We start from the raw sequence: 284,874 nt of genomic DNA, 5'->3' as shown, positions 1-284,874 counted from the left end.
AGAGAGAATCATTGATCAGCTACCTCCTGCACGCCTCCCACTGGGGATCAAGCCCACAATCCAGGCATTTGCCCTGACCAGGAATCGAACCTTGACCTTCTGGTGCATAGGTTGACGCTCAACTGCTGAGCCACACAGGCCGGGCACATTTTTTGGCATTTTTGTTGGTGATTTCACTGTGTATATGTATGACCCAAACATATAGTAAATGAGGTGTCTTTAAACAGAAACACACATAAACAAGGTTATGTATTGACCTGTGGATGAAAATGTGACCAGAGTCTCACAGAAACCTAACCTGTATTTCCCTTACGAGCAATGGTGACTTTATAGACCATAAATACCACAAGTGTACATGGTGACTTTATAGACCATAAATACCACAAGTAATGAGACTCTGCTGTATATTTCCTCACTCCTCGACACCAAATTTCACCACGTGACTTGTTTTGGTCAATAAAATGGGAGAGAAATAATGGTGTGTCAATTCCACATCCGAGCCATAACTAGTTTGTGTTTCTGCTTGCTGTCTTGCACCTCTACCATTGCCTTGAAGAATATGCTTAGTTGGCTAGCCAGCTGGTCCCAGGAACAGAGTGAGAGACACCTGAACCCAGTCTAGACTGGCCAACCCACCACTAGCCCCCCAGACATGTAAGCTAAATAAATGTTTGCTTGTAGCATGACATTGGGGATTTGTGGACATTTCAATTTTTGTATTTTTACATAGCAAAAGCTAATTGCTATACCTGCCAGGAATTTGAATAATCAAATTAAAAGGAGTACCCAACTAATTGATAGAACTGCCCCACCCCCAAACCCCACCAGAGAGCCCCAGCCTGCAACACGCTGTGACTGCGCGGGGGGGGGGGGGGGGGGGGGATAGCGCCTCATCTGAGACTCAGAAAGGAGCCCCCCAAATGCTACTAACCAAATACAAATGTGTTGTTTTACCTCCAAATTCTTTAAAAAACGTATACGTTACTGCAACTTTAGTTTGTTAATGAACTATTTCATTATTTTAACTAAATGAGATGTTATTTTAGCAATGAAAATAATAGATATTCACACTTGATTCAGGTGTTACACTTAATAGAAACCTTGACATCACTGATATTTGTTTGATCCCCACCACAGTCTGTACAGTGGGCAGGGAAGGAGATACAGTTGTCGCCATGTTACAAACAAGATAAGGGTGGCTTGGAAGGTTAAGCTGTTTCCCAAGGTTGTAGAGTGATTTCAGCCTAGATGTTCTGCAGCCATATCGAGGACTCTTCAAAGCAGGAAAGAAACAAGAAGAGCAACATGATGTTCACAAACCAGGGAATGGAACTCAGAAAGCTGGGGGCTGGAGAAGGCTAAAAAGGAAATAAGCTGTCAATTATTCTAGGGACAAATCTGCCTCTATTATGGGTCAAGAGTTGAAACATTTTGCCCAACTGGTGTGGCTCTTGAGTCTTGACCCATGAACCAAGAGGTCACCGGTTCTATTCCTCATTAGGGCACATGCCAAGGTTGAGGGCTTGATCTCCAGTGGGGGACATGCAGGAGGCAGCCAATTGATGTTTCTATCTCTATCCCTCTCCCTTCCCTTCTCTCTAAAATAAAAAAATAAATAAATAAAAATAAAAAAAATTTAAAAAGAGAACAGCATTTGCTATAAAATTTTTTTAAGAGTTGAAACTTGCTTATATCTATGATAATGACTTTATGTTTTTATTTTTTAAATATATTTTATTGATTTTGTACAGAGAGGAAGGGAGAGGGATAGAGAGCTAGAAACATCGATGAGAGAGAAATATCGACCAGCTGCCTCCTGCACACCCCCCACCGGGGATGTGCCTGCAACCAAGGTACATGACCTTGACCGGAATCGAACCTGGGACCCTTGAGTCCGCAGGCAGACGCTCTATCCACTGAGCCAAACTGGTTTCAGCATGACTTTATTTTTATTTATTTAATAGAGGCCTGGTGCATGGATTCGTGCACCGGTGGGGTCCCTCAGTCTGGCCTGCAGGTATCGGGCCAAAATCAGCAATCCAACATCCCCCAGGGATGTAGTAGTGCAACAAGTGGCAGGTGGTGGGGAGGAGCCCAAGCCACGCCAGGCACTGCGCTGCTCCTGCTCATCCTGGCCCTGCTGCGCCTGCCCCCTCCACTGCTAGGTAGTGCTGCCACAGAGGTGGGAGAGGTTCACACCGCAGCTGCAGCTGCGCTCACCGCTCACCGGCTGTGAGCCCAGCGTCTGGCGCTCCTCTGGCAGCTGAGCAGTGCTCACTCTGTGGGAGCGCACTGACTACCAGAGGGCAGCTCCTGCATAGAGAGTCTGCCCCCTGGTGGTCAGTGCATATCATAGCGACCTGTCAAACAGTCGACTGGTTGCTTAGGGTTTTATATATATTTAGATAAGCTTTACAAGTGCAATTTTAACAAAGTGAAAAGTCTATAGTTGCAACAGCAGTGTCTGAATTCCTCTTAGGAAGGAATTGTCTATTCAGAAAGATTCCATTGATGAGCCACTTAATTGGAGATTGAGGCCTTAGGACACCAGAGTCAGCAGGACACCCAACAACAGGTCATTGCTAAACCTCTCTGCATGATAGAACAACATGAAGAGAGTTGGAGAAGAAAGGAAGAAAGGGAGGGAGTGAGGGGGTAAATAAAAGGAGGTAAGAGTTAGGATCATGAAAAGGAGCCTATGAGAGAGAAATCTTAGAACTTAATGGGAGGTCAAGAAATTTTACTTTCATTGATCAATAATGAGTTTGAACATTTTTTGAAGTTGTAATTGGCTTTTACTTCACAGTTTCCATCCATCCTAAAATTCTTTCTCAAAAGCCAGTTGCATTTATTATCTGTTCCCGTACTTCCCAGCCCTTTTCACCACATGATACAGATAAAATTATAATATAAACCATGCAATTTTAATATTGACATATTAATTTTGATGGTTGTCAAAGAATATCAGGGTTTCCCACCATTTCCTACTTGACTAAACTCATAGTTTCATTTTCTCAGCAACTGATGAAAATTCAACAGCTTCTATTCAAAAGCAGCAGGAAGTTCTGGACAATTTGATATTTGATGTCTTAACAATAGTACTTGTGCCTCAAAACCTGCTCATTCATCCTAATAAGTTGTTTTTTATATTCTGAGGGATTTGGCAATCTCTTCATCTTAAACTGAAATAAGCAACCCTTTTGATTATCTATTCAAGACTATCCATCTTATTTTGGAACTGTAAATTATTTGGTTGTTTTGTAAGAAAACCTGGAATTTTGGTCATCCCTGCAATAATCTACATTTGCCTTGCTGATACAAGTTTACAACCCACTCTTTTCATGCCTATTTCTATATGAGGATAACTTTTTATTATGCCAAATCACAGCCCAATCTTTTCAAAGACATTTTGAATGATAGTTAAACATCATAATACACAGCTAACAATACCCATAGCTCAATAGAAGTGTTGTACAGCTATGACCCAGTTCGTGCATACACATGCAGAAACAACTGAGTCACAACTGCTGCCTGGCTCCCTGTCACTGTAAGAAGCCATCTGATGCAATGTGCGATATGATTTCTGAGACATTAAATGTGAAAAAGTACAAACTGGACAATTGATGAAATGCAGTATTTATATAACACCCGACTTAATCAAATTCAGTTGTCATAGTCCTCCTAACCAGCCCCGGGGATCTTCCGGGTTCAGGCTCCACCCAGCTTTTCCTGGAGCTAGGGGGGCCAGTGTCTCTATGTACCTGTAACTCATTCATGGTGCACCACAGTGACGGCATGCTATCTCAGAGTTCTCGTCTTAATAGCAATATATCCAGCTGTCTTCCTGCTGCATGTGTATGTAGCCTGTCATCTGTCTTGAGCCTGCCTTCCATTGACAAACCACCATCTCCAAACAGCCTTTCTGCAGTACTTGGGAACATATCCAGATCTTATATATTTGTCTACAGGATGGCTTAATAATTCTCCCCACTTGGTCAGAAATAGTGACTACCATAATCTATCAGGCACTTAACCTACTTAGACCCAATTTTTAAAATGAGAGACTCTGTAAGATCCCCCTAAGCCAAAAGTTGAAAACTATGTCCTGTCATGCAGGTTTCAGGTAAGTGTGTGAATTGGCCAGGTGGAGTGAAATAAGAACGTGGGGACAGGGACAAAACCGGAACATGTGAGACCAATCTGAATGCATTCTCAATCAGTTTCCGATATAATTTTTCCTTTTCCTTTTTGTTTGTTTTGTTTTGTTTTCTTTTAAATATGTGGGTAAGCCAGGTTTGGCGCAGAGGCTAAGAATTTGTGTGTACTCTGCTTTAAGCTCTAAAACCTCTGTGATCCTAGGATCACAAATACTGCTTTATTCCCAGTTCTGCATTTTTGCTTATGCTGCCCACTGATTACCACCACTATCCACCACCCCCACAACATGCACTCAATTATTCACATTCTTGAATAGCCTGAAGCACAAATAGAACATTCAATTAGCAAAAGGCACCTGGGGAGGATTTTAGCAGGTACACTGGGAGTGCTCAATCCCTCTGGAATTCTCTGAAATCAGACTGCAGACTGTAAATTAAAAAGAGTTTTTCGTTTGGAAGGTGATGTTGCTTAACATTCCTGAACTTCAGTTTTTCTCATGTTTAAAATGGAGATAATGTACGATCCAGAGGCTTCTATTTTATTTTATTTCATTTCATTTTTGTTAATTCTCACCCCAGAATATTTTTCCATTGATTTTAGACAGAGTGGAAGGTAGGAGGGAGGTAAAAAGAGAAGGGGGGAGGGGAGAGAGAGAGAGAGAGAGATCAATTGGTTGCCTCCTGCCCTGCACTGGCCCGACCAAGGCTCGGGATCAAACCTGCAACCCAGTTAAGTGCCCTTGATCAGGAGTTGAACCCATGACCTTTTGGTATGAGGGCCAATGCTCTAACCACTGAGAACACCAGCCAGGGTAGAGGTTTCTTTAGAGGACTGACTATCATAATGATGATAATAGGAGCTAGTATTTACAGAGTACTTACTATGTTCAGGAATTTTGCCATGTGCTTTGTATATGTGATCTCATGTAACCTTTCATAAAAACCTTGTGAAACAAATAATAGCCTCATTTTTACAGATTAGAACGCTGAAGTTCAGAAAGGCTACCTTTACTGAAGTCGCACAGCTGAGTGGTAGAAGACAGATTTCAGTTCAGGCCTGTGTGATTCTAAAGCTTCCAGCACATCGCGTGATCCTCCACTGTCATAGTTTCCTACTGCTGCTGGAACAAATTACCACAAACTCTGCAGCTTAAAACATCCCAAATGTATGCCCTTTCAGTCTGAGGATCAGAAGTCTGAAATGGGTTTCACTGGACTAAAATCAGGGTCTGGGTAGGGCTCTGTTCCTTCTGGAAGCTATATAGGAGAATCCATTTTCTTTCTGTTTCCAGCTTCCAGAGGCCGCCTGCTTCGTTGGCTCTTGGCCACCTTCCATCTTCAGAGCCAGCAGCGCTGGCTGAATCTTCCTCACATCATATCCCTGAAAGTTTCTCTGACTTTAACTCCTCTGTTCCCGTATATCTAGGTTACCTGGCAAGGGAGGATTAAGGTTGGGATGGAATTCAGTTTGTTAATCAGACCTGATTAACCTCTACCCAGACCTGATTAACAAACTGAATTCCATCCCAACCTTAATCCTCCCTTGCCAGGTAACCTAACATATTCACAGATTCTGGGGATTTGGAAGTTGACATCTTGGGGGGGCCATTATTCTGCCTACCACCCCCATTGATGGTATGTTATGGTATGTTGTGGTATGGTATGGTATGGTATGGTATGGTATGGTATGGTATGGTATGGTATGGTATGGTAATGTGTTTAGTGGACATCTATTGTTTTTGTTTTCCCAGAATGTTTTTACCCATGTTTTGTTGCATCATCTGCACTTCTCTCTTCTATACGGTACATTTCACTTCTTTTGTTGCTAGTAACTCTGCCAATCACACAATTCTACCTCTTGTGGCCACAACAGGGAGCACAGGGGAAAAAATTACTAATGCATCACCCTAGACTCACTATTGGTCCAAGGAGACAACATATGACCCAAGCAGGAAAATCAGAGACCCTCTCTGAGAACTGAGACGGAAGGACAGCTCCCTCTTTCCCCTTGGATCATGAGCTACATAAGCTGTGACCCCAGAGATGACGGTGGTCAAATAGGCATAGGCACACCCGCCTCTCCCATAACCCCATAACGGGGAGAAGCCCAAGAGAATGAAGCCGACAGACAAACAGAAGGCCATGTCACAATTGGGAAAGAGAGATGGGGCCCTTTTGTTCCAGCCCTACATTTCAGGGGCCACTCCCGTAAGACAATAATTTCTGATATTTTGCTCAGGCTAGTTTGAATTGGATTTATATAATTTGGCATCCGAAAGCCTCCAAAATACAAGCTTAGTTTGAAATATTACTTGCTTCATGTGTGTCAATTTTGTTTTCCCCATTACATTGTAATTCTTGTGAGATCAGAGTTTTGCCATAGTTCTTGGGACATCCTCCTGCACTTCTGACAGTACCAGGTTTATTATAAGAGCTTCAAAACTATTTTCCTTTTTAAAATATATATTTGTATTGATTTCAGAGGGAGAGATAGATAGAAACATTAATGATGAGAATCATTGATTGGCTGCCTCCTGCATGCCCCCTACTAGGGATAGAGTTTGCAATCTGGGCATGTGCCCCAACTGGAATCAAACAGTGACCTCCTGGTTCATAGGTGGATGCTCAACCACTGAGTCACACCAGTTGGGCTTCAAAACTATTTTCTGATTGCCCAGGCTGGTGTGACTCAATTGGTTGAGCATCATCCTGTGCACCAGGGGCTGGCCGGTTCCATTCCTGGTCCGGGCACATGCCCAGGTTGCTGGCTCAGTACCTGGTGTGGGGAATGTGGGAGGAGGCTGACCTATGTTGGGAATGGATGTTTCTCTCTCCCTCTACTTTTCCTTCTCTTTAAAAGGCAATTAAAAATATTTTAAAAGAATTTTCTGGTTTATGTGTTCTACTTACATGTCATAAAATAAAAATATAAATAAAACAAAAGTTATGCTTACACATTTTTAATTTTAGCACTTTTCTGGACTCTATTCATAAAATCTATATTTTCCAAGTCTTAAACTTGCACAAAATCTGGTATTTTGTAAGATGGAGGTCTTAAAAATAAACAGTTGATCACATGTGTTGCTAGAGTGTCAGGAGCACAAGAACAAGAATAACAATTAGCAGAGATTGGGCTACACACAACTGACATTTTACTCTCCCCAAATTAGATCAATAGATTTTTTAGAAAGAGACAGTCATGCCTAATTTAAATTTGTAAAAAATCAAGTTTTAAAGGGAATGCATGGAAAATACAGAGAAATAAAAACATTTAACTTTTAAATATATTTCTTTTCATCTTTTGGGGGCATTTTTATATAGTTAAGATTTACATATGTGTGTGTGCGTACATGTGGCCTGTGTGTACTTAGTTGTATGTGTGTGTGTGCATACAGCTTTGCATAGAGTACAATTCCCTCCGTGGATCATAATCTGATGGCAGCCAAGGGCTACAGAAATATTTCCTGACAAATGAAACGGATGCACTGACCAGAGGGAGGCACCACAGTGTCTTATCTTTCATCAGACTTCCATAGAAAAGAAATGATTTTTCTCATTCTGAGACTGTGTTCCTAAGCTAATTAGTACGTTTAATTGGGTCCAATAACCTTGAGTCCAAAACCTTGGCTTTTTTTTTTTTTTTTTTTTTTGGCATAGTTTCTGAGTGCTCCATGGCAGGCACAGTTCTAGGGGATTTACATGTGGTAACTAATATAGTTCTCCAACAATTATATGAAGGTTGTTTGTGGTAGGCAAAATTTTAAAAGATGTTCCTCCCCCCGAAGATTCTTCTTCCTGGTCATTTAATCAGAGACAATCTAGGCCCTACTCTGAAGGGACTTTGCAGATGAAATTAAGGTTACGGACTTTAAGAAAGGGAGGTTATCCTGGATTACTTGGGTAAACCCAATGCCATCATTTGAGACCTTAAAAATGATGTGGTGAAAGAAAGGTGATGCAGAATGGGAGGTCAGAGGGATTCCAAGGGTGCACAGGACTTGACCTGCCATTACTAGCTTTGAAGATGGAGAAAGGGGGCTACAAAACAAGAAATGCAGGTGGCCTCTAGAAGCTGAAGAACCCCCTCCCCCCTCTCCAAAGCCAGCAAGGAAATGGCAGCTGCGTAAAACTGAGTTCTGCCCAAACCTGAAAGTGGTTTCTCCCCTGGAGCCTCCAGGGAGGAACCAAGGCCATTTGACCAAAGCAGTTCTAGATTAGAGGAGACTAAGGAGACACCATAACCAAATGCACCCGGCGGCCCTTCATTACATTGGTGGGTACAGTGTGGAACAGTTTTCAAGAATATTATTGAGACAACTGAGGAAACTTGCATTTGGCCCATGTGGTAGATAATACTTTATCAGTTTTAAATTTCCTGAGTGTGATAATTGTGATTTTTCAGGAGAATGCCTTTGTTCTTGGGAGATACAAGGACTTAGGGATAATGTGTCATCATTACTATGTACTAGGTGTACCGGGTAATAAATAATGCGGCTTTTTTTCAATAGATGGAGTTACACATATGTCGATATATATGCGATTTGATATGTATGCTATTTTGTTGTATTGACAACAAGCTTCAAAACTTCATATGTCAAATTTGCTGAAGGTGTTAACATCATAGATATTTTTACACTTAAAAATGTCGAATTTTGTGCCCCCCAAAAAAGAGCTTTTGCAGGAAGTTTTAATTCATTACTTTATTTTGAAGGAAAGTGCTGCTGAAAATTATTGTATACATCGGGAAGCTTATGGGGAACATGATCCATCTCAAGATACTTGTGAACACTGGTTTAAACGCTTTAAAAGTGATGCTTTCGATGTGAAAGATAAAGAGTGTCCAGGTCACCCAAAAAAGTTTGAAGACCAACAATTACAAGCATTATTGGATGAAGATGCATGTCAAACTCAAAAACAACTTGCAGAAAGATTAAACATTGCTCAGCAAACAATTTCAGATCATTTACAAGCAGTAGGAAAGATTTTAAAGGAAGGAAAATGGGTGCCACATCAACTGAACGAAAGACAAATGGAAAACCGAAAAGTCATCAGTAAAATGTTGCTTCAACAGCACAAAAGAAAGTCTTTTTTGCATCGAATTGTGACTGGTGATGAAAAGTTGATTTATTTTGAGAATCCCAAATGCACAAAATCATGGGTTGATGCAGGTCAACCATCAACATTGACTGCAAGGCCAAATCGCTTTGGAAAGAAGACAATGCTCTGCGTTTGGTGGGATCAGGAAGGTGTGTTGTATTATGAGCTTCTAAAACCAGGTGAAACCATTAATACTGATCGCTACCGACAACAAATAATCAATTTGAACCACGCTTTGATTGTGAAAGACACGGCAAAGTAATTTTGCTTCGTGATGACTCACCATCACACGCTTCAAAACCAGTTAAAGACACGTTAGAAGATCTTGCCTGGGAAGTATTAACCCACCCGCTGTATTCACCAGACCTTGCTCCTTCAGATTACCACTTGTTCCTATCGATGGCACATGCACTTTCTGAGCAGCACTTCAAAACGTACGAAGAAGTGGAAAATTGGGTCTCTGAATGGTCTGCCTCAAAACAAGAAAAGTTCTATTGGGACGGTATCCACAAATTACCTGAAAGATGGGGGAAATGTGTAGCTAGTGATGGACATTACTTTGAATAAAGCACTTTTGATGTTTCTCTTGAAATTGTCATGTTTTCTTTGATTACAAAATCTGTCATTATTAACCGGTACACCTAGTATGTAACTAGGGTTAAAGCAAATGTGTAAAAATGTTAAGTGGGTGAATCTAGATGAAGTATATACGTATGTGTATTGAACTATTTGCAACTTGTCTGGGAAAAAAAAATCAAGTTTTTCAAAATAAAAAGTTGCGGGGGGGGGGGGGAATCTCTTTGGATATAGAGTGGATTTGCGATGAGTAGGAGGGAAGCGGGAAGCCCAGATGGGGAGCTGTGGCTGCGGTCAGGATGGCAGCGGGGATAAAGCACCCCCCTTCCCGCCCCCCACCACCAGCGACCCCTGTGAAGGAAACCCGAGTGACAAAAGCTGATTATTAACGATAGTTCCCACAACTTCTCCCTCGTAAAACGAACTTCTGTGGGGAAGGGGGGCGGCTTTCCAGCCGCTTTCCAATTTGATTAGGATCAATTACTCGCGCCGGCCACTAGCTTGCGCCTGCGCAGAGGGAGCTGTGCCCCCCCATAGGAAGAGTCCACACCTACAGCGTTAATAGGGGGAGACGGCACCCTAAAGTTCTAGGTCCTTCCATATCAGGATATAGCCTACATGCTGGGAACCATATTCCTAGAGTACTTAACTTTTTTTCTGAGTGGATTCCTTAAAACTAGTACTTCATTGATAATATGGGCGAGTTACACAAAAATGTTTGTTTGCTGCGCCCCCACGCCCGATGCGTGCGCCAGGCCACCCGCGCCGGGAAGAGGAAGCGGAAGTGTTGTAGCTCGGGGAGCGTCCACCCGAGTCGGAGGTGCAGAGCCCTGGACCCTTGCCATGGAGGGGTCTAACGAGCCGCTGCTGGATGCTAAGGACAAGGTCAGCCCTGGGCTAGTGGCAGCCGGGGAAGCGGGCTTCTGGCGCGAGAAAGGTCATTCCCTAAGTTGCTTTTTCTGCTTCCGTTTCAGGTCACCAACCAGGTGAGTGAGTGGCAGCCCCGCCCGGTCCTCGCTGGCCTCCGTGGGTAAGGGGCGGGCCTGGGGAAGCCGGGGGCGATGCGCCGTGAGCCTTCCCCAGCATTCCCCCCGGTCCAAGGCCCGTGTCCGCAAGCCGGTCACCTTCGTCCCCCCACCCTGCATTGCCCCGCATCGCTCCTTCCTCTTTGCACCTGAGATGGTAGCCACTGCCTCCTGCCATCGACATTTAACCTCCCCATCCCCACCCCAGCCGAAAGAGTACAGACCAAGTATTGTTCTTGATTAGGTTCCATGTATTCGAAATTAGTTACACAGTACTTTTTAATGTTTTTTATTGCCTTTTAGAGAGAGGAAGGGAGAGGGGAAGAGAGAGAGAGGAACAGCAATAAGATTGAAACATCCCGCTGAGAACTATCCGTCGGCTGCCTCCTGCACGCCCTCTACTGGGGATTGAGCCCGCAACCCATGCAGGTGCCGTGACCAGTAATCCAACCAGCAACTTCTTGGTGCATGGGTCCACGCTCAACCCCTGAGCACACCGCGGGGCTAGGTACACAATATTTCAGAATGATGATTAAAGGAATAAATTACTAAACTTTACAAAGATAGCACCGCAAACATTTTCTTAAGTCTTAAAAACCAGTTATTTTAAGAATGGAGAGTATACCTCTTTAATCTTCCAATGTGTATACACATTGGTGTCCCCCAAAAATGTAAACACAGTTTAAGAGCTGATGGTTCCAATTTTTTGTTGTTGTTGTTTTGTTAATCCTCACCCGGGGATATTTTTCCATTGATTTTTAGAAAGAGTGGAAGGGAGGGGGAGGGACACAGAGAAACATTGATGTGAGAGAGAGAAATGGATTGGTTGCCCTCCCCACCCCCCCCAATACACACCCCCTGACCAGAGCCAGGGATGGAGCCTGTAGCTGAGGTACGTGCCCTTGACCAGAATCGAACTCGGGACCCTTCAGTTCGCAGGCTGATGCTCTTATCTATTGAGCCATACTGGCTAGGGTTGATAGCTCAATTTTGAAAATGAAAATGTATTTTAATAAACACTGCCTTTATAATTATTCAGAGTGTGTGTATGCAATTTTTGGGACACCCTATATATTTATACTAAGAATAAGAATTTGAATTCTTAGGTATATCTTAATCCTGTTTCTTTGTTACAAGTGTTCTTGTCCTATTTTAGCTAATAAACTGTTTTTAGACAAATAACTTATAACACACTTCCCAGAAGAAGAGTACTAAAACTACATTGTTTTAGGTCAGGAGTCACCCAGGTCCATTCAAAATACTATAAGAGATGAAATAAGAAAGAATGAGAATACAAGGGGCTGAGAGATGACCATTGACTGCTCTGTGTCATTTGTCTCCAATTGATCTTGCTGTTTGTTGTTTTTGAGGATTCCTGGGTGGTAGGGAGAACTCAGAGAGATAGTAATCAACACTCTTGCCTGGCTTTGCTCAGAGTTACTGGGTTAGTGCACTTTGATTCAGTCTTTCATAACTCATTTTATCCATTCACTTACACTGAATCATCTTTATTGGAGTAAGATATCTTGAAACTGAATCATACTAGATTATAAGGTTTTAAAAATGGAACCTTTTTATTGGGAGGGGAGTGCTGTTTTTTCAAACAACACAAATTTATTATCTTACTCTTCTGGAGGTCAGGAATCCAAAATTAGTGTTGTAGGACTAACAACCAAGGTGTTGGCAGGGCTGTGTCCCTCTGGAGCAGGGGTCCTCAAACTTTTTAAACAGGGGGCCAGTTCACTGTCCCTCAGACCGTTGGAGGGCCGGACTATAGTTTAAAAAAAATATGAACAAATTCCTATGCACACTGCACATATCTTATTTTGAAGTAAAAAAAACAAAACGGCAAAAACACCCGCATGTGGCCCGCGGGCCGCAGTTTGAGGACGCCTGCTCTGGAGGCTCTTGGGGAGAATCTGTTTTCTTGCCCTTCCAGCTAGAGGCTGCTCACAGTCCTTGGCTTGTGAGTTCTACCTCCATCTTCCAAGCACATCATTCTAACGTCTGCTTCTGTTGTCCCTTTTCTTTCTGCTACCATCATCATCATGTTACCTTCTCTGATTCTGACTCTCCTGCCTCCCTGTTAGAAGGACTTTGTGATTACATTGGGCCCACATGGATAATCCAGGAAACATTTCACCTCAGGATTCTTAATTTAGTCATATCTACAAAGTCTGAGATTCAAACTCATGTCTGACTTTAGAATCTGTGCTTTTTAAATTTAACAAACCATGGTGCTATATTGCCCAGCACTAGAGGTCTAAGAGTATCTGTTACTTCACATTCTGATATTTGGAATCATTTTTGAAGTAATTCATGACTCATATAGATGTCTAATTAGAACTCTTCATAGATGAATGATTGTTCCTGTTGCTGCCACATTTTATTTATTTTCATGCCAGTTTTATGGTATAAGTTAAAAGAAATATGTTGTATTGACACAATATCTAGTGCCATTTTCCCTCTTCCTATATATAAGAAATAATGACTTAAATTTTGTACAGTGTATATAGTACTTCATAAATGTGTGACTGTTTTTGTTCTATGTATTGTGTTGGATGTACCAGCTGCCCCAAAGGCATTTATAGTGCAGTGAATGGGGGAGAGAAACACACCCACAGATAACTAGTATACACAGCAAAATGTTCTAAGTGCAAGGGTATAAGAAGTGACACAGAACATTCATAGGAAGGCTGAGTAAACCAGGAAAGACTTCACAGAATAGGAATAATATGAGAGGAGTTTTGAATTTTAAGATGTTTGAGAGTTGAATACCAAGAGGCACGAACAGCATGAGGAAAGTTGTCAAGGTTGAACGTTAATTTAAAGAAGGGATGCAGTTTGATTACAAGTGGGAAAGCTCTTCAGGATTTCCATGACATGACTTTAGTGCTAAGTAAATGGTTGGTAACTAGCTCTTGGGGCAGCAGACTTGACAGGTTTGGACCAGTTGTATTAGATTTTGTTAATTTATAAGCAGTGTTTGGAGTCTGTACTCTGGATTGGAGCCGAGAAAGACTATAGAGAAGAAACCAATTAGGAGGCTTCAGTAAAATTCAAGGCAAGATTTTAAAAATGGGCTTTCAGTAGGTTTGTAACAGTGAGATTGGGAAGAAGGGAATAAATGCCAGTGGCGTTGACTGAAATAAAATCTTGAGTACCTAGCAGTTCATACATGTTTTGAGTAAGGGAGAGAGAAAAATCAAAGTTGACTACAGTTCAAATGTGAGTCACTAGGAAAGTGGGGGCCATCAGTAGAAATGAAATGAGGGTGAAAAACATTTTTGAGGAAAGATGATATGTTTGGCGTTGCTGGGCAGTTGCACTATTAGTGAATGTGTTTAATGGGAAAGATTTTATTTTTTTTGTATTATTTTTACTGGGTGTATTAACATCTAAGAGGTAACTGGTTATCTGTAATATTTTTTGGTTATTTGTATTTGCTAAAATTTCTATAAACTAATGTAGTTCAGATTTTATAGTTATGAGAATACATTTTTGGTAAATCATAGATCATAATAAGCTTATTGATAAAGTTATTTTCTGCCAGTTGCTCTACTTTAGTTATCTATTGCTGCATAACAAACTACCCAAAACTTAGTTAATTGAAACAACTATTTAATTATCTCTTAGGCCTCTGTGGGTTAACTGGGGTTAGCTGAATTGTAGTTTCTACTCCCTGTCATTTCAGCCAGAGCTTTAGTCATCCAGGAGCCTAATTGGGCCGGAAGTCAAGAGGACTCACTCACATGGCTCAGTAATGACCTTGGCTGAGAGCTCAGCTAGAGCTGTTAATGGGAGTGACTTGGTTCTCCTTCACATGGCTGTCCACATCATGGTGGCTGGGTTCCAAAAGGGAGAGCCCCAAGAGCCGTGTTCCATGAAGAAGGAGACAGACACTTCCGATTCTCCCAAGGCCCATGCTTGAGGATTCCAGAAAGCCTCTGCTGCCATATTCTGCTGGTCAAAGCAATCACAGGGACAGCTCGGGTTCATGCAGAGGGAAAATAAGCTCTTTTTTTTTTTTTAAACTTGTTTTTATTGATTTCAGAGAGGAAGGGAGAGGGAGAGAGAAATAGGAAGATCAGTGATGAGAGAGAATTATTGATGAGCTGTCTCCTGCATGCCCCCTAATGGGAACTGAGTCTGATCTATAATTGAACTGATTACCTCTTGGTTCATGGGTCGATGGCTCAACCACTGAGCCACACCGGCCAGCTAAGCTCCATTTCTTGATGTGAGGAGCATCATGTACATATACCAATTTTTAGACGCTATCTTTGGAGACTAACAGAAGTTCTAAACGTATTAACTCAATAAGTATTTATTAGAACATTCACTTTGTACCAGGTATTATTCAGTAGATTCAGTACTAAACTAGGTTGATTATGCTCCTGCTCTCTTGAAGGTTGCATTTCCTTTGGGAGACAGTTGATAAATAAATAAACATGATCATTTCAGATGATGATAAGTGCTATTAGGAAAATAGAGCAAAATATGGAGAAAGGTCCCATTAAACAAGATAAGGGAAGCTGGTGACTTAGCAAATGTTTACTTGAGCTAGAGCCAATATGAATTCTCCAGTAGAAATTGCTAATCACTCATGCCTTAATCAATTTCCACATATATGTTAATACAAGTCTTAGTACTGTCCAGTAGAACTTTTTGCAATGGTGGAAATGTTCTATATTGGCACTGTCTGTTGTGGTAGCACTAGCCTCGTGACAGTTGAGCACTTGATATATAGCTAGTGCAACTGAGGAACTGAATTTTTTATTCTGTTTATTTTATTTATTTTTAAATATATATTTTAGCTGAAACCGGTTTGGCTCAGTGGATAGAGCTTCGGCTTGTGGACTCAAAGGTCCCGGGTTCGATTCTGGTCAAGGGCATGTACCTTGGTTGTGGGCACATCCCCAGTAGGGGGTGTGCAATATTGATATATTTTATTGATTTTTTTACAGAGAGGAAGAGAGAGGGATAGTTAGAAACATCGATGGGAGAGAAACATCAATCAGCTGCCTCCTGCACACCTCCTACTGGGGATGTGCCCACAACCAAGGTACATGCCCTTGACTGGAATCGAACCTGGGACCTTTCAGTCCGCAGGCCAACGCTCTATCCACTGAGCCAAACCAGTCAGGGCTTATTCTGTTTATTTTTAATTCATTTAAATAGTCACATTTGGCTAGTGGCTACTGCATTGGACAGCTCAGGTCTACCATGTAGAAGATGCTAAACATTCTTGTCCCAATCTACTTTCTTGACCTACTAGAACTTAGTTTAATTCCAAATAGTAATCATGTTGCAGGTAGGTATAATAAAAAGTGTGTGGAGTATGGAATCAAATTTGGTTTGGAATACCAGCTCTGCTAGTTTTGTGTCCTTGGATGAGTTGTTTAATCAGTCATTTCCTCATAGCACTTTTGAGAGAGATTAATGTGTGCAGAACACTTAACATTCTTTCCATTTGAAAACTTCGATTTAAAAGGAAGAGAACATAAAAATGTATATTTTGTGACTCTAGTTATAAAAATTACATACACATAAAGACTTGAAATGGGGGCACAGGAATAAGAAAATAGTTTTTAGGATGGAGTTGTGCATGATTATTTTTCTAATTTTATCCTGTGTTGTGTTTTGAAAAATAAAAAGGAAATTTAAGCCGAAATGGTCTTTATCAATTTTATCTTCATCAATTTTACCTTTTACTTTACATTTGTTTTCTGACTATTTTTCTTCTATGTATTCATTTTACTTCTAGATTTTTTTTCCCTACTAACTTTTTTCTTTGTAAATTATTTTCTTCATTCTATAAGAATTTTAAGGCTAAATTACTTCATTCTTAATATTCTCCATAGTGATAAGTGTGCTCTGTTTTGATTTTTTTTTAAATATCCTATGCAGTTAATTTTTATTTAAGGCTAAACTACATTTTTTAGAAGGTTTGCTTTTAATTTTCATTTAAGTGTTCAGTTTAGAATTTGGGAAATTCTCATCTCATAAACCTAACCCCAGCTTTCTTTAACCCATGAAGACTAACTTGGCACAATGAGTGTCTGAATGGCAGCTCTCATTTTCTCACCTGCCAGTTTCACCATTGTAATGGTCCGTGGATTCCAACATTGTTTTCCTTAATTGCTTTTCTGCTTGAGATAATTCAGAGTTTTATTTCAGACTTTGAGAGTCACATAAGCAATATTTTACTCTACCATTTTACTATGGACAATAAAAAATGGAACTTCTTACACCAAGGAGTTGTATAGGATGAATAAGTTTAAAATGGATCCAGTTATATTTTTGGACATCACTATTGCACTGATATAAAATATCTGTCTCTAATCATGAACCCCCTTGAATTGTGTTCTTGGATTTTTAGCCACTTATTGAACATTTTTATTTAGATGTTCCTTCTCACTTCTTGGTAATACCTTTGTACCTAAAATATATAAAGTCCTGGTTGATACATGATATCAGAATTCTCCCAGTCATCTGGGCTCAAATTTTTATAGTTGTTTTTCTTTGATACCTCCCATAACTGTGTAGATAATCATCAGTACCTAGTGATTCATTCTTTAGGTTCAGCTCAATCCTACTTGTCACCACCTTCGCTCAGGCATTTAAAACTTTATACTTGGATTATTGTATTTTGCTGCCACCAGATGGCTATTTTTTAATCAATACACTATTTTATATCATTCTCTGTGAGTCTTTATTGCCTACACGAAAAGTTTAAATGACTTATATTGCTTTCCATAATAAAATAGAGTATCTGAGAGTATTTTGGAAACCTCTGAAAACTCATATAATTTGCAAAGAATTAGTGGCCTCTTGATCACCTTTCTTGGCTTTATTTTCCAAACTTCCTTACAAAAGCCTTCCAGTTTAAGACAGGAAATATGTTCTTCCTTAACCAGATTTATTTTTCTTTTTATCTCTGATTGGTTCAGCTTAATATTTATTAGGCACTTATTCTTTGGTAGGTGTGTATTTATGGAATTTATAAATAAGCCACATTTTTCTCTCAATTTCAGTTCTTTTTATTCTTCAAACTGAGTTTAAAGTTATCCCTTCTGTAACGTTTTCTCTTGATCACCCAGGCCTACAGTAACTTTCTCTTTTCAACCAGGAACTCACTGACTTATATCCCATTCTGCTATATGTGCAAAATAACATATATACAAAACATATAGACAGGCTAATGAATTATTTTAACTTTTCCAGTTTTATTGAGATATAATTGACATAGAGCACTGTATATAAGTTTAAGGGAAACCACATAATGACTCCACATACAGATACTGTGAAATGATCACCACAGTAAATTTAGTTAACCTTCATCTCAGCCTACCTAATAAAAGAGTAATATGCAAATTGACCATCACTCCAACACACAAGATGGCCGTCTCCATGTGGTCAAAGATGGCCGCCCCCCATGTGGACACAAGATGGCCACCACAAGATGGCCAGCAGGTGAGGGCAGTTGTGGGTGATCAGGTCAGCAGGGGAGGGCAGTTGGGAGGGACCCAGGCCTACAGGGGAGGGCAGTTGGGGAGGACCAGGCCTGCAGGGGAGGGCAGTTGCTTGGACCAGGTCTGCAGGGGAGGGCAGTTGGGGGGGAGCAGGCCTGCAGGGGAGGGCAGTTGGGGGAACCAGATGAGCAGGGGAGAGCAGTTAGGGGCTGGCAGGGGAGGGCAGTTGGGGGTGACCAGGCCTGCAGGGGAGGGCAGTTAGGGGTGACCAGGCCAGCAGGGGAGGGCAGTTAGGGGTGACCAGGCCTGCAGGGGAGGGCAGTTGTGGGAGACCAGGCCTGCAGGGGGGGACAGTTATGGGTGACCAGACTGGCAGGGGAGGGCAGTTAGGGGTGACCAGGCCAGCAGGGGAGGGCAGTTAGGGGCAATCAGGCTGGCAGGGGAGCAGTTAGGCATCGATCAGGGTGGCAGGGAAGTGGTTAGGGGGTGATCAAGCTGGCAGGCAGGAGCAGTTAGGGGCAATCAGGCAGGCAGGCAGGTGAGCGATTGGGAGCCAGCAGTCCTGGATTGTGAGAGGGATGTCCCAGATTGGAGAGGGTGCAGGCTGGGCTGAGGGACACACACACACTGGTCCTCTAGTAAAGTTATAAAAAGAAGAGAGTAATTTAAATTTGAGTATCTGTGTAACTACAATCAAAACTCAAGAAATGGAGTATTACCAGTCCTGGAAGTCTAACTACATGCCTCTCGCCAGTCAAACCTCTTCCTTCCTTCCTATCCTTTTGTGATAATCATATTGTCACTTCTCATAGTTTTGCCATCTAGTTTTGCATTCCTAAACTGTTATATTTCCTGTTTCTCAAGTTAAATGAATTAATCACATAATTTTACTTGTTTCAGCATTTTTGGTGTTAAGTGTAGCGGAAGTTCATTTTCATTGCTGCATTTCATTGACCATTCTAATATTGATGTGCATTTGAGTTATTTATAATTTAGGGCTATTATGAATAAAGCTACCAGAAACATTCTGATATCCTGTGTACATATGCACAAGTTTTTCTAGGTTGTATTCATAGTTGAATCTCTGGATTGCAAGGCATGCATAATTTCAGCTTTCCTAGGTAAAGCCATTTTTCCAGAAGATTGGCCCAATTTAGTCTCCCATCAACAGCATATGACACATCTTTTTTTCCTAATACTTAGAATTGTCAGACTTAAAATTTTGCCATTTTGGTAGGTGTGTAGTGGTATTGGTATTTCATTGTGGTTTAAAATTGCATTTCCCTGTGCCCCATTTATATGTTTATTCATTGGTAGTTCTTTTGTTATATACCTACTATCTTTTTCTATTTTTGTGTGGGATGCTTTTATTAAAAATGTACATATTCAGTCTTTTTACTTATTAAATACATTAACCTTTTATGAGCACCAACCTGACCTTAATGCTGTAGCTGATTGGTCCAAAGCCAGTCAAGGAAATTTTGGTCCTCACACCAATCCCACCTTTTAAAGAGAGAAAGTTATTAACAAGCAAAGCTTTTACACAGTAAGCATTAATTTGGTAGCAAAAGGTATCTGTCAGTAGACAAGTATTTTTTGTGAGCGCCTGCTAATTCATCCACTCATGGCCTTATATTTTATTTATTTATTTTTATTTTTTAAAATATATTTTTATTGATTTCAGAGAGGAAAGGAGAGGGAGAGAGAGAGAGAAACATCAATGATGAGAGAGAATCATTATTGAGCCAGAAACCCGGGCATGTGCCCTGACCGGGAATTGAACCATGACCTCCTGGTTCATAGGTTGATGCTCAACCACTGAGCAACACTGGTTGAGCCAGGGTCATATATTTTAGAGTCATTATTAAGAGCTGCATTTATCCAACCTTGTTTTATGCCATAGCAACACTGAACAATCATTGACAGGAATTAGCTAAAAAGTACTGAGGCAGCCAGTAGTCAATAAGCATGTAATCTTTGGAGTCAAACAGACTTTGGTCCAAGTTCTGATTCTAAAATATGTGACCTTGTGCACATTATCCAGGCTATCTAAAATTCACTTGTGTGTCATCTGCAAAATGGAAATAATAGCCTATAGTGTTATGTTTCGGTGAGGCATTTAAACATTTAAACTGCATGGCACATCACCTGGCAGGTGTCCATCAACAATGGTGATGAAATCTAAAACCACCTATCACCCAGTATTTATGCTAATGCAAGGTTTCAGGTCGAGGACCATGGTGAGGAAAGAAACTGGAATGGTTCCCATGTGTGCCTCAATCAAATAGGAAGAGGGTATATAACTCATCTTCCATTTTAGGACTTTTAGGTTGTGGAATGGGGGAAGGCATACATAATAGGAAGGAAGTAACAGACAGTCCAGAGCATTTGGAGCCCCCTTAAATGCAGAAGCAAAATGAAAGGAAAACTAGTACTGCCACATCTTCCTTCTACTTTCATTACACACTTTGTGGAGATTTTTGTTTTTGTTTTTCCTTTTGTAATTATGACAGTCTTTTATTTTTTATTCAGAGAGGGAGAGAGATAGAGAGATAGAAACATCAATGATGAGAGAGAATCGTCGATTGGCTGCCTCCTGCACGCCCCCAACGGGGGTGGGGTGGGGATCTAGCCCACAACCCAGACATGTGCCCTTGGTGGGAATCGAACCTGGGACCCTTTAGTCTGCAGGCGGACGCTCTATCCACTGAGCCAAACCGACTAGGGTACAGTATTGTTTTCTAACTCTGTTTATATCCCTTATTGCCTCTTCATTTTCATTTGGTGGTTGTTCCTCCAGCAATATTAAGATAAAGATATTTTCTTTTACTATGATTGACAAAAGTTGAATGTGAGAGCAGTAAAATTAAATAAATACCTGAATTCAGAGCAATATTATTACCAATGTATTGTTTTGTACTGTTTCATTACAGCTTGTAGATTTTCAGTGGAAACTGGGTATGGCTGTGAGCTCAGACAGTTGCAGATCACTTAAGTATCCTTATGTTGCAGTGATGCTAAAAGTGGCAGATCATTCAGGCCAAGTAAAGACCAAGTCTTTTGAAATGACAATTCCACAGTTCCAGGTTTGTGATTTAATTCAGTCAATTGTAGCTCATTGTTCTGTCATTGCTGCTTAACATTATGTATAAAATCTTTCTTAAGGGGAAATATTGTTTTTATTTACAATTGTTTTGATGTGCTTTCTGTTTATTAGTATACAAGATCTGAATTTGTTTTCTCTGGGAATTTGATAAATTGTTTTCAATATAATATGCTGAATTTGTATACTATGGCATTTGATCACTTTCACAGTACTCTTCTGTAATATATTTAGAAAGTTTTCATTTCTCTGGCAGGATATTTACTTTGCTTTTAACTGTTTTATTCTTTTTAAGTTTAATATTTGAGAATGATAAGCTAAATGAATCTTATTTTGAATAGTGTTAACCTTGAATCTTCTGACTAATAATGTTTATAAAAAGCAGATCAGAACACTAATACTTGATGATTAGTTCTGTTAGCTAGAGATTTGAGTATCTGAATAGTTTATATTTGGAGTCCTGTTAGTCATATTAGCATTCTACCTGTTTTCCATAAGGAAGGAAGAAAAAAGAGGGTAGATGAGAAATTACATTTTTTTAAAAATGTACATACAGGGAAATGTGTTGTCATTAACTAATTTAACTGGCCTTAGGGTTTTGTTTTGTTTTTTGATTTTATTTCAAGCTATGTGAATAGATAAGAATCTTCACAGCAGTTAGTACACGTGAGAAAAACCTCTCCTAAGCCACTTTTGAGTTTTTCTGATACTTTTTCCCCTCAGATTTATTAAGGTATAATTGACAAAAATTGTATATATCTAAGGTATCCAAGGCGATATTTTGGTTATATACACATTGTGAAATGATTACCACAATCAAGCTAATTAAAGTACGTCACCTCACTTAATGTGTGTCTGTGTGGTGAGAACACTTAAGATCTGCTCTTCTGGCAAATTTCAAGGATATAACACATTATTATTAACTGTAGTCACCTTGATGTACATTATGTCTCCAAAACTTACTCGTCTTATAACTGAAAGTTTATAATTTGACAAGCATTTCCACATTTTCCCCACTCCCAGTCCTGGTAACCAGTCTACTCTCTGTTACTATGAGTTTCAAGTTTTCAGATTGCATATATAAATGAGAGCATGCAATATTTGTCTTTCTGTGTCTTCTAGCTTGTAGGTTCATTCATGTTGTCAAAATAGCAGGATTTCCTTCTTTCTAAGGGTGAATAGTATTATGTTGTGTATGTATGTATATATATTTATATATCATATGTATATATATTTATATTGTATATATTTTTATATATCACATTGTCTTTATCCCTTCATCTGTCAGCACACACTTAGGTTGCTTCTATACGTTGGTTATGGTGAATAACGCTGCAATGAACGTAGGAGTGCAGATATGTCTTTGAGATAATGATTTTATTTCCTTTGGAACAGAAGTAGGGTTGCTGGACCATGTGGTAGCTCTATTTTACAAATTACATTTTAAGGTTTTTTTCCTCCTTTTGATTTCTTTCTTTTAAAACTGATATCTCTGCTTTAGAACAAAAAATAATGGTCACAGATTCAGCATTAATAATGCTAATTAATATCTTAAAGGAATTAGGACTTCATTAAAAAGGAAATAAATGTAGTATATTGTGATTTGTGAGTAGACTTCAACTGAATATAAGAACCCCTTCAATTTAAAAAAATATAGATTTCAGTTCTTTTTATAATTCAGAATCTTGGTCTAATTCTTATTTTTCTGTGTAGCCTTTATGCGCTCTGATTCCACCTGCAGGATTTTTTTTTTTCTCATAGGAAAAACACACACAAATGGGGCAACTCTTTTAAATTAGTTTTTACATGGCTTAACATCTAATAAGGAAAACAGAGCCTGTTAATCAAATTACAGGACTGAAACCTTGGCAACATTTTTGAGCTTTCAGTTTATATCTTTTTTTGTAGCTGAAATTTTGACCTTGATTTTTACAGAGAGAAGGGAGAGGGAGTGAAAGAGAGAGAGAAACATTGATATGAGTGTGAAACATCAATCTGCTGCCTCCTGCATGAACCTTTCTACCAGGATCCAGGCCCACAACCCAGGCATGTACTCTGACTGGGAATCGAACAGGCAACCTATCAGTGCATAGACTAGGCCCAGCCAACTGAACCACACCAGCCAGGGCCATCTATATAATAAAAGCCTAAGCCACTGTTACGGCGGAATGACCAGAACAACTGGTCGCTATGATGCACACTGACCACCAGGGGGCAGATGCTCAACACAGGAGCTGCTCCCTGGTGGTCAGTGCGCTCCCACAGGGGGAGTGCCGCTCAGCCAGAAGCCAGGTTCACTGCTGGTGAGTGCAGCAGCAGTATCAGGGGGGGGCCTCTCCTGCCTCCATTGCAGGCGGGCAGTAAGGAGCAAGAGGTCCCGGACTGTGAGAGGGATGTCTGACTGCCGGCTTAGGTCCCCGGGGATCTGACCTAAGCCAGCATTCAGACATCGCCTGAGGGGTCCCGGACTGTGAGAGCGCTCAGGCTGGGCTGAGGGGACACCCCCCCCCGCCCCAGTGCACAAATTTCGTGTACCAGGCCTCTAGTCAGTATATATTTTGAAAGAAATAGTCACATTCTTCTTTATTCCATAATCAATTTACGTATAAATTAAAACAAAATACACTCTTAAGTACCAGTAGAGAGTTAAAACTAAAAAAGAAGGAAAAGGCAAATGTGTAAATCAGTTTTGCTGAGGTTAAATTTTAAATTTGCATCCCTACTTCCTGGCAGGTTGTAGAGAAGGAAGACAGACTATGTTTGATCACTTTCTTATCTGAATTTGAAAAAAGAAGATGACTTCTACAGGAGAACTATCAGACTAGCTCAATTTTTAAATGAAAGAAAAATAAGTTTCTACCATTTAAGCCATTGTCAATGTTGGATCTCTCTTATTGCAATTGAACCCTTATTGCAATTGAACCCATATCTGAAACAAAACAGCCTCTATCACCCTGACATACAGTCTTTCACTAGATGTAAAATGATTTGAGGCCTGGGAACCAACCTGTCATTTTTTGTTATTTTAATCTTCAGTGTCTAAGACAGTGCTGGCTAGTTAATAAGTCTTTCTGGTGTGATCTCAAAAGAACTTTCTTGTATGCTTTTTGAAAAGTTTAGTTATGTGCTAGTTATTCAACTCTGCAATATTTTTGCTTATAGTACCAAATTATGCCTCTTTTTTTTCTCAGAGTAACCTTCAATAATAGTTCAGAATATCACATTCAAATATAATCTTAATGTTATATAGCCTCTGGTGGTCAGATATTACCTCTGAAAGCAAAATTAACATTATTTTTCTCCTTTCCAGAATTTCTACAGACAGTTCAAGGAAATTGCTGCAATTATTGAAACTGTGTGAAAACTGATTATTTGGTTGGTAAATTGCTACCATCGCTCTAAAATCATGGACTTCACTTTCTGCAATATAACTGCATGAGGATCAGATGACTTTTTTATTGAAAGAAAATTGTACTTTTATTTTTCCATTTTTTCAATAATAAAAAAAATTAGACAAACAGGAATTAGATAAGAGGTGATCAGTGCACTTATAGATGTGAATGTACTAAAAGCCACTGAATTTGTTATCAGCAGAAGTGGAGTTCTTGAGGTGTCATGGGGAAAATAATTTCCTGAGGCCCCCTCGGGAGGATGGGGTTTCATGGAAAACTTGATGATGTAAAATTCAGGGGGTTCTCCTCCAAGGTCCCATCCACCACGGAAAAAGTCTAGTCATATCTTCAGCAGGGCCAGGGTTAAGGCCACTGCCCAGAGTTTCCACTCCAAATGAAAATCCAGTCCAGTCCAGCATCTGGCTAGCTGAGCTCATGTTCCCAGCTGCACTCGGTTGCATGTGGGGCCTGCACTACCCTGAGCCCTGTGGCTGTGGAGAGGAAATAGGCATGTGCACAGGCGAGTGCAGGTCATGGAGCAAGAGATCAAGAGGAAATAAGGAGCACAAGAGAGAGGGAACTCTGAGGATTTTATCCTTCCAAGATTTTGTGTGCTTGCAGTGGCTCCGCCCTCCTAGCAAAATTATCTTTTTTTCAGGCTAGACTGGCAGGCAAGCTTCTTCCCTACATCACTCTGACTTCACTGCACATGTGCCATGTTCCCCTTTCTTGAGTCCTTTCCCCCAGTGATCTGCAGGGAACGGACGGGTGATTCCCTGGGGAAGGTGAAGCTGTAGCTTCCTGGTGAAGCTGCCCAGATGACCATGCTTATAATGTCTGGCCTCCTCTCTGTTCGTTTCCTGTTATTAACTAGCTAGTTGTGACAACAAATTGAACACTTTAAAGGGGGAACTCAGTGGTATGTGAATTACATATCAATAACAATGAAGGAAAACATTGAGAAGGATGACATTACTTTATAAATTCAATAACACAATGTTCAATTACTATAAAAGCAATCAGTGAGAAGAGTGAGTTTGCTCTCAAACATTTGAAATCAGGTTAGGATTGACCATTGTTTCCTTATATTAGCCAAGCATTCAGTTATTTCTGTTATTAATTTTTATAGAAAGTTCAAATACATGCTCAGAGATAGATAAGTTTTATTCTGAGTTCTGTTTACAACTGAGTAAACATGTTAGTAAAGTTAACATTTTACACGATCTTTGTTGAATTGATAAACCAATTGTTAAAGTTTTTTATATGAAGCCACAGCAATCAACACATATGGCATTGCTTAGGAATGGGCAAATAGATCACTGGAATAGACTAGGTGGCCTACAAATAGATCAAGACATTTTGGACAAGGATGGTATTTCAGCTAGGTGGGAAAAGGTGATTATTTAATAAATGATACTAGCAGTTACAATATTTGCAAAAATAAATTCCAGATTAATGAATGAAATAGAAAAGATAAAAATTAGAAGTCTTAGAGAATATTTATGTTAACTAAGGCTTGGGAAGATAGAAACCCCATAGCTATAATATAAAGCATATTTATTTGAAAATAAAAATTGAACATTTATTTGTAGAAAAATAACGGGCCATATACAAAGACAAACACTAGGTTGATATATGTTAGTGCTTTAAATATTTCAAGTAGGAAGAGAGTTTAACAAGAAATTAGACATTCACTAAACTGTCAGAAAGACTGAGGAAACGAGTCGGGAGAGAGGGCTGGCTTTAGAAAATCCGGTAGTGCAGGAATGCCAGGGAAGGCCACTGCCAGCAATCTGCACAATGCCGCTCATCCCCTGGAAGCCACTGCACAACGTGCTCTTCTGCCATCTGTCAGTGCGGGCCTCTCCTCCTGTGGAAGTTAAGCCAGGGCCCTGCTGACACAAATTTAGCCAACTGAATGTCCAGGTTTTAGTGCCTGTGAAGGGTAGATTTAGAAAGAAGGGTGCTGCGTATTTTGACTCTGCTGGCAGAACTAGTTAGGGTCTTTTTGCAAAGTGATTACACACACAGACATACACACAGTCCACACAGAAATCTCACAGTCCAGGAATATATCATTTGCAATAAATCCACCAATATAAAGGTATTTGGCAAAATTGTCTACATGCTCATCTATTAAGTCTGGGCCTATAGGAAGACTGCATTTCCCAGCCTCCCTTGCCATTAGTTTGGGATCACATGATTGGGTTGTAGCCAATGGGTTTGGGGCAGAAGTATCTTCAGGCACGTCCAGCCTTCCTCACCAATCCTTGTCATCCTCCAAGCCCTCTCCCATCCTGGCTGCTGGTAAAGAAGGACTGTGAAACAGCAAAACGAAGGTGGATCCCTGAAGCACCACTGGAGGCAAACTGTGCAAGAACACCCTGACTTGCAGCGGACAGTAGTGTGAGCGAGAAACAAACTTTTATTGTAAGCTGGTGAGGTTTTTGGATAACCCAAAATATATGTACGAAGATTTTTATTGTAGTATTTCCAGTGCAAAAAGCAAAATGAAGCAGCCAAGAATACCTGTCAGTAAGGAAATGGTTAAGTAAATTTGGCATATCTATATGATGGAATGTCATGTAGCTGCTAAGATTTGTCTCTGGGATATTATCAATATTGTACATATTACTGTGGCATATAAAATTTTGTAAAAATGCATCCATACAACCCAGCTGGTATGGCTCAGTGGTTGAGCATTGACCTATGACCCAGGAGGTCATGGTTCGATTCCCCTTCAGAGCACTTGCCTGGGTTGTGGGCTTGATCCCCAGTGTGGGGTATGCAGGAGGCAGGCAATCAAATGATTCTTTCTCATCATTGATGTTTCTATCTCCCCATCTCCCTTCCTCTCTGAAATAAATAAAAGTATATTTTAAAAAATGCATCCATACATTTGAATACTGAATGGAAAACTAAGAGAGGCATGGAAGGAAGGCTATCGGGTTAGAAGCACTGGTGGAGATGGTATCTAGAGAAGGAAAGGAAGAACTGTTAAAACATTTTTTCTTGTTTTAAGTCCATGATGTATTCTAAAAAATACGTTATGGTTTTAAGATTTTTTTAAAATAGATTTTTAGAGAGAGAGAGAGAGAGAGACATCGATATGAGAGCAGATCATTGATTGGCTTCCTCCTGCATGCCCCCTATCAGGAATCAAGTTCACAACGTGGGCATGTGCCCTGACTAGCAACTTTTCGGTGCACGAGATGATGCCCAACCAACTGAGCCACACTGGCCAGGGCTGTGCTATGGTTTTAAAAAAATACTTGGAAATACATTATTTTTTTTTAAAAAAAAAAACTTGTTTTTAAGTTGCTTTTGAAAAGCTCTTATAGTTTTTTAGTGATATAATGTTTTCTTATTTTAATATAACTAATATGTGGTGTTTATAAAACAAAATGATTTATAAGGGGCCTCCTCAAACTAGGATAGACAAACCTGAAACACATCAAATGTAGGCCTTACTGTGCTTTAGAAACAGTGACTCCAGGTGGGTCTGACATTTTGGTTGGCACCCCTCTGAGAAACTTCATTTCTACCACTTACCTGTTTCCTCTTATGATCCTCCATGTTTTTCACTTCCCGTCAGCTTGCTTGCAGGTCTCCTATGTAAGCCTACATTCTTTCTTTGTCCTCTGTTAGGTTGCACACTGCTGTGAGGAGCTCAAGTCCAAAGTCTCTGCTGCCCACCTGGGGACTGAGGTCCCAGCAGCTTGACGAGTTAGCTAGCTGGTCATTCGGGCTTACCAACTGCCACCAGACGTATCCTGTTACCCACCCTCTGGGTAGTAGCACATTACTGATTTCTAAGGCTGAGGAGCCACGTCCCCTTTCCATTTCTTTTTCCATCCTGTTGAGCACCAGTTTTATTGTATACGCAGAAGTCACAGGAGAAACCCTCCCACCCCCACCCAGTCTGAGTGAAAACAACTTACTTGCCTTCCCAGACTGTGCATAGGGTCTCTCCATCTACCACCTATCCCAATTCAATGCCTTCCAACCCCTCCCTTTCCACATTTACAGTATTTAAGGTTATATGCAGAGGCCCAACGTGAGCTCCTGGCTCAAACACTTTGGGTGATGGAATTAATCTGAATAAATTTAAATTGTACTTTTAAATTTATCTTTTGAATTTAAAAGACAAGCTTTTTTTTCATAATATAATTTTATACTATTTTTATTGCAAATGTCTTTTTGCTTATAATGAATTTAATGAGCTTCTCTGGGCAGGCCTGGGAATTAACCACTGTTTGTAATAACATTTCTGTGGGAAAATGTGTTTCAAGTTTCAAACACTTGATTTAAATGTAAACTTTTGGAAAACAGATAATTTTAACTTGGAAAATGTATTAATTAATTTTTTGTTTACAAAAGGAATAGATTGCTCCTGAGCTTATCAAAACATAACACAAGTATTTTAATATATTCTGCTACCAAGACAATTTAAGAATCAGATTTATGTGGAAAGAAGGCAAAACAGTCACATTTATTTAAAGGGACTGACAGAGAAGCATCGATTAGACTGTCAAACCTCAGAGGGAAGGTAGGGGAGGGTGGGGGTCAGGGGGAGAGATCAGCCAAAGGACTTGTATGCATGCATATAAATATGCCTAATGAATGGACACAGACAACGGGGTGAGGGCATGAGTGGGAGGGGCAATGGGGGGATAAGGACACATATGTAAATACCTTGATAAAGAAAAAAAAAATAAAGGGACTGAAACGTCCAATATACTGGTGGCTTGTTTTTAAAAGGGCTTAAGCAGAACGATCTTTTATAATAATTTTTAAAGATTTTGTGATTTAGATTAAAAAAAATAAACTAATTTTTTTAGAAGTTTTAGATGTATAGAAAAAATGAGAAGATACTATAGAGTTCCATCATACCTCACACTGTTTACCCTCTTTAACATCTTACATCTTACGTGGTACATTTGTTATAACTGACAAGCCGATAGTGATACATTAGGTTTCTTTAGTTATTACCTAATATCCTTTTCTGTTTCAGGATCCCATCCAGGACATCATGTTACATTTAGTAGTCATGTGACAGACCGTTCCTAAGACTTTCCTTGCTTTTGTTGACATGACAGTTTTGAGGAGTACTGTCAGGTATATTGTAGGATGTGCCTTAATTGGGATTTGATGGGGTTTTTTTGGACTGGAGTGGTAGATATTTGGGAGGAAGTCACAGACATAAAGTTACATTTTCTTCACATCATATCAAGGGTGTATTCTAGCAATATGATTTATGACTTGATGTTGACCTAGATTACCTTGCTGAGATGATGTTTGTTAGATTTCTCCACTATAGAGTTCCTTCCCCCCCCCCCCCCCCCTTTTTCCCATACTTTACTCTTTGGAAGGAAGTGTCTATCTGCAGTCCATACTTAAGGAGTGCTGAGTTATGTGCCCCTTCTTGTATGATTGATATATATATATATATTTACCTAATAATAGACAAACATGTAAATTGACCGTACCTCTGCTACGCCCACAGCCAATCAGGCACGAGTATGCAAATTATCCTGACAAAGGTGGGTTAATTTGCATATGCAGGTGTGGAGCAGGAGGGAGCTACAGGAGCGGTGCTCTGGCTGGGAGTGAGGACTTGCAGGTTCCCAGGTGGCCGGGAGTGAAGCCAGGGGAAGGAAGGCCTATTCTTGCACAAATATTGTGCAATGGGCCTCTAGTATATATAATTTAGAGAGAGAGGTAGGGAGAGAGAGAGAAACATTGATATGAGACAACCATTGATCAGATGCTTCCTGCATGCCCCCTACTGGGGATTGAGCCCACAACCTGGGCATATGCCCTGACCAAGAATCGTACCTTCGACCTCTTGGTGCATGGAATGATACTCAACCAATGGAGCCATACCAGCCAGGGCCAGTAGCTACATATTTTAATTGTAATTCTTATGTGAGGTATTTCTCTCTCTTCCACAATTATTAATTATATCAGTGTGAACTCATGGATATTTATTTTATACTTGGGATTATAATTGAATACTCTTGTTGCTCAAATCATTCCAATTTTGACCATTGGGAGCTCTTTTATTTGGCTCCTGTGCCCCTTTGACATTGCCCCCCCCTTTTTTATTAAGGAATTCCCTACTTTCTGTCACTTGACACTACAAGATATTCCAGCCTCATTTGTATATTTTCTGTCCTGGTTCTAGAGTCAGCCATTTCTTCCAGGAGCCCTGGTTCTTTTTTTTTTCTTCTTTTTTTTAAATATATTTTTATTTTTTTTACAGAGAGGAAAGGAGAGGAATAGAGAGTTAGAAACATCGATGAGAGAGAAACATCGATCAGCTGCCTCCTGCACACTCCCCACTGGGGATGTGCCTGCAACCAAGGTACATGCCCTTGACCGGAATCGAACCTGGGACCCTTCAGTCCGCAGGCCGACGCTCTATCCACGGAGCCAAACAAGCCAGGGCAGCCCTGGTTCTTTTTATTGGATAATGGTCTTAGGAACCAAGATCTGGATGCTAAGTATGTTCTATATTTTAGATTTTGAGATTATTAAAATTTTAGGAGTCTGATGTACAGCATGGTGACTATAATTAACAATAATGTATTATATATTTGAAAGTTGCTAAGAGAGTAAATCTTAAAAGTTCTCATCACAAGAAAAACAATTTATGACAGTGCAAGGTGATGGGTGTTAACTTATTGTGATAACCATTTCACCATATATACATACTAGAGGCCCGGTGCATGAAATTCATGCACTGGTGGGGGGTGTCCCTCAGCTCAACCTGCACCCTCTCCAATCTGGGACCCCTCGGGGGATGTCCGACTGCCTGTTTAAAAACAGGCAGTCGGACATCCCTTTCACAATCTGGGACTGCTGGCTCCCAACTGCTCGCCTGCCTGCCTGATTACCCCTAACTGCTTCTGCCTGCCAGCCTGATCACCCCCTAACCACTCCCCTGCCAGCCTGATCTATGCCTAACTGTTCCCCTGCCAGCCTGATCATCCCCAACTACCCTCCCCTGAAAGCCCGGTCACCCCCAAATGCGCTCCCCTGCTCCCAGCCGCGACCTGGGCAGTGGCCTGGGTGACTGTGTGCACCTCCCCCCACCCCCACGATCTGCTCCCAGCTGGGACCTGGGTCTCAGCTGGGAGCAGATCATGTGGGGGTGTGTGCCATATCCCAGGCCACTGCCTGGGTTGCGGCTGGGAGATCACGCGGGGGAGTGTGTGCCTTCTCCCAGGCCACTGCCCGGGTCGCGGCTGGGAGAAGATCACTCCAGGGGATGTGTGCCTTCTCCCAAGCCACTACCTGGGTCTCAGCTGGGAGCAGATCACGCCTGGGGTGCGTGCCATCTCCCAGGCCACTGCCCGGGTCACGGCTGGGAGATCACACCAGGACGGGGAGGGGGGTGTGCCTTTTCCCAGGCCACTGCCCTGGTCTCAGCTGGGAGCAGATCACGCAGGGGGTGTGCGCTGTCTCCCAGGCTACGGCCAGGTCGTGGCTGGGAGCGATGTGGGGGGAGGGGGGGGAAGCGGCGGCAGCCCTCCAGGCCAACAGCCAGGGCCGAGGCTGGGAGCAGATCAGCCAGTGGTATTCGGGACCCTCCCAGGCCAACAGCCCCGGTCACATGCTGCCTGCTCTCAGCGGTAGCCCTCTCTGGGACTGGGGGACTTCGGTGGGCCTGAGAGGACTGGGCGCTGCCATCTTGTGGCCATGGGCGCCGCCATTTTTGTCGTGGAATGATGGTTAATTTGCATATTACTCTATTATTAGATAGGATATCAAATCATTATGCTGTACCTTAAACTAATACAATGTTATATGTCAGTTAGAGCTCAATAAAACTGGGGGAGGGAAGGGCACTTAGCAGTCTGAAAGGAAAAGTTCTGCTGCTGATATAGGTCAGACCACAAAATCTGGCCCATGTTTTAGGATTGGTGAGAAAGATGACCTGGACTTGATTAATGTTATTATGGCTTCAGTTTACAGTTGAACCAGCTGACAAACAGGGCAAAATAATATAGGTGGGATCATGGATGCATGAAAGTGGGTGTATCTTCCTAGTGAGGTGGGCTAAGTAAGAGAGTTGATGTGGTGGCTCTCCTTTGGAAGTCATCGAGGGCTCCGGATTCTTTATGGATTCCGTGTGGTGAAGAACATGGCTGCTCCAGTTTCTATCACCATGTCTACATATCAGTCAGTAGAAGAGAGAAAGGGAATGGCAAGGGCATATTTTTCCATATAAACCTATGATCTGGATGTTACACACTTCATTCTGCTCACATGCCATTAGCCAGAACCTATTCATGTGGCCACCACTACAAAGGAGACTAGAAAATGTCTGTAGCTGGGTAGTTGTGTGCTGGTTTAAGAGTTCTATTGCTATGTTACAACACTGTAACCAGAATCATAGGTTATAGTTACAATAAATTGTTATAGTTTTTTAACATATAATGCTTAGGGAATGCCCAAATTTTCATTAGCAATGCATTTATAAACCATTTCTTACAGGGTGCAAATTTGTAATCCTCCAATTAAGTGATAGTTTTCAAAATAGATTTGGGGATTGTGTTGGGAGTGCTCAAGACCACCCTTAGTTTTGGTAATTCATTAGAATAACTCCCAGACTCTCAGCATGTAGTCATACTCATGGCTATGATCTATTACCATGAAAGGATGCAAAGCAAAAACAGCAAAGAGAAAAGGCGTCTGGAGTAAACCAGATGCAAGCTTCTGATTCCTCTTCCAGTGGAGTCACAGGATGTGCTTAATTCCTCAAGCAACAAGTTGTGACAAATTGTGGGAAATACTGCCAACCAGGGAAGCTCATTAGAGACTCAACACCCAGAGTTTTTATTGGGTGCTGATCGTATAGGCACCCTCTGCATGGAACATACCCAAATTTCAGTCTCCCAAAAGGAATGCGAGAGTTTGCATAAATTATATTGTTTGTACGAACAGTTTAGACCTAACAAAGAGTCGGGCATATCAGTTAATGGTGGGAACCCTCCTGAATCCAAGTTCCCATATGCCAGCCAAGGGCCAACCTTTTACACAAGCAGGCCTTTTTAAGTATAAGCAATCAGGACTACTACGTTAACTCTTTTCAGCACAGGGACAATTAAACTTAACTAAAAATTCTGGAGGTAACTTGCTATAAGCTTCTTACATGTTGCCTAAAGAAACAATATACCTGCTTTTGTGCTATTAATATTACCAGTAATGTTTCATTAATTATCATGGAATGAATGATGCTAGTATAAATTTAGCCCATATATTCTACTACATTGATCAAGAATTCACTGATCAAGTATTTTAGAATTTAAGTATTAAAAGTTTAAGTTTGGCCTTGGCTGGTGTGGCTCAGTTTGCTGAGTGTTGTCTTGTGCATGGAGAGGTCACCGGTTAGATTCCTGGTCAGGGCACACACCCAGGTTGCATATGGGAGGGCAGAGTCGATGTTTCTCTCTCCCTCTCCCTTCATCTCTAAAATCAATAAAAACACATTAAAAAAATAAGTAAAAGTTTTCATGTTTGAATAAGAAACTTATGTGTGCCATCATTTAAATGGAATTTACTATTTCACGTGTCATTCTCCAAAGGGTCTGCTGATTTTCCCAGGCCTATATTTGATTGGGGGGATATTCTAGCAGTTGATTTAACCACCATTTTATAGCACACAGACATACTAAGGATGATGGATTGCATAGCTTGATTGACTTGATCTTGATGTATGCCCTTCTGAATTACAAGTGCTGTAGGAGAAAGTAGCTATTAATATTTGGCTAGTTATTATTTCAGCATGTGAAGAACATTTGTTAAAGAAAAGTACTTACATGCCTTATTATGTTTCACGTTTCTGTACCAAGGGAAAGGGCAAAGGAATATTTAAGACAGGCTATTCAAGGACTGCTATTATCAAGAACTCAACTGCAGGATGCAGGGAGATTTCAGATTCTAAGCCAGGATGATTCAGGCAATAGGTTTGAGGAATTCAGACAGAAATGAGCATTCTAGCCCATAGGAGTTTCCAAAGGAATGCAGGGCAAATGGGAATCTCAGAGAACCAGACTCTGTTCCCTGTCTCCTTCCAATGTATGCCCACCCCTTCACACCATACACATAGTTTACTTAGTTTGAGGAATGAGGAAAGAGAGTGTTTTTCACTTGCTAAAAATGCTGCCCACTGGGGGAGGGGGATTGTTTGGAAAAACCCTTGCTTTCTGGTATAGACATTTAACTATTCATCAGTCATATACTTGGTGCCTACTTTGTACCAAGTGTACACCAAGAGTCAAGATTATTGAATGAATGAAACCGATTATGCCCTTGAGAGATAAGATTTTGAGGTAGTGTTGTTCAAACTATAAGGTGAGTACAAATCAGCTGGGGAGCTTGCTGGTGGATGGGGGTGTGTGTGGAAGATTAACCACTTATTAGTAATTGTTGGAATTGGGTGGTGTGTATATTTGGGTTCCTTATACCACTGTATTTTTGTGTGTGAAAATTTCCGTAATAAATATTTTTTAATCCTAGTAATTTACCATGTTTCATTAAAAAATAAAAAAACTGTTGCATTTGTACCTTACTTTGTGCTCTCCATTTTGGATTTCACCATGCCAGCTATTGACTCAGACAGGTGGCCTCCTGATCAATTTAGACATCAGCATCTTTTTTGGTGCCAATTTTGGTTATAGGGATCACTTTTTGTACTTTGGTTTTTTCCAGGAGGTCCTGATTCCTGCAATGCATAGTTAGTCATTAGGGGCGATAGCAACTAGTACAAATCCTGGAGGACCATGCTTCCAGCATTCAGTGCCTGGTTGTATCTTCAACCACTTTGCTGAGTGTCTCATTTGCTTTACTTAGGTATGTGATAAGGTCATTTCTGGCTCACTGTTGTCCATGTCCATGAGTTCTCTCTCACAGGACTTATGAACTTGCTTGGTTCATTAAGATAAACATCTGGACAAAATAGATCCAGAGACATGGAAGCATGCAACAGACGAATCTCAGAAGGAAGGGGTGGGGTGACAGGAAGATCTTAACCAAAGAACTTATGTGCCTACATGCATAACCCATGGACATAGACAATAGTGCAGTGAAGGCCTGGGGAGGGGGTGGGAAGGGGATGGAAGGGGTCAATGGGGGAAATAAGGGAGACATCTGTAATACTTTCAATAATAAAGATAAATTTAAAAAAAGATGGACATCTGAATTTCCTTCTGCTATATAAACTACATTTATTTTCATAATTTTCCATAATGTTCAGTCTTTCTGTTATCACAAGATAACCTTTCTAATGTTTCACATTGCCTTTGCCTCTATTTCTTCCGCATTCTCATTGGCTTCTTGTTCAATGAAAGCCATCATGTGCTTACTCTACCGCTGCATGTCCACAATGCTGCAGGCCAGACAAGGTGAAGCTAGCCGGGAGAATAGGCTCAAGCTGGTGTTTGAAGGGACAGAAGGAAGAGGTGGCAGAGGGACACTCAGCAAAGGTCTTGGCTGCTTCCTCGATTTATGACCGCAGATGCTGGTTTTGCTATTTTTTTAAAGTTGATTTATGTTATTCTTTCATTGCTTCTATACTTTTCTCAATTTCTGTTAGCTTATTTTGAAGTATTAGATTTGTTGGTATGTCTTTCTGAAGTGTTTTTCATCATGGTTGTGGGATTTTTATTCTGACCATCATTCTTCTTTTTTCTATAATTTTGCATAACATTTGGCTACAATTCTTTCTTTTAAAAATATTTTTATTGATTTCAGAGAGGAAAGGAGAGGGAGAGATATATAGAAACATTAATGATGAGAGAGAATCATTGATCGGTTGCCTCCTGTACGCCCACACTGGGGATCGAGCCCACAACCCAGGCATATGCCCTGATGAGGAATTGAACCTTGACCTCCTGGTTCATAGGTCAATGCTCAACCATGAGCCATGTTAGCCAGGCAAAATTTCCTCTTTCAAAGATCTGCCTCTCACTGCCTTTTATTTTAATGAAAGCAATGGATTACTGAACAAGGGAGAATTACTTTAAAAGAAGAAATATCACAATGCTTAACTGAAAGAGGAGTTTGGTTGAAATCAAAGGTACATATTGAATTTAATAATACAAAACAGAGATTAATAATTCTCTATAGTTATAGCCATGACTATAAAAATATTGTCTGGTCTAAATAACTTATTCCACACATATTAGAGCAAAATGATGAGAAACTTTGGTAACTATATAAACCAGAGGCAGTCCCTCTGCTTCTTGGAGTATTTTTAACTCCTCAGTCATTTTTTGTTTCTTCCATCCCCCACCCACCCCTTTGCTTAAAATAAATTTCCTAGGCTACCCTTTTCAGTGTTTTCTCTTAAGTAGTCTCACTACTAGGTAATCAATTATTTTGGCAAAGTGTTCTATGAAGCTATATGTATTATTCATAAGTTTGTGTGCATTCCCTGAAATTTTTATGAGAAGTGATTTAAAATTCCCTACAGTTTATAAAAGATACTTTATATAGTACTTCTTTGTGTCTTCTTCAGTTTCTTTTAATAATGTTTTATAGTTTTCTGTGTATAAGTTCTTCACACCCTTTGTTTATTCCTGGGTATTTTATTCTTTTTGTTGCAATTTCAAAAGGAATTGTTATCATTTCTTTTTCTGAAATTTCATTGTTAGTATATAGGGTGCAGTGGATTTTGTACATTGAGTTTTGTATCCTGAAACTTTACTATATTTATTGTTTCTAATAGTTTTTGGTGCAGTCTTTAGCGTTTTCTATATAAAGAATCATGTCATCTGCCCAAAGTGACAATTTTACTTTTTAATTCCCAATTTGGATGCCTTTTTGTTTATTTCTCGGTTAACGAAGATGTGGTACATATATACAGTGGAATACTAATCAGCCATAAGAAAAGATGAAATACTGCCATTTGGGACAACATGGATGAATCCTGAGAATCTCATGCTAAGCAAAATCAGACAGAAAAAGTCAAGAACAATATAATTTCACTCATATGTGGGGTATAAAACTGAAAGCAACAAATGAACAAACAAGACAATGAAACAAAAACTCACAGACACAGACAACATGATGGTGGTTCCCAAAGGGAAAGGGGTGGGGAGGAGGTAATAAAGAGTAAAGAAGGTCAAATATACGGTGACAGAAGATTTGACAATGCAATATGCAGGTGATGTACCATAAAATTGTATACTTGTAACTTAAATAATTTTATTAACCAATGTCACCCCGATAAATATAATTTAAAAATACTTTACACATTGTTCATTGGTTAGATAATGACTAAAATCAACATATACTTTATTATTCTGTTCAATTTTTGTGATGTGTGGTAATATTTATCTTTATACATGTTTGACATGATAGTGTAACAAAATCACCCATCTTATGACTATTTTTCTCTCTCAGAGGGGTGTTAGGTTTTCTGTGTTATATCCTGATGGGGTTTCCTTGTGGAGGCCATAGACAGGTAATATTCCTTAGATTTTCAGCAGGATCTCATCTCAAATGGAGAAGTCCTTTCCACTATCAGTCATCTGAGAAAGTGGAGGGACTTAACGCCCTTGGGAGGCTGGAGCAGGGATGTAAGGGCAGACTCCATGGCCCTGGCTTCTCTGCCCGAAGATGACTCAAGTTCTGTGGGAAGGGACTAATCTGGTGGGACAATGCTGAGAAAACAAAGGAGAGAATAAGTATTGAAGATCGAGGCCTGGGGTTTCAAGTGAGGAAGGTACAGGAAAAGGTGCCAAGTGATGATGAGTTCATCTGATTCAATATGAGGCCCAGTCCCTGAAATACATACAGGTCACTCCTTTCACCAGCCACCACACATATTGCAGAGGCTGCTGGCAGCTGCTTAAAGGGGATTTTCTCTGAAGTGTTTTTTTCAGAACAAGAGACTATTTCATAAACCTTTTTTATTCTTCTCAGTCCTTCCAAACTACTGTCCCTTTTTTCTTTTCCCCAGATGATCTCATCTCCATTTCACAGAGAAAACAGAAGTCATCTGATGGAACTCTCTCAAGTTCTTGACACCATATCTACCAAGTGAACTTCATCCACACTTATTTTCTCCTTTTTGCCTTTTTGATGGAAGAGATATCCTGCTTCCTGACTTCAGACGATTATTTCACCTGTTTTCTGGATTAATTGCCCTTTGTCTTCTCAGGGAACCATTCATTTACTTCATAAATACTTATTGAGCACTTACTTTGTATTAGACACCATGCTCCATTCATTGAATAACTCTTTTTTTGTAGATTCAACTTCTCTCACTCTACAGGTTTCTTTCCAATAGTGTTTAACCATGATCAATGCTCTCTTTCAGTTAAAAACCAACTAAGTTAAACCAAACTGAAAAAAACACAAACCCTCTTTCTACCTTACTCCTGTCTTCATCTACTAGCCTATCTTTCTTTTCTTCAAAGTCAAGCCTCTCTAAAACATTGCTCATAGTTAGTATTTTTATATCTCTATGTCTCATTCTTCTACAACCCACAGCACTCTAGCTTCTGCTCCGATGGCTCTCACTAAAAGTACTTTCACTGTGCATTTTAAAATACAGTATGGACCGCTTCTTTTTTCACTAGATTTCCATGATACCACAATCTTCCTATGTCTCCGGTTCATCCTTCTCAGTCTTTCTGCAAGCTACACTTTAGTCTATATTTCCCTTACATGTTGATGTTCCTCAGGGTTTCCTAGGCAATCTTTCTTTCTCATTGCTGGCACTCTATGGTTGATGTCATTAGCTCCTAAGACTGTAATTATCATCCTTATCATGAAAGAAAAATACTTGACATTGTGTTTAGACACGAAGTGGTTGGAATCACAAAGATTGTCTTGTTAAAATAAGGAGAAAGCCAAAATAAATGTGTTAATGAATCCTGACAATCTATTTCATGCCAATTACATACCAGTGGAGTGACAGAACAAAGATACTAGGTTTAGAGTTAGTTTCTTAGTCATCACAATGCTGGGTACATATTACAAGGTAGATGTGTGGAGTCAAATCTTACCGCAAACACCCTAACAGATATAATTTCATGCATTACTGATGAGGTATATAAATACATATCATAATAAACAAGGAAAACAAACTTTGTAGTATCTAGCAACCCAAGTTGATGTTACATTTTAAAGGAGATTTTGATGATGGCAAAGATAATCCTTTTATAATTAAAAGTGAATTCCTTAGCAAGTTGTCCAGTGATTCATAAGATACAGAAACTTTATACATATATTGAACATGGCCTTCAACCTATCTATATACATGCTATATATTCTTTGTGAATTTATGATACATGGTTTATAGATATAATTAAATCTTCTTTATGCCAAAACCTGTGCTAGTTATTTCCCATTTGCTCATCTACATGTTTTCTTGCCCTTGTCTCTCTTGCCTTATGCCCTGAGACATTGTCCTCTGAGGACTGTATCACCTGTGCTACTTTGGCTTATCCAATGGGAGGTATACCAGCAGGAGGTGTAACACGGAAGGACAGCAAGGCGCAGGAATTTCTTCTCTGCTCCCTGCCTGCTCAGTGCCACATCTCTGGTGATCGCTGTATCCCTCCCCAACTACAGGTTCTGTAGGACAGTGCCTCCCCTGGGTTCCATTAACACTGCTTCTTACTCTTGACCATTTAGTCCTAGGTGTCATAATGATTTCCCACTATTGCAATTCTCTCAACGCCTTAATATTCTGTTGTCCCATCAAGTCTGCCCACACTTTTGTTAATACTCTTTTGAGCCCCGGCTGGTGTGGCTCAGTTGGTTGGGCATCATCCAGTGCATCAAAAGGTTTCAGGCTTGATCCCTGGTGGGGGACATGCAGGAGGCAGCCGATCCATGTTTCACTCTCACATCGATATGTCTGCCTCTCTCTCTCTAAAAACCAGGAAACTATTAAAAAATACTTCTTTCATTAAAGTCTTAATTTGAATTTATTTCTGCTCTACCCACTTCCCCCCAGGAACCTGACTGGTATGACAATGTAAAAGTAGTACAGGGCTTTGCATCCTCAAAAGCACTCATGTCAACAATCTTCTGCTTCTATTAAGGGTTCTCATTGAATAACACTGTGAAGTGGAAGGTCACCAGATTTCACCTCTATTTCAACCATGGCTGAAAGTTTGGATTTGTCATTTTGTATTTTCCCACGTGCTAATGACACTCAAATTTTTATCTCTAGTCCAGATCTGTCAACTCCTCTGATTTCTCTTATTTCCTAAAGATACTTAAAATGCCAAATATCCAATTCCAATTCATCTTCCCATACTTCCTTTGAACAACTTTCTCAGCCTATTCCTGTCTGTCTAAAGTTAGGGGCCCAGAAACCTCTTTCCAATCTGAATAGTCATGGTCCCTGTTGGTCCAGGCTGGCAATACTTTTGTTAGTACTATTCCCTTAAGAACTCTGGGGGATTTCTATAAATTAGATTAAAGTTAACTCCATACTCTAGAAGCCAAACCTACAGATGTTTTCAAGACAGGCTTCTTTTTTTTAAAAACAAAACAAACAAAAAAACCTGACTTATTGCTACCTTGGGATCAGGTTTCTGTGGGACTACTAGTACATCTTTAAGCTTCCAGTGAACCAATTTTGTTCATCTGAGAAACCAACAATTTAATTCCTTAGGAGTTTTAAAAATTTGTTTTATAGCCATAACTTGATTTGACCTTTATCCTTAGGCCATGTCTTAATTTGGGATTCTTTTATTTGCTTGAGAAGCTGTAAAAAGACATAATTTACATTCCAAGCTGACAAATGCTAGGCCCTCTATAATTTCTCCAAGTTCTGCTTACAAATTGACCAGTTCTTTGCTAAATCTATTTCTTTCTTGAAGGTCCTTATATTTCAGCTACTTTCTACTGGAAAAACTCCAGGAAGATGGCAAGTCTGTTCACAATACCTGGGACATAGCAGGTATTCAATATATATCCTATATAATAAAGAGCTAATATGCTAATTAGACTGGACTGTGGAACGACCTTCCTGAACGACCAGTAGGTGGGGGCGGGGCCACGAGGCAGTCGGGACTGTTAGGGCTGAGCCCCTTTCACAAATTTCGTGCATCGGGCCTCTAGTCACTTAGTAAGTAAATAAAGTGATTCTCAGTTTTCTGCTTGGAAGTCTCCTAGCTCAAATCCAAAAGTCCAGCAAGTAAGTGGGTAGACTATCTCTCAAGTTTCTGCAGGTGATACTTTCACCCTCACATAACATGGGTCACTATTTTTTCAGTTTCTATAACGATTTCCTCACCATTTTCCTAAGTCTCCTACTGAAAAATCATTTTCTTGCTATTTTTTCAGCCTCCCCTAACAGTTTTTTCCCTCCATCTGTCACATGGTCCTGGTTCAGTGTCACATATTTTAGATTGCTGTTAGGCACTTTCCAGTTCTGTATACCACACAATATTATAGTTGCTTTCACTTGTCTGCATTCCTCACTGGACAAGCTCCATAAGGATGGCAAGTCTGTTTACAGTGCCTGGAACATAGCAGGTATTCAATATACATTACTTAATAAGCAAATAAAGTAATTCTTAATGCCTAAAGATGTTTTAAAGGTATCATTGTTAAGTTTTATCAAAGCTCTATTATCTTAGTAACTATTACTCTAGTTCAGCTAGTTTCTTCTTAACTATTCTCTTTAGTATAGTACTATTTGTGTACACTATATAAGCAGTGGCCCTTTTTTGAATCAAAACTTTCCCACCTCCGCTGTCCTTAAGGGGGACATCATAATCCCTGAAAGCAAAAAACAACAACGCAACTTTCCCACCTTCAAAGTGCAACCCTAAAAAAGGTTCCTAATGTCTGTATGTCCCAGTTTTCTCATCTGTAAAACAAGGATAATAGTAGTACCTGACTCATATGATTGTTATGATGATCCCTGGTGCAAAGTAAGTACCCAATAAATGGTGACCATTATGATTTCATTTTTAGATCCATTTATTTAATAAACTTGCATTAATGGCTGCTTCCAGGAAGAAAATGGGTAGCTGGGGAAAGGAGTGGAAGAGAGATGTACATTTTGCTATATTTATATATTTTTAAAAACTTTCAGTTTTGTACCATATACATATATTAACTATTCAAAACATTTATTGTTCATTAAAATATACATGTATATTTTTTCATTTTAATATCTATCATATTAGTAGCTTAAAAGATGCATTTTAAAATCAGCAAGAAAAACTTGGAATAATTATTCATTCATGACAAACTTAATATTGATTCATCTTAAAGTGCTTTATAGCCCATTGGAAATAGTTTTATTGTACCATTAATACTACTTTCAGTTGTAAGGATTTTCATTAGGTTCAAGAGAAAATAGTCATAATATCAGTGCAAATCCACATAATTCTGAAGAACATAAATGTGAAATTGCACTCAATGATAAAGGAGTATATGGTGGGGGAAGTGTTTAATTTCTCTACACTAATGTCCTCATTCAAATGTACAGAATTTCATAACTTGTGGTTTATCTCATATCTGGTTTTCTAGTAGTTATCCCTTATTTATTCCCTCTTTCCTTGTCACCATCTCCCAAGTTGGGCAAACTTTCTTTAGTAGCTAAAGTAAGAGAAACTTACTCAGAGCGTATATTCTAAATCTCTTGCCTTTGCCAGGTCCTTGTCCTTAGCTTTTGAAACCTGAAAGCTAAGAATGGACTCTTTGTTATCTGTGTTCTGCTGTGTCATCCTTTCCCTGAAGCAGTGAAGATGCAGTGTACAGGCTGCCGGGGATAGGGAAGGTCACAGGGAACGGGGAACAATAGGGGAAACCCTATTTTATAATGAACTGGTGTATATATTTATATGTTTTCCTGAAATCAGCTAATTAAATAATTTGGTATATCACCTCTGGGCCTTAAGACCCATTTTTAATCTTTAGTTTCTTGAATTCTAATTTGCTATTTATCCAATTCAATTCATTCATTCAGTCAATATTAAGGACCTATTAAGTGTCAGCTACTGTGCTTTCTGCTAGAGGAAATATGAGACAAAATAATCCCTTTACTCAAGTTGCTCTCTTTGTGGTGAAGAACACAGGCAAATCACTCAATAATTAATTATAAAGAATGTGATAAGAGCTGTAATTGTGGAATTTATTTAAAGAGGGCAAAGAAGAGAGGACCACTAACTCTGACTGAGGAAGTAAGAAATATCTTCACCCAAAGAGATATCCTTTGAGTTGGGTCTTGAACAATGGATCAAGTATTCAATTAATGAAGGGTGGGGAAAGTCAAGTTGTGGGGCCGTAGAGAACAAGAGCAATCAGGGAGAAGAAGCCTATGAAACCCCATAGAGACCACAAAGAAATTTTGGGAATGGAGAGGTTGTCTGGATGAGGGAGCAGCAAATATAAGACTAGAAAGATCTGTGCTTTGAGCTTTAGGAAATATATCTTTGTCTAAATAATTTTAATCAGGGAAGAAAAGTAAATGTTGGGGGGTCACAGAATGGAAGAGAGAGAGAGAAAGAGAGGGAGGGAAGGAGTGAGAGAGAGAGAGAGAGAGAGAGAGGAGAGAGAGAGAGAGAGAGAGAGAGAGAGACAGAGACAGAGACAGAGAGAGAGAGAAAGAGAGACAAGCTTAGAAATTGCAACAAACCTTTGTAGTCTTATACCACCACACTAGCTCACGCCCTTATGTATATCATGCAGTACAAATTTTTAAAGTAGGATTTGAGGGATGTTATAACTTCTAATTCATGCTGACACCTTATTTATTTATTTATATTTACATCTTTATTGTTGAGAGTATTACAGATGCCCCCCTTTCCCCCACCCCATTACCTTCTTCCACTTGGTTCCAGCCCTACCCCAGGTCTTCACCACCCTATTGTCTATGTCCATAAGTAATGCATATATGCATATGTTCTTCCATTAATCTCTTCTTGGCCTTACCTCTGAGATTTTTCTGTCTGTCCCATGTTTCCATTGGTTAGGCTTATATACATGCACACAAGTCCTTTGGTTGATCTCTCCCCGCTCCCCCCACCCTCCCCTACCCTCCCTCTGAGGCCCGACAGTCCGATCGATGCCTCCTTGATTCTGGGTGTGTTCTTGTTCATCTGGTTCTATTTTATTCATCAATTTATTTTGTTCATTAGATTCCTTGTTTGTTTTTGATTTTTAGATTCAATTGTTGATAGATATGTATATATTGCCATTTTATTGTTCATATTTTTCCTCCTCCTCCTCCTCCTCCTCCTTCTTCATTTTCAAGAATACCCTTCAACATTTAATATTGATTTGGTGGTAATGAACTCCTTTAGCTTTTTCTTGTCTTTGAAACTCTTTCTAAATGATAGTTTTGTTGGGTAGATTAATCTTGGTTGTAGGTCCTTGCTATTCATCACTTTGAATATTTCTTGCCACTCCCTTCTGGCCTGTAAAGTTTCTGTTGAGAAATTAGCTGACAGTTGTATGGTTACTCCCTTGTTGGTAACTAGCTGCTTTTCTCTTGCTGCTTTTAAGATTCTCTCTTTGTCTTTTAACCATTAACATTTTAATTGTGATGTGTCCTGGTGTGGGCCTCTTTGGGTTTCTATTGTTTGGGGCTCTTTGTGCTTTCTGGACTTGTAAGTCTATTTCTTTCACCAGGTACAGGAAGTTTTCTGTCATTATTTCTTCAAATAGGTTTTCAATATCTTGCTCTCTCTCCTCTCTTTCTGGCACTCCCATGATGTGAATGTTGGTACCTTTGAAGTTGTCCCAGAGGCTCCTTCCACTCTCTTCATATTTTTAGATTCTTTTTTATTTTTGCTCTTCTGATTGGGTGTTTTTTGCTTCCTTATATTCCAGATTGCTGACTTGATACTTAGAATCCTCTACTCTACTGTTGATTCCCTGTAAATTATTCTTCATTTCTGTTTGTGTATCCTTCATTTCTGACTGGTCCTTTTTTTTTTAAATTTCTTTATTGATTAAGGTGTCACATATTTGTCCTCATCCCCCCATTCCCATCCCCCACCCCACCCCCCTGTTGTACTTAACCATTGGTTAGGCTTGTATGCATGCACACAAGTCCTTTGGTTGATCTCTCCCCACTACCCCCACCCTCCCCTACCCTCCCTCTGAGGCCCGACAGTCCGATCGATGCCTCCTTGATTCTGGGTGTGTTCTTGTTCATCAGTCTATGTTGTTCATCATTTCCCCTAGATGAGTGAGATCATGTGTTCCTAGAAATATACTTATAAGAACCGAATGTGAGACGAGCAATAATAGTTATGCTGACAGGCAAATGAATCAGTCTGTAGTGAGTTTCTTTCTGGACCAACAGTTCTTTTGAGACCCATTTGCAGTGTCCACCAGTTCCTTATGTGCACATGTCGGCACTGACTTTTCAGCTCTGGGTGGTGGACCAATGGTGGTAATGCAGGTCCGACTCCCTCTGGTTTGGTCTCGCCTGGACCCAGGGGCATGGCTTCACCCGGACTCAGGGGCACGCGGCCTCACCCGGTCCCAGGATCCAGTCTCACCCGGACCCAGGGGCACGTGGCCTCACCCGGACCCAGGGGCGCGTGGCCTCTCCCGGACCCAGGGGCGCGGCCTCATCTGGACCTGGGACCCAGCCTCACCCGGACCTGGGATCCAGCTTCACCTGGACCCAGGGGCGCGTGGCCTCACCTGGGCCCAGGGGTGCGTGGCCTCTCCTGGACCCAGGGGCGTGGTCTCACCCGGACCCAGGACTGACTGGTCCTTTTTTATGTCTTTGATATTCTCATTAAGTCCCTTGAAATTCTCACTAAGATCCTTGCAATTCTCACTAAGTCCCTGGAAGCTCTCATTAAGATCCTTGAGCATTGTTATAACCATTTTTTTTTTTTTTGAACTCTGTATCTAGTAGTTTGCTTTCATTTCATTTGGTTCTTTTTCTGGAGATTTCTTCTTTTCTTTCATTTGTGACATTTGTCTCCACATGTCTTTGGCTGTTTCCCTGTGTTTGTTTCTATGCATTAGGTAGAGCTGCCGTGTCTTGTGGAATTGGTAGAGTGGCCTTGCATAGTAGGTGTCCTGTAGGGCCTAGTGGTTCAACCTTCCCAGTCACCTGAGCTGGGCATTCTAGGTGCATCCCTGTATGGGCTGTGTGCACTGTCCTGTTGTAGTTGAGCCCTGATTGCTGTTGGTATCACTGGATGGAATTTCCTCCCAGGCCAACTGACTATGAGGACCAGCTGCAACTACAGTGGGAGAGCTGCTATGCAGAAGACACCCTTATGGAGGAAAACCTACTTCAGTGGGGCTTCGGTGCTCACTAAGTTTTCCCCTTGAGTGTATCACTCATGGATGTGTAGAATTTTAATCTGGCATGGTCTGAAGCTCTCCACTGGGTACACTGGCTTTGTGCCCTGCACACCCCTCACCCCCCACTGGAGGTGAAAAGCCACTGCCTATACTCTGTATGGGACCACCTGCCAAGAGTTACAGAGTGATCTGAAGATGGCTTCTACATGTGTTGGGCTTGGAAGTGCCTAGGAGAGGCCCAGCTGTGAAACCAAGCAGGCTGCTGCTAATGCCAGGCCTGGGGCCTCTCATTGAGAGGAATAGGGCATGAGGAGGCCAGCTGCTGCTTGTTTGAAAGATTTTAGGAATGTCTGAAGCCTGAGCCAGGACACACAATTCATATGGGAAAGCTGCTGCAAACAGAGGGAGTAAGTCTGTGTGCTGGCCCCTTAACAGGAACTGCCTAGGACTCCAGCCGCCTCTGTGTCACTCAACCACAATCCCTACTGGTTTTTATAGCCCAAAGTTTTAGGGACTTCTCTTCCAAGCACTGGAACCCTGTGCTGAGGGGTTTTGTGTGTGGGTGTGACCCCTTGCTCCTCACAGCCCACCTCCACAGCCTAGATATCCCTCTTGATTAAATAAATGTGGGTGTCGGACCAGCCCATTCTGCACCTCCGCTCTTCCTACCAGTCTCTATATACTTTCTTCTTTACTTCTCTAGTTGTAGGACTTCTATTCAGCCAGATTTCAGGTGGTTCTGAATGATGGTTGTTCTATATTTTAGTTGTAATTTTGGTGTGTTTGTGGGAGTTGGTGAGTACCGGTGTTTACCTACACTGCATCTTGGTCCTCCCTGACATCATTAATTTGGATGGATATTAGAGGAAAAGTTACACACACACACACACACACACACACACACACACACACACAATTTGTTCAATTTGGAGGTAATAGGTAGAAGTGCTTAGAAGACTATTCAGGACATTTTCTTGCAGATTGTTGGAAATGCTTTCCATGAGCATATTCTTTGGCCCTCTTTGAGGGAAGTGTGAGGTTGAGTGTGAAAGGGTTGGGTGTCTGAAATTGATTTATGGCCCCACCATTTAGTAAACATAACAGATCTGCATATTGTGTGTAATATCTACCAAATATTTTAAAAATTGTACCTTGTTCTCTTACCTTTTAAGTTCAAGTGATGAAATATATATGAGCACTTTTTTATGTGCATGCAATTCTCTGTTTCTGCAGATGATGCAATGGTGGTAAGAAACTGATAGCTTATCATCTAGTTCATAAATATAATTAGTCAAATGTATAAAGGATAATAAAACAAGTAACAAAAGACCAATGTATTATCTATTATAGTATAATATGTTTTTTCAATAGTCTAGGATAGATTAACACCCGATAGTAAACAACTCCACAATCTCAGTGGTTTAACAGAACAAAATGCTTATTTCTCACTCATAAGAAGTGTGCTGTGGGCCTGGGAGGTTCTCCAGGACAACGGTCCTCCTTGTGTCCACTGAGCATTCTGGGCTGCGTTGATGAGGAGGACCTTCTATATGGGCATGTTTCCATGATGGCTACTGGAGGGGAGGAGTGTGGATGGAGAGCAAGAGTAGGCTGGGTCATTGATTACTGGCCATTTAATGCTCCTACTCAAACTGTTACCCAAGTCAGTTCTGCTTTTTACTGGTCGGGGTCTGGGCCCAAAGTGGGTCAACCTTGGGCCAGCCAGTAGTGTGTGGGTTCTTGAATTCATGCAGGAAAGATTTCACAACATGGGTCCAGGTGATTTTGAGAGTATGTTTATTAAAGCTGGAGACAGTGAAACAAGGAGGGGCCCAGAAGAAGTAACAGGAGAGCCCATCTGGACTGCTTTAGCTCACTGGAAAGTCACAGAAAAGGCGGCTTTGGAGACAGGATGAGGTTAAACCCTGGACAAGCTGCCACTGCCCATTCCTCCCCTGGTTGCAAGTCTCGTGAGGTCCCTTAGACAAAAAGAACAGAGATACAAGGTGTGGGTGTTCTCTAGCGAGAGCATGCTATGTGTCCTTTATCTTGAGGCTTTTTATCTTTCTTTGGCTAGCCAGAATCCTAGGGGAGGGTCTTAACAGAATATTTAGTAGACTTTCAGATATTTCCTTCAATATGTTGATTCATCAAAATGTGCATACAGAGGGGTCAGGGGCTATTTTCTGGTTAGTTTTATTTTCAAAGAATGTCATCAAGAACTTCAACAAAGAGGGATCAGGACAGAGGCCCATCTGGCCCCAGATGGTCTAGAACAGCAGTCGCCAACTGGTGGTCTGCAGACCACTGGTGGTCCGTGAGGTCTGAAAGGTTGGTGACCGCTGGTCTGGAATGTATAAACCATTTGCTCCTAAGTGTATTTGGTTGGGGAAGATAAAACCCTGTGATTCATTAGCTGGCTGTAAATTGCTCAGCTTGTTTGGCCTTGTTTAATTATTTTATCTGTTTCCCTTATTCCACTTGTCAAGGAATTTCCCCAACTTCTTACTCTCCTGCCACATGCTCACATTTCACTGTCAAAACAAGTCTTATGACTGTGCCTAACTTCCAGAGGGCAGGGAAGAGCAATCTTCCCATGTATCAGGAGGCAGAGAGGATCAGATATTTGCAGACAGTAATAATATTCATTAATGCATTGTAGGAGAAACATCGAAAAAACCTACAAAGAAAGGGCAAAGGGCATTCCAGAGCAGGAAGCAATCACACTTAGGATGTCATGTAATAAAAGAAATGTCTTCTGTTTTTGTTTTTTTTTGTCAATAAGTGAAAGCTGTTTATTGCTTCCCTTTCTTTTATCAGTAGGAAATGGCCTGCTGGAGCCATTCGGTCCTGGCTGCAAAGCTGGTTGATTTGGTAGAACCTACAAGACACTCATGCTTTTCTCAGATCCTTGTTTTTTTTTTCTTTCTTTTTAGATCTCAGATATGTGGCCTAGAGAAATGGGTCTGTCTGAGAGAGTTTCTGGTAGGGTTCTATTAGGTTTCAGTCCACATTCCAAGAACTTTTCACCACTTTTCGAAGACCTGGGCCTATGGTGGTGTGTTAAACCAAATGACTAAAACTCAGCAAGGAATGTCTCCATCTTAGAGTTTAGATGCTTATTTACAAGAGAGCTATCAGGTGCACCCATAAATTCAGCATAGGAATTAAGGCAGTTGATTATAGTGATCTTCCATAAATGGGATAAAAAAATATTCCCTGGGTTTTATAGATGCTGAGACTAACATTGAACTAAAGAGCGAGAGCAAGAGGGAGAGCGAGAGCGAGAGCGAGAGAGAGAGCGAGAGAGAGAGAGAAAGAAACCTGGGTTTTCCTTTTTTCTATAAGCACTTTGGAAAAAGTTGGGAATTTTTAGTATCTTTCCCATTTATTTTTGTTTACCTCTTATCTAATTCTTAATTATAATTCAGTAGGGGAAGTAGCGAAGAGAAGACAAGAGTCCAATTTGCTAAAATGAATAAAAAATACTTCTTTAAAATTAGAATGACCAAATTATCCCTAAAATTTTCTTGAGGTCCTTGGAAATACATATCACTACATATTAAAGGGTGAGCAGTCTCTACACTAGCTCTGAACTGAGTACATATAATGACTAAAACATGATTTTTCCTTATTTTAAGGAGCTGGCTGCATAAAGAGCTAGGAAGATTCATATTTCTTATACAGTGTTATATTTTTATGAGAAGTTAGAATTACAATATTTTATTGTGATATTATGATTTAAAACACGAGCATTTTTCACATTAGGAAACAAGATTCAGAAATTATGCAATCTTGAGAAGGGATTGAAACCATGCAAATACTATTAATGAAAAAAAGAAATCCCAGCGCCCCATGGAGAGTGGCCCCCTTTCCAGGGGGCAGTAGAGATGCCCAGAAGAGGGCAGAGATCCTGGCGACCTGAGAGAGGCCCGTGTGGGTCCGGGGAGCGCCCGCGCCAGGCGCAGGACTGCGGCCCCAGGGGCGGACTGGAGGGGCGGGCTGGGCCAGGGGCCAGAGGAAGAGGCGGCGGGGCGACTTCACAATTACGCTTTCGTAGGACGGGAGGCGGGGTAGCAGCCCCATTAAAGAAGCGGCCTGGAAGGAAGGAAGGAGAAGGCGCGAGGGAGGGACGGGAACAGTTGGAGGAGGAGCGGCGAGTTGGGCCGCGGCGACCAGGGGAGGAGCGACCCCCACGAGGCCACGTTTTGTTTTGGTTGTTTTCCATTCGAATAGTTCTCGCCGGCCCTTTCGGAAGACCGATCGCGTCGAAGCCCAGCCGCCCCGACCTTCCAGGTGACAGCCGGTCACCCTGGCAGGAGTCAGCTCCGCCCCCAGACACCCGCTCCCGCCCACAGCCCGTTCCCCGCCCAGCCTCCCGAGCCGGCCCCGGGCGAGCGCGGCGGCCGCAGCGGCTCTGCGGCGCTGAAGGAGGCGGCCGGCGGCGGCGGGGGACCCTCGGCGTCGTCCTCCGACGGAGCAGAGCAGCGGCGGAGGAAGGGGCGAGTCCGGCCCTCAGGCCCGAGCCGCAGAAGGGAGCATGACGGTCTAACCCTCCCTCTCCTCCCAGTCCAGCTGCCGGGAGCTCCCCAGGTGCCCGCCGCCGGAACCTCGGAGCGGCGCCCGGGAAAGTGCCGCCTGGGGCAGGGCCGCTGCGCGCCGAGTTCTGGGTCGCCCCGAGGCGGGCGCGGGGTCCCGGCGAGGCAGTCGGCACAGTTTCGGCAGCGCCTTCGGTGTGGGAGTTTGGGGCGCGGCGCGCCTCTCCTGCCGCCTCGGAGCCCGGGTGAGGCGCGAGTTATGGAGCCCCCCAGCTGCCTTCAGGACGAGCCGTTCCCGCACCCCTTGGAGCCCGAGCCGAGCGCCCCCGCGCAGCCGGGCCCCGGGAAGCCGGGCGACAAGGTGTTCCGGCTGTGGTACGTGGGTGGGTCGTGCCTGGACCGCAGGACCACGCTGCCCATGTTGCCCTGGCTCATGGCCGAGATCCGTCGGCGCAGCCAGAAGCCCGAGGCGGGCGGCTGCGGGGCGCCCGCACCCCGCGAGGTGCTCCTGGTGCTCAGCGCGCCCTTTCTGCGCTGCGTCCCCGCGCCTGGCGCCGGGGCGGCGGGGGGCCCGGGCCCCGCGGCCGCGCAGCCCAGCTCGGCGGTGTTCATCTTCGAGCACAAGGCGCAGCACATTTCGCGTTTCATCCACAACAGCCACGACCTCACCTACTTTGCCTACCTGATCAAGGCGCAGCCCGAGGACCCCGAGTCGCAGATGGCCTGCCACGTTTTCCGCGCCACGGACCCCAATCAGGCAAGGCGGCGGCTGGAGGGCGCGGGGGAGGGTCCGGCGCCCGCGGGAAGCGCGGCGGGGCTGGCGGCGCCGGCTCCCTACTTTGGGGATCCGTCCGCCGGTGCGCGCTCTGCACGGGGCGCATTGGAGCGCCAGCTGGTCGCGCTCCTCGGACCCCGAGTCAGGAAACCAGCGTTCCGGGGCGTGTTGGGGGCGGGGGGGGGGCGGGGTCCGACGGAGCTCTGAAGCAGGCGAAAGCAGTTGGGGGTGGATCTGAATGTGGTCCCAGGACGGAGGAGGAGCGGGCGTGCCCCGGGAGGATGCGGGGAGCAGCGCGCGTGCAGGGAGGATCGCGGTGTCCGGAGTGTGTCTGCAGATAACGACATGCCTGGCCAGCGCCTTGCGTGTGTGCATGTGTGTGCATGTGTGTGTTTAAGAGGGAACGCAGGAGAGGGTTGGGTTTCGAGAGGTCCCGCGCTCGCTCTTGGTCTCGGTGGAGTTCTGCCCCTTGACCCATTTGGACGGTCGCATCCCGGTCACAGAAGCACCTGCGGGTCTCCGTCTGGGAGGCTATTCCGAGCCCTCGGCTTAGGAGAAGTTACTAGATATTGTCAGATTCTTGGCCAAGGACGAATCTGCGTTTAGATGTTGGGTGGAAAGAGTTTTGTTTAAAAATGTTTTTATACGCTAACTGGAGGCAGAATCAATACCTCCTTGGGTGGTTTAAAAAAAAAAAAATCAGTGTCTCAGGAGAGGTCGAAATCTGTTTTCTGAGATAACGTCTCCAGAGTTTACTAAATCGAGGTGCCTGTTACCAAATAGTGTATTTTCACTTCCTCAAAAACGAGCGCGGTTTTCATCTACTGGCGAGAGTAATCTAAACAAAACTTTACCATAGTGATTGTGTCTTTGAGAACGGGCTTTACAAATGTGTGAAGGGTTTTTACCACATCAGAAGCTCCGGAAACGCTTTTCTAGAGGTAGTTATTTAATGTTTGCATAGCACTTTAGGTCCTTTGGAAAAACAGTGTTGTCAAAATATAAATAAACGAAGTCTCAGTTTGCACCATGTGGCTGTTCCTCTGGCATCTGGGAAATGAATAGTCAGATGAGGAAAATAGCCTATAAATAAGGCTTTAATTTTAAAAAAATTCACTATTTTAGTATCAGTAATTGAAAGATGTTCTGTCTGTCCAGTAGATTTTTCACAAACAGCCTGAGGCTGAATTGAAGAAAAGAAAAGCTCATTGTCTTAGGTTTCATCAGTCACTTTATAAAGTAGTTTGGTAACAGAATTCCCAAAGTGAAGACAGCAATTTTAGCTTATGTGACCACTGTTATATTTATGGTTAAGGTATCTTACTACAGATTATTTTAAGACACTGAACATGATTAAAATAACTTGCATTTTATGCTTATTTGTTAAAAACTTTTAATCTTTCACCTATATTGTGAAACTAGAGTGCAGCCTGAGTGCCTCTGGTATTTATTGGTAGTCAATTCAAAACACCCCCTTTTATTTTACCTTCATGATATATTTAGGTGTTAGAGGCTGAGCATGCTTTTTACTTTACAAATAATAATAATATATTTAGGCTCATGTCCTCCTTCGGTTCATGTAGGAGCAGTGGAAGCCATGTGTCTTTTTGATAAAAAACACAAACATAACACTTTCTGTTTATTGCTATTTCCCAGTTGAATCTTTGATCTAAAGCAGTGATTTTCCACCTTTTTTGTCTCATGGCACACATAAACTAATTACTAAAATTCTGCAGCACACCAAAAAATACGTATTTTTTGCCGATCTGACAAAAAAAATAGGTATACTTTTGATTCATGCACACCGGACAGCTATTGCTGTGTTGGCTGTTGTCTTTCTTTTTGGACAATATAAGGGAAAAGAGGTCAGTGCCCTAATAGTCAGGTACTGCATGCTTTAAGAATTCTTTCAGCACACCGGTTGAGAATAAATTATCTAAAGAAATAAATTTCTGTTTGCTATTTTGAAAGGCCAGATGTTGTCCCTCTAGGGGTTGTCTCCAACCATACATCAGGGGTTATAAACTCTAATGCCTGGGAAGAGGGTTGAGTGAGGACTGTGGAGGACTACGTAGTGGGTGTCCTTTCTTAAGGTGCTATTCTGCTCCGGTTAGAAACCGAGCGAACAGGTTACAAACCCAGTGCTGCCAGAGCTTCTGATGCCCCAAGATAAAGTGGAAATTGGGATTTTGATGAATGCATCCACATTTTTTTAATATATATTTTATTTATTTTTTACAGAGAGGAAGGGAGAGAGATAGAGAGTTAGAAACATCGATGAGAGAGAAACATCGATCAGCTGCCTCTTGCACACCCCCTACTGGGGATGTGCCCACAACCAAGGTACATGCCCTTGACCGGAATCGAACCTGGGACCTTTCAGTCCGCAGGCTGACGCTCTATCCACTGAGCCAAACCGGTTTCGGCTGCATCCACATTTTAAAATATTAGCACCTATCTTAAACATTTAAGAATCCTCTCTGGGCCGTACAAAACACATCTGAGGGTTGGCTTCAGAGATCTAAGGACTGCCACTTTCAGTCTTTGGCATTAATATTTGTTGAGTGGACAAGTGCAGTCATCAGACACTGTGTGCTGTTTGCCACGTATCCTTTCGAGTATCTGAATTCATTTCATATGACTCTCATAGTAGGGAACATTAGAAACATTTTTGGGGAAGCATCTATTAAGTAAAACTCCGGTAAGAGATGATTCTTCACCACTTGTTGAGGGGATGATTTGCCACATTATTACCATGCAGCAGTATGCCTCATAGAGTAGACTCTGGGTGGTCTGGGCACCCTTGAAATCAGAAGGAAAAAGTCGTGCTTGCTTTACCTCCCGAGTTCTACATTTGAAGAGGAGAATAATTTAGTTGGACTTTCAAGATAATGGTTAAGAGATTCTCCTAAGTATTTTTCCTCAGTCACTGAACAAGTGTGGAAGGTAGCCTAGAGCAGTGGGTCTGCAAACATCCCCAAATAAACTTGCCTCTGGTTTCTCCCGCATGCCTGTCCCTTTTCTGAAATGGGCCTGCCTGTCGGATGACTATATAATTTATTGTTTTTTAATTACTTTTTAAAAATATATTTTTATTGATTTCAGAGAGGAAGGGAGAGGGAGAGAAAGATAGAAACATCAGTGATGAGAGAGAATCATTGATTGGCTGCCTCCTGCGTGTCCCACACTGGGGATCAAACCCGCAACCTGGCATGTGCCTTGACCGGAATCGAACCTGGGACCTTTCAGTCCACAGGCCACGCTATCCGCTGAGTCAAACTGGCTAGGGCTATAATTTATTGTTTAATCTGAGACAGTTTTCAAGAAGAAAGGAGGCACTATTAATGATTACACAGGCATAACAACTACAAACCTAGATTGTTGAGGGTAAACCGAGACAAATGATGACCCTAGTTAAATGGCAAAGTATATAAAACGTTTCTGTATATAAAATGAGGTTTTGCAGAATATCTTTTCACACATCTTTTTGGGGGGTGGATCTGAATGTGACCTCAGAGATGGAAGCACTGTTAGTAGCTGTGGGTTTGTTTTGGGGAGTTGCTGTAGTGACGTGCTCTCTGGCTCTAGACCTTCCTGATAGGTCATAGGCAACTTAAGGATGTGTGTCTGGAGGAGCCCTCAGTGGGAATGGCCTAATACAGAGCTGTTTCTCCCAGGTGCAAAGACAGGTGGGGGTTGGGAGCAAACCAGCCAGTTCCAGATCAAATATATGCCAACACAGTCTGGTTCCCATTTACTCAAGCCTGTGCAGTCTGGCACAGGGGAATTGTCAGCCTAGCGTATTTCAGCAAAACTTGGATATTTGAACTAGTAAAAGTGCTTACCTCTTCTTGCTTTAAAAAATTCCACTGGCATAAATTGAGTTGTAAAACTGGTTGGGGATCCAAGAATTCTCTACCTATGATCTAGAATGGGTCACTAAAATTTTTCAAATATTTGTCTTTATCTATTTTCAGAAAGAGGCTGTATAGCATTATCTCAATTTCCCTACTAAGAAGCAGAAATTGTTTTATATCATGTGTATTTTACCATACCAGAGGCCCAATGCATGAAATTCGTGCAAGGGGCTCGGCCCTCGTAGCCCCAGCTTTGTCCTGAAGGTCATCCAGAAGGACGTCAGGAAGGTCATTCGGCTGTCCGGTCTAATTAGCAAATTACGCTTTTATTATTATCCTATATAATAAAAGGCTAATATGCAAATTGACCAAACTGCAGAATGACCAGTCGCTATGACGTGCACTGACCACCAGGGGGCAGACGCTCAACTCAGGAGCTGCCCCCTGGTGGTCATTGCGCTCCCACAGGGGGAAGCGCAGCTCAGCCAGAAGCCCTGAGCCAGGCTCACGGCTGGTGAGCACAGTGGTGATGGCGGGAGCCGTTCTCGCCTCTGCGGCAGCACTAAGGATGTCTGACTGCCCCACGGGGAGTGGGCCTAAGCTGTCAGTTGGACATCCCCTGCGGGCTCCCAGACTGCTAGAGCGCACAGGCTGAGACCACCCCCCCCCCGTGCACAAATTTCGTGCACCGGGCCTCTAGTAGATTATAAAAAGCAAGAGTTGTTAGTGTTTATAAACATTGTTAGAGTTAATTATCATTTGCATGAGACTCTTAGCAGGAAAATTAGATATCATAATTATAGCATGAACAATCATTTAAAAGATAAAAACATAATAGCTATAATTTTTAAATGTTTTTATTGATTTCAGTTATTGGATTTCAGAGATTGGAAGGGAGAGGGAGAGATAGAAACATCAATAATGAGAGAAAATCATCAATTTGCTGCCTCCTGCATGCCCTCTACAGGGGATCGAGCTGGCATCCGGGCATGTGCCCTGATTAGTGCCCTGACCAGTGCCCTGATCTGGGTCAAACCCTGACCTCGTGGTTCATGTCAATGCTCAACCACTGAGCCACACCGGCCAGGCTAATTTCTGTAATTTTCATTGATTTTTTAATGTACTTTTAAAAGTTGCCTATGACCCATCAGGAAGGTCTGGAGCCAGTTCACCTTCCATTGATTTCTAGAGAGAGTAGAAGGGAGGGAGGGAGGGAGGGGGAGAGAGAGAGAGAGATAGGGAGAGAGAGAGAGAGAGAGAGAGAGAGAGAGAGAGAGAGAGAGAGAGAAGCATCCATATGAGAGAGACACATTGGTTGGTTGGGTCTTGCATGTGCCTCCACCCGGGACTGGGGAACCTGCAACCGAGGTACATGCCCTTGACTGGGAATGGAACCCATGACTCCTTGGTCCACAGGCCGACACTCTAACCAGTGAGCACATGTATATATTTCTTGAAGCTTCTAAGGACATATTTTCTGAGCTTTATTCAGGTAACCAATTTTCAACTTAATTTTTATTGATGCATTTCAAAAAAGTTATTTTTCAGTTCTTTCTCATAGTTGATGGTCAGTAGCTTTGTGAATATACTAGTCAGGAAACTAGAGAAATAGAAATGTGGAAGTTTCCACAATTCTCCCTCTGCTTACTGAGTGGTTTGCTATTCTGGACAGGTAGACCTCTCCCTGTGTTTGATGTAGTCATTTTTTTGTTCTCTCCCTTCCTGCTGATCTGAGGTGGAGGTTAATGTGCTCTGGCTCTGTGGCAGAATCTTGCCTGTGATATCTTGGGGAAGGTAGAAATGTGTGCCAGGGCGTCCCAGTTGTGAAGGAGAGTTTTAATGAAGATTGAGGCTCTTGGTTATCAGGGCTTGTGTGTCATAAACCAGAGGCTCTCAAACTTGGTTCTGTGTCAGAATCGCCTGGAGGGCTTGTTGAAACAGACCGCTGCATCCGATGCCAACAACTTCCCAGATGATGCTCAGACTACTGGCCTGGGGACCGCAGATTTAGAACCATGGCTGTCAATGATGATGTTGTTCATGTGGTTGGTTAATTATATGGCCACAATGTTCCTTTGGTTATTTTTACAATCATTCTCAGACTTGAAAGTTCAAGGTGAGTGTGAAGAGGAAAAATATCTGACTACAGAAGATTTTAATGAAACTCTTCTTTTTCTGCTTGGTAGCTTTGCGTCTCTTCTTCTCTTGATAGACATTATTCTGCCAGGCATCATAAGGCTATTCATATGTTGGACGGAAACTTTACCTTTCAAGCCAAAGTTCTAAGTTTTGCAGAGGAACTAAACAATTTTTTTGGGGAATATATCCTAATGTTACATTAAGATGAGTTTTTGCAAAAATCAAAGCTTTATTTATTTGCATTTAACAAAATAACAATATTCAGCATTTTTGATAAACTATCTGTTAAGAAAATCAGGCAAAAAGAAATAAAGATTTAATACTTTGGTGAATAAGATAATGGCCACGCTGAATAAATTACTGCATACTATTCTGTTTATTCCTTTTTTTTTTTTTTTTAAATAAATCCCAGGGCCTTTGTTTTGTCAAATCATCTGGATGGTTGTTTCATTTGGGCCATGTTAGCGTGTCTGAATCAAGTCAACATGCAGTTACTTAGATATAAAATGAGGGGCAGATTAATTATAATTTAGTATGTTCAGAATAATTGACCAGGAAAAGGATTGTGCTTGAAATATGGTCTACATAAAATATTAATACAAATTTACCAACTCATTGGGAGGCATTGACTAAGGATGTCTTTGGCCTGTTGCTCTAATGCTGTACACCATAGTATGTCTGTGTGAGCTTTGCAATGCATTTCCCTAAAAGTTAACATTATTGAGCTCCTGCTGGGTGATGTCAGTGCCCGTGGTGCATCTCCTAGGCCGTCACATTTTATCTTCACAGCAACCATGTATAAAGTGTACACCAGGATTCTCTCCCGTTTTACAGATGACATAACTGGTATAGAAAAGTTAACTTATTTCCTTAAGGACACAAAGCTTGTAATAATAGAAGCAGATTCCAGTCCAGGCAGACAGACTCTAAAGCCTGTTCTCTTATCTGCTGTGCTAGAATGCAGTGGTTGAATAATTGTTTTTAGTTGTCAGTGTTATGAACTTTTATGCTATCACTTTCACCCACTATTTCTTTCCAGCTTTATTGAGGTATAATTAACAAATAAAAATTGTGTGTACTTTAGGGTACACTGTGATTTTTTGATATGTGCATCAAATGAAATGATTACCACAATCAAACGAATTAACGTGTCCATCACCTCACAGGGTTATCATTTTTGTGGTGAGGAAACTTAAGATCTTCTCTTTTCGCAAATTTCAAGTATACAATGAATTATTATCAACTGTAGTCACCATGCTGTCTGTACGTTAGATATCCAGCACTTATTTATTCTGTATATCTGAAAGTTGGTGTTCTTTGGTCAACACCACCCCATTTTCCCATCTGCCAGTCCCTGGCAACCACTGTTCTACTCTCTGCATTTGTGAGTGTGACATTTTCAGATTCTATATATAAGGAGATCATGTATTATAGATTCTGTATATTAGTGAGTATTTGTATTTTCTCCCACTTTTATATTGAAATTCTCCACAGTTAAATAGGCATATTAACTTTGTAAAATAACAATTAATGCTGAATGCATGCTTGGATGTAGTTATGCTAGTATGTACTTTTCTTTTAATAGGAAGAAAAAAGTCTATATGATTTGTTAGGCTGGTGAAGCTAACCTGCTAACCTTTTACTAAATCATTGGAAAATGTTTAGGATCAATGAGGGAATTTAAAATATAAAAGCCTGTCAAGAAATAGAATACAATATCATCCATTTTCATATTGCTTTAATATTGTTATTAAAACTTTGGACAGAAATCTGAGCCTGCTTCAAATTAGATAAAAGGTGATTAGATATTAAATGATTTGACTGTGAGTGGTGGGCACACAATGCGATATACAGATCTTGTATCATAGTAATGTACACACTTAAAAGCTATATGATCTTATTAGCCAATGTCACCCCAATAAATTTAATTAAAAAAAGAATTATGGATGAATATAGAGGGCACAACCACCATACATGCCAACAGGCCTTTGCAAAAATCTATATGAAAACTAAAATAAAAGCAGTGCACAATGGTTAACAGCCTTGCAAGGAGCCAACAGGAAGGGACAGGAACAAACCATCTCACAGAAGAGGGAAGACCACCTTTCATAACTGGAAAGAAATTCAACCCACCAGGCAGTGCACAATATTTAAAGAGATAGGCGACAAGCATTCGGTGATCTTCAAAGTGAGCAACAGAATCAGGGCTGTCCAACACAGAGTAATGAAGTATCCCAGCAGGCATAAAGAACATGCTACTAGATTCTTAAGGGGAGGAAATATTTGGAGAACCAAGACAATCAGTTAATTTCTGGTAAACTCAGGAAAAACGCTTGGACTGCCCAGCTAAAGAGAATTAAACAGCTAACACCAGAGCAAGAGGTGAATTGAAGAAGCTGGGAACCATCTGGGGCCTAAAAACAGATTTGTTTATTGGTTTGTAAAAGGCCTAAGCCATAAATGTATTTCTTCAGATTATATTATTTATTACTGAAAATGTGTATGAAGATACAATTGTGAGATACAAGACTACTTGATTTGCCCAACCAGAGACACTGACTTAGAATTTGAATTGATAACAAATTACTAACAAGTTACATAATACTGATAGTACAATGTTCTATGATTTTAAAATTGGAGAATTTTTTGAAATTTGTGTAAAAATCCACAGCAGTTTCAAAGTAAAGACTATTCAACTGGTTAAGGGCATCCACAAAATACAAGAACTAGAGCAGCGTATTTAGGTTCTATATTTAGCCAGGAAGATCCCATTACTTGGAAATCCTTCCATCCCAACCACTTATAAGAAATGAAACTTGGAATAGATCAGTAACTTAAAAAAAATAATAACTCTGATATACTTTTTGGTGGGATTGCAAAAACATGTATCAAGGTTATCTGAAATTAAACAACCAAAATTTTAATCCCATATTTTTTCCCCTTCTGTCATCTAATCATAGAGTACCAGGGACATAATAAATAACATCTGAAAGTCTAAACTCAGAGGTTTCCAAACTTATGGTTGTTCAGAATCCTTTTAAATGTAAATTAAGAGCCTACCTAATAAAATAGTAATATGCAAATTGACAGCACCTTCACTATGCCCAAGCCATGCCCACCATCCAAAGCCACGCCCACCAGCCAATCAGGGTGAGTATGCAAATTACCCAACAGAGATGGCGGTTAATTTGCATACGCTGAGGGAGGGAGGAGTGAAGACTGAAGACAACTTAGAAGGAAGACGGAGGAAAAGCGGAAAGCAAGATGGCTGCCAGAGGGAAAGCCCGGGTGGGGCGGGGCGGGGCAGGGCGGAGTGGGGTGGAGCGGGGCGGGTGGCAGCGGTGCGCGGGTGCAGGCGCGGCGGCCGCAACAGCGGCGGCAGCGGCAGCGGCAGCGCATGCGGCCACAGCGGCCGCTTGCAGGATTTTTCCTGCAAATGGGCTACTAGTGTTAACATAATTATTTTATTATTACTTTAAGTATGTTCACAAAAATGTAGATATAAACTTTATATACTTATAGCTCTAGCTTTTAAACAACTCTAAAACCAAAACCAATTTACAAAATACCCACAAACACAAGTATAAAACCAGTAACATTTGTTTTATACTAACAGCCTAAATTCAATATGATGAAAGATGTTATTTTCTAAACACATTACTATGGCACTGGATGCTATACATAGCACAGGTTCAGCACGCTGAGTTACTGTGGACCCTGTGGCGTTTATGCGGGGAGGGAATCATTTGTTTCGGCTTGAGCTCCTACAAAGCCATACATCAGACCATCAGGTCACTGGGCTTTATCTAGCTAGCCTTAAAATTTCAATATTCCTTTCTCTTCAACCCAAGGTAATTAAGGTTGTACAACATGGTGCCAGTGTCCCTTGCTTTATTGTATATATTGTATAATTATGGTAAGATGCATTATTTTTATATTTTATACTTCATAGTACATGATATACTTTTACATCACAATAAATACACTTTAATCGTTTCTACTTTGTAATACTTTGTAGTATTTATATACTTTATGGTTCAATAAAATATATCCAGATTCATGGTTGTATCTGTTTCTTAAATACATCTCCTAATATTTTTTTATTCTAAACAAAAGTTGTTATAAAGTTTACAAATAGACTTTCATCCTTTACTTCCCTGCCTTTACTACACTATTACATAAAAGATACACCAGAGTTCAGCTTCACCATTTGTTAGACTGGTGTAGTTCAATTTCACGTAATTTCTCAAGTGTTCTTATGTAAGTGTACCTCATAGTTTAACAAGAGTTTGCTGTCTCTCTGTTGATTGACACACCATAGGTATCCAGCATTTGATTCTGTCTTTGGAATTAAATTGTAAACTTCTAGGAGTCAGGTTAATAATAATAATAGATATGCATTCATAATAATAATACTCTTAAGAAGATTATTATATACTTTATTTACTTGACAAGAGGGTCTCAAACTTTAGCACGCATCACGTAGAGCTTTTGTTATAATACTGACTGCTGGACCACCCCCACAGTGTCTGACTCAGTAAGTCTGGGGTGAGGTCCAGAATTTGCATTTCTAACAATTCCCAGGTGACCCTGAGGCTGCTGGTCCAGGACCATACTTGGAGAACCACTGCTCTAAACATAGGGGTTGGCAAACTGTGTCCTTTAAAAACAACAACAACAACAGTTTTATTTGAACACAAGCCCACTCATCTGTTTGGATATTGTCTCTGGCTCTTTTCATGCTACTATGGTAGAAGTGACTATTTTGACTGAGACCCTATGGCCGCCAAGCCCCAAGTCCTTATTATCTAGCCCTTTACAGAAAAAGTTTGCTGGCCTCTCCTCTGGACAATCCAATTAAAAATAGGACCCCCCCCTTTTTTTTTTATAGGTGAGAAAGCTTTAATTTCCATAAGGACACAAATTAGCAAGTAGAAGATCTGGGTTTCCCAAACCCATGCACGTTTTAAAACCTACTTTGTGAATTTTATTGATGGTTCTTAAATTAATCTCTATAGCCTAGCCCTCTCGGTTGAGTTTCAGCTTTTTTTCAGTATCTAAATGCTTATTTGACACCTGCACTTGAATATATAGTTGCTGATTCAGGTAACCTAGGAATTATATTTGAGTCCTACCTTTTTGGTCCTGGAGGGAAGTCATGTCGATTCTGCCTCCAAAACTTAGTTTTAGTATGTCCACATCTCTCTATGACCAGTGCAGCCGCATCATCTCTTGCTGGGATTATTAGACTCCTCTCAACTATTCCCTCTGCTCTCCTCTTGTCCTACTATCAATCCCTTCTCCCATGGAGCAGTAGGAGTGGGGGTTGTAAAATTCAAAGCAGATCAGTTTTTCTTTGCACTCAAATAGGCAATTTCCTTCTCACCTGATCCTCTATGACTCCACCCCTTTAGTATCTCCAGTCTCATCTTAGACTGCTTCTCTCTAGCATGCTCTCTATGTTTTAGCCATGTTTAAAGAAGCCCAACTCTTAGATTACTTCAAAGCCTTTGCGTGTGTGGTTCCCATTCCTTTTTTTGTTTGTTTTGTTTTTTGTTAATACTCACTCGAGGATATTTTTCCATTGATTTTTAGAGAGAGTGGAAGGGAGGGGGAGAGACAGAGAGAAACACTGATGTGAGAGAGGCACGTCAATTGGTTGCCTCCTGCACATGCCCGGACTAGGGCTGGGGATCCAGCCTGCAACCGAGGTACGTGCCCTTGACTGAAATTGAACCTGGGACCCTTCAGTCTGTAGGCTGATGCTCTATCCACTGAGCCAAACCGGGTTGGGCCTGGTTCCTATTCTCTGCTAGATCAGCTTTTTCTCAGGTTTCAGTTCTTTGCTTAACTCATAAATGTCACTTTCTCAGATTGGCCTCCAATGACCCTCTATCTAATAAACTAGCTAGGTATCCCAGTTTTGCACTTCTCTCCCAGCTCTATATTTGTTTTCCTTTTGTCCCTTAAACATTTAAAATTAAAATTTTTAACACTTTCTGGGGTTACTGTCACCATCTCTAGAATGTAAAGCTCTGTTCACAGTTGTATGCCCAGGACCCAGTTTAATAGCAAGGAATCATTTGAACAAATTAAAATTAAGGTGAACCCAGCCAAAGTGGCTCAGTTTGTTGAGTGCCCATCGCCCTGTGCACGGAAAGGTAGCTGGTTCGATTCCCAGTCAGGGCACATACCTGGATTGTGGGTTTGATCCTGGACAGGGCATGTATGGAAGGCAACCGATTGATGTTTCTTTCTCTCTGTCTGTCTCTGTCTCTGTCTCTCTCTTTCTTCCCCTTCCTCTCTCTAAGCATGTCCTCCCATGATGATTAAAAAAAAAAAATTAAGTTGAGTAAGAATTAGTCCCTGCCCTCAAGGAATTTAAATCCACAGGCAGAGTTTAAAGTTTACGGGCAAGGATACACATATGTTCCCATATTTGTTGCCTTTAGTTATCATTAACTTTAACAAATATTGGTTGTATTATTTGTACTATATTATTCCTTTTTTGTTATGAATATTTATAATTTTAGAGACATCATACTGCTTATAATATTAAATGGTTTTATAGGGCAGGTGTTTTTAATAAATAAGTTATGTAGTTTCTGAAAAAATTAGTAGGCTAATTTGAGATGGATTTTTTCTTGCCCCATCAAAACACATGAAATTTATTGATGCTGTCCACATGGTACAGATGTCTCTGTCACATTTTCATTGAATAATGTGAACTGAACCTTTGGGCATCTGGAAGATGATCAGCAAGAATGATGTCCTTGCAATACTTGGATTATTTTTCAGTTTCAGTTCAGCTCAGTTATTTTGGCTTCTCAGTGGGTAATGATCTCATTTGGAAGGCGATTTAAGATATTTACTCAATGCTTTGAATGGATTTGTAAGTTTTTACTCCAAAGTCTAAAATTGACTATTTTCTTAGGCCCTGAGTTTTAAGTCTTATCCCAAAAAGGGTAGGGAGGACCCAAAAGGTGTTTCAAATATTTTTTCTTTAATCAAAATGGTAAATGGACTTCTGGTGAGATGGTGGCATAAGTAAATGCAGTACTAGAATCTTTCCAGAACCACATAAAAAATACAACTAATATTCAGAATAACCATCTTTCAGAACTGCCTGAAATCTAGCTGAATGGAAGTCCTACAAATAGGGAATTAAAGAAAAAGCCCCATCAAAACTGGTAGGAGGGACAGAGACACTGAACAGGCTGGTCCCACACATGTGTGGCAGTTTTTAATGGGGAGGGATATCTTAACTGCAGGGGTCTCCCTCTGAGAGGTGAGGGGTCCCACCCTAACACCAGACCCCTCAGCCCAGGGTTCCAGTGCTGGGAAGAGAAGTCCGCATAACTTTGGGCTGTAAAAACCAGTGGTGATTGAGTCTGAGAAAAACAAAGGCTGCTGGAGTCCCAGGCAGTTCCTCCAAAAGGGCCCACACATGGACTTGCTCCCTCTGAGCTCCAGCAGTGGGGCCGCAGTTCGAAAGGAACAAGGCACATACAGGGAAGAACTAAATCTAGCCTTATTTAGCATCAGGGCAAGATCTGGGGTTGAGGGAGCAGCTTTCTCCCAAAGTGCTGGGAGAGGCCATTGTTCCTTTGCTAAGCCTTCCTCACCATAGCGGTCACACGCAGGTGCCATATCTGAGTCTTTGTCAGCCTTGCTTACACTGTTCATCCCATTCTGGTGATTCCCTGAGACCCACCCCACCCCACCCAACTGTGGACTCATCCAAGCCTTTTTCATACAACTGGCCTTACTTGGTTCATGCTTCTGACTTTTCTAAAATCTCTCAAACAAGTAGCAACTGGCCTCAGTGTGCTCTGTACCTTTCACTAAATGGTCCCAGGCCCAGCACCAGTGGCAGCTTACCTTGGTTTACAGTTTGGTCTCTTATGGGCACCATCAAGCCCATCACAAGTAGAAGCCATCTGCAGATTGCCCATTAGCTCGTGCCCGGTGGCCTTAGGCAGGGCACAGGCAGTGGCTGACTTTGTACCTCCTTGGAGGCCTCAGAGCCAGTGCACCTGGTGGATAGCTTCAGACCACATTGGATTACAACCCTACCACCTCCATGAGTCACAAACTCAAGGGGTGAATTTGGTAAGCACCAAAGCCCCACTGAAGCAAGTCCTGCTCTGTAGGGTTGACATCTGCACAGAAGCTCTTCAGCTGTAGTCAAAAGTGGTCCTCACTGCCAATTGGCCTGGGGATCAGTTCTTCCCTGTGTTGCCAACAGCAACCAAGGCTCAACTACAACAGGACAGTGCACACAGCCCATACAGGGGCACACCTGGAGCATCCAGCTCAGGTGACTGGGGAGGCTGCATCATTGTGACCTATAGGACACCTACCACACAAGGCCACTCTCCCCAGTCCGGGAGACAAAACAGCTTTATGTATACATAGAAACAAACACAGGGAAGCAGCCAAAATGCAAAAACAAAGAAATACGTTGTAAATGAAAGAACAGGAGAAATATCCAGAAAAAAACCCCACCTAAATGAAATGAAGGCAAGCAAACTACCAGATACAGAGTTTAAAACAATGGTTATAAGGATGCTCAAGGAACTACTGAGCATATCAAGGAACTTAGTGATAACTTCAACAGCTTGAAAAATATTTAGGAACCATAAAAAAGAACCAGTCATAAATGAAGGATACATGAACTTAAATGAAGAATCATTTACAGGTAATCAACAGTAGAGTAGAAGTTGCTCATAATTAAATCAGTGATTTGGAATATGAGGATGCAAAAACACCCAATCAGAACAGCAAAAAGAAGAAAGAATCCAAAAATATAAAGATAGTGTAAGAAACCTCTGGGACAACTTTAAGCATACCAACATTGGCATCGTGGGGGTGCCGGAAGGAGAAGGGAGGATGCAAGAAATTGAAAATGTATTTGAAAAAATAAGTACAGAAAACATCCATTACTTGATGGAAGAAATAGACATACAAGTCCAGGAAGCACAGAGAGTCCTCAACAAAATGATTCCAAAGAGGCCCACACCAAGACACATCATAATTAAAATGCCAAAGATTAAAAACAAAGAGAGACTCATAGAAACAGCAAGAGAAAAACAGTTACCTAGAAGGGAGCTCTCGTATGACTGTCAGCTGATTTCTCAACAGAAACTTTGCAGGCCAGAGGGAGTGGCAGGAAATATTCAAAGTAATTAATAATAAGGACCTACAACCAAGATTACTCTACTCAGCAAAGCTGTCATTTAGAATTGAAGGTCAGATAAAGAGCTTCACAGACTAAAAGCTAAAAGAATTCATGACCACCAAACCAGAGGTGCATGAAATGATGGGTCTTCTTTCAGAAACAGAAGAAAAACGAGATAAAAATATGAACAATAAAGTGGCAATAAATACATACCTATCAACAATTGAATCTAAAAATCGAATAAACGAACAAGCAGAATAGAAACAGACTCATAGTTACAGAAACACTTTGACGGTTGCCAGATGGGAGGGGGTTTGGGGAAATGGGTGGAAAAGGTGAAGGGATATACAAGGACAAATTAATATTTATAGTGTAGTCATGGGGGTGGAAAGTACAGCATAGGGGATATAGTCAATTCTAATAACTAAGTACTGTGTCAGATGGATATGCGATTTTTTTGGGATAATCTTTTAGTAAGTTTTATAATGTCTAATCACTGGGATGTACACCTGAAACTAATATAATGTATGTCAACTGTAATTGAAAATAAAAAATGATTTTAAAAAAGAAGGCAGGAGGTCAGTCTTGAGAAAAGTATTCCAGCGAGTTTCCCTGCATCCTCAAGTCTGCCTTGGACTTCTCCTTTAGGCCAGTACTTCTCAAACACAAAGATCACCTGGATTACCTGGGAAACTTAAAAAAAAAAGAATCACTAACGTAGTACACATAAAATATGGAAACAATATATAGACATACTAAATAAAATTAGATGTCTTCCTGCTAAAAAAAAAGAAAGAAAAAGTAAACAAATGAACGAATACAGGATGAGACCAGGGATGGGAAAGAAAACAGCTGTGGCCAACGTCCACAGTGAGCTGTTGATGGATAATAAGATGTAAGATTTGTATTCTGGATTTTTTTTGTTTGCTTAAACAGCATGTCCTGTGACAGAGTAATTACTTCCCTTGTATTCATTTTATCTGATGTTTAGAATAAGAACAGTTAATAGGTTGATTATAATGTTCAGTGGCCACGGGGGCGTGAAGCAGGAAGCCACACGTAGGATGGTATTCACACTCTGCAGTACAGTATTCCCCTGGGTCGGGGCTCTACTTTAAAGAGTACGCACTCAAGGAAAGAAGACTCTATTTTCCCAGGAAAAATAAAAAAGTGCCACAGTCATTTGCCTTTATGAATACAGGCCCCCTGTTTCTTCCTCTCCCCCTTAGAAAGGGCATTTTCTCCTCATTCCTTCATTGCTTTCCGGTATAATTTGTGTACCTACCAGCATCTCCACGTTTCTTCAGTGTTTGGTCCCTTCCACAGGGTGGGAGAATACCTTTTGCTCCATTGATGGAGCAGGGTGTGTTTTCTGAAAGAGCTGCTCTGTTTTGTCATTGTTCTTTATTAATGATTGAAATGATCTTTGAAAACCTCCTTTCCATTAGTAAGCTTGGCCTGAAGACAGATATTGCTGATGCTGAATTGTTCAAAACAGCAAATATAGCTGTTATTAAGGCAAAAGGCAAACATGTAAATAGTTTCATAACACATCTGCCCATTTAAAAATGGTTGTTTTCCTTGGCTCCTGGAGTGGAGGATAAACCTGGCAGTCACTTCTGCAGAGAAACAAGCTGTAATGTTCACATTGAGTATGGGAGTTGATGTCTGTTAGCATTGGGTTTGTTACTCTGTTTACATTACCCTGAGGAACCAGTTAGGTTAATAGCTTTTGTGTATTTGTGATTCTACCAATTAATAGCTTCTCTGGAAATGTTGTTGGCTGTGATTTTGCTGTGATTTTTCTTTTGAGAGCAGAATTAATTCTGGACATCGACAGTGGGAACAAACGTATCTGTGCCCTGTAATTTTCTGTTATCTACTTACATTTTCCAGATGATTTATTTTTAGAAGTCCTTGTACCACCGTGAAAGAGAATTACAACAAGCACTTTGCCTATACTTAGATCTCCATAAATCAAGTGGATACTTTGAGCTGATTAGTTTTCTAAAATTTGTTGATTTAAAAAATATTTGTTAAATTTCCTCAGTACCTGCACAGGGCTTAGTGTATGTTTTCAGTTTTGGGTTCTTACTCTCAATGAACAAAATGTTCATTTGTTGAATGCAGGTAAGGTAAATGCAAGAAAATCTCATTCTTAACTCATGTCATTCTATGTTTTGAACATGTTCACGTATCATCTGTCTTAAAAGAAGCGAGTGACTCCTGCTTGAATCTTCATTTGCTGTTCAGTGGCTTTGCAAAGGAGAAAAGACTACTTAGGTGTACCATGTAGAACAGAGATAACGGACCTCCAGGGAGAGGAGCCAGACACAGGAAATGGAAGCTGTGGTCCCATTCCTCCATAACATGAAAAATCTGTGAATCTGGATCATGGTTTTCCAAGTTGTTCCTTTGTTCATTACCTCATTCATTCACTTATATCTTCAACCATCTATTAATTTGTTCAGATATTAGGTGAATTGAATGTTTTTTTATGTGTCTGGTGTACAACATTAGACATTAATATGGAATAGTATATAAAATAAATGCATTCCCTGCTTCATCTATCTCGTAGTTTTGTGGAGGAGTGAGGAAGAACTAAGGAGAAGAACCATGCCCGGCAGTAGCTGAGAGCCTGGGCTCTGGGGGCTGGTGGTTGGGACTCAAAGCCCTACCGGTATGGGCTCCATGGCCCTGGGCAAGCGGCACCTCTCGGTACCTTGCTCTCCTCATCTGTAATATGGGGATGATAGGATTGTTCTGAGGATTAAGTGAGCCCATTCACAGGAAGCATTTAGAATAGTGCCATATAATAAGTGCTCTATAAATGTTAGCTACAAATCCACACATAATCCAATGTCAGACTGGGATAAGGGCTATGAAGAAAACGATTGTGGTGCCGTAAGAGACTTACTCCGGATTGGGTTGAGTAGTAGATCGATTCCCCAACTCTCTTTTCCTAAGAAAATCTTACATGTGTCTTAAAGATATCTGTTCTTTTGCCACTCAGCCCACATGGAAAGCTGGCCCCATCCCAGGTCCAAGGTGGGAAATGCCATTGACTCGTCCAGGAATCCAGCCACATACTAGTTTATAAGGTTGTATCTGGCGATCCGGGGAATGTGTCTCAGCTTTTGCCAAGGGGAGAGAAATTGGGTTGGGGCTCCCGAGTAAGTTTTCTCCTTGGTCGTTGTGTATAGACTTAAAGCCTGGAAGTCTTACAGTTCTTTGACTGCCAGGGTGAAAACGGGACTAACACTGAGGAGGGCACTCTTGAGGGATGGGAAAAACTGCGCCTGAACTGGGAACATGCCTGATTACCGCCTACCTGCAGGCCTTTTCCGTTTATGAAAGTCGAGTTGAATTTTCTGGTACTTGCAGATAAAAGCAAGACATGAGTTAGGGAAGGAAGGGATTTTGTGGACATGACAATTAAGAGTAACTCCCTAGTTTGCTGAACTTTTGACTAATGGGTGGGTTTCATACTGATAGGAGGAAATCTGTTTGGAGGAGTCCGGGAGAAATAGGCTTTAGGGGCAAATCAAGAGTTTTCATTGGTCAAATAAGAGGGCTGGATGCTAGCAGTGATTTACACACTTTTTCTTTTTCTGACCAAAGATACCTGAGAGAGATGACATCCTTCATCAGGAATTAGGATTTTTAGAGCTTGGTCACCATTTTCATGAACATTGGGCCCATGAGATCAGAAACTCTGTGGGGGTGGAGAGGGTGATATGCAGGTAGTTTTCAACCTGAGAGCACATAGAATCTTGTGGGGACTTTGAGAAAAGCATACGTATTTATTGGATTCTTGGGCCCCTCCCCAGATATGTTGAATCAGAATGTCTACCTGGGAATCTGTTTAAAAACGGGTGACTGGAATGCAGTCAGCTTGGCAGTTGTGCAGCCTGGGTTTGGAGAACCACTGCACTGGGAGGTCAAGGCCCCTTCCTGTACAGGGATTTTGATCACAACCCTAGGAACCGACTTCGGTTAATTTAAGATCAGGAACCAGCAAGACCCACAGGACTAGACACAGCACCATCTTGTTAAAAAGCCTCAGCTGCCATCATGGCACCGTTGCTTCTGGATACCACCTCTGGTCACATTGTTAGGATGTGAATTCTTTCAGCAGTGATAGTCAAAACGCTATATCTGACTGCAGGCATAGTGGCACTGTTGCAAGGGTATTAACAGTTATCAATGCTTGGGGGTTTGATTGATGGTTATTAGAACACTAGGGGCCCAGTGCATGAATTTGTGCACCTTGAAATGAACTCTGGACCGCGAGGCTGTGGTGGGCACAGGGACGGATCTTGGCCCATCCTCCACTCCCCCACCTGGCCCCTCCCACCGTGACCCCCAGTTCCATCTGCTGGCAGCCCCATTCCCGCTGCTGCTCCAAAGTGCTGACGGTGCTGGCCCCATGCACACCCACTGACAGTGCGGCGCAATTGGGGCCAGCTCCAGCAGCGGGTGCGAGTGGGGCCGGCGCTGTCAGTGGGTGTGAGTGGCGGCTGCTGCCCCCATTGCCCCTCAGGAGCAGGGGGAGGTGGAGAAGCCCTCAGGGGCAATCAGGGCCAGCAGCCGCTGCTCACACCCACTGACAGCACTGCGTGATTGGGGCTGGCGCCAAGTGGGACTGTGGCACACGGGAGCAAAGAATTTTCAGTAACCACCAGAGGCACGCCCTGATGACTGCAACCAGCGCCCTGCCTTGGTCTGGTGCCCCTGCTCACCTGCTCCACCATCCCGCTGCGGCTGATGCCCGCCATGATCCATGCTCTGCCACCTGCTGCCGATGCCTGCCATGTTTTGCGTGTGCCCCCTGGTGATCAGCGCATGTCATAGTGACCGGTTGTTCGGTTGTTCTGCCATTTGGTCTTTTTGCATATTAGGGTTTTATATATATAGATCTCTGTTACTTAACTGTTAAAATGTCACTTTACATATCGGTAGCTGGCAAATTCCATGAGAAATCAGGTGCTAGATCAGCCTCTAATCATAAGGTTATGTTCCATAGTAGTTGCAAGGACATTACTATCCATGCTTTGCCCAACAGGTGACTTTCATCAGACAGTGAGAGGCTGTCCTGTAGAAGAAATGAGCCAAGGACACACTGAGGCATGATTAGCAGCAGTGTTACAAGCAGCAGGGAAGTGAGTTGTCTGTGATGGGGATGAGCCAAGGACGGTACTGGCTTCAAGGCTGAGACAGGCCCCCCCAAAGAATGAGAAGCTCTGCAGAAAGAAATTGCTCTAATTAATATAATTAAGGCTTTATTCATGATCATTTCGGGCTGCATTGGCAGCTAGGCAATTTGCCCAAGGTGTAAAGATTCTCTCAGCTTTGGAAAATGATGCTGCAGGCATTTTGGAGGAAATTTAGCTTTGCTTTGCCACATCTTTTTTTTCGTCCCCTTTAACCTCTACCCTCATAGATTTTCAAGTGGTGGATGGAGAACATTTAGTCCTGGAAGGAGGCAGCAGCATATTAATTCTACTATGTAGTAAGAGACAGGTTTCTGATTTGAATTCCCCAGAAATAAAACAAAATGTAAATATAACAGTCTTTGTGCTGATTTATTTTTGAGGTAATATGCACTTTGGGAGTTATTTTAGGTATGATATAAACCTAAGAATGTTGGACACATTTGCATCTGTTTCTCTTTTTCAATTTGCCATCCATAATTGAACTGGCTTTTATACTTAAAAATTTGTTGAGCCTGGCTGGTGTGGCTCAGTGGTTGAGCACTGGCCTATGATGAACCTAGGAGGTCTTGGTTCAATTCTGGACAGGGCACAGTTCAGGGCATGTGGTTGTTGTGGGCTCGATCCCCAGTGGGTTGTGGGTGCGATCCCCAGGCAGGGGAGGGGCATGTAGGAAGCTGCTGATCACTGGTTCTCATCATTGATGTTTCTCTCTCTCTTCCTCTCACTTCCTATCTGAAATCAATAAAAATATATAAAAAGAAAAAAAATTAGTTGATCTGAGAAAAAAAAATGGTGTCAGTGTAGGATATTTAGAGGATAACTTTTGGTTACATGTTAGAACCAAGCATGTCAAACTCAAAGGCTAAGACAGGCCAAATGAACGAGGCATGTGGCCCGCAGGCTGTGAGTTTGACATGCTTGTGTTAGACCTTGGAAGCCATGAAACGCTCGTAGTCATCAGAGTGTTTTAATTTCAGCTCCACTACGGCCATGGACATGGTTGAGCTAATGAAGTGTAAAGATTAGCGAGTTAGCAACCCGACATGAGAGATTGGAGTGATTTCTGCAGAAACAGGTGAACAGTGGTAGAAGCATAAGCTTGCCTTACAGGTGAGGGAAGTGTTTGAGAGAACACATCTTTAGTGAGTCACTCCACATTCTCTGACATGAGGTCTGTACTATGTCTCCAGGGACTGGTTCTAGAGTTTAGAGAAAAGTGACAGATAATTTTTAACAATTAAGGATTTTGTTTGTTAGTGGAATGTTGCCCTTAATCTGTCTGAGACTTTTTAAAGTCAGTACATCTACCGGTATGAAGGAAATTAAGAACTCTGTTAGGAAATTTTAACGGCAGTAATTGTTTTATTATTCTTACATTTCTAAAAAGAATATGGCATTTATGGGTTTAATTGAGTTACACGTTTCTTTCAGTAGCTTCACGATGATTTCCAAGTTGCTCAGAAACATAATCATGCCATTTTGAAAGAACATGCTGGTATAGCTGGCAAGTTTATAGCTCCTACTAATTTTTGAAGTTGTAATATTAAATAAATTTATAGCTCCATTATGTATGGAAATGGGAGCTTGAAAACATATGGTAATTGAAATCCACACATAGTCCTTCGCTTGGGGTCCTTTCCAGACTGTGGTGAGAAATAAAAATCATAGCACAAACCCTTTTTATTTTAAGCTCTCACTTGCATTTCTCTTACACCGTATGTACTGAAGATTCTAAGAGATGTTAAAAGTATTTTTAAAAAGTAGTAAACTGAATATGAGCGCCTCATTGTTTTGCTTCTTCCTTTCTGTGGTACAGACATTCATGGGACCCCAAACTTACACAGAATAGTAGATGCACTCTTCTGTCATCTAGTGACTTAGGTAATCATGATAGTATTGGAAAGGACAACCAGAAACGATGTTGACTGTTCATGGGAACAGATTATGAAAGGTGCAGCTTAATCTTGTATAATGTTAGTGTCTGGCCTCTAAGACTCTGTAGTCATTGTCGGGGTATTTGGCTCAACCGTTTATTTCAGTCCCTGTTTCTCTCCTTCCTTAGGCCCAGCCCCGTTGCCCAGAGAATGCCCAAGCTGCTTAACGTGGCCTAGGTTCTGCCCCTTTCCCTCTCCCCCACCTGCCACTCCGGCTCTGCCTTCCAGCCTCTCGGAACTTCTCACGCCCCCTTCCCACCCTTATGTTTACACGCCGGTCTTTTTGTTGGGAATGTCTTCTTGCCCACCATCCTGGTGGTGTGGTCTCCTAATCTTTATAGCCGCCACTCAACTCACTTCTTTTCCTGTACCATCTTCTTTGATATCAACTTCCAGCCCCCATTTGAGGGCTGCTGCTTCCTCTGTGCTCCCGGCCTCCTTCTGTATAGCTTTATCATGCAGTTGTCTAGTAATCTTATTGTTCATTTATGAGCCTCTCTCCACTGCTAGTTGGTAAACTCATTGCAAGTTGAGACATTGTCTAACCACTCTGTGGTACACCTGGAACTAAAAATATATAATATTGAATGTAAACTCTAATTTAAAAAATGTGGGGCAGTGCCATTTTTGTATCTTTAGCATCTAGCACAATGACTGATAAGTATTCTGCATTCATTAATGCTTTGTGGAAATAATTTCAACAAAATATATTTTTGTTGCTGCTTTTGACTGTTTTCTTCCTTTCTGAGTGCTGTGTCCAGTGGTATAAGAAGTGTGACATCTGACTTGGGCCTTAGAGGCTTAAATTTTTTTAAAAATCCTCACCCGAGGAAATGTTTTTATTGATTTGACAGAGAGAGAGAGAGAGAGGGAGAGAGAGAGGGGGAGGGAGAGAGGGGGAGAGAGAGGAGAGAGAGAGAGAGAGAGAGAGAGAGAGAGAGAGGTGAGAAAGAAGCATTGATCAATTGCCTCCTGTATGAGCCCAGACAGGGGATCGAGTGTGAAACGTAGGTATGTGCCCTGGCCAGTAATCAAATTCACAACCTATTGGTGTATGGGATGATGATCCAACCAAATGAGCCACCCGGCCAGGGCCTTCAGAGGTTTATATTGCAGTTGGAAGAGAAATGATACAAAAGGAAAATGCTAAATAATTAAAGACAGTGAATGGTACTACCACTGCTTTAAGAAAAAGAACATGGAGAAAACATGTAGGTCCTCCATGGAGAGCTGTGTAAAAGACGCTATGTTTGTACAGAAGAGGAGAGAGAGAGGGAAGTTGGATGGAGCGTATGCATCTATTTTGGAGGAGGAAAAGGAAAACATCAATCAAAGCTTGAGTATGGAGACTAGATGGAATTGGGAGAATTAGTAAATTTCTTAATCTAAATATCGTTTCCTCTTCTATAATAATAGGAATAATATTAGTACCTATTTCACAGAATTATGCAAAAGAAGTGAGATAATTCATGTAAAGCATTTACCATCATGCTTGCAACAAAGGAAGTACTTACATGGTAGCAATTTGTTGTTATTGTTGTTAGACTTGTTCTCATTAAATTGTAGTGGCCAGGCATAAAAACTCAGTATTATGAGGGAACCATAGGAAGCAAATCATGCACTCTATCGGAAATACAGTTGGAGAATCACATCAGCCGAAAGGAAATTGGGAATGAACACGGATCAGGTCAGTGTTTGGAGAAGGGAAAGGCAGAGAAGTTTGAAGAGCAGGCTAGAGCTAATAGAAGAACTAGTGAACAGGAGACGACCTTGAAGCTAAGGCAGTGCTTGCCTGAGGCTGGTAAAAGAATGATCAGCTTTCTGCTGGGACTGGAATGATCAAGGAGTGTGACCAGCCAGGCACTCATGGCGGGAGCAGGTGTGTAGAAAGAGTGAGCTGGTAATTAGGATGACTTGTGGAAAGTGGGGAATTGCAGGAGGGGCAGATGGTGACAAGAGACAGAGGAGGCCCTAGCCGGTTTGGCTCAGTGGATAGAGCGTCTGCCTGAGGACTGAAGGGTCCTGGGTTCCATTCCGGTCAAGGGCACATGCCTGGGTTGCAGGCTCAATCCCCAGTAGGGGGCATGCAAGAGGTAGCTGATCAATGATTCTCATCATTGATATTTCTTCTCTCTCTCTCCTTTCCTCTCTGAAATCAATAAAAACATATTAGGAAAAAAAAAAGAGAGAGACAGAGTCGTGCTGGAGGTAGGTAGGGATACTTTTGAGGAAAAAGAATGGCTGAAAGATTGACCAGAAACAGGATCCAGGTTTAAATTTACCTGCTGCTTTCTCTTTCCACTGCCCTCTGTTGGAAAGGCAAGACCAGCAATCCAGAAATGGTGTCCGTCTCATAGGCCCCTAGCGCAGTGGTCTGCAAACTGTGGCTCGCCAGCCACATGCGGCTCTTTGGCCCCTTGAGTGTGGCTCTTCCACAAAATACCACGTACCCTAATTAAGTTAATAAAAATGTACCTACCTATATAGTTTAAGTTTAAAAAATTTGGCTCTCAAAAGAAATTTCAATCGTTGTACTGTTGATTTTTGGCTCCATTGACTAATGAGTTTGCCGACCACTGGCCTAGGGGTTCCCAGCTGGGGAGGGGGTGGATTTTATCCCCCAGGGGACATTTGGCAATGTCTGGAGACAGGCACCTAGTGGGTAGAGAGGCCATGGATAATGCTAAATATTATATTTTTTAAATTTTTAAAAATTATTTTTTATTGATTTGAAAGAAAGAGAGACAAAAACATCAATGATGAGAGGGAATCTTTGATTGGCTGCCAGCTGCAGGTCCCACCCTGGGGATCGAGCCTGCAACCTGGGCATATGCCCTGACCAGGAATTGACTATGACCTCCTGGTTCATAGGTCAATGCTCAACCACTCTGGCCTAGTCTAAATATTCCTTTTGACCTCCTGGTTCATAGGTCAATGCTCAACCACTCTGGCCTAGTCTAAATATTCCTTTAAAAAATATATATTTTAAAATTCATTTTAGAGAGAGAGAAAGGAAGAGGGAGAGAGAAAAACATTGATTGGTCGCCTCCTGTACACGCCCTGACAGGGATCCAGCCTGCAACCTGGGTATGTATCCTGACTGGGAATTGAACCTTTGACCCTTCAGTGCAACCAACTGAACTACACTGGCCAGGGTAATGCTAAAATATTCTATAGTGCTCGGACAGCCTCTTACAAACAAGTAATTATCTGGACCCAAATATCACTAATGCCAAGGTCAAGGAAGCCTGGTTAGCCCTAAGGTCTGTCTGAATTCATCTATATATATATATATATAAAAGCCTAAGTGACCATTTGACCGTTCGACTATTTGACTGGTTGCTATGATGCACACTGATCACCCGGGGGCAGTTGCTATGATGCACACTGATCACCCAGGAGCGCAGCTGACTGAGGGGCGCCAGATGCTGGGCTCACGGCGGCAGTGCAAGCCTCTCCCGTGGACACTCCCGCTGCACACCCCTCCCCAATCCGGACCGGGGCCGGGATTGGGACCAGCATCGGGACTGACTGGGCATGAGCCTGTGGCCGCTTCTCGGTGACGGGTGTGCCGGTATTGCCTAGGACAGGTGCGCGGAGACCACAGTGGAGCGGCAGCGAGCCTACCAAGTGGCAGTGGTGGCAGGTGCAGCGGGGCCGGGATGAGCGGGAGTGAGGTGGCGCCCACCCAGGCTTGGGCTCCTCCCCGGCCGCCTGCCACGTCGCACACTACTACATTTCTTGGGAGATGTTGGACTGCCAGTTTCGGCCCAATCCCCACAGGCCACGCTGAGGGACCCCACCGGTGCACGAATACATGCACCAGGCCTCTAGTTAATAAATAATTAGTTAACTAACTAAGTCTTTAATCACATATCATATATATCCCATGTGACTACTATTCATATTAAATATAGAACATTTCCTGCACTCAAAAGCGTCTTGTGTCCTCCTCCAGTAGATACCCATTCTCCTTCCACAAATCATTATTCTAAACATCATAGATGGCTTTGTTTGTGCCTGAGCTCTATAAATAGAATCATATAGTATGTACTCTTTTGTGTCTTGCTTTTGTTCAAATTTATACTTGGGAGATAAATTAATGTTGTTGCCTGTAGCAGAAGCGTGTCCTTTTTTTTATTGTTGCATATGTATTACTGCAATTTAGCTATCCATTTTACAGTTGACAGGTTTTGTGTTGTTCCCAATTGTTGGCTATTATGATTAAGGTACTGTCGACATCTTTGCGTGTGTCTTTTAGTGGCTATAAGCAATCACTTCTCTTGCATATATTCCTAGGAGTAGAATTGTTAGATCTTGGGATAGCGTTTGGCCTCAGTAGATAACAGCCAAACAGGTTTCCCAAGTGATAGAGCTCATCAGCGATGTGTGACAGTTGTATAGCTCCACTTCCTTCCTTCTGTCAGATATTGGCAGCTTTTACATCTTTATGGGAGTATAGTGGTATTTTGTAGAGGTTTGAATTTGCATTTCCTAGATGACTAATGATGTGCTAAGCACTGTTTTACAGGATTTATTGGCTATTTGGATATTCTCTTATGTGAAACCAGAGGCCCGATGCATGAAATTCCTGCAAGGGGCTCAGCGTTTGCAGCCGCGGCGGCTTGCCTTGGCCCTCAGCTTCGTCCGGAAGGTTGTTCGGCTCTCTGGTCTAATTAGCATATTATGCATTTATTATTATAGATATCTGTTCAAAGTATTTTGTACATTAAAAAATATTGTATACCAGCTATACTTAATTTTTTTAAAAATTGGGGTTGTTTGTCCTTTTATTATTGACTAGAGGCCCAGTGCACGAAATTTGTGCATGTGGGGGTGTGTGTGTCCCTCAGCCAAGCCTGCACCCTCTCCAACCTGGGACCCCTTGAGGGATGTCCGACTGCCCGGACATCTCTCTCACAATCCAGGACTGCTGGCTCCCAATTGCTCACCGGCCTGTCTGCCTGATTGCCCCTAACCACTTCTGCCTGCCAGCTTGATCACCCCCTAACCACTCCCCTGCCAGCCTGATCGATGCCTAACTGCTCCCCTGCTGGCCTGATTGCCCCTAACGTCTCTCCTCTGCCGGCCTGGTCACTCTTAACTGTCCTCCCCTGCAGGCCTGGTCACCCCCAACTGCCCTCCCCTGCAGGCCTGGTCCCCCCAACAGCCCTCAACTGCAGGCCTAATTCTCCCCAACTGCCCTCCCCTGCTGGCCTGGTCACCCCTAACTGCCATCCCCTGCTGGTCTGGTCGCCCCTAACTGCTCTCCCCTGCTGGCCCGGTCACCCCTAACTGCTCTCCACTGCAGGCTTGATCGCCCCCAACTGCCCTCCCTTGCAGGCCTGGTCCCTCCCAACTGCCCTCCCCTGCTGGCCTGATCACCCACAACTGCCCTCTCCTGCTGGCCATCATGTGGCAGCCATCTTGTGTCCACGTGGGGGCGGCCATCTTGTGTGTTGGAGTGATGGTCAATTTGCATATTACTCTTTTATTATATAGGATTTGTAGTTTTAAAACTATATTCTGGATATGAGTCCTTTTTCAGAGCTATGTATATTGCAAATGTATTCTTCTAGTGCAGGCATCCTCAAACTACGGCCCGCGGGCCACATGTGGGTGTTTTTGCCGTTTTGTTTTTTTACTTCAAAATAAGATATGTGCAGTGTGCATAGGAATTTGTTCATAGTTTTTTTTTAAACTATAGTCCGGCCCTCTAACTGTCTGAGGGACAGTGAACTGGCCCCCTGTTTAAAAAGTTTGAGGACCCCTGTACTAGTGTGTTACTTGGCCTTTTTGTTCTCTTTTGTCTTTTGTGAAATACCAGGCCTTAATTTTAATTAAATCCACTTTATTCATTTTCTGTTACAATTAGTGCTTTTGTGACCTGTTAGAGCAGCCATTTTCAACTGGTGTGCTGCAATCATTTTTATAACGTGCAATACTTGACTACCGTACTTTCCGGTGTATAAGATGACTGGGTGTATAAGATTTTCCTGGGTTAAAAAGTCGTTTTATACGCTGGAAAATACAGTATATTGGACTATATTGATGGGATTAGATACAATGGATTAGATATATTGGACTACTGTATTTTCCGGTGTATAAAACGACTTTTTAACCTAGGAAAATCTTATACGCCCAGTCATCTTATACGCCGGAAAATACGGTATTTAGTCAGGGACCCTGACCTTTTATCCCTTAGATTGTCAAATAAAAAGTGACAACAGCCGGTCAGTGTGGCTCAGTGGTTGAGCATTGACCCATGAACCAGGAGATCACTGTTAGATTCTTGGTCAGGGCACATGCCCAGGTTTCAGGCTTGATCCCCAGTGTGGGCGTTTGCAGGAGGCAGCCAATTGATGATTCTCTCTCATTGATATTTCTCTCTCTCCCTCTCGCTTCCTCTCTCTGAAATAAACAAAACAAAAAAATATATTTTAAAAAATGACAACAGCCATCACAACAATAGCTGTTCAGTGTGAATAAATAAAAATTATACCTTTTTTCCCCAGGTCAGCAAAAAATATAGCATACTAGAGGCCCTGTGCATGAAATTCGTGCACTCGTGGGGGAAAGGTCTCTCAGCCCGGCCTGCGCCCTCTTTAGTCCGGGAGCCCTTGGGGGATGTCAGTCAGACATCCTTAGCGCTGCTGTGGAGGTGGGAGAGGCTCAGGGCTTCTGGCTGAGCAGTGTTCCCCCAGTGTTGAGCGTCTGTCCCCTGGTGCTCAGTGCGTGTCATAGTGACCAGTTGTTCCAGCGTTGGGTAGATTTGCATATAAGCCTTTTATTATATAGGATTTTTTGGTGCACCACAGAATTGTAGTAATTAGTTTATGTGTGCCATGAGATGAAAGAGGTTGAAAATTGCTGTTAGAGAAATTAGTGCCTGTCTCAGACATCTGAGATCTTTTGATGTTCAGGCTTCTATGTCAGCTCTGATCTTAGTAGTGAACCAGATTTGAAGCAATTAGGGCTTGCTTTTCTTTTGTATAATGTAGTTGGTTTGTATTGGACACTGTGTAAAAAGCATATATGAATAGCAGGCGTATATGTGTGTGTGTGTGTGTGTGTATGTGTATGTGTATATATATATATATATATATATACTGCTAGTCTCTTGAGGTAGGTCCAGGTCAAGGTTCTTCTTTGCAGATAGACACATTGAAGAGAATAGAGTCTCTGATCCAAGCATGTCAAACTCACGGGCCCATAGGCCGCATGCAGCCCACAACGAATATTCTTGCAGCCCAGCCAATATAACAGTATGTAAGAAACGTTTTAATAAAAATTTATTAACTTAATTTTTACAATATCCTGTGATATATATTAATAACGAACTACAATGTTTGCTAATGACTGATTACTATAATCGTGTTGCATTCATTTCTCTTATGTGCCTTACCCGCAGGCGCACCATTTCTCTCCACTAATACTGGCAGCAAATATTTTAGTAGCCAGTTGCCATGTCATTAGTCTTGTTTGGTGTGCGCAACAGGAAATATTTCGCTTTCGGAGAACTAGAAAAGTAGGTTTATTGGCGTTACGCTCATTAATTTGTGCAGTTACTCAGGGTCTAGTAAGTTAATGTTCAAGAAAAAATTAATTTTTATTAAAATGTTCTATTATTTTATGTTAATGATTACTCATTTATTTCAGCCCTCTGTATTCACCATGTCTCTATCGAAACCTATGTTTCTATGAAAATTGAAGCTTTTGTTTTTTGTGGCCCACATAAACTTAAACCTTGTTTATTTGATCTGTGATAGCCTTTGAGTTTGACATGCTTGCTCTGATCCATTTTTAAACTAAACTACACTTTAAAGGTTCTCTTGAAGTGGAATCAGAATGTAAAGACACTTGGGAATCAGTCTAAGTCCAAAGTCATCCTACATTTTTACAATTTTTCTCATTTTCTTTTATGGTTGTCCAGTCTGTACTTGATTTTGACAAAAGGTTTTTGTTTTGTTGACTTGCCTTGGTCCTGTAAGTCACTTTTTTAAATTTATTTGGGACTCATACTTTATCAGTTTATGTTCTATTTAGTTACTTGATTGTGATTACAACTGTTGTAGAGTGAGTACAAACAGGGCTGGGGACAAACACAGTAGACTTACAAACACAGGATCCAACTACTAGGGGGACTGATAAGTTTTCGTATATGGAGAGCGGGCCCCTAATGACTAGTAGCTAGTGGATGTGTGGGCACACGGGACATGCATGTTTTAGGTTCATTAACTCACTTTTGGGAAGGTTGATTAAGAAGTTTCTCCAACCTGGTGTGGCTCGGTTGGGTGTCGTTCCGTGCACCAGGAGATTGCTGGTTCGATTCCCAAGTAGTGCACCAGGAGGTCGCTGGTTCGATTCCCTCAGGGCACATGCCGGGTTTTCCAGCTTGATCCCTAATAGGGGGTGTGTTGGAGGCAGCAATCAATGTTTCTCTCTTGTGAATCTTTAAAAAAAACCATATATTTTAAAGAAGAAGCTTCTCCAGTTCTCATTGAGGCATGTAGTTTGAAAAACAGGATGGGAAGGACTGAAAATCAGCTGATCTTTTTGATCAGCTGCAAAGAAGCAGTCTTTGCTTTTTCTAACCTCTCTAAAGTAGACAATTAAAACCTAAATTTGGACTTTTCACCAATTCATATTTTTTGAAAAGAATCAGAAGCGAATAAAGGAATAGCCATATATTTCATTAGGAAAAACATGTTGATGTTCACAGTTTTTCTAATCTAGAGAGTACTGAGTTTTCAAGTTTAAAATAATAGTTTGGGATCAGATAGAAGATTCTGACAACTACAGAAAGTTACATTTGAGTATGTTTTCAATGTAATTATGTAAAGTGCTTTAAGATTATATTTCAGAAGCAAAATACATGTGCCTTTCGATGAAATCATTGTAAACCCCGGGTAAGAGGACTGGGACTTGCAGACTCTTGTTGGGTCTTGCTTGTCTGTATCTTAGAGCCAGCCTTACATTAACAAGCCAAATTCCACCCCATAAATTCTGCCAGAAAGCACTCTGCCAGTTTGAAGCTGTGTATTGCTTAATAAAGTCTAGCAGCTCCTATATGTTTTCTGTAGAAGCTGAATAAATGTAGCAAGATAGAATCTGTGCTTAATTCCAGAAATGATAGTATCTTTTACTTAAAATATTTCAGTTAAAAGTTGGAAGTAGTTTTTGCATGCAGCTTTAATTTCACATGAACTATTTTTATATACTGTGGGAGAAGTCTTATAAGAATTTAAAATGGAATATCAATGCTATCATTTGTATTAGTTTTTTTTTTTTAAATATATATACCTGGAAAGAACCCTCTTAAGTAATATGAGTGGATAGTTTAAGTTACATTTCAGAATGGTAGACTATATACTTTTTTTTTTTTTTAGTCACAAGTGAGATTTATTTTATCATGCATTGTTACAAATAATTGTATTTCACAAGCTATTCCTTTTATTTTCATTTTTGCTTAATTTATTATTGACAATTCCAGGTACTAGGATCCACACATGATTTTTCTTGTTCACTCTTTTAAATAAGAATCTTTTATAATAGAAATTTTTTCTCTCCAGTGGAATATACTTATAATTAATATTTTAAAGAGAAAATTGAATAACTTGATTTATTTTTATTTATTTTTGTTAATCCTCACCTGAGGATATTTTCCCATTGATTTTTAGGGAGAGAGGAAGAGAGAGGGACAGAGAGAAACATCAATGTGAGAGAAACACATGAATTGTTTGCCTCCTGCAACCAAGGTATGTGCCCTTAACTGGAATTGAACCAGGGGTCCTTTGGTCTGCAGGTTGATGCTCTATGCACTGAGCCAAACTGGCTAGGGCTGAATAACTTGATTTAAATGTGTATGGGCTCTGTCTGGTTGCTCAGTGGTTAGAGCATCGGCCCGAGGACTGAAGGGTCTTGGGTTTGATTCCATGCATATACCTTGGTTGCGGGCTCGATCCCTGGCCCCATTAGGGTGCTTGTGGGAGGCAGCCAATCAATGTGTTTCTCTCTGTCTCTTCCCCTCCTCCCTCCCTTCCGCTCTCAAAAAATCAATGGAAAAAAATATCCTCAGGTGAGAATTAACAAAAAAATGTGTATGGGTGTAACTCAATTACTTGGCAGTATTTGGGGAGGAAAATATGAATTGGTGAAAAATTCAAATTTAAGCTTTAACTGTATAATTTAATTATTGTGTTGAAAAGAAAAGCTGAATAAATATAGTGAGATAGAATCTGTGTTTAATTTTGGAAATGATAGTATCTTTTACATAAAATATTTCTTGTTAGAGAGTCTTAAGAAATTTGGATTTGAATAGCTAAGAAAACCTTATAACTAGAATAATTCTAGATGTACAACTCACTGCTTGAGGGTGCTTGGAAACAAAATTTTTCCCCCTAAAAGTCCTACTTACATATTCATAAACCACCTGCTTGTGTTTATCCTTTTTTTTTCAGGTAAACGCACAATTTATTACAGATGTTTTACAATCTCATAATGCCTGGAATTACTCAATATATGGTGTTTGTAGTCTGTCTAGAAATCAGAAATAAGATGAACTTTTGTACTTCTTCCATAAAGGACAAAGATATTTTCTTGGAGTTTATGACCCAAAATACCCTAATTAACATACGAGGCCTCCATCTGTTCAGAAACTATGGACATATGATATGAGCATATTTTTATAAAGCTATGAGCATATCTTTTTAAAACTTGTCACATTGGCTTACAGAGCTAAATTACAACACCAATAAAAATGGGGAAACATAATTTGAAATATGTATTCATTCTTATTTCATAATTTTCTAAGAACCTGTCAATTATTTTTTATGATTAAATATTAACCCACATTCCATTGCCATTCCTTAAAAGCTGTTACAAATTGACACAAGTAATTTTCACCAGAGAAACGGGTAGAGGTTAGTCTATGTTCTGTTTTAAAACACTTTAATCCCTCATATGTGAGTGGAGGAGTGTAGTGATTATCTGGATCACAGGAGATAAGATAACATTTCGTTGTGGTTCTGTAGAAAGGCCATAGGAAAGTCTTTTTCCTTTTCGTGCAATGTCTGTTTCCATGTAGCATGTTCCATGTAGCGTGTAGCGTGTTTCCTGAGGAGGAAACCCGGGGCAATAGTGTCTGGAGGTCTTAGACTTCTCACTCAGCACCTTTAATCAGAGCAGCTGCTTTTATTTCATTTGTATACTGGGATTACTTGGATGATGTCCTTTGAGGTAAAGAATCCTCCCAAGACCAAACAAAACCAGGATGGTTTAGAAAACCCTGGCCCAAGAGAATGTTTAAGGATTTTAAACATAAACTGAGCAGTTGAAAATTATACTAGAACAGAGAAGTAGAAAGGAGAAGCAATACAGATGGCAGGAGACAGATTCATTTTCTTTCCGCACACCACAGTGAAAATGTGAAGAATATAATATGACTGTTTGGCTGCTAACCACATGCTACTTGCTGGGCTAATGCCGCACTTTTTTTTTTTTATTGAGGTAAAAATTTTAGAACACAAAATTAACTCTTTTAAATAAACCGTACAGTCCCGTAGCATTTTTATGACTATGGAGTAGTACTTCTAATTTGTGCTTATTGAATTTATTTATACTGGACTTTTTTTCCAAAAAGAGCTTGGAAATGGCTTTTACTAAAGACTGTTGATGAACTAGAGATGATCAGGACCAAGGGAAGGAAAGGAGAAGGAAGCTAATATGTAATCACAAGTGTTAGTGTCGTCTTTATTCTGTGTCAGAGTTGCCTCTTAGGTGTCCCAGCATTCAGGTACATCCCATAAATAATCTAAAAGCAGAGCAAGTACCAGCTCCTCAGAGGAAACAGTTGTTCTTCACACTCAGCTCTAAATGAAATTTCTCGTTTTGGGACTTGACATAGCATTGAATGACATTTTTAATATGGCTCTTTTTGTAATAATGCTCAATAAAAGCTAAAGGCACAACATTATTCTGTGAAGCAATGACAGGAATTTTAGAAATAGCAGAGTCACAGATATTTGACTTCTACTTTCTTGATCTCATATTAGTCTAGGTAATTTTCTTTTTTAACTAGAAAGAGGCAGATGTGAGGTTGGCGGGAAGTCCTTAAGAAGGCCTCTGTCAGCAGTCCTGAGGAGATGGGAGCCAGGTTGGCCCAGGGGTATGTTTTGCAGTCAATAGTGAAATATTATAGTTTGAGGGCTGGAGTCTTTTTTGTATGTTTATGTAATGAGGCATAGAGGATACAAGTGTTAACATTTTGGGACATTTGTATTACCTCTCACCCTCCTCCCGCCCCCCCCCCCCCCAGCATTTTATTTATTTCTTTATTTATTTTTATAATCTTTATTGTTCAGATTATTACAGTTGTCCTTCCCCCCCCCCCCCATACCTCCCCTCCATCCAGTTCCCACCCCACCCCATGCCCTTACTCCCCTCACCCACTGTCCTCATCCATAGGTATACGATTTTTGTCCAGTCTCTTCCTGCACCCCCCACACCCCTTTCCCCCTGAGGATTGTCAGTCCACTCCCTTTCTATGCCCCTGATTCTGTTATATTCATCAGATTATTCTGCTCATCAGATTTTTTATTCACTTGATTTTTAGATTCACTTGTTGATAGATAGGTATTTGTTGTTCATAATTTTTATCTTTACCATTTTCTCTTCTTCCTCTTCTTAAAGAATACCTTTCAGCAATTCATATAATACTGGTTTGGAGGTGATGAACTCCTTTTGCTTTTTCTTATCTGTGAAGCTCTTTATCTGCCCTTCAATTCTGAATGATAGCTTTGCTGGGTAGAGTAATCTTGGTTGTAGGTTCTTGCTATTCATCACTTTGAATATTTCTTGCCACTCCTGTCTGGCCTGCATAGTTTCTGTTGAGAAATCAGCTGACAGTTGTATGGGTGCTCCCTTGTAGGTAGCTAACTGTTTTTTTCTTGCTGCTTTTAATATTCTCTCTTTGTCTTTTGCTCTTGGCATTTTAGTTATGATATGTCTTGGTGTGGTCCTCTTTGGATTCCTTTTGTTTGGGGTTCTCTGTGCTTTCTGGACTTGTAAGTCTATTTCTTTCACCAGGTGGGGGAAGTTTTCTGTCATTATTTCTTCAAACAGGTTTTCAGTATCTTGCTCTCTCTCTTCTTCTGGCACCCCAATAATTCGGATGTTGGTATGCTTGAAGTTGTCCCAGAGGCTCCTTACACTATCTTCATATTTTGGGATTCTTTTCTCTTTTTGCTTTTCTGGTTGGATGTTTTTTGCTTCTTTGTATTTCAAATCTTTGTCTTGATTCTTGCTATCCTCTAGTCTGCTGTTGGATCTCTGTATATTATTTTTTGTTTCAGTCAGTGTATGCTTAATTTCTAGTTGGTCCTTTTTCATATCCTCGAGGGTCTCACTAAACTTATCGGCCTTTTCTAGAAAATTCTTGGAAAACCTTATAACCGTGATTTTGAACTCTATATCCAGTCGTTTGCTTTTCTCCATTTTTTAAATTTGTGACCTGTTTCTTTGTCTCTGCATTTTGGCTGCTTCCCTGAGTTGATATAGTGGCTTTGTGTTCTAGGTGTCCTATAGGGCCCAGTGGCTCAGCCTCCCCAGTTACCTGAGGTGGACATGCTTGGTGCACCCCTTTGTGGGCTGTGTGCACAGTCTTGTTGTAGTCAAGCCTTGATTTTTGTTGGTATCACTGGGAGGAATTGACCTCCAGGCCAGTTGGCTGTGAGGATCAGCTCTGTCTATGCTGGGAGAACTTCTGTGCTGGAGACACCCTTATGAGGCAAGACTTGCTTCAGTGGGGCTTTGGTGCTCACTGAGTCTGCCCCCTGAGTGTGTCCCTTATGGATCTGAGGAGTTGTAATCTGGATGGTCCTACTCTGACCCCTTGGGTACACTGGCTCTTGGATCTCCAAGGAGGTGCTAATTTAGCCTCTGCCTGAGGCCACCCAGCAGGAGCTACAGAGAGATCTGCAGATTCCTCTTCTTTGTTTGGGTTTTGGAGGTGTCCAGATGAGGCCCAGCTATGAAGCAATGCAAGCTGCTGTGGGGACCTTGGGCCTTCTTTTGGATGTTCTGGGTCTCTCTGATTCAGCTGCAGTTTGATAGGTAAGTTTAGAATTCAAAGGACCAGGCCATTCATATACAAAAGCCTCTGCGCACAGCTTGTATGGGGCAGAGTCTCAGGGCAGAGCAAACAGCAATGGCTTCCCATCAGCCCTGCCCTAAGAGGCCTCCGGGTCTCAGTGTCCCTTGGTAATCTCTGCAAGGACCTCTGAGAGAAAGTCAGCCTCGAGTTCTGCCTGCTTCCAGACAGTCCAGTTTCTCCCCGTATGAGTCTGGGTCCCTAGAGTCTCGCCTGGAACTGGAGTTCAGAGCAGTAGGGAGCTTGTGTCTCCCTCCGGCTTGAAAAAGCCAGCCCTCTGTGCGCGCGTGCTCGCCTGCGTCTCCATACCTCTGCCTTCCGCACCTCCTCTGAGTCTCAGTGTGCTTTTCTCTTTCTTTCTAGTTGTAGAATTTCCACTCAGCCAGCCTTCCTGTGGTTCTGGATGATGTCCGTTTTGTCTTTTAGTTGTAGTTTTGAAGTTGTTGTGCGAGGCGGCAAGTTCAGGTGTTTACCTATGCCACCATCTTGGTTTCTCCTGTATTACCTCTTTTTATTAAATGCTGAACCATTTGAAAGTAAGTTGTAGATATGATATTTTAGCATGTATTTTTTTAAAAGTATGGTTATTTTTATTTATTTCACAACCTTTTTTCTACATCCTCAACAACAGTTGTTATCTCTTATCCTTTTGACAATGGCCTTTCTAACAGGTGTAGGATCATATCTTATTGTGGGTTTAATTTGCATTTTCATGATGATCAATGATGTTGAGAACCTTTTCATGTGCTTGTGGCCATCTGTATGTCTTGGGAAAAATGTCTATTCAGGTTCTCTGCCCATTTTTTAAGTGTATTATTTGCTTTTTTTTTTTTTTTACTATTGAGTTGTATGAATTTCTTATATACTTTAGATCTTAACCCCATATCAGATATATTTGGATATATTGTCTCCTATCTGTAGGTTACCTTTCATTTTGTTGATGATTTCCTTTGCTGTGCAGAAACTTCTTAGTTTGATGTAGTCCCACTTGTTTATTTTTTCTTATGTTACCTGTGTTTTTGGTGTTATAGCCAAGAAGTCATTGCCAAGACCAATGTCAAGGAGCACTTCCCCTTAATTTCTTCTATGACTTACATTTAAGTCTTTAATTCATTTTGAGTTAATTTTTGGGAGTGGTGTAAGATAGGGGTCCAGTTTTGTTCCTTTGCATGTGGCTATCCAGTTTTGTCAGCACCATTTATTGAAGAGATTATCGTTCACCCATTATGTGTTTTTTTGCAGCTCTTATTAAAGATTAGTTGATCATATACGTGCAGTTTTATTTCTGGGCTCGCTAGTCTGTTCTCTTGGTTTGTGGTTGTCTGCTTTTGTGCCAGTGTCATGCTGTTTTCATTGTTATTGCTTTGTAATGTAATTTTAAGTTAGGAATGATATCTCCAGATTTGTTCTTTCTCAAAATTGCTTTTCCTATTTGGGGTCTTTTGTGGTTCCACACATATTTTAGGATTGTTTTTTCTATTTCTGTGAAGAAAGCTATTTGGATTTTGATAGGGATTTCATTGAATCTGTAAATCGCTTTGGGTAATATGGACAGTTTAACAATATTTATTTGTCCTATCCAAGATTATAAGATATCTTTCTATTTACTTCTTCAGTTTCTTTGATCATTATCTTAATAGTGTTTATTATATGTCTTTTACCTCCTTAGTTACATTTATTTCCAAGTATTTTACGTTTTGGATGCTATTGTAAATGAAATTTCTTTCTTAATTTCTCTTTCAGATATTTTGTTGTTAGTGTACAGAAATACAATTGATTTTTACAATGGTTTCTGAGGAAAACATAACAACAGACATTATTATACCTTTTGGTACATATGACATAATGTGCTAAAGGACCATGCTTTATATTCAGATCTCCACAAGAAGTCCAATATCATATAGACAAGGAAGTGTTCTCTTCTATAGATTTGAAGATATTTATTCAATAACAGCTTGAGCATTTTTAAGAACAGTGCCATTCATTGTTCTATATGCTGTATGGGATACAGAAATGAACAATGCATACCTATAGTTTATTTCAAATTCTGTAAAGATGGGAAATTGACAAATGGCAGTTCACTCTGTGGTTATATATATATATATATATATATATATATATATATACATACACACACACACACACACACACATATATATATATATATATATATATATACACACACACACACACACACACACACACACACACACACACACACATATATATATATATATATATATATATATATACACACACACACACTAGTAGCCCGGTGCACAAAATTCATGCACAGGGGCGGGGATGTCCCTCAGCCCAGCCTGCACCCTCTCCAATCTCGGACCCCTCGGGGAATGTCCAACTGCCGGTTTAGGCCACAGGGATTGGGCTTAAACTGGCAGTCGAATATCTATCCCTCTTACAATCCAGGACCACTGGCTCCTAACCGCTTGCCTGCCTGCCTGCCTGATCGCCCCTAACCACTTCTGCCTGCCAGCCTAATCACCCCCTAACCGGTCCCCGGCTGGCCTGATTGACGACTAACTGCTCCCCTGCCGGCCTGATCTCCCCCAACTGCCCTCCCTTGCTGGCCTGATCATCCCCAAGGATTTTATTAGTACACACACACACACACACACACACACACACGCACACATTTATTTATTTATTTATTTATTTTTTACACATATATGTTTAAATATATCTTTATTGATTTTTAGAGAGAGAGGAAGGGAGAGAGAGATAGAAACATCAATGAGAGAGAAACATTCTTTGGTTGCCTCCTGCAAGCCCCTTGCTGGGGCTCGAACCCGCAACCCAGGCATGTGTCCTGACCAGGAATCAAAGGAGCGACCTCTTGGTGCGGGGGTGACACTCAACCACCGAGCCACACAGGCTGGGCTGGATATATTGTTTGATGGCTGCATGATGTTATTAGAAAATACCAGTTTCAACTTTGTAGTTCACAGCCCTTAGCTTTTCTATTGGTTTGACTTGGGCAAGTGATTTCTTTTTAACTGTTGTTTGGAAAATGGAGATAATTGTATCTGTTCCCAGAGGTTTTGGGAGGGTTAAATGAGACCACGTACAATCAATATATATTAGTCACCTGAGATTTGGCTGTCTGTAGGAAAAGGTGATTTCCTTTCAAGACCATCAAACTTGGGCTGAATATTCTCTTTCTTGACAGCTATCTATTTTGAGCCCGGGGGAAAGTATACTCAATTACTCAGGTGGATATAATATTCTATTTTTGTAATGTGCAAAGATACAATCTATAACCCAACTGGGAGCGAATTTTATTATCTATCTATTTCCTCTTATAAATATTGGAGTTATTCAATAAGTAGTTTTTGAATGCTAAAAAAATGGTAGCCATTAATATAATTTCCTTTCAATATTGAAATATAAAATAGAAATATAAAGTAATCATAATAAGTCACACTATAAATTAAGGTATTAACACAATATCAACACAAAATTTGAATTTAGCTGTGTAAACTAACATACAGACTGCAGGGATATATGATCAACTCTAGAACAAAGGCATTTTATTTTATTTATTCTTTGTCCCTTGAGTCATTTTGTAAGTCTGTAGGTGGCTTATAGAAAAGCTGGGGAATACATCAAACATTGTCTGGTTAGAAGCCAGATTATCTGGCAAATCTAGCTGTCTTTGGGTCTATAATTCTAATGTTTATATTATTTTCATAAACTTTCAAAACTCCATGACAAATCTTGCCTTTTAATTTCTTCATGGTTAAACTCAACAGTGAAAAAAGCAGTTACACAGTTATTTGTCAGTGACATATTTTGGCCACTATATCCACTTTTCATCTGCCCACATTTAATGAGGGGCCTCTGAACTGAAGTAAGCAAGCCCTGGGGAGCTATGATAAACTTCACAGAAAAGACAGATCAATGATACATGTAGCAGTTTAGCCATAATGGTGCTGTCCTCAGGCTAAGTGGTGACGCTATTTTTAGCTTCGACCAGGACCCAGAGAAGAGTTCTCAGCCCAGGCAGGAGAGGAGTCTGCACTGTTTTTGTTTGTTTGTTTTTCCCCTTTGTCTCCCTTCACTATCTTTTCTTCATCCTCCCGCCCCCCCCCCCATCCCAAGTAAGTCACACTCGAATTTAAATATTAGCTTTAGATTATATTCCAGTACCAAATGTAAGTGATTTTTACACTTGTCTTCTATTTGGGGATATTCTAGCATTGCTGTACTTTATTACTGTTGATCATTAGGATCTTAATAATAATAACATTAATTATCATGGCTATAATGGCTAAGGTTTAGTAAACATCAGGTATGTGCTAGATTCTCTACTGGACATTTTATTTGGGTTCTAAAATGATTCTGTGAATAATGTTACTAATAGCCCTATTTCATGGAAGAAGAAACAGGTTTTAAGAGGTTAAATGTAAAACAGCATTTGTCAAAAACTGACTAAAGACCACTTCCTCCTCTTTGAGACCTGATATATATTTTTTGAGGTTACTCATTATACAACTGAGGAAGTACAAAAAATATGTATATATAGCATATACTATGATGTTTATAAATTATCCAAGTATTTACTAAAACTATTGAGTAGCCCTAAAATGGATATATGACTAATCATTATTAATAAGTACATGTAGCAGAGTTAAATATTGAGTATAGTTACACCATACCATTAGATACAAAGATGTGTTAAGTGAGTCTACTTTGTCTTCATGTGGGTGAAACAGACACATACAGTTAAACTGTAATGCGGATCAGATTGTGATAGCTGCTATAATTCACGGGGGAAACCACAATGGGAGTATAGAGAATGCCATGATTGATTTTTACTGGCAGGATTGGAAAGGCTATAGAGTTGTCCTACTGTTTCTGGATTTAACTGATCCTGTTGCAGCTTGCAATTTTAAATTAGTTCTAATATTCATGACTACATAATTTTGTAACATAATAGGTGTTGTAGGCCATCTGAGCATGTGGTACATAGACCTTCCTGGGCAATGGCAAATAAACTATATTTTTAATCTTCTTAGAGATACTAAGAATATAATGCTTTTAAGGTAGCATATTAATTCATGGTTTCTTGTGGTATTTGATGTCTACTTTTGAAAATACGTTTTCTAGATGAGTCCCCTAAAGTAGAGATAGCTGTCTTCATTGTATATATTTCACATATTGTTGAATATATAAAGCAATAGTTTTTTATATCTCAAAAGTAATGTCATGTCTTATTCTTTTTTTATCATCTAGCATTTAGCATAGCACCTGTCTGATAGAAGTGAATGATCACCGAATGTGAATTAGTATTAAAATGTCGAGATGTAAACATAGGTTCAGTCTTCAATATGTATTTCTTGCTTTTAGTTTAGTCTTCAGATTCTTTTTAAAAAATATTTTTATTGATTTCAGAGAGGAAGAGAGAGGGAGAGAGAGCTAGAAACATCAATGGTGAGAGAGAATCATTGATTGGCTGCCCCCTGCATGCCCTCCACTGGGGATCGAGCTCGCAACCTGGGCATGTGCCCTTGACTGGAATCGAACCCTTCAGTCCACAGGCCAAACCAGCTAGGGCAGTCTTCATATTCTTTATATCGCAGGCAGTGTTTCCCTCCCCCCCCCCCCTCTAAAATTTAATTGTGTCAATCACTGCACTAGTTAAAAACCCCAGCTGTTTTTCTCATTACTTGAAAGATGAAGTCCAATTTTTTGCATGGCCTAATGCCCACTTCATAATGTGACCTGACTCAGCTTAGCCTCAGACTTCTCAAGGGACATATCCCCCCTTGAAGATTTAACCATTTCACGTGTGTCTTCTTCACTCCTACTTGAAATACCTTCCTCTTTACTTCCAATGAAAGCACTTTTTACCCTATTGTAAATGCTCATTCACTTTTATGATTCTTTGGAATTTCTTGAAGATAGGAATTTCTGCCTTGCTATCCTACCTAATAATAGAATAATATGCAAATTGACCGTACCTTTGCGATACCCACCAGCCATGCCCACCAGCCACACCCACCAGGAAACCATGGATCGCAGGCAACCGGGCATCAGCTCCTGCGATCTGTGGCAGGGACGCTGGGGTGTGGCCGAGCCCAAGTCCGGGAAAGCCTCCGCCAGAGGCTTTTCTGGCCTTGGGCACCAGCGGGGAGCCTGCGATGGATCGCAGGCAACTGGGGGTCCACTCCTGTGAGGGGTTCTGCTCCTGTGGTGGATTGCAGGGAGCTGGGGTCCCCTGCCCAATGGGCAGTGTCTGTGATCACAGGGAGCTGGAGGTCCCCTTCCCAGGCCTAAAGCTTTGGCCAGAGGCTTTAGGCCTGGGCAGGGCCCAGCCCGCGATTGGTGTGAACTATAGAGGAAACACCTTTTCTGACTGCACATTGGCTAAGCTTCCTGTATGCCACTGGTAATATTCTTAGTAACTTGGGTAATAAGTATCCAAAAAGGTGATCTAGGGTTTTTCCACCACACTTCTGGAGAAAAAAACGAAGGTCCGCTGCTGGAGGGCTAAGAAATATCATATCCTGCCCTAGCCGGTTTGACTCAGTGGATAATGCCTCGGCCTGCCCACAGCAGGGTCTGGGTTCGATTCTGATTAAGGGCATGTACCTAGGTTGCAGGCTCCTCCCTGGCCGGGGCCCAGATAAGGGCTCATGCAGGAGGCAACCAATCAAAGTGTTCCTCTCACTTTGATGTTTCTCTCTGTCTTACCCTTTCTCTTCCACATTCTCTAAAAGTCAATGGAAACATATCCTTAGGTGAGGTTAAAAAAAAAAAAAAAGAAAGAAATGCATATCCTATGAAAGACACATCTTGAAAATGCCTAAAGAAAGTTGTCATTTTTTTTTTTTTTGGTGAAGGGACTGGAGTCCGTGTTGATGAAAACACCTTGGTGGCTGCGGTGACTGGCAGTGGCTGCAGCAGCGGAGTGATGGGGCTGGTGCCTTCCCCTGACCAGCCCGGTTGCCTTCCACAAAGGGAGGCCAGACTGCAGCTTAGGCCCGCTTCCCGTGGGGATCGGGCCTAAGCCATCAGTAGGACATCCCCTGAGGGCTCCCAGTATGTGAAAGGGGGGCAGGTTGGGCTGAGGGACCCCCCCCCCCACCCCCAGTACACGAATTTCGTGCACCGGGCCCCTAGTATTTATATAGTTCATCTTTAAAATACCAGTGTCTTTCTCATAGTAAGTAGATAAAAAAAATGCTTGTCTAATGATTGTGTGCTCTCTCAGAGTCCTGCACACAATTTTTTTATGCTCATTAAGTATAAAGAATCTTTTAGTAAAAGATGCAGTGCAAAGTCAGACATTAGTTTTAACATGTGGTATACTGTATTCCAAGGAGTTTGGACTGTTTTAGATACATCGACGTACTTTCATACTGACACATTGTACACTAGCACCAGTAAAAATGACTGTTAGTTTTCTATCACTGCTGTAGCACATTACCACAGATATACAGGCTGAAAACAACCCACATTTGTTGTCTTACAGTTCTGGAAGTCAGAGTCTGAAATAGGCTTTAGGAGGTAGAGCCACTGTGTTGGCAGGGCTGCTTTCCTGCTGGAGGCTCCAGGGAGGACCCGCCTTGACTCTCGGTGCCGTCCTTGGCTTGTGGCTCCCCTCCAGGGATTGCATCACTCTGATGTTTGTTTCCTCCAGTGATAGCTTCTTCTCTCACTCCCTTGCCTCTCTTTTCTAATTCTTGTGATGACACCAGTCTCACTGAGATAGTCCCTTAATTTAATTACACCCGCAGAGTCCCTTTTGCCATGTAAAGTATTAGGGATTAGGACATGGATGTTGTTGACTGGGGGGGTGGGGTAGGGGGGGGTGGGAGGGGTAGGGGGTGGTGGGGGGGCATTATTCTGCCTACCACACTGATTAAATGCTCTTAAAATTTTATTTGTTTTTCTAAACAATGAGCCAAGCAAAAATAGTAATGGACAGAAAGAATAGACTGATGGATGTGTTCTAAGCAACTCCAAGTGAAGTATTTATCAATTTATACCAAGTTTCAGACGTAGTCAGTGGTTTATAATTTCTGTTAAGGACTCTCCATACCAACCTTATTATTTTGTATAATTAATATGATTTTTTTTAGTGAACAGTATGGTTTGCATAGGAGAAAGAACAAAAGATTAAAAGATCAAGCATATTCAGGATGATGACAAAGTATTAAATATGAACTGCTAAAAGAAAAAAATTATAAGTTTTATCATAATACTGGCCTGAAGTGAATAAAAATCAGCATACATACAGTAAGAACTAAGTCTTTTTATAAAGTTTAGTATAAGGATATTTAGATGTAGCAAATTTTACTTAAAGTTTCCATCAAGAAACTGGAATTATCTCTTGGATGAGGAACTAGGCACTTTTTTTTGAGATTTTCTCTATGGCAAACATTTATAGGATTTTCCAAGAGAAACATCAATAGTTTTGTTGCTAGAGCTTATCGTCAGCTGCAGCAGCTAAGCTCTCTTTGTTCTCAAAATATATGGTGCACACAACACCATAAAACAAAGTATTAAACCTTTGGCACTAAAAAATGTAGCTCTTCATTTAAATGATCTTAAACCGTAAATATTTTTTACCTCATATCATGTAACCTTTTTACTATACAGGTACATAATTGCAAGAAGGGATTTCTACATTTTGTAAACAATGAGTCTAAGGGAATTGGATTAGCCACTGTTTATCTGTAGTGGATGAGGTTGACATTAAACTGTTACAAAAAATAAGTGAAGCGCCATGCCACGTTTTTGGATGAAAGTCTTAACATTGTAAGAGTTTTCTGTAATGTTTTACTGCTTGTAACTTGAATTTTCAGTGTTATGTGGCCTTGTGTGTCCTTGCCTCTTAGACCCACTATTGGTAAAGAATTTGGCTACACGTTTGCTGGCCATGCTTCCTACACAATGGGTGTTATGGTGGGCATTGATTGGATTTGCCCCTTTCTATACATCTAGGTTGGAGCCTTTTCATTTTAAAATTTTTAGATATTTGCAAGTGACTAGAGTTTTGTTAAGGTGGGTATTGCAGGAGCAGCTAATATTCTAAGTCAAAGTTAATGAAATGTTTCTAGAGAAAACAACATAAACATTGCTTCAGTTAATTACTTGGAAAATTTTTTTTTTACAATGGTCAGATGCTTTTTTAATTTTTTATTTTTTTAATAGATTTTTACTGATTTCAGAGAGGAAGAGAGGGAGAGAGAGAGATAGAAACCTCAATAATGAGAAAGAACCATAGATTGGCTGCTTCCTGCATGCCCCCCACTGGGGATCAAGCCCATACCTCGGGCATGTGCCCTTGACTGGAATTGAACCCGGGACCCTTCAGTCTGCAGGCCAAAGCTCTATCCACTGAACCAAACCAGCTAGGGCATGTTTTATTCTTTATGAGTTATAAGTTTCTAATAATTCTTAGAAAATTTAATTAATGGAATATGTACTTCAAGAGGAAGGCTTGACTGTGAAAATTAAAAGGCGGAAGTTGTCTTTTGAAAGAGCAATTCATCATCATTTTAGTTATTGGATAAAGCAAGATGATAAAAAGTTTATACTGTTGAAAAATTAGGGTGTGATTGTAGAGTCCAAAGGTTTTTCCCCCCTATATTAGTTTAGCTTTTTTGAGTATCATCTAAGCTTACAATTTTCCCCAAATTACAATAATTGCAGCTATAGTTTCTCTAAAATAGTTTAGAAAGGCTTTTTTAAAAAGAACTAGGTTTATTAATGATTTTAAGCACATCTCTACTCTTTAGGCAGCCCTCTACTAGTAACCAGGAAGATTAAAGGCATCTTCAAATAGTTCACAGGGAGTAACAGTGACTTCTCACTGAGAAGGTCAGGACACTTAGCAGCCTGCTTAGTTTTTTTTTTGAGGAATTAGCTGCTACTGGTGAGTTAGCTATTCTCTGAGAGGCTGCTATCCACTGGAGAACTGCCAGACTTTTTAAGACATCAGCAACTTTTTAGTGTATTAAATTTGAAAAGTTGTATGTTTTTTTTTGTGTGGAGGGGCTAGAAATAACCCCACATTTTTTTTACTGTCTGTAATGAGACTATAACTTAAAGGAATTTGCTCCCAGGTGATAAACTGGACACAAGGAATGTGTACACTGTAGCCAACTGATTGTAGATTAAAAAAAGACACACTATATTTTACAACTATTTTGTTTTGAAATAGTTTCAGACTTATAGAAACTTTGAAAGAACATTACAAAAAAACTCGTCTCTTGCTCAAATTTCCCATTTGTTAACATTTTTGCCAAATTTGCTTACAATTCTCTCTTCATAAATTTTTACATATTTTTTAAAAATATAGTTTTATTGATATCAGAGAGGAAGGGAGAGGGAGAAAGAGATAGAAACATCGATGATGAGAGAGAATCATTGATAGGCTGCCTCCTGCACACCCCCCCTACTGGGGATGGAGCCTGCAACCTGGGCATGTGCCCTTGACTGGAATCAAACCTGGGATCCTTCAGTCCGCAGGCCAACGCTGTATCTATTGAGCCAAACCAAGTAAGGCATAATTCTTACATATTTTTAATGAATTTTTTGAACTATTAGATAATTAGTTGCAGATGTGATATTCTACCACTAGCCCTGTTAGTACTTAAGTGGGCTTTTCCTATAAACAAAGACACTCATATAACCACAGTGCTACCATCAAAATCAGGAGGTTAACACTGATCTATTAATACCATGTAGTCCACAGGCCCCACTCAGATTTTGTCAGTGACCTCCATGATACCCTTCATAGGTACAGGATTTATATCCAATTCATTTGTTTGTCTCTGGACTCCTTCAACCTGGAATCGTTCCTTAGTCTTTCCTTCCCTTTCATTACCTCAACTAGTGTCCCGATGCATGGATTCGTGCACATTGAAAGGAAATTAATTAGAAGAAATATTTTAATATTGCTATTCGCCCTTTCTCTATAATAAAAGTGTCAAAACCAAATTCATGATTGACAATGACAGATCGAAACACATGCATGCGATTGGCGCCAGTGAGAGCTTTATATGTATCATGAATGCACCAATCAACCTAGCCTTTTATATATATAAAGAATAAACTTGCTTACTTAGACCTGCTTTCTGATGTAGCTAAGCTTTTTTCACCCCAGTGAAGCACCCCAACTTCTCTTTCAAGTAATTGTAAGCAACACAACAGTAAACATCAATATGAAGCAGATTATTATTGTAGATCTCACAGGGAGAACAAAGGGTAAAATATTTAACTGCAGCAGTGTTTGACTATATTCTGTGCAGGGAGAAAGCCTGAAGTCATTTTCAAGGTCCACCATTTCTTACTTCTTTTCAGTTGGGTCAAGTTTCTAAACTTTCTAAATCTCCATTTTCTGGCTAATAAAAAGAAAATAGAATTCTACCGAGTCTCCTATCTACCTACTCCAGGACTTCTGTGAGGATCAAATGAGATGAGGCACGGGAAAACGCTTCACAGACATTTGGTTAAAGTGTAAAATATTTGCACCTGGCTATAAAGCAAGCCATGTTCCTGGGCTGAAGAAACTGCAAGGAGGCTAGTCGCTAGGGAGAGGAAGTCGGGTGTTGCTATGTGACGTCATTACTTGGTGCCCACAGCCACTGTTTCCGGGCTGGGCTGGGCTGTGGGCTGCATTTTGTGCCATGGAGTCTCTGCAGCATTGGCTGCAATTTGGTGGGGTGTCACTCCGGGGTGGTGGTGGGGCCCGTGTCCCACTTGGGGGAAGCTGAGTGTTGCTTTGTCAGCACCAGGTCCTCAGTGCCATGTCTTTGTAAATGGCCAGTACTCATCATGACAGCTCCTCTGTTGAGCATCTGCCCCCTGGTGGTCAGTACTTGTCATAGCTACCAGTCAGACAGTTGGAGGTACACCTAGCATATTATATATATATATATATATATATATATATATATATATATATATATATATATTAGGGTATGACTTTTTAGAAGAAATACCACAGATGTGTGTCCTTCTCAGTGCATCGTATCAGCAGGGATATGATGTTTTGTCCCATTACTGGTGATGCTAACTTTTAAAAAAATTGAGATATAATTGACATACAACCTTATATGGTGTATGCTAACTTTTATCACTTTGTAAGATGGTGTCTACCGGGTTTCTCAAGTGTAACGTAATGAGGCCTGGCTGGTGTGGCTCAGTGGTTGATCATTGATCCATGAATCAGGAGGTCACAGTTCGATTCCCAGTCAGAACACATGCCGAGTTGCAAGCTTGATCCCTGGTAGAGGGTGTGCAGAAGGCAGTCGATGGATGATTCTCTCTCATCATTGATGTTTCTATCTCTCCCTCTCCCTTCCTCTCTGAAATCAATTAAAACATATTTTATAAAAAAAGTTAATGAGATTTTGTACTGATAGATTAACAATAAGTTAGTATTTGTGAGGAGGTACTTTCAAACTATTACCCATTAGCATTCATTGATGATTCTTGCCTAAATCTATTATTACTATGATGGTGGTGAAATGGTAATTTTTTGATTCCTTAATACTGAAAATATTATTTTGAAATGCCTATGTGTGCAAGTCTATATCTCCTACTATGTTCTGTTTCTGCAACATAAATAGCTAATACAGATCCAGGCACGGTATAAATACTCAATAATTGTTTGTCTAATTAATTGGACGACAAGGCAAGACTCTGCCTACTTCTAACTATTGGCAAATAGTTCCTTAAGAAAGATCTTTGGTAACAAGTGTGTAACGTAAAATTCCTTTTATTTATTTTTATCATGACATCTATTCCCTAATCCTGATCATTAGAGTAATCAAGATCATTTAGAAAATTTAGAAAAATGCACAAAAACTTCTAGAATCCAACCATCCATATGCTTGATAGACAAATGCCATCTGTTTTCTCATTTCTCTGGAATGAAAATTACACAGAAACAAAAAGAACCAACACTCAGATTGCTCATAATTTGTATATATTATTATACAAATCAACTAGCAAATTCCTAATTTCTAGACCATCTTCTGTAATTGATTAGAAGCATTGAGTAAAGCTGTTGTAAGGCCCATTACAGCCTTGTTTCCCTTTTATTCTCTCTGGGACGCCCCAGAAATAGCGTAGCTTAAGCCGTGGGTGTTCATTTGCCGGGGTCCCCTCATGAGCCGAGTTTGAGTTCAGCTCATTTGAAGCCACAAGGCTTAAAATTCACTTTGTCTTTACAGGAGAAGCAGCAAAGATATTCTCAGTCAGGGTGGTGGGGTTGTGGGGAGTCATGCAGGAAGGCAGGTGCGAGCAAACACACCTCAGGAAGGAGCTGTGCGGCTTTATGGAAAGGAGGAGTGCGGGGAGGGTCAGGTGCTGTGCCAGGGGAGGACGCCCGAGGGGAGCAAGTGTTCATATCCACACATCACTGGGAAGTGAAAGAATGAAAGATTCAAAGCAGACACGGCCATGTGCACCTATAGTGACGTTTGGTAGGTGGTGGTTTCTCCGTCCGTCCTCTGATGAGCTGGAGTGGACACTGGTGTCAAGCAGCAGCACTTACCAAGGGCAGCCCTTGCCTGGCCTCTTCCCAGGTAGGCCGGTTCCTCATTCTGCTTTCTGCATTCCAGTGGTGACACTTTGGGTATGTCTGGAAAGAAGAGGAGATGTAAGAAAGAAAAGAGATGTTGGAGTGTGTGCTTGGGATGGAGAGGGAGCAGGGCAGAGACTGTCTTGAGAAATGGCCTATTTAATTTAGCATTCACCAAATTCACTTACTTAATTTCAAAGCAACGAGACAAGGCTACATGAAACTCCAGAGTAGAAACGAGACCGTGCTAAACTTTTCAGAGTAGAAAGTTGTCAGCCTTTAAAGAACATTTGTGTTGCACAGTGAAAAAGGAATGTCCTCTAACGTAAAGTGTCATTTTTGTCATCTCTTTATTCAGATTACAGAATAAATTTTATAATGTCCAGTCACAGAGTGAATCCATAGTAAGATATAGGCACAGATGCTGTAAGAATATTTTGGGTAAACTTGGATTCCCAAGGGGTCATATATGTTTGTCACAGTTTTATTTCATTAAGTTCACCAGGATGCTTTCTATAGTAAATGAATAAATGTTCCTGTTCTGTCCTTGTCTGGAAATCTTGCTCATTCTATGTGGACTAACTCAAGTTTTCCACCTTTTCCACGTGGGTATTCTTGGAATACTTTATTATGTGGATTACAAAGTTAATCTAAAAATCTATCCATTCTATTCAAGTTCTTTAGGAGTACTTTGTGATCTGAAAGTGCTATGGGTTCTCAGACTGAGGTTTTCCTAAGTTCCTCTTTGCATTTCAGTGTTGTCTTTGTCCATTTGTGCGGCTATAACAAGGTGTTATAGCCTGGGTGGCTTACAAACAACAGAAACCTTTTACTCACAGTCTGGAGGCTGGGAAGTCCAAGATGCAGGCACTGGCAGTTTCTCTGTCTTGGGGCAGGGGTGGGGGTGGGGGTGGGGCGGGGGTGGGCAGGGGAGGGCACTTTCTGGATCATAGATACTTCTTGGTTCCGTCTATAATCTCACAGAAGGCGAGAGTGAGCTCTCTGGGTCTCTAATCCCATAACCCCATTCATGAAGGCTCGGGTCTTAGGACCTATCACCTCCTAAATACCATCACATTGAGGGAATACGTTTCAACATATAAATTTGGGAGAGGACACAAATGTTCCGTCTACAGCAAGTGTGTTAAGGTTTATCAACTTTTTTTCTCTAATTTGCCCCAGATGTTGTTGTTTTTATATCTTTTTTATTTTTTAGTAGCAGTCCCACATAAATAAATTTAAAAAACATTTTAGGATCATTTAAATGAATTCCTTTTATGTTCTGTTAGTAAGGATTTTTTGAAGTAAATTTGTACAGTCTTTCTTGTCTGACGGAAGTATAAATGCCCAGGAATGGAAGTGCTGGCAAATGGCACGATGTTGCCAAGACCCGGAACCTTGGCTACTATGCAAGGTCAGGCCAGAAGATCCTGTTAGCCCTGGATCACGCTGTCTTACAATCACACCCCAGAAGTTCTGTTCCAGCTAGGACTTGGGCTTATTAATCGAATGGTGGAACTGGGCTCTTCCTTAAGCGCATGTAGTGGAGCTGATTCTTCATTGGTCATAAGGTGAAAACCACAGAACAGGAGGAGGGGGGAGCCTGCCAATGGAGAGCCTGGTCTTTGATGAGGGGTCTTTTGTCAGCACTCTGGGATACCTAAGTCCTAGTATCTAAGCATACTTTATCCAGACCCCAGAACTGAATAGATTTGGTTAGTTAAGGATATTTGTTTTTTTGTCGTGTGATGGTTAATGATATAAACATGTGTGCCTGTCTGCTCTTTTCCATTGATAATGGAAATGACTTCCAATATGAGTAAATGTCACATGTAGGTTTGTATTGTTTTCCTCCCTGTTTATGAATTAATTTATATAAATGTGCCTGTATCGAAGCATGCATGCACACATATGTAGAGGCATAAAATGCTAAGTTTGAGCAAATTGCTATTGTGATATTTCTTTATTTTTCTTTTTAAAAAATTTGATTTGAGAGAGAGAGACATAAACATTAATGTGAGAGGGAAACATCGACCGGTTGCCTCCCATACGTGCCCTGACCAGTGATCGACCCAAAACCTGGGTATGTGTCCTGACTGGGAATCGAACCTGTGCACCGAGGGAGGATGCTCCAGCCATCTGAGCCACACCTGCCAGGGCTATTCTGATATTTCTTGATACTTATAAACTATGACTAGGAACCTGGTGCCTCATTTAGGCGTCCTTGTTTTGTTTTTTTTTTTTTTTTGTAGCCGGTGATTTAATGCCATGAAAACAGAATGTGATGGTTTTAATTTGTCAGTGATGCTTAAAAATAAAAAACAAAAAAAATCTCACACAAAGCTAGGATTGTCACCACCGGAGACTCTGTGTAGTGGTAATCTGGGCATGTGCTGTATGAGATTTTGTGATAGTTGGGTGATTCGACAGTGACAGTTTCCATAATTAATTTTTTCTTATCTCTAGAATGCATGGGTTTTTAGGCAGGGGGGCTCCCGTTGTCATCATCTCACTGAAAGTCGGCGTCTAAAGACCAAAGCCATTTAGGGTGGAAACAGGGAGCCATAGGAAATGCGTGACGGAGGGGTTCTTCGTGACAGCTCACATTCTCCTATCGACCTCCCCCGCCATCTGCCCTGAAGATGTTTGTCTCAAGCGTTGGTCCTAGAAGGCGCCGGGTTTTGTAATATTGCCTCAGAAGCAGGTGACTCCATTTCAAAATGGACGAATGAGCTAGTCCAGGGAATTATGCCACCAAAATCCATTTTTGAAGAAAATTGTTCCTCGATTGTCTATTATATTTTGTTTCTGTTATGTTCAATCCCTGATTCTATACCTAGGGTCTTTTAGCTTATCAAAGGATTGTTTTTATTCAAAGAGCTAAATGAAATCATTATGTATTAATTCCAGACTTATTTGCTTTTCGAGAAAAAAATCTAATATAGAACCGGCTCAGTAATACCACACCAGTTTTCCAGTATTTATTATTATATACATAATTTTTAAAAGTAAGGATGGAGCAGAAACATGCAGGGGATGGTATACAAAACGTGAAGTTTTTCATAGGTAAATTTTCAGTTTTTTTATATTTAAAAATCTGCTTTGATGGTTCCCATCAGAAATTGGTGAGTGTACAAAAATAGATACATGTTTGTGATCTGTCTCTTGAAATGAAGCATATATACTGCAACGTGAGAGCTTTGCTTGCTTTATTTCTTGCCTTCCCCTCAAAAAACCTTAATAAACACACAAACCCCACATTACAGAAGCACCCCAGTAATAAAGGCTGCAGATTATATATATCCTGTGTGTTTATACTTGTAGAGAAGACCAGTTATTAAATATCAAGTTTTATAAATTTTACACCAAGTGTTAAGTACTTACTCCCTGACTTTATTTTTATGGTTCATGCTTGTGCAGTCTATTCCTTATTTCAGCCCTTCTTCCTGTTGCTAAATTGTTAGAGGATTGTTTCCCAAAGTACATTAGAAATTGATGAATAATTTACTAAATTAATTATTATTAGAAAAGTAATTTAGCATTTTCTTTTTGCTCCTCTAACCAGCACAGTAAAAGCAAACAGACATGTGCAGTATGTTTTAAAGGTTTTTTAGTTAGAGCGTGAATAAAGCACTGTTGGAAATGCTGAAGTGGGTGCAAAGATGAGTGAGACCAGTGAGGAGAGTGGTGTTGATGAGTAAGTAACTGGAGAGAGTGAATGTAGCACTAACGTACGATCCCAGTGAGGTATAAACACAGAAGAAAGCCAGGCGCAACCTCCAGGAGTGTAAGGCTCATGACCTGCACTCGAAATTCTGTTTTAATAATGCTGGTATACATGGGTACTTAAAAGTTAGTGTTTTGCAGATATTTATTTTTTCTACTTTTGCTTAAAGATTTTTGATCTGGGGATGTTTTCCGTTTCATGAGGTTTTTGGCGATCAAAAGCCTTTTGTGGTAATTACCAGACATTGGGCTGTGCAAGCGGCTTCCGAGCCTGTGTAGGTGTTTGTCCCATCAGGGAGGAAGTTGAACCAGCACTTCTTACCCGATGAATACTCCCTAGAATTTCATATCAGTGTTGCTAGAAAATTAATTAATTTTATTTTAGAGAGAGAGGAAGAGAGAGGGAGAGAAAGATAGAAAGATAGAAACATTGATGAGAGAAACATCTATCAACTGCCTCCTGCACACCCCCCACTGGGGATCAAGCCTGTGCCCTGTCCGGGAACTGAACCGTGACCTCCTGGTTCATAGGTTGATGCTCAACCACTGGGCCACGCCAGCCGGGCTAAAATTAATTTTTATTGAGAGAGAATAAAACCTGTGTTATAAAAATAAAGCAAGGACCCTGCCAAAAGGAATTATACTAGAAAGGCCTTAAAATAGAGACTCAACAGAAAATGTAGCTGTGGAGTCACTGTATCATGGAAGGTTTTTTTTATAGTCTCATAGAGAAGTCTTTCTTCCTCAGCCTTCAGTACGGAGGATCATTAGAGTGATTAATATCTGGAATTGATTGATGTCTTCACCTGCTTGGGTTTGTTCCCCTCCACCTTGGTTATTCAATCTTCTTTCTTTTTACTGACTTATTAAAATTTTTTAAAGAGAAAACTCTCTTTCTTAAATATAACTTCTGTAGCAAGGCAGTAGTCCTAACAAACCACCTCTTGTTAAAAACAGTGCTTCCTGTATTTTTACTGCTGTAATAACTGGGGGAAATATACATGTTATTATGCCACATTCTTTTGGAAATAAGTTATATGGAAATTTACTGACATATTTACCTGCAACTTAATAACTAGCTTTAACAGCAAAGAAAACTTAAATATATACATATCTAGCTATATAAATTAAATGTTAACATAGATTATATTACAGTAAAATTGTAGCTGCTTTCTGTTGACTGAGGGCAAATGCCAACTCTCTACTTAGACCTAGTTTGTGATTACTTTGGGCTAATGTTTCTGCTTCCAATGTAGAGTGTTTTGCTTTTTGAAACTTTTCTTCCTAAGATTAGCTTTGGTATAATGCCATTATAATATGTTTTCCCAGTCAGCTGGGTCATTAGCATGAAATTGGCCTGATCTTTTAAAAGTTTAATTTGAGTAAAAACTATAAGGTAAATTAAAGTAGAATTGATAAACAGATGGTGGTTAGACATACGTACAGAAATCAATTTTAAAATCCAAAAGTAGCTGGATACTTGATTTTAGTCTCTGTTTTGCTTGTATAGAAAAATGATCAAATTAAAGATCTTCTAAATATTTTGTGACATTTAGAAATGCATTGAGGGCTTTTCCCCATCAGTCCCAATTTTTATTAGAAGTAATTTTTTTTCAGCGACTCTTTTTAAAAAAATATATTTTTATTGATTTCAGAGAGGAAGGTAGAGGGAGAGCGAGATAGAAACATCAATAATGAGAGAGAATCATTGATTGGCTGCCTCCTGCATGCCCCCTACTGGGGATTGTGCCCATAACCCAGGCATGTGCCCTTGACCGGAATCAAACCAGGGACCCTTCAGTCCACAGGCTGACACTCTATCCACTGAGCCAAACCAGGTAGGATTCAGAGACTCTTTTTATTAGGAGGCATGTTACATTGATTGTTACCTTTACATAAATGTCCAGAGGATATCCTTTTCACATATTTTTCTGGAACAATTATGAAGGTAATTTAATAAATGAATAACAGAAGTATAGCAGTTTTTAAAAAGTTGGATTTTAATCTTGTGAAGGATTAAATTTGTGAAAGAATTTTCTTTGATAATAAAAAATTTATAGTAGGAATCCTCAATATTTTAAAATGAACTTCCAATATTTTCTGATTCTAAAATTAATTTTTTATCTGAATAATTAACCAATTTTTGCTTGACATGTGTGCTTATCGAAGGGGATTTTAAGATGCGGGTAAATGAGATTGTATCTGGGATTGTTACATGCAGCTTCTCATCTTGGTTATGAGAAAGGAAGGGCATCCAGTAACTGTCACAGAAGCGGTGGCCTTTTAACTTCAGGCATGAATTATTTTGATTTTTTTCCGTAACACTATAGTTTTCAGACAGCATCCCAGGGAACTCTACGAGGTCAGGGGACAGGTTGATTTCATCTTTGCTCAGTTCATAATGTGGGTCAGCAACTTTAGCCTCTTGGAATAAGGTATGTGATATTACAGTGGGTGACATTAAAAATAATGCCTAGTTCACTAACTTTTCATTTTAGTGCATAATCTTTGTACCCCATATACCTGTGGGGGGCAGAAAATGCCTTTGTACAATATTGGATGAAATGGAAGAACAAAGAACCCAAGTGATTGATTTCTCCCAATGTCAGTGATTAAGCTAAGTCACAATATTAACCTTAGAACACATATCTTTTATAGATTTGGAATATGGTTTCCTTTTGCTAAGAAAGGAAATTCTTACTTGTTTGTAATATTACAGGAAATGAGGTACATGTATTTTTCAAGCCTAAAATTATCTTACTGAAAATAAGATTTGTTAGAGTTCTCTTTGATTAGTCTGTGATATGCTGATTCATGTCATGGTTTGCTTCCAAGACTCTACACACCCAACCAATAGAGTAACCATGAGTGCTCCTTTGAAGTGTAATTGTTCTTAGCAAAAATAATTATTCTGGAGTTCTTGTTATAGAACAGTTTGTAACAGGAAAGCATGTGTAAATATACTCCAAAGAAAAATTTGGTAACAGAGTTTCCAATTCTACAAGAAAGTCCTGAGGACTCATACCAGGCCCTCAGAGATTGCAAAGAGGAGTGTGACCCGACTCCTGTCCCTGAGGACTCTTGAGAACTCAGTTGGGGGATAAGATCACACAGTTCGGGAGACTGGAAATGGGGTCTGCGAGACCAAAACCAACTGCAGTGTTATTTCCAAGGATGGAGAGATTAATGTGGCCAAAGGGGTAAGAAAAGTCTTTGTGGAGAAAGTGGCTTCTTTCATTGTCATTGTTTTGAGGTGTCGTTGATGTCTTCATGAGATTTGCAGCAGCTCCTCAGATACCTGTGGTGTGGTGGTGCCACCCGTTGTCCCCCAGTTTACTGCTTCTCTGAAGGACACTTGGAAAGCAAATGTGGCAAAGCTTTCCAAGATTTTATTAGTGCTTCATTTTGAACATGTAGGTAGGGTTTCTGTTGATAAGCACATATCTAAATTGTGAATGAAGAAAGATGTTTTTGTTTGTTGACCTTGGAATGTCTAAAGTCAGGCTCTTAATAATAACTAGGTATAGCCGAAACCGGTTTGGCTCAGTGGATAGAGCGTTGGCCTGCAGACTCAAGGGTCCAGGTTCGATTCCGGTCAAGGGCATGTACCTTGGTTGCGGGCACATCCCCTGTAGGGGGTGTGCAAGAGGCAGCTGATCGATGTTTCTAACTCTCTATCCCTCTCTCTTCCTCTCTGTAAAAAATCAATAAAATATATTAAAAAATAAAAAAATAATAATAACCAGGTATAAATCTGCTTAAATCATTCCTACTGCTTTGCATTTTGTATTCATTCACTTTCCATTTTCTAAAGGCCTTGTTCACCTCTTATATGTGCTACATTTCTTCTCTAGAATTTGTTCTCTCCTTCTTCCTGACCGATTTCCTGCTTTTATGTTTTCTTGGACTGTTCGTACTCTTCCTGTCTTCTTGGCATCGGCATATCCCACTATATTAGACGTGACTTAAAGTATTGTTGGGTAGAATTCACAAGGACCTCACAAGGCATAATTGTGTGAGGTTATTTGAAACTCTTTGTTATGTCGGATTATGTTCCAGGAACCTATAATAGTGATCTGCTTATGATTCCTCCTTATTATCTTCTTGAAAATAGAGTATCTGCATTTCAGGTTGCATTAAGTACTTGTAAATGTCTTGCTTATTTGTCTCACCAAATCTTCACTTGAGACCCATGTAGTTTCTGTTACAAAAGGTAAGACACCTACATGGACATTTTGTTGATTACTTTTTCAAAGTAGCACTCTAAAAAAAATTCATCCTTTTTAATATCTAAAACTAATGCTGACTCCATGCTTATGAACATAATAAATGAACTACATCAATTTGACTACGGCTCTGAATTTGCAAGGCCGTGGAGTTAGAAGGCTAGCTGCAGCTGGTGAGTAGTGGCGGTCTTCATTCATTTGAACTTCTCTGGGGTCAAGTGTCTCTCAAATAAGAGAAGTCTCTCTTTTTTTTTTTTTTCCATTCCTGTTTCCACTGCCCTGCCCAGTGCTCACCTCCCACCCCTTTCCGGAAGCTTTTGGCATTAACTTCTTAGTTTGCCACTGAGGAATTTCTCAGACCGAGGCTCTTGGGCCTATTCTGTCTCTGCCAAAATGTGTAACTTGGATTCTTCCAATACATTCTTCTCGCTCCTCTTTCTTTGCATTTGTTCCTGTAGTGTTCTTCCCAATTCTGCCCAGTGAAATCCTGCTTTTCTTTCAAAATCTAGCTCTTATGCCTCTTCCTGCATGAGGTCTTCTGATCCTTCCAGAAATTGTAATCTGTGCTAGTGGCATCATGTTTTTTAGGGTTTATCATATTTGATATTCTGTGGCTGTATATATGAATCTCTCCCCCCCCAGGAGAGCTGCTGTATCATATAATTTATTTTTATATTCCCTATAGCATGTAGCATTGGTACCATGCACATAGGAAGCACTCTGCAGAGAGTTTTCGGATTTAATAAAGTCTGTGAGGCCCAAATGTACCAGCACATATAAGGTGGCCATGGGAGACCACAGCACATATAAGGTGGCAGGGAGACCACAGTTAGCTGTGATGCCTGCTTCTGTCTCAACTTTGAAAGATTATAAATTGTGGTAAACCCTTTACTACCATGTGGTGGCTCTCATTCATTTCCTATTGTAATTTAAGAAATACATCTGTTAGAATATTTGGAAGATTTTTTTCCTCATTTAACATTATTTTAATAGCTTTTTTCATATAACTTTGAGGTGTGCTTAATCTGAACTAAGATACTTGCCCTTCTTTTAGTCTATATTTTCTTAAAGCTGGTAATAGACGAGTAAATCTAAAAAGTTGGTAAAATCCCTGATCTTAACTAGATACACACTTTTTTTTTTTAATGTAGCAATCCAAGCGAAAGAATGTGGGAATGCTGAATGAAACGTCAACTTTTTCCCCCTCCTGTATTGGAATTTGGAAGAGGACAGAGTGGTAAAGAGGCCAGACGATTGCTTCAAATCACCCCTTAGATTTCCACAGAACTTGACTAGCAAAATAAGCTCCGGCGAAACTTTCTTAAGCAATTATCTGAGGGAATTGTAAAATTAGCTGCATAGTAAAGGGGCTGCTTAAGTAAAGGTCATATTCAAATTTGAATTACTGTAAAAGCGCCTTGAGTTATTTATAATTAGAATATCCAAATTATAGTAGTCAGATTATGAACATTTATGTAGGACCGTGTATTCATGTTATCTATATTTTTTTCATTTAATTTAACGTTGCTTGAAATACTGTCAAGTAAATATTTAGAAAGCAAGTATTTTATTAAATTGAATTAATTAATCAAAAATTTTATTGAAGTATAGACATATAACATATTCATTTCAGGTGTCCAACACAATGATTCGATATTTGTATATATTGTAAAGTGATCACCACAGTAAGTCAGCTTAACGCCCATCACCATACATACTTACAGATAATTTTTTTGGACGGGGCTGTGTGGCTTTACTAGAGAGCCAGGATCACAGAGTACTTCAGAGTTGGCATTGGGGCTCTTCTTCTTTTTTTTTTAAAATATATTTTATTGATTTTTTTTACAGAGAGGAAAGGAGAGGGATAGAGAGTTAGAAATATCGATGAGAGAGAAACATCGATCAGCTGCCTCCTGCGCACCCCCCACTGGGGATGTGCATTGGGGCTCTTCTTGTTGCCGAAGGTGGGCACAGCGCTGACCAGGTGTCTGTTGTATTGCATCTGTGGCTTGGCCCAACCAGTCTTCTTTTGCTCCTTTCTGGCCATCTTGGGGATCTGACCCCCTACTTTTCCAGCATGGGCCAGAGCACCGTGGACTTGACCTCCGAGCACGTGGCCGGCTACTTCCAGAGTGGACAGAGCCTCCACCCCGCGTGGCGCAGGGCAGCCTCATCCTCTAGGGGCGTGCCTGCCAAGAGCACGACTTGATCTGGAGCGACGCCCTCCAGCGAGGCTACATGAGCCTTGATCTGGGCCACCGTCTCCTGGCTGGTCACCTCGAGGGTGTGCGGCTCCTGGGCGCGGACGAAAAGCTATTTGTTGGTTAAATATTCTCATCACACACACAAAATCTGGAGAAGCCACTGAACTGTGGCTTCTCCAGATTTTGTGTGTGTGATGAGAATATTTAAGATCTCTAGTCCCTTAGTAACTTTAAAATAGGCAATAGAGTAGTATTAACTCTGGTCACCATGCTGTACATACATCCCCATTACTTATTTAATTTCTAACTGGTACAGTAGATATTTGGGAAAGGTTTATTAAAGGCCACATCTTAGATTAATTAGCAAGAAGGTTTGACCTAATAGCTAAACGTATGCCTTTAATTGCTTTTTATTTTTACTTTTTGCTAGGATTCTCTTCTCCCTTTGTTCACTTGGCAGATTCCTACCTACCTTCAGGGCCTAGCTCAGATTCCACTTGATCCACGTAACTGTCCCAGATTCATCCCCTTCTGGCATGAGAAGTAATTGTCTCTCCATCTGGATTCTTATTTAGATTGGCTTTTCCACACCTTTTATTACATTTTTTCTTAACGTTCTGACTTCCTAATAGACCATAAGGATAAATACTCTGGTGTTCTAAGTACTGCATGTTGGGGCTCAGTGTTGACAGTGACAAAAGCTATCACTCAAACTTTGATTGAATTAAAAATTGGGAAATTAATTAAAATGAATTTTACTAAATGACTCATAAGTCAGTCTTTGTCAAGTCTAACATTTTATGATTCCAGGAGAAATATAATTTTTAGTATTTTTAACAATAATGATGATGATAATAGCAGTAATAAAATATAGTAGTCAACATTTATAGGTATTTTATTATATTCCATATACTATGATTTATACATATGTCCATTTAATTTTGGCACCAGCCTATGATGTTGTCAGTGTTATCATCACATTGACAGATGTGGAAGAGATAATGTGACTTACTCAAGGTCACATAACTCATAATTGACAATTTTTGATCCTAAAAATCTAACTGATTTCTGAGCTTATCTGTCAGCAGAGTTGGAACTGAAAAGTGAACAAAACAAGATGCCATCTGGGGCATTTATTTACAAGGATTGGTAGCTCACGAATCACTGGAATAAGAATAAATACTGCCATTTAAAATAGATTTTCATGTATTAATTCCTACTCTCTGAAGGAAGAAGCCACAGATGAGGCCTGAAGGAGGCTGTATCTTTCGGTGGGTGTGTCCCTCTCCCTCTGCCTCAGCTCCACTCCTGTTCTCCACAAGTTTAAGGTCTGGCCCAAGACAGGCCTTTGATCCAGCCTGTCCCCATCCCCTAAGCTAGAAGCAGCATCCTGTTCTCAAACTACACAGTGTTTTCATTTTCATGGCTCTTATTTTCTATCTGTGCTACAGTGTCAGGAGGATAATAAAATGGGATTCTGTTTGAGCTGAGGTCCTAAGCGCCCATCACTCTCATGGTCCAAGGCACAGTGCTGCACCTCCTAAGCAGGACTTGCTCAGGGCAGGGTGAGGACCAAGGTTGGGGGATGCCAGCTCCACACCCACCCCCAGCCTGTCAATGAGGCTGCTGAGGCTGAAAGGAGATTTGGAAATAGGAGATGATGCGGCTAGTGTTCCGTCAACGCCCCCATCCTGCTGAGAAGGTGGCAAAGAGAGCCTCGTAGGTGCGCCCTGGAGCTTGGGGAGCAAGCGGACCGTGTGCCAGTCATGCCAGGGAAATCTAAAGGGAAGGAGCTGGCTGATACCGCCAGTGACAGAGGAGAGGATGTGGATGAGAAGGGACTGTTTTCCACTGCGGGAGGTGTTCTGTGACATTGTAAGTGACCGTCCAAAGAAGGTATGCATTCATGCTTGTCAAGGATGAGCAGTCAGCTTTGGTCATCTGCACAGCAAACCCACCAGTTATTTGCAGGGCGGTTATGACTTTCGCTGCCCCTGTAGCTCTCCTGAGGGGGCCAGAAGCAGCTGCGTATCCGTTATTAGGAGGCCGGGGAGATCGGCTGTCCAAGGGAAGAGAGGAAGCGAGCCTGCCCTCCTGCCCCAGACACCCTGCAGGCTCTGTGCCTGCAGCAGGCCGGAGCAAGGGGAGGCAATGCCGAACTTCGCTCCGGCATCAGACTTTGGTTTTTACGTGGACTGGGTATTTAATTACTGAACTGAGGCTATTTTTAGGGACTTTTTATTATCTAATACCTGGCACACAATTTGGGCCTGTTTTAGATTTAATCCCGGGCCAGAGGAAGATGTAGCCTGACAGAGTAGGTTTCTAGGGGCCCATGAGAAAGGGAAAGACATTGCTTTGTGTTTTTTGTGTATTGCTCTTACAGCGTCCTGAGTCTTATTTTTTTTCTCTCCTGAACGTTAAGTTCCTTGGCTGTGGGAGCTTGGAAGTTAGAGGGAAGTGGGTTTTTTGTCATCAGGTCTCAGTTACCTTTGCAAATGATTCAGAGCTGAGCACCCATTTGTTCAATGCATATTTATTGAACAGATGCTAGGTTTATAATATTAAGCAAAACGTGATCTTTAAGTAAAAAGAAGTACAGTGATTCCTCTCCCCCACTCCCCAAAAATAACCTTTTTATTTTAAGGTAGTTTTAAATTGATGGAAAAGTTACAAAGATAGCGTGGAGAGTTCCTACACACTTGCCCAGTTTCCCCTATTGTTAAAATTTTACTTTAGTATGGTGCATTTATCTCTACTAATGAGCCAGCGATTACTTTTTATTTATACAAATTGTACTTCCTAGGTATGAGATAATACAGGAAAGACTGCCACAGAATTTACTTCAAAGAGTAACCATTTTGATTTCTGGATCAAGATTTTGTACTTAGTATTTGTTAAGCTTCTTCATGAGTTTGCTTTCTACAAGCAATATGCTTCCTAATTTTAGTTATAAATAAAAAAGGAAGTAGTTATGCTTTTCTTTAAAATGATTTAGGAGGAACTTGATACTTATGTGAGCTGCTGTCTTCCTCAGTCCCTGGTGGAGTGTGTCACGTTGCTGCCAGAAATAGCGTGAATTAAAAGTTAAGATTGTTTTTGGTTCAGGTGGTTTTGTACAAAACCATAAAATATCAGGAAGCAATCAAGTAAAAGTTTTTAATCTAAGAAATGTTCCTCTTTCACTAGCCCAGCCTTTACCAGTATATCCTTGATCCAAACAGTGTGGTCTTCCTCCCAGAATAATTGCAAAGAAAAAAAGCCAATGAATGTAAGAAAAATACTCAAAGCCAAATAATGTGATACACACTTTGTCACTGTTGGCCAGAACTGCATTGGGTGGTCTGTTCTTTAATATTTATGTGTTCACAAGCACAGTTTAACCTTACAGTAAACAATGCTGAGATTAGAAGTGCTCTGAATAGGTATGCCTATGTGAAAAATGGCTTAATAAACTTGTTTTTGAAGATGATTTAATCACCTGTCAGGGAAATTTTATCTAATACTTTTTCTAGTGTCATTGGGACTTTTCCCACCATACCTGCCACCAGGGCTGGCTGCGATTGGATGGCTTATGTCACTCCAAACTCAGTATATCTAAAATGAATTCAACTTTTGAAGTCTTAACTATTTCTCTTGACATCCTCTTTTCAGTTCATGGCAATAATCCAGTGACCTAGCCCCAAACCTCACATTTTACCTTTGATTTTTTCCCCTTTCTACTTCTGGGTTAAAAAAAATCTTCACATTGTTGACGTTGAATGCATTTCTTCTTTCCACTTCCAAGTCCTTGGTTTAAAGCTTGAACACCTCTTATCTGAATTATTGACACAGCATTCTAATCGGTCTACCTTCTTTTATTTTCTGTTCCCCGACACACACATACTACTACTCCCTCCTACTCCTACCAGGCCACACTCACTCTCCACACCCCCCTACACCCTTCCCACACAGGAAGCAAACGTGCAAATGCCTTTGGTTGACCTAACTCATGGTTAGATTAATGTTCCTAAAGTACTTCCATTCATTTTAGCACAGTACAGACCTTTTAATGGGTGGCTCCTCATGCTGATAGGATATTGTCTGGGCTTCTCAGTCCAGCTTTGTAGGCAGTTCACCTTTTATTTTGCTTTGTTGAGAACTCTCCCTCTGCCAGCCCTAGATTTTTGTACGTAGGAGATTTATGTGCTCTTTATTGAGACTTCTAAGAATGTCAGCTATTTTTGTGGCATCGTCCAGAGCTCAGTCAGGACTGTCCATTGGCCTAGGCCTAGGATCCTCCTTATCTCATGTCAAAACCAGAGAATACATCCAGGCAAGCTGATTGATTCGTGCTTAGCTTTATGAAAATTTATAGGATAAAATAGAGTTAATATTGCAAATGCAGATAGTACTTTTCTAAAACTACGTTTTCATTGATTTCAGAGAGGAAGGGAGAGGGAGAGAGAAGGAAACATCAATGATGAGAGAGAATCATTGATCCGCTGCCTCCTGCATACCTGGGCATATGCTCTGACCGGGAATATAGGTCAGCGCTCAACCACTGAGCCATGTCAGCCGGGCCAGGTAGTGTTTTTTGATCCCTAATAGTCTTAAAAGACTCTGTGCACATTCTGTGGTTAACTGACTTAATAAGTAGGGGTTGTTACTATAGCTTCAAACAACAGTTTCAGCATTGTTCTAGTAAAACCCTCTGGCCAAGTGGTTCCTACCACTGAGGCCTTTTGAGAGAAGTTCTTTCCTCCAAATGTTTGTGAGTTTGAGAGGGATCCTAAGGGCTTTATGGAGTAGAGGCCTTTATTGATATATTATAGTTTGTGTATAATTATGTCAATTATAATATTGATACTATTAATTGAATTTTACATAAGATCTCCTGCTTCATACTAAGTGGTACCTAGCTCTATTTCATTATATTACATTGAAAAGGTGGAAAGAATAGAATTGTGTATTTTATTTTATTTTTTGGTATTGTGTATTTTATTTCACTATAATTATTGGCATTAGAAATTGGGTTATTGTCATATTTACCATATGCTTGCCTTTAAAGCTCAGTAGAGCAAAGGAACAGATGTGGAGAAGAGAATCATTTAAATCATTTGTTGTAAAATCTGTGGCACACTGTGAGGGCAACTTTGACTTCATCTGATACAGCTTTTGACTCTTGGATCTATGGTTTGTGTGAAGTATCTGGCATTTGACATGGGTTGAAATATTTTATACTATACTTAGAATGTAGGGTGTACATTTTCCCCTTTGGTATTTCTAAGATAGTTATTTTCACGTTTTTTTTTTTTTTTTTTTTATAATCCTCACCTGAGGATATTTTCCCATTGAGTTTGAGAGAGAGTGGAAGGGAGGGGGAAAGACACACAGAGAGAGACATATCAATTGGTTGCTTACTGCACATGCCCCAAACAGGGGCTGGGGACTGAGCCTGCAACCGAAGTACGTGTCCTTGACCAGAATTGAACCTAGGACCCTTCAGTCTGTGGGCCGATGCTCTATCCACTAAGCCAAACCCGCTAGGGCTATTTTCACTTTTAATTTCCATGTAGTATTTCTGGGAGAAAAAAAAAAAGACAGGTGTTTAATATTTTGGTAACCAATTGTAAATCTGCAATCACGTAGCAGCATTCTTCTGAGCCATGTGCCATGAACCATCTTCTTAAGCAAATATAGCACATGTAGAGTTTATTTATAGTTTTGACATCTAGTCTTCATTGGCTCCTACTTTATTTGGGGCATAACTCACTGGGGCTATGGGTTGCAATATTTAAGGGTCAGCTGAGGAGAAGGAGACTATCGTGTGTATAGTATACTGAGGTGTGTCCACGCTTAAATTATGCATTATGGTGGGTGTGGTTTAGGCAGACGATGAAGGACAGATGGAAAGCATAGGGACTTTTAGTATGAAAGGGGGAGATAGGCATAATATAGAAAAGCTTTGAAAAAATATTTAAATATTACTAACTAGAGCCAGCATCTACTGAGGGATTATCATGAGCGTACACTGTGGTAAGAGCTTTATATATGACAGCTTATTTAAACCTCACAACAATTTTCCGAGAGTGTTGTTATTTCCTTTGTACCAAATAAACAGCCGAGTTTTAGGGATACGGCAAGTCAGGGTAAAAGAAACAAACATGAATTTGGTGAACATATGTAAAACTCCTGATGTTGAGTAAATGCTTTATAACTTCGTGAAATGGATCAGAACATTTAAAAATTTTGCATTCAGATTTATTTTCTCAAGAGGTGATAGCAGGACAAGTATAAAGTGACACTACTATCTTAACATCCTAAGTTTAGAAGGAACTTTTGTAGCCATCTAGAAAAAGGTTTGCGTAATTTATTAATTGATGTTATATAAATGTGTAAAAAGAAGCTGGAATTGCAGACAACATTCACCAAATTTTTGAAGGTGCTTGTTGGCAGCAAAATATTAATCTGTTAAGGAGATTTGTGTTTTTGTACTATAAAATTGTGTCTAGGATTTTGTTTTTTCTGTTCTGAAACTTCTCCAAGGATCAATCTGAATCATACTGTGCACTTCAAACTTAAGTGAATTAACCCAATTTTCAAAAATTCAAGAGGAGCCCAGATACTTTAAATTATTAACTAGAATATATTGAAGGGGAGAAAAACCCTAATGAGTGTTTTAAAATAAATCCACATTGGAAAATAATTGAATGTTTGCTAAGACAACTGATATGGAATTACAAAATAATTGTGAACCCAGTCTTTAAATTAAAACAATTGATCAACTTCTTGACAGAAGTGAAAACACACTGTTTAAACATTAATAAAAAATTTAAGATTTGAAAAAATTGTACATATTTATTATAGATAAAAATTAAAACAAAGTGAGCAAAGAGGAAAAAAATTGCCCATAACTAGCCATCACTATACTTAGAACATTGGTAAGATTCTGGTATGTACTTTTCTAGCTTAAAAATACACACACATAAGAGTATAATACGTCCACACACATTTATATATATTTGTAATAAACATGCCAAAAATTATGTTCAGAAAACAAATTTACAACAGCATCAAAAAGAATAAAATATTTAGGGATAAATTGCACAAAAGAAGTATAAGACTTGTACACTAAAAACTACAAAATATCACTGAAAAGCAATAAAGTAAGACTAATAAATGGAAAGTCATCTTATATTCATGGATTAGAAGAATTAATATTGTTAAAATGGCATTGTTAAGTTGATCTACATACAACAATGCAATCCCTATCAGAATTCCAACTGGCTTTTTGCAGAAATTGGCAATCTGATCCTAAATTTTTTGTGGAAAGGGAAGGGATCCAGAAATCTGAAAACAATCTTGCAAAGTCCAAAGTTGGAGGACTCATACTTCCTAATTTCAAAATTTACTACAAAGCTGCAGTAGTCAAGACAGTATAATACTCACATAAAGAGAACAGAATTCAGACTAAAGAAATAAAACTTTACATTTATGGTCAGTTGACTATTGACAAGTGGGGGAAGGACAAGGGTATAGAGATGTTACTGGTAATAGATGTAAGTTTCTTTTTGGGGCATTGAAAATGTTCTAAGATTGGGTAATGGTGCTGGTTGCACAACTTTGTAAATATAGTAAACACCAGTGAGTTGTATGCTTTAAAAGGCATATTTATGGTTTGTGCGTGATATGCTCATAAAGCTGTTAAAAATACGGTAATTTATTTTCTGAGATTTCCTAGCTTGTTCCCCTCTTTCTCTTTGATCTGAACCATCTGTTTCTTTTCCCCCTATTTTGCCTGTTCTGCTCAAGTTTGCTTCTATGCCCAGCAGTTTCTTATCATTGTGAGTTCCTATCTTAAATATGAGTCTTGGGGCAGCAGTTTCCAGAGTGTAGACTGGGAGAATTGTTTTTGGGCCCATCTCACTCGCCTGGTTCTGGTATTGGAGTAGACAGAGCCTTCCAGTTCAGCTGCTGTTCTCCAATTGGCCAGCCAGGCTTTCAGTGAGGACCTGATGGATGCTCTGACCCCTCAGGCACCCTGTTGCTTCCCTTTCTTTCCTCAGAGGCACAGAGAATGTGCGGGTCTTGTAGGCATTCAGTATGTGATTTGTACCAAAACATTCGTATGTTGGGATTCTTCAGGATACATTCTCACCTAATTTTGTTGTGGCATTGTCCATGGGTTTTGGTCGTTCTCTTTTAATGTGCGTCCATTGCTGCTTCCATCTTTCTAGAATTCAGAAGTATAATCTTTCAGACATACTTGAGGAAGAGATTTGGAAGGAATTGGTCTGACAGAAACAGAGGATAGCCTCCTGGAGATTAGGGAAGAGCCTGTGGTGTATTAATCTTTCTAAATCCAGAACCTAGCATAGGCTAAAGCATTAATTAACACCCAGCTAAACATTAGTCAATTAACTAGAAGTGACCTAGAATTTATAGCTAGTACCCACTTACCAGTGTTGACATAAAGGGGTTCTGGGGAAGTGTTTTCCTTCCTTACACATGCAGATCAGAAACTGCTGAAGTCTTAGTTCAGTTACTCAGCTATGTGACCTGCCTCAGTGTATCAAGAACTTGTAAAATGATATCATCATTGTAAGTGTCTAGTATCCTAGGTATTGATGATCTAGGTTGCTTGGGTTCCACATGCACCTGAATGAGTGTTGGTAGACCCTTAATTGATACAGAGGTTCTGGGTCTATGTCCCAGAAGTCCATGATCTTAGATTTTTTTTTTTTTGTAACCAAGCCCTGCGTGTGGTAAACAAATCACGTAATATGAGATAAAGTCATGTCACCCAGGACCTTCCAGTCTGATACAGGGCAAACTGCCTGGTCTCTCTTAAGCTCCCTTGTTTCTCTAATAAATCAGTTTTGTTCATTCTACTCTCCTAGGAACCATAAAAACTTGGTAAATAGAACTATATATTTTACACAAGTGAATTCTCTCAAGGCTCTCCTGTATTCTGAAACTGCTTCTGGGCTGCCTTGGGCCAGCTCCAGTGATGTGCCAAATCCTGCTGATCCCTTTATCCTCATCATTACTTCCCTTCCCGTGTTTCATTTCCTTGGTACTCTGTGTTTTGCAACACTTAGTTTTATGAAATTGTGCTGAGATAGAAATGAAGGACAAAGGCATAAAATGTGCTGTTCAAGACAACACATTTATTTGTGTTGTAACAAAGGCCTGCAAGGCTTTGACTCAGAGAAGTTGAGTTGGGTGGAAATTTGAATACTTTTGCCATTTTTCAAATCCAGATGATACCCAATGATGTGGGAATTAAGTAAGAAATGTAAATAAAATTAGGAGTACTGAGTGGCTGTGAGCCTGATTAGAGTTACAGTTCTGGGTTGGGCTCCGGGATGGATTTCTTAACAGATTCTATTGAGACACATGTGTCAAATCAGCTTGTTAAAAAGCAAAGGAGCATGTAGCATCACCCTCACAGTTGGATGCTTTTAGACACTGCAGCTGTTCCAAAGGCCGGGTGAACTAATTCAATTATGGCTGAGAAACCTATCGCCCTATGTTAGTGCTTGTCATGAACATCCCTCTTAAAATAATGATAGCTGGGGGGAGAGATGTGCAAGGATTACAAGTGACTACTTTTATTTTCAATTAGCAAAGGAACAAAACACCCCAAAATGGCATTTATGCTTTTAAAGGTAAATGAAGAATTGTAATCTTGGTATGCCATGCTTGAAATGCATCGAAACTTCCTTTATTTGATTCACTCTTTGGAACTGTGACTAATTTTGTATATGGTGTTTAATTAAACTTTTTAAGTAAATGAGTTTTTGACTTAAAGCTTTTCTATTTAAAAAAAAAATCTCAAATAATAATAGAAGATGTTTACAGTAAAGTTTACATAATATAAAAGTATAAAAAGTGAAAAACAACTTTCCTTTAAATTTTCCTTCCCCTTAGGAAATTACAGAGTGATGTATACCCTTCTAGACTTACAAATGCATATATATGATTTATTGGAGATGAATTTATTAATATCATTTTGTAAAAATTGCATCATGCTATTTATACTATTTTGCAACTCTATTTTTTCACCTACTAGTTCATGAAATTCTCTCCATATAGATGAGAGTTTTAACGAGCTGAATTCTCCCTTTTTGCATTCATAAGGGTATTCAGTGTTGGCCTGTATGCAAGAAAGATGTCAGGGAAAAAGAAGCCTCTCCACATAGTTTGCCCTTCTCTGTCTCTAGCTTAAATAGATGTGCCAGTGCCTAGAAGTCATTCAGCAGCTGTCAAATCAATTGCACGGCTGCTGGTGACACGGAGGAGAAGCAGCAGCTGGTAGACAAGGGTGGCCACCCCATTTCTGAGTATGGGAGGAGGGACAGTAGATGGACATATTTATGCTATTGTCCCATTTTTAACTCCATGCTTTTCCCTTAGGTGTTCCTTTTTACAGTCATAAAAATGGTTTTAGTGAAATATTTTCAAACGTGATTTAGAAAAATGAGAGAAGAAAAGAGTTACCCATACAACCTCATTGCCCAAGTAAATTATTGTTAACATTGTGTTCTAGTTCTTTTTTTCCATGCCCTCTGTTAAATGTGTTGTTAGAACTAGCACTTCGCCTCTGTGATCTTCCTCACTGAAACTCATCACCCCAGTCTAATCATGAGAAAAGCATCAGAAAACCGCAATAAAGGAACATTCTACACAGTGGCAGATGATTGGGCCTCAAAACTGTCAAGGTCATCAACAACAAGGAAAGTCTGAGAAATCGTCACAGCTGAGGGGAGCTTAAGGAGACTTACATGACTATATAAAAGTGGTATACTGGAAGAGATCCTGGAACAGGAAAAAAAGGACATTTGGAAAAGCTAGGGACATTGAACATGGACTTTAGTTAGTAATGAAGTACTGAAATGGGTTCATTAATTGTGACAAATGTACCATGCTAAAGGAAGATGTTAGCAATAGGAGGAACTGAGTTTGGATTTTATTTTATGTATGAATGTATTGTAATTGTATTTTTACTTAAGGTTAAGCATGTAGCATTTTATTTATTTTTATTAAAAAAATCTTTATTGTTGCCCGACTGGCGTGGCTTAGTGGTTGAGCATCCACCTATGAACCAAGAGGTCACGGTTCATTCCTGGTCACGTGCCTAGGTTGGAGGCTTGATCCCCAGCAGGGGGTGTGCAGGAAGCAGCCAATCAATGATTCTCATCATTGATGTTTCTGTCTCTCTCTCCCTCTCCCTTCCTCTCTGAAATCAATAAAAATATTTTAAAAAATCTTTATTGTTGAAAGTCACCTTTTCCCCTCCATTGACCCCTTCTAACCCACCCCCACCCCAGGCCTTCACCATCCTATTGTCTGTGTCCATGGGTTATGCATAGATGCATACTTTGGTTGATCTCTTCCCACCCACCCACGCAGCCCTGCCTTCACTCTGAGATTTGACAATCTGTTCCATGCTTCTATTTAAATGCTATACTACCTTTGCATCTTTTCTGTGAATCTAAAACCATCTACACTAATAAAAGAGAAATATGCAAATTGACCATACCTTTGCGACGCCCACTAGCCAATCAGGAGTGAGTATGCAAATTAACCCAACAAAGATGGCGGGTTAATTTGCATACGCAGGGGCAGACCACCCCAGCCGATCTGGGCCTCTGGGCAGCGTGGGAAGGTGGAAAGGTGGCTTCGGCCGGAGCGAAGGCGGTGCTGGCAGCCAGGGGGAAGGAAGGCCCATTCTTGCACGAATCTTTGTGCATCGGGCCTCTAGTTCTAAATAAAACTTAAAAGTGTTGTAGTTATACTGTATATATTGTTTTATATTTTGGTTTTTCTTATTGTGTTGTCTTTCAAAAATTAGCGATTGTTTACTATTTCTCAGGATGAATATGTTACAACTCATCTATTTCTTTCATGTGGGTTATATATTATATAAATTGTTTCTAACAATTAGTAATGCTCTGATAACAGCTATATCATTTATTTGTATATATACTAGTATACTTAATATATGTATATATTTTTAACCTTTATTGTTGAAAGTATTACAAATGTCTTCTCCCCGCCCCCCATTGACCCCTTCTAGCCCCACCCCGGCTCCAGACCTTCACCACACTATTGTCTGTGTGTGTGTGTGTGTGTGTGTGTGTGTGTGTGTATATATATATATTTAATATTTTTATTAATTTTTAGAAATAAAGAAAGGGAGAGGGAGAGAGAGAGAGAGAGAGAGAGAGAGAGAGAGAGAGAGAGAGAGAAACTAAGATGTGAGAGTGAAACCCAGGCTTGAGCCCTGACTGGGAATTGAACCTGTTACCTTTCAGTTCAGGGGACAACGCCCAACCAACTGAGCAACACTGGCCAGGACTGCAGAAATATATTTCTATGTTAATCTTTTGAGGGGAGAATAGATTCTTTTTTTAAAAAAAATAAATCTTTATTGTTCACATTATTACAGGTGTTCCTCTTTCCCCTCCCTCCCATAGCTCCCCTCCACCTGATTCCCCCCCATGCCCTTACCCCCGCCACTATCTTCATCCATAGGTGTAAGATTTTTGTCCAATCTCTTCCTGCACCCCTCAGACCCCCTTCCCCCTGAGAATTGTCCGTCCCCTCCCTTTCTATGTCCCTGATTCTATTGTATTCACCAGTCCATTCTGTTCTTCAGATTTTTTATTCACTTGATTTTTAGATTCACTTGTTGGTAGGTATGTATTTGATGTCTTTTTGTTGTTCATAATTTTTACCTTTACCGTTTTTTTCTTCTTCCTCTTCTTAAAGAATACCCTTCAGCATTTCATGTAATCCTGGTTTGGTGGTGATGAACTCCTTTAGCTTTTTCTTGTCTTTGAAGCTCCTCGTCGGACCTTCAATTCTGAATGATAGCTTTGCTGGGTGGAGTAATCTTGGTTGTAGGTTCTTGCTGTTCATCACTTTGAATATTCTTGCCACTCCCGTCTGGCCTGCATAGTTTCTGTTGAGAAATCAGCTGACAGTCGTATGAGTGCTCCCTTGTAGGTAACTAACTGTTTTTCTCTTGCTGCTTGTAAGATTCTCTCTTTTTCTTTTGCCCTTGGCATTTTAATTATGATGTGTCTTGGTGTGGTCCTCTTTGGATTCCTCTTGTTTGGGGTTCTGTGCGCTTCCTGAACTTGTAAGTCTATTTCTTTCATCAGGTAGGGGAAGTTTTCTGTCATTATTTCTTCAAACAGGTTTTCAGTATCTTGCTCTCTCTCTTCTTCTGGCACCCCAAAAATTCGGATGTTGGTATGCTTAGAGCCATCCCAGAAGCTCCTTACACTATCATCACAATTTTGGATTCTTCTTTCTTTTCACCTCTCTGGTTGGGTGTTTTTTTCTTCCTCATATTCTAGATCTTTGGTTTGACTCTTCGGGTACGGTGGTCTACAGTTGAGTTTCTGTATATTCTTTATTTCAGAAAGTGTATGCATAATTTCTGACTGGTCCTTTTCCATTTTTTTGGTATTCTCATTAAGGTCCTTGAAGGTCTCTTCAAGTTTCTCAGCGGTTTCTAGAAGATTCTTGAGTAACCTTATAAATGTGGTTCTGAACACTGTGATGTCCAGTAGTTTACTTTCCTCCATCTCTCCTATTCGTGACATACTTTGGTGTTTCTGCATTTTGGCTGCCTCCCTGTGTTGATGGAGTGGCTTTGTGTGGTCAGTGACCTATAGGGGCTGGTAGCTCAGCTTCCCCAATCACTTAGGTGGTCGCTCTAGGTACACCCCTTTGTGGGCTGAGTGGAAAGTCTTGGTGTAGTTAAAAGCCATGATTGCTGTTGGTACACTGGGAGGAATTGACCTTCAGGCCAATTGGCTGTGAGGACCTGCAGTGTTTATAATGGAAGCGCTGCTGCGCTGGAGACACGCTTGTGGTACAGGGCTTGTTTGAGTGGGGCTTTGGTGCTCACTGAGTCCGCCTCCCAAATGTGTCACTTATGGATGTGAGGAGTTGAAATCTGGTGCCTCATGCTGACCACTAGGTGCATTGGCTAGTTCAGCTACTGTCTGAGGCTGCCCTGCAGGAGCTACAGTGAGAACTGCCGTCCTCTCCTCCCTGCTTGGAGTTTGGAGGCCTTGGAGCTGTCTGTACCAGGTTGCAAGTTTACTAGTTTAAACTGCAATAGAGAAGGCCATTCATATGCAAAAGCTGCTGCTAGGAGCTTGTGTGTGTTTGTAGATTGTGCTTGGTGGAGTCTCAGGGCATCGCTAGGCTAGGGCATGGCTAACAGCAATGGCTGACAGTGAGCCGCCTCCAACTGTGTCCTCGCAACCGTGTCCCCGCAGTCTCGCGCCCCGGCGCAGCCAACAATTCTACCTCCACGCAGCTCTGCTAGTAAGCCACCCTCGCTCTCCAACCTGCTGGCAGACAGCCCAGTCTCTCCCCAGAAACTGGATTTCAGAGAGATTGGGGGCTTGTCTCTCTTCGGATTGAAGAAAGCAATGCCCGCCTCCAGCTGGGCTCCGCCACCAGCTCGTATCACCCGTGCGCTCCCCTGTACCTCAGTTTTTCAGCATTTGTGCCCTGATTGCTCCCGTCTCCCTCGGTCCAGCTGTAGAGGTTCCGCTCAGCCAGCTTTCCCGAGGTTCTGGGTGATAGACGTTCTGTCTTTTAGTTGTAGTTTTGGAAATTGTTGTGGGCGGCAGCAGCCCAGATGTTTATCTATGCCGCCATCTTTGATATCTCGAGAATAGATTCTTAAAGTGGAGTTACTGGGTCAAGTTGAGTGAAGATAGTACACATTTTGCCCATTTGTTTTACTGAAAGATTAATCGATAGTTATACCACCAATGTAATTATATAATTGCCTGGTTTCACAGGACCTCCTTTAGCATTGCTGATCATCTTTTGTTTTAAAAACCCTTTCAAAACTAGCATCTTAATGAGGTAATCTGTATTTCTTTAATTACTACTTCTGTTAAGACTTATCTGTTCACATCCTTTGTCCCACTTGAATTTGTGTTTTTATTGCCAGTTTTGCTTGAGCTCTTTAAATAGCAAACATAAAATCTTTAATAATAAACACAAAATCAGGTGAGATATTGGATGTCATATGTACTTCTTTATAATAATGATGTGCAACTAGGAAGAGGAAAAGTACAATTTATTATGACAAAATTTGATGTAATTGAAATTTGCATCATAAGAAGTTTAAAAAATACTATGTAATCAAACCATCATTTTGTAAACATAAAATTAATACAGTGTTATATGTCAAGTATATCTTGATAAAATTGGAAAGAAAAACAAATAATAGTAAGTAGTAAGTCATTTCCTTTGTACATGGGTAATTCTTTTGGAGCAACATGTGAATTTTGGAAATGTTAGAGTGTTGAACAAAATTATTCACACATTTTGCTTTTATTTATTAAAGTATCTACCAGATCAAAATTAGTAGGCTTTTTAACCTTATGATAATATGCAAAAAATCCACAAAATTATATGGAATGTCGTTTAAGCAATATAAATAACAGAACGTATAATAGCATTTTGTTTAGTAATGATGAAAAACTAGTTGTTATTATACCTATGAAATGAGAAGAAATCATCATTTTAATGCTCTCTCCCTCACCAAAAGAATCCAAAACTTTTCTCTGAAATGTAAAGTGAGTAATGATGCGAAGCTGAAGACGCGGTGGAAGACGAGGAAATGAAAATGCAGTGACCTTGGGTCTGTGATACCTGGCCATGCGCAAGAGCAGGCCGTCATCTGTGGGTAACAGGCAGTTCAGTCTCCTGGTTTGGTTTATTTTGGATCTGCATGCCTGGAACAGTCCTTCAGAGAGGGGCCCTGGAGCCCACGGGCTCACGTTCTTTCCCCATGACTGCAAATGCCAGGCATACTCTGAAACTGACTGCGGAGCTCACTCACCCGGGCCTGATGACCGGCATGCTTCACAGCTTCCTCTCGTTTTGTCTGGGCACAGAAGTTCAGAAGGCCTGTGTGTGTGTGTGTGTGTGTGTGTGTGTGTGTAACTTGACCTCTCTCTGAGTTGTTTTCCTTTTTGGGGCTTAGGCAATATCATGATTTTAGATATAAAAGCCTCCAAGTGTCTCTCTCACTTTTACATTCCTTGTAAATTTACCCTTTGTTCTGTGCTCACCTGAATTAAACTACATGTATAGAATAATTTATTAGAAATCTTTTTATCACAGATTATGATACTTGTATGTGGTGTGTGTGTGTGGGGGGCGTGGTGTATACATGTTTTACTAAGGGTGGAAGATCACATGGAAAATGATTTTCAAAGTAAAATTGTATGTGCCAAATAAAATACTTGGAGTAAGGTTGACAAAAGACCTTTTAAATGGGGAATGTGAACAGAAAGTTCAACTTTAAATACCTTATTCTTTTTTTTTTAAGCCATCAGCTGAGAATGGAAGTACTTATACTATAGTCATTATTATATAAATGTCTGGTTCTTTTAGTAATATAATGGTGAAAAGTTCTGTGAAATGCTTTTGAGTTTTTTAGCAAAATCTTAAGGGCAGAGGAACGTGAAGGTGTATCCCTGGGGTGACCGGGGTGAAACCCTTGCAGTCTGCCACAAGCTCTGTAGGACTTTTAAGCCTTGCTGTACATTAAAAACACATTCATATTTTAGTCTCTTCTATAATACACCTTATTTTAATATGTCTTAATTTGCTTATTAATAAAATTATTAAGCCCCCTCCCCTCTAGCCTACAAGTAAGAATGGTTCTATTAGAATACATGCCAGGTATATCATTGACTTTGGGACACCCTTGGTCGTCTCTTACCCAGTCCACAGAGTACACCCAACTTTGTTTAAATAGCTTGGCAATATATGGAGGAAGAACAGCTCAAGTTCTGCATGTTTAAGGAAATGCAAAGCAGAATTTTTTTAAAAAAAATATATTTTTTATTTTTAGAGAGAGAGAAAGGGAGAGGGAGAGAGAAAAAACATCGATGTGAGAGCAAAACATTGTTCAGTTACCTCTTGCACGCCCCCTACCCGGGATCAAGCTCGAAACCCAGGCATGTGCCTTGACCGGGAATTGAACCAGCAACCTTTGGTGCATGGGATGACACCTGACCAACTGAGCCACACCAGCCAAGGTGAAAAGCAGAATTTTAAAAAAATATATATTTTTATTGATGTTAGAGAGGAAGGGAGAGGGATAGAAAGATGGAAACATCAATGATGAGAGAGAATCATTGATCAGCTGCCTCCTGCACGCCCCCCACTGGGGATCGAGCCTGCAACCCAGGCATATGCCCTTGGCCGGAATCAAACCCGGGACCCTTCAGTCCGCAGGCCGATGCTCTATCCACTGAGCCAGACCGGCCAAGGCGAAAAGCAGAATTTTATTGGAAGTGTTAATTTGAGTAAAAGCCCACATATTTTCCTAATTTAAGTAATGCCTCACTGTTTAATGTTCACTTCTCATAAACTCATTCACTAATATGACAAATATTCTAGTGCCAGGACTGAAAAGTGTCTGCCTTCATGGAATTTACAGTGTCGTTTTTCCTGTGAGTTCTAGTTTGACAGACACATTCTGAAACCAGTTTGAACTTCTTGCCTTTGTTTTTCATTAGCTAAAAAAAAAAAAAAGTAAAAATGGAAACCAGAAGCATTTTTATTATATGAAAATAAATCTGCTGCATTCTGTGGGTGGGAAAATGCGTATACATCTGTAGATTCTGTTGATTATTGCTGAGAAGAGACTTTCTCATCACCAGAGCATTGTTTTTTAAGTTTTATACATAGCTCTTGATACAAAAGAATTGATTGTGCCCTGAAGGTGAAGCTATCAAACAAGCTGCCCAATGCCAAGATCATTTATGATTAGGTACTGACTGAAAATACTTACAGAGGTTGTGCTGCCTGGGAAGTACCTGATTCATAAACGGCGCCTGCACATTTCAGCAGGCGTCCTTTCCCCTCAGCTCGCCTTCACATCACCAGAGCCATCATGAGAAGGAAGCTCCCGGTTGTGAATACAATGTGACTTGAGAGGAAGAAAGGGGGGAATCAACAAACAAAAACAGTAAAAGAGTCATCGAACAATCTGATGGTTGCCGGAGGGGAGGGTGGTTGAGGCACTGGGTGAAAAAGGGGAAGGGGTTAAAAAGTACAAATTGGCAGTTACAACATAGTCATGGGGATGTAACATTCAGCACAGGGAATATAGTCAATAGTATTGGAATAACTATGCATGGTGCCAGGTGGGTACTGAAAATATCAGGGGGAACACTTTGTAAAGTATAGGATTGTCTAACCTCTATGCCGGAGATGGGCAACCTTTTGAGCTTGGTGTTTCAAACTTCGCCAAAAAACTGAGCATAACTCGGGTAGTGTGTCACTTTGAGGAAAAAAACATTATTTCACGATATTTATAGCTTAAATAACATAAATGTATAATTGTTATATATAATTGTATTTAATAAACCTCAGCGGCCGCGTGTCATCAGAAATGACTACGCGTGTCAGTGCTGACACGCATGTCATAGGTTCGCCATCACTGCTCTATGCTGTATATATGAGACTAATATAATATTGAACATAAAGTGTAATTGAAAAAAAAAAAAAGGAACAGATGAGGGAGCTGATCCTGGAGACAAGATCTCATTAGGTATGAGAGGAGGGCTGGGGCCAGGGAGAAGGATGGTATGTGTCACTGCCTTTTGAAACCTGATTTCCTTTTCTGACTAACTTTTAAAAACCATTTTGAGAATTAGAGCAAATTAAAGAGATCAAGAGATTGTCTAGGTTTTGTCTAACACTGGTGTTATAAGTAAAGGAAGCTGAAGCCTGTTTTAAGGTGCTTGCCCAAGCTCATAGAATGTTAACGTAAAAAACCATTGAAACCTGTAAAGAATTTTTGTGAGTTTATTTGAGCCAAACTGTCGACAAATGCCGGGAAGCAGAACCTCAACGAATTGAGATAATACTTCGGAAAATGGTGGGTTACATCTGTATTTATACATTGCCATCAAAGGAGGGACATAGGAGGGTTACATGAAATTCATTGGTGACGGATTAAGGAGGTGGGATAAAGTCAAACGGTGGGAAACCCCTGGGATTGGATAAAAAGTAAAATGATGGACACGTACTTAGGTGGGTGCAGGAGCAATTAACATGTAATGAAGGAATTTGTGGTATTTGTCCTGGCGCCCACCACATTTGGTTGTGCCCCAGGGGCTCCAGAAAAAGGGAAGTCACAAGTTACCCAGACAGCTCACAGATATGTTATCGTAGAGGCAAAAGGCAAATGCGCTCAGTAAAGATCTAAGTTGATCTTTGTCAGTGAAGATACCGGCCTAGGATGTAACTGCCCACCATAACTGCATTTAGTTAAAGTTTAATTTCAGACCATCCTTTGTGGTTACTTTAGGTCTCTGAGTTTGCAAGACTGCCATGCAGGCCTTCCCTGAGCTTGTCAGGTCAGCACGTGGTCCCTTTTGTCCACATGGTTAATTAGTGGCAAGATATATGCATCTAGATTCCAGAACCTAGGCTTGGATTGTTTTTGTACTAGACTTATTATTTCTCTGGAGTGCTCATTGCCCATGGAAAATGATGGGATGTGGAGTGAAGCGGTCTGAAGTCAAACATTGAGAGGCATTGTATGCCTTACTGAGGGATTCTCTTGTGTGTGATGGCAAACTAGGGATGATTTTAAGCACGGGCATGACCCTACATTTGCATTTAGAAACTTTGTACTCTAAGTCCTCACTTAACGTTATTTATAGGTTCTGTGACTTTAAGCAAAACATGTATAATGAAACCAATTTTACCATAGGCTAATTGATATAAACAATAATTAAGTTCCTATGGCATTTCATCAATGTTACAATGAAGTGGTGTTGAATGAAATAATTTTATTTGAGGATCTGCTGTAATTTGAGAATATGGGTTATATCTGGGATGGTGGTGAATGGGTGAAGGGATATTATTAGGAAGCTACTGGAATAGTCCATTCAAAAAATTACGAGGCTGAATTTAAACAGTGCGAGTCAAGAGAAGAGTGGACTTGTTAGAGCAATATTAGGGAGGTGGAAATAGAATTTAAGGATTATTTGTATATTGGTGCTAGATGGGGGTAAAAGGAGAGTGAGAAATTATGTTTTGATATTCTAGGGTGCATAACAAATCACCTTACCAATTAATGGCTTAAACCAATAGCTACTATTCAAATGTTCACTATTTTACAAATTGGACAGGGTTTGGTGAAGACTGTTCTGTACTTCATATGCTATCTGATAGAGCTGGGATATTCAGGATGGCTTTTTAAAAATATATTTTTATTGATTTCAGAAGGGAAGGGAGAAAGGGAAAGAGATTGAAACATCAATGATGAGAGAGAATCAGATAGGCTGCCTTCTGCCCCTCCCCACCTCCCCTGGGGATGGAGCCTGCAACCTAGGCATGTGCCCTGACTGGGAATTGAACTGTGACCCCATTTCTATACACTGATTTTTCTTTTGTTTATTGTGTTACAAACCACCCCCAAACATAGTGGCTTCAAATGACAACAGCATTTATTTACTTACTGCCCTGCAATTTGGGTTCTTCTTGGTGAGAACAGCTTATCTCTACTCTACAAGACAGCTGCTAGGACTGGAATGTCCACAGTGGCTTCTTCATTCTCACATCTGGATGGTTGAAACACCTGGAGCCTGGCTAAGCACCTCTTTTTTCTTTATATAGTCCCTTTACAAGGCTGGCTTGGGCTTCCTCACGCCATGTTGGTCTCATGGCAGGCTGGCTGCTTCCATACAGGCTGGCTTTTTTTAGAAGGCAAAAGCAGAGGAAGCCAGGCCTTTTTAGTTCCTGAGCTTGGAAATCCCAGAGTGTTACTTCAGTTGCATTCTATTTGTAACAAGGGCAAACCCTGACTCGAGGGGAGGCAAATAGCCCTTACCTCTCAATGGGAGAACTACAAAGAATTTGAAGGTGTCTCAGAATCACTACACTGGGATAATTCCTAGGTGATTCGGGTTTAGGTAACTATTCACTTGGATTAAGTTTTCTGGAAAAGGTCATGTTTTACTTGTAGATACATTTAAAAAAACTAAGTCCAAAACAAAACAAAAAAGAAAAAGAAAAACCCATTCTGTCAAAGATAGAGACTGACTTACTCTACCTCTCTCTGCAGTATAGTTCTGTTGCCATTTTCAGGTCTTCTACCTGTTACCTCAGTTGTCTATCAGCTGTAGATAACATCTCTTAACATTTCTCTGTCAACTCTACCACTGTGGCTTTTATCTATTCTTCCACTTCCACTTTTCCAGTTTCTGTTTGTACTTTCTTTACGTTGTTAAAATTGAGATGACATCATGGTGTGTCCATATTTAATACCATACTTTGTAGGCTGATTCTAAATTTGATCATTAATAATAGGTTTTATGCTACTGTGATTATGTAAACACTAGTGGCCCGGTGCACGAAATTCGTGCACGGGGAAGGGGTGGTCTGCCATCAGCCAGCCCTCTGCATCCTCATGGTTCAGCACCTCTTCCTGGTAGCTCGCCTGCAGGTTGTTCCCAGCCACTTCAGAACCCCGGTGCCTCCTAACTGCCCACTTCCCTCTCCTCTCCAGGGACAGGGCGCGGTGGGGCAGGGCACAGGCATCGCATTTTCACTTCAACCCTGGCCTGCTCCACCGGTGTCCTCAGGTGGCCCAGGGGTAGACAGTGATCCCTCAGCCTGGCCTGCATCCTCTCCAATCTGGGACCCCTGTGGGGTCGGGCCTAAACCTGCAGATGGACAAAGCCCTCGCAATGTGGGACTACTGACTCCTAACCGCTCACCTGCCTGCCTGCTTGATCTCCCCTAACCACTCTGCCTGCTGGCCTGCTTGCCCCCAACTACACCCCCCCCACCAGCCTGATCACCCCCAACTGCCCTCCCCTCCTGGTCTGATCACCCATAACCGCTTCTGCCTCAGCCCTGCCACCATGGCTTTGTCCAGAAGGACATCTGGAAGGTCTCATGGTCTAATTAACATATTACCCTTTTATTAATATAGATAGGATATCACATACTGCCATAAATATAACATATCTACCAGTATTACTCTATGAGAATACATACTTCATCCAATAGGAAGGCATCTAATACATTACATTGTATATGTTGTAAGTAGTAGGAAATACTGAATGGTAGCAATAATACATACCCTGTGACTTCCCTTCCTGATCTGGGAATGGTTCCCCAGTTCTTTTGAAGTTTCCTGGCCCCTAATGTATTTTTTTGTCATTCAGTGTAACTTTATTTACTGTTTATTGCACATGATTTGAGGTCTTTAATTTCTAAAGATTCAAAGGAGTATTTTTTCCATGAAATTTAACATTAACATTAGTGAATTCGTGTATTCATGTGTTTTTATTGTAAACATCTGAATTATTCACATTGTCATAGATCCTGAACTCATAAGCATGGACCATGCACAGGCTGGCAGCAAGCCAAGAAGCCACTCTGCAAGCAAACAGATACTTTGCATAAGGAGAAAAGTCCTAGCATAACATTGAATGTCCAACCTGAGTCACCTCAGAATGTTATATATATTGACTTCTTAATTCATATCTTATTGGGAACTCAACTGCTTGGTTGGTGGCGGGGTTGACCTGGTTTTGGGAGGATTATTCCTGAAATAATTAAGGAAAGGAGGGCTCAATCTTTCTTCTTGGTTGCTTGCTCCTCCCCAGCACCTTCATCTTTCTTCTCATCCTCAGCTTCTTGGGCATCTTCTCCTTCACCTTCACCTCCTTCTTCCTCCTTTGCATCCTCAAATTCTTCCTTGGCACCTTCTTCCTCTTCCTCTCCTTCCTCTTCCTCAGCCCCTTCCTTCTCCTTTTCCTCCTCTTCAGCTTCTCCTTCAGAAGGGGGTTCATCCTTAGCTTCCTCGGCTTTTGCAGCCTCAATGGTCTCCTCCACCTCGATCTGCTCCTCCTGGATGTGGCTGGTGTATTAAGAAGGGAAGGAGTGAGCAGACATCAAGTAGGAGCTGGTCTGTAAACCACCGTAGGCAGATCACCAAAGACCTGGGAACTCTGGTAGTAGCCGCTGGCTATGCTTCCCATGCTGGTGAAACTGAGCCGGTCTCCTCACCTTCCAAGAGTTTCCTGTAAGCTGCAATGTCAATATCCAAAACTATCTTCACATTGAGGAGGTCCTGGTAGTCTTTTAATTATCCTGCCATTTCACTCTGTGGTTCTCAACTCATTTTCTAATTTGTTGATTGTGTCCTGCATAGCACTAACGTCAGCGTTCTGCTTATCCTCCAGCTCTTGCAGCTGCTTTCCCAGCGCTTTGTTCATGCCCCAGCTTGCTTCAATCTCCAGGGTCTTGGCCTTGAGCAGTCGCTGGCCCGCACCCCGAAGGTGCTCTTGGCAGTGCTCTCTGTCAGCATGGTGAAGCGGCTCTTGTACCATTCTTCGGCATTCTGCATGTTCTTGGCAGCCAGCTTCTCATACTGGGTGCGGATGTCCTTGAGCATAGCGGAGAGGTCGGATTTGGAGAACACGTCCATCTCCAAGGAGATCTGAGCATACTGGACATGCACCTTCTTCAGAAAGGCGATTTTGTCCATCAGGCTTTCGATGCACTTTTCCAGCTCAGCGCTGGCAAGAGCCGCCTCAGCTGCACCTTTGCTCACCTCCATCAGCCAGCCCTCTGCATCCTCATGGTTCAGCACCTCTTCCTGGTAGCTCGCCTGCAGGTTGTTTCCAGCCACTTCAGAACCCCGGTGCCTCCTAACTGCCCACTTCCCTCTCCTCTCCAGGGACAGGGCGCGGTGGGGCAGGGCACAGGCATCGCATTTTCATTAAAATGTTCAACCCTGGCCTGCTCCACCGGTGTCCTCAGGTGGCCCAGGGGCAGACAGTGATCCCGGAGACCCTGGCCACCCCCGCCTACGGAGCCCGCAGGCAAAGTCAGGCACTGACCATGCTACCTGCCCAGTCCCGATTGCACCCTGGACCCCACGGGTGACATCAGGTGCTATCCATGCCGCCTGCCCGGTGCTGATCGCTGCCTGCACCCCGCGGGTGATGTCAGGCGCTATCCATGCCGCCTGCCAGGTCCCGATTGTCCCCTGGATCCCACAGACAGCGTCAGGTGGTGTCCATGCTGCCAGCCAGGTCCCGATCGCCGCCTGGACCCCGTGGGTAGTATCAGCCGCTGTCCATGCCGCCTGCCCGGTCCCGATCTCCCCCCGGACCCCGCGGGTAGTGTCAGGTGCTGTCCATGCTGCCTGCCTGGTCCCGATAGCACCCTGGACCCCACGGGCAGCGTCAGGCGCTGTCCATGCCACTTGCCAGGTCCTGATCTCCCCTTGGACCCCGTGAGCAGCGTCAGGCGCTGCCTGCTGAAACTGCCTGGTCCCGATTGAAGACTGGACTCTGCAGGTGACGTCAGGCGCCATCTGCCGGGCCAGCCCAGTCCCGATCACCGCCTGGACCCCGCGGGTGACATCAGGCACTGCCCATGCTGCCTGCCTGGTCCTGATGGCACCCTGGACCTCACGGGCAGCATCAGACGCTGTCCATGCCGCCTGCCCAGTCCTGATCGCCACCTGGACTCCGCTGGATGACGTCAGGCACTATTTGCCAGGCCAGCCCAGTCTCGATCACCACCTGGACCCCGCGGGTGACATCAGGTGCTGTCCATGCCGCCTACCTGACCAGATTGCCCCCTGGACCCCGCGGACAGCTGCCATGCTTAGTCCCGATGGCTTCCCAGTCCCGCGGGTGATGTCAGGCGCTGTCCGCTGGGCCTGCCTGGTCCCAATTACCACCTGGACCCCGCGGACAGCTTCAGGTGCTGCCTGCCGAGTCTGCCCTGTCACTATCATGGCCTGGACCTTGTGGGTGACATCAGGTGCTGCCCACCAGGCCTGCTGGATCCATGGCGGCCTGGACCATTCGGGCTAAGTCAGGCAACACCGGCTTGCCTCCTTTATCCGCCGCCCCGCCTGCTTGCTTCTTCGCAGCTTCGTTCCCTTCTGCAGCGCTTCACTTCTTTCTACGCTGTCTTGATATGCAAATCAACCGCCATCTTGGTTGGGTTAATTTGCATACTCGCCCTGATTGGCTGGTGGGCATAGCAAAGTTGCGGTCAATTTGCATATTACTCTATTATTAGGTAGGATTCACTACAGAGTCAGTGTGCTATAATGATGCATATTTTGTTTTACAGGGTTTCCCCCCTACCCCCTCTGGAGTCTCTACCAATTTTTTCTTGCCTTCTTTTTTTTAATTGTATCCTTAAGATAGTCTAGCATCACAGGTGTACTCACTAATCTATGAAACCTTGTGTTTCCTAGATCCTCCCCAGCTAGAGCCCGCTGATGCTCAGTTTCAGGTGGGACTGATAGCTTGCTCTGTTGTCTGTGGCACAGCCCTCAAGTTTGGAATCACTGTTTCCTAGATCCCATGACTTCTGTTTTTTTGTTTTACTGTTTTGTTTTGCTCAAAAATATCTTTAAATAACTTTTCCAAAGTGCTTGTATGGGAAATCTTCTGAATCTTTCCCATTGGAAAATGAGTCTATTCTGATCAGAATTTATTTCAACATTGTTGGAAACAAAATCCCTTAAGTACTCTTAATTATGCTATAAATAAATGTGTTTTTTTTAACTTGTCTCCCTCCCCACCCCCACACAAATCTATGTATAATCTTATGTTTGTCCACTTCATCCTTGTTTATTTTTTCTTTTTGGTATTCATATTTTTGAATTTTAGGCATTTTATCAGACATTAGTTGTTGGGCTTATTCATTGGTAATTTATTACATTAAATAACAAACTTGTAAAATTTTACCTAATTGGAAATCATTATTGTGAAACAAATAGATAAGCTTTTACCTAAGACTAAAAAATGTTCGGAGTATTCCTTCTTAGTCCTTATTTAATAATCTCTTTGCTTTTTAACCTGGTGAGATAAGTTGGTACTGTTTAAAACTCTTATTTCAGGAAGGTTTGTCCCTACAGGTGAATTTAAGCTTTATCTTTTAAAAACAGTCAACGAGGTCTAAAAAGGTTTTAGACCCCTGAGCAGTGGTACTTTTAGGTCAATTCTGTTACCCTCCCCCCTCCTTTGAGACCACTGTTGAGAAAATAAAAGGTTGAGCTATAAACCCCATTAGCAGCATTCATGCCTGGAAGAAAAATGTGCTTTATTGTTTTAGTATAATGAATGGAACAGCCTGTGAGTCTGTGCTGACTTTACCTGTGGAGGTGTGAGATTTGAAGCTTGTGATTTTTAATGAAGGAAACTGGATTAAACATTGACCCTTTACATAAATTATAAGCATGTGAAATTACACTGTGGAAAACATTGCCTGGAAGCAGGAACTACATTAATAGCAGTCATGAGACAAACGAGGTGCTGTGTTGGCAAGTCCAGAGCCCGTGGTTTGCAAAAGCCACCTGATCCTGTGTATAAATGAGGACGCTTAAACAAGCCAGCCAATTAAAATGGAAGGACCAAAAAGCTAACTGGTTCTGGAGCCATGATACAGAGCAAGGTGTCATCCCCCCCCCCCTCCAGTGGATTGTGAACATTATAAACTGCTTATAGGTTTGCTATTTCTAGCAACACCAGGCATCATTATATAAATAGCCTTTGATGGTATATAGGTATCCTACCTAATAATAGACAAATATGCAAATTGACCGCACCTTCGCTACGCCAAAGCCGCGCCCACCATCCAAAGCCACGCCCACCAGCCAATCAGGGCGAGTATGCAAATTACCCAACCAAGATGGCGGTTAATTTGCATACGCTGAGGGAGGGAGGAGTGAAGACTGAAGACAACTTAGAAGGAAGAGGGAGGAAAAGCGGAAAGCAAGGTGGCTGCCAGAGGGAAAGTCCGGGCGGGGTGGGCGGCAGTGGCCGCTTGCAGGATTCTTCCTGCAAATGGGCTACTAGTTTTATTATAATGTTTGAGGAATGCATTTCATATTATGACTTGTGAACTTTTTTTTTTTTTTCCCAATTTTTTTTATTAAGGTATTATATGTGTACATATTTTACCATTGCCACCCCCCACCCCACTCCCATATATGCCCTCACCCCCCAGAGTTTTGCATCCATTGGTTATGCTTATATGCATGCATACAAGTCCTTTGATTGATCTCTTATCTCCCCCACCTCTCCCTAACTTTCCCCCTGCAATTTGACAGTCTGTTTGATGCTTTACTGTCTCTGTATCTATCTTTTTGTTCAAGTTTATAATGTTCTTTATTACCCATAAATGAGTGAGATCATGTGATATTTTTCTTTCATTGACTGACTTATTTCACTTAACATAATGTTCTCCAATTCCATCCAGGTTGCTGCAAATGATGAGAATTCCTTCTTTTTTATGGCAGCATAGTATTCCATTGTGTAGATGTACCACAGTTTTCTGATCCAGTCATCTGCTGACGGGCACCTAGGCTGTTTCCAAATCTTAGCTATGGTGAATTGTGCTGCTATGAACATAGGGGTGCATATATCCTTTCTGATTGGTGTTTCTAGTTTCTTCGGATATATTCCCAGGAGTGGGATTACTGGGTCAAATGGGAGTTCCATTTTCAGTTTTTTGAGGAAGCTCCATACTGTTCTCCACAGTGGCTGCACCAGTCTGCATTCCCACCAGCAGTGCACGAGGGTTCCTTCTTCTCCGCATCCTCGCCAACACTTGTCGTTTGTTGATTTATTGATGATAGCCATTCTGACAGGTGTGATTTTTGCTCAAAAATATCTGAGATGGTACCGCATTGTTGTTTTGATTTGCATCTCTCGGATAATTAGTGACGTTGAGCATGTTTTCATGTGTCTCTTGGCCTTCCTTCTGTCTTCTTTTGAAAAGCTTCTATTTAGGTCTGTTGCCCATTTCTTTATTGGATCATTTATCTTCCTTTTATTAAGTTGTATAAGCTGCATGTAGATGTTGGAGATCAAACCTTTATCAGTGATGCCATTTGCAAATATGTTCTCCCATACAGTAGGCCTTCTTGATGTTTTGTTGATGGTTTCTTTTGCTGTGAAAAAGCTTTTTATTTTGATGTAGTCCCATTTGTTAATTTTCTCTTTAGCTTCCATTGCCCTAGGGGCAGTGTCAGTGAAGAATTTCTTTTGGCATATGTCTGAGATTTTGCTACCTGTGGATTGCTCTAGTATTTTTATGGTTTCCCGTCTTATGTTTAAGTCCAGTATCCATTTTGAGTTTATTTTTGTGTATGGCGTAAGTTGGTGATCAAGCTTCATTTTTTTGCATGTATCTGTCCAATTTTCCCAACACCATTTATTGAAGAGACTGTCTTGACTCCATTGTATGTTCGTGCCTCCTTTGTCAAATATTAATTGAGCATAGTGGTTTGGGTCAATATCTGGATTCTCTATTCTGTTCCACTGATCTATATGTCTGTTCTTGTGCCAGTACCAGGCTGTTTTGAGAACAGTGGCTTTGTAATACAGCTTGAAATCTGGTATTGAGATCCCTCCTACTTTATTCTTCTTTCGCAGGATTGCTGTGGCTATTCGGGGTCTTTTTTTATTCCAGATGAATTTTTGGAGAGTTCTTTCAAGGTCGGTGAAATATGCCATTGGTATTTTAATGGGGAGTGCATTGAATCTATAGATTGCTTTGGGTAGTATGGACATTTTAATGATGTTGATTCTACCAATCCATGAACATGGTATGTTCTTCCATCTGTTTACGTCTTCCTCTATCTCTTTTTTCAGTGTCCTGTAGTTTTCCGTGTATAGGTCTTTTACCTCCTTAGTTAAGTTTATTCCTAGGTATCTTAATTTTTTTGGTGCGATGGTAAATGGAATTGCCTTTTTAGTCTCTCTGTCTGTAAGTTCACTATTGGTGTATAGAAAGGCCATAGATTTCTTGGCGTTAATTTTGTATCCTGCTACATTGCCAAATTCATTTATTAAGTCTATTAGTTTTTTGACGGAGTCTTTCGGATTTTTTATGTACAATATCATGTCGTCTGCAAATAAAGACAGCTTTACTTGTTCTTTTCCAATTTGGATGCCTTTTATTTCTTCTTCTTGTCTAATTGCAATGGCTAATACTTCCAGTACTATGTCAAACAGGAGTGGTGAGAGTGGGCATCCCTGTCTTGTTCCTGTTCTTAGGTGAAATGTTTTTAGTTTTTGTCCATTGAGTATGATGTTTGCTGTGGGTTTATCATATATAGCTTTTATTATGTTGAGGTATGAGCCTTCTATTCCCACCTTGTTGAGAGTTTTTATCAAGAAAGGGTGTTGGATTTTGTCAAATGCTTTTTCTGCATCAATTGATATGACTATGTGATTTTTATCTCTCAATTTGTTTATGTGATGTATCACGTTTATTGATTTGCGGATATTATACCATCCTTGCATTCCTGGGATAAATCCTACTTGGTCATGGTGTATGATCTTTCTGATGTACTGCTGGAGCCGATTTGCTAGAATTTTGTTGAGGATTTTGGCATCTATGTTCATGAGGGATATTGGTCTGTAATTCTCTTTCATTGTGTTGTCTTTATCTGGTTTTGGTATTAGGGTGATGCTGGCTTCATAGAAGGAGCTTGGAAGTGTTCCTTCCTCTTGAATTTTTTGGAATAGTCTGAGGAGGATAGGTTTTAGTTCTTCCTTGAATGTTTGGTAAAACTCTCCTGTGAAGCCATCAGGCCCCGGGCTTTTGTTTGCCGGAAGCTTCTTGATGACTGCTTCAATTTCGTCCATAGTCATTGGCCTATTGAGCTCTTTAGATTCTTCTTGATTGATTTTTGGAAGGTTATATTTTTCTAGGAATATGTCCATTTCCTCCAGGTTGTCCAGTTTGTTGGAATAGAGTTGTTCGTAGTATTTTGTAACAATCCTTTGTATCTCAGCGGGGTCTGTTGTTATTTCACCTCTTTCATTTCTGATTTTGTTTATTTGGGTCCTCTCTCTTTGCTTCTTGGTGAGCCTGGCTAGAGGTCCATCAATCTTGTTTATCCTTTCAAAGAACCAGCTCTTGGTTTTGTTGATCTTTTGTATTGTTTCTTTGGTCTCTATGTCATTTATCTCCGCTCTGATCTTTGTTATTTCCTTCCTTCTGGTTACACTGGGCTTTTCTTGCTGCTCTTTTTCTAGCTCTTTGAGTTGTAGGGTTAAGTAATTTATTACCATTGATTCTTGTTTTTTGCAATAGGCTTGTAGAGCTATGAACTTCCCTCTCAAGACTGCTTTCACTGTGTCCCATAGATTTTGGATTGTTGTGTTTTCATTGTCATTTGTTGCCATGATGTTTTTTTATTTCTTCCTTGATCTCTCTGGTGACCCAGTCATGGTTTAATAGCATGCTGTTTAGTCTCCAAGTGTTTGATTTCTTTGGATTGTATTTATTGTAGTTGATTTCCAGTTTTATGCCACTGTGATCTGAGAAGACGCTTGATATAATTTCTATCTTCTTGAATTTGAAGAGACTTTGCCTGTGACCCAGCATATGGTCTATCTTTTAAAATGACCCATGTGCACTTGAGAAGAATGTATATTCTGTGGCTTTGGGGTGAAATGTTCTAAAGATGTCAATTAATTCCATCTGGTCTAGTGATTCATTTAGGATTGCTGTTTCTTTGCTGATTTTTTGTTTAGAGGATTTGTCCAGTGGTGATAGTGGGGTATTAAAGTCTCCTACTATGATTGTATTGCTATTAATCTCTCCCTTGAAATCTTCCAGGAGTTTTTTTATGTATTTGGGTGCTCCTATATTGGGAGCGTATATGTTTACCAGAATTATTTCTTCTTGTTGGATTTCTCCCTTTAGTATTATGAAGTGGCCTTCTTTATCTCTTGTTATGGCATTTACTTTGAGGTCTATTTTGTCAGATATAAGTATTGCTACCCCAGCTTTTTTTTCATTTCCATTTGCCTGAAAGATATTTTTCCATCCCTTCACTTTCAATCTGTGTGAGTCTCTTGTTCTGAGGTGGGTCTCTTGTAGACAGCATATATATGGGTCGTGTTTTTTTATCCATTCAGCTACTCGATATCTTTTGATTGGAGCATTTAGTCCATTTACATTTAAAGATATTACTGAAAGGTATTTGTTTGTGGTCATATCTATTTTTGTGTCTATATTCCTTCTTACCTGTTTATTTCTTCTTTTTACAGTATTCCCTTTAGCAATTCTTGCATTGCTGGTTTGGTGGTGATAAACTCCTTAAGCCTTTTTTTTATCTGCAAAGCTCCTGATTTCCCCTTCAATTTTGATTGATAGTCTTGCTGGATATAGTATTCTTGGATTCAGTCCTTTGCTTTGCAACACTTTGTATACCTCCGTCCATTCACTTCTAGCTTGTTGTGTTTCTGTTGAGTAATCATTTGACAATCTGATGGGTGTTCCTTTGTAGGTAACTCTCTGTCTCTCTCTTGCCGCCTTTAAGATTCTTCTCTTTATCATTTATATTTGCCATTGAAATTATGACATGTCTTGGTGTGGGTCTTTTGGGGTTGATCCTGCTTGGGACTCTCTATACTTGCGTAACTTTTATCTTTCCCATATCCGGGAAGTTTTCTGTCATTATTTCTTCAAATAGATTTTCTAATCCCTGCTGCTCTTCTTGTCCTTCTGGCAGCCCTATTATACGCATGTTACTTCGTTTCATGTTGTCCCGAAGCTCCCTTAGGCTTTCCTCCTGCTTTTTAATTTTTTTCTCCAATTGCTGTTGAGATTGAGCTTGTTTCTGTACCTGATCTTCTAACTCACTAATTCGGTCCTCTGCTTCTTGTAGTCTACTGTTGAAACTTTCCATGGTGTTTTTGATTGTAGCTATATCACTTTTCATTTCTTCCTGATTCTTGCATAAGTTGTTTATTTTCTCATCCATCCGATGTATAAATTCCACAACCATTACTCTAAACTCCTTTTCGGTCATGTTGCAAGCTTCAGTTTCGCTGATTTCCTTTCTTGGCGACTCCACATTTTCTTTCCTCTGTGAGTTATTTCGTTTCCCCATTCTGGCTATCACCAGAAAGCTCAAGCTTCCGTTTGCGTGGACCTGGGCCGTGTGCTGTGGGGACTTCACTCCACCCGAGTATCACTGAAGTGCTCTGACACTAGGACGTGTGGCTGCCCTTGGTTGGTGGGAACCAGACTTGCCCAGGGTCAGTGTCCCCAGTGTTCCGTGTGGTCTCGTGTGCACACTTAGATTCAGGGGCCCCGTCTGCACCACACTGTTGGTATGTGCCGAAAATGAGATCCTTAGCATGTGCCAGGAGTCAGATTTTCCCTGTGTCTGCACCAAGACTAGAGTGTCAGAGTCTCTGTTGCCTTGTGCGGTTTCTCGTTGAGACTCAGGGTCCCTATGTGTGCATGCACCAACAATTGGGGTCGCTGGTTCTTAGTGTGAATGCGCTGTGAGTCAGGGATCCCAGGCAGCTGTGTCCGGCGTGCCAAATTCCCTGAAGTGGAGCTGCGACCTGTGTGTGCTCTCTCTACTGAGCCAAACAGGCTAGGGTGCACACTCTTGATTTCCTGAAGGTGAGCTGGCTCTGTGCACTCTACCGGAGTCCCGGAAGGGGGGCGGAGTCTGTCCTGCGCGCCAAATTCCCCAAAGGGAAAGCCCCTCTGTGCAAGCACTAAGATTCCCTGAAGGGAGAGCTGTGACTCGCAAGCCAAATTCCCCCAAATTCTCCGAAGGGGAGCCCTCTGTGCGCACTGACAGATTTCCCCAACAGGGAGCTGATTCTCTCCTGCGCGCGCGCGCACCAAATTCCCTGAGGGGGAGCGAGTCCCTGCGCAAAGCTCTGCGGCTTGGGCGAGAGGCGGATCTATCAGTTAAAATGGCACCGTCTGCGCGCCTGCGGGGAGGGGGTAGGCCCTTTGACTCACGGAATTCTGCCGGGACATCTGGATTCTTGTTTGTTGGTCTGAAGCTGTGATAGCAGTTCTCTGTCCCCAGTGGCTGCAGGGTCCTGGTTTGTGTCAGAAGCCAGGATCCGAGTCTCAGGCAGCTCTGTTTCTCAAGATGGCGTGGTCTCCGCGTCCGCAACAGCCGCGGAGATGTGTCCGCTTTGTGCGCGGGGCTCCGCTGTCTAGGACTGCCCGGTTAGGCAGCCCCTTGGAAGACGTGCAGAATCTAACTGACCCTAGCTCATCCACACACACACCACACACGTCTACACTCTTCTCTATGGGTTCCTCACTCACACTCTCTCTCTCCCTACCTTCCTGCCGGTCGCCATCTTTAATCTTCCGTGAACTTTACTACTTACTTTTAAAAAAGCATGGAAGGGGTCTTCTGTTGTAAAGTCAGCTTTGTACACATCATCCTGTGCCTAAGGTAAGAGTCACTGGGAGAAGTAGTGGTACTTGTGTTCTTCTCAGGCCTAACCTAATCACACTGCCCAGTAGGTACAGACCAGTGCATGCACTGGCCATCCTTCAATCTCTTTGGATTTCAGAGAAGTTCTACTCTTGTTCTTTTTTTTCTTTAAGTATTTTTATTGATTTCGGGGAGAAAAGGAGAGGAACAGAGAGGTAGAAACATCAATGATGAGAGAGAATCATTGATTTACTGCCTCTTGCACACCCCACACTGGGGATCAAGCCCAAAACTGGGCATGTGCCCTGACTAGGAATCAGACTGTGACCTCCTGGTTCATAGGTTGATGCTCAACTACTGAGCCATGCCAGCCAGGCTCTACTTTTGTTCTTAAAGAAAGACTAATACTTAAAGGAACAGCAATATTCTTTTCAGAAAATATATTAAAACTAGAGGCCCGGTGCACGAAATTTGTGCATGGGGGTGCTTGTCCCTCAGCCCAGCCTGCACCCTTTTCAATCTGGGACCCCTTGAGGGATGTCCGACTGCCCGTTTAGGCCCGATTCCGGTAGGATCGGGCCTAAACGGGCAGTCGGACATCCCTCTCACAATCCAGGACTGCTGGCTCCCAACTGCTCGCCTGCCTGCCTTCCTGATTGCCCCTAATAGCTTCTGCCTGCCAGCCTGATCACCCCCTAACCACTCCCATGCCAGTCTGATTGATGCCTAACTGCTCCCCTGCCAGCCTGATTGCCCCTAACTGCCCTCCCCTGCAGGCCTGGTGCCCCCGCAACTTCTCTCTTCTGCAGGCCTGGGTGCCCCCAAACTTCCCTTCCCTGCAGGCCCGGTTGCCCCCAACTTCCCTCTTCTGCTAGCCTGGTCACCCCTATCTGCCCTCCCTTGTAGGCTTGATCGGCCCCAACTGCCCTTCCCTGCAGGTCTGGTCCCTACCCACTGCCCTCCCCTGCTGGCCTGATCTCCCACAACTCCCATCCACTGCTGGCCTGATCCTTCCCAATTGCCCTCCTCTGCTGGCTATCTTGTGGTGGCCATCTTGTGTCCACATGGTGGCAGCCATCTTTGACCACATGGGGGCAGCCATCTAGTGTTGGAGTGATGGTCAATTTGCATCTTACTCTTTTATTAGATAGGATAGAGGCCTGGTGCATGGGTGGGGGCCAGCTGGTTTGCCCTGAAGGGTGTCCTGGATCAGGGTGGGGGTTCCCTTGGGGCATGGGGTGGCCTGGGCGAGGGGCCTGTGGTGGTTTGCAGGCTGGCCACGCCCCCTGGTGACCCAAGTGGAGGCCCTGGTATCTGGGATGTATTTATCTTCTATAATTAAAACTTTGTAGCCTTGAGCGGAGGCCCTGGCTGGCCAGGGTGTGCAGGAAGCTTGGCTTCCTCTATTGCTGGGGAAACCCAAGCCTCCTGTTCTCTCCGTGGCCGCAGTCATTTTTGTTGGGATTTGTTTATCTTCTATAATTGAAACTTTGTATCCTTGAGTGGAGTCCAGGGCCAGCCAGTGCAGGAAGCTTGGCTTCCTCCATTGCCAGGTAAACCCAAGCCTCCTGTTTGCTCCGTGGCCTCCGTGGCTGCAGCCATCTTGGTTGGGTTAATTTGCATGCTCGCTCCTTTTTGGCTGGTGGACGTGGCTTGTGGGTGTAGTGGAAGTATGGTCAATTTGCATATTACTCTTATTAAATAGGATATGATAAACTCATTTTTTAAATTATTTTTTATTGATTTCAGAGAGGAAGGGAGAGGGAGAGAGAGATAGAAACATCAACAATGAGAGAGAATCATTGATCGGCTGCCTCCTGCATGCCCTTGCCCGGAGTCGAACCTGGGACCCTTCAGTCTGCAAGCCAACACTCTTATCCATTGAGCCAAACCAGCTAGGGCAACTCATTTTTTAATTTACTTCTAGATACAAACTTTCTGCATTTAGCATCTGCACTCTGTAAATGCTTGTTGGTATATTTGGCAGCTTCTCTACTGAGTGCAATCATTTTGAAGGCAGTGCTTTCCCCCCACTGTATAAGTCTAGCAGGGTTTTGCACATGTGAGATGCTCAATAATGTTTGTTGAATGAAATTAACTAGATGCAGCCCTGTTCCTATTGTTGTTTCCCTTTAAGGCAAACACTATGCTAGGGTATTGAAAGCACAGCAGCGTTGTTCCCAGTGTTCAGATTCTTTGGGAAGAGCATATTTGACTTGATTTATACTGAGAAATAAAACGTGAATCCAACAAAACAATAAACTGCATACTTTTTAATTTTTTAAAAGACTGCCTGGCAAATCTGGCTTCTGTTGTATTTGCAATATGAAATATAATTCTTTGTGTATTCTAGCAAGTATTTGGCAGGTTGGTGGGTTTTTTTTTTGTTTGTTTTTTTTTGAGTACTTCCTTTTTTTCTTCTTTTCCTTATTTTAAAAAAGCACAGCTGAAACATCTGGCAAACTGATTTAATACACACAGACAAATCACCACTGGCTTTTCATGAATGGCAGTGCTTTTGATGACTTCTTGTGTTTAATAATGTCATTTATTTTTTATAATTCACAAGGACCTAGCAATATCTAAAATTCATGGAATCTAATCCCTGGTTCTGCCAGGTCCGGCTTAATAAACAAGAAAGTAATATGGTAATATGAATTTGAGCTGAAAATAAATGGGTCTGGGTTGACAGTAAACTTGTGTTTACTTCTCTAAGATAATTATACTTGTCCTATCTTCCTCATAAGGTAATTTTAAGAGTCAACTTAAAGTTAGTTGAAATACTTTATATAATATTGGGAAGTCCATACTTGGTAAATCTGACCTATGCCTAGCAAGCCCAGCGGGCAGTAGTGGGTAGTATACTGTGTGGTGAATCTAGTACAGCAAAGGATATCTATTGATTCATACTTGTAAAATGTTTAGAGCAGGGCCTGGCACACAATAAGCCCTATATAATTTTTATTATATACACTTTAAAAACTAAGGAAATATTAATTATTTTAGTAAGGTCATTACCAGTAACATTCCAGATACCAGTTTAGAAGAATGAGGATCAAAAGTATGAAGGCAAGGGTTTCAACGTGTATAAGGAAAGAGTATCCATTTTGTTTTCAGAGAGTTGGGCAGCTAAGGGCAGGAAAAGAAAACCTATGTGGTGGAGTAGTGAGATTAAACAAAGACTACATGCGGCGGTGGTGGTGGTGGTGTGTGTGTGTGTGTATTTTTTAAATTTAAATTTAAATATATATTTAAGATGACAAAGAAAGAAAAAAAGATGAAGCCCATGGTGAAGAAATGATTGGAGGTCTTAAAGAAGAGGATATATTGAAAAAATTGGAGTCCCATCTCCCAGGAGGAGAGATGGATTAGGGGCTCAGTAAAGGTGAAGGATTTACTCTAGAAACGAGAAGAGAGACGCCTGCAATACTTAGAGGAAAGTGTGAGATGATCGATGTAGTGACAGTGAGATGCTGAAGTGAAACAGAAGCACATGAAAGAACTTAACGTGATCTCACAAGTGCGGTAAATTGAAAGTGGATTGTCTGCTGTGGGGACCTGCTCTTTGTCTTTGGATTAAGAGTACTGGAGAGGAAATGGAACTATAGGAAATGTAGATGTGATAGAGAATGCACTTTGCTAATGAAGTAGAAATAAAGTATGAAGGAGAATATGGTGATATTTATGGTAATATTTGCAACATACTGTTTGGATTTTTAAATATGGCAATTTTTAGGCTCATTATAGGTGCATTTTAAAACACAGTCTTTTGCTTATTCAACAAATATTTTGTTTGCTCAACAAACATTTATTAAATATTTAATTTCATAGGGCTTATATTATAGAGTGGGAAGACATGTTGAAAAGATAAAGAAGTAAAATATAGAGTATGTTAAATAGTGATAATTGCTAAGGAGAAAAATTAATGCAGAAAGGGTGAGGGTGGAAGGAAGGGAAGAAGGAAGGGGGAAGAGAGAGAGAGAGAGAGAGCGAGAGCGAGAGCGAGCGAGTGGTAGTTTTGGGAAATATGGCCATTGAAGTTCTCACTGAGAAGATGACAGCTGAGTCATGATCTAAAGGAGGTGAGGGAGAGGGACAGGAGTTTCATGGACCTGAGCAGGAAGCCTACTGGTCTGTGGAAGGAGCATAAGGAGGCCACTTGGCTGGAGTAGCTGAGTCGGGTAGAGTGGTAGGAGATGAGCTCAGAGAGGTAGTAGGAATCAGATAGTGTAGAGGATTGTAATGTGAGACTGGGTGACATTGCTAAGTGGAGTGAGTATAGACAGAAAAGAGAAGAGGCCCCATCATTGAGCCCAGGGTGTCTCCAAGGGTTAGAGTTCTGGGAGATGAGAGGGAATAAGCAAAGGAGACTGAAAAAGGAGAGCCAGGGACGTGGAGAAAAACTAGGACAGTGTGTGTCTGGAAGCCAAGTGGAGAAAATGTTCCCAAGGAGAGGAAGTGATTTTATCTGTCAAATGCTCTTGATGAGTCCAGAAAGAGGACTGAGAATTAACCCTTGGAGTTAGCACTGTGGTAGTCCAGCCTCTGATTTGATGGGATAATGGGAGCAATCGCCTGACTGATGTGGTTTGAGAAGGAAAGGGGGAGGAGCAATTAGAGACCGTGAGCACAGGTAACTAACTCTTGCAAGGATTTTAATCGCAAGTGGTGGAGAGAATTGGCATTGTTAGCTAAGTATCTTTGAAGTGCAGCGTTTTTAAGCTTTTACTTTAAGCTTTGAGAAATTGCTGTTAGAAAGGCAGAATGTTAGAGTTGGATTCCAGTTCACTTTCATTGATTATGTTTTAAGTGTGGGCTGCTGTTATAAGTACTAGTCACACAGGTGAATGAAGATTGCTGAAAGTGGCAGTAAAAGAATCCCTTGGTGTCAGAAATTAGTAACACCTTCACAAACCCTCTTAGGCATAAGCCCTGGTGCTGGGATAGTGGGGGGAAAGCCCTGTCTCAGTTGATTCCATATCCTGGTCACAATGCAGATAGACTGATACCTAATCTCCTGGATACTGGACCTATTGACCCTTGAGACTTGACTTTCCATTTAATCTCTGTTTTGACCTTTCCATTTAAAATTTTTGCCTTAAAAACTTAAGTCTTCTAGACTAATTCTTTCTGTGATTTCTGGCACCCCAGACTTCTGATTTGCTGATAATTTCCCACAATATTCTTTGCTTTAACTTGTTAACTTTCATATCTTTCTGCTCACATTTTTTTGCTGGTCTTTGTCTGCATCTGACAGACACAATTGTTTTGATGCCTCGAATTGGTATGCAGTAGCCAATTAGTCTGTAACAAAATTGACTGGATTTCTAATTTGATTTATAAATTTCAATAATTGCTATGCCTGAACTGATCAGAATGATTTCTTTCTTGAAATTATGAAATTACTTAACTAGTACAAATTAGCTAATTAATTAATTCTATATTATTTATTTAGTCAATTTAACTGTATCTCATAATCTACAGTATTAAAAATAAAACATAACTCTGAAAACATAATAGTGAGCTAAAACTAAGCTTTTCTAAAATGACTCTGTTTTTACAGATAGTTGTGTTTTTTTTTTTTCCCTGAAAGAGCAAAAAGAAAAAAAGACTGTGGTAGCTTTTGAAATAAATAAAATTACATAGAAAATATGTAGTTGTGACTTAATTTTCACAGTATGATTAATGCTTTTGTCTTTTTCCCCCAAATCTCCTTTCAAAGTTGTTTGTGATTTATTTTGACTGCAGGGTAACTGACAGAGGCAGGTCCAGTCTGCAGAGTGAGTTCTCCTGGTAATACATCATGTGGTCCTAGTTGTCATAAAAATAGGATTCAAGTAACATATTGAGGTCCCGTTTTAAGGATGAGAGGAATCTGGAATATTGTAATCTGTCTATCAATTTTTTAAAAAGCCAAAATACTTGAACCCAGAATAGATGTTGAGCAACAATGGCTTACCGTTCAGTGAGCACTTATTATGTGCTGAGCAAATATACTCTCTCATTTACTCCTTGCAACAATTATTGGAACTAGTTTCAGTAAACCATTTTATATGCAAACAAAACTAAAGTTTTAGAGAAGTTTGTGATCCATTTGTATATGGCCACACAGGCAGTAAATAGGAGAGTGGGGATTGCAGCCTGTTTAAACAAATTTGAAAGGTGTTACATTTATAACCTATATGTTTGTCGGTTTAGCAGATTATTGAATGTAGTAGAGATAACTTAAGTCAGTGTTATAATATGTTTTTGCTGTGGGCATGGTGGGATACTCTATTACCATGAACCCTGGACTTCCCGAGGTGCATTAAGTGGGACAGCGAAACTATTTTCATCATAATGTTAAGACGTTCTGAGTCCTTTCATTATGTTGCCATATTCACGGCTGGTACAAAAGCAATCTTACCTTATAATAGACAAATATGCAAATTGACCGCACCTTCGCTATGCCCAAAGCCACGCCCACCAACCAAGCCACGCCCACCAGGAAACCGTTGCAGGGACGTTGGGGTGTGGCGGAGCCCAAGGCCGGGAAAGCCGCCTGAGGCTTTCCCGGCCTTGGGCACCAGCGGGGAGCCTGCACCGATCGCAGGAAACCACTGGGGGTCGGCTCCTGTGATCCTTAGCAGGGATGTTGGGTGCTGCCGAGCCCAAGGCCACCGCCTGGGGCCAAGCCCCGACCCTGAAAGAAGGCAGAAGGCGGTGGCCACAGCCAAGGCTTGGGTCCCCGGTGCTGGCAGAAAACTGGTGCAGGCAGCCAGGTGAATGAAGGTCTATTGCACGAATCTTCGTGCAAACGGGCTACTAGTGGTAGATAAAATGCTGTTGCCTTAGCATGTATTGGCACCAACTCTATTAGTGGTCACTGAACTCACAGTTTTTTTAAAAGACCCATTCACTTAAGAGTGTCCTTGATGAATCAGTAGAAATTACTTAATTTTAAAAAATTTGGCCCTTGAGAACACATCTTTTTAGTATGTGTGACAAAATGAGAAGTGCCAATACATTTTTTAAAAAGCCAAAATACTTGAACCCAGAATAGATGTTGAGCAACTGTGGCTTACCGTTCAGTGAGCACTTATTATGTGATGAGCAAATATACTCTCTCATTTACTCCTTGCAACAATTATTGGAACTAATTATTGGAGATAACACTTAAAACCTGTATAGTTTTGTGAACCAATGTCACCTCAATAAATTCAATTAAAAATGGATTTTAGCCCAGCCAATGTGGTTCAGTGGTTGAGCGTCAACCCATGAACCAGGAGGTCATAGTTTGATTCCAGATCATGGCACGTGCCCAGTTGCAGGCTCGATCCCCAGTAGGTGGCCTGCAGGAGGCAGCCAATCAATTATTGTCTCTCATCATTGATGTTTCTACCTCTCTCCCCCTCTCCCTTCCTTTCTGAAATCAATAAAAATATATTTTTAAAAATGGATTTTAATGGAACAGCGTATAAAACACAAATTCACATTGTAAAACACTTACAATCCAAATACAGGGGTTGTTTAGAGGAAACTTATCTGTGCAATTATATGAGTTCTGTGGTAGGCAGATTAATGGACCCGAAATATGTTCTTGCCCTAATCCCTGTGAGTATTTCACCTGACGTGGCAAAAGGGACTTTGCGGATGGGGTTAGGGTTAAGGATCTTCAGATGGGGAGTTTATCCTGAATATCCAGGTGGTCCCAGTGTAATCACATGAGTCCCTGAAAAGGGAAAGAGGAAGATAGAAGAGGAGTTCAGAGAAACATGATATGAGATGGCCTAGACCTGCCATTGCTGGGTTTGTAGATGGAGGAAGGGGGCCACAAGCCAAAGAGTGCAGATGCCCTGGAGAAGCTGGGAAGAGCCCTCAGGTGAGAGCCAGAAAGAAAGTGGTCCCTGGTCATACAACTGTAAGGAAATGCATTCTCTCCTGAGACTCTGAGAAAGAGTGCGGTCTTCCAGCACCATGACTTTAGCCTCGTGAGACTTGTACTGGACTCTGGACTTACAGACCTATAAGACATTAAAGTAAGGTTTTGGCAGTTTGTTAGGGCAGCAGCAGAAAAGTACAAGTGGTGAGCTGAGCTAGTCACTTTTGGATGGAACACCATTTTTATCTGAAAGCATGACTCACAGCAAAAGATGTTTAATCAGTATTGGGTGTATGGCAGACATTTTCTTGAAAATGGACAAAATGATCTTACCACTTCAAGGAAAAACAATTGATAGTATTGAGAATTTTGGGAAAACAAATTTATCGCTCTGTACTTGTTAATACTAAAGACTTCTGATGAGAGTAGTGGTGATATTAACATGTGTGATATTTTGGTAATATTTAATAATGTCAATATTTGCATAACTCAATGAACCAATATTATCCAATAGACCAAAGCATGAGTTATGAAGTCATGCATTGATAAAAGATTCATTTAAAGTGTAAGAAAAGAAATAAATTTTAATTCTAATGAACAAAATAAACTGATGAACAAAATAGAAATAGAGGCATGGATACATGAAACAGATGGACAGCTGTCAGAGAGGGTGGCGGTTGGGGCTGGATGAAAGAAGGTGAAAGGATTAAGAAAAAAATATATATTACATAGAAACAGACAGCAATGTGGTGATAGCCAGAGGGAAAGGAGGGTCGGGGCAAGTGGAGGTGGGCAAAGGGGGGATAAATGGATATGGAAAGAAACTTTGCTTTGGGCAATGGGCACAAGATGCAGTGTGCAGATGAATGTTTTATTGAGTTGTACACTTAAAACCTGTATAGTTTTGTGAACCAGTGTCACCTCAATAAATTCAATTAAAAATGGATTTTAGCCCAGCCAATGTGGTTCAGTGGTTGAGCGTCAACCCATGAACCAGGAGGTCATGGTTTGATTCCAGGTCATGGCACATGCCCAGTTGCAGGCTCGATCCCCAGTAGGTGGCATGCAGGAGGCAGCCAATCAATGATTGTCTCTCATCATTGATGTTTCTACCTCTCTCTCCCTCTCCCTTCCTTTCTGAAATCAATAAAAATATGTTTAAAAAAATGGATTTTAATGGAACAGAATATTCATAATTATCTGAAAGGAGTCTTAAAATCCTCCTTTTTCCACTTATATATATTTGTGTGCTACTGGAGTTTTCTTTATATACTTCAACCAAAGCAACATATTGCAGTAAATTGAATACAGAACTGAATAAGAGAATCCGGCTGCCTTCTATTAAGTTAGACATTTAAGGGATTTACAAAAATGTAAAACAATACCAGTATTCTTACAAAATGTTTTGTTTTGAAAAACTAAGTTACTTATAAAAATATGCCACTTAGGTTAATATGTAATGATTTATTGTTATTTTAAATGAATACATAAATATTAATATTTTAAATTGCGATATCTAAAATGATGAATATTGATAAATACAGCCACTCAAAAGCTCTTACAAATCTCTCAATGATTTTAGAGCACAAGAATGGCTGTTCTAGAAACCTTTTAAAAAATGATGAGCCAAAACCGGTTTGGCTCAGTGGATAGAGCGTCGGCCTTCGGACTGAAAGGTCGCAGGTTCGATTCCGGTCAAGGGCATGTACCTTGGTTGTGGGCACATCCCCAGTGGGGGTTGTGCAGGAGGCAGCTGATTGATGTCTCTCTCTCTCATAGATGTTTCTAACGCTCTATCCCTCTCTCTTCCTCTCTGTAAAAAATGAATAAAATATATTTTTAAAAAAATGATGATAAAGATATATAATTATTGAGATGGAAAAGTGCCAAAGCCATGTTTCAAGCACAAGAGCAGGGGGGAGGAGGTGTGTCACAAAAAGTCTGCTTAGAATGACCCTTTTTATTTAACACTTTATACCTATACTAAGTATATGTGCATAAGATGTGCCTGGAGGGGTGTTCACTAAAATTACAGTAATACTAATCTCTAGATAAATATTTTCTTATTTGTGCTTTCTTTTTTTATTTTGTTATTTTATTAATGAGCAGCAATCATTAAAGAAAACAAGAAAGATATATTAGAAAACACATTTTATTATTTTACAGAAATTGTCATTTTTATGAAACCATAAAGAAAGTGTAGAATGTTCATAAAACCTTTTTATAGTGCATTCTTTTTCAGAGATGCTGAATAATAACTGTGGTTTGTGTTCCAAATTTATAGCCCAATAATTTAACTTGGTAGTTTGAATGGACATATTTAAGACGGTGTTATTTGTAGCTTGACGCACTAGATGTTGATATTAGATATCTGAAAATGCAGCTGTACTTTAACTTTACTGCTATTTTTGTTTTCTACCTAGTATTTATGTTTAAGACTTGTAAGACAGAATTATACTGAGGATGTTTGTAAAAATACTGTGAACTGTTTAAGATCATAGCAGGACATGGTGGCTTTATGGTGAGTGTAGTTAATCGTGAGCAAACACTGTCACAGAAATCCAGTGTTTGATGTCTCGTTCCTTTGATCTCATCTTTCTCTCAAGTTTGGAAATTGTCATATTCATTTCCTTGATTCAGTTAACATGATTTAGTGAGTTAAGCAAATATGCAGAACTTAGGGCAGTTTCTTATCAGTAAAATCAGAATAATAATAGAATTACCTCAAAGGATGATTGTGAGGATTGAAGGAGATAAAATATATATAGCATTTAGAACAGTGCCTGGTGCATAATAAATACTCGATAAATTATTTAGGAAGTGCCTAAAGTAAGTGTATAGCAAACATTATTTACAAATTGCTAACTTTTCCCAATATCTATATATATATAAAAGGCTAATATGCAAAGTGTCCCCTTGGGAGTTCAACTGGGAGACCAGGAGTTTGATCGTTTGCTAGGACGTGCGCTGGCCATCAGGGGGCGGCGTGGAACTAAGGAAGGCCCCAGCCAGCAGCCGGGGAAGGAAAGAAGGAAGGCCCTGGTTGGCAGCCAGAAGGCCTTGATCGCTGGCCAGGCCTAGGGACCCTACCTGCATGAATTGCGTGCACCAGGCCTCTAGTTCATTTATAAATTGTCCAGTGTTTACATTAGCATTGGTTATAAATAGGCTCTTAGGTTTTCTTTTTAGAATAGGCACCTGCTTTTAGGGGGCATTCATAATTCAATTAATTCTGCTTTCTCAAATGAAAACACTCTGGGGTTAGGCAAGTAGCTTTGTAGTGTTCTGATCTAGGAAAGTGAGTGGAACCATTTTCTTCTTGATTGTTTGCTCATTCATCTATTCATTCATTTTGCAAACATATATTGAATGTGAGCCATATGTGCTATGCTTTGTGCTAGGAAAAGATAAAAAGCCACTCTGGCTGGCGTGGCTCTGGTTGAGCGTTGACTTATGAACCAGAAGGTCACAGTTCTATTCCATGTCAGTCAGGGCACAGGTCTGGTCTGCAGGCTGGATCCCCAGTAGGGGGTGTGTAGGAAGCAGCCAATCGATGATTCTCTCTCATCATTGATGTTGCTATCTCTCTTCTCTCCTCTCCTCTCTTCTCGGAAATCAATAAAAATGTATTAAAAAAAAAAAAGACATGAGACATCTGTGGGAGAGACAGATGCTGTTAGATGGCTAATATGGTTTGGTGTGTCTCTGGGTCATTTGGAGGGGCCTGATGCTGCTACTGGGCTCTTGGTTTGGGCACCTGTTGGAAAGGGGGTGGAGGGAAATTCGCTGAGGGGAATGATGTTATCTTGTGGAAACCCTGAGCAAAGGGCCTCCCAGGTCAAAATGGCCTACCAGGTTGAAGAGCAGTGTGGCTTTGTTTCAGTTCTCCAAGAACATTTTACCATCTGCTGACATGCCCTGGAGGCAGTTTGCATGGAAGACTTATTAGTGATGTTTTTATGTTCTTCACATTCTATTCACCAGGCTAAAGGAGAACATATGTGTTTTTCCAATATTTATAGGCCATCAAAAGTTTTAGGAATGTTTAATAAGGGCAAGGAGGTTTCTGAAAGTTTTTCCCTTGTGTTCTTTTAACTATCACTGGAGTTTTAAAAAATTTAATGATTATTTGTTTTATTTCAGAAACATTGAAGGAATACTCTCTCCCAAATTCTTTTTTTTTTCTGAATCAGTCTACAAATTCGTAGATTAATCATAAGAAATTCATTTAACTGGTATCTGTATAAAGAAATTTTTTATTATAATTAAATGTTCAAATTTTTGGGTTCATATTTTTACCTTTTGCAATAGTTTTTTAAACTAATTTTCCCTTGATCTTTTTATGTCACTAAACGCAAGTATAATTTGTGAGGAACTGGAGAGTTACTGTCAGGTTGATCTGATGCATTGCTGTAGAGGTGTCCAGGAGGGAGTCTGTTAGCTCACTGGAGATAAGTTTAGAAATGGCTTAAGTGCTGGGGAGTATGAGATGGGAAAATAGTTCAGGGAAGCGGACACACTATGTGCTCAGGCAATATATAATGAGATAAGAAAGAGTACTGAGCAAGGGATTTAGAATCCAGTAAGAGCCACAAGGGAAGAAGACAAATTATATACAAGTCAGAATGTAATAAGTACCATGAAGATAAAAACAAAATGTTTTAGCAGTTTATTCAATAAATATTTGTTGAGTGCCTATTCTATGCCATGGGTGGGAGGGGTATAATTCCCACTTCAACAATTCAGGAAAGTTCATTGTTTATAAGTTATGATACATCTCTTGAAGATTAAAAGAATTAATCTTATTTATCTAGTTCATTACCATTTTAGAGAGAGACCTCGTTTGATTTCTTCTTCTAACTATAGAGTTTTATAAAAATCTAGAGATTGAGAAGAAAAAACATAAAAATGGTTAGGTGATTTTTGTAATATTTTTTCAATAGATTCTAATCATTAATATAGACTTAATATACATTTAAATAATTTTTAATAATTTCAACTAACTTTTAGTAAAATAAAATTTAATATATATTGATGAATGTTTATTATACAAGTTGGAATATATGGAAACAGAGGCTAAAGTTGAACAAAGGATAAGGAGTAAAATCATGTTGATGAATTTTTTCACTAACAAAATGTGAGACATAACTATAGTACTAGTATATTGCTCCTTAGCATATTATAATAATTGTAATTTATGAAACTTCTAAGATATGAGAACCCCAAATCATAAGATTTTTATATTTCAGAAGAGAAATTTAAGGCTATCAATTAGAAATATATTTTCATGTCATTCTATATAATAAAAGCCTAATATGCTACGTGTCCAGTTGTCTGGTTGTCTGTTCAACCAATCAAAGCATAATATGCTAATGATATGCTAAGGCCGTTCAACCACTCGCTATGACGTGCACTGATCACCAGGGGGCAGATGCTCCGAACTGTAGGTTAGCTTGCTGCTGGGGTCCAGCCGATTGGGACTGAGTGAGATGGACCAGACATGCCCTGGAGCCCCTCCCGTGTCCCTCCCTCCCCGGGCCCTGATTGTGCACCAGTGGGGTCCCTCGGCCAGGTCTGTGCCCTCTCACAATCCGGGACCCTTCGGGGGATGTTAGAGAGATGGTTTTGGCCTGATCCTGCAGGCCAGGCCAAGGGACCCCACCGGTGCATGAATTCGTGCACCGGACCTCTAATTAATATATAATTGTATGCTACTTTTTTTTAAATTTATTTTTATTTTATTTTATTGATTTTTTACAGAGAGGAAAGGAGAGGGATAGAGAGCCAGAAATGTCGATGAGAGAGAAACATCGACCAGCTGCTCCTGCACAGCCCCAACCAGGGATGTGCCCGCAACCAAGGCACATGCCCTTGACCAGAATCGAACCTGGGACCTTCCAGTCCGCAGGCCGACGCTCTATCCACTAAGCCAAACCGGTTTCGGCGCATGCTACTTTTATGCATTCATGGTAGCAAGTTCCTAAGTGAATTCTATTAGGTCTGGTTTAATTGATACATATAATGTAATAATATAATAGAATATCATTAAAATATTTCTGTGATTTAAATTCTTGCAAGTGCTGACTTGTCTTTATCAGTGAAGTAGTACTTGACTAGCAGGAGAGTCAGTGCATGTCTTTCTTTTAGCTCATTTGTGTTTGAGGAAACAGTTGTAGTGTCCATGGGATAGAACAGTGATATGTGCATCAAATAATTGTTGCAGTTGGGCCTTTGTGTTCCCTTTGGCTTTCAGGGCCATAGACACAGACAACAGTATGGTGGTTCCAGAGGGAAGGGGGATGGAGGAGTAAAGGGGGTCAAATATATGGTGATGGAAGATTTGGCTTTGGGTGGTGGCCACACAATACAATATGCAGATGATGTATGCGGAATTGCACACTTGACACCTATATAATTTTATTAACCAATGCCACCCCTGATAAATTCAATGAAAAAAAAAATCAATATTCAAAAGTAAAAAATGTGTATTAAAAATGCTGAGACATTTTCTTCTAGAACAGTGGTTCTCAACCTTTCTAATGCCGTGACCCTTTAATACAGTTCCTCATGTTGTGATGAGGAACAATACAACATGAGAGACCATCGGAAAACACAGATATTTACATTACGATTCATAACAGTAGCAAAATTACAGTTATGAAGTAGCAACGAAAATAATTTTATTATTGGGGTCACCACAACATGAGGAACTGTATTAAAGGGTGGCGGCATTAGAAAGGTTGAGAACCACTGCTCTAGAAACAAGCATGGTGTTAGTAAAGAATCAAAAAGCAAAATTGTATGTCACACCTCTTCCATAGTTTTGGAGAACACAGTCTACAGAAGTAAGCAGATGGTCATAGCAGTTGCTCTACACTGTATATCGTGGAAGTAATATGGGGGCCATATTTCACATGTAACTGCCTCTCTCTGTTTGAAGTGGAAGGTTCTTTATGGTGCAAATAGTTTTTTGATATTTACTTAGCAGTTGGCTAGGAACAGGGGGACACTACTGTGTTACATTGAAGGTCTGATGTTCACCCTTTACAATAGACAGAAATATTTACATCACGCCTGGTAATACTGTTTATGAAGGCAGAGATGTATTCAATACACACCCCAAATGACTAAAATGAAAAATTATAGACATCAAATCAACTCTCAGCCGCTCCGTAAATTCTTGTAATAAGATAAATGCTGCTTTAAGGGTGATAATGTTCCCTTTGCTTGGACTATTGGAATGAATTGAATCTATAGGTCCCAAGATAAAACATAATTAAAAATTTAATTATATTTATTAACTAGTTTCATTGCTTTGTGACTGTGCCAGAATACTATGTGCAAGGGCTTATTACAGGTTGAAATAAATATTAGGTGGTTATTTGTGGGTTGTTGCCCTATTGCTATCTCTATAGACCACCACACTAACATGGTAGGTTCCAGTTAGAAAAAATATTTACAACTAGGGGCCCAGTGCACGAATTCGTGCACCTTGAAAGGAACTGTGGGCTGCGAGGCTGCGGTGGGCACAGGGGTGGGTCTCGGCCATCCTCTGTGCCCCCGGCCAGCCCCTCCCGCCATGGCCCCTGGTCCCCTGTCTGCTGGCAGTCCCGCTCCTGCTGCTGCCACTCCCATGCTCTGATGGCACCGGCCCCGCTCGCACCTGCTGATGGCACGGAGCGAATGGGGCTGGTGCCAGCAGCGGGTGCGAGCGGGGCCGGCGTCGTCAGCAGGTGCGAGTGGGGCCAGCACCAGCAGTTGGTGTGAGCAGCGGCTCTGGTGCTGGCAGTGGGTGCGAGTGGGGCCATCACTGGCAGTGGGTGCGAACAGCGGCTACTGGCCCCGATCGCCCTTCAGGAGCAGGGAGAGGTGGAGAAGCCCTGATGGGCAGTCGGGGCTGGCAGCTGCTGCTCGTTTCTGCTGACGGTGCCGAGTGATCGGGGCCGGCAGCAGGTGCGAGTGCTGGGCAGGACCACGGCGCGCAGGAGCAAAGAATTTTTAGTAACCACCAGAGGCTTGCCCCGATGACCGTGACTGGCGCTGCCCCGCCTTGGTCTGGCACCCCCGCTCACCTGCTCTACCATCCTGCTGTGGCCGATGCCCACCATGTTCTGCGTTCTGCTGCATGTTGCTGACACCTGCCATGTTCTGCACACACCCCCTGGTGGTCAGTGCACGTCATAGCGACTGGTTGTTCAGTTGTTCGGTTGTTCGGTTGTTCCGCTGTTTGGTCTATTTGCACGTTAGCCTTTTATTATATAGGATGTCAGTGGTGACTGTTGATGTAGCTAACTGTGTTACCATCACAAGTGCTTATTATATTTGAATTAGGGCCCAGTGCATGAATTCGTGCACCTTGAAAGGAACTGTGGGCCGCGAGGTCTTGGCCCATCCTCCACGCCCCCGCCTGGCCCCTCCTGCCACAGCCCCTGGTCCCCTATCTGCCGGCAGCCCTGCTCCCACTGCTGCCGCTTCCACACGCTGACAGCACCGGCCCCGCTCACATCTGCTGATGGCGCGGAGTGATTGGGGCCGGCGCTGTCAGTGGGTGCAAGTGGCGGCTGCCGCCCCGAGGCCCCTCAGGAGCAGGGGGAGGTGGAGAAGCCCTCAGGGGCGATCAGGGCCAGCAGCCGCCACTCGCACCTGCTGATGGTGCCGAGTGATCGGGACTGGAGCTGGGTGCCGGCAGCAGGTACAAGCGCCGGGTGGGACTGTGGTGCGCGGGAACAAAGAAATTTCAGTAACCACCAGAGGCTCGCCCCGATGACAGTGACCGGCATGCTGCCTTGGTCTGGTGCCCCTGCTCACCTCCTCCACCATCCTGCCACAACCAATACCCACCATGTTCTGCACACACCCCCTGGTGGTCAGTGCATGTCATAGCGACTGGTTGTTCGGTTATTCTGTTGTTCCGGTTGTTCCACCATTCTATTTGCATATTAGCCTTTAAAAATTTTTTTTTAATTTTATTGTTTAAAGTATTACAAATATTAGTGCATATATCTCCTTTTTTTCCCCATTGACCTTCCCCTAGCCTCCCCTACCCCCTGGCACATACCCTTATCCCACTCCCCCAGTGTCTTGTGTCCATTAATTGTGCTTATATGCATGTATACAAGTCCTTCAGTTGATCTCTTTTCCCCCCTCCCCAACACTCCCCAACCTTCCTGCTGTAATTTGACAGTGTGTTCGATGCTTCACTGCCTCTGTATCTATCTTTTTGTTCATCAGGTTATAATGTTCTTTATTTTCCATAAATGAGTGAGATCATGTGGTATTTTTCTTTCATTACCTGGCTTATTTCACTTAGCATAATGCTCTCCAGTTCCATCCATGCTGCTGCAAATGGTATGAATTCCTTCTTTTTTATGGCAACGTAGTATTCCATTGTGTAGATGCACCATAGTTTTCTAATCCACTCATCTGCTGATGGGCACTTAGGCTGTTTCCAAATCTTAGCTATGGTGAATTGTGCCGCTTTGAACATAGGGGTGCATATATCCTTTCTGATTGGTGTTTTTAGTTTCTTGGGATATATTCCTAGAAGTGGGATCACTGGGTCAAATGGGAGTTCCATTTTTAGATTTTTGAGGAAACTCCATACTGTTCTCCACAGTGGCTGCACCAGTCTGCATTCCCACCAGCAGTGCACGAGGGTTCCTTTTTCTCCGCATCCTCGCCAGCACTTGTCGTTTGTTGATTTGTTGATGATAGCCATTCTGACAGGTGTGAGATGGTACCGCATTGTCGTTTTGATTTGCATCTCTCAGATATTTAGTGACTTTGAGCATGTTTTCATATGTCTCTTGGCCTTCCTTCTGTCTTCTTTCGAAAAGTATCTATTTAAGTCCATTGCCCACTTTTTTTATTGGATCGTTTATCTTCCTTTCGTTATGTTGTATGAGTTCCCTGTAAATGTTAGAGATTAAACCTTTATCGGTAATAACATTGGCAAATATGTTCTCTCTCCCATACAGTGGGCTTTCTTGTTGTTTTGTTGATGGTTTCTTTTGCTGTGCAAAAGCTTTTTATTTTGATCTAGTCCCATTTGTTTATTTTCTCTTTAGTTTTCATTGTCCTAGGAGCTGTATCAGTGAAGGCATATTAGCCTTTTATTATATAGGATGAGAAACTACTGTATAGTCTAATAAGGGTTGAACATAAGGTTTTTTTTTTTTAATACAATCCTTTCTATCTTTTTTTTAATATATTTTATTGATTTTTCACAGAGAGGAAGAGAGAGGGATAGAGAGTTAGAAACATCTATGAGAGAGAAACATTGATCAGCTGCCTCCTGCACACCTTCCAATGGGGATGTGCCCGCAACCAAGGTACATGCCCTTGACCGGAATCGAACCCGGGACCCTTCAGTCCGCAGGCCGACGCTCTATCCACTGAGCCAAACCGGTTTCGGCCATAAGGTTTTTTTTGAAACACCTAGTCCAGGCATATCTTTTTTAAATACATATAAAAATACTCGGTCTTATACCTATCCTCAGCTTTTCTCTGTTGAAGAGCTCTGACTGATGCTTTTTTTTCTGCTGAATCATTGACTATTTTGACAGGAATGCAACTTGTTCTTGATGTCTCTTCTCCCGTCTTTAGTGATAGAATTTTAAACTAGGTACATGTCCATTCAGAGTCAGAACTACATTTTTTATTTTTATTGATTTCAGAAAAAAAGGGAGAGGGAGAGAGAGATAGAAACATCAATGATGAGAGAGAATCATTGATCAGCTACCTTCTGCACACCCTACACTGGGGATCAAACCTGCAGCGGGGGTATGTGCCCTGACCAGGAATCGAACCATGACCTCCTGGTTCATAGGTCGATGCTCAACCACTGAACAACACCAGCTGGGCAGGACTACATTTCTTAGTTGCTCTTGCTGCTAGGAATTCCTCTAGTTCTGCCCAGTGGGGTGTAAGTAGATTTTTGTGTGTGATAGCTTCCTTAGGAAAGAGAGTGCCCAGTGTGTGTGTGTGTGTGTGTGTGTGTGTGTGTGTGTGTGTGTGGGCGGGGGGGTGGTGGTGAGGTAGGGAGGGGGATACCTCTTGCTCTCTTTTTCTCTTTATTCATTCTTTCTTCACTTCCTGCTGCCTAGAATACAGTTGACACTGTTTTGGACAGTGGGATCGAGGCCCCTAAGGTAGAACAAGAGGAGAGAAGGGACCCGAGTCTTGGATGTTCAGTGGCATGACGGAGTTCTCAAACTCCATCCCTGCTCCCTCAACTGGACTTTTGTAGAGAAGGAAATGAACATGTGTTTTGTGTAACCAGTTGCTCTTTTGGGTTTCAGTCATAGCAGATGAACCCAGTGTCGGTGATCCTCATAGATTTGGCTGCCAGTTAAGACGTAGAGGCAAGGGTGAAAGCCACCACCTATGTAAGGATCCTGAGTGACCCCCAGAATTGGAGGCCCAGGCTGTCTACAACCAGGGTTCTGACCCTACCATTTCTCTTTCTCACCGTATCTTTTTTGTTTTTTAAGATGATGCAACAGAGCCAGCATCTTTCTTTCTTTTTTTTTAATGATTTTTAGAATTAATTTTTAGAGAGAGAGGAAGGGAGAAGGAGCGTGAGAGAAACATCCACGTGAGAGTGAAACATCCATCAGCTGCCTCCTGCATGCCCCCTACCAGGGATCGAGCCCACAAACTGGGCATGTGCTCTTACTGGAATCGAACCAGCAACCTTCCGGTGCATGAGACAACACCCAACCAACTAGGCCACACTAGCCAGGGCTGTATGTTGGTTTTAGTTCTTTTTCCTCTGGGTTTCATTTTGTGTCAATTCAGACTGGCTTTCTTCAGCAAAGGGACCTGGCCGCCTGTGGTGCCAGATTAACTTCCTTATCAGCTTGAGACCTCAGATGGGAAACAGCTGTATCCCATCTTCTTTTGAAAAATATTAGGGAGCGACTCAGATTGACTTTACTTGGGTCCCCTGCCCACCCCTCTCTATGTCACTGGTCCAACTTGGATTACATGCCTTTCATTGTGGCCCACTTTGTGGGGGGTTGGGAGATTGGGTGAGTGGAAGGGTGCAAGAATTGGCAGTGTCCACTAGAGTCATTTGTTCTAAATGAAGGTGAGTGGTGGTGGGTGCTGTTTAGGTAAAACAGAGCCTATTTCAGTGACTAAGTCGTTCACAAATGATTTAAGAATCATTTCTTTCTCAAAAGCAGTCCATATATGAAAAAAACACACACCAAAAACAAAACCAAAGGCTGCTAATTTGCTTTGAATTTGCTTTCTGACTTGGAAATTGTGAGTTTTTACAAGCTGCAGCTCAGATTGCTCTCTTGTTTGGAAATTTTAATGAAAATGAATTCTGGCCACATTTACACTGTACAGGTTAATTACTAGTAGCCACTGAACAGATTTCCTTAATTTCTTTTATCTTCAGCCATGTTGATTGTAATGTCAGCATTGAAGCATTGTTGTAATCATTAATCCTTTTAGTATAGATACTAGATGCCTGGTGCACAAATTCGTGCACGGGTGGGGTCATTGGGTCGGGCCGGCAGGGGGGAGGGGACATGGGAGGTTGGCTGGCTGGCCCTGTCCCCGATGGGGGGGCCGATGAGGGGCCGAGCTGGCCAGGGGGAGGGGCCGCGGGAGGTTGGGGGGGCCGTTCGGGGCTCCGATTGGGCCTGTTGGCTGCTGCAGTGCGCATCATAGTGACTGGTTGTTCTGGTTGTTCCGTCATTCTGGTCACTTGGCTTTTATATATAGAGATGAGCAAGCAGGTGGGTGTTAGAAAATTAAGGCTATTACATCATGAGAAATATTTCAGTGCCACACATTCTATTTAAAATTCTAAAGTGAGAGTTTCCTTCAGGGAATTAAAATTCAGCAGTTACGCCCTGGTCAGTGCGGTTCAGTGGCTAGAGCATCGGCTCGTGTACAGAAGGGTTTCAGATTCAATTCCCAGTCAAGGGCATGTACCTGAGTTGCAGGTTCAATCCTGGCCAAGGTCTGGGTGCCTGTGCGAGGCAACCAATCGATGCGTCTCTCTCACATTGATGTTTCTCTCTCTCTCTCCTCCCCCTCCCTCCCCTCCACTCTCTCTAAAAATCAATGGGAAAAGTATTCTCGGGTGAGGATCAACAAAAAAAAATTGGCAATTAAGTGTTTGACATACATAAAAGTTGATCAGTAAAAATGCTTTTGGGAGGGCTTTCTCATACTGAGTTACCAGTTTATTGAAAACTGAAATGAAAGACCAGTGAATTGAAAGGTAAAGTGGTAATGTTATTGAGTTCTGTGAAGGGGAGAGATCTCTGTCCACAAGGCATGTCCAGGGGTGTGCGGGCCTGGTTTGTGCTGGCAAAGGCTGGTCCTGACAACGCACTCTTCCAGGTGGCTTTCAAGCAACTTGGTGACATTACTGAGACTTCAGAGGCGGGGTTTGACTGCTTTAGAATTACTTCATTCATTAATGTGGTTTTGAGTCAGATGTCTGGGGAGTGCTTAGAAGGAATATGTTCTTTCTCCAGGACTCTGAAAGGCTAATGATTTTCGTTGTTTTCTGCAATTAAAGATGACAGGGAAATGGGTTGCTTGAGTCACCGAAGTCATTATATGCTTTCCCTTGGTGTCATTTAGCCAGACCACACAGAGAAGGGGAGGAGGGGACCTCTGATATGTAATGAACAAGGAAGAAAATCATTTCACAGCCAGTAGCAGCTCTGAAAAATGTCTTTTCTGACCAGAAACTTTTCTAGATAATATTCATCATCGTTGCAAGCAAGATGAAGGAACCGAGGGCCAGAATGGCAAGTTTTCGTAGTGTTAATTTTTTATGTCCCTAGGAGCAGCTGTATCAGACACACTCCATTGTGACTTAATTTTGTTTGCAGGAGGTTTGTTCTACTGGGCGGCTGGACACAGAGCAGTGTAGACGAGAACTCCAGTGTGCAGAGTCACCGTGTGCAGGCAGTGCTGCTTCTTCACCCTCGGAAAGGGCCAGCCCCGGCCAGAGATGAGGCATCTGGTCGCTTGCCATTGCCTTTCCTGCCAGCTAATGTTTGAGAGAGGGGAAAAGCAGGTTTCCCTTTTTCTCCTTGGGTAGCAGGCAGTTCAGACTTCTTAGAAGGGAGACATTTGCATATTTCTGGGGTAATGATAATAATGTGTACAAGAAACTTGATGTCTCTGAACAGAAGCTCAAGAATGTTGTGTCGTTTTCATTTGCAAGGTGTAAAATCTGTGGTGGTGGTATAAATATCCGAAGGAATACGGAAGCCAGGACCAAAATAGGTTTCTGGGAAATCCATGGTGTTTTCTGCTTCCTGATAGTATTACAGCTTTATCCAGGATCTCAGCCAGGGCTCGCCCTGCCCCGGCCCCTGTGGGTTAGCCTCCGCTCCCTCGCCTCTTTTCCCAAGCCCGTTCCATTGCACAACGCGCCTGGCTCCAGCAGTCCTCCCCTCGGCAGTTCAGACATTTCATAAGTTAAAACTGCTTATTAAGTGTTCAATTTCAGCATTTTGTTTAGATGACTTTGTACCTTCACGGATCATGATAAAGGATCACAGCATATGTTCTTATTAGATTTATTATGTCCTGTATAAAAATATCTAACAGATTAAATGTTGACATACATAAATGCATTTATCAAGTGCTGATTATTTTGTTATACTCTTAATTTTTTTAGTCTAACTTTGTTTTATTAACTTACTAATATTATTGCCAAACTTATCAGTTAAAATTCCAGTTCATTTACTTGCCAGTGACTAATTTTATAAGCCTAAATGGGAGCAGTAGTAGTAATATTTTATAAAGAGTGACTTTTTTTTTTTTACTATTATGAAAATCCTTTTTTTAAAACTTTTTTTCTTTATTGATTAAGGTATTACAAATGTGTCCTTATCCCCCATTGTCCCCATACCCCCCAGTCTTGCCCTCCCCTCACCCCCTGTTGTCTGTGTCCATTGGTTAGGCTTATATGCATGCATACAAGTCCTTTGGTTGATCTCTCCCCCTTACCCCCACCCTCCCCTACCTTCCCTCTGAGGTTTGAGCATCTGATCCGTGCTTCTCTGTCTCTAGATCTGCTTTTGTTCATTAGTTTGGTTTAGGTAAACTAGTTCATGTGGGAAAGCTCCCTCTAGTGTTTCTTGGAGTAAATACAAATGTATTGAACTGCTTACTTATTATTATTTTTTTTTGTAAAGACTTTTTTTTTTTAATCAAATGCTTTTTCTGCATCTATTAATATGATCATGCAGTTGTTACCCTTTGTGACAGGTAACAAAAGGTAACATGGATGGACCTGGAGAGCATTATGCTAAGTGAAATAAGCCAGAAAAGATATGTACCATATGATTTCACTCGTATGTAGAATCTAATAAGCAAAATGAACTACCAAGCAAAATAGAGACAGATTCATAGATAAAGAGCAGGCAGACAGCTCTGGTGGGGAGGGAGTGCCTGGGGATGGAGGGATTGATAAAAAAAGAAAAAAAGAGAGAGAGAACTCCTGGATAACAGTGTGGTGATTGCAGGGGTGGGCGGGGTAGGAGGGTAGGTTGAAATGGAAGAAGGGATAGAGGGGATAAAATGGTGATGGAAAAAAAAATAAAAAATAAACATAAAATAAAAAAGAATTTTTAAGAGAAATTTAGGGTTCATAACAAAATTGAGAGGAAGGTACACCACTGTCTTCCATACACCTCTGTCTCCACACATAGCCTCTCCTGTTACTAGTATGACTAACAAGAATTGTGCATTTGTTACCAAGGGTGAACCTACATCGACACATCATGATCACCCAAAGTAAATAGTTTACCTTAGGGTTCACTCTGGGTGTTGTATACTCTTTGGGTTTGGACAAATGTGTAATGACATAGATACCTCATTATAATATACAGAGGATTTTCACTGCCCTAAAAATGACTGTGTTCTGCCTAGTCACTCCCCTCCCCCACTCCTTTTTATTGTCTCCACAGTTTTACCTTTTCCAAAATTTGTATAGTGGAATCATATATAGCCTTTTCAGATTGGCTTTTTTCATTTATTAATATGCATTTAAGGTTCCCCGATGTCTTATCTTGGCTTGATAGCTCATTTCATTTTGGTGCTGAATAATGTCCCATTGTGCGGATGTACTTCAGTATATCCATTTATGTACTGAAGAATATCTTGGTTGCTTCCAAGCTTTGGAAATTCTGAATAAGTATTCTGTAGATATCTAGGTATAGGTTTTTGTATGGATATACATTTTTGAGCAAATACCAAGGTGCCTGGATTGTTGTGTCAGATGTTAAGAGTTATGTTTAGTTTTGTGAGAAACCAGTATTTTTACTTTTATAACTATCTTTCAAAATATCTATCTTTTAATGTGCCTGTGTCAGTTTGCATTCTCATTAATCATACATGAAAAGCTTCTTCTGTTCCACATCCTTACCAGCATTTGGTGTTGGCAGTGTTCTAGATTTTGGCGATTCTAATCAGTGTGTAGTGGTATCTCATTGTTGTTTTAAGTTGCATTTCCCTGAAGACATATGATGTGGAGCATCTTTTCATATGCTTATTAGCCATCTGTCTACCTTCTTTGGTGAGGTATCTGTTAAGGTTTTCCTTCCATTTTTTAATGGGGTTATTTGTTTTATTATTGTTGAGTTTTGAGAGTTCTGCATATTATTTTGGATAATAGTCCTTTCCAGAAGTGTCTTTGGCAAATATATTCTCTCAGTCCATGGCTTGTCTTCTCATTCTCTTGATACTGTCTTTTGCAGAACAGTTTTAAATTTTAATGAAGTCTACTTATCGACTATTTTTTTTTCATGGATTATATCTTCGATGTTGTATCTGAAAAGGCATCACCATATCCAAGGTCCTCTAGTTTTCTCCTGGAGTTTTAAATTTTTGCATTTTACAGATAGGTATATAATCCATTTGAGTTAATTTTTACAAAGGGTGTAAGACCTGTGTCTAGATTCATTTTTTTTTTTTTGCATGTGGATGTCCAGTTGTTTCAGCATCATTTGTTGAAGAGACTATTTTTGCTCCCTTGAATTATCTTTGCTACTTTATCAGAGATCAGTTGACTATATATTTAAGTGGGTCTATTTTGGGGCTATCTCCTCTATTTCTATTGATCTATTTGTCTATTCCTTTACCAATACCACACTGTCTTGATTATTGTAGCTTTCCAGCAAATCGTGAAGTCAGATATTGTCAGTCCTCCAACTTTGCTCTTCTTCAGTATGATATTGGCTATTCTGAGTTGTTTGCCCCTCCATATAAACTTTAGAATCTGTTTGTCAATATTCATAAAATAACATGTTGAGGATTTTGATTGGCATGACATTGAATCTGTAGATGAAGTTGGGAAGCACTGATGTGTGACCAATATTGAATCTTCCTAATCGTGAACATGGACTACCTCTCCATTTATTTAGTTTTTCTTTGATTGTGTTCATCAGAGGTATATATAGGTCTTGTGTTTGAATACTTAGATTATACCTAAGTATTTTATTTTTGGGAGTGCTAATATTAATGGTATTGTGTTTTTAATTTCAAATTCCACGTGTTCATTGCTGGCTAAGCAATTGACTTTTATATGTTAACCTGAACTGCACTCAGCACGGCCAGGGGTGAACCTGAGGAGGGGTGGTGAAGGATTAAAGAAGACAGACAAGAGAATACAGCTGGGGCTAGGTGGATCTCCTGGGCCTGGATGAGGACACAGAGAGACCCAGCCTGCAAGTCAGAGCACACAAAGCAAAACAAGGGAAGTGGTCAACATGTTTACAGTGTTCTTGTGAGTTTCACCTTGTTTTGGCAGCACTTGCTGCACCTCCCACAGCCCATTAGCTACCTAGGGAGGACTATAAGATCAAGCTTAATTATGCTAGGAGGGCTCTGCCCTCCAAGCTGGGACTTGTTTGTGGCCCTGCCACAGGTCAGTCCAGAGGCTTAACCCTATAGCCACTCTCTACATTAACCTTATATCCTACAGCCTTGCTATAGTCATTTACTGTATTAGTCCTAGGAGTCTATTTTGTTGATTCAGAGATTTTACATAAATGATTATGTCATCTGAGAATAAAACAGTTTTATTCCTTCCTTTCCCATCTTTATACCTTTTGTCTTCTGCTCTTGCTCAATTGCATTAACAAGGACTTCCAGTGTGATGTTGAAATGGAGGGGTGATCTTAGTGGGCACCTGATCCTTGCTTTGTATAGGAACTTAGTAGGAAAGCTTTGAGTTTCTCATCATTAAGTATGATAGCATTAGATTTTTTTTATAGATAACCTTTATCAAGTGGAGAAGTTGCCCTCTATTCCCAGTTGGCTCAGAGTTTTGATAATGAATGGGTGTTGGATTTTGTCAAATGTTTTTTTGCATTTATTGATAGGTCATGTGATTTATTTATTTATTTATTTATTTATTTATTTATTTTTGGTCTGTTAATGTGATGGATTATGTTAATTTATTTTCAGTGTTAACCAGCCTTGCATACCTGTGATAAATCCACTTGGTCTTTGTATATAATTCTTTTTATGCTTTTTTTTGGATTCAATTTCAAGGATTTTTGCATCTCCTTGATATTTCAAGGATTTTTGCATCTCCTTGATATTTCAAGGATTTTTGTACTTACGTTCATAAGAGATAGTGGACTACAGTTTTTATCTCTGCTTTTTTCCTCTGAAAGAGATTATAGAGAACTGATATAATTTCTTCCATAAATATTTTATAAAATTTAACAGCAAACTCATGAACCTAGTACTTTCTATTTTGGAAGCTTATTAGTCATTGATTCAATTTCTTTAATAGAGATAGGCCTATTCAGATAATCTGTTTCTTCTTGTGTGAGTTTTGCCAGATGTATCATTTTAAGAATTGGTCTATTACACTTAGGATATCAAATTTCTGGGCATAGAGTGGTTCATAGTATTCTTTTATTATCCTTTTAATGTCCATGGGCTCTGTAGTGATGTCCCTTTTTCATTTCTGATATTAGTAATTTGTTTTATCTCTCTTTTTTTCTTAGTTAGCTTGGTTAGGGGATCATTGATTTTTTTTATCTATATACTTTTAAGAATGTGAGCATGAAGAAAACAAGATGAATTTGATGAAAAGAAGGCATCCAGTTGAATAAACGGGTAGTAGATTGATCTCACATTGAAAGTGCTTTATGGTTGGGTAAAGGGCTCTGCTGCATTTGAAATTGAGATTCTCATAGTACCAGCGTACATAAATAAATAACTTTTCAGGGGTATTTCTTAGATACCCCTATTTGTAATTATATAGTGAAAAAATGGAAGATTTAACTTTCTTGATTACATTTATATAAGAAGTTTGCTTTTCTTGTATTAATGAGTTTGCTTATTTCATGTTTTTGGTTGTATCTGTATAAATACCCACAATCAATAAAAGAAATATGGAATTATTTTACACAAGTGGCACAAATACTTTATAATCAAACTATGTTATTTTTATTTTGGTAAGGTACAAGACTGTGTTTTTTATTTTATTTTTTGTTTTTTTGCCTAACTGCATACACTGTTTTTTCCAAAATTTATTTCATATATAAATTCAGTTCTGTTTTCTCCCCTGAGCTCTAGACACATATTTTCAGTTGCCTACTGTCATCTCCTCTTGGACTTGTCCGAACAGAACAGCTTCTCAAAATTAACATGTCCAAAACTAAGCTCCTGCTTTCTTAAGCATCCCCCTCCCTCAGTGTGTTTCACTGGCCCAAACCCATGAAGGTCATTCCTTCCTCCTCTCCCCTCTTACACGTCACATTAACTACATCAACAGGTCGCCGTGACGGTGCTTTTAAAACTATATCCAGACCCTTCATCTTCTCACCACTTTCCTTGCTGTGGATCCTGGGTGAGCCACCATTGTCTCCCCCTGGGTGGGTGCAGTAGGCTCCTGCCTCCTCATCTTTGCCATCTAATCACACAGCAGCCAACCGGACCTTTGCACACAACTCAGCACCCGACCTTGGCTTTCTGTCGCACTAAGAGTAGACGCCAAAGTCCTTTCAAGGTCCTGCATGATTTGGATGCCCCTGGCCCCACAGTGGCCTCTTGGATAATCTCTCCTGCTCACTCGCTCACATTCAGCCACGCTGGCTCCCTGAGGTTCCTTGAACGTGCCAGGCGATTGTTTGCTTCAAGGCCTTGGTACATGATGTTCTGTCTGTCTGGAATGCTCCTCCCCCACAGATCAGCATGGCTCACCTCCTTGCTGAAAAGAGTTTTTTACTCCACTCACTAAAAGTGCAAATCTTCTGCCACCCCCTCCAAATTTTCTGTCCCCTTTGCCTGCATTATTTTTCTCCTTGGTAACCTTTACTATCTAAAATCCTTTATATTTTACTTATTTTATATCCCTGCTACTAAATTTCATGAAGACAGTGTTTCCTTATTTAGCAGCTTCTTCCATCTGCGTACACAGTGCCAATCCGACTTACATATTTTATTTACTTGAACAGCATTGAATGTTTTCAATGTCCTAGCAGTGTGACAGGCACATTTGCCCATTTAATTTAATTTTCCCAGCCTACCTCTGAAGTAAACACTTTCCCATTTCGCTGAAGGAAAAAACGAGACTGAGAGGATATGGTGTCTTTCCTGTAATGGGCAATATGGATATTGGAATGGGGCTTTCAACTAAAGACCTCTAACTGCATGTTATGTCCCCTTCTGTTATGCTACGCTGTGGACTAATCTGCTTTTAAAAATAATGATTTTGCTTTTGAAAGGGAATTTGAAAGGGACTGTTCTTACCTCTCCTTTGCCATCTGACCTCTGTCACCACGTTTCTACCTTGTGCTCATCTTTTCCTGTAGCACTTAACTCAGCTGCTGCTGAGGACATTCCATTCCCTTAACCCAACTGCATGATTCCCCACATTTTGTTCCATGAGTTACTCTCATATGTTTTATATATGACCGCGTTTGCAAATTCTAAGTGGTCTTACAGGCAGCGGTCATATCTTCCAGAGAAGGAATTCGACGATATGGTCAGTGAGATGGAATGGGAGGGGAGAACTCAGCTGCAAAGTTTAAGGAATTTCTCTCTCTCTCTCTCTCTCTCTCTCTCTCTCTCTCTCTCTCTCTGATGCTGGAACGGACTCAGACGCCACCAAGAAGGCAGCAGTTAGAGAGCTGCTGAGCCAAAAATGAGTTTGGAGCAAAGTGACAGGGGGACTATCTGAGAAGGAAAATCCTGGTCTGAGAGGAAACTGTTTTGGCTCAAGCCCAAGACAAACTAAGCAACTTGGAAGCAGAGATACTCCGCTTTCTTTGGCCCCAGAAAGTCTCCTTCCCTGCACTCTCGTTATTTTCTGCTTTATTAGCTTAACTTTTGATGTAAATGGTTTGTTTCCACATCTGTAGAACAAGATAGTGCACCTTTAGTTTTAAAATTCTGTAATTTTAAAATCACGGTGTTACTCCAGTCAATTTAGACTCTAGACCTAGTGAAAATCACACATCTTTTTACTGGTGCAGAGTATCTCTTAAAGTAATATTTTAGATTTTTAACAAAGACTTGCTGAAGTACTTTTGGGCAAAAGTGAAAATGGTTTAAAAATCATTTTCATTTCTAATTAAGATTGTCAGACGGCCTCACGTTAAAAATGACAGACCACGATCCCAAGTAACTGGGACTGGAAAAACCTAAGGGTTCTTAGGGAGCGGTTAGTGTTTCCGTAATGTGAGTGGGCCATTTCATGATGTGCATATACCTTCTGATCACTTTCCATTGGCTGGAGATGAGCTTCAGGAAACCAAATAGAAATTATAACGTTAAATGACAAAATTGGACTTTTCTCAAAATGCTGACCTGATCTTAATAGTTTAAGTCAGACAAAATTAGGAAGGGACCCTCCCCTCCCCGAAAGGCACATATTACTCCCAAAGCAAACATATTTCTTTTCCATACTGTCTCTATTTGATTGAAGTGAGTTTAAATTGTTAGTTCTTCTCATTAGGCAGGTTTTTTTTTTTTTTCATTTTACTTGAAATGTTTCCCAAGGTTTCCTTCAAAAGTTTTTACACCTTTTCCCTCTTTTTGCATTTTTCTATATCTTGCTGTACTTACTATAATTATTATAAAAATATGAATAAGAAATGAATCAATTAATCTCATCAATTGTAAAAGGATTTACCCAGGTTTTTTTTAAATTTTATTTTATAGAATTTTATTGATTTCAGAGAGAGGAAGGGAGAGGGAGAGAGAAACATCAATCATGAGAGAGAATCACCCACTGGCTACCTCCTGCACACCCCCCACTGGGGATGGAGCCCATGTGCCCTGACTGGGAATCGAACCCTGACCTCCTGGTTCATGGGTATGCTCTACCACCTAGCCATACCGGGCCAGGCCCAGGTGTTTTTTTTTTTTTTTAAGTATGTTTTTAAGCAGCTTATTCTCACATTCATATTTGTATCCATTTCTAAACATTTGCTGAGATTCATCTGTTTATCAATGAAGTCTATGAGGAAAAAAGACATTGTATTAGAGGTTCATCTCTTGCCTTCATTATTAATGAGTACTGGACACTTGTGATTATTTAAGTAGCATAAGAAAGACAATGGCTATCAAATTTAAAATGTTCTTTCTAAAGAAAGCCAACGCTCTTGTGCTTCACTCCTGAACAATCAGGGGGTTTCCTGATTGCAGAGTCAGGAAATACTTTGCTTTTGAAGCAATAACGGTTACTCCTGGAAGCTTTTTTAATTGGCTGCGTAGGGATAAGGTGGACTTCCAACAAACACAGTGCAGTCACGGCTGACTTACTTAAGAAGAAAGGGAACTTCTAAGTGTGACGGAGGCTGATACTGAGGATTACATCGGTGTGGTGTATTCAGTGCTTTTGGAGAACCACTTGCCACCGGCTTCCTGAGCACAGGTATCTTTCCTTAGTGCTTTTAACGACCTCGATTTTTACCCTGTGTTTGCCTGAGTCTGTAAACTTTATTGTGCCGTAGTTGTAGAATTTGTTTCTGAAGTCAGGCAAAATGTAATTTTTGCAATTCCACTGGGTTGCTTGGAGTGTGATAAATAATTATGATAATTAATGAGAAACAACAGCATGACATTTATGGGTCTAGTGGGAAATCCCTTTTACTCTAGAGTGAGGAATTGCTTTAATGTCTGAGTTTTTGATACTTGAATCTAAATTCTTTTAGTGAGGTTACTGAAGTGTAACAGCAAAATGTTAGCTAAAGGTGGCACTGTGCTTTTTCTAAAGAATCAAGAGGCATTTGTAAAAAGCCCTGTTCATTTTATTGTTTGTTGAATTGATTACTTTGTGTCAATGGAGATGAATAATTTCAATGACTTACTATATTTCTGGCTTAATAATAGAGACAGTTTTCCATTTTCTTTTAATGTATATTACCTTGCTCCTGTAGTGACATTGATACAAAAATAAACTCACAGATATTTGTATCTAGATGAGACTCTATTAACTATCTGTCCTCCCCTTTACTGGAGAGGAAATTCTAAGAGGCAGAATAGCAAAATTTCTGGTCCAACTAGAAATAGAATTTAAACCTGTCAATCTCTCATTTGGTGGAACTTTTGAGGTCATTATTATTGTTTTATGCTAAAGATTATGTGCTGCCACAGAATAAACACCTTTCCTTGAGTTGGCATTAAGTCCTCATCGGCTCTGTGGGATGCGGGCGGACTCTGAGCAATGGTGTTTTCTGTAGTTAGGGTGTGAGGAACCAGAGTGAGCAGCAGGAGTGTGTAGCTTGAGGTGCTCCATAGCTTCTGGAGACATTCCTGACACACGCATTCGCTTCCTGCTTGGGGTGAGCAGAGTAGAAAGCCATGGCTCCCTATTTTGAGGACTGCCAGATCTCTTGAGGTATCAACAGAAATTTAGTAAACCTATCTCACTCCCAGAGAACTTTTATCAGGGTTCTAGGTAGCTGTTCACTACTACTTCTATGACTGCTGACAGTAGTTGCCCCATTTCTTCTGAGCAGAGAACACATTCCCAGTGGTCATATGGAAGAGCTCTAAGTAAGATTCAAAATCACCCCAACTCATTCTTTCACTTAAGAGCTTATGGTGTAACTAGAGGCCCAGTGCATAACATTCATGCACTCAGGGAGGCAGGGGTTCCCTTAGCCCAGCCTGCAGCCTCTTGCAGTCCAGGAGCCTTGGGGAATGTCTGACTGGCGGCTTAGGCCTGCTCCTCATGGGGAGGCTCCCGCTACTGCCGCTGCACTCGCCAGCTGTGAGCCCAGCTTCTGGCTGAGCGGCGCTCCTCCTGTGGGAGTGCACTGACGACCAGGGGGCAGCTCCTGCGTTGTGCATCTGCCCCCTGGTGGTCAGTGTGCATCATAGCAACCGGTCATTTCGCCAGTCGATTTGCATATTAGCTTTTTATTATATAGGATGTTGTAGAAACACAGGAGATGTAAGATTCAATACACACAGGAAGTCAAGTTCATTTATATATGTAATGTCAGTTAGCACTGTCCTCTGGGAGAATATTGTTTCCTCAAAATATCATTTGTATGTGCAAGTACTAGATGGAGATTTTATTTCTCTTCTGCTGCTTCTGATAGCTCCTTTAAATAGATGCCTCAATAGAAGGTTTTCATGATTCTCTGATAACTCATTTCCCTACTGTGAGTGTGCCTTTTCTGCTGTGGGCTCTGAGCGTGTAGACAGGGGCTGTATAATGTTAACTTTTATGTGTGTCTTGCACATGATGACAAGCAAAACCAGAGCTGAGTGTTGTTAGGTCAGTCTCGCAGCTAGTCTCCCTGCAGCTTCGGTTAGCTATGACCTGAGAAAAGCTATTACAGGCAGCTAGAATTTAGGTTTCACAGTGTAGTTAACAACTCAAATGACTGGAAGGTTAAATGGCTCAGTTCAGTCCAGATGATGAGCTTTGCTTGTATAAGCTGGGTCATTAACTGCATCACATGTAGGTGCTGAGCCTTTACGTGTGGTCATAGGGAGCTGTCCTGTGAGACTAGAAATTCAGACACTGATCAGTCCTTCCTGTAAGAGCTCTCAATATAATGGAAGAAAAAAAGTACAAACAGGTAATACAGAGTGAGTGACACAACTGAGGTTGAGTTGACTTTATATGCAGCCTCAGTGGTGGAATACAATATAACTTGAATGCCACACCCAAATAACTTCAATATTTGTAACAAGATAAAAATTCTTCAGGTTCATAAAATCCTGCCGATACTATTTCTGTCCGTACTTTTACAGAAACATGTTTGGAAATTTAGAAGCAGGTTGGTTGCAAAATCAGATGAAAAATATTTAATAAAAAGATGGTTTTTATTACCTTTTGCAGGGTTTAATGTCAGCTAGCTCACTTCCATAGCTTTGAACCTTGTCAGGTATTGAAGTAAAAAGAAAATGCCAGAGAGCTAAGGCTGCTGGTCATGCTTTAGTACAAAACCCCTGACGGTTTCCCTGAGCCATGCCAAGTGTTCAGGGCGAGTCATTGAAACTACAGTGTTTGGACTTTATCTTTTCATAACAGCCAACTGAAATTATTGTGATTTTTAAATTGTGAATTCTCTGGCTTTATATCCCAAATAATTACATGGAAGAGAAGAAATTCTGGATTTAGAATTGGTGCTGGAAGGTTTGAAGATATGCCGTAGTCTGAATGTGAAGCAGCCCTGAAGATAAGATGATCTCCTCTTTTTTCAAAGATAAAAATGACCAAAGCAGTTTTTTGGTTTTTTTTTTGCTAGTACACATATTGAGGGTCTGATATGTACCAGGAATTATTCTAGGCTCTGGGGATACAACAAGGAAAAAATGAAGAAAGGAGGAAGGAAGGAAGGGAGGGAGGGACAAATCACCACCCTCCTAGAGCTTATATTTTAGCAAATAAATCATACAAAATGTTAAAGGTGGTAAGTGCTATGGAGAGCTATAAAGTAGGGGAAAAAATCCAGGAAAATGCTGGCTGTGTCAGAGTGTGTGTGCGTGTGTGTGTGTTGTGTGTGTGTGTGTTTTCGTTCCAGTGGGGGATGGGCGCTGCCTCACAAGATGACATTAGAGCATCAGTTTAAATGAGGTGAGGGGGGGAGACTTGCAGTTATCTGGGGGAGGAGCATGGAGTTCAGAGACCTTAAGAGAGGAGTGTGTATCCGGGTGAGGCTGGGTCCCGGGTCCGGGTGAAGCTGGATCCCGGGTCCAGGTGAGGCCGTGCGCCCTGAGTCTGGGAGAGGCCACGCGCCCCGGGGTCCGGGTGAGGCCACGCGCCCCTGGGTCCAGGTGAAGCTGGATCCCGGGTCCGGGTGAGGCCGCGCCCCTGGGTCCGGGAGAGGCCACGCGCCCCTGGGTCCGGGTGAGGCTGGGTCCTGGGTCCAGGTGAGGCCGCGCCCCTGGGTCCGGGAGAGGCCACACACCCCTGGGTCCAGGTGAGGCTGGATCCCGGGACCAGGTGAGGCTGCACACACCTGGGTCCGGGTGAGGCCACGCGCCCCGGGGCCTGGGTGATGCTGGGTCCCAGGTCCGGGTGAGGCCTCACGCCACTGAGTCCGGGTGAAGCTGTGCCCCTGCGTCCGGGCGAGACCAAACCAGAGGGAGTCGGACCTGCATTACCACCATTTGTCCACCATCCAGAGCTGAAAAGTCAGTGCCAACATGTACACATAAGGAACTGGTGGACATTGAAATTGGGTGTCAAAAGAACTGTTGGTCCAGAAAGAAACTCACTACAGACTGATTCATTTGCCTGTCAGCATAACTATTATTGCTCGTCTCACATTTGGTTCTTATAAGTATATTTCTAGTAACACATGATCTCACTCATCTAGGGGAAATGATGAACAACATAGACTGATGAACAAGAACAGAACCAGAAACAAGGAGGCATCGATCGGACTGTCGGGCCTCAGAGGGAGGGTAGGGGAGGGTGGGGGTAGTGGGGAGAGATCAACCAAAGGACTTGTGTGCATGCATATGAGCCTAACCAATGGTTAAGGACAACAGGGGGGTGGGGGCATCCGTGGGGAGGGGTGGGGGATGGGAATGGGGGGATGAGGACAAATATGTGACACCTTAATAAAGAAATTAAAAAAAAAAAAAAAAGAGAGGAGTGTGCCTGGCAGGTTCCAGGAATAACTAGGAGGCTGGTGTGGCTGAAGGTAGAGGGAGTGCTATGTAGGAGTAAGATCAGAGCTAATGAGCCGGGGATGAAAAAATGAAAATCCAGGTTGACCTCTGAAGGTCATATGGAGGATGTGTAGCCACAGTGCACGCTTAATCTATATGCTTCTCATATTCAGATGACAAGGACTCTGTACATTGTAAGTGTTAGGTCTGATCAAATAATTGAATAAATACCCCCTCCTCTGGGAACTGACCTTTAGACCACTTCACAACAGACAATCCCTGTCGCTTAGACCATGTTCCACTTGCTAAGACCATTATCCTTCCCCTTCAGACCTTCCCAGGATCCCGACCCGCCCATAGAATTCTCCGCCCAGAAAAAGCCCACCTAGAGTCATTTAAAATCTCTGACTTCTGTCCCTGGGGGCTGATGCCATTTTGGGGCTCGGCCCATCTGGTATCCAGATGACCTAATCCTATACAATAAAAGGCTAATATGCAAATTGACCAAATGGCAGAATGACCGGTCGCTATGACGCGCACTGAATACCAGGCAGATGCAGATGCTCAACGCAGGAGCTGCCTCCTGGTGGTCAGTGGGCTCCCACAGGGGGAGCGCCGCTCAGCCAGAAGCCAGCTCATTGCTGGCAAGCGCAGCGGCGGTGGTGGGAGCCTCTCCCGCCTCCGTGGCAGTGCTAAGGATGTCCGACTGCCAGCAGTCAGACATCCCCCAAGGGCTCTGGGACTGCTAGAGGGCGCAGGCTGGGCTGAGGGGACCCCACCCCCCCAATGCACGAATTTCGTGCACCAGGCTTCTAGTAATTTATAATCATTTACCAATTTTGGCCTTCAGGGACCCTAACAGTAAGGATCTTGTCTTTTACTCTTAATGAAATGGGGAGCTTGGAGGATTTGCTAGTAACATGACAAGTTTAAAAAGGATCCCTTTGACGTTTAAGAATAGACTGAAGGGGGCAAGATACACCAGTTAAAAAGTTTATTGCAATAAACTGGGTGAGAGATGATGAGTAGTATTCCATTGTGTGAATGTACCACATTTTTCTTTTTTTTTTTTTTTTTTTTTTTTTTTTTTAATTTCTTTATTGATTAAGGTGTCACATATTTGTCCTCATCCCCCCATTCCCATCCCACCCCTCTCCCCACGCCTGCCCCAATCCCCTGTTGAACTTAACCGTTGGATAGGCTTATATGCATGCATACAGGTCCTTTGGTTGAACTCTCCCCCTCCCCCCACCCTCCCCCTACCCTCCCTTATCCTCCCTCTGAGGCCCGATAGTCCGATCGATGCCTCCTTGCTTCTGGTTCTGTTCTTGTTCCTCAGTCTATGTTGTTCATCATTTCCCCTAGATGAGCGAGATCATATGTCACTAGATATATACTAATAAGCACTGAATGTGAGACGAGCAATAATAGTTATGCTGACAGGCAAATGAATCAGTCTGTAGCGAGCTTCCCCCTGGACCAACAGTTCTTTTGAGACTCAATTTCAATGTCCAGTAGTTCCTTATGTGTACATGTCAGCACTGACCCCCCAGCTCTGGATGGTGGACAAATGGCGGTAACGGAGGTCCGACTCCCTCTGGTTTGGTCTCGGCCGAACCCAGGGGCATGGCGTCACCCGGACTAAGGGGCACGTGGCCTCACCCATACCCAAGGGGCGCGTGGTCTCACCTGGGCCTGGGACCCAGCCTCACCCGGATGGATCCAGGGGCACACGGCCTCACCCGGACCCAGGCTCTGGCTTCACCCGGACCCAGGGACACTTGGCCTCTCCCAGACCCAGGGCCACTTGGGCTCACCCGGGCCTAGGTGCACGAGGCCTCATCTGGATCCAGGGACACAGGGTCGCACCCGGACCCAGGGACGCTTGGCCTCTCCCAGACCCAGGGCCACTTGGGCTCACCCGGACCTAGGTGCACGAGGCCTCATCTGGATCCAGAGACACATGGTCGCACCCGGACCCAGGGACGCTTGGCCTCTCCCAGACCCAGGGCCACTTGGGCTCACCCGGGCCTAGGTGCACAAGGCCTCACCCGGATCCAGGGACACATGGTCTCACCCGGACACAGGGACGCTTGGCCTCTCCCAGACCCAGGGCCACTTGGGCTCACCCGGGCCTAGGTGCACGAGGCCTCATCCGGATCCAGGGACACATGGTCGCACCCGGACCCAGGGACGCTTGTCCTCTCCCAGACCCAGGGCCACTTGGGCTCACCCGGGCCTAGGTGCACGAGGCCTCATCTGGATCCAGGAACACATGGTCTCACCCGGACCCAGGGACGCTTGGCCTCTCCCAGACGCAGGGCCACTTGGGCTCACCCGGACCTAGGTGCACGAGGCCTCATCTGGATCCAGGGACACATGGTCGCACCCGGACCCAGGGACGCTTGGCCTCTCCCAGACCCAGGGCCACTTGGGCTCACCCGGACCTAGGTGCACGAGGCCTCATCTGGATCCAGGGACACATGGTCGCACCCGGACCCAGGGACGCTTGGCCTCTCCCAGACCCAGGGCCACTTGGGCTCACCCGGGCCTAGGTGCACGAGGCCTCAACCGGATCCAGGGACACATGGTCTCACCCGGACACAGGGACGCTTGGCCTCTCCCAGACCCAGGGCCACTTGGGCTCACCCGGACCTAGGTGCACGAGGCCTCATCTGGATCCAGGGACACATGGTCGCACCCGGACCCAGGGACGCTTGGCCTCTCCCAGACCCAGGGCCACTTGGGCTCACCCGGACCTAGGTGCACGAGGCCTCATCCGGATCCAGGGACACATGGTCTCACCCGGACCCAGGGACGCTTGGCCTCTCCCAGACCCAGGGCCACTTGGGCTCACCCGGGCCTAGGTGCACGAGGCCTCATCTGGATCCAGGGACACATGGTCTCACCCGGACCCAGGGACGCTTGGCCTCTCCCAGACCCAGGGCCACTTGGGCTCACCCGGGCCTAGGTGCACGAGGCCTCACCCGGATCCAGGGACACATGGTCTCACCCGGACACAGGGACGCTTGGCCTCTCCTAGACCCAGGGCCACTTGGGCTCACCCGGGCCTAGGTGCACGAGGCCTCACCCGGATCCAGGGACGCATGGTCTCACCCGGACCCAGGGACACTTGGCCTCTCCCAGACCCAGGGCCACTTGGGCTCACCCGGGCCTAGGTGCACGAGGCCTCATCCGGATCCAGGGACGCATGGTCTCACCCGGACCCAGGGACGCTTGGCCTCTCCCAGACCCAGGGCCACTTGGGCTCACCCGGGCCTAGGTGCACGAGGCCTCATCCGGATCCAGGGACACATGGTCGCACCCGGACCCAGGGACGCTTGTCCTCTCCCAGACCCAGGGCCACTTGGGCTCACCCGGGCCTAGGTGCACGAGGCCTCATCTGGATCCAGGAACACATGGTCTCACCCGGACCCAGGGACGCTTGGCCTCTCCCAGACGCAGGGCCACTTGGGCTCACCCGGACCTAGGTGCACGAGGCCTCATCTGGATCCAGGGACACATGGTCGCACCCGGACCCAGGGACGCTTGGCCTCTCCCAGACCCAGGGCCACTTGGGCTCACCCGGACCTAGGTGCACGAGGCCTCATCTGGATCCAGGGACACATGGTCGCACCCGGACCCAGGGACGCTTGGCCTCTCCCAGACCCAGGGCCACTTGGGCTCACCCGGGCCTAGGTGCACGAGGCCTCACCCGGATCCAGGGACACATGGTCTCACCCGGACACAGGGACGCTTGGCCTCTCCCAGACCCAGGGCCACTTGGGCTCACCCGGACCTAGGTGCACGAGGCCTCATCTGGATCCAGGGACACATGGTCGCACCCGGACCCAGGGACGCTTGGCCTCTCCCAGACCCAGGGCCACTTGGGCTCACCCGGACCTAGGTGCACGAGGCCTCATCCGGATCCAGGGACACATGGTCGCACCCGGACCCAGGGACGCTTGGCCTCTCCCAGACCCAGGGCCACTTGGGCTCACCCGGGCCTAGGTGCACGAGGCCTCATCTGGATCCAGGGACACATGGTCTCACCCGGACCCAGGGACGCTTGGCCTCTCCCAGACCCAGGGCCACTTGGGCTCACCCGGGCCTAGGTGCACGAGGCCTCACCCGGATCCAGGGACACATGGTCTCACCCGGACACAGGGACGCTTGGCCTCTCCTAGACCCAGGGCCACTTGGGCTCACCCGGGCCTAGGTGCACGAGGCCTCACCCGGATCCAGGGACGCATGGTCTCACCCGGACCCAGGGACACTTGGCCTCTCCCAGACCCAGGGCCACTTGGGCTCACCCGGGCCTAGGTGCACGAGGCCTCATCCGGATCCAGGGACGCATGGTCTCACCCGGACCCAGGGACGCTTGGCCTCTCCCAGACCCAGGGCCACTTGGGCTCACCCGGGCCTAGGTGCACGAGGCCTCACCCGGATCCAGGGACACATGGTCTCACCCGGACCCAGGGACGCTTGGCCTCTCCCAGACCCAGGGCCACTTGGGCTCACCCGGGCCCAGGTGCACGAGGCCTCAACCGGATCCAGGGACGCATGGTCTCACCCGGACCCAGGGACGCTTGGCCTCTCCCAGACCCAGGGCCACTTGGGCTCACCCGGGCCTAGGTGTACGAGGCCTCACCCGGATCCAGGGACACATGGTCTCACCTGGACCCAGGGGCGCTTGGTCTTTTCCAGACCCAGGGGCACGTGGCCTCACCCGGGCCTAGGTGCTCGAAGCCTCACCCGGATCCAGGGACACATGGTCTCACCCGGACCCAGGGACACTTGGCCTCTCCCAGACCCAGGGCCACTTGGGCTCACCCGGGCCTAGGTGCACGAGGCCTCAACCGGATCCAGGGACACATGGTCTCACCCGGACCCAGGGACGATTGGCCTCTCCCAGACCCAGGGCCACTTGGGCTCACCCGGGCCTAGGTGGACGAGGCCTCACCCGTATCCAGGGACACATGGTCTCACCCGGACACAGGGGCGCTTGGCCTCTCCCAGACCCAGGGCCACTTGGGCTCACCCGGGCCTAGGTGCACGAGGCCTCACCCGGATCCAGGGACACATGGTCTCACCCGGACCCAGGGACGCTTGGCCTCTCCCAGACCCAGGGCCACTTGGGCTCACCCGGGCCTAGGTTCACGAGGCCTCACCCGATCCAGGGACACATGGTCTCACCTGGACCCAGGGATGTTTGGCCTCTCCCAGACCCAGGGCCACTTGGGCTCACCCGGGCCTAGATGCGCGAGGCCTCAACTGGATCTATTGACCCCTGGCCTCACTCGGACCCAGGGGAGCGCGGCCTCCCCCAGACCCAGGGGCGCTTGGCACCTCCGCAAGAGTCCCGCCTCTCCCCGCAGGCATCTGGGTCTCCCACGGGTCCCCAGAAGCTGGATTTCAGTGTGATGGAGAGCTAATCTCCCCTAGGTTTGGAACAAAAGCCCCTTTCCCCCGCCACCAACCAGACCCACGCGCCTCCACACCTCATCCCCTCCGATTTCGCTGGTTTCCTCTTCCCTCTTAGCTATAAATCTACCATTCAGCCATCTCTCCTGTAGTTCTGGATGGCAGAGGCTCTGTCCTCCATTCGTGCCCCTGAAATTGCTGTGTGCGGTGGAGTTCGCAGTTCCTTTGTTTAACTTAGCCGCCTTCTTGATTCTCCTCTGTCAAATGGCTTAAAGGGCTTGAATGTAAGATGAGAACTCCTAAGAATCCTCCAAATCGGTGTTGGCGGCCTCCGGGTCCTCGAGGATCTCACTGCGCAGTTCGGCCAGGTCGGTGGCGCGGATGCGCCCCTCCTGCAGAAAGATGGTCTCTTCCTTCACAGAGAGCTGCTGCGCCGAGTCCGCGGCCGCCGCCACAGCAGCTGCTGCGGCGCCCACGAGCCCATGGCCCCGGCTGCGGTGCTGACTGAGAGGAGCAGCCGCCCGGTCTGGGGAGACGCGAGCAGCAGTCGCCACCCTCACTAGTCCATGTTCCAGTTGTATTTCCGAAACTGCCATGTGAGGCAACACATCAGCCTTCACCTCCGCCGTCATCTTTTTCAATTCCCCGATTTGTTCTTCTTAATCTCTTGAATTCAGTCAACTCTACTGAGGTCTAGTGGCGCCGTGAGGTGCACGGAGAGGGCGCCCGGGCCTCCGTCCGTTGTGCGGGGCGCGCGGCCCGCGGAACCAGGCGCGCGGGGGCCTCGCGGCGGGGATGGGCGCTGGGCGGCCGCCGGGCTCCGGAAGCCGCTGCCGCCGCGGCGTCCCCAGTGCCCCGGGCCGGGCGGCCTGCGGGGGCGGCGCAGTTGCGAAACTGAGTGAGTATCTACAGTTAAGTCTTGATTGTTGTTGGTGTCACTAGGAGGAATTGTCCTCCAGGCCAATTGTCCATGAGGACCCTCTTTGTCTATATAGGAAGAGTTGCTGTGCAGGAGACATGAGGCTCCTGTGTCTGTGTCCCTCTGTATTCCTTGCAAACACCTCTGAGAGAAACGCGCCCTGGAGTTTCGCCCGCTGCCTGGAACTGGGTTTCAATGTAGTTGGAACTGGGTCTCAGCGCAGTCTGGCGCCTTTGTCTCCTTCCCAGCAGGGCCATTCAGTGGCGCAGGCAACAGTCCCTCCTCTGCGCGCCCTCCCGTGTGCGCCTCTGGAGCCGCCGCTCCTCTGTGCCTCTGCCCCACAGGCCAAATTCATTCCCCCAGCATGTGCCTGGCTTCCCAGGGTTTCGCCCGGAACTGGGGTTCAGTGCAGTCAGAACTGGGGTTCAGCACGGTCCGGAGCCCTTGTCTCCTTCCCGCTAGGGCAGTTCAGTGGCGCAGGCAACAGTCCGTCCTTTGCGCCCCTTCCTGCGCGCGCCTCTGGAGCTCTGCCTTCCGCCGCTCCTCTGTGCCTGCGCCCCACAGCCCAGATTCATTCCCCCAGCCTGCGCCTGGCTTCCCAGGGTTTCGCCCGGAACGGGGTTCAGTGCAGTCGGAGCCGGCGCTCAGCGCAATCCGGAGCCTTTATCTCCTTCCTGCCAGTGAACGCCGGCCAGGCCGTCAGCCGCCCCTTCCTCTCCGGCTCTATCCTCCCCGCAGGCGCGCGTGCTCGTGTCTCCGTCCGTTTCTCCATACCTCAGGCTTTTGCGGCTCCCCCGACTGTCCCCGTGGCCTTCTCCTTCTCCCCAGCTGTGGGCATTTCAGTCCGCCAGCTTTCCTGTGGTTCTGGACGATGACCGTTCTGACCTCTAGTTGTATTTTTGAAATTGTTGTGCCCGGCTGCGGGTTAGGTGTTTAACCTATGGCGCCATCTTGGTTTCTCCCTCTGTACCACATTTTTCTTATCCATTAACTTTTTTCTTCAGTATTATTGACATACTAGAGGCCCAATGCATGAAATTTGTGCAAAAGTAGGTCTTCTTACCTGTGGCTGCTGGTACCGTCTTCCCTCTGGCACCTGGAAGGTCGTCCAGAGGGACGTCCGGAAGGATGTCTGGTCTAATTAGCATATTATGCTTTTATTATTATAGATGATGTTGTATTAGATTAAGGTATACAACATAATGACTTGATACATGGATGCATTGTGACACGATTTACCACAATAACTCTAGTTAACATCCATCACCTTACATCAGCAATTTCAGCTGGTGTGCTGCAAGAATATTTAAAACATGCAATTCCTGACTAGTCAGAGGCACTGACCTCTTTTATCTTAGACCGTCAAATAAAAAAATGACAACAGCCAACACAATAGTAGCTGTTCCGTGTGAATGCCCTGTCTTGCACCAAAAATATATAGGTCATATAACAGAGTTGTATCTTATTGGTCACATAATAAGATTGCATCTGATTGGCTAATTCTTGGTACCAGAAATTAAACAATGATTTTTTAAAAAGTCACTTTAGAGCAAAAATGGTAGGTAATTACTATTCTTACTAGAGGCCCAGTGCACGAAATTTGTGCACAGGGGTGTGTGTGTCCCTCAGCCCAGCCTGCACCCTCTCCAATCTGGAACCCCACCGGGATCGGGCCTAAACGGGCAGTTGGACATTCCTTTCACAATCCAGGGCTGCTGGCTCCCAACCTCTTGCTTGCCTGCCTGTCGGATTGCCCCTAACCGCTTCTGCCTGCCAGCCTGATCACCCCCTAACCACTCCCCTGACAGCCTGATTGACGCCTATCTGCTCCCCTGCCAGCCTGGTCGCCCCTAAATGCCCTCCCCTGCTGGCCTGGTCCCCCCCAACTTCCCTCCCCTGTAGGCCTTGTACCTCCCAACTGCCCTCCCCTACAGGACTGGTTGCCCCTAACTGCCCTCCCCTGCTGGCCTGGCCGCCCTTAACTGCTCTCCCCTGCAGGCCTGGTCCCCCCAACTGCCCTCCCTTGCAGGCCTTATCCCTCCCAACTGCCCTCCCCTGCAGGCCTGATCGCCCACGACTGCCCTCCGCTGCTGGCCTGGTTGCCCCTAACTGCCCTCCCCTGCCGGTCTGGTCACCCCTAACTGCTCTCCCCTGCAGGCCTGGTTCCCCCCAACTGCCCTCTCCTGCAGGCCTGATTGCCCACAACTGCTCTCTGCTGCTGGCCATCGTGTGGCAGCCACTGTGTCCACATGGGGGTGGCTATTTTGTATGTTGGAGTAATGGTCAATTTGCATATTACCTCTTTATTATATAGGATATTTTTGTAAGTAATTCAAAAATATACCTATTTCTTGTCAGATCAGCAAAATATGTAATACATTTTTTGGTGTGCCACAGAATTTTAGTAATTAGTTTATATGTGCCATGAGATGAAAAAGGTTGAAAATCGCTGCTGTACATAGTTACAATATTTTTCTTATGATGAAAACTTTTAAGATCTCCTCTCTTAGCAACTTTAAAATATACAGGCAGTCCTCGGGTTACTTCAGACTCGACGTACATTTCATGGTTGCGTCGCCATCTCCCATTTACAGTATTTATAAAAAAAAAACGTTCCATCATTTTGACGTATGTACATATGTGCTTTATGTTTTTTTATTATTTAATTACCACAAGTAAAGATCAGGGATTGTTATCTTTCTTTTAAAAATTTTTTACTGTTTCTCTTCATTACTTCCATGTTATGTGCTCCATGTGAGTGACATAGGTGCTTATGTAGGTGGGTTCCGACTTATGGTGAAAATCGCGTTATGTCACGCTGTAGGAACGAATCTCCGACGTAACCCAAGGCCCTACTGTATAATAGAGTATTATTACCTACTAGAGGCCTGGTGCACGGATTCATGCACTGGTGGGGTCCCTCGCGTGGCCTGCAGGGATCCAGGGAGGAGCCGCTTCCACTCATCCGGGCCCTGTTCATCCTGGTCAGGTGAGCAGCGCTCCCGCTGTGGGAGCGCACTGACCACCAGGGGGCAGCTCCTGCGTTGAGTATCTGCCCCCTGGTGGTCAGTGTGCATCATAGTGACCAGTTGACCTGTTGCTTAGGCTTTTATATATATAGTTACCACACTGTATATTACATCCCCAGAGCTTATTTATCTTTTGGAAGTTTGTACCTTTGATCACCATTCCCCCCACCATTGGCTTCTGGCAATCACCAGTTTCTTCTGTTTCTATGAGCCTTTTTTGCTTTTGTTTTTGTTTTTGGATTCCACATATAAGTGAGATCACATAGTATTTGTCTTTGTCCAATTTACTTTACTTAGCAAAATGCTCTTAAGGTCCATACATGTTGTACCAAATGGCAGAATTTCCTTCTTTTTTATGGTTACATAATATTCCATTGTGTGTGTGTGTGTGTGTGTGTGTGTGTGTGTGTATTTCACATTTTCTTTATCCATTTATCTGTTAATGGACACTTAGGTTGTTTCTATGTCTTGGCTTTGTGAATAATGTTGCAGTGAACATGGGGGTGCAGATATCTTTTCAAGATAGTGATTTTGTTTCCTTTGTCTGTATGCCCAGAAGTAAAATTACTGGGTCATAAGGTAGCTCTATTATTGGTAGTGTGAGAAACATCCATACTGTTTTTCACAGAGGCTGCACCAATTTACATTCCCACCAACAGTGCGCAAGGGTCCCTTTTTTGCATGTCTGCATCAGCACTTGTCATCACTTGTCTTTTTGATGATATCATTCCAACAGGTGTGAGGTGATGTCTCATTGTGGTTTTTTTTTTTTTAATCCTCACCTGAGGATATTTTTTCCATTGCTTTTTTCAGAGAGAGTAGAAGGGAAGGGGGAGGGAAGGAGAGGTGAGAGAGAGAGGAGAAACATCAGTTTGAGAGAGACAAATCGACTGGTTGCCTCTCGAACGAGCCCTGACTGAGGGTGGGGAGTGGACCCGAAACCCAGGTATGTGCCCTTGACTGGGATCGAATCCAAGACCTTTGGTGTGCGGGTCAATGCTCTAACCACTTAGCAACTGGTCAGGGCTCTCATTGTGGTTTTGATTTGCATTTCCCTGATAATTAGAGAGTGGTCACTTGTTGATGAACATTTGTGAGTTTTTGGCGTTTTTTTTCCCCCAGTTTTGGGGTGCTTTGACTAAGGCTTCTGTGAATATTCATGTACCAGTACAAGCTTTTATGTGAACATGAATTTTCAGGGCTTTTGGCTAAATCTCAGCAGTGGAATATTGGGTCCTGAGTTAAGTCTGTGTTTAACTCCTAAGAAACTGCTGAACAGTTTTCTAAAGTGGTTGTGCCTTTGTACCTTTCCAAATACAATGTATGAAAGTTCCAATCGCTTTACCTCCCAGTGGGCTCTTGGTCTTTTGATTGTAAGCCATTCTAATAGGTGTGTAATGTTGCCTTACTGTGGCTTTAATTTGCAGTGTTCCTGATAGCTAATGCTGATGGTGTGTGGATTTTAATTTGTTGATCTGGAAAGTTGAAACTTTGGTTCCTGTCCGCTGAGGCTCATAATAACTTTTATTTGTTTATTTATTCATGTATTTTCAGTCATTACACTTTAAAAATGTTATCTTTTCCCCTTAATTTTGATGCCTCACAAGTTATAAATAACTTATAAAAGCACTCAAAAGGTAGGCTATGATTTATTAAAGGTTGATAGTGGCCTATATCATTCATGGTTTTGTTGTTTGGAAAATGAATACATTTAAAACGGGAATGTATAATACGGTATCATTAAATGTCAATCTTACTTTTAAGTCACCTATGTCTGATAGTGTAATTTAAATGTACTTTACGTAGGGTCTGATTGTTACTTTCCATATTTTATCACCTGGTAGCATTCTGTGTGATAATAACAGGTCTGGGAAACATACATGATCTCTAAGAGTTGGCTGAAAGGAGTATTGTAAATTACCTTTTAGGTTCCGGATGTCATCAGCAGCATAAGGCAGTTGTCTAAAGCTGCCATGAAAGAGGATGCCAAGCCCAGCAAAGACAACGAGGACGCCTTCTACAACTCCCAGAAGTTCGAGGTCCTGTACTGCGGGAAGGTGACCGTGACCCACAAGAAGGCCCCGTCCAGCCTCATCGACGACTGCATCGAGAAGTTCAGCCTGCACGAGCAGCAGCGCCTGCGGGGCCAGGGCGAGCGCGGCCCCGACGCCGCCACCCCCCGCGCCGTCTTCGAGGTGGAGGGGCCCAGCTCCCCCGCAGACATTCTGCTGGAGGAAGGCGATGGCATCCCCGACACCCCCGCTGCCTTACCAGCCGTGGCCAGCCAGCCTGCGCTGGCCGGCTCTCGAGTGTGCTTCCCCGAGCGGATTTTGGAGGATTCTGTCTTTGATGACCCGCAGGAGTTCCGCTCCCGGTGCAGCAGCGTCACCGGCGTCCTGCAGAGGAGAGTCCCAGAGAACAGCCACAAACCCCAGCCACGGAGGCGACACGCCAGCGCGCCCAGCCACGTGCAGCCCTCGGACTCGGAGAAGAACAGAACCATGCTGTTCCAGGTGCTGCCCTGCAGGGGGCTCTGCGGCTCCGCAGCCCCCGCTAGACGGAAGCACCGGGGCCGGCGCCTCCCACTGCCGCCTCCGGCAATAATCCAACTTTTATTTCTCCCCACCTTGGGAAGCAGATAAGGCAGGTGGAGAAAGAGAAAGGAAAGGAGAGAAGGGCCGAGAGACAGGCGTGGAATTCGGATTGTAAGAAACGAGGGAGCAGGGAGAGATGGAGAGAAAAGCAATTATAGAAAGGAGATTTGGGGAAAGCTAGTGGAAGGCGTAAGAACAGAAGAGGACTCTTAATATCACCAGCAATTTGCTAACTTAGGGGGATGAGTAAATAAAAGTTGCTGTTTTCTAAATAACTGTAGAAAGCCAGTTTTTTTGTTGTGTTGTTGTTTATGGGGATCCACAGTGACCCTCAGTCACGACTTTTACTTCATTTGGGGCCCTGAAGAGGCAGCTTTATCTTTACTTTTTTTTTTTTTTTTAAATCCTCACCCAAGGATATGTTTATTGATTTTAGAGGGAGGAAGGGAGAGAAGACATCACTCCTCAATCAGTAGCCGTGTGCCCTGACTGGGAATCAAACCCACAGCCTTTTGGTGTATGGGTCAATGCTCCAACCAACTGAGCCACACAGCCAGGGCCAGAACGTCAGTTTTATAGATTATTTAACGATGTGAATCTGGAGAGTGAGATTAGGCATGGAGGAGAGGAAAAGGAAAAGTCCAGAGGCTCATAGGGGTGTTTTCAGATGAGATTATACACAAAAGAGAAGGTTAAAGAAACACCAGAGGCCTCATTATTTACTGGATCAGGGATTAATTTGGGGCACGCTCTCTTTATTATAGGTGTAAAAGATACCGTCTTAATTATCAAAAGTTTTTGAAGTTTTATAGGGTATCACTTAAAAGAGCTTAATTTGTTACAAAGCCTTGTAGAGGTTCTTTAATCCTGAGTTTGTAAAGTTAGTTTTCTTTAAAAAAATAAAAGTGTTGATGTCCTTTATATCCTGTTATAAAGAACCCAGGAAAAGGAAATTCCACAGCATAACTTGGTAAACAGTCCCTGTGTGTAATATTTCCTTCATCAGAAGTTCATGAGTTCTTTAGTTTTGTTCTTTTTAAAAAGTTAATATCACTCTAAGCATATTATTAAAGTGTCTATCATCTTGCCTTAATTGTTTCCCTCTTCTTTGGGCTGTCGGATTTATTCTTTCCCTTAGATAGCCATAGTCCATGATGTTAATTTTTCTGAAGAGTTGTTTATTTTTAATTTTTAAAAAAAATTAATTATCTGTCCAATGGCAAATAATATATCTCTTTGTTGACTATTTGGGAGAAAGTTATGATTATAAATTATAATTAAATAATTGGTATTTTTAGAAATCACAAAGTAAGGAAAGGTTACATTTTTTTGAAGAGACAATCACTTTTAATCTGAAAACAAAAGGTATCTTATAAATTAAGACCAACTTAATTGTTATGATGTTTAGACAAAAGAAAGAAATATGAGGCTGCTCATATTTGGAGTTGAAATATTGGTTAGAATGGATGATAAAGCACATGTGCATATGTATATCTGGAGATAGCATTTGAATCTATATTATTAGTTGACTATTTAATTATAAAGTAGGATGTTAGGCCCTTGAGTGTTGAAATTAATTGGAATGTTTTTACTTTTAAGGTTGGGCGGTTTGAGATTAACCTGATCAGTCCAGACACTAAATCAGTTGTGCTTGAAAAGAATTTTAAAGATATCTCTTCTTGTTCTCAGGTATGTATTGAAGTAAATCATAGCTTTGAGGAAACCAACCAAATCCTGTTTCTAAATTAGCCACAAACAATTGGGCTTAAACATCTTCAAATTGGGCTATTTAAAAACAATTAAAAATTTTAAGTGGATTTGTCCTAAGTTGAGAGTGTTCATGTGTTTGTGTCTATGTCAGTAACAAAAGCCTGCTCAGGTTCCTCAGGGTCAGAATAGCTTGTCCTCATTTTCATCAGCCCTTTCTCTTCGTAGCGTCACTTCATTAAATTCTCCCCACGGTTGGAGTTTTTGTGGTGATGAGTTCTTTTGAAAAACACCTTCACAGATAGTGTTCTTCCAGATCTTGGTCAATGGGGCTTGTGGGTATCACTGAGTCATGTTTGCTCTTGACACCATAGTAGGCAGTAAAAGGAGAACCGGTACTTTCAGATTCTGTTAATGGAAAGCCTAAATTTTGAAAAGAAAATTTTGGTGTATTTTTGTTCTTTTGTTTATTTTAAATTCATAAACCGTGTCTTTGAAACTTGTTTAAATAATTGATACAGTTAAATGTGTACAAGTCATATTAGACACAAACTAGTGTCCTAAATACCATGCTGATAATTTAGAATATCTATCCAAAAGTTAGAACTACCTAAATATATTGTAAATATAGAAAAAAATTGTGGAGATGTTGGAGTAGAGGGAGTATCTAAATCTAAATATGGGCAGGTTAAAAATGCAAGGATGCCTCTGGAATAGAGAAGGATTAACTTCTTTCCTAGCAAGGTGACTTAGATATACTACAGGGCTCCTGATTTTGCCAAGATCTCTTCCTATGTTTTAATGTTGAAAAATCAAGACTTTTTAAATTGATTTTTAGAGAGAGAGGAAAGGAGAGGGGGGAGAGAGAGAAACATTGATGTGAGAGCGAAACATGGATTTGCTGCCTTCTGCATGCCTCCTACTGGGGATCTAGCCCACAACCCAGGCAAGTGCCCTGACCTGGGATTGAACCAGCAACCTTTCAGTGCATGGGGTGAAGCCCAACCAACTGAGCCACACTGGTCAGAGCAAGACTGTCTTAAAAAAAAAAAATTGTTTTTCGAGTTAGCATTACCATAGGTATGATATTCAGACATTTTTCCCTTCGAAAATGACAAGCTTTTGTATATCTTCTCAATTATCCACGTCAGCCTCAGCTAATGCTGTTTCATTTTGTTCTAGTATATGAAGACATAAAATTATGTTGTAAAGGTAAACATTTTCTACTCTAATAAGAGATAGAAGCAGCATATCTCTATAGGAAGAATATATTCCAAATTTCTAAATTCCCATTTAAAGGACAAAAAATTGAGTAGAAAGATGATTCACTTAGATGGAAAAAGTATTTTATTGAGCATTCTCATAATTATCTGTTTACTGGGAGATCCTACGCTCTATGAGGGCAGGTGTTTTATTCTGTGGTGTCTTATTCTACAGAGCATCAGAAGAAGATGTGTTAAGACAATCTTCACACTTAGGTATTCAGTAAATGTTGAGTGGATATTTCTACATGTAGGGCCTTGTGCCACGTACTGGGGAGAGAGTGGTGTATAAACTGTGTAGTTACTGCCTCACTCGCCCAGAGTACAAAGAATCATCCTAAAAACTGCCACTTACCCCACAGTCCCCACGCCTTTCTGTAAGAAAACTGGCAATGCTCATTGAATACCCAAAGGAAAAAAAAATAGTTAAAAAACAACAACAAACCCAGCCAAGTCCAATATGTCAAACTGGCAGTTCAAATGTGGTTTTTGTCACCCCCCCCCCCAGCTTTTTAAAGCAATCTTTCTATTCTGACATTCTAAACAAAAATATGACAGAAATTTGTGGAAAAGCCTTTGAATGGAATAATTGTCAGGTTATCCCTTGCTCCTCACTGAGTGGCTCTGCTCTTACTACTTCTTTCCCCAGAACTGAACTGATGTCATGTGGCCACTTTCAGGAATAGGCCTGTTTTTTAACGCATGCACACCTACTAACGTTTCATTCTTCGGAATCTGTAGGACTGTGTCCCTGGCAAGCAGTGGGAACAGGAGAGTGGTTTTCTGTACTGGAAACAGTGCCCCTGCCTGAAGACTCACTGAGCTAATGAGGTCCCGTGAATTTTCCCCATTTAGGACTAAGCTAGTAAACGATATTCTTTCATCACCAGTGAGTTGTACCAGGTGGAGCTGACTTTCACCTCATGAATTGTAGCCTCTCTCCTCACTACAGACTTTTTCCTTTTTATCAGAGTTGATTTCCTTTCACCATATCTATTAGGTAGCTTGAGCTTATTAGTACAAGAATAGTGGTTACCATTTAGCAAACGTGCCAGGAACTACGATAGATATTTCTTAGTTCCAAATCACAAAAATGTTTTGCAATTAGTGCCATTTCCACTCTTTCATAACAAAAAATGGAGCCTCAGAGGTAATTACTAGCAACCCAGCACAATGCCTCATACCCAGTAGGTGGTTGAACTAAGATTGAAACTCAGATCTGTCTGAATCCATACCCCGCATCCTGCACACTATTTTTTTTTTTCCTCATTGGGATTTTGGTTGACTGCAAGACAGCTTTAAATTTTTGCCTACCTGGCTTTTCAAAATCCCATGCTTGCTATTAAAATAACAAGGTACTGTCTACTAATTGGTATGTATGTATTCAGGCTGACTGAGATTCACAAATGACTCAGAATGTTTTAGTAAGTGTAGCTGAGTTTATTTAGCTTAGCCTACATTCAGGGAGCACAGTGATTTGTGCATTTGGATAACTGACATCTGCAATAATTTCTTTAATGCATCGTTTTCTAGCAGGCATGGCTCCTTAAGGTCTATAAGTAGACAAATGTTCCAGTATTTTTAATGCACACCTTAGGGAATTGGATGCCATTTAATTAGAGCATTGTTAGATGTGGCTTTTCTGATTCTTAGCCTCTTGGAAACAGGGTTTATGATGAATCACCGGACTTCCCATTCACTGAGTAGCAGTTCATCATATTTTTCTCCTGTGGCACTGAGTAAACAATGTTTGTCTGAAATAAAAAAAAAATAGAGTTTTTGGTCTCACCCTTTATTTTATGTATCAGAAGGCCACCATATAAACTTGGTGTGACATTATGTTCCCTGTCACAGTGCTGTAAGGAGCCTGGTGGGAGTGTGGAAGCATAGAACGAATGTTGATTTTCACAGCGTTGAGTAAAAGGACATATTCCCATAAACACCACTTCTTTCCCTGCCAGGGCATAAAGCATGTGGACCACTTTGGCTTTATCTGTCGGGAGTCCCCAGAGCCTGGGCTGAGCCAGTACATCTGTTACGTGTTCCAGTGTGCCAGTGAATCTCTGGTAAGTGGTGTGATTGTTTCTGCCCAGAATTCCGGCTAATGGGAGGCACGTCTCTTACGACCCAAGCCTCACAGAACAGCCACCAGGGGAAAAGGAAGAGGACACCTGGAAATAGGTTTCTGCTCTTTAAAGGAGCACAAGAATAGGGAAAACAAAAATTGCCATGGTCATTTTTAAGCCGAGATACTTTCTAGAGTTTAGCAAATCCAGTCATCTTACCAGGAGTATTTTTAAAAAGTAGGAAAAGACTAATAATAGAAGAGCTGTTACTGTTTTCATTGCTCATGTAAGAATATAAGGAAGGCCACTCACCTCGTATTCCCTTAATTGCTATAACATCTCAGAATACATAATGCTTCCGAGAATGACTTTGTTTTATTTCATTAGCCCTGTCCTCATTTTGAAAATACTTCATTCTTTATGGTCTTTAGCCTTCCTTTTCTTTCTTTGGAGTTTGAAAGTCGATTCATGTCTTCAACCCCCTCTACTTTTTATGGGGGCTGTTGGAGTTTGGAAGAAATATGTAAGGCACACTTGGAAATACATCTGAGTGAATAAAAATATATTGTTATTTTCCCCTAAAATGTCTTACTTTTTCTTTCACTTGTGTTATCTTTCCTAACCATTTTAACACAAACCTTTACATATATCACCATCATTTGAAGGAAGATGTTTCCTTAGACATACAATGATTCTTCCACAAACATTTCTCCCACACACACCTTAGACATACTCAAACGAGCCAGGCAGCATTCTCTTCATTTCCTTGGTGCATGATTCCAGTGTGGCTCTTGCCTTCCATAGTCTCAGCCTGGAGACTGCGTTTGGGAATAATGAAGAAGTGGAAGTGCCCGGATACCAAGGCACTTTCTGACACGTGCCTTCTGGGTCTCAACCTTTTCCTCTAGGGATTATAGTATTCTTGCCACTGACCGTTTGTTATTCAAGAGAGGTCCATATGAGTTTTGTTCTCACTCTAAGTAATTAACCACACCTATGGCAAATCCAAATGTTGGTATCCAGGTGGCCACTCTGTTATAGTTCAGTTCAAGACTTGAGAGAGAAATTTGAGGGTCGTGTGATGACAGTTGAAGGCATGGAAGTGAATGAGCACCCTGGGGGAAGTAGGAGAGAGAAAGCCAAAGAGAACCAATGACTCAATACTGGGAAGTGCCCACCAAGTAAGAGGTAGGCAGAAAGATAATGGAGGATAATCTGTCCCCATGCCCACTGCTCCACTGCCCCTGCTCAGTTCACTCCTCACTACTTCCCTTCTCTGTCCCTCTTTTCCATCTAAGACCGATGCTTCCACCAGGTTTTGGATACTTTACTCTCCTCCCTTCCCCAAACCTGTCATATGGGCCATATTTTATTTTGGCAGCTCCATTTATCCAACTTCTCAATTTAGAAACCACAATGCATTTTCTTCACCTTCTATTCCCACTGTTCACTAAATTCTATTAACTCAAGATAGAAATATCCCTTATATCCATCTTGCCTCCCTTTCTTCTCTGTCTGCTTCTTGACTCTGGGCATTTATCTTCTTACACCACTAGAAGCCTGGTGCACGAAATTCGTGCATGGGTAGGGTCCCTAGGCATGGCCGGCGATCAGGGCCAATCTGTGGGGCAAACAGCAAGGCGATTGGGAGGCCCCCGCTGGCACCCACCTTGGCTGGCCTGACACTGCCCGCTCGCCGGTCCCGCCCCCCACCGCCACCACTGGTCGCCTCCCTCTGCGGGGAGACTGGCGGGGCGATTGGGAGGCCCCGCTGGCACCTGCTTTGGCTGGCCTGGGGCCTGCGGGCTAGGGGCAGCTCCTGTGTTGAGTGTCTGCCCCCTGATGGTCAGTTCACGTCATAGCAACTGGTCGTTCTACTGGTCATTCTGCCATTCAGTCGATTTGCATATTAGGCTTTTATTATATAGAATTGCATTTGTGTTTTAACTAGTCTCCCTGCCACTGGTTTAACCTGTTGTCTAGCCGCAGTTTCCTTGCTCACAACATTTCCTCATCAAAAACCAGTTTATGCCTCCTTGGTCTGGGACAAAATCTAGATTGTCCAGCATGGCAAAGGGCTCCTCATTCTCCTTCAATCCCCACCCTTTCATGACAACATCCTCACACATGCTGTTCTGTCCCCGAGCTGTTCTCCAGGCCAGACCTCGGAGACTGGAGTGACAGTCAGTGTGATGTTGCTTTTGTTTGGTTTGCCGTTGAATCAGCAAATACTGTGTGCATGTGACACATGAGATCTAGGACTTAAGTCAGTGGCTGGGGCTCACAGAAGTGCAGTTCAAGTTCAGAGGTCACTGTTGGTTCTCACATAGCGGGAGGAGTCTGCCGTGTCAGACAGCCAGAGCCAGGGCTCACTGATTTTATGCTGCGGGTGGGAAGGAGACCTCGTGGGCCTTAAGAGTCTGCCCTGCTGCTAAATGAGGAGATGGTGCCGGCCTTCGTTATCTGTGTTTAGATTCTCTTTCCTGCTGCTTCATTGGATGCGACGCAGGCCTGGCCTTGCTCTCCTGTGGCATGAGCCCACTTCCTCTTCTTTTCTACCATGCACATTTTAGGACCCAGCTTAAATAGCACATCCTAGCGGAGCCGCCGTTTTCAGGAATTGACTTCAGATTGCTCTGTCGTCAGGGGGCTTACCTTGTGCATAGGTCACAAGCAGTTCTTACAAATCCCCACACTTATTTATTGTTCACAACTTCCTACCCCACTAGACTGTGAATGCCACGGGGCTGGGGTTGGCACCATTCGTATTCTTGTGGTATCCCCTCAGTGTTTCTAGGATATTGGGGGCTTGGGAATAGTATTTTAGTGATCAAGAGTGTATCATTCTTGGGGGAGAGATCAACCAAAGGACTTGTGTGCATGCATACAAGCCTAACCAATGGTTAAGGACAACAGGGGTGTGGGGGCATCCGTGGGGAGGGGTGGGGGATGGGAATGGGGGGATGAGGACAAATATGTGACACCTTAATCAATAAAGAAATTAAAAAAAAAAGAGTGTATCATTCTTAACTTCAAGCAATCATTTTCTGGGTGCTGGGTCATCTTCGATGACTGGATAATCTACATTAAAAGGAAGACTGTGGAAACCTTTTTACTTCCAACCTCTTTTACAAGTTTTGCTTTGTTCGTAGTTTTAGTATATTTGTTTTACCCTCGTGCATATAGAGTGAGTTTTGGAAACAGGGATTCAGGGTAGAAAGTCTGGGGATGTGCTGTGTCTTTCCACCCTAACAAGCTCCGTGACTAAGGCAACAGACGAGACTGGCTGAGAATGCCTCCCTGGCCCACAGAAGCTGGACTAGAATCCCAGTTTGGGCACCGTTATTCTGAAGGACAGGCCCATGCTGGAATCTTTGAAACTCTGTTTATTCTAATTTTATCAGAAGGCATCTTAACAGAACAGCGAGTCATCAGAACTGCAAGCCAGGAGAAAAAAAAAAAAAGTAAATTTCCTGCCTCACAGAGGATGGCCCAAGCAGCTGACATATGGAACAAAACAACACAGTCAATTAAATAGTATAGGTCTGAGCACAGTGTTATGATTGATGTGGCTTGGCAGTTGTGTAAAACAAAATATTGTGAAACCACAACATGCTGACTTCTCTGAGTACAAAAAATACACAACTAGCATTTTTTTTTTTTTTTTTTTTTGCTTCTTTGTAGCAATTGCTGTGAATTGATAAATAGTATGGTGTTCTGATGGGTGCTGGAGGGTGATACTGGACGTTTAGATGTTCAGTACTCCTTCCTTCTTTTGTAAAAAACTGTAGGTAGGTAAGTTAATTTTGTTTAACCAACCCTTGAGGTTTGTAGAAAATGTCATTTCTGTTTTCAACAAAATTGGTTTAAAAGGTGTGAAAAAAAGAAAGTTACTGTTACTTATAGACAAGAAAAAAGTAAAACCCCACGGATAACAATATCCAGGGAAAGTAGAACAATAACAAAAAAAGACCCAGGCTACCAAGACTTAGGTTTAAGTTTTTGCAGAGAATTAGACTCCATAATCTTTTGAAGTCCTTACACATTCTGTGATTTTTAAGACTTATTCTAAAATGCTATAAAATACCTAAGTTTGGCATATAAATGTTTATGAACATTGTCTTCATTATGAATTTCACCTAGATATCATAAATTGGCTTTCTTTGTCTCATCTTGTACTTTTTACTGAAAATTGGCTTTTGCCTGATGATAACACTAAGAATACTTTCTTTTTGTTTGCAAATGATTGATTTATTTTTACCCATTCTTTTACTTTTAACCTTTTAACACAACCTATGAGTTTTTGTTGTATCTAAACAAAAACACTTAAGTTATTCACATTACATTAATTTGAAGTTGCAGTTTCTCTGTTCCTATGGTAGAACTCATAGGCCATACGGAAAAAAAAAAAAAAAAGGTGGATTAAAAAAAAAGAAGACATTTAAAATTTTAGAAGTCAAATAAAGTTTTTAGTAATATTTGTGGCAGGAAGAAATTGGTAACCACATTTCAGACATAATTAAAATGGCCTTTTGATTCATCTAGAAATAGATAAAACATGAAAGTTTAGTATTTCCATTGGAGGCCTTTTACAAGGCAGTATTACTAAATATCAAATAATAACCCTGTATGAAAGCTAATCCCAAGATAAATGAGAAACAAAAAAATAGAAATAAATGAACAGTTGCGTAAGTAATTGAAATTGCATTTGAATACATAACAAGGCAAATGAAATCAAAATGTGAAGGCATTAAACATGTAGTGATTTCATTTTCAAGAACTAGAAATCTTTATTTTTAATCACAGTATAAAAGAACACATTTTATGAATACTTCATTTTAATTCATAGAGTGATATAAAATTATTCATAAGCCTTTTCAAAGGTTGGTAATATAGTAAAACATAACTGAATAGGGACTGGCGGCTTAGTATTTGAGATCTCCTTTTAGTAAGAATAAAGTTTCTTTTTATTCTAAGTTCCACGTACACTCAAATGCAGAAGTAGATTGAATCCTTTAAATATTAGATTATTCTTCAACTAGGCCAAAGGGGAAGGGGAAAAAAGAGTCTTAAAAAACACACACACCCCAAACAGTTTACAAGCATGGTGAATGGTTTTGAGTATCAAAGGTAGTTCTGATGAGCCCTTAGTACTCCATAGCCCCCCATGCAGAGCCCAGACTTTGAACACAGTTGGGAAAACTACACCTAACGTCGATGGTTGCCTCCCAGAGAAGGCGGCATGGCCTGAGGTTGGCTTGACAATGCTTGAGGACGAGCTGTTAGTTGACCTGAAGGAAGCAACCAGGAAACTAGAATGCTAGACTCACACTTACTGACTGAATCATTGGAAGAGCAAGGAAGAAAGTAGCTGGCAGTTTTTAAGCTGCTGGCCCAGTGGTGAGACCAGCTGTGAGACAACACGATGTCAGAACTTCTTAGTGTCACCAATCAGAAGCAAGACGATAATAAATTAGAAGCCACAGAGATAAGATGAGCAACCTTTACAGTCTTCCCCAACATTATTTAAATGGGATTCATTTCTCCCCAGAACTTTGCTTGAATATATTTTGTTTCTACACTAAAAATGATCCAGAAGTGTTATCGGTGGAAGTGGGGGATCCCCTTCCCCATTGGGTGCTGGGGGGCAGGTCCTTATGATATCTCGAGAAAAAAGAACTTTCAGAGACTCCCACGGGAGGATGAGATGTGGTAGAAAGTTTTATTTTTGTGGAATGACATCCCTGCATTTGCAAAGCCCCATTTCCCTGAATCCAGTCCTGGGAGATGTGCAGCTGGGGATTCAGTAGAGGAGGAAGCAAAGGCAGCGTCCAAAGTTTCCTTTCCCTGGCGAAGCCGGGTCCAGTTTAGCATTAGGCTAGTTGCTGTCCGTTAGTCCGTTGTGTGGGGTCCATATGGCTATGGGCCATGTGGGCAGATGCTGGGAAGCCAAGAGAGCGTGTCCCCTGCAGCAGGAGGGCCACCCAGAGCCAAGAGAGCAAGAGCGCTGAGAGTGACCTTCTTTGTTTAGGGGAGTAAATATCTCAAATCTTCCCACACTTGCAGTGGCCACGGCTACTCTGGCCCATGACCTGTTCCCAGGTGTGATTGACAGAGGTGTGATTGACAGAGGTGTACCTTCCGTATTTCACCCAGACTTTACTGGCCATGTATCTATTCCCCCCCCACCCCCCCGTCCAGTCCCTTCCCCCAGTGATCTGTGGGGAACAAACAGGTAGCCCCCTGGGAAGTGTTTAACTGTAGCTTTCTGGCAAAGCTGCACAAATGGCATGCCTATATTTGGTCTTTCCTTTTGCTCCTTTCCAGTTATTCATAAGTAGGTTCATTACAATGGTATCAGAAGGACAAAGTAAATGGGATACCTGTTAACAAAGTGAACAGTAAGCCTATTTTGCTGCTCACTATACGTATATTGCAGGGGAAACTTCCAAAGAGACCTTTGTCTGAGGAACGACTTAAACAGAGACCTGATTGACTATCAGACTGGCTGTGCTAGCATAACACTCAGTGGGATTCAAAAATAGCATTCCAGTAACAGACCAATGTTATGTTACACACACTGAAATGGTCTAACTTTATCCAGCTTTCAATTAGATGTGTAATTGAAGGTCTGACTTCAAGACAGTATTTTCTAACAGTTCTGCAGTCATCAAAATTCTATTATGTATTATTTAGTCAGCATCAATAAAGTCTCACAAGGCTGTTGGCGTTGTGATGTGTTACCGTGAACGCAGACTTTTATAGACCTGCGCTTTGTTTCTTCCTGTAGGTGGATGAGGTAATGCTGACTCTGAAACAGGCTTTCAGCACGGCGGCCGCCCTCCAGAGTGCCAAGACCCAGATCAAGCTGTGCGAGGCCTGCCCCATGCACTCCTTGCATAAGCTCTGTGAAAGGATTGAAGGTACGGTATAGCTTGGCCTTTGCAAACGAGAAGTTTGCTTTGGCATTTGGGAAGTGAGAAAGTGGCTACTGTCATCAAAAGCTTCTTTGTTTTGAGGTAAAACCAGGACCCAAAGAATCATTTCTCATGTCCAGTCAAATTTGTCTTGTCAGTCTCTCTTAGGTGCTTGACTTCCTCCCCTTTCTTTCTCTCGTTTTTTATTTTTAACTTTTTTTCTGAGGACAGACTCGAGGAAGGAACTTGTATTTCCCACAGTTTTTAAGATGTGCTATGTACACAGTGGGAACTGACCAAATATTTGTTGAATGAATGAAGAGAGGCAAAACCATCCCAGAATATTGTCTATTTAAGTCTTTCCTTTTTCAAACCCTTTTACTTGATGAGGTAGGCCTTCCCCTACAAGTTTAAGACTGGAATGAAATTGTGTTGTTTTGAGGGACATTTAAACACGACAGTTGTGATATCGTAAAGCAGGTTTAGAAAAATGTTCTGAGCAGGGGAAGGGGCATGAGGGAGAGGTGACTCTGTGATTCACCTTCCTTCTTCCTATGTCTTACTAACAAAACAGTTTTGAAAAAATACTGCATGGGAGAAGAAACACAATTTAATGAACACCTGTTACACACCTCCTATGCACCAGGCACTGTGCTAGGCACTGGGGATTCAGAAGTAATTGAGATGAGGACTGTGCCTCTAGAAAGCTTGCAGGTTAGAGTGCAAGACAGGCATGTGAGCCAATAAGTACAATTCAGCATGATCGGTGTTACACTAGATGGGGAGAGTGCAAACTCCAGAACACAGCAGAGAATGGTCTCGTCATTGTAAGTGCAGGTTGTGGTTTCCCTTCAGGAGGCAGCAGAATCATAGGCACATGGCAGAATCGATGATGGACAGTGGTGTTTATTGAATAGCCATTCAACTGTGTGATCAAGAGCTATTTAAATGTAATATTCAGATTTTAAAACTTGTAATAGTAATTTTATAGAATACACGTTATTTTCAAACATATATTTAACTTTTGCAGACGTGGCCTTTTTTTGGTGGATGGTAAAGGGAATATTATAAATCTGTGGAGGAAAGGCTGAATTACTCAAGATATGGTAGGTGTTGGATCAATTTGCTATTTAAAGAGAGAAAGATTCCTTCTCCTTACCTTACTGAATTTCATGGTAGATGGATTAAAGTCCTTGGTGTGTAAACAAACAAAATATTAAAATCATTAAAAGAAAATAAGACCATTGTTATGTATGTCCTTAAACAAAGCAGCCTTTAAGACACAAAAATGGAAAAACTATTAAAAGAAGACATTTACAGATTTGAGTTTATAAAAATTTAAAATTTTTACCTAACAACAACTGTTTACTTAGAAGTTAAATGCTAAGTGACAAATGAGGAAGTAGCAGGTTGATATTCAGAATTTGTAAGAACTCTTATTATCTACTAGGAGCCCAGTGTGTGATTCGAAATTGCATGGCGCCGCCCACCCTGCCCACCCTCGAGTTGCCGGTCCGGCCCCTCTTCGCTCCCTGGGCCTCGCAGCAGCCATGGCACTGCCGGTCTGGCCCTAACTCCCTCTCCGGCCCTTGAAGCAGCCACGGCCATTGCTGATCAGGCCCTTCCCCAGTGCAGACGCTTGGAGGCTCCTGCAGCCCTGGCCCCCATGCTGTGCGCGCAACCTCCTCCTATCCAGTTGACACTTTATGGCGTCCCGGTTAATTAGCATATTTCACTATTATATATAGACTAGAGGCCCGGTACACGAAATTCGTGCATGGGGGTGTGTGTCCCTCAGCCCAGCCTGCACCCTCTCCAATCTGGGACCCCTCAAGGGATGTCCGACTGCCCGTTTAGGCCCGATCCTAAACGCGCCTAAACGGGCAGTCGGACATCCCTCTCACAATCCAGGACTGCTGGCTCCCAACTGCTCGCCTGCCTGCCTTCCTGATTGCCCCTAACAGCTTCTGCCTGCCAGCCTGATCACCCCCTAACCACACCCCTGCCAGCCTGATTGATGCCTAACTGCTCCCCTGCCAACCTGATTGCCCCTAACTGCTCTCCCCTGCAGGCCTGGTCCGCCCCAACTGCTCTCCCCTGCAGGTCTGGGTCCCTCACAACTGCCCTTCCCTGCAGGCCCAGTTGCCCCCAACTTCTATCCTCTGCCTACCTGGTCATCCCTAACTGCCCTCCCTTGCAGGCCTGGTCCCTCCCAACTGCCTTCCCTGCTGGCCTGATCACCCCCAACTGCCCTCCCTTGCAGGCCTGGTCCCTCCCAACTGCCCTCCCCTGCTGGCCATCTTGTGGCAGCCATCTTATGTCCACATGGGGGCAGCCATCTGTGTGTGTTGGAGTGATGGTAAATTTGCATATTACTCATTTATTAGCTAGGATAGAGGCCTGGTGCACAGGTGGGGGCCAGCTGGTTTGCCCTGAAGGGTGTCCCTGATCAGGGTGGGGGTTCCCTTGGGGCGTGGGGTGGCCTGGGATAGGGGCCTGTGGTGGTTTGCAGGCTGATCATTCCCCCTGGCGACCCAAGTGGAGGCCCTGGTATCTGGGATTTATTTATCTTCTATAATTGAAACTTTGTAGCCTTGAGCGGAGGCCAGGGCTGTGGGAGCTTGGCTTCCTCCATTGCCGGGGAAACCCAAGCTCCCTGCTTGCTTCGTGGCTGCAGCCATCTTGGTTGGGTTAATTTGCATACTTGCTCCTGATTGGCTGGTGGGCATGGCTTGTGGATGTAGTAGAGGTGCGGTCAATTTGCATATTACTCTTTTATTAGATAGGATAAGAAAAAGATAAAACCACTAGTAGGAAATTATGCAAATTATATTACAAAACACCCCTCTGAAAAGGAAATTAAAAGGTCCAATAATAAAAATGAGAAGATGTTCAATCTTACTACATGTCAGAGACATGAAAATGAAAACAATAAGTTACTCATCAGATTAACTGTTGGTGAAATTGTAGGGCTATTGGTACATTTATGTGATATTGATGGGAGTGCAAAGTAGTGTAGACATTTTGGGAGGCAATTAATAGAAACTCACTAACCTAAAACTGCATAGACCCTGTTAACAAGCAGTTCCATGTCGTAATAAAAGAAACTCTCATATAGGTTCAGAAGGGGACATTTTTATTTTCAAGGTTGTATTATTTGTGAATCAAAAATTGGAAAGACCCTATATGTGCATCAATAATGTAATTGAAGTGTGTTCATATAATGGAGCAATGAATGGGAATGAATTTTAACTGTTTATCAATATGGATACATCTTAAAATTATATGATTGAGTGAAAAAAATAATTTGCCGAATAACACCTACACGTTGATGCTATCTCTGGAAAAATACATAAAATGATACCTTGTATTTCGTTAACATGAAAAAAACTAGTATTTATTTATTTAAAATGTTTATATCTTTAATTACCACGTTTAATCCTTATAGAGCAAACAACAACAGTACAGATCTCCTTTTTATATTTTTAAAATAAATTTGTATTGATTTCAGAGAGAGGAAGGGGACGGAGAGAGAGAAACATCAATCATGAGAGAGAATCACCCATCGGCTGCCTCCTGTACCCCCATAATGGGGATCAAGCCTGCAATCCAGACATGTGCCCTGATGGGGAATCAAACAGTGACCTCCTCATTCATAGGTTGGCGCCCAACCACTGAGCCACACTGGCCAGGTACAAAAAATTGGTCTATTTTTAGACTTACATAGAAGTTGCAGGGGGTTTCCAAATATTCCACCCCCGTTCTCCCACCTCCCCCATTGTTAACATCTTCTATAGCCCAGTGCAGTGATCAGAACAGGATATTAACATTAATACAATAGTATTATCCAAATGAACACTTTATTTGATCTTCACCATTTTTTTTCACTCACGTCCTTCCTTGTTGTTCCAGGATTTCTGTCAGGATCCTACATTGTATGCAGTTGTTATTTCACCCTGGACACCTGGTCTACAACTCTTCCTTGGTCTTGCTTTGTCTTTTATGACTTTGACATCCCCAATGAGTGTTGCTCAGTTATTTTGCTGAATGCCCCTCAGTTTGGCCTGTTGATATCTTCTCACATTTGGACTGAGGTCCCTCCTCCCTGAGCAGAGCACAACAGAGTGATGCTTGCATGCTTGCATCCTTCTCAGCGCATCATATCATGATGTTCACAGGTTTTATTACTGGTCAGATTAACCTCATCACCTGGTCAGGGTGGTCTCAGGAATGTTCCACTATAAAAGTACTATTGTTCCTCATGATCCCAAATATTTTAGGGAAGACAGTTGAATCTACACAAATCTCTTTTCTCTCATGCCTTTGCCCACTGATTCTATAAAAGGCAAATTTAGCTCTACTTATAATGTTCTGATATTTTTTAAATGTAGGACTTATATTACTTGGGTTAATAAAATATAAAGCATATATATATTTACTATAGCAGTGACTATGCCCCAAATGTTAATAGAATAAAGATGAGTAATATTTTCCTCTGTGAATTTTTAGTTTTCAAACCTCACTCTATAAAAATAAGTTATGTGTCTGTAGACAAAGCTAAACACTTAGGAGTAAAGAAGTGCCTTTGTATTTCTCTTTTTAAAAACTACATTGTAGTGCATTTTAAAACATATTTTCTATTACAGAAAAGAAGTTTTTAAACCTTCCCACAAAGAGATAGTCTGTCAGAAGCTCACTCTAACAGGACAGGGCGCTATAGCAGGTGGGAAGGACTCTCTGTATATGTGCATAGGGCTGGGCCCTATTTTGGTGGCACCTGAAGTGTTTATAGTTTTAAAGACCTTTCTAAAGACAAAGCGTACAAATTATGAATCCAGAATTAGCAGGGCCCTTCCTGAAACTTAAAGGGATTCTGAAACTTAAGCTTCCTTGTCTTCCAGGTGGGCATCTATCTGCAGGGAGCCGAGGAGGGGTCTGTGCTGACCGGAGAGAGACTCATGCAGGCTGTTTTCCGAAGGCCTTGGATAACACCTTCTGATCTGATTTTTTTTTTACCCCTCTTTTAACATCAGGCAAAGAGAGTATAAGATTGGGCAATGCTGTCATAGTACGAATAAAAGTAATAACTATAGGAGTCACTGTGTCTAGGCACTGTTGTGTTTTGCTTATATTAGTCCACTTAATTCACACAGAAATCCCGAAACACAGGTACTGTTTTTAATCCTCATTTTACTCATGAGGAAACTGAGGCACCAAGATGGTGTGTGGGTAATAGCTACCATACCCATAATGCTTGGAAAGGGCAGAACCAGGATTTGAACTTGTTCAGTCTGTTTCTAAAGCAGCCCACTGCCTTCTCTCTGAGGGACCATCAGAAGGGAGGATTTTCGGGGCCACGCAGCCTGGACATCTGGGCCTCTGTGTGTTTCCCAAACAGTTATTTTCATTTAAGTAAGATGACAGCATGAATTCTAAACGTCGTATACTTTATGCTTAGGTACAAAGTGTGAAGCTGGAAAAAGGACCACATTTAGATTCAACACAAATGAATAGGAATAGGGATTTAGTGAGGAAGGTATTTGGAAGGAATATGTAGATATTATTCCATATCACTTACTGAGGATTATAGTATCCTGTCAGTATGTTTGGCTGCATGAATGAGATCTATTTTCATTGAAAAAAAGAAAGTAGATACATATGCTGCTGTGACCTGAAGTGAGTCTCGCCGTTTAGATTCGGAGGGAGGAACAGGGCCAGCCTTGCCTGGGGACCAAAGTGCATCGAGGAGGCAGTGTCTGAGGGGGAACTCCAGCTCCTAAGGCCCCAAACCTCGGAAGGTGAAACTAAAGTGAGGTTGAGCATCATGCAGATGGGGCTGTTATCCTCAATCTTGTTTTCCTGCACTGAAATTCACGAGGGACAAATAATATACTTGCCTCTCAGTATCAGTAACTCACTAATCGGTTATTCCAAAATGGGGAGAAGTAGGAAGTCAAATCAGAGTTGCCTTGATGAGGTGGAGGGGATATGTATACTTTGAAAATAAATGCCAGCTGTTTCCAATTTCTCTACTGAAATAAAGGTCCAAATAAATGTCTGGGGCTATGGATTTAGGAACGTATTTCAAATAACTGCCCTCTTTACTTCTCCCCTTTGTAATCTTTTATCCTCCCAGGCATGTTAATGAGACACTGAAGTAGTAAACAACTTAAAATAAAAACAATCACGTGAGTCAGTTTCTGCATATATTGCCTAAGGAACTTCTTACCTTTGCCAGCAAATAAGCTATGGGGTAATGAGTGTCATCGCATATCACGTGAATTTTAGTGCCACTTTTCTGTGTGCAAGCACAGAAGTTTTCACGGAATTTTGTTGTAACTGAGGTTTTTCAGAAGCCTTTCTCCTTTCTGATGCACAGTATACACTGAGTGGCCAGATTATTATGATCTCTGAACGCATAATAATCTGGCCACTCAGTGTGTATGTGTATGTATGTATCATAGCTTATATATATATATATATATATATATATATATATATATTAGAGGCCCAGTGCATGAATTCGTGCATGGGTGGGGTCTGGCCAGCCTGGCCAGGGGGAGGGGACTTGGGTGGTTGGCTGGCCTGCTTGCTGGTGGAACTCCTGGTTGAGGGGACAATTTGCATATTAACCTTTTATATAGGATATACACTGAGTGGCCAGATTATTATGTGTTCAGAGATCATAGTAACCTGGCCACTCAGTGTATACATGCAAGTGGTTTAGAACAGGCTCAGTGGTGGCCCTGTGCACATTCAAACAACCATCAGTGAATTCTAGTTCTTTTACAACAAAACATATTTTGATGTGATTCTCTCAGTGATTTTAAAGTGCTAGATTACTTCTAAGGTTCACTAAATATTATATATAGCTAGGTATCCTCTTCCTAATAAAAATATAATAGCAAGCAGTGTTATAAGTGGCACCAAACTATGTTTAGGAACTCGTCTCCTTAAAAATAGATGAAAACATTTGAATCATTGTAAATATGAATTATATTTTCTCTTTTTAAAACAATTATAAAAAAGTGTTTCTATGGGAAAAATTTTTTTTGTCCAAGGATTTAATATAAGTTGTGTGTAACAATGTGGTAGATAAATACATAACATGATTTTAAGAAGCAAATACTTTCTTGGTAAAATGATAGTATTAAAAATGTCACTAAATATTAATGTTGTTATTGAAGTTTTATTACCACAGAACAAGCGCTGCATGATGGGGGAGGTGTGCCTGTCTAAGCTGTAGCTCTACCTTTTAACATTATCAGTTTTTCTTTATTTTTTAACGGTCAGGTTTTATTCTTAGAGATTTTGGCCAAGGCTAGTGTTTAGCTTTGATTTCCATGTCAGGAACTAGGATAATGTTAATTCACCACAAGTTCCTGTGGTGGCTAGTTAGATTGTTACTATATTCAATGGTATCTGGTTAAGCTGTTGATGTATCATTTAGAATTATTTTGTTAATAAATCTGACTTCAGGGTCACTGATGGGGCCAGTGATTTTGGTAATGAGGTTTTCTATCATGTCCTCTTTTTAAAAAAAAAAACATGTTTTTATTGATTTCAGAGGGGAAGGGAGAGAGATAGAATACATAACATGATTTTACATAATGAGAGAGAATCATTGGTTGCCTCCTGCACGCCCCCTACTGAGGATCGAGCCCGCAATCCCGGGCATGTGCCCTTGACCGGAATCGAACCTGGGACCCTTCGCCTGCAGGCTGACACTCTATCCACTGAGCCCAACCAGCTAGGGCTCCGTCATGTCCTCTTGATTTCACTGTAGTGTTCCAAGGTTTGTTGTAGGCAGGGATACCTCTCCTTGAGAAGATGTAACCTCGGAGCCTGTTGACGAAGGGATAAGCTGTGATACATGATATACATTCTGATTTCTGCAGCTGCACGCTTAATACTCATCCCCATCATTTTCCTTAGGTCTCTACCCCCCAAGAGCCAAACTGGTAATTCAGAGGCATCTCTCATCCCTGACAGATAATGAGCAAGCTGACATCTTTGAACGAGTCCAGGTAACCTTACTTATAATCCTCACAAATAAGACATAAGGAATGAGAATTGGATCCTGTTTTTCTAAGTTCTTTTTCTTATTTCTGTATCTGAAGTTAAACATTGTACCATTGGGTAGGAACTGGAATGCCACTGGTACGCGTGCTTCTAAGAGCAGCCAAATGCTGAGCTTTATTTAGGTTTGTCTGCCAGACAGATAAAACCAAGTGGGAATAAAATTAAACGAGAGAAGCCGTGTTGCCATAGTGTGCTCTTGGTTTGTCTGTTCAACAGAAAATGAAGCCAGTCAGTGACCAGGAGGAAAATGAACTTGTGATTTTGCACCTGAGGCAGCTGTGTGAAGCCAAGCAGAAGACACACATTCACATCGGGGAAGGCCCGACGGTGAGGAGAGGTTCTTCCTTGACCTTGTTTTGTTTCTCTGTGCAGTCAGATTACCACGGAAAGTGGGAAAGGAGTTTCCTTCCTTTGCCTTCTACCTTTAGGGCTCAAGTCCTATCAGATTTATTTGTCAGCATTTTAGGAGCTTCTTAGGAAATTTAAACGGGCATTGGCACATTGAGATAAAATAATGGTTTTAAAATGTAAAAACATTTGTGGGTTTTTTTTTTTGGTATAAAATCATTAATAAAATTTCATGATTTAGGGTGAACAGGAAATTTCAGTTACACTAATCTATTATTTTATTTTAAATTTATGGGAACATGTTGGGTAGGAAGGAACTTTCCTCCACCCTTCTAGGCTTTTTTTTTTTTTTGTTTTTGGGGGGGGAGGGGCGGGCCCTGCTCTAATAATCAAGTAGACCTGAGGCAGATGAATAAGAGAAAATGACCCAATTTAATTACACACTTGTGTACGGGAACCCCACATACTTGAGAGTCAGAGATCCCATATACGAGAGAGGTTGAGTTTCAGAGACGGAAAGGGAAATGAGGACTGTGTGACATTCTGAGGTAAGGGTGCCTTGGGCTTCTGAGGGGAGGAAAGTCATTGTAGGATGATAAGAAGAGTAGATGTTCAGTAATTAGGAGTTTGCCCTGCCCTATAGATAGGTCATAAATTATTTCTTTTTTTAAAAATATTTTTATGGATTTCAGAGAAGAAGGGAGAGGGAGAGAGAGATAGAAACATCACTGATGAGAGAGAATCATAGATCAGCTGCCTCTTGCATGCCCCCCACTGGGGATCGAGTCTGCAACCCGGGCTTGTGCCCTGGCCGGGAATCCTGGTTCACAGGCCTAAACTCAACCACTGAGCCACACCAGCTAGGCAGTCATAAGTTATTTCTGGTGATAACTTCTATTATGGGCAATGCCCCTAATTTAAATCCTTTATGGGAGAGGCAAGTTTCTTGTCAGTCCACAAGGTCTTGATTGGTAAGTAGCAAACACCCAAAGAAGCAGTAATATCATGGAGACAGCTATTCTGGCTGCAAACTAATGAATGCTCTTTTTGTGCACATGGTTTAGAATGTGTTTCCAGTTGTATATAAATAAAGCAATACCACCACCAACAGCATGTAAAGAGCTGATGACATATTTACTTCTTAATAACACTAATTCAGGTTATGTCTTTATTTCACTTTATTCAGAACAAATCACATATCACTTTTTTTTTCCTTTATTGATTAAGGTGTTACATATGTGTCTTTATCCCTCCATTTTTGTCCACCCCCGCCCCCTCATGCCCTCACCCTCCTGGTGTCTGTGTCCATTGGGTTATGCTTATATGCATGTATATAAGTCCTTTGGTTGATCTCTCCCCCTTACCCCCACCCTCCCCTACCTTCCTTCTGAGGTTTGATGGTCTGATCAATGCGATACAAATAACATATCATTTTATTAGTGATTCCTTAACTTATTCATTGAACAGACTCTTCCAGAGAACCATCTATGAGCCAACCTGTGTGATAATGGTGAACAAAACCGTGAAGAATAAATGATGCTCCCTCCAGAGAAGGGTTCAGATATTCCAAAGGGGGTTGCAAACAGTTAGATGGACACCCATAATAGAGGCAACAAAGTACCGTATTTTCCGGCGTATAAGACGACTGGGCATATAAGATTTTCCTGGGTTAAAAAGTCGTCTTATACGCCGGAAAATACGGTAGATTGTTGAAAGAGAAATCTACCCTTCCCCCCAAAAAGAGCTTACCAAATACCGTATTTTCCGGCGTATAAGACGACTTTTTAACCCAGGAAAATCTTATACGCCCAGTTGTCTTATACACCGGAAAATACGGTAGCTTTTTAAAAAATACATATTTTATTGACTTTTTACAGAGAGTAAGGGAGAGGGATAGAGAGCCAAAAACATCGATGAGAGAGAAACATTGATCAGTTGCCTCCTGCACGCTCCCCACTGGGTATGTGCCCGCAACCAAGGTACATGCCCCCGACCGGAATCAAACCTGGGACCCTTGAGTCCGCAGGCCGCCGCTCTATCCACTGAGCCAAACCAGCCAGGGCCAAAGTAGCTTTTTAAAAGGATGTGCAGTGAGCACAAAAGTAGCTACCGGTATGTCTTTGCTTTGGATCTGGAGTAGAGAGTAAGGTAGAGGGAAGAATGAAAGAATTCAAGAGGAAGATTTTTTTTTTGTGGAGGGGAGGGGAGCTGGATTTTAAGGGAGATAAAGTTTGCTAATCAGAGAAGTTGAGGAAGTATGTTTGAAGAAAGGGACATTGAGCACAAAGCTGTATAGTAACTTTGTGACCAGGAGTGAACACGTGCGCCATGCAGGCCCTGGAAGTACACACTGGTTTTTCAGGGGGCGCTTGGAGATTGATGGGGAAATAAGGCTGGAAGGACAGGCAATGGTAAAATGATGAAGAGCCTTCAGTGCTACGCCTTGGTCGTTGAAGGATTTTAAGTAAGAGTGTGAGAAGACCATATTTGTACTTGAAATAGAAAATTTTATTATCATAGTAACAGTCAATTTGTGGAGCAGGTTGGTGGGTGAGGGTGTTGACAGCATTAGGAATAAAGTTACATTCTCAAGTTTGGAGAATTTTACAATGGAATATGTGATAAGTGATTCATTTAATTTTTGCACAAACTTTTATAATGTGCATACTGTTACTAGGCAGTGGTGATGAATAATGACAGCTCTTTTCTGCCATCTAACTATTTAGGAGGAGAAACCAACATGTACTCAAATAAATTAAAATATGGATATAAGGTGTGACTAGTACAATGATATAAGTATTACCAGGCAGAGATAGCATGGGTACACAAATAGATTGAATGGTTCTGTCTTGAAAATTTTGTTTGGGTGATAGGCCAAACTAGAAATTGGAGAGGAACTGAGTCCAGGGCTGTGGGAGGCATGATCATTAGGATTTAGTGTCTGACTGGAAAGATACGTAAAGGAAGGGAGAGACTTCAGGGTTTCAGATTTGGGGGGACTGGATAAAACGGAGGTAGAAAGTACAGAAGGAAGATGAGAGTGGGGTACGGGATGGAAATGAGAAGTAAGAGTTTAAGAAATGTGCTTGAGATTTAATTAGAAAATGGATTAATTTTTAAAAATGGAGGCATTTGAGTTGGAAGTGTAAATATGGAGAAAATGAGCTTTGCCAGAGATTGAAAGTCAGAGGGGGATGTGCTGAGGAACACCCACATTTCAGGCAATGAGTGGATTAACATTGAGCCAGTGAGTAAGACTGAAAGGGAATAATGGAGTATAAAGGGGCTTAGAAAGGTTTATTATGGTAGGTGACCAAGGTAGGAGAAGAGCTGAAATATGATCAGCAATGGCCAGTGATATAATAGGAAGGTCAAGAGACATAAAGACTAAAATCTTTTTTTTTTTTCAGAAGGTGTTGAGATGTTTATTTAGCTATTTTTTCCATAGCCATTTATCTCTATGCCCTCTTCCATCTCCACCCACTCCCACCCCTGCACTCACCACACTGTTGTCCATGTCAGTGAGTTCTGTCTCTCTTCTTTTTTCTTTTTTGCTTAATCCTCCCCAACACCCTCCCTCCCCACCACTGAGAGCTGTCTGCCTACTCTCTGTCTATGGGTCTGTAGACTAAAATCTACTAATGGGTTTGCTTATATCAGTTATTGATGGTGATAGTGATGTTGACCAGAAGGACAAAAACAGTGGGTGAGTAGTTACTAGTATGTGCATTGTTTTTTGTGTGATGGAGGACACTATAAAGAAAATATTTTTAACAAATTGTAGTTCCTGCTAATATTTCTTCCCTTTCTGTTTCTCTTTCCCCATCTCCCTCCCTTCCACTCTCTCTAAGAAATCAATGGAAAAAATACCCTCAGGTGAGGATTAATAACAACAACAGCAAAAAAGACAATGGAATTGTAATAGAGGCCATAGAGGAATCCAGCTTTTCAGAAAATGCATTGTTTTTCAAACATATTTCCTGTACTTTCCTTGGCAATTTGGATACAAATATGCAACTTCAAAAGGGATGGCTATAGTTGATAATCAAAATAACAACAATAAAAACATTTCCAGTGTATTTTTTGTTAAATGCAGATGGAATAAATTAGCAGAAAGAAAAGGCATAAAGGAAAGATCTTATTTCTGTCTTTTTATTACTTACAGTATTAAAAAGTAAAGCCCTTTCCTTATAATCTGTCTGTTCACAGTGTGGAACCTAAATTATCACTCCTTAATAGAGCTGCAGAAGAATTCTTGTGCTTTTTAATGGTGTCTTTAAAGCCTCTATTAACCTTGAGTATTCCCAACTAAAATTTATCTGTTTTTCTTTCTATAGACTTTTTCAAATAGTACAATCCCGGAAAATGCGACAAGCAGTGGAAGGTTCAAACTTGATGTTCTGAAAAATAAAGCTAAGAGATCTTTAACTAGTTCCCTGGAGAATATCTTTTCAAGGGTAAGAGTACACTGAGACCCTTTTAATATCTGTGTTCTTTAACTGCTTTGCTTCATTCTCAACTGACTCACAGGAAAGTTTTTATTTTTTTAAACCAACAAAAACTACCACAATAACTGTAATTTTGTTAACACTTATTTAAAATAATCTCTCGGACTAAATTTCATTCTCAGATATAGGTTTATTCTGGTTATTATAGTATCTGAATTTCAGTATTAGAGATTTATTAGTGAAGATATATATGTATAGAAAAGAGAAAATAGAATATTAACACCCAATACTAAAGGATCTTTTTAATCATTTGCCACATAAAGTTATAAAGAAATCCTTCTTTTGCTCATTTTAGGAGCTGATAGGAAATGCTGAAAATACTGATATAAGTGAACAGAAATTTATGTATTCCTTTTAGTAAATTTGGAAGGGAGAACATAGTCTATTTAAAAATAAGCAAAGTGATACCTATTCCCCTTCATTTTCTTCTTCCTGAACAATTCAGTCCTGATGCTGTTAGTGTGATCAAGCCAGGCAGGTGTCTTGGGGCTGGAGGGCAGGGGAACCGCAGTGGCTCGGGCAGGGAGACAGTGCCTAGTGGGTGCTGTATGTGGGGTGGCCCAAGGCAGCATGTAGGAACCAGAGTGTGGTGAGGAGGGTGTCAGCTTAGGAAGTTGCAGCCTGAGTTGATGAGGCCCAGTGCAGGGTGTCAGAGCCAGAGTGGAGGGGAGAAAGCACTCCTGGTGCCCGATACAAGGAGTTAGAGTCTATGCAGGGTGGGGATAGGTGTTGGAACCTGAGTAGGATGGGGAGAGTGTCTGTGAGGTGACAGTTGTGGAGACCAGTTACACAGAGGGGACTGATCAAAGATATAATGTATTAAGATAGTGGGATGTTGGGAGAAAGGAATTACAAATATACAAAGGGAGGAAATTATAATGAATCCTGTGTTGTTGGATTCAACTCAGAAGTAACAGCGTGGAATCTTGGTTATCTATCTATCTATCTATCTATCTATCTATCTATCTATGGATCATCTATCATCTATCTATATTTTTGAGGAACAGAATTTTATATATTATACATATAATACATGTATTGACATGTGTGTGTAAATGTGTACATATGGTCTCTGGCCCTTCCACTGATAGGAGCTGGGACTAGCTTTTCTACAAATAATATCAGATAATGAATTAAGTCTTGCTGGGTGACAACTAATACCCAGACTTGTGTTTCTGTATATCATTCTACAAGAGACAACCATGATCCTGGGAGAAATGGATAGTTCCAGGACTGTAGGGAAAGTACAAGATAAGACCAGAGTATGTTGGTCATCTAGCTAGTAAGGAAGTGCTCAAAGAAAGATGCTGCTATGCTATATAAAGCTTTATATGCTATATAAAGACATAGAAACCATGAAGGGCTCCCACTGGTGACACCTGAGACAATATGAGCATCAAAATAAATGATAGCAACAGATGAATCTATTGCATAACATAGGAAACCATGAGTCTATTCTGACATGAAAAATAAATGAATACATTGAGAGTTTGAACAGGATTTAATTAATACTTACTGTTTACAAAGAGGAAAATAGTAAGTTTTCAATGGAGTAATGAAATTGAACATCATCAGCAATGGGACATGTGACACAAATAATATTTTAGTGGTATTTCTGCTAAAGGGGCAGAACCTGAACCTGATCATGAAGAAATATCAACAAACTCAAGTTATTCTCTACTAGAGGCCCAGTGCACGGATTCGTGCACCAGTGGGGTCCCTTGGTCTGGCCTGCGGGGATTGGGCCGAAACTGGCCCTCTGACATCCCCCAAGGGGTCCCAGATTTGGAGAGGACACAGGCCAGGCCAAGGGACCCTACTGGTGTACGATCAGGGCCGGGGAAAGACCACGGGAGGTTGGCTGGCTGGGGAGGGAGAGCAGGAGGGCTCCAGGGCATGTCCAGCCCGCTCGCCCAGTCTCAGCAAGCTAACCTACTGGTCTGAGCATCTTCCCCCTGGTGGTCAGTGCATGTCAAAGTGACTGGTTGAACAGTTGAACAAACAGACACTTAGCATATTAGGCTTTTACTATCCTATCTAATAAAATAATAATATGCAAATTAACCATCACTCCTCTACTCCCACAAGCCACACCCACCAGCCAATCAGGAATGAGTATGCAAATTAACCCAACCAAGATGGCTGCAGCCATGGAGAGAGCAGGAGGCTTGGGTTTTCCTGGCAATGGAGGAAGCCAAGCTTTCCGCATACCCTGGCAGGCCCAGGCCTCACTCAAGGCTACAAAGTTTCAATTATAGAAGATAAATCCCAACAAAAATGGCGGCAGCCACGGAGCTGGAAGAGCAGGAGGCTTGAGTTTCCCACAGCTATGGAGTAAGCCAAGCTTCCGAAGCCCTGGCCTGCCTTGGCCTCTTCCACTGGCCTGCAAACCACCACAAGCCCCTTGCCCAGGCCACCCTGTGCCCCAAGGGAACCCCCACCCTGATCCGGGACACCCTGCAGGGCAAACCAGCTGGCCCCCACCCATGCACCAGGCCTCTATCCTATCTAATCCTATCTAATCCTATCTAATAAAAGAATAATATGCAAATTGACCATCACTCTAACACACAAGATGGCTGCCCCCATCTGATCAAAGATGGCTGCCCCCATGTGGACACAAGATGGCCGCCACAAGATGGCCAGCAGGGGAAGGCAGTTGGGAGGGACCAGGCCTGCAAGGGAGGGCAGTTAGGGATGACCAGGCTGGCAGAGGAGGGAAGTTGGAGGCAACCGGGCCTGCAGGGAAGGGCAGTTTGGGGTGACCAGGCCTGCAGGGGAGCAGTTAGGCATCCATCAGGCTGGCAGGGGAGTGGTTAGGGGGTGATCAGGCTGGCAGGCAGAAGCGGTTAGGGGCAATCAGGAAGGCAGGCAGGCGAGTAGTTGGGAGCCAGCAGTCCTGGATTGTGAGAGGGATGTCCAGCTGCCCATTTAGGCCCGATCCTACTGGGATAGGGTCTAAACGGGCAGTCAGACATCCCTCGAGGGGTCCCAGATTGGAAAGGGTGCAGGCTGGGCTGAGGGACAACCCCCCTCCATGCACGAATTTCGTGCACCGGGCCTCTATTATAGTATAATCCACAAGATAATTAGTAGCCTGTTATCTTCAAGAGTGTCAAGGTCAAGAAAGTGCAATAGCATTAGGACATTGTAACTTCCGACATATAGTGCTCTTATTTTTTTTATTTTGCTAGAAATCAAAATACTTGATAGGTATTTTTCTTAATGGTTGAGATTCTTCTAAGTCTATCAGAAGCCCCACAGCAAGCATGCAGCTTTCAGTGCTATTATTTTATCACCAGACACAGAATCTAGAAAAAGAGTATCTAGGAGATTACTCAAAAGGGTGTTAAATTTTCATAAAATTTTACTACCTTATTTTCTCCAAAATGTATTATGTATTTTTTCCAAAATGTTCTTTCTCCTCCCTTCCTCCCTTCCTCCCTTCCTCCCTCCCTCCCTCCCTGCTCCTTTCTTTCCTTCCTTCCCTCTCCCCTCCTTTCCTTCCTTCTCTCCCTTCCTCCCTCCCCTCCTTTCCTTCCTTCCTTCCCTCCTTCGCCTCTTTTTCTTCCCTCCCTCCCCTCTTTCCCCTGTCTCCCATGGTGTGTTGGTGAGAATTTTAATAAAAAGTCCATTTAGATAGGTGGTCAGGGGATGTAAATTCAAGACCTGGCCCTAGCAGATTTTATATTTATGATTTTTGGACAAATTACTTACCTTCTCTAAGCTATAGTTTCCCCATTTATGAAACAGGCATACTATTATGAGCTTACCTCCCATTACTGTGAGGATGAACTGTCAGTATATTAGCAGAGTATCACATTATAGATATGAAGTGGTCCAAACAGTGGGAGCTCTGGAACCTTGCTGTTTACCAAATGACACAAGGATATGGAGAGTTTCTCTCTTAACCCAGCTAGTACTGTGGCGTTCTGCACAATACCTGCACCGCTGTCTTTGAAGTGCCACTTACGTAGCTTTGAATGACGGTAATGACACTTTAAACAAGAGCACGGCCAGTCTGTTTTGGTCAAGGTGGACACTGTAGCTTTTATGTCACCAATGCCGCCAAGTGTCATAAATTACGTGACCAAACGAGGTCTTGCTTGCACCATGTGCAGCAGAATGGGCTCACTGAGAGGGTTGGCAGCTGCCCACGTTGTGTCAGAGGTTACATAGAGAAGGGGTTTTGTGTACTTCTAAAATTTGTTTTTTTTTTTCTCTTTGAGTAAAAAGTAGAAAATTGACACTTCAGTCATAAAGTTCGACTCATAATTACTGTCATTTTTAAATGCAAAAATACTTTATTTAACTGACGGTAATTGTTTATGAAATAGGATACATTTTTAAATAGCTGAGAAGCTCAGATCACTGACAATCCAAAAGTGGGTCCAAGGGAGACGGCTTGACACATGTGTTACCAAATCACAGTACAGAAAACTGAACGGTTGTCTGTTCAGAGGTGAAAAGACAGTCTTGTATTCTCATTGTTTGTTGCTTTTTCTCAAGTTGAAGTTTACCAAAAGAGAATATTTACGAATATATTTATTAATATACATATTTCTGAAAAAGGTCTATAAATTAAAGTGTGAGTCATTGGAAAACAGTCCTCATTTCATGCTTTCTTCAAAGTAATATCCACTGTCCTTACTTGTTGAAAATGTGCAAATAATTAAAACAGTAAGTAAGTTTTCTTTTTTTTAAAACCTGGGTTGCAGTTTCCAACCCTGGCCTCAGTTGGGGCATGGAGGCAACCAATAGATGTGTTGATGTTTCACGTTCCACTCTCTTTAAAAAGCAATGGAAAAATATACTCAGGTGAGGAGTAATTTTTTAAAAAAAGAAACAACAACAAAGAATTATCAGGTCCAAACCAAATGTCAGTAGTGCCAAGATTAAAAACTCTGATCTCAGGCATTTGGTCAAGAACATGATAGAAATGTACCGATTGGGTGAAGTGCTTGCTTGAAAAAAAAGTATCTTTAAATTCTTCAGGGAGTATTATAATTGAGCCTGATGGACATATTCCTCAGCTGTCGTGGTCCTCAACCTGTTACCTTTTTCTTGGAATATTAAAGGACATTAAAAACCAAAAAATAATACTGATAATAGAAGAAAAGCAATGTATTCAATTAGAAGAAGAATAAAGAAACCCTTAGTAAGTATGATGGAAATAATTAGTGCTTACATGAAAGCTTACAGCACTAAACATCCATGTTAGAAAGAAGAAAGGTACAAATTTAATAATCTAAGTTTAAACCTTAAAAAGCTGGAAAAGCCATACAATGAAATATAGATAAAAAGAGATGAAGTACTGATTCATGCTACAAGATGGATGAACCCCCAACACCTCAGTAAGTGTTGTTTTGGTTTTTTTTTTTGGTATACACACATATACATGCACACGCAATACATGGATAAAATACCACTGTGAGTAAAATGTGTGATTTAAGTTGCTATTATAATAATGCAAATGGTTCAGTACCCATCTTACTACTTTTACTATTGTGACCAAATAACCTGTTTAAGATAACCAGTTAGGTTGACATGTAAGCAGCAGCTAAAAAAATTGCAGAAAGTGACCTGGTCTTTATAATATTTACCTCTTGGCCACACACAGTTACCCAGTCATTTATCATCCGCAAATACAGTTTATTATTGGAAGTATGACATGTTATAGAACTGAAGAACTGAAATAACCTTGATCAGATTCTAGGTTACACTTAATCAATGAAGGCTAGTTAGTTTTGTTTGTAATTCTACTTTTCACAAAGCTCTATCTTCAGGGAGGAGTATTGAGTAAGAGCTCAAGAGCTTCACTTTTAAATTGTGCTTCCTGGGTTCAAATCGATGCTTTGTCCTTTAACTAGCAGTGTAAGCTTTGGCAACATAATCATATCAGAGCTTCAGTCTCTTTATCTGTAAAGTTGAGCTAAAAACGATACCTCCCTCACATAATTTTTGTGAGGAATAAATGAGATAATGCAGTGTAAAATGCTTACTATAGTACATAGCACACGATAAGCATGCATCTCTTAATTTTATTGCTTATATAATTGTTATTTAGAGAGCCACCAGTAATATAAAACTGTAAGTAATATACATAGATAAGAATAAATATTGCTTCTATGAAACAAGATAGAATACCATAAATATAAAAGTCGATTGAGAACAAGAAAGAACTCTTAAAACTTTCTAATAATAGATATCAAAAGAAAAAGTCAATAAAAGTCTAGGAAGCTAGAGTTAAATAAAATCTTCAAGAAAGTAAAGCAAAATGGTAAAGAGATGGAAAATAGGAGAACAGGGTAAAAAGTCAAAAGATTAGTCTGAAGATCCAATAGCCAAATGGTAGGAGTTCCAGAAAGGGAAAGTGCATGCAGACATTTTCAAAGAAATCATTTCAGAAATTTCCCAGAGCTAATGGACATGTTTCCGGATTTAATGGGCTCAGAATATGTACAATAGAACGACTGAATAAAGCCATGCCAAGGCCCAGGGTTGTGAAATTTCAGAACGCCCAAGGGTAAACTTAGAATCGGTTCCAGAGAGAGAGAGAGAGCAGGCCATACAAAGGCTCAATCACAATGGCATCAGTCTTCGGTGCCAGAAGACACTTGAGCAATGCTCGCATTGTGAAGGAACGTTTGTAACCAAAGTTATATATTCAGCCAAACTGTTAGTGAAATATAAGCGTAGAATAATGACATTTACAGATGTGTAAATTAAAAAAAATATTTCCCAGTCTCCCTTTTGTCAGAAAGCACTTGGAATACGTGCTCCATCAAAATGCAGAAGTAAACTGAGAAAGAGGAAGACCTGGGATCAAGGAAACAGAAATTCCAGGGTAACATTAAAAGATATTTCTAGGTTAATAGTGAAGGAAAATACAGGGCAGATCTGTTTAGCAAGCCCACATTGCAGCCAGTCCAGACTGGGGCAGGAGACAGGCCTTCATAATGGGTAGCTCAAATGAAAAGAAAAAAAAATGTAATTGATAGATTATGGGTTGACTATACTGAGATCTGTTGGTGATTTTTGTAATACATTAGTGATCGCTAACTCTTTGAAAAACAAATTTGCACAAGTTATAAGTTGTAGTAATAGTCAAATATATAGCTCAGATGCAAACACTATTTACAAAGTCATAATAATCTAATCACAAATTATTGTTTTAACTGAAACCTGTGATATAACTATTGAGAGAAGCGAGAAAGAGAGTGTGTGTTAGGGGTGGGTAATGAAGTAAGAATACTAAAGTCTCATCTTCCGAAGTAGGAAGTGAAGAAATAGTGCCTAAAGCGGAAAGATTAGGAATAGGAATATAAGCTGAATACCAGAAGCAAGTATTTGAATGCACTTTCAAGTATTTGCTTTTGGAGAATGGGATTCAGTGTGTGAGAGAGGGGGCAGGGTGGTGACTGTCACTTTTCATTTTGAGCTTGGTAGCACAATTGGGCTTTTGAAATTTTGTGCAGATATTAATTTGATTAAAAATGAAAATGAAATTTAACACTCTTCCCTCCAAAAATTAAACCCTGGAAAGTATGGCCACAAAACATTAAAACTGTAAACTGCTGTACAAATTTCATGAGTTTTTTATTTTGCAGAGCTTGTCACATGGTTTGTATTTCTAGTTCTTCTTTCTAGAGCTTTTCTGTGGGTTTAGAGTTACAGAGAATGCCTCAGTCTGTGGTGTGTCTCTTAAGACCTTCTGTAGGATGTGGTGCCCAGCCTGCCCTTCCATCCTCTTTCCTTCAAAAGTTGGCTTCAGTTTCTTCCTATATGAAGTGAGGGAAATGCAGAGTGGAGCAAAAGTAGGTTTACAGTTGTTTGTATGGCAAGTAATACAATAATCAATAAGTAATAATACAAGAATAAACTCCCATACTCACAACTGTAAACCTACTTTTGCCTCACACTGTATATAAGATGATTTCTTAGGTTCCTCTTTCTTAGACCATCTATGAGATCTACACCAAAGGTATGTGAAAAGAAAAATAAGATCCAATATTCACCAATATTGAAGCAGACTGTTATTTAGTCTTTTTAGAGAGTAATGCTTCATTAAAGTTGTTTTGGATTATGGAATAATGAATGAAGCTTAAATCCACACATTTTAGGATGCAGTTTTCTCTTCTTAACCTGTGTCTGTTATAATCCTGCAATGTGAATTACGATGTTTGCGATCTTGGTCGTAGGAAGGTTGTATGTATTAAACCATGTGGTGGTTAGCTGTGCTTTACCTTCCAATTTGTGTTTATCTACATGACACACAAAGTTAGTGTGACTCTCTTACACTGATCGTGGGGATGAACAATGTTTAACCTTGTAACCAAAATAACTCCAAAAAGCTTGGTCTGATATCTAGTCATCTAAAGGCTGAGTGAAGAATACTGGAAATAGATGGTGAATAGTTCTATTTACTGTGCTGGAATGGCTGTTAATACTGCCAAGAAAATTGAGTGAACCACAAAAGGGATCAATTTAATGCTAACATAAAGAGCCAACTGCTTTTTATAGTAGTTTTAAAATAAAAATTCAGACCATCTGAATGCTTTAACTTTGTTCTCTTCATTTAGGGAGCTAACAGGATGAGAGGGCGGCTTGGAAGTATGGACAGCTTTGAACGGGCAAACAGTCTTGCTTCAGAGAAGGTAGGCAAGCAGACCCCTCCCCCCTATTTTTTTTTTTACTACTAATTGGGACTTGGCACAAACCAACACTGATATGGTAATTTGTGCGCTTAGTTATTTTGTTCTGAGTCATTTATGATTTAAGAAAATATATTTGAGGCTTTATTATTTTAAATAAGAAGATTCTGGATATGAGCATGTTGTTCTTTATTCAGCTGAAGCTTTCACATGGTGAGACAGAACATACCCCTTGCAGACTAACTCTGCTCTATCAGGCTGCTTACTATGCGGAGCTAGTATGGAGGACAGTATTTGAGCAACCATTGCCCCAAAGCCATAGAACAGTGGTTGGCAAACTCATTAGTCAACAGAGCCAAATATCAACAGTACAACGATTGAAATTCCTTTTGAGAGCCAAATTTTTTTTAAACTTAAACTTCTTCTAACGCCACTTCTTCAAAATAGACTCGCCCAGGCCGTGGTATTTTGTGGAAGAGCCACACTCAAGGGGCCAAAGAGCCGCAGTTTGCCAACCACGGCTATAGAAGAAGCCATGGAATTATTGCACTTGTGCAGTGCTCTTTTTATCTTTTGTTTTCTCTCCATGTTACCCCTCCCGCCCCCCCATTTTTAACCATTTTAACTGCAACATTATGCTCTTTATCTCATAGACAATTCTCAGTAGGGTTGGTTTCCTGTTTCCTGTATCATGCAACATGTAACCTGAGGCATATGCAACCTATTTATTAATGGAAAAATATTAAATATTTTTATTAAACTTTCTGTTGATAAAATTGAGGACTTAGTTCAGCTGTGAGTCTTTTAGCCCTAACTCATGTTTATTAAGCTAAGCATTTCTATAGTGGTGATTGTGCTGGAGAATATAAACAGCATACCTGTCTAAATTGAAAGATTTATGAAGTCTACACATGCAATATGAGATGCATTCCAGCATAACTCACTTCTCATTCATTTCCTGTTTTTCATGTCTTTTAAAAAATGTACTATCAGGGGACACGTAGTTGGATAGAAACATTCATGGTGAAGGAAGATACTTAACAGGCTCTATTTTATTTCCCTGAATGCTTTGCCACCAGACTTGGACACTTAAACGTTGTGATATTGTTTTGAGAGTACAGGAAGCATGCAACTGATATGTCACGGAAATCAGTAGATACGTAAACGCAGACTCCACCCTTTTTTGTGTCTTGATCTCTTTTCATCTTTCTGGCAACAATGAGAAATGCTACAGCCTTTTACCACAAAGCGTGAGGGAAAAGAATACCTTTTCTTATCATCCCTTTCGCTTTCTGGCCTATCTTTACTGATGCTGCTATCAGAAGAAATGGGTTGTGGTGATGCTGATTAGCCTTCAGCATGGATCCAATGAAAAACACACAAAAATCCCACCAGCTTTACGTGGGCCCAGGAGGAAGAAGAGGCTCCCTGTCCTTTCTGAGCTCTGTGTTGACAGGTCTGCCATGATCTCTGTGGGAAAGAAAGACCTCATTTCTGCTTGCTTCTCAGGACTACTCACCGGGAGACTCTCCGCCAGGGACCCCCCCAGCCTCCCCGCAGGCCTCTGCTTGGCAGACGTTCCCTGAAGAGGATTCTGACTCCCCACAGTTTCGAAGACGGGCACACACGTTCAGCCACCCGCCTTCGATCACAAAGAGAAAGCTGAATTTGCAGGAGGGGAGGGCTCATGGGGTGCGCTCCCCTCTCCTGAGGCAGAGCTCCAGCGAACAGTGCAGGTGAGTCCAGACCTCCCTCTGCAGTGGGGAGTAACGTTCTCCTCCCGGCCTGTTTTGATCACGGTGGAGTCAAGATTTGTTGTGACTTCGTGCTGTAGCCTACCTTTAGTTTTTAGAAAGACCATCAAAATAAGTTGAATGATAAAAACCTTAGTTACTAGGGGAAACAAGGCAAGATTGAAGGCATACCCAGAGAGCTGAGTTAAAGCATTTTAGATGGAAACTTTTTTTTCCCAGAAAAACAGAGGAAGCAAGATATTATACATGTGGTTTCGCCTGAATAACGTGCTGACAGGACATGTTATCAGTGTCTTCTTGATCACTTAATGAAACAAAGTCAGCAAATTCATAAAATAACAGAGCAGCAGAACTTCCTGGAGGCCTACAGTAAAGTACAAGGGTTAAAAAAAAAATCACGTAAATTACCCTCATGCATGAGAAAAATTAACTATATTTTATTTCATAATAAATTAGAGCCAAATCAAAAAATTTTTAAAAATTTTATCTTGAATAACGTGATATCTATAAAAAATACACACAGCCTAATTGACAGGAAGTAGCCATAGGGATTACTTTACATGGTTATTTAAAAATATAACTCACCCAAATTGTTGGCATTTGATAAGAAATAATAACAGGGGTAAACCTGGAGTAGTAGAATTTTTATATGTCTTACTGTGTAATACAAATCAGAATTTATATCCTAGAACTAATTTTCTTTTTCTTCTTTCCCTGTGAGTTTGATATGGGAAACAGGGTCTGGTAGAGATCCCAGATGAAGGAAATAAAAACAAAAACCAGAACACTAAGTGAAAAGAGGCTAAATTTTTTATTGTTATCAAGATTTTTTTATGATCACTTTATTTATATTTTCAGGAAAAATTATTGTTAAGAATTTAAAATATTATTTTAAACTAGAAACGATATCTATTCTTCCTTATGCTTTTTACATTTGATAATGTATAAGGTCAAATAATTTCTATCAAGATGCTATTTGTATTGTTGTCAAAACATGCTAGGAAAAGAATCTTCTAAAAATAAAATGACCTATGCTGGCGATTTGGGGCTTCATATAAAACCATGGCTGCAGGAAAGAATATGGACATAAATGTTTGTTAGGCCAAAGATATGATGATTCCAGCAGCCAAACATGTTGTCCTTAAATTGTTAGAAGAGTTTATGTCTTTAAAATAGTGAAGTCTTTGAACTACTGATAATCGTTTTTTTTTCTTCTGGAACTTGTTTCCTGTAATTTTTTGTGCTTTCCTATTTTTTTCCCCTTAAAGTATCTTTTGCATGTAAAAACAAACACTGTTTGTCCTAAAATTGTTAAGAAACTGTTAGAGACAAACACAGGAGGAATTCAGTTTGTGAAAGGGTGAAACAAGGTCATACTTTTAAATAGAGAGAACTGCATGTTCCCCTCCTCCATCCCCCCCCCCCCATCAGATCCAGCCCTGAGCCTTTAAAGGATAGATTTCATGAATAACAAGAACTTGTTTATATACTTTTTCATAGTGAATGAAGGTTTTGCCAAAATATAAATTAAGACCAATCTGCTGTGTTTTCTGTACTCAGCATTCTTCCATCTGCTCGGCGCATGCACAAGGAGAGTAACTCTTCCTCCAGCCTTCCAAGTCTGCACACTTCCTTCTCTGCCCCTTCCTTCACTGCCCCCTCTTTCCTGAAAGGCTTTTACCAGAATTCAGGTAGACTGTCCCCACAGTATGAAAATGAAATCAGGTGAGATCAGTGTCCTCTGTTTGCAAAGCAACCTTTTCCACAGTGTGATATACTGATGTGTTAACTAAAGAGTGGCTAATTTTGGAGTGACTTTTATGCATCCTTACGTTGTGCTTGTTCTAATCTATTTCTAATATATTGGTTTTCATTCCACTTAATTTTATTAAGAAAATTTTTATAGCCAGCGTTTTGAAACTTTTAAAACCAGCTTTTTGGGTACATGGTAATCTTTTAACATTATTATTATTTTTGTACTATTTGTATGTGTCTTTGCCTTGGGGAATCCAAAAGCCACTGATTTAAACAATTGTACTGAAGTGATGGATATAATATATTTTTACTTTTAAGTATATAGGATATTTCCTAGGCATTTCTTTGATTTTTCAATGACAAGGACTCACTTCTCTGAATCTCAGTGTAAGTCACATAATGGGTACAGCATCGTGTTGACAGCAACACTCTCATGAGAGGGCTCTTGAATTTTGTAGACATTTAAGTTTGTTTGGTTACCAATATGGAAAATGAATAGCCTTTAAGTTTTGTTCTTTGCTCTACACAAAATTAGATGTAGTGGTTTTGGAAAACTGCCTTTTATAAAAATTTGAAATTATGAACTCTTACTGATCATTCATATTCTTAGTGGGGTATTCGTCCCTTTGGAAAGAGGTGGTTAAGTTGGGAAGTCTTCTAAGGGGATCACTGTTGGCTTAGAAGTTTATGAGATTGATTCATTCCTGTTTTTATGCATGGCTTGGCGCTTTCATTTGTATTGCTGTATAGTATTCCATTTAATACATCACAACTTATCCATTCTCTTGATGGGACATTTGAGCTGTTTTGAGTAGATTGATAATTGGCAATTCTTGCATTCAAGGAGAGGAATACATGCTATCAGTCAGCCTGGTGCCGCTAAAATCTTCTGTATGCTTTTGGCTTCCTTTTCTTTAGATTTAGGAAATCCCCAAAGTTAACATATACCCTCAGTAATTAGTTAAATTAGACACTTCCTTAAATTATCTCTGAGTATCTTTCGTCCATGTGTGCCAATATTTTTCACTCCAACAAAGATTACTAATATTGGATTAATGAAGTTTTGAATCTGAACTTTTCTCTGAATTAGTACATGTTCAAGCATTGAATTTCTAGTGAAGAAGTTGATGAAGAATTGATCTTAAAAGGCTTTGTTTAGGGAAAACCTTAGGGGAGAAATTTTGAAGGAAGTTTGCCATAAAATATAGTAAAATGTATATGTAGAATATGCAATGAATTTAGAGGACGAAGAATGTGCACGCATAAAAATATCAGTTTGCCTTATTGCTATAGTACCACCTACTAATAAGAATACAACACTTTCAGTGAACTCTATTTGCAGTTTTTTATTGTTATGTTAGTTAAAGTAAGCATTTGGGGAATCGCAGTTTCCTTCCAGAAACAAAACCAGGCCTGAAAGTGACAATGAGGCCAGCCATTAAGAAGGTCAAAGGTTAGCTGTGAATAGGATGTAGAGTACAAAATCAGTGACTTTTAAAAGATTATTTATAGTGCTTAATATAAGGTTATATGTTCATCTTGAGTAGTATTTGCTTAGATGTGTTACAAGGTGTCCCCCCAAAAATGTATACACACTTTAACAGCTGATAGCTTAATTTTGAAAATGAAATGTATTTTAATAAACACTGCCTTTGTAATTATTCAAAGTGTGTATATACATTTTTTGGACACCTTATATTATTCTTTCTCATAGCTTCCTTTAGCTCTCTAATTTCATTTTAGTAGAAGGATATTACAGAAGGCAACTAAATGTTCATTTTGCATTGAAAAAGGTCAACTTTTTGCTGCTATCTTATTTGAAGTGCTCTGTTTAAACATGAAGAGAACCTATAAATTTGTAGGATCATTAGACATTTTGCTATTTTTTTTGTACTTTGTAATGTTTTCTTGGCTCTGAGAAATTCTAAAAATCAGAAAGCACTTTCTATACTTTTGTATGCTTTTTAATAATTTGACAGCATGGAATCAATAGGCTAAAAAGACACTTAAATCCTTTTCATTGAAGTATTTTTATTAAATATAACCATACAGCTCACCAGAGGGAACATTCCGTGTAACCACCGCCTGGTCACTGCCAGCAGCCCTGCAGCTCCTCTCCTTTTCCCACCCAACCAGCACGCTTGTCCTGACCTCAAATACCATAGCTTAGTCTTGCCTGGTTTTGAACTTTATTTAAATAGAACAATACAGTATAAATTCTTTTATATCTGGCTTCTTTCATGAACATCAGTTTGTGACATTTATTCCTGTTTTTATGTACACTTTAGTTTATTCATATATATTGCTGTATAGTATTCCATTTAATGCTAGATTTATCCACTCTTTTACGGATGGACATGTGGGTTATTTTTACTTATTTATTTACTAGAGGCCTGCTGCACGAAATTCGTGCAAGAGTAAGCCTTCTTTCCCCTGGCTGCGGCACTGGCTTCCCTCTGGCACCCGGGACCCAGGCTTCCCTTGCAGCCCTGGCTTCATCAGGAAGGTTGTCTGGAAGGATGTCATGAAGGACTTCCAGTCTAATTAGCATATTATGCTTTTATTATTATAGATTTTGCTTATAAAGAGTAATATCCTTGATATTATTGTTTATGTCTTTAGCTGTATATTTCTATGTATTACTGATGACCGAGTAATAAAACTGTCAGACAAAATTAACTTTTAATAGGTTTATTTCAATGAGTAAGTCACTTAGACATAAATTGACTAGTTACAATTTTGAAGAGAGTGCTTTTAAATTTGTATTTGGAAATAATACCAAGTTTACAGGAAAGTTGCAAAAATATTATGGAGAACTTCTGCTAACTCTTTACCCAGATTCATCAGTCTTTAATATTTGTCCCATTTGCTTTATCATTCTCTCTGTTCATTTACATAGGAATATATACATGCATACATATAGACATTTTAAAATTCTAACCCATTTGTGAATAGGTTGCATACATCATGTCCCTTTATTCGAAATAGTTTAGTGTGTACCAGTGTTCCCTATGAAGGAGGAGAGTCAAGAGTGTGGTTTTAATTCACTGACTTCAGAACTCTACATCTCTCATCATCACTACTTTCAGAGAGAACATCATACTTACACAGTTACCATGACATCTGGAACTACTCAGAATATTGAGGGGAGGAGGTTCATAATACTATGAATGCAGAGGTTTTTGTCCCAGCCTTACAAAGGGTTCAGCATTCTGGAGAAAGGGGCTGATGCGTACATTCAAGAAGGAGTCCAAAGACGAAAGATAATTTTGAAAGGCATTGGGGGTCAGAGGATCTTCAGCTAAAGGAGCTGAAAGACTACCCCTTGTCTAAGGACCCCCGTGCTACTTACTAACACAATTTGTCCTAAGGCAAGGTAGAGATAATACACTTCAAAGGGTAGAATTTACAGAAGCATTGTCAGTTTGGGGAATAGCCTACAGCTGTTCAGGTGTTTGGCCAACAGGAGGCAATAACATGTAGATTTAAAATGCTCTGGGCTGTCTGGTAGCAAGCAATAATCCTATTCAGGTTTGGGGGAAGTGCCGTTTAGCCCTTCCAACAGGTAAACTACACATGTGGCTCACCCTTGTTGAGCCGCCCAAGCTTCACCAACCTTTTGGTGAAACTCTTGTAATTATCACATGCTGGAATTGGTTCTCGGCATGAATTACAGTTTCCTTTTCACTTGGGTATATCTTACTGGTTTTATAGAGTGGGTCTCTAGATATGCATCATCAAGTGAGGGAGAGAATAGGTTAGCATATAGGTTAACAAATACTACTTTTTAGAAGGCATATTAATTTGAAATTTGAAATTCAGATTAGGCATCCTTCTCTAGGACCACTATTTGAATTATTGAAAAGATGTCAGGTTACTGTTTTTAACAGGCTAAGAAAAAGGAGCCAAGATATTTTTAATGTCATGATTGATTGATTAGTAGGTTCACTTGCACAGCATTAAAAAGGTAAAGGAAAGGGAATAAGTGTATGCTTTGAATACCTTAAGTTTAATGTATTTCATTGTTTAGTAGCTAAACAATAATTGTCTATGATGATACAGTATATTTATATAATATCCATTTATCAAATGTGTAATATGTCTTTTCTATCAACAGGCATCTTATCACTCCTTATTATTGCTTCTCAGCTTTTAAGGCTATAATTAAAAATTATTTATATTGAAGTTCATTTGTCAAAAGTAAAATGATAGTCATTAATCTATTTACTTATAAAACTTCAATGATAAAATAAGATTTTGTTGATGAAGTACGTTGTTAGACAGTTTTGGTTCTCTGTTGTTCTCTCGTATCCACTGACAAAAATAGTATATTCACTCATTTGGTTCATTATTGAAATAACCTTATTTATGCATTATTGACTTAAGGGAATGTCTTTTTATTCTAAATACTGATTTTGGACATATGTCTCTTTCTTTGTGCTAATGTCATTCCTTGTTTTCCTGTTGAACTAGACAGGACACTGCTTCAGAATCAAGGTGATTACAGGTCTAAATATTTTCATTTAAAAATTTCATAAATTCTTCCAACTGAATATCAACATTAGTTTAAAAGCAGTTTTGGCTGTCTCCTGAATGCATGCCATCATTCTGGTGCTATGAGGTTTACACAGTAGAAAAAATATGACACATGATATAATCAAAGATCACAGATGACCATAGGAAATCCTGTTTCTACTCTATTCCATGTTGAGATTTCCCTAGAACTGTGCTGTATCCTTCAAGCCAAGCCTAATTTTAATTTTGAATTAGTAGAGTTAGAACATATAAATTCCTTATGTAAACTATTTTAGAGGTACATCTATACATATAAGTAATTCATTCTAAATCCCAAGAAGATGCAGAAATAAGAACCTACTCATTAAATTGACTCCGGTTTTGACCTGAAGAGGATTATTAATCTATTTCTGCCCATCTTAATTTCTGTCACGTTGGGTACTTTGAGACACTGCTGAGGCCTCCAGACCTCCCACTGGTCTGGACACAGGAAAACACCTACTTCCTTAGTGTGGGAGTCTGACCACATCAGCGATGACATTTCTTCCTCTTGACCAGCATGCTTCATGGTAAGCATCCAGGGTCACTGCTGAACAAGGTAACTGGAAACGGCTACTCTTTGCCTTGTTCTAGTGTCTGTGCTTTGCTTATATCCCCAGCTCAGTGACAGACAGACATGCCCGTCTCCCTGTTGGGGACCACTGACATTTAGGTTTCTTTCAAGTTGGAGTAAAAACATGGTATTAAAGACTGAACTAGAATGAGATGTACAAGGAGAAAAATATTATCTCAAAAATTATTTCGGCCACATTGGGAAGGTGAAACGTAACTTTTTGGATACTTGTAATTGACCATTACCTTTTTTATGGTTGGCTATAAGACCATTTACGTAATAACTCTTATCTGCTTTTAAAAGCCTAATGGAAATGTTAGTTTTACTTTTTGCCCTTTTAGGTTTTACAACAGCATAGAATTGGATGTGTTTATTACCTTACATGTCATTTGCCCTATGATTTCCTTATTTTACATATGTTTACATTAAGCGGTGGGAAAATTAATGTCTTGCTTGCTATCATTTTCTTAATCTTAGGTTAAAAGGATGTAAGTAAATAAGCAACCCAGAGATACTTTCAATTCCAATGTAAAAAACTTGCTTTTAAAATAAAATTTGCATTCAGTGTAGAGTTTAGGAAATAAAACTTTTTGTTTTCCTCATTCTTTTTTTTGATTTGCACATCGTTCCACTGATTAATCTATCACTTTTGACTCATAGCTCAGATGCTGTATGTTGATTTCCACTAGAACAGTTCAATCTCAATTTTTTTTTAATTAGTAAAGATTTTTCAGGATGATAGATGGTTTACCCAATTGAAAGCCAGGACTTAGACTATTAGTGCACCTGATGTGCTATGGATCCTGTGCAAAAAACTAAAGTTTCATCATGTTCCACGCAGCCTTTCTTGGGACATTTACAAAGAGAAAGCCTTTTTAGATTTCTGTTAAATAGTTAGTATTACATTAATCAAGTTTTGTTTCTATCCTGAGTTGTGATACATTGTGACTTAGCTATAGATTTAATCAGTGTGTGTAGTCATTTATTTGGACTTTATGACGCTAGTAGTTTTAGATGGGTGCTCGGAGTTGAAGGACGAGGGACAGTTTGCTGCTCAGCAGAACAACACCTTTGTACAACGGATCCTGGCCTAAGAGTTTGCCTTTATGAAAAGTGAATCCATGTTGCCCTGGTGGGAAATAAACATGATGGCATCTTTCTTAAAGTTGAGTCCCTGTAAGTGGTCACTAAAATGCTTTTGTTCTGTACAATATCCAGTCATTTAATTGTTATTAAATCTGGCAAGTGAGCATGAACAATTCTGTGTTAACGTAAGAACCATCATGTTAATTTAATAGCTGATGTGGTGAAAGCTCTAATTGCTTGGAGGATATGTTACTAAAAAGTTATTTTGAAGCTTTGTGGGCAGGGTGCTTCATATCATATCCATTGCTTTTGATCAAGGCTCCATCCAGAAGGGCTTGGAAATGCCTGCCCACCCTCATTGTGGTACACATACTTCCTCCCCTTAGAGGCCCTCATTTTGTTCATGGATTGTGGGGACTAGTAATAGGAAGAATATATAGAATACACCCATACAAAAATAGGTGGAAGTTCTCCACATTGTATTTCCTTCCTAGTTATTCATTTTTAATTTAATACATTTAAATAGAGGTAATGCTGGCACAGAATAAATTTCCAGAATATGTTTCTTGGGAAGCAGTTTTATAATGCACATGTTGATATTCTAAAATACAGAAGGAGAAGAAAAGATTATATGAAAAATAAGGGAATGGTTATAATTTGTTTCATTATTTAAAAAATGTAAAGATAGTTAAAATGATAATATGTGTATATTCCACCATATTAATGTATTATTGATTTGTCCCTCCTAATTAAAGATAAAAAAAAAAGCCTTTACATTTTGGAATGCAATGATTTTAACAGCAAAGAAAAAGAAGTGAGACATTTACATAAATGAATACCTAATACTACTCTGAAGTTATTTATCTGCTGAAATAAATTACATTTTTTCATTCAAATAAATGAAAAGAGAAATACTGACCAAAAGACTTACTACTAATTAGAGACTGATATTTTTCACCAGAAATACAGGGGATCCTTAGAGTTCTGACAGCTTTGGATTTGAGATTTTTATAGACCTTTTCTGAACTGATGCAAAAAGTGTTTACATTGGCAAGATAAACCTCAGTACTTAAGTTGCTGGATTTTGACTGCCTGAGTTTGAATTCTGGCTCCTCCACTTATTATCTATCCATGGGACTGTGGGCAAGTTACTTAGTGTCTTTCTACCTCAGGTTTCTCACTAAAATGGAAATAGTAATAACACCTTCCCCATAAGGTGCTGTGAGGATGAAATGAGTTCATACCTATAAAATGCTTAGAACAATGCCTGGCACATAGTGTGTGCTTTTTGTATTAGTTTTATTATTACTACATGTTGTTTTGTTTTTATTTTCACTCAAAAAGTGGACATTGTGCTTGGCTACCTGCTAAATTTATTTAAAGGAGAAGTCAAGTGAACACTAATGTTACAAGTACAAAAACAACTTAAATAACTAATCTTTTATATATTAAAAGATATAATAGCATCCCCCACCCCCACATTTTTCACCTCATCCCAGTGTAGTTTTCTTTTTCTTTTTTTTTTTTTCAAATTTGTTAGTGCTTTATTTCACTGCTAATACTCTTTTAAGAAGAGCATCAAATCTTGGGAGCTTGTGATTGCTGCCATGAAATCCAAGGCTTCCCTTTGAAACACATCACTGACTCACTTCCTATTGGTCTCCAGACACCTTTAAAAAGAAAAATCTTTATTGTTGAAAGTGTTACACAGGTCCTCCCCCCACTCCCCATTAACCTCTTCCAGCCCGCTCCATCCTCCCCACACCAGGCACTCACTAGCCCATTGTCCTTATCCATGGGTTATGCATTTGTGCACACAAGTTCATTGGTTGATCTCTTCCCACCCACCCTCCCCTTCCTTCCCTCTGAGGTTCAACAGTCCCCAGTGTAGTTTTCAAGGTGGAATATAAGAATTTTCATGCATTATCTTTTACATGGTTTTGATTCTTGAAATGACCCATTTAAGAATGTCAGATTGCTGACTACATATAAATCCAAGATTAAACTACTGTAAGTTGCCTCTGTGCACTGACTGTTGAAACCCTTATCTGGACCCTGGCTTCTGAATCCATATCTTCTCGCAGCTTATGCCTTATCTCAGCCACCAAACTGCTTTTTCAGGATGTCGTTTTTTAGTACCAGATAAAGGTCAGTGGTCTGTTATGTAAGTCCTTTCAGTATATTATTATCTTATATTTTGACTGCTAATTTTTGGCTTATTACTCCTTGTTGAATTCCAGACATGGGAGGACAATGGGTCATTGGCATTTTATTTGGATTGCAGGATTTAACATTGTAGACGTTATGAAATTTTCAAATATGTAAGGCTAATGTAAGGCTACTTTATGTACTTGCTTTATAACATTCCTCCCCAAAGTCTATACTTCATAGTAGTAAACTGATATAGGTACTTCCCAGTCTTATTTGTAGTACTTTCTAAACACTTGATGTGTCATTAACAGTGAATCAGATTTTCAAAAGATGGTTTAATTCCAGCATTAAAATATAAAAGTTTAAGAATCCTTTGATTTGGTTTACTCTAGTATTGTTAGAGATACTCAGAGGTTAAGATAAGCTCACCCGTGAGGGATTGAAATAGGTGCTTTTACATAATTCAGTTAGCTTTCTAGGCTTAAATTATAAATTAGATGCCCTTATATAGGACAGGAACAACACTTACTTGGAAAACGATGCCTTATGCTGTTTACTAACACTTTTCATTGTTGATAGCTACTAGTGCCATCAACAGCTTAGTCTGTACTTTTGGGAAACAGAACTTTTTGCCAGAAAAACTTAAAAGTCATGACTACCAAGTAAAGATTTTAAGAGGGTCCATCTTTTATTTATTCCTGTCATGTTAGCCCAGCCAATATTATTTTTTGTCCATTTTACTAACCTTCTGAGTTAATGTTTCATATTGTTTTATAGTATTTATTCAATGGATATTTATTGAGTTATTACTGTTATTTGCTAGTTACTACACTAGGAGTTAGAAATACACCCATGAACTAGCATTTAGCAAATAACTGCCGAGGGGATAATGTTACTAAAATGAAAGTGTTGCCTGGCCGGTGTGGCTCAGTGGTTGACCTATGAACCAGGAGATCACGATTCGATTCCGGGTCTGGGCACATGCCCAGGTTACGGGGCTTGATCCCCCAGTGTGTGGCATGCAGGAGTCAGCTGATCAATGATTCTCTCTCGTCATTGATTTATAACATGTTTCTATCTCTTTCCCTCTCCCTTCCTCTCTGAAATAAATAAAAATATATCTTAAAAGACAATATAATGAAAGTGTTTATCAGGATATGACTATTATATATAGATATCTAAATCGCAGTTTCTAAAAGGGTAATACTTTCCAAAGTGGAAGTAAAGATGAACAAATGTATTCAATACTTCAGGGCGTTTTGAACCATGGACATATATTAGGGTTATAATTTTATCCAGGATACACAACGAAGGAGGTTTGACTATATTGAGATCTATGTGTCAGCCACTTTCTGCAGTATCATAGTACATCATGACAGCTGCTGTCTGTGTAGCAGCTTGGAAGTATTAACCTTCATTTAGCTAATTCAGAAGTAATATTTCCAGGATGATAGATCAAGATTAGAAATAATGGAATTACCTGATATGTGAGTACATGAAGTAAATAAAACTATGACAGGCAGGTCTGAATGTCTCCTGACCTCTGATTACCCCAGCACCACAGAGCTCAGTTGAGAATCTAGGTGGGTGTGGTTTTTCAACCTGAGTTTCTTTTCTGATTTAAGAGCTGACACTTCCTGACTTTATCAAAATTTTTGCACCTTCACTTATTGGTATCACACCTATAAACATTGCATCTTCCTCATTCTCAGGGAAGCTCAGAGGCCTTGCAACTCAAGAAAAGTGAAGTATTCCCACCACTAACGGCAACAATTATTGCATGGTATTCCAGCTGCTGACATTATTGGTCTCAAAAGTAAATTTGAGTCATAATGACCTTTGATTGCAGATAGGCCTAGCATAACTTAGAGCGACCTTCCTGGAAAGGAAATTCTTAGAGCAGACCAGCCTTTCCACTTATATAGAAGGGTGTGACACCCCCAACCTTCCCAAAAAGCTGGGGTTGAATAAGGGAATTTTTGTACACTATTTCCCTCTTGGAGAGTTGCAGTGCTTGCTAGAAGATTACAGTCTCTGTTTAGTCCTACTATAAAAAAATATGTTTAATATTTTTAAATTTAACCTATTCAATCTTATTTGACCACAGTTTTTTCCTTAACATGTTACCTAACAGCAATCCCAAAGTTGACTGTTCTGCCTTAATTCAGGTTACTTTCTGCCATGATCCAGCGATTGGTAGCGATCAATTAGGAGGCAGATCTTAACACTCATAGCCAATTAGAAGCTATCTTTATTAGCCTATTCTGTAAGAACTATAAGAAAAGTTTTTTATGAACCTTTATGGAATACTTACATTACTTAGAGCACACTATTAATTTGAAATTTTTAGTAAAGCATGAGTTCATTACTTAAGCAACCTTTGCATTCCTTACATTAGGACTTAGAAGGTGGGCTACCATGGAATGAGTAGAAACAGGTGAGCTTCTCATGACTGGGCTGTGGCCTGGAGTGCATTTTCCCTGAGATGTGGTGGCCTGGGTGCCCAGTGTGCCTCCTGATGCATTGCTCCATGCTGCCTGTGGCTGTGCTTGCCCGTGGCGGGACTTGTGAATGGCTTGTGCTACCATATCGTTGCAAAGAACCAGGTTATGCAGTGATCCTTACAAATACATATTTACGTATTTGCTTTCTGCAGTGATGGAGAGGGGAGAAAAAGGACCTCGTCTACTTGCAGCAATGATTCCCTGAATGTCGGAGGAACCCCTGTCACTCCTCGCCGAATCTCCTGGCGGCAGCGCATCTTCCTCAGGGTTGCTTCTCCCATGAACAAGTCTCCCTCGGCAATGCAGCAGCAGGGTCTGTATGGCGCTCACTAAAGAATTACTCCTCATTAGTGTAAATTAGGGAATGGAATGCAGTGGTTTGTGTCCAAAGAGACTTACGTATTATAGTGGAGAAATAATTTCTCTTTCTATATCTGAGATAGTGGTTAACTTCTCAGATATCGTTAGAACGTATCTGGCATTCAGTAAATGCTTGTTTAATGAATGAATAAGTTTCCAAAATCAGGAACTATGATAGTGCTAGAAAAGTCATAGATTTTTTTAACCTTCCTTCCTTCCTTCCTTCCTTCCTTCCTTCCTTCCTTCCTTCCTTCCTTCCTTCCTTCCTTCCTTCCTTCCTTCCTTCCTTCCTTCCCTCCCCTCCCCCCCTCCCTCCCTCCCTCCTTCTCTTTCTTCCCTTCTAACTTTGAAATTTTTAAAAAATTGAATTTATTGGGGGTGACATTAGTTAATAAAACCATATAGGTTTCAAGTATACAACTCAGTAACACATCATCTGCATACTGCATCTGCGCTCGCCACCCAAGTCAAATCTCTTCTTGCCACCCTTTATCCCCCCTGTATAGTCTTCCCCCTCTCACCTCCCCACTTCCCCTGGCAATCACCATATTGTTGTCTGTGTCTCTGTGCTTTTTAATTTTTGTTTTTTCCCCTTAATCCCTTCATCTTTTCACCCAGCTCCCTCCCAACCCCTCTCCCCTCTGACAGCTGTTAGTCTGTTCTGTTCAATTATAGTTGACATTCAGCATAGTCATAGCCTTTTTTATTATTGGAAAAGCAATGTACTCTTTTTTAACAGTCACACATAAAACAAAGTGACGTAAAATATTGAACAATAAAGAAATGGATACAGATACACTAGGCGAATATCAAGCAAAAGAGAGCATGGCAGCTGTCTTCGAATGTTAGGCCTGTTGTTAGAAATTAAAGCAAAAACATACAGAGGGCAAAAAAAACTAATAATAAACAGAAAGATATAAAAATAATGAGAACACACATAAGTATACAGACTTGAAAGCTAGAAAATCACAGAATTTTTGACATAAATAAAAAAAATCACTAGCTCTTTTAATATATTCCTCCATGAAAATTAAATATAGAAAAATTGAATACAGATAATAATTGAGAAATACAATTAAACAAAGTTTATCTGATATTTATATGGAACCTTGCCATCAGAGAGAAAATTCATTCATTTATAGCACATATGTAACAGTCATAAAAATTAATTATGTTCTTGGCTCCAAAGATTTCTTAATGAATTCCACACCATCATGACCATTTATACTATGTTCTCTGATCACAGTGCAAATAAGAATAAAAATAAAAAAGAAGGAAAAAAAAGATGAAAGAAAGAAAGGAATCAAGAATTAGAGGACAACCAAAATATTTTGTCTGTTTGGAAACTGAAAACTCTACTAGAAGCTGGAAGAAAGACAATATGATAAAAATTGAGTGGTATTTAGAGAGCATTTCTAAAATTAAGAAAGCCAAAATGTAAATGTACTAAATATTTAACTCAAGAAGCTAAAACAAGAGTGAAAGAGTAAAAAAAAAAAATTTAAAGTTATTTATTAAGAAAATAAGGATACGGGTGGAGGTCAATTAATAAATTTAAAAAAAACAAACAAGAAAACAGTTGACATTACTAAAGATAAAATCAACTCTGCCTAGGCTGGTCAGAAGAAGCTTCAGGGCAAAGTTAGGTATTTGTTTAAACTCATTTCTGAGACAAGTATGTTTCAGAAAGAGGAACTAGCAAAGCTCTGAAGTCATTGGAGGGACTTTTGTGGGTCAGAGAATCATGAGAAATTAAACTTTGGGAGCACAGAATGGAAGGCTGAGATGAGGATGGAAAGGTTACATGAGGCCGGAGTCTGAAGGGCTCTATATGCTACCCTCTGTAGTCTGGACATAGTTCTTTGATATATAAGCAATCATTGACATGTTTTAAGAGACATGATCATGCCTGTTAATACAGAAAAAAATGGCAACAGTACAAAAGATGGCCTGGAACAGAGGGAGAAAATGAGCTCAGGAATTGGGTAAGAGAGTGTTGCAGGAGTGAGCAGGGGTGCTGAGCCAAGACGTGCCCAGAGCTGCTCAGCCGCTTTTCTCCTGGAGGATTCAGATGGTAGATGTAGCCTTTAGGAGAGCCCTCATACCGACTCACACACTCTTTTTGCTTTGCACAACCAGAGGGTGTACATAGGTAAATTGCAGAAGTGTTAAAACTCAGGGGAAAGGCCAGTTCATTTTGGAGCACCTATCTTTTATTTTTTTTTTTTTTTTTTTTTTTTTTTTTTTATTTTTATTTTTATTTTTTTTTTTTTTTTTAATTTCTTTATTGATTAAGGTGTCACATATTTGTCCTCATCCCCCCATTCCCATCCCACCCCTCTCCCCACGCATGCCCCAATCCCCTGTTGAACTTAACCGTTGGATAGGCTTATATGCATGCATACAGGTCCTTTGGTTGAACTCTCCCCCTCCCCCCACCCTCCTCCTACCCTCCCCTATCCTCCCTCTGAGGCCCGATAGTCCAATCGATGCCTCCTTGCTTCTGGTTCTGTTCTTGTTCCTCAGTCTATGTTGTTCATCATTTCCCCTAGATGAGCGAGATCATATGTCACTAGAATTATACTAATAAGAACTGAATGTGAGACGAGCAATAATAGTTATGCTGACAGGCAAATGAATCAATCTGTAGCGAGCTTCCCCCTGGACCAACAGTTCTTTTGAGACCCAATTTCAATGTCCAGTAGTTCCTTATGTGTACATGTCAGCACTGACCCCTCAGCTCTGGATGGTGGACAAATGGTGGTAATGGAGGTCCGACTCCCTCTGGTTTGGTCTCGGCCGAACCCAGGGGCACGGTGTCACCCAGACTAAGGGGCACGTGGCCTCACCCCTACCCAAGGGGCGCGTGGTCTCACCCGGGCCTGGGACCCAGCCTCACCCGGATGGATCCAGGGGCGCACGGCCTCACCCGGACCCAGGATCTGGCTTCACCCGTACCCAGGGACGCTTGGCCTCTCCCAGATCCAGGGGCACGTGGCCTCACCCGGGCCTAGGTGCACGAGGCCTCATCCGGATCCAGGGACACATGGTCGCACCCGGACCCAGGGACGCTTGGCCTCTCCCAGACCCAGGGCCACTTGGGCTCACCCGGGCCTAGGTGTACGAGGCCTCACCCGGATCCAGGGACACATGGTCTCACCCGGACCCAGGGACGCTTGGCCTCTCCCAGACCCAGGGCCACTTGGGCTCACCCGGGCCTAGTGGAGCACCTATCTTTTAGGTCATTTTGTGCGGAAAGGAGAAGTGGTGAAATGAGGTATGCTTTCATTTCACTATGAGAGGGAACTCTGGAAGGGGAATTCAGTCTAGTGAGTTTACTTAAACCATTCCTTCCAGAAACTAACAGTGACTGGGAAAGTGGCTCTGTGCAAAGCTTTAAAGGTGGACTATAGGATGAGAGCACGTTGATTCTGGAGAAAACTTCTGTAGTCTGGGTTACTGCTGTGGAATGCCTCTCACTGTGTTCTTCTCTGCAGATGGGCTGGACAGGAATGAGCTGCTGCCGCTGTCCCCTCTTGCTCCAACCATGGAGGAGGAACCGGTGGTTATATTCATGTCTGGGGGCGATGACCCAGAAAAAGCTGAAGAAAGAAAAAAATCAGAAGAATTGAGGAGTTTGTGGAGAAAAGCTATACACCAACAAATTTTGTTGCTTCGAATGGAAAAAGAAAACCAGAAACTTGAAGGTTAGCCATTCAAATAGGGCTAAACGATATGATACTACAATTTAAGATTGTTGTCTCGGACTGTATACGCACTTTTACTAGACTCCTGATTATAATTGCTTATTTCTATTTTGTGAGATTGTTATAACACGGGAAAGACCAGCTTGAAATATTTGCATTTTGGCTTAGTAGAATTAAAACATCAGGCACTCTTAGAGCTATTTGGGTAATAGAGAGTGTAGATAATATGATAATACAGTCATATATATTTGATCATCAATGTATTTGATATGACTGAAATATCATTGTGCATTACTTTAAAAAAACTCTTAAACATGAGAAAGCAAATTCTTTTCTTGTTGAATATGATTTTCAACTCTCAGGATAATTGTATTTATAATAGGCGAAATAAGACTATTTCAAATTAATTGTATCCAATTCAAGTGTCTAATTACATATTATCAAATCAAAGTTCACATTTTTGTTATAAATTTTCTATTTAAAAATTATATGCAAATCATTAAATTTATAATTGGATAATCTAGAATAGCTAGTGTGCTGTTTGTTTTCTCCTGAAGGGTTCAGATGGTAGATGTAGCCTTTAGGAGAGCCCTCAGACCGACGCACGCACTCTTTTTGCTTTGCTTTATTGCTAAGTTTATCAATACCAAATGCTTTAGAATGTGTTTTCCAGACTGAAATATTGATGTTATTTACCTCAGTACTGATAGAACCACACACAGGAGATGTGGAGACAGGACCAACATGTATTAATGCCATTATCTGTGGCACATCACTTAACATAAAAGAGTCTTACCTATACTTACCTGGCAGGGGAGATACCATGATCACGAAGGTGGTTTTCCCAGGGCGAGGCTTATCCATTGCACTCCGGATGTGCTGACCCCTGCGATTTCCCCAAATGTGGGAAACTCGACTGCATAATTTGTGGTAGTGGGGGACTGCGTTCGTGCTCTCCCCTGAAAGAAAAAAAAAAAAGAAAAAGAAAAAAAAAAGAGTCTTACCTTTTACATTTGTAAAATGAAAGATTTAGCTTAAGTGGGCCTGTTGATTTTTTGGAGTCTTAGAAACTGCACAATTGAGGATTGTCTTTGAGTTGCTTTTATTGTGTTGTCTTCCAAAAAGCTTTTTAAATATAAGTATTCACCTTTCTGTGCTCATCATCTAGCTTAAGATTCCTCTTACTATACCTGTTACTCAATTCAGTTTTTAATTTCAACAGTATTTAGTTTGCAAGCTCATAATTTATTTCCTTTATTGTTATTTTTCTTAGCAGAATAAAGAGTACTAAGATTTTACATATCCCTAGGAAGTAAATGTTCTTAAAAAAAAAATAAAAATGCAATTAGTTGCTGTTGACATAGCTTTTAAAAGTTTGGTGTGATAAATGGTATGCCCACTTGAATTGCCATAGATTTTTTAAAAAGGAATTGAATTTATAGGATGGGGCAAAAATAGGTTTACAGTTGTTGGTTTGGCAAATAATAACACAAGAATAAACTCTGTGTTTCTTATACCTACAACTGTAAACCTATTTTTGCCCCCTCCTGTGTGTTTTTAAGCAATTGGTTACATCTTGAATTAACTCATAAACAGAAAAAGAGGTTGAAAAAAGCATGGCTATCATCCTCTAAAACATTTAAAGCATGAACTTAGATATTTCATTAACATTTGGGAGTATGTACAAGTAGAATCTTATATTAAATTTTAAAGGAAGTTTTAGAATCATAGACTGCATTGGAAATGGCCTTAGAGATTATTAAGCTCCATTCTTCATTCTGCAACTGTTAGTCATTGGCTTGGACTAGATAAGGAAGTAACCTAAGGTCACACAGTGATGTGCTGGCAGACAGGTACTAAACCGCGTGTTTACTTCTCATGGTTCTCGGGTTTTCCCAGTATGCCACAGTATTTCTCAACTATGTGTGAATATAGGGAAGTGGAATGTTTCAGTGCAACTGACTGCGTGTATACTATAGAAACTGACAGAATAAGAATGGAGGTGACATTTAGAATATTTAGAAAACTTTATTAGTTTTATATTTATTTCTCTACTTATGTAACAAAGACAAAATAATTTAGCTTATTAAAATTCTAGCCAATGGATAATCATTTTTTGGTAGTACTTTATTCTCACCTACTTAACCAATTGAGGGCAGAGATGAACTGCTCCTACTCGGTTTATCCTCAGGGCCTGCAGTTGGCACATAGTAGGTGCTTATTATTATTTTAAATGAAAAAATGGTCTACAGAAGGCTGGAGAAAAAGAAAATCTGAGGATATGTTGTGCTCTGTTCATTGTGAAAAAAATCATTAGCAAGGTTAAATGTGGGATTATATTTATTATTAGCTTTAATGAATTCACTCCTTTTATTTGATGATCATAGAGAAATATGAGGCAAATATTGAGAAGCAAAGCAAAATTATGTTAGAAAGCCATCTAGTGGTATCCAGGAGAATATTTTTGTGTGCGATTTTTTAAAAAATTATGTCTGGACTTTTATGTAGAACATTTTACAATCCTGTTCAAATAGCAGTCGATTGTAAGATATTTAAATTTTTTTGAAAAGGTTTCAAACACACTAAGTAAAGAGTAATACTGGTTTTGCTGTTGTTTTTTGTGCTGTCGAGGACTTTGGATGCAATGACAAAGATTTGTGTTGCAGAAGGTAAGGTGGTTGAGCCCTATGGTCTTAAATGAGTACAGATTAGTCTGAGAGACTCCTGTTCAACGTGATATGAACGAAAGAGAAAAAAATATATTCTGTCATGGTTTTTCTTCCTTCTTCATTTTGAAATCAAATAAAAACCAAGTTAAGATAGTGGTTGCTTTTATAGACATTTCTTTTAATAAGCTCTGGGCTTATATTTTAGACCAGCAAATGAAAGAGAATTTTGTGCTATTTAAAAAATGGAAGTAGTGATAACTTCAGTAACATGAATTCTCCTCTTTAAGATTATTACCAGTGAACACAGGAGCACATAACTCAGTGTTGTTAAGGACAGTGTTCATAATGGAAATAGTTACAAATATATACCAGGTTATGATGGTCAAATATTTATGGAATCAAGGTTAGCATGAGGCATTGTTTTTTCATAGATGTCAAATATAAAATATTAGCACTTCCATGGTGTTTGAAATGATGTAAGTTGTCACTTTGGAGGCTATCACATTTATAAAAAAGTTGAAATTTTTAGCAGAGCAAACATGGTCTATTTTTATATTTATCAGAGTGACAGTCTGTAAGATACAGAATAAAACCTCCTCAGAAAGTTATTCCTGACATTTTCTTACATGAAATGACCCCAAGTTCATGTATTCTCACTTTTTTAAAAGTTTCATTTTTTTCAGAAAATATTAGTGGTTGATTCCTAAATGTCATTTGGTATAGTTTTACAAATACAATACAATGTTAAAAATACTGTGTTTTAAAAACTTATCGGTCTTACATAAATTCTCTCCTTTTCCTCAGCAAGCAGAGATGAACTCCATTCCAGAAAAATTAAATTGGACTATGAAGAAATTGGTGTATGTCAGAAGGAGATCTTAATAACCTGGGATAAAAAGTTATTGAACTGCAGAGGAAAAACAAAATGTGATATGGAAGACATTCATATTTCTCTTAAAGAAGGTATTCTAGAACACCTCAATCTTCTTCTTTTTTCTTTTTTTTGTTAATCCCCACCCGAGGATACTTTTCCATTGATTTTTAGAGAGAGTGGAAGAGCGGGGGAGAGACAGAGAGAAACATCAATGTGAGAGAGACACGTTGATTGGTTGCCTCCTGTCTGAGCCTGGACTGGGGCCAGAAATTGAGCCTGCAACCGAGGTATGTGCCCTTGACCAAAATCAAACCCGTGACCCTTCAGTCCGGAGGCTGACGCACTATCCACTGAACCAAACCGGCTAGGGCTCAATCTTTTTAGAGAAAGCTTCAGAGATTTTTTTTTTAATTTGTGCACCTTGGGCATACTTTTATCTTTATACTTTACCTATAAAAAAAGGAAAGTGATTACTCTGCCAGCAGTCAGTGACTCAGTTGGTAAGAAATGGTGCTAATGGAGAGAGTGTCCCTGAAGAGATAGCAACACCTTTTCTGCAGACTTGCCTGTCTCCTTCAGTCAGCGGTTCTCAGCTCAGTGTTGTCGTTTACCAAGGAAGGAGCAGATTCACTGGATTCACTGGTACAGATCTTTGATCATGTCCATAAAAGTAATTCGGGCTTACAGACTTGACTCATTTCCATCATTTGGTTAGAAGAGTTCATTTACACACATGTGTACATGTATATGTATATTCACTTACATGTATGTGTTTATATATACAGAATTATATTCTTGTTAATCAATTAGTAAGTTTTCCTTCCATCTATTTATTTATTTATTTATTTATTTTGGAAAATTTACTTTTATTTAGCCATTATATTGCATTGCTGCTCTGTCATATAAAATGACTGATAATGAATCTTGTTTTAAAAGGTTATGGTAACGTGTGAAACTGTTGCATAACTAAATTGAAATTAAGATTAATTTTGTAAGATCCTACATTTACAGGCCTAATATATCGGTGGTTTGCCTTGAAGATATGGAAATCCTAAAGATTTTCATTGAATGCATTATTTGAAAGATAAAAAAGTGGTTCCTGGAATGTGTGAGAGATGTATGGCTTTTAAAATACATTTTAGGGGGTGCCCATCTTCCCATTTCATACAGGATACAGTTTAACTTTCTGAACATCGTGCCCAGTGCCCCCCATAATCTCTCCTTCTTCATCTTTCTGATCTCACTTTCTGCCTCTCGCTACCTTGTATCACGTGTTTCCCAGTATGTCCCAGGCTATTTCTGCGTGGATTGCTGAAGCCTCCCTACACTCCTCTTTCTTACCATGCTACCTGCTCCCCTTTCCCATCTCCCTTCTTTCCATCCCATCTTCTTCTCACTCCTCCTTCCACCTCCCATTCCTCTGCCCCTCTCAGGGCATTCACTCGCCCTCCTCCCGGAGAGATTGCTGCTCACACTCCCAGTCTGGAGAGTCCTAGTATCCTTCAGCACTCAGTTCAAATTCCATTTCCTCAGAAATAGTATGCCCGCCCCTCTCCTCCACCAAAAGGAATTAGTTTCACTTTATCATTCTCTCTTATAATTCTTTCCCTGTAATTGTGGTGATCATAAGTTGCAATTTTGTATTTACATGTACATTTGTTTAATGTTTTTCTCACCCCACCACTGCACTGCACATCTAGCATCTAAGAGAGCATCTTGCACAAGTTACTTACTGAATGGATGAATGGATGAATGAGACTAATTTTCCTGAGAATGCATTTATTTACTGCTTAGTGATGAGGTACCCTCAGGGCCATGCTCTCCACTCTGCTACATATCAGATGCTCAATAAATACTTGTTTAACTGAAGTGAATTACATTTTTGTAAAACTGTTACTGGATGGATAATAAAACAGTCCACTCCTGTTATCAATAATTCATTTAATAAGCTGATGAAATTACCCTCTAAGAATGACATTTTACACATTCATTCATTCATTCATTCATTCAACAAATGCTTACATTGCAAGGTATATTCTTGGACTTCATCATACAGAGATGAAAGTGTGCTCACTGTTCTCCAGGACCTTGCCATTGCAGTGGGGAAAATAGATGAACATACAGTCGAGAGCTACCTGTAATCTAATGTGGCAGTGTTAGTAGAGGATGAACCAGGTAGTAAGTGGAAAGGAGTGCTTACTCCCAGAAATGTCCGGGAGACCTTCGGTAGAAGAATGGCATTCAGGCTCACCCATAAAAGACAAACAGAAATACACTAGGCATTCAATGGGGGAGCTTGGATTTCCTTGAGACAACAGTAAGAAACTGAAGGTGTGAAAATAACCATAAGCTTCTTATACTTTGTGAATGGTGGGGAATGAGAGGCAATTGGACTGAAAAGGTGGTTTGGAGATATATTGTGGAGGGCCTTGTAAATCTGTCAGTGACCCTGAGCTATAGCTTTTGCAAAATAATACTTTTAGCTGATGCAAACTGTGGCATTGCAGTCCAAAAAGATAATTGCCATTAGGCCTTCCTTTACCCAGCTGGAGCTCAGGAACGTATTTCAGAGCTAGTCTGTCTGAACTGGAAAAACGTAGCGAAATAAAATTAGCTGCTTTGTAAAGAATTGAATTCTGTCCCTCCCAGTGCTTAAGTCATATCCTTTGGCATAAAAAGCATAATTCTAGCAGACTTTGAATTGATTGTGATACCCTTTGGTTTCCTAACACAATGGAGTTAGCTTCATTTCATAGGCTAGATGTTTTCTTCTCAAAGACTGAAGGTTGTTCATTAGCACTCCAGTTATACCTCTTCATTTTTATTATTTCACTAGTGGCCCAGTGCACAAAATTTGTGCACATTAAAAGGAAATTAATTAGAGGGAATATTTTAATATTGCTATTTGCCCTTTGTCTATAATAGAAGTGTCAGAGATGAAAGAAAATTAGTAAAATATATATGAAAATGCCCTCCTGTCAGAGTCTGGGGTGCGCTGCGGGACCCAGAGTCAAGTCCCCACCCACTCGCACACACTTCGAAAGTGCAGGAGACTCAGACTCGGCTGGAGGGCTCAGCCTGAGGTCCCTGTTAAGCCCTGCCAGGCGGGGGGCACAACCTCAGGTCCCCCGGCCTGGCACTGGGTGTGTGGGGGTGTGCAGTCTCAGGTCCCCTGTCAAGCCCTGCCGGGTGAGGGGCATGGCCTGAGGTCCCCTGTCAAGCCCTGTGGGGCAGGGGGTGCAGTCTGAGGTCCCTGCTGTTTGGTCGTGACATTATGGTGTCCCAGCTAATTTGCATATTACTCTATTATATAGATAGATTATTCAATGACCATATAGGAATGCTGTTTAATTCTCTTTTACCACGTTTCTTGTTTATGACCAATATTGAGACGTTACATGAGGATTTGCATTTGTTACTAGCTTCAAACCAAATAAAAGGTGATAATAGGCAGTAATACATACCAGGATTTCAGAATTTGGCCCCCGAAACCAGATTTCTGGAGTTCTCATTCTAAACTGCCACTTGCTAGCTGTGTGAATTCGGGCAAGTTACTTAGCCTCTTTCTGCCTCAGCTTCACCATCTGTACAGTGGGGGTAATAGCGATCACCTCCCTCATTGGGGTGTTTTCTGAGCCCATTTACCATGCTCAGCAGTGAGGCACCCTCAGTGAATTGTGTATTAGGTGCTCACTCGGTGTTGGCCCATGTTGGCAGTATCGCCGTTGTTATTTGAGGGAGGTTTTTTCCCCAAAAAACATCAGCAGCTGCGGGATTAAACTTGTTAGTCGTGCTCCATGTTCACACGGTGGCATGCAGGACATTACAGCTGCCTGTTTCAGGCATTATATGGTTCACCAGCTATGATTCAGCAACTGCAGTCCAGAGTTCATGACCTTGATTTTTATCTCGGACTACTGTAGGTGTTCCCAAAAGCCGACGAGGAGAAATCTGGCAGTTCCTAGCTGTACAGTATCGTCTAAGGCACCGATTGCCCAATAAGCAGCAACCTCCAGACACGTCCTATAAGGAACTTCTGAAGCAGCTCACGACCCAGCAGCATGCTATTCTCGTGGATTTAGGTATGTTTGTCCTGTTGATTATTATTTACAAAAGTTTGTTGAGTTTTTTGTTTGTCTGTCTTTTTGGTGTTGAGAAAGAGGAGATGTTGGCCTATGTAGAGATACCGACTCTGTCCTTTTTGGAGGGCGGTTGGTTTTATACCTACTTGAAGATGTCATAATTGCCCGAGTAGAAAATGAAGTTTTTGTCACCAAACTTGCCCTCCGAAGAAAGAGTTATCTTATATGTGAATCAGTATAAAGGTCATAGTGTCAGATACTCTGAGTTCCTGTTTTTGAATAACTGACTTTTGTTTGGGGTAGACAGTTATCTCAATCAGCTTTGACTTTGAAATAGGTTAGAGTAGGTTAAAAAGGCTGCCAATTTTTTTTTTAAAACAAAAGTTCCATTAAGTATATCTGGACAGGTTGCTGAAAACAAGCCTTTGAATATGAATTTATAAAGCAATACAATGAGTGGTTATGTTGTGGAAATCATGAATACTTCCCTATAGGGTGAAAGAAAAATTATATGTCATAATGTTAGATGAATGGGTAACTACAACCTGGGGGAGAATTTCCAGTGACAGCATTATAAAGCTGTGTTTGTAAGTGCTAAATTTCAAATAACTTAAGGAAGTAAAAATAGTATTATTTTAAAAATTATATTGTGCCTAGTTTTTCTCTAAATTAACATATTATAATATATACTAGTAGCCCTGCACATGAATCCATATGCCAGTAGCTCACTGCTGCCCTCCTGTAGCTCTCCGCCCGCTGCCCCGCCCTCCTGTAGCTCTCCCCCTTCCCCCCGCCCCCTGCCTCCCCATAGCTTTCTCCCTGCCCCCTCCTGTAGCTCTCCGCCGCCCGCTTGTAGTTCGCTGCCCCACCCTCCTGCAGATCCGTGATCCGGTCGTTACACAGTCTGTCGTTACGCCTCACGGCGTAATGGATAATTAGCATATTCCTCTCTTATTATATAGGATTTTATTATTTTATAATATCAAACATTTTGGATTAAATATTGTACACTGACATTTGACTATTTCATCTGTATCCCTAAAAATTGGTAATTTTAAAGTGGACAGATATGTTACTTGAGCCCATTTGTGAAAACAAGTGGTTACATTTTATTTGGAGTCACCTTATATTAGGGCATATAAAAATCACTGGCCAAAACCTAGTTTTGACCTCTGTTCCTTTTAGATGATAGCTTTTTGTTGGGAAAGGGGCCCAAATCTGTTAATATTTTTGAGCCCAATAGAATTAAAAGGGAGAATTTTACAAAGAAACTGGAAACGTCAGTTCTTGTTCTGATTTTACCACTGAACTGTGGTTTTAGGCAAATTACTTTGCTTCTGAGACTCAATCTTCTCTCTTAAATGAGGACTTGGCACTAGGCAATCCTTGTGTACCCTGCAGATCTGTGGTTCTGTGACTGGAAATTGATCCTGAGACTAGAAATTGGGATGATACATTTAGGGTGAGTCAAGATGTCCTAATAGAAGGAGATGATGAGATCAGATTGCAGGGACTTATTTATATAACTTATTTATCGTTTTCTTTAACAAAAATTTTAACTGAGAAAGTAAAATGATAATTTTAAAAATGCTTATTTGACTCTACTTGTAGCCATCTGTGTTTCGTCAGAGTGTTCTTGTTATTTCTCACATCTTCCCCTTACTTGCTCTGCAGAATTAATCTTACCAGTTCCTGAGGATGGGGGGAGGGGTGTCACTCTTAAGCACATGTGGTGGAAACATTTAAAAATCTGGAATTCTTATAAGATTTAACTGACACGACTAGTCATTTCACAAGGAAGCTACCATCCCTTCATTTTCGTGGCACAAAGAAAGTCCCGCATCAGGCTGTGTGCACAGCTTTGGTGGTGAAGATGGGTTTGTTTCTCTGTTTAGTACCAACTTTTCAGTGATCCAGGACTGGTTGTGTTTGCTGACTGAAGTATCTCCATGGTAATTTTATATCCAAAGGAGAATTTACAGAGGAATTTAAAAAATATATATATATATATATATATATATATATATATTTTTTTTTTTTTCATTGACGAGAGAGAGAGAGAGAGAGAGAGAGAGAGAGAGAGAGAGAGAGAAACATCAATGTGAGAGAGAAGCATCAATTGGTTGCCTCCTGCACGCACCCCAACCCAGGATGGAACCTGAAACCTTATCAGTTGCAAAGAATCTTAGGTCTTTTGGGTATGTGTCCTGACCTGTAATCAAATCTGTGGCCCTTCAGTGCATGGGACAGCGCTCCACTACCCGAGGGGAATTTTTTTGAAATCACCTTGACCCCTTACTTTCCTTGTCCTTTTTTGATATATTGGGAAAAAAAAGAAAAAAAAAAGAGACGAGCTCTACATGGCTCATGGAGATGGTTTAAGAAACAGAGAGCAAAGGATATTTGAAAAATAAGTTTTTCCTGAATGATAGATTGAATGTAAAGCAAAACAGCTCCCAAAAGTCCCTCCAGTGTCATATTATAAGAGAAGCAGGAATAAATCTGTTTAGGACTACTAAGATTTCCTTTTAAATAACGATACCTCTTATGGTTTCTGTTAGCAGGTGGTTTTTAAGTGACCTTAGAATTTGCCTTGATTTATAGTCAGAACAAATTTTATATTTTATTCTCTTAAGATCTCTTCTGGATATATCCTTGATTTGCTTATGCTTATTTTTTACCCCCTAGATAGAAGTTCTGGTTAGCATAAAATGTTTACATCCCTGTCTTGTATGTGGAGATAGGGTGATGATCTGGCAGGCAAGACCTGGGGAGAGAGAGAAAGGGGCAGGGAGGGGGAGAGAGAGAGATTGACTCAGTTCCATGAGCACTCTAAGCAACTCCAACTGGTTTGAGCAAGAATCTTTATTTCTGGAAATCATTGAATTGCAGTTTTTCTCTGGTCTCCAAAGCACGAGGACATCTCAAAAATATTTCCTTTCTTTTCCTCTGCAGGAAGGACGTTTCCTACTCACCCTTACTTTTCAGCACAGCTTGGGGCAGGGCAACTGTCACTCTTCAACCTCTTGAAAGCCTACTCCTTGCTGGACAAAGAAGTGGGTTACTGTCAGGGGATCAGCTTTGTGGCTGGAGTCCTGCTTTTGCACATGAGTGAAGAGCAAGCCTTTGAAATGCTGAAGTTCCTCATGTATGACCTCGGCTTCCGCAAACAGTACAGACCCGACATGATGTCGCTGCAGGTGAGGCTGCAGACATTCTCAGGGAATGCGTAAAGTTGTGACCAGAAAATCTTAGGAGCAACCCTCTTCTAAATTACAGTAGATTTAAATAAGTTTGGACCCACTGTGCCCTAAGTCTACACATTACATGGAAGAAGAATTAAGTCATGTTAATTCACTTTTCCTCAACTTGTCAGTTGCAAAGAATCACAGGTCTTTTGTTTAAAATCTGAAAATATAATGTCTTTATTCCTTTACTTGGCGTGCAGAAATGACAGATGTCTATGTCATGGTTCTTCTGAGCTTACCATGTCTCCCCTCTTTTACCATAAGGTCAGATAGCTTCTTAGATTGGGAAAGTTCAAAGTATATGGTACTGTGTCAGCCTACTTTTCTTAGCATGCTCTAAAGGAGCACTGTTAAGATTTTTTGGTTAAGTAGGGTATTCACTGCTACTTCTATCTTCAACTTAGTTCCAACTCCCTGTTTACACATTTCTCCTCTCTAGTTTAAACTTCATTTTCCTTAGTGTATAAGTTTCTAACAAGAAGTTTAAATCTTATCTGTAGATAGGATATCCCAAACATCTACTACCTTGCAATTTAAAGCTTTTACTACTACTAGTAAAAATATAAAGGAAGACTTTAAAGAGAGGAATCTCTTGCTTTGAAGTGAGGTCAGTATGATACCCAGTTAGTCCTAATGTTATGCTTTGGATAAGAAGTAAAATATTAAAAAATGCTCTTACAGTATACTCTGTTTCCCGGTTCCCAAGGATCAGTTTTCTCATTTAATACCTTAGTTACCAATTCACAGGCAAAAAAAGATTTGATGTTTTCACTTGAGGAGCAGGAGAGTGTATGGGGTTCTCCTGAGAGGATGGTGGAGAAGGAGCGCCCCGTTTCTCTTTATGAAGATGACGTTTTTGCTAGGGGATGGGCCTTTCCTCCCAGGGTTCGGTTTTCAGGTGTGAGTTCATATGAAGGGTGTTCACCGTAAAACAGATACGGTGATTTGGTTCCTAATTGTTGACCATTCATAGGTCTATAAACATTCCCTACGTGAAATAATAATGACCGTGGAAGGTGTTATTTTTCATTTTATTGCTTAATAGTTTACTAGTCTCATATCGGATAGGAAGCATTGCTGCCCTTATAGGAATTAAATAGTTCTGATTTCCAGAAATACCAGTTTGGTAGCTCTCCTTAGAATTGCAAAGATTAGAGAGTACTTGTGAATAGTTGATTTTGGTCAATAAATAAAAAGATAGATATAGCTATCACTTTATTTTTTTAAATTTCTTTATTGATTAAATTATTACATACGTGTCCTCATCTCCCCATTAGCTTCCCATTCCCCCCACTCATGCCCTCACCCCCCTGTTGTCTGTGTCCATTGGTTAGGCCTATATGCATGCATACAAGTCCTTTGGTTGATCTATAGCTGTCACTTTAAAAATGCAGTGATTTTTTTATTTAAAAAATCTCATCAATTTGACATTATAAAAATTTATAGAAATTGGATTTATGTATTAATTTAATATGACTTGCAATTGCCAAGAAATCTGTTAAGTCTGTACTAATGAAAATGAAGATGTTTTAACATTTTTGGTGGTAGCATTTTTATAGGCCACAAGATAGGGAACCTTATTCTAGAAGAGAAGATCTTTTTGCTCTGTAAACACTTTTCCACTTTTTAGAGCAAGAATTGTTTTTTAACTAATCAATATGAATTTCAAAAGTGGAAGCAGCAATGTGCTTGGGATCACTTGGTATGATTTCTGATACCTGTGTAGTGTGAGCTTGGGTATTGTAGGCTCTGTCTGTAAAAGGAGGAGAGGGTTGAGGACTCTTCTAACCACGTCTCATTTTTTTGTATCTGCAGTTTTTTGTTTTGAGTGTAAAAGCATCATATCTTTTTATGTAAAATCTTTGGTCTCTACTTTTTTCCATCTTCTCATGCCCCACACTTCTCACCTGTCCCTTATCTCCCCTCTTCCATCTGAAGATTTGCCACGTTATCTGTAAGGTAGAATGGAAGAATTATTTATCTTAGAAAATGGCATTTTATTATTAAAGTTTCCTTTGAAAGAAGAATGAATTGTGCTTTTATTTGCCTTTTTCAAAATAAATTTAATGGAAATATATCTTCATGGAATGTTCTCCACCCCTAGTTTAGAATGTAGGGAAAAAGTAGCGTTCTTTTAAAAAAAAAATTAAACATTGAAGTATTGCTTCTGAATTATGATCATAACTATACAAGAACAGAATGCTTTTGATGCTATGCGTTCTTTTTCTTCTGCTAATTAGATTTCTCTGATTTTTGTGCTACCAAAGCACTTTGATATAACTTCTCTTGACATAACTCAGTATGTCTGTCTAGTTTATAAATTGTAAATGGCCTAAGGGAAATACAGGATTTTTCAATATGACTTAGTAAGATAATAATCTCATTTTTAAACCTTATGTTTGCCTGTAGCTAAGCTTCTTACTTTATAGCTATGACTTCCTGTGTCTTTTTCTTTCCTTTTACAGTTTGTGTCAAACCTTAGTTTCCAGATATGTTATAAAGATCAAACAAATAATTTGCTTTATTTATATATAGTACTTTGAATTTTAGTTTTGTGCTCTGGAAACAACAGTTGCTAACTTCACAATATAGCTGTATATTTTAGTGTATTTTTATAGAGCTAACTATTTAAGGGTGATAGTTTGATGATACCTTCTCATGAAATAAGTCTGCTAGATTTTATAAGATATTGTGTACATTTCTTACCAAAATGTTAAGCTGATATAACTGATCAAGGAACCACACTATTCAATCTGTTACTGTATGGATAAAAATATAAATTAAAGCCCAATTCACAAATTTGTTTATTGTTTGCTTCTGCTTAACCTTTTCTACTACAGACATAAGTTGCTATGTGTTGTGTTTATAATTTTTTTGAAATATCAGTAATCAACTCAGTAACCACATGAAGTAATTTCTTATTTTAATACTAGAAACATTCAGACTGCAGATTTTGCTTTAATCCCCTTTGTCATGAAAAATAAGCTTCTGGAATACCTTGGACATTAAAAGTTATATCTCAAGATTCTGACTCCATAACATGCTAAGCCTAGTAGTGTCCATTGCCCAGTGGGTGTAGGCCAGAGCTCCATCATAAATCAGACAGGAGCCCAGCAAATAGAGTAGGCTTTGCTTCTGAACTGAATGTGGTAGATTCTTTAGAGTGGAGGCTTTTCTGGGATTGGCCTGAAATTAGAATGGGCCTCCCCCATGAGAGTCCTGACTCAGGACAGTTCTGATTAATACCTTCCTACATTAATATCTACATGAGGAAAGAATGACCATCCTATATAATAAAAGGCTAATATGCAAATTGTCCCCTCGACCTGGAGTTCAACCGGGTGTTTGACCAGGGGGCGGGCCGGCTGGCCAACCGCCCATGGCCCCTCTTCCCTGCTAGACCCCACCTGTGCACGAATTCATGCACCAGGCCTCTAGTTTCCATATATATGTTAAACCAAAACACACATGATGGTAAAACTTGCCCAATAGTCTTAGATGACCTTTCTGTGACTTGCTTTTATGACCTCAGTTAAGTGAACTTAACTATCAATTATAGCATAACAATAAAAATAAAGTAATACTGCTTTTATTTGAATATATGTGAATTTGTTATTCAATATTAGAGCAATAAAATTAAAGTTTGTGTATTTTATGCACCCTCAGACAAATGCATAATGTTTTATTTTCTTCTCCAAATTAACTTTAGATTCAAATGTACCAGCTGTCCAGACTCCTTCATGACTATCACAGAGAGCTCTACAATCACCTGGAAGAAAATGAAATCAGCCCCAGTCTTTATGCTGCCCCCTGGTTCCTCACATTGTTTGCCTCTCAATTTCCATTAGGATTTGTAGCCAGAGTTTTTGGTAAGAGATGCCTCTGAGCAAATGGAACAGTGTTATTTATTTCAAAGGAATATACTTCTAGCCAATTGTTTTATTATGTGTTATACAGAATAGCAGATTGCTAGTGGAGTTGAATAAACATGCCTGGCTCTGTTCTGAGAGTAATTTGAAACCATATTGCTCTTAAATAAAATTGATATTACAAGGGAAAGAAGAAGAATCCGGCTCCTATATTTGAGTGAGCTGTATTGGAGCCTTTTCTTTCATTTATACCTAATAATCAGAGTATACTTCTTTAAAAATCCAAACTAAGAAGTTACTCTGAATAATTTTCCAAAATTTCATACATATCTTTCTGACCTCTGTTTTGTTTTGTTTTTTCTTCCCCATTGTCCTCTTCAACGTGGGTGCAAACCACAGAGAAACATGTTTTCTGACTGGGTCAAAAGAAGTACCTATATCAATATCATTCCTTTTCTCTCTCCTTTTTTAATGTTTTTATTGACTTCAGAGGAAGAAAGAGAGTTGGAGAGAGGGATAGAAACATCAATGATAAGAGAGAATCATTGATCGGCTGCCTCCTGCACACACCCTACCATTGCTGGGGACTGATCCTGCAATCCAGGCATGTGCCCGACTGGAAATTGAACCGTGACTTCCTGGTTCATGGGTTGATGCTCAACCACTGACCAAACCAGCCAGGGCTCTAAGTTCATTATTTAAAAAATATATTTAAATAATATACTTAAAAAAAACCCCATAACAATGCTTTACTAGAAGTTTGTTCTAATGTTGTTTAGGACCTTGTTGACCTCAGAAAGGGCTCCCACAATTTTTATGTTCTGCTTATATATCTGGTATCTGTGATGCAAGTAGTCGATATTTATAACTGTGCTTTTGCTAAACTGGAGCTTTTTGTCAACTCATATTGGCCCAATTTTAGGTCATTACCAGCATTAGAAAAAAATGAGATGAATAGAATACTGTGAAAATATTAGAGAGTTTTACAAATAATGAAAAATGTTGTTTGGAGAAACTTCAATTTTTTTAGGTATATATGTAATATGTATACATATGCCAGATTACAATGTACAGTGTCTTTCTTATTGGCGGCTATAATTTAAAAAGTTAAACACTGTATTAGCGGCAATGCAGTCTATAGAGAAAGTGCAACAAAAGAGTAAAATCAAGATGCATGGAATCAAATGTTCATCAACTTTCTCTTTTTTATGGAATATAGATGATTGCTCTTCTCCAGTGAAGTTTTCTCAGGAACTTGGGTTCCTATTAATATGTCTTCTATATACTAATAGTATATATATATACACAAATATATTTCTTCTCAGAGAACAGGTTATTAAATCAAAATGATGTTATGGTGTTTCAGGGCATCTCTCTCTGACTTATGTTTAGAGATTTGATATTAGAATTTAGGAAAGAAATCTCCCCAGTAGTCAGTTTTTTCCTATGAAGAGATATATGAACGATGCTGTCGGCTCTACGATAGCTGCTCAGCCTGTTTCTCTGAAGCTAGCAAAGAATAGTGACTCTCAGGAAAGGGAAAGGTGCATGAGCAAGAAGAGTGACCATGTTTGTAACAATGGTTTCACAAGTCCCTCTTTTTAAAAAAAATACGTTTTTATTGATTTCAGAGAAGAAGGGAGAGGGAGAGAGGGATAGAAACATCAATGATGAGAGAGAATCGTTGATTGGCTGCCTCCTGCACGCCCCACACTGGGGATCAAGCCTGCAACCCGGCATGTGTCCTGACCGGGAATCGAACCATGACCTCCTGATTCATAGGTCAACGCTCAACCACTGAGCAACGCAGGCCAGGCACAGTTCCCTCTTTTTAAAGACTCCAGAGGGAACGGAATGCTTTCTTTTTATTCTGCTAATTAGATTTCTCTGATTTTTGTATTGCTAAAGTACTTTGGCATAGCTTCTGTTGACATAACTTGGTATGTCTAGTTTATACATTTAAATGGCCTAAGAGAAAGATATGATTTCCCCCCAATATGACTTTATTAATAATCTCATTTTTACACCCTTATGTTTGTCTGTAGCTAAGTTTCTTATTTTATAGCTATGACTTCCTGTGTCTCTTTCTTTCCTTTTAAAGTTCGTGTTAAACCTTAGTTTCCAAAGATGTGTCATAAAGATCAAATAAATAATTTGCTCTATCTTTAATAATAAAAGTGTAATATGCTAATTAGACCGGATGTCCTTCTGGCTGCGAGGGAAACCCCGTCCTGGTTGCCTGGGAGCGAAGCCTGGGTCCCGGGTGCCTTTCTTCATTGTAAATAAAGGAAGAACTGGGCAAAGTCTATGGAACATCTGTTTGCAAACATTGGACACCTGGCAATGCAGGATTTTGATCACTGAGAGAAGGGAAACAAAGGGAGAGAGTCCTAATATGTATGCCCCTGATTTTCTGCCTGGAGAAACTTTCTGGATCGTACATAGTATGTGGAAGGGGATTCTAAACAAAGCATGGTGGTCTCACTGAGTTGGGGAAACAGATTGGGGATCAGAGAGGCTGCAGTGGCTGGACTTTGTGGGCCAGTGTATCAGAGAGAAGGGCATTGCCCAGATAAAGATCCCCAAACATCTGTATGGGGTCTCATTGAGTCTCTAGCTGAATACTGTGCCCTGCATACTTAGGATGAGATTTCAAGTGGTTGGTCAAAGAACAATTACTGAGAAGAGAACAAACCACTAGGAAGCTATAGGCTAAACAAGTCCCAGCACTAACAAAGAATTGAGAGATGGTAGAGTTCTGATCCCACACAGTAATGAGACCTTTTTGAACATCTGGTACAGTTAATAGAGACCCCAGAAGGGCCAGGCCTTGATAATAAGGCTAAATAGCACTAGATTAAAGGCCACCGTAAGTCCGTACCAACAGAGCTTACATTCAAATCGTGAAAGCTGATCTGCAGGCAATTTAACTGTCTTCCAAGTAAAGCTGCTCTTTAAAAGAAGAACAAAAATTTTAGACACTTAGCAATTACTGGGAAGAAGCAGGAAAGTGGGAATCAAAATCAGGAAATATAAATAGACTAAAAAAAAAGAATAATGATCGAAAGCAGACAAGAATTTTAGACAGCTATTATAAAGTATGTTCAGGAACTTAAAGGAAAGCATGAACATAATAAGGAGATAAATAGAAGATATAGAAAAGAGCAAAGTGTGCCCTAGCTGGTTTGGCTCAGTGTATAGAGTTTCAGACCGTGGACTGAAGGGTCCCAGGTTCGATTCCAGTCAAAGGCATATGCCTGGGTTGCTGTCTTGATCCCCTGGGGAGCATTCAGGAGGCAGCTAATCAGTGATTCTCTCATCATTGATGCTCCTATCTCTCTTTCCCTCTCCCTTTCTCTCTGAAATAAATAAAAATATATATTTTAAAAAAAGAGCAAAGTGGAACTTCTAGAAATAAAAGATCCTATATAATAAAAGGCTAATCTGCAAATTGACCAAACGGCGGAACAACCGGTTGCTCTGATGTGCACTAACCACCAGGGGAAGACGCTTAACGCAGGAGCTGCCCCCTGGTGGTCAGTGTGCTCCCACAGGGGAGCGCCGCTCAGCCAGAAGCCCTGAGGCGGGCTCACAGCTGGTGAGCAGCAGTGGTGGTGGGAGCTTCTCCTGCCTCCGTGGCAGCACTAAGGATGTCAGGGAGCGGGCCTAAGTTGTCAGTCGGACATCCCTTGAGGGCTCCCAGACTGCGAGAGGGTGCAGGCTGGGCTGAGGGACCCCCCCCCCCGCCCCCTCAGTGCACGACTTACGTGCACCGGGCCTCTAGTTTATATATAGTATTTTGAATTTCAGTTTTGTGCTCTGGAAACAACAGTTGCTGACTTCACATTATAGCTGGATATTTTAATGTATTTTTATAGTGCTAACTATTTAAGGGTGATATTTTGATGATACCTTGTAGTAAGGAGAATAAACATCTGTGTTTCCACCATATTTTTTGTTTTTATTTTATTTATTATTATTTTTAAAATCTTTATTGTTGAAAAATTTTTTGTTTTTAAATCTAGGTGATTTTGACCACTTTTCTTTGGCAAAATATTTGGTGGTTTTGCTGCAGTAATTTAAAACAATAACCACAATAAAAAACACACACTAAACTATTAACACCAATAGCATGCTATTTACAATAGTGGATGCATAATTTTGATTATGAAAATTATCTCTTTTTTTAGATATTATTTTTCTTCAGGGAACTGAAGTCATATTTAAGGTTGCACTCAGCCTGCTGAGCAGCCAAGAAACACTTATAATGGAATGTGAAAGCTTCGAAAATATTGTTGAATTTCTTAAAAGCACGCTACCTGATATGAATACATCTGAAATGGAAAAAATTATCACCCAGGTATGCTTTACAACATGATAGTAATAAGATACAAGATTATAAAGCAATTTCCTCTACTAATTATATATTAAATATTTTAGCATAAAGATGTAGTTTTGCTTGACAGATGTTTTTTATTTGATCAGCTATATTCTATTTAGAAGTGAAACGTGAAATTTCTGTATTGTGACATTTTCTGTGTGACTATTTTATAACTGCCAATTTGTACTGCTTAACCCCTTCACCTTTGGCACCTTGAAATTTAAAACCTTTTAAACTACCTTTTACACGTCTCCCTTTGCTTATATATACGTATACATATATTTTTACGTAAGTGAAATTATACTATACATGCTATTGCATAACTTAATTCTTAATTAAAATATCTGTAAAGTATTAGACATTCTTTCATGCCAATAAATACAGCTCCATGTCATCATTTTTAACGATTGTACAATAGTCCATTGTGTCCATACACACTAGTAGGGAAAGAGTGATACTTGTTTGAGAGGAATAATAAGATTGTCTAGAAATCTCATTTAAATTCTAAGGTTTGAGTATATCTGATTATAAAATGATAAGACAGATTCTTTGTGGGCTCTTTTTTCTCCACAATGTTAGTGTCGACACCAATGCTTAAATGGCAGCGGCTGCCTCGCCTTCCCCCACATGATTAGATTAAGCAGGGGTTACCTATCCTCTAACTGCCAAATAACCTGTCTTCCTATTTGGCAGCAATATGGGAGAGGGGAGGCAGCCCGATTAAACCCTGCAGCTCTGTGCAGTGCACAGGGTGTACAATTTTGAAGATTCTCTGTGTGGTAGAATACATAGATGTCTCCTAAGAGGCCCACCATGGCTTAGCAAATGGATCAGAATGTGTAGTATACGACCTTTCTGCCCCATTGACAAATAATTAGAAGGGCTTTGGGTGTCATTATTATAGAAATACTCTATGCAATTTTGCTTACTGATCAGCAAAGATGATCTCTAACATAGATAGGAGGTACTCAGTAACTATCTGGTATGCTACATGTTGGGAGATAGTTACTAGATTGTGTATATTTTGGTTACCAGATATCTTTGAATATTAACTTATTGTAGTCTTGGCCTCATGATGACAATGTTTCATGTGTGTAGAAATAATTCATTTTTCCTTACATTGACATTCCTGCTATGCCATACTATTCCTCATTAATAAGTATTTGGACATCTCTATGAAATACACCAGCTACACAGGCTGTGTATCAGTATACATACTGAAGACCAGACTAACCCGTGGCGTTTTCATGGCAGGTTTTTGAGATGGACATTTCTAAACAGTTGCATGCCTATGAGGTGGAGTATCACGTGCTGCAGGATGAGTTGCAGGAATCGTCCTATGCCTGTGAGGACAGCGAGCCTGTGGAGAAGCTGGAGAGGGCCAACAACCAACTGAAAAGGCAAAACATGGACCTCCTAGAAAAATTGCAGGTAAAGACAGAAAGTTTTGACCCAAAAAAACCCCAAAACCCCAAAAAAAAACAAACAAACAAACCACTTGAATGCCTCCTGCCTGTACAGAGCTATACTGGAATAATAGGGATGTGACATGGATTGAACCATTGCTGACGATGGACCACAGTGTGTCAGACTATGTCAAAGTGCTGTGGGGCTGTAAATGCACATATCAATTGAAATATCACTTGAGAGAGGAAATGTACACTCACAAAAGAGTTAAATGTCAACTCAAAGTAGAATCTGGTTAACTACTCAATGGGTGTTGCACATATAGGGTGGAGCCAAAGTAGGTTTACAGTTGCTTGTATGGAAATGAATACAATAAATAATAATACAAGAACAAACTCTGTGTTTTGTGAACTCACAACTATAAACCTATTTTGCCCCACCCTGTATTTGGTTAAATTCAAGGAAGGAGAGGTTGCATGTGGGAAACTGGGAATGTTCTAGGGAACTTGGGGCTTGAGCCAACTCTGAATGGTTGGTGGAAGGAGCGAGTGAGGAGTGGAGGGGTTGGTATAAATAAGGAGGATGTGGCACAGCAGCAGAGTAAGCTTGGTGTCAGTTTATGGTTTATGTTGAGGAGTTATGGGATAAACACAATGGAATTGTAGATAACTCCGTGTGAAGCAGAAGAGCATGGCTTTCATCCTATTGAGAGGGAAACGTTTTCCAACTGTTTGAGCCATTCTTTAGAAAGTGGTGCAGATTAGAATGGGAAGAGAAGGTGGGAGACCAGCTAGAAAACATTTGCACAAGTCTGATTGGAGATGATGAGAATTGTCTAGAGTAAAACTCACAGAAATGGAAAGAGCAGGAGACACGTTTGAGAGAATGGAATGAAAATGTGTAATGCATAATCCCTGCCATCAAGAAGTTGACAATTACTAGGGAATACAAAATTATATATTCTATAAAATAAAAGGCTAATATGCAAATTGACCGAATAGCGGTCACTATGGCATGCACTGACCACCAGGGGGAAGACGCTCAATGCAGGAGCTGCCCCCTGGTGGTCAGTGCACTCCCACAGGGGGAGCACCACTCAGCCAGAATCCGGGCTCATGGCTGGCTAGCGCAGTGGCGGTGGCGGGAGCCTCTCCCAAATCCGTGTCAGTGCTAAGGATGTCAAACTGACAGCTTAGGCCCTGAAGGCTCCAAGACTGCAAGAGGGTGCAGGCCGGGCTGAGGGATGCCCCCCACCCACCCTGAATGCATGAATTTCATGCACTGGGCCTCTAGTCTACACTAATAAAAGAGAAACATGCAAATTAATCATCACTCCGCTATACCCACCAGCCAATCAGGAGCAAGTATGCAAATTAACCCAACAAAGATGGCCATGGCCATGGAGCTAGAGTGAGCAGGAGGCTTGGGTTGCCCCCAGCGATGGAGGAAGTCAAGCTTCCCGCCCGCCCTGGCCGGCCCTGGCCTCTGCTCAAGGCTACAAAGTTTCAATTATAGAAGATAAATAAATCGCAGATACCTGCTTCCAGCTGGCCCTGGCCTCCGCTCAAGGAGGTGCTGGAAAAAAAAAAAAGAAAAATGGAGGGGCTGGGAGCTTGGGTCACCAGTGGGTGTGGCCAGCCTGAAAACGGCCATCAGCCCCTCACCTAGGCTGGCCAGGCACCCCAGCAGGACCCCCCACCCTGAAGGGGCTGTGGCCAGCCTGCAAACAGCCGTCAGCCTCTCACCCAGGCTGGCCAGGCACCCCAGTGGGGACCCCCACCCTGAAGGGGGGGTAGCCAGCCGGAAACGGCCCTCAGCCCCTCACCCAGGCTAGCCAGGCACCCCAGCGGGACCCCCACCCCCTGAAGGGGCTGTGGCCAGCCTGCAAACAGCCCTCAGCCCCTCACTCAGGCTGGCCACACCCCCAAGGATAAGGGACCCCGCTGGGGGGCTTGGCCAGCCTGCAAACAGCCATCAGCCCCTCACCCAGGTTGGCCAGGCACCCCAGCGGGACCCCCACCCTGATCCAGGACACCCTTCAGGGCAAACCAGCCGGCCCCCACCCGTGCACCAGGCCTCTATCTATACTGATAAAAAGGTAATATGCTAATTAGACTGGGACACCTTCCAGGAGACCTTCCAGACATTCTTCTGGACGAAGCCATGGTGGCAGGGCCGAGGTAGAGGCGGTTAGAGGCCAAGAGGGGAGGGCAGTTGTGGGTGATCAGGCCAAGATGGGACAGAAGTTGTGGGTGATCAGGTTGGTGGGGGGCAGGGCCATAGGGGGTAAGCAGACCAGCAGGGGGGTCAGTTGGAGGTGATCAGGACAGTGTGGGGGGGCAGTTTGGAGTGAACAGGCCAGCAGGGGGGCATTTGGGGATGAGCAGGCCAGAGGGGAGAGAAGATGGGGGCGAGCAGGCCAGCAGGGGGGGACAGTTGGGGGTGAGCACACTGGCACGGGGGGCAGTTGGAGGTGATCAGGCTGGTGAGGGGGGCATTTGGGGGTAAGCAGGCTGGCAGTAGGGGGCAGTTGGGGGCGAGCAGGCCGGCAGGCAGAGTGGTTAGGGGCAATCAGGCAGGCAGGCAGGTGAGCAGTTAGGAGCCAGCAGTCCCAGATTGCAAGAGGGATGTCTGACTGCTGGTTTAGGCCTGATCCCTGTAAACCGACAGTAGGACATCCCTTGAGGGGTCCCAGATTGTAGAGGGTGCAGGCCGGGCTGAGGGACCACCCCCCCCCCCCCAGCACGAATTTCGTGCACCGGGCCACTAGTTTATAAATAAATGCACACTTACAACTGCAGTGAGCAATTTAATGGAAATTAAAGTTTCACATCTGCAATTATATAATGGTGCTGTGTATTCAAGGCTGGAGGGGTGGGACTTAAGAGTGTTTAGTGGAGAGGAGATTAGAGGGCAAACCTTCTGGGGGCTGGGAGATGAGATCTGAGTTAGAGCTTCAGTGCCTAATGGCTCCTTGCTTTCTGCTTAGCCCTCACTTCCCAACACTGCACCTGTTCCCACACTAGAGACCACTACAGTCTGCTTCTATGTGGTGAACCTCTGGACCAACTAGGAGAGAACCAGCGCAGAAATGAGGGACACTAGAGTAACTGCTCCCCAAGGAGAGGAACGCTAACTTCCTTACTTCAGCTTACCTTAGCTCCGGCCCATGGGAAATTTTATGCCTTTTCTTATTCAAAAAAAGAGCCAATGTTATTTGTTTTTGAAAAGAAAAATAAACAGTTGGGGTGTTGTTCATGATTACATGGATATTTCAAGGATGGTTAATTGAGTATGTCTACATGCATTTTAAGTCTGCTTAGGCATTACCTTAGACATGCCTGAGGAGAAAGCAAGGTTGAGGTGTGTTTGCACCTACTTTATATTACAATGATTTTTATTAATGGTAACAAACTTTCATATTGACAGTTCATGTTGTCATCGTGTCTGGGTTCCCAAGTTACCTGGGTACCGCTGACACCCATAAAAACTGATAGGAATCTAAGTGCATTTGGGAAACCCTGCACGTCCATTTAGGGGGTAAAAAGTCCCTTTTAGCACCTCAAGGCAGTCAGGAATCGCCTGTTTCTCCATCAGATCCCACTCATTCTAGGGGAGCACCAATGTATGGAGTGAGGACCCTCCTCAACTTGGACTAATGACAATGTTGCAATTTTGGTGTGCTCAGTGAAATGAGATGTATTTTGTTAGTACTGTAGTTAAATTTTTTTGAGAAACCTATAAAATCTCCATTTCATAGAAGGTTTCAGAGTATCTGCTTCACATACTATTTTGTAAGTCATCAGAGGCCCGGTGCACGAATTTGTGCATGGGTGGGGTCCCTTGGCCTGGCCAGCGATTGGGGCCATCTCACCCAGTCCTGATCAGGGCCAATTGGGGCTGGCTGGCCAGCCTGGGGGAGGGACCACAGGAGGTTGGCTGTGGGAGCGCACTGAACACCAGGGGGCAACTCCTGCGTTGAGTGCCTGCCCCCTGGTGGTCCGTGCATGTCATAACAACCGGTTGTTCAGTTGACAGGTTGTAATGATCGCTTAGGCTTTTATATATATAGATATGATAGGATTGCTTAATATACATAAGGTCTGGCTGCTGTTATAATGAAAAACCAGAGTCTTCACATTTTTTATTTGGAGGATTTTTATTTTGTCTCTCCTCCCTTCTCCCTGCCAACAGATAGCCCATGCTAAAATCCAGACCTTGGAATCCAACCTGGAAAATCTTTTGACCAGAGAGACCAAAATGAAGTCTTTAGTCCGGACGCTGGAGCAGGAGAAGATGGCTTATCAGAAGACAGTGGAGCAGATCCGGAAGCTGCTGCCCGCCGACGCCCTGGCCGACTGCGAGGCGCTGCTCAGAGACCTGACCTGCAACCCCAACCACAAAGCCAAGGCCGGGGGCAAGGCGTAGCCGGGGCTCTGAGGATGCTGCGGACAGTCTGCGGAGCTGCGGGCCACGCTGGGCAAGGCACTGAGGGTGAACCACGTCCCGGCTGAGCCCCATCCCCAGCCCCAGCCAGTGGGCCTCGCTCTCACCAGAGTTTGCCAACCCTAAGCCATTGGGCACAGGCGGACTAATGTCTGTTGTTGTAGACTATGTACATATAGAAAATGGACATCAAGAATTCACGCTTCGGGACAAAAGGAGTCCATGTATATTTAGAGCAATTTTTAAAATCAAAACTTCATGAAATCCACACCATGAAGTTCCCCTTAGACACATGCGAAATCATCTCATCTTTGTAGTGAAACAAAGCTAGCGAGTCTTTGTCTATTGAAATATACTTGAAAAAAATGAATGTATTTTTTTCTCCAAAGAACAGCATGTTTCACGCAGTGGTGTGTGTGTGGGGAAACATTTGTGTGACTTGATGTGTGTCTAGACCAGGAAGATGACTGATTGTCAGTCACGCTCCTGTGGTTTTTCCCAGGAACATTTTCGGGGACCTTTCTCCCCCGCCTGCTTTGTGCCAACCGGCATGTTAGTCTACATGCGTTCTGAGGCTGCTCAGGCAGTGCCTTCACGTGCCTGAAAAGGCAAGGCTGAGTCTACCCGCCCGGTTCACGGTGGGAGAGAACGTTGCTAATTTTCTAGCAAATTAGACCAGCATTGTAACTCAAAACTAAAAAATATCAGGTCTCCGAGTTTTAACTGGGGACCTGCACAGTTTTCCCCCCTTTTTATTTAAATCACTCCCACATTTGTCTCCCCTTTACTTGGTGCCACAAGTGGCGACAGGATTTGCCATTTCCCCACCAACATGTGGGAGCTGTGACTTCTCTCTACCTTAAATGAAGGACAAGGCAGTGCAATCACGATTGGTTTGCTAAAGATGACAGGCTATGTTCAGACACTTTATTTGGACAATTGATAGGATGGAATCAGCTCTCAGTCATCTCCCCCTTCCATGGGAACATGTATGAGAACCGTGAAACGTGTAAAACAAGCTGATGCAGCGTGTTGGAAGGGAAGGGGAAAGCGCAGCAAGCCCTCCCGAAACGCACCCCCCTGCGTCGGGACGCCCGGCTTTCAGCCACGGATGGTGTCTGGGAAGATGGTGTCTGGGAAGATGGTGTCTGGGAAGACGTTCTCGTACGCTGGGTGCATGGAAGGGAAGCGAGGTTTAAAGCACACAGGCCGTTCTCCGTCTCAGAGGAGATTCTGTGATGGTGCCTCTGGAAGTGGGTGCGTTTTTGCCTTTCCAAACAGCATTGATGATTACTGCTTTTTGCAGTCCTAACATTATCACAGATGGATGGTCTGGGATAACTTTCTTTGAAGGGAGTTTGGTGTATACACAAGCTACACTGTATCATAGAGTAGAAGAGTCAAGCTCTAAAGGTTTTGGACAACCTTGATGAGCAGATGAAAAGCCCCCTCCACACAGTTACCCAGTATAATTGTGCTGACTCATGTTACCAATCAGCATGCTCTCTAACGCAGGCAGTTCCTCACAAGAAAATGAAATCTTAATAGTTAAGGTAATGTCATTTCTAGGTTCTAGGAAATGCTGATTCTATATACCCCATTCAATTGGGGCCACCAACTGATTGGTTGCTCGAATTTCTCCAAAATGTCTCTACCTGAAGGAGAGATTTTTTTTTTTTCCTATGAGGAATATGAGAAATATTCTTCTGTTACTCTCTGCTGATGAAAATCGCCTGATGTGTGTGAGAGCCAAGGAATCTTCAAGTTGGGGAGAGAAACTTTTGTTCCGTTTAAAGTAAATTTTACTCTGGATGTTCAGAGGCAGCGACATGAGTTGTGTTATGGTGTTCAGAGATTGAGGTGTCTTGGATACAATATTTCTCTTGAAAATGAATTTCCTTTTCTTTTGTGATTTTGTAAACGTTGCATCAATTATGCTTCACGCATTGTTACATCTTCATCACATCTGCATCGGGCGTATGTAATGTCTAGTTCATTTCCAATAAATGCATCGCTTCCGTTTCCTTGACTTACTTGTTTTACTTTTGTTTGTAATAGGAGAGAAGAAGCTCTTGGTTAGAATCCTTTACAAAATGTTGCTACTTAAAGTTGGTTCACTGATAACTCTTTTTAATAGAATCAGGGACAACAAAGATAATTTTTAGGAACATTTGTGAAAGTACATTGCTGGTTACCAATTTTCAACTTCTTGTCCAATGGAGCCTTTGGCTGATGAAGATAGAAAGGAAATGTCAACCACACTGACAGATTTGCATTCTACACTTTCATTGTCTATGCTCCTCATAAATAGCAAGGGAGAGAGGGAAAGTACATTTTAAAAAATATATATTTTTATTGATTATAGAAGAGGGAGAGGAAGAGAGCGATAGAAACATCGATGATGAGAGAGAATCATTGATCAGCTGCCTACTGTATATTCCCTACTGGGAATTGAGCCTGCAACCCAGGCATGTGCCCTTTACCGGAATCGAACCTGGGACCCTTCAGTCCTCAGGCCGATGCTCAATCCACTGAGCAAATCAGCTAGGGCAAGAAAGTACATTTTTTTAATTGGGTTAACTTCCAAATAAGAATTAAGGCACTTACTGGAGGATATGATATGAATGTGTTTACATAAAATAAATGGGAGACATCTGTAATAGTATCAACAATACAAATTATACATTAAAAACATCTTCAGAATATCCTCAAGTATGTTTGAAATCTAATAAAAGGATACTGTATCTTCTTGCTAATATTAGGACTAAAACTTTTAAGTATTTTGCACTACATGTAGTAGTTAAATATTTTGAGTGTCAGCAAGAGAATCAATAGGGAGACAAGTGTGTGTGAGTGTGAGACTGGGGCTGGGAGGGTGGGGGGAGGGTGGAGGGAGGAAGTGTGAAAGGCAGGAGAACAGGAACTGTTAGCCAGACTTTGGCATTCCTTCATGAACTATTCTTCAAAACACTCTACCACTGTGGTGACTGATTCAGTCTATGGCAGCTTGTGAACCTGGGTTTTTCTAACAACAGAACTCGCGTTTTGTCCGTACAATGAGGAAGACCACCTAAAACAAAGGGGTGTTTCCCAAAAGACCTTGTCTGAGAGCAGTCACCCAGCAGGGACTGGGAGGAGGGCAGCCCCAAAGCCCTCTCGCTCATTTTGGCTTTCTGATGACTACTCAGCAGCAATCACCCCTTCTCTCAGCAACAGAGATTTGTACTCGACTTCAAGTCGGAGACAGCCAAGGCATTGAGAGTGTGGCTGATAAGAATTTAATTAAATCTTTCCAATTCTGTTGGATTTAGTCTTTAAACTCTATGGAAGTACTTACACTAGTCATTGGCCAGTTCCCTCCCGAGGGTTTAGTCATGTGTTGGCCCTATGATTTGGGGCTTGTTTTCCCTTACGTGTATGTGCTGAATAATGAATGGGAAAATCTAATCTTGAAATAGGTTTGTGTCTATATTTAAAAAAGATTATTAGTTTTAATATATAAAGCATGTAAGGATTTATTGAATCATAGCTTGGTATATTGCTGAATTTGCCACTAGGTGGCACTATTGTTTCGACTTATCTTTCTTTGGAATTGGCTTCAAGGGACAGCAAAGCTACCTGAACAAATGCAGTTCACCACTCTGCTTTCAGGTAAAGTATCTTCAATATAGAAAAATCTGGCTTATTTAGAAATGCCTTTGGGGAAAGTATTTAAATCTCCCTAGTAACATCCTTAAAACTTAATTCTCTTTAGTGTCAAGAAACTTTTTTTTATAAAACCTATATTTTTAATACTGCTGATTAAACACATTTCTTCTTCCTCTGTTCTCAACAGAGATGTAGAAAAACAGACCATCTTCTTATATATAAAAGTCTCTCATATAAAGAAGACCCATGTAAAATTACTTTACTTTTTTTTTTCCTTAAGGCAAAAATAATAAAGTTTTGTTTAAGTTTTCATCACATTTCTTCACCATTCATTCTGCCTAGTTTTTCTTTGTTGTTGTTGTTTGCTTTTGTGTGTGTGTGTGTTGTGTGTGTGTGTGTGTTTTTAATGAAATCTGGAATCCAAAATACTCCAAGGACTTTGGATTTCTGTTCATGGCTGATTTGCTTGTTAGATTTCCAACATTTCATCAATACGACCTAACAATAGTTTCTTGGATTCTCAGACAAACACAGAGAATAAAGCTCGTATTGGTTGAAGTCACCATACTTCATCCTGATGCTGATCATAGAGAGTAGAGTGGACAGGTGTTCATCAATTCTGACTTGTCCCGGCCAAACTGTCTTTGAAGACACCATGCCCTTTTCCAGCCCAGACCTCGTTATTTCCTCTAGCGGGGGCGATGGCCACGTCCGCACCCTGCGCTCCTTCCTCTTGCCCAGCTTCCACACATCTTCACGCGCAGGTCATTTCCTCAGGAGTCGCTCCATGAGCCTACCACCCAGCCGCTGCTGCCTGCAGACCATGTCATGGATCCCAGAATAGTCTTCCTCAACACCTTGCACTTCTCTTTTGTAGAATTTTGCACACATGTGGCAATTTAATTATTTGTGAACACTTGTTTAATGTCTGTCTCCCCCCCTCCCCCCATTAGACTACTAAGTTAGTGATAAGGTCCGTTTGTTTCCCCCTCCAAAGAGCTCCAGCACTTGACTGGTTTACAGCAGGCACATGTTGGGAACTCAGCTGGCCTATTTTGACCAATGGACTAATTTCTAACTTATTTTGCATCCTTTCCTTTTCCAGACATATAATGGTTCTTAGTAGGGCAATTATCGGGAGTCAGGAGACAGACAGGAGCATGGCTTATTAAAACATCTGAGAGAAAAGTCAGGGATGTCAATGGGGAGGAAGAGAGTGATACACAGCAGTTTGATAAGGAAGGAAAAGCCAGACTTTAAATTTGGTACCATGGGCAATTCAAACTATTGATGGATTTTTAAAGAGGGAAATGGCATGATCAGATGGTTGCCATTCACCAGGAATGTTGATTGACTCATGAGGACAAAGACCATTTGTGCTGATAATCTTGACTTTAAGCCTGCTCTTCTTGGCTGGTAGTAATTTCATTTCCAGCGGTTACTTTGAAGGATATTTTACTGTGGTTTAGAAACCTTTCACACAAATGTTGATGGCAACAATGATGTCAATAATAACAACGCACATAACATTTGCTGAGCACTTACTGTGCACCAGGCACCGGGCTAGATCAGTGATCAAATGTTAGCAGCATATCAAGCACGGGGGACTTCCTGTTAACTGCAGGCACAGCTCGTCTGATTGCTCTTCCCTGTACTGCGCTCCACACATGTTGTGTTTTTACAAATTGAAGGCAAGACCCTCCTCTATAAAACAGATTACGACTCACATCACGACACTGGCGTTGTTGGGGTGCTCGGGAGCCGGACCCACAGCATCTCCAAGGTATGCCTGTCCTGCTAGGCTCTGCTCTCAGAGTTTCTGATTCAATAGGTGTGGGGGAGGCTGGTAATTTTTGTGTATCTGACATATCCTAGGTGATACTGACGCTACTGGTTCAGGGGCCACACTTGGACAACCACTGTGCCTTACATCACTTAATCGACAACTGTAAAAGGTAAGTACGACTATCATTTCCTTTTCATAGATGAGGACACTGGACTTGACTGCACATCATTTTGAAACACTTAAAAATGAATTCATTACCTGAAAGAGAGGATAAAGGGAGAAAGACTCCACAGCCGGCTTTAGTAGGGAGGAGCGCTGAACGTAGGTGCTCTGGGCTTAGGTTCTATTGTTTCCTAATTCGGCTGTCACCTTGGCTGAATCACCAACATGTTCCTAAGTCTCCGTTGCCTCATTCGAGAATAGGAATAATGATGTGTGCTCTACCAAGGCCTAGTATTCTTGTGACGATTAAGTGAAATGATGTCTTCTAAAGGCTTTATGAACTCTGGGATACTAAACAAGTGTGAGCTTACTTTTGCCCTGATTCAAAGAGAGACTTCTCACCAAAGACACATCCCAGCTGGCAGTACGTGAGGCTCGTTTATTTATTTTTTATTTTTTTCTCTCCACAGCAGCCATAATGCTCAGCTCCTATTCAGGTAGGTATGTCAAAAAAAATTTCCTTAGATTTTTTTTTTTTTCCTGGCAGGCATAAACAGAGTCAAAATCTTTTTATATCATCTGTATGCTTTCCTGAAAGCACCAAATTATGGGCAGGACTAATGGGTTGAGAATGCTAAACGCCAGTTTATTGTGGCTTGCTTATGACATATCACCGTCTGAAAAACCATCACAGAGGGGAAAAAAAAGTCTCACAGTTTAAATAATAGTTGCATCTCTGCAATGATGACAGACTGTGACAGTTTATAGGTTTTAGATGACGACTCCTTCACGCTGTGAAAACAGATCAGCTGCCAGTAGGCCTACAATTATTGCCACACACATCTGTGGATTTTTAAAGGGAAATTGAGTGGGCAGCTGCCATTACAAGCAGGTAAATTTAGTTGAATGAGCATATCCATCAAGCAGAGGTTAGGTTACTCTCTCTGCTCGGAATGGAGAGGGGAGGTGACAGACGTCTAAAGTTGTGCTAGTAATGACTACCATTTGTATCATACTCCCAAAGATTAGCACAGTTTCTTTATTGAATTCTACCAAATGGCACCTTCACTTTGGGCCCCTGACTCACTGAAATGCAAAGATTGCAGTATTTAAATAAAATGTTTTTTTGAGTGATATGCCAGTGACCTAAGTACAAAGCCAAGGATGTCCTCAGCCTTCATCCAACTTGACCTTTGACATGCTGAGCCTCCTACTTCACCTTTCCTTCTGAGGCTTCCCAGCCAGGCGAAGTAGAAAAGACGGGAGATTGGATACGGGGCAGAGAAAGAGGACATAAGACCACTTCTATATAATGTGAACCTGGCTTTTATTTCTCAGTGATAGCACCTCCCAGGTTGTGTGGTGATTTATTGTATTGGCTTATTAAACTATGAAATCTTAGGGGGCTAGGCAGTGCATTCCTCAGTGTAGTTTACACAGTGCCTTATACATAGTAAGTGCTTGGTAAGTGCTTAGTGAATGAAGGAATATTTTTTAAAATTCATTTTTATTTAAGTATAGTTGGTATACAATCTTATATTGGCTATATTAGTTCCATGTGTACAACATTGTGATTCAACATTTTAATATCTCAAGATGTGATCACCCACTAATTCTTGTAATCATCTGTCACTGTGTAAACTTACCACAATGTTGTTAACTATATTCACCTTTCCCTTTTTACTCATCCCTCCACCCCTTCTCTTCTGATAACAATTTCTTTGGTCTCTGTTTATATGATTCTGTTTTTGTTTTGTTTTTAGATTCCACAAATAAGTGAAACCATTTGTCTTTGACTTATTTCACTGAGCATAATACTGTCTAGATCCATCCATGTTGTCACAAAGGGCAAGATTTCCTTCTTTTTTATTGCTGTGTAATGTGTGTGTGTGTGTGTGTGTGTGTGTGTGTATGTGTATGTGTGTATACACATATCACCATCTGAAAAGCCATCACAGAGAAAAAAAATAATTCAGTTAATTTAAATAATGGTCACATCTTTACAATGATGACAGACTGTGACAGTTTATAGGTTTTAGATGGTGACTCCTTCACTCTGTAAAAACAGATCAGCTGCCAGTGGACACATCCACACCCACACACCCCACAACACTATTTCTTTATCTATTCATCTATCAATGGATGCCTAAGTTGCTTCCATATTTTGGCTATTGTAAATAATGCGGCAATGAACATAGGGGTACGTATATTTTTCAAATTAGTGTTTTCATTTTCTTAGGATAAATACACAGAGTGGAATTACTCGTTTGTATGGTATATCTATTTTTAGTTTTTGAGGAATTTCCATACTGTTTTCCATAGGGGCTGCTGTAGTTTGCAATCCGACCAACAGTGCACAAGGGTTCCCTTTTCTCCACATCCTGCCAACACATTATTTGTTGATGTTCTGATAATAGCCGTTCAGACTGGTGTGAGGTGATACCTCATTGTGGTTTTTATTTGCATTTCTTTGATGATTAGTGATGTTGAACATTTTTTCATATACCTATTTGCCATCTGTATGCTTTCTTTGGATAAATAGTCTTTTCATGTCCTCTGCCCATTTTTTGATCAGATTGTTTATTTTTTGTTATTGAGTTGTATGAATTTCTTATATATTTTGGATATCAACTCCTTTTTGGAAATATCATTTGAGAATACGTTCTCCCATTCAGTAGATTGCCTTTGTTTTGTTGAAGTTTTCCTTTGTTGTGCAGAAGCTTTTTAGTTTGATGTAGTCCCATATGCTTATTCTTTTGTTTCCCTTGCTTGAGGGGACGTATCCCAAAAGATATTACTCAAGTGGTGTTGGATAGTTTATTTCCTATGTTTTCTTCTAGGAGTTTTATTGTTTCAGGCCTTACATTTGAACCCACTTTGAGTTTATTTTTGAGTATGGTATAAGAGAGTGGTCCAGAGTATTTTTTTGCACATACCTGTCCAGTTTTCATAACTCCACTTGTTAAAGAAACTGTTGCCACTCCAGGATATATTTTTACCTTCCTTGTCATGGGTTAATTGACCATATACTAGGTGTACTAGTTAATAATGCAGATTTTTTTCAATAAATGGAGTTACACATATGTTGATATATATGTGATTTGATATGTATGCTATTTTGTTGTATTGACAGCAAGCTTCAAAACTTCATATGTCAAATTTACTGAAGGTGTTAACATCATAGATATTTTTACGCTTAAAAATGTTGAATTTTGTGCCAAAAAAAGAGCATTTGCGGGAAGTTTTAATTCATTAGTTTATTTTGAAGAAAAAGTTATTGTATACTTCAGAAAGCTTATGGTGAACATGCTCCATCTCAAGATACTTGTGGATGCTGGTTTAAATGCTTTAAAAGTGATGATTTTGATGTGAAAGACAAAGAACATCCAGGTCAACCGAAAAAGTTTGAAGACCAACAATTACAAGCATTATTGGAAGAAGATGCATGTCAAACTCAAAAACAACTTGCAGAAAGATTAAACGTTGCTCAGAAAACAATTTCTGATTGTTTACAAGCAATGAGAAAGATTTTAAAGGATGGAAAATGGGTGCCACATCAACTGAATGAAAGACAAATGGAAAACCGAAAAGTCATCAGTAAAATGTTGCTTCAACAGCACGAAAGAAAGTCTTTTTGGCATCTAATTGTGACTGGTGATGAAAAGTGGATTTATTTTGAGAATCCCAAAGGCACAGAATCATGGGTTGATCCAGGTCAACCATCAACATAGACTGCAAAGCCAAATCACTTTGGAAAGAAGACAATGCTCTGTGTTTAGTGGGATCAGGAAGGTGTGGTGTATTATGAGCTTCTAAAATCAGGTGAAACTGTTAATACTGATCACTACCAACAACAAATAATCAATTTGAACCACACTTTGATTGTAAAATGACCAGAATGTGCCAGAAGACATGGCAAAGTAATTTTGCTTCATGATGACGCACCATCACACACTTCAAAACCAGTTAAAGACACATTAAAATATCTTGCCTGGGAAGTATTAACCCACCCGCTGTATTCACCAGACCTTACTCCTTCAGATTACCACTTGTTCTGATCGATGGCACATGCACTTTCTGAGTAGCACTTCAAAACATACAAAGAAGTGGAAAATTGGGTCTCTAAATGGTCTGCCTCAAAACAAGAAAAGTTCTATTGGGACGGTATCCACAAATTACCTGAAAGATGGGGGAAATGTGTAGCTAGCGATGGACATTACTTTGAATAAGGCACTTTTGATGTTTCTCTTGAAATTATCATGTTTTCTTTTATTACAAAATCTGCATTATTAACCGGTACACCTAGTAAATGAGGATTTTTGGGATCTCTATTCCATTCCATTGATCTATTTCTGTTTTTGTGCCAGTACCATATAGTTTTGATTATTATAGCTTTGTAATATAGTTTGAGATCAGGGATCATGATACCTTCAATTTTGTCCTTCTTAAGATTGCTTTGGCTATACTCAAGATTTTTTGTGATTCCATATAAATTTCTGAATTATTTGTTCTGATCTGAGAAGAATGATATTGGTATTTTGATAGTAATTACATTGAATCTGTAAGTTGTTTTGGGTAGTATGATCAATTTAACAATATTAATTAATCCTTCCTATACATGAGCATGATATATCCTTTATTTTATTTGTATTCTTTACAATTTCTTTCTTCAATGTCATAGTTTTCAGAGTAGAGGTCTTTTACCTCCTTGGTTAAGTTTATTCCTAGGTATTTTATTCTTTTTAATGCAACTGTGAATAAACATTTGAATCCACATATAATAGCCTGAGAGATGTCCATCAATTTAGAAGAACTTTTGTGTTATATAATGCTCTGTTTTAAAATACACATATATTCATACATGTTACTGGTATAGTCACTTCACCAGCTTCGTTACAAATACAGTCACATTTCTCTCACCTCTAAAATATTTTGGGATACCAGAGTTTTATTTTAGTAGAAAAATCTGTACCTTTCTTGAAAATTATTCCACCTTGATTTGTTAAAAAAACCCTCAGGGGTTTACTTACTCTAAATGGGTCTGTGAATATCTGATTGGTTCAATAGTGGGCCGTGGCTTTAGGAGTCACTGCTTTTGTTTGATTGGTCCATATGCTTTCTTGCCTGCCTTCCAACCCTGATCCTTTATTGAGTTTCTTCTCTGGGTCACGTATTATTCTAGGGTTACTATTTCACGTGTCTCTGTTCTCTGCTGTAGTTATAGGCACCAATCTATTGGCTGTTTCAGATATCTACATAGACCACATGGGACTCCATCCTCAGAATTTCAAGGTTACCTCTTTTGCACTTTACTGGACTCACATAACAGGTTGGATCTCAAGGCTCTTCTAGACTCAGCCACACACTTGTGCCAGGACTAACCTTTTCCCCAGATCTTAGGCCCTCACTTTAAGAGAATGGATTACCCTAGAATTTTCCTACCATTCTGGAGCCCTTGTGGTCCTTTCCTACCATCAGGCCTTTTTCAGGAACATCCCAAATATTCGAATAACATTGAACTTCAAAAAGTGAAAATATGATGCTCACCTTCCTTTCCTTCTAGGAGACTCATAGACCCTTATGCAAAATTGTCTAACCTCTCCACAAATGCTGACTCTGCATTTTAAGGGAGATAGGGAGGGTGAGACTGACTGGTTCCAGAAGGTTCTGTTATATCTTTCCCCAGGCAATTGGAAACTGCTACCCTTATTGTTGTGTAACTAAGTGATGTCAGTCAAGTGACTCTTCTCTGAAAAAGGAAAATTTACTCCAAGATGTCTTATGTTCATCTGTAGATGCAAGAGTTTTGGAATAAATGCTATTTTACAATTTCTTCTCAACATTCGCGCGCGCGCGCGCACGCACACACACACACACACACACACGCACTCTTAATGTCCACAGAAAGTGTTAGCAATAACCATCTCCGCGGGCAGGGGCAGACCTGAGCCTTCCCTCCGTTGTGTGTGATTGGTTGGCACACAGCACATGTTGGGGGATAGCCTTGGTGTCTGCCATCTTTCCGTTGTGTTCACGGCATCCTCCGTGCTGCCATAGATTCCTAAAGCCAGTGCCGCCTCTAGCTCCCATGCTCCAGCTGGAGAAGGGAGTAGTAAGGAGGCTTGGATTCCATGGCTCCTACAAAGTCAGCTACCTGCAAATCCACTAGTGGTAAATCATGGAGGATGCAACTGGCTGCAAAAGCCTCTTGCACGACTGCACCCTCTACTGGACGGGTGAAGAAACCTCATCTTTACAGGCCTGGTACTGTGGACTCTATAAAATTAGAGGTTATCAGAAGTCCACTGGCCTGATTTGAAAGCTTCCCTTCCAGTGTTTGGTGTGAGAAATTGCTCAGGACATCAAAATAGATCTGGGCTCCAAGAGTGCAGCTATTGGTACTTTGCAGCAGGCAAGTGAGGCCTATCTGGCTGACCTTTGTGAAGACACCAACCTGTGTGCTATCTATGCCAAACGTGTAACAATTATGCCAAGACACCCAGCCAGCATGCCATATACTTGGATAAAGTGCTTAAGAATCCACTATGATGGGAAACACTTCACTCTTTTAAAAAATATTCCCTTCTTCCTGCTATTGGTAGTTTTGAACATTAGATATTTTTTCTCATGGCATCAAAAAGTACCTAGTATATGATGGCAAGTGGAAAGTGGGGATAGAAATCAGGTATTGGCAGTTTTTCCATTTTCGTTTGTGTGTGAATTTTTAAAAAAATATTTTTATTGATTTCAGAGAGGAAGGAGAGGGAGAGAGAGATAGAAACATCCATGATGAGAGAGAATCATTCATCGGCTGCCTCCTGCAAGTCCCCCACTGGGGATCGTGCCCACAACCTGGGCATGTGCCCTTGACCTTGAATCGAACCTGGGACCTCTCAGTTCGCAGGCCGACGCTCTATCCACTGAGAAAACTGGCTAGAGCTGTGTGTGAATTTTTAATATAAATGCAGAAACATAAAGCATTAATGCAAGTCAAATGTTTCCATGAACAAGTTTCAGCAGTTCAATTTTATAACAATTTAAGTAAACCTTTAAAATTTTTCTGGACAAGACCAGCATTTGGACTCTTTAAAAATAAATTTCTTATTGATGGCAACTAAAACAAAACAAAATACAAAAACCCATCTCTGGATAATAATATTGCAAAGTATAACTTTATTTTTTTTTCTTATTTACCTCGATAAATACATCTTATTTGAACAATAAAATGTTAAAAGTTAGTAAAATAAAGAGATATAAAGCAAATAAACCCATCAACTGTAGAGTAAAAGATATCAACCACATAGACCAGAATGGGAATGTCTTTGAAAATAAAACATGGCAATCTTACCCGCCTTTTCACATCAAACTCAGCTTCAGGTGAGTTGATAAAAATATCAAAGCACCTGTACTACTTGCCTACTTTCTGAAATGCAGGTGACGGTGACACACCATGTGTACAGTTCAGTGACATTTGCTGGGCTGTTTTTCATAGAACTCTGAATATACATTTTAACTATATTTTACTCTCCTTTTTGGAATTTATTATTTTTCTTATAAAGTGTATAGATGGACAAGTGATTTCAAAACTTTTATTGCAGAAAGAGAACAAGTTGTTGCCTCCACTTCTGTTTACATATCATTTTATTGCCAATCTAAACTTTTCTGAGGGAGATAGCTCATCCACAGCCACCTTTTCAGGAAGGCTAGCAAAATCTCTCAGGCAATCTCTTTCACATTTAATTATTCAGAAATGCAATTTTTAGTTGTTGATTTAATCTCAAAACCTATCCTGCAAACAAAAGAATCCTACAGCAGCACTTTACTCTTCAAATGCAAAGTAGAAGAGACGGATGTCCACACATTTGAGACAGACCACATGTGCAGAACGTGCTCTGGATGATCAAAACTGGAAATCCCCTTCCCCAGTTCAACCTGGTAAGAGAGCAACTCCCTCCTCTGCCGTCAGCTGTGGCAGCGGGGCCTGCAGAAACTCGCACTCCCTGCACAGCTGGGAGGGGATGAGAAAAATGATTTCATTAGGAAGCAGATCCTGAATTGGAAGAGAGTTGCTTTTACAAATTTCATAATAAAGGCTGGTTATTGTTTTTGCACATGCTTATTCTGCAAATGTTCAGCGTTGTTTCTGTCGGCTAGGTTTAGTTTCCTAATTTGGCTCTGGTTTGCATGTGAAACTGATTTGAATAAGTTAAAGGGAGGGTGTTAAGGGTCTTTTTGGGAGAGGGACAGTGGGACTGCTCAATCACAGGAACTTCATGATCTTCAATGGGCTGCTTGCAGTCAGATGTCACAGAATTCAGAGGGTGAGGGATGCTCTGTGTTAATGTCACATATATTAGATTATTTCATGATTCAATGGATCATAAATCAGGGATTGTTTTAGTTGGCTGGGCACCATGGTGGAGGGTGGGGTGCACAAGTTGAACAGTGTCTGGGGGCAGCTTGGGAGGTTTCTCATAAACCTCACAACAAACCCCCTCTTCCTGACCACTCCTAACTTCCCTCAGTCATGGCAAGGAACAATTCCTTAGAGATGGAAATGTTTATTCAAAAAAAAATTCTTAGAAAATTCTAATAGGATCCTCTGGCTGAGAATCATAAATTTTATATTCACATGAAAAAACACAAAAGAAATTCCAGGGAGGAGGAACCAAGATGGCGGCAAAGTTAAACAACTGAACTGCTGCCTCGCACAACAATTTCAAAAATACAACTAAAAGACAAAACGTCTACCACCGAGAACCACGGGAAAGCTGGCTGAGTGGCAGATTTACAACTAAGGAGAGAAAGGAGCACAAACGCTGAAGAGCTGAGGTACGGAGGCGCGCGAAGCGGGTTGTTGGCGGGCGACTGGGCGCGCAGCTTTTCTTCAACCCGCAGGGGGACAAGCTCCCGATCACTCTGAAATCCAGTTTCTGGGGACACGCGGGGGACCCAGACACCTACGGGGAGAAGCTGGACTCTCGGCCATCGGGTCGGAAAGTGAGAGTGACTTTTTTGCAGAGGTGCGCCCAGCAATCAGTGTTTACTGCGCTGGAGCGCGGGACGCAGGGACTTGGAAACGCAGAAAGGCAGAGAGGGCTCACGGCAGCCATCACCGTTTGCCATGCCCCAGCCTAGTGATGCCCTGAGACCCCGCCCCGCCCTGAGACCCCACCCTGCACATTCTACAAACCCGCCCAGGCTCCACACAGCGGCTTTTACATAAAAATGGCCTGTTCTGTGGCAGCTTAACCAAATTAACTGCAGCTCCAGTCAGACTGCTCCAAAACCGCCCAAGCAAAGAGAAGAAAACTAGTTCTTGCTGTAGCTCCTGCTGAGGGACACACAGTACACAAGGGTACACCAAGAGTGTCCACCTCAGGTAACTGGGAGGCTGACCCGTTGAACCAATAGGACACGTAGTACACAAAGCTACCCTACCAACTCAGGGAAGCAGTGAAAATGAGGAGGCAAGGAAACAGATCCCAAATGAAAGAAATGGAGGAGAACAAATGAATGGACATAGAGTTCAAA

The 284,874-nt window shown here is 41.3% G+C and overlaps 2 protein-coding genes, 1 non-coding gene and 1 pseudogene across 5 annotated transcripts; 3 read left to right on the top strand and 1 right to left on the bottom strand.

Moving 5' to 3' along the window:
• Positions 1–10,603: 10,603 nt before the first annotated feature.
• COMMD6 (COMM domain containing 6) lies at positions 10,604–24,953 on the top strand. 3 transcript variants are annotated; one of them, XM_054719851.1, is made up of 3 exons: positions 10,604–10,715; positions 21,264–21,416; positions 24,744–24,953. In XM_054719851.1, exons 1-3 carry the CDS (start codon positions 10,674–10,676, stop codon positions 24,792–24,794), a joined length of 246 nt encoding a protein of 81 aa, XP_054575826.1. In that variant the 5' UTR covers positions 10,604–10,673; the 3' UTR covers positions 24,795–24,953. The 3 variants fall into 3 exon arrangements, with proteins under 3 accessions (XP_054575826.1, XP_054575827.1, XP_028004852.1); XM_054719852.1 differs by lacking the exon at positions 10,604–10,715 and adding an exon at positions 10,747–10,767; XM_028149051.2 differs by lacking the exon at positions 10,604–10,715 and adding an exon at positions 10,817–10,860.
• A 26,464-nt stretch (positions 24,954–51,417) lies between these two features.
• TBC1D4 (TBC1 domain family member 4) lies at positions 51,418–271,773 on the top strand. Its single transcript, XM_028149057.2, has 19 exons — positions 51,418–52,383; positions 192,114–192,698; positions 194,379–194,468; positions 197,710–197,814; positions 204,605–204,737; positions 212,667–212,758; positions 213,030–213,140; positions 217,499–217,618; positions 226,252–226,326; positions 227,833–228,059; positions 240,854–241,014; positions 244,559–244,768; positions 248,242–248,400; positions 252,235–252,393; positions 255,349–255,593; positions 259,351–259,510; positions 263,701–263,870; positions 265,146–265,322; positions 269,493–271,773. Exons 1-19 carry the CDS (start codon positions 51,886–51,888, stop codon positions 269,724–269,726), a joined length of 3,711 nt encoding a protein of 1,236 aa, XP_028004858.2. The 5' UTR covers positions 51,418–51,885; the 3' UTR covers positions 269,727–271,773.
• On the bottom strand, positions 110,906–114,471 carry LOC129150072 (FAU ubiquitin-like and ribosomal protein S30; annotated as a pseudogene).
• LOC114232454 (U1 spliceosomal RNA) lies at positions 245,567–245,730 on the top strand. Its single transcript, XR_003618501.2, has one exon. It is a non-coding gene; the product is annotated as a U1 spliceosomal RNA (small nuclear RNA).
• Positions 271,774–284,874: the final 13,101 nt, after the last annotated feature.

The sequence above is a fragment of the Eptesicus fuscus genome, chromosome 8 (genome assembly GCF_027574615.1).
Source record: "Eptesicus fuscus isolate TK198812 chromosome 8, DD_ASM_mEF_20220401, whole genome shotgun sequence".
In the NCBI taxonomy this organism is placed as follows: domain Eukaryota; kingdom Metazoa; phylum Chordata; class Mammalia; order Chiroptera; family Vespertilionidae; genus Eptesicus; species Eptesicus fuscus.
This window is presented reverse-complemented; position numbering and strand designations above follow the sequence as displayed.

What these genes read in the sequence shown, in the direction of transcription:
- COMMD6 (XM_054719851.1), top strand. Translation starts at nt 10,674, where the DNA reads ATGGAGGGGTCTAACGAGCCGCTGCTGGATGCTAAGGACAAG. An exon ending in TGCTGGATGCTAAGGACAAG is followed by an intron (nt 10,716 to 21,263) that starts GTCAGCCCTGGG and finishes GTTTCATTACAG; the next exon opens with CTTGTAGATTTTCAGTGGAA. An exon ending in TGACAATTCCACAGTTCCAG is followed by an intron (nt 21,417 to 24,743) that starts GTTTGTGATTTA and finishes TCTCCTTTCCAG; the next exon opens with AATTTCTACAGACAGTTCAA.
- TBC1D4 (XM_028149057.2), top strand. Translation starts at nt 51,886, where the DNA reads ATGGAGCCCCCCAGCTGCCTTCAGGACGAGCCGTTCCCGCACCCCTTG. An exon ending in ACATCGGGGAAGGCCCGACG is followed by an intron (nt 213,141 to 217,498) that starts GTGAGGAGAGGT and finishes TTCTTTCTATAG; the next exon opens with ACTTTTTCAAATAGTACAAT. An exon ending in ACAGTCTTGCTTCAGAGAAG is followed by an intron (nt 226,327 to 227,832) that starts GTAGGCAAGCAG and finishes CTTGCTTCTCAG; the next exon opens with GACTACTCACCGGGAGACTC.